Raw genomic sequence first — 288,358 nt, 5'->3', positions numbered from 1 at the left:
AATTTATTACAAAATAAATATGTCACAATATTTACAGTACACATTTCAAGAGCAAACATGTAAGTCTCCACATAGCCTCTGAGATTATTAAATTTCTTTGCTAAGCTCTGCTAGAGTTCAGTATGCTGTGGCACTGGGTATTCAAATTCACAACGAAAGTAGAATCTATCCAGTTTCGGGGCAGAATGGCAAACCTTTTTAATGCTGACTCACATAAAATTACCTACAGCACAGAACTATGCCACTTAAAGAACCACAGAAAGCCAAGTCCCTTCTGCTAATGGGGTACATTAAAACAGGTGAGAGCCTACAAAAAGAATTTTCACACTATGAAGGGTGGAAGCCATGTATTAGTGAAGTCTTAAAGAGTTAAGGCTTATTCATTTGATTTCCATTTTTGTTAAAGCCTGCATAAAAAACACATCTTAAAAACTAAGCGTAAACAAAATAGGAAATAATTCAGAACTCAAGCACACAATAATAATTAAAAGACTTGCAAACTTACCGTTTTCCATGGGCTTACGAACTGTGTACGTGCATATCGAGTTAACATGTGGATTATAACAACTTGGCCCCATTCTTCCACATCAACCAACAAGTTACAGAGCTTTCTGTAGTTTTTGTGGATCAGATCTATTCTATCTGGACACACTTCCTCAAATGCCATCACGACGCTCCCAGCTACCAGCTAGAAAACAAAATATAAACCAGAAGGTCAGTGTTCCCTCTACAGCTCATCCACAAATCAGAATCAGAATTAATACTAGAAATTCTCAGCATTTTAAGATACGTTAAATTTTAAATTGTTTCTATTCAAGGAAAACAAACATGAGTAACAAAACCCCAAAGTCCAAAGAAATGGTATCTTATTTAGAATAGAATTGGGGTAAGTTTATTAGAGCAAACATTTACCGTTTCTATTAGACACATAAATCTTAGCTCTCAGCCCTGAAGACACAGTGCAATGTAAGCACATTTTTTTTTTTTCTTCTTACAGTTATAGTTTCTAAATAAATTATCAGGGAACTTGCAATTAACTCAGAAATAACAGGACACAGCAACAAAGCATAATACAGCAACGTACCCGACAAGGTCTATTTGGATTCTCTTATCAACACTGGCATGATCAAACTAAAGACGAGCTGGGGTAAGTTTCCCAGCACTACTGGGATCTAAACTCCTCTCGTTATGACTATATTAACTGTAATATGAAATTTCATCGTTAGCATTTCATGAATACACTGTGCAAAAAAGGCACAAAAATTAGCAATACAATTCAGAGGATATATTAACACTTTTTCTCAAAGAGCACAAGCAGAATTTCTGCATGTTGTTCACCTTTTTTTCTTCTTTTACTAGTTCTGAAGTTACAGAAATGGATCATTTATGTCTTGTTATGACCTCATATCTTTTTGATCCCATAAGAAATTAATCTTTATATATACAGAGATCCTCCTACAGACTATGATTATAAAATCAGCTTTGCTTTCATGAGAAAATGAAATACATTCCCAACATTCTAACACTTCAAGGCTTATTCAAACCTCCTGATGGGATTTTTTCTTCTAAATATAAAGAAAGAAACCTTTCTTGGGATAACTGTTTAAATTCTGGCAGCAAGTTACTATAACTGTGAGTAAACAAAAAAAGCTGACAATGCATAGTAAGGACATGTCATTGTGTGCCTAGAATTATTGTTCTAATGCTTTAATTAAGATTTGTTTCGTGTCAAAGTACATGTTAAGTCAAGTAACTAGAACGATGAGACTTTATATGAAGCAGCTGATATGTATGCAGTTAGCATGCATGCAGTATAGCCTTCTGGCAGCAAATTAATGTCATATTCTATCTGAGCACTGGGGATCTGCATTTCAACCTCTAAAATTTCCCCAATGACTTAAAGTAAGCAATTAAATAGGAGTGCAGTTTATTGAAATGGTACTTTTTGAGAAATATTAAATACAATGATATTCATATGCTACATTTTTCTCCCTGTATTTGGCTGACATTTGGTTTATTAGTATGCGCCCAACATTACAATTGAAAGAAAACAGCTCAGAATATAGTCTTGCTATTATGCTAAACAAGATTCAGGCTCTGTGGGGATTTTATGAATTACCAATAAGAATAAACGTGAAGTTGCATTTATTGTCTTCAGCCCCATCCACATACTTATACCTGCAGGCCTCAACAAGCATACAATTCATTCCAGGGTGTAAAATTTGATTATTTCATACAGCTAAATAAGACACATACAACACCTAAAATAATTTCGTAATTTTTGCTCTATCACAAAAACAATAGGTCGTTGCTGTTGATTTACTACACTTTCTTCTTAACAGATTGCTGCATTAAGCTGTTCTGTCATTAAAAACTGCTGACAGTTTATGTTTACGTGTGGTTCCAAAGCTCAGCAGAATACAATGGTCAGCTCCATGCAAACCACTATCAGTCCTGAGTTATGTTCAGTTAGGCCGGATGAGCAAGGCAAAGGGAGGAAAGAGTCATATGTTAAAACCTGCTTTCCTGCAAGTGATTTCATTACAATGCAAAACCATAAAGTTAAGACCAAGTTGCAGAAGACAGTGTGAAGGCTGTGAAGTTTTAGAAGAAACAGATGACACTTGAGACCACATACTTTTTTTGTCACTATCCCATTGACTTTATTATGGATATTCTATACCTCCACGCTACAGCATAGTAGTGTCTCTTGACAGGTTTGAAATATGAGAAAAGGAGGCAGAGAAGAAAGGAGAGAGATGCATGCATGCATACACACACAGATTTATGACTATAAAAATAGTTGCAGACTAGTATTTAAACCATTTAGGTTCATAGGTGAAGGACGATACAGATGGTGGTGTCTGACTGCAGTTCTGGCATGGATACATTTGCCTATTAACTGCTACTAGTACTGTACAAGCATTATGTTGTATTTCCCTTTTGTTTAGATAATACTTTGAAAACTGACAGAAAATAATTCATTTAACAGTAATTTTGACTTTTTAAAACTGAGCACATATTCATAGAATGGGTATCTAAAACAGATTCCTAAAACAATTTAAACCAAGCTGCTTTACTAAAAGACTGAGCATATATACATTCTCTCTTTCTCAAAAAAAAGTGAACATTCCATACTTGGTGGTTGCTGACCACCAGCCAGATCTTCAGAACTACAGACTTGTTAGTCCCTTTGGAATTCACAAGATAGAAGAAAGTTTTAAAATTTATTCTGGGGCATAGAGGTGACACAGAACTAATCTGTGTCTTCCTTCTGCAAAAGAGTGGGAGCAGGGGCAGTGAAGGGAATGCTCTGAGTCATCTCATCTGAACAGCGCAGTATTTTAAAAAGTTACTGTGATCAAAACACAACTTGATACAAAGAAATAGCCAACCATATTGAAATACAGAAATTTTAAATAATTACTTATTTCAATTTGCGTTAGTAACCTTCTTAATTTTACAGTGAGAATGCTGACACTTGTGAACACTTGAAAATATTAACAAAAATTTGAACATAGGCTATGTATTACAAGGGGTGCACAAGACGAACAGTAATTTTATTCCTGTAGCAAGTCCCTAGTTTTACAAGGTAATACAGGAATTGCCATATACCACATGACTTAAGATCATGCCTCTCCCCCCCCCCGCTGCAACATTCTAACATTCTCCAAAATCAAGCTTTTCATCTGGGGGGGGGGGATGTATAACATTCTCAAAATGCATTGGCAACAAGGATTTATCTGAGATTTCCTAATGCTTTCTTAATGTGAGACCATTTTCTACTTGATACTGTTCCCCCTATAGTACGATCCCACTATACATCTAAACATCAGATGAACAGCTAATAATGTTTGTTTATTAAATGCTCAACATTCCATAAAAATATTTAGAATTAAAACAAAATGATCCAATCAGAATATAAAACCAAAAAATATTGGTTTCCAAAAAACAGTCAGTTAATTTCCATCTTACTATGTCAATAGTAGCTTTTTGTGTAAGGAGAAAATATAAATCACTCCAACAAAACTAGCAATGAGCTCATCAAATTCAAATGCTGCTTTCCATTTATGTATTTTTTATATTAAAGCAATAAACATGGTTCATTTGTCTTCCACTGGTTGCCACATTTTTCTGTGCTGTTGCTATGAACTTCAGCCATTAGCTGTGCTCCAAGGTAAACTACATGAACCATCAACAAAAGTGACACCCAATCTATGGAGTTCATATTTTCTCCAGATTATCTATGCTAGTTGACAAGCTGGTAATGAAAAAAATCACACTAAGCAAATGGTTCCTCTAATAACAATAAATTTTCTATAAAATTATGAAGGGTACAAAACGTTTCCTTGCATCTATTTTGTCATGAATTCTAATTAACGCTGCGAAAACCTGAGAGTGCTGGGTCATCACAAGAAGTGCATCGAGGTTTGATTGATAATACAGTGCAAGTTGGCCTATGCTGCCAAGATTTCTCTCTCTTAAATTAATGGCCACCCCACCTGCCCTAATCATACAGCCCAAATGATATTCCCCTTCTTATTTCAATTTTCTGAAGGCAAGGAAACTGGAAAAGATCAGTCATTTATCTTCTAATAGTGGGATAATAGATCTATCACAATAAAACATCTGCACAAACTCAGTAATTTTTTTCCACAGAAGTGAAGCTTTTACCAACATTACATCAATAAGAAAACAATGTCTTAGACATATATTTTGTTTTTAAACCAAAACATTAACTTATTAACAGAAGCCTATTGTTGAATAGAAGAAAGCCCAGTGTTTTTTCCCCCTCATTATACCCACAGAGACTGCTTTAGTTTAAAAGATCAAGAATACTCATTGCAAAGACATCACCAATTCCTAGGATCATTTTTTAATGTTAGCACTATCAGTCCTGAGTTACGTTCAGTTAGGCCAGATGAGCTGGGGAGGAGAAGGCAAAGGGAGGAAAGAGTCATGTTAGAATCCACCTGCAGCACAGCAAGTTTGCCAGGATGCAAAACTCCACACAGTAATTAGAAGGAAATCTTAATGGCTCAAGAGTGGTCTGTCCCCACTTGCCCAAAGATGAGCCGGTGTGGAAGAAGACCGGCCTGGCTGAACAGAGAGTTGTGGCTTGAGCTTGGAGAAAAACGAGGGTTTATAATCTTTGGAAAAGAGGGCAGGCCACTCAGGACGGCTATAAGGATGTTATGAGGCTGTGCAGGGACAAAATTAGAAAGGCCAAAGCTCATTTGAAGCTCAATCTGGCTACTGCCATTAAAGACAACAAAAAGTATTTTTACAAATACATCAACACAAAATGGAGGACTAAGGAGAATCTCCAGCCATTACTGGATGTGGGGGGAAACTTGATGAATGGTTCATGGAGCACGTGCCAGGGAAGCTCATGGAGCAGATTATCTTGAGTGTCATCATGCAGCACTTGCAGGGCAAGCAGGCAATCAGGCCCAGTCAGCATGGGTTTATGAAAGGCAGGTCATGCCTGACGAACCTGATCTCCTTCTACGACAAAGTGACACGCTGGGCAGATGAGGGAAAGGCTGTGGATGTGGTCTACCTTGACTTCAGTAAAGCTTTTGACACTGTTCCCCACAACATTCTCCTCAAGAAACTGGCTGCTCTTGGCTTGGACTGGCGCACGCTTCGTTGGGTTAGAAACTGGCTGGATAGCCGGGCCCAAAGAGTCGTGGTGAATGGAGTCAAGTCCAGTTGGAGGCCAGTCACTAGTGCCGTCCCCCAGGGCTCGGTGCTGGGGCCGGTCCTCTTTAATATCTTCATCGATGATCTGGACGAGGGCATCGAGTGCACCCTCAGTAAGTTTGCAGATGACACCAAGTTAGGTGCGTGTGTCGATCTGCTTGAGGGTAGGAAGGCTCTGCAGGTGGATCTGGATAGTCTGCACCGATGGGCTGAGGTCAACTGCATGAAGTTCAACAAGGCCAAGTGCCGGGTCCTGCACCTGGGGCGCAATAACCCCAAGCAGAGCTACAGGCTGGGAGAGGAATGGTTGGAGAGCTGCCAGGCAGAGAAGGACCTGAGAGTATTGGTGGATAGTCGGCTGAATATGAGCCAGCAGTGTGCTCAGGTGGCCAAGAAGGCCAACAGCATCCTGGCTTGTACAAGTAGCAGTGTGGCCAGCAGGGAGAGGGAAGCGATTGTCCCCCTGTATTTGGCTCTGGTGAGGCCGCACCTCGAGTACTGTGTTCAGTGTTGGGCCCCTTGCTACAGGAAGGACATCGAGGTGCTTAAGGCAACAAAGCTGGTGAGGGGCCTGGAGAACAAGTCCTATGAGGAGCAGCTGAGGGAGATGGGATTGTTCAGCCTGGAGAAGAAGAGGCTCAGGGGCAACCTTATTACTCTCTAGAGGTACCTTAAAGGAGGCTGTAGCGAGGTGGGGGTTGGTCTGTTCTCCCACGTGCCTGGTGACAGGACGAGGGGGAACAGGTTAAAGTTGCGCCAGGGGTGTTTTAGGTTGGATATTAGGAAGAACTTCTTTACCGAAAGGGTTGTGGGGTATTGGAATGGGCTGCCCAGGGAAGTGGTGGAGTCACCATCCCTGGAGGTCTTTAAAAGACGTTTAGATGTAGATGTAGAGCTTAGTGATATGTTTAGATGTAGAGTTTAGTGATAATGGTTTAGTGGAGGACGTGTTGGTGTTAGGTTAGAGGTTGGACTTGATGATCTTGAGGTTTCTTCCAACCTAGACAATTCTGTGATTGTGTAATTTGTTTAGCCATCATATGGTAATCATGGTTAACTTGGTACTTTTTGTAATGTATATTAACTGAGTTTGGCTTTTAACTGAATGTTGGTGTTAAATCATTTAAAAAGCAGAATGATGTTTCATTTGTCACTAGAAATTTTAATGACTTGTTGGGGTAAGCATCTCTCTCATTTCATGTTTTGCTTACTTCAGCTTATATTAAAACTTACTACTGATTGAAACCTAACAAATGAACACATGTTGTAGTGTCTGATAAAACAGTTTAATTTTACTGTAGTAAAATTCCTATCTAGACAGTTTCTTGCTATTTAAAATGTAAAATGACTCCAACTAATTTAAATGTTTTACCTTTTCTATGCAACATAAACTACATTAATAATGCACAATAGCATGTTCTCTTACAATAAATTTGTTTTACATTAAATGTAGAGTTATCTATATTTAGTAGGTATTCTACCTCATTTTAAAATAGAGATTATGTTACTAAGACTCAAAAATACTGTGAGAGTTCAAGTGGTTATAGAAAAGAAACCAAGTAAAAATTTGTAATTATAGAGAATTTTCAAGAATTACTTGAACAATAAATACTCAACTGTAATATACGTCATTAATGATAAAAGCTACACTCCCCCTCCAATCATATCTAAAAGGAATGGAAAAAGAACAAAAATTAAGAATTAAGAATTACATGCTAGATTTCCCCCGTCCAAATATCATATACAGCAAGCATGATGCTTATTTGAAGATTATTGGCGTTTAGTACACAGAAATGCCAGAAGTAACCAGATACTTTGATGTGAGGACTATGACATACTTACATTGGGGGGAAAAATGAAAAAGCTGAGAATCAATACTGTTCTACAGTTTCCAAATTCACTAGGATTCTCCCACTCTGGTAAAGACACTATCTAACTAAATAGTACTGTGAACCTGAACTACTGGCACTAGGTTAAAACTACAAGGAGGTGATAACTAATGCTGATACTAAGGGAACAGCTTCTGTGCACTTGCATTGCAGGAATCCAAAGACTAGCATGAAGTAAACACATGGTTTGAGTTCCACATTACTACCCTTCAAATTTCAAGCCAACTCACTATTAAACAGTCAATGGAAGCTGAAAAAAATAAAAATAAGAATAAAAAGAAAAATAGCATTCATCAAGCAGATGGATTTCATATGGCTATAGTGAAATGCTGTTGTTCTACAGCTCAGCCCATTTCTAGAATTCCTGTGAAGACAAACCTGGTATTTTTCTTCATGAAAGTTTTTAGAAACTTTAGTTTGCAGTCTTTGCTTATCTGTGTAGGACACTTTTTGTTTTGTTTTGTTTTTTCCTCTTTAATATCTTCGGTCCTCTTTAATATCTTCATCGATGATCTGGACGAGGGCATCGAGTGCACCCTCAATAAGTTCGCAGATGACACCAAGTTAGGTGCGTGTGTCGATCTGCTTGAGGGTAGGAAAGCTCTGCAGGAGGATCTGGATAGTCTGCACCGATGGGCTGAGGCCAACTGCATGAAGTTCAACAAGGCCAAGTGCCGGGTCCTGCACCTGGGGCGCAATAACCCCAAGCAGAGCTACAGGCTGGGAGAGGAATGGTTGGAAAGCTGCCAGGCAGAGAAGGACCTGGGAGTGATGGTGGATAGTCGGCTGAATATGAGCCAGCAGTGTGCTCAGGTGGCCAAGAAGGCCAACGGCATCCTGGCTTGTATCAGGAACAGCGTGACCAGCAGGGCTAGGGAGGTGATCGTCCCCCTGTACTCAGCTCTGGTGAGGCCGCACCTCGAGTACTGCGTTCAGTTTTGGGCCCCTCGCTACAAGAAGGACATCGAGGTGCTTGAGCGGGTGCAGAGAAGGGCGACGAAGCTGGTGAGGGGCCTGGAGAACAAGTCCTACGAGGAGCGGCTGAGGGAGCTGGGCTTGTTCAGCCTGGAGAAGAGGAGGCTCAGGGGCGACCTTATCGCTCTCTATAGGTACCTCAAGGGAGGCTGTAGCGAGGTGGGGGTCGGCCTGTTCTCCCACATGCCTGGTGACAGGATGAGAGGGAATGGGCTTAAGTTGAGCCAGGGGAGTTTTAGGTTAGATGTTAGGAAGAACTTCTTTACTGAAAGGGTTGTGAGGCACTGGAACAGGCTGCCCAGGGAAGTGGTGGAGTCACCATCCCTGGAAGTCTTTAAAAGACGTTTAGATGTAGAGCTTAGGGATATGGTTTAGTGGAGGGCTGTTAGCGTTAGGTTGGAGGTTGGACTCGATGACCTTGAGGTCTCTTCCAACCTAGAAAATTCTGTGATTCTGATTCTGTGATTCTTGTACATAAAGTATAGGAAATGTAGTTTTCCTTACAAAACACAAAAAGGTGTTGATTCAAATTTATATAAACATCAAAGAAGAGCGTAAATAAGGCATAGTAGCCTAAGTAAGAAAGACTAAGTATCCTATGTAAGCTCGTGTAGTCTACATATGAATACCTGCACATAGGGACCACCACCTGGACTGGAGTGCATCCTCAACAAATTTGAGGATGACTCTAAACTGTGAGGTGCTGTTGACTCCCTGGAGGGATGAGAAGATTTGCAGAGGGATTGAGATAGATTGGAGCATTGGACTATCATCAACAGCATTCCTATCAGTGTTCAGGAGATATTTGGACAATACTCTCAATAATAAGCCCTGTTTTTTGTTTAGCCCTGAAGAGGTCAGACAGCTGGACTAGATCTTTGAATGTCCCTTCCAACTGAACTATTCTATTCCATTCTACCTGTACAGTGGCTGCATCTTTACTACTCTAAAAAGCTAGAAGTAGCTTAAAATGGCAAAACTGTTTCCTGCACTGAGTGAATTGCTGTGTTCTCTAACTGGAGAGAAAAGATGAGAACTTATTCAGACCAGTTATCTGGTAACAAAACACTTATGCATTTTATGCTTTTTGTTAGAAAATTTGGAGGCTTCCTGGGAACATTCAGTGGAACACGACCAAAAATGACTACTAAAACTGGAGCTTTACTGTGCTAGATTGGTCTTCCCAAAGAAACTATCAAGCAAGTAAACAGAGACAGATCCATTTTATACCACAATAGGCTGTGGAGCCTGGGATGAAGCACTGTATATTACAATGCAGTTTTGATTCAAAGCCCCAAAAAGAGATTTGTATTGTTCCATTTCAGAATTCTTCTTAGTCCTTCTTGAACAAGTAAAATTTCTGAAGCTGAAATGTCTCAGCCCAAAATCAGGCCTTGCTAAGGAACAGACCAACAGGAATAGAGGGAGAAAAACACTTCAGCAGGTTAACTGTATTATGTTTCCAGTGCTTTTCTGAAAAGGTCTAGAAGACCAAGATCTAGACCATCATTATTATGTTCTTGAATGTGCTGGGGTAAAAAATAGCTTAACTATAGCTATTGCTTCAGCTGCTATTCTCATACACTATGTCCATTATACATTGCCACGAAGGCATCAGAATAATGGCATATACTACGCAATGAGAATTAACTTCCTCTGTAAGCATCTCCAAGTGCCACAATTAACACTGGGAAAAAGAAGATCCTAACCAACCCTGTATTTTTTTCCTCTAACGTTTTGAAAATATAGATGCATAAAGGACTACTTGTTGGATAACTTGCCTTCTACCTTAAGGAATAAGGACTAGGGAACAGAGTGAAAATTCAAGGATTTCATTTTCCTGCCATGAGCAATAAAAAGAAACAAAGATGGCTCCTCTGTCCTTTATGCTCCACAGGTATAAAGAATCTAATCTCACATTCACAGATTGCATGCACACCAAGAGCATGAACCACAAAAACAAAATACACGAAGAACCACTGGGGGGCAACTCCACAGAAGCACAAAGGCCTCTGACAAATGAGTACAGGTCAAGTGCGGATGCAGTCAGGAGAACTAACTAACTGATTTACTGTCTGCTGAGCCATTAAGCTCTGACACTTTCCTTCAGCAACCCTTCAGTGGAAGTTGTGAGATGCCTATTAGAGATTGACACCATTTACGTCCTGGACATCTGGACTGTACTGGAATAACAGACAATATATTCCTGTACATTTCATTAGTAATAGAGGAAAATGTTAGATGTAAATAGTAAAATTAAAGTTAAAACAAAGAACAGCAAGCAAGCGGCTAATAGTAGCTGAAGCAACACACTCTCTGGTACCTAGCAATACTTGCCTTTAGTCAAAAAATATGACATTTGCTACATTACTCATTTTAGCAAAAATAAGAGAAATGTTTTATTTTACGTCTCTATCTTATATTTGAAGTTCATCTTCTGACTCATCACTCAATTACCTGACTTAAACTTGTGAAAATTTATTGTAGTGGGTACAGAAAGAGAAGTATTAGAAATGTGGACACCTGACCTCACAATATGAGACATCCAGGAGTTCACATAGAAGACTTAAACATGTATGTATTATAGGGCAGGCAAAATATAAAGGGGGTGTTAAATCTACAGAAATTATAACAGGACACCAGTTTTACTTAACAAGTGGGAAGAGGAACTATTTGCAAGAACAACTAGTGTTCATCAAATATTATTGTTTAACAGCTGCACACACTACAAGGCAGATGAACTTCAACAGGTATACTATGCATTATACAGAATCAATGTATTTTTAAAATATCACAAGCAAATAGAAATGATCTAGCTAACATCTAAATGAAGAAGTGTTTATACAGAGACACTTATATGCTTACCTGTGTCATTACTTAACTTTCATTTTCAAAATCAAGTTTAAAAAAGCATACACAAAAAACACACTAACCAAACAGGTGAAGAATGCCTATGATGCAAGCAAAATTACCTGTCTTACAGGTGGAGATAATCAGTATTAAATACACAGTATCCTGCATATACATACAGTGATGCTTATATTTTGAAGCATATTGTTATGGTTTAACCCAGCAGGTAGCTAAGTACTGCACAGATGTTCAATCACTTCCCCCTGCCCAACAGTGGGATGGGGGAGAGAATCAAAAAAAGTAGAAACTCACAGGTTAAGATAACAACAGCTTAACAGGACAGAAAGCAAAGGAAAATAATAATAATGATGATAGAAGAATATACAAAGCAATTGATGCACAATGAAATTCGTCACCATCCGCTGACTGATGCCCATGCAGGCCTTGAGCAGCAGAATCCCCACTCCAGCCAAACCCCCAATTTGGCTGAACATGATTCCACATAGTATGGGATATCCCTTGGTCAGACTGGATCAGCTGTCTCGGCTGTGTTCCCCTCTCAGTTCCTTGTGTACCCCTATCAAGGGCTAGCAGGCCAGCATGAGAAGCTGAAAAGTCCTTGAGTTGGTGTAAGCTCTGCTTAGCAACAGCTAAAGTATTGGTGTGTTGTTAACACTTTTCTCATTCAAAATCCAGAACACCATATCAGCTATGAAGAAAATCAACCCTATCCCACCCAAAACCAGGATACATAAAAACACATTATTAAGACTTAAAGAAGTAGAAACCACAGGCTATCATTCAACAGTTTGTAACACAATTCTTTAAATACATATATTTTATATTAAGTGTGTATATATATATATATATATACACACACACATACACACACACTTAAATGGAGGGAGAGAGGGAGAGAGTATTTATGTAATAGCAACATTTGGCTCTTACCGTACTTCTATCCTTCAAAAGCTTTTCTATCACTTCAATTAACATTTCTTTTTGCTCTGGATCAAGACTAGAAGGAAAAATGAGAACTTTTTACATATTTGGTCAGAGATATGAAACATTTTTAAAGTTTAGGTTTGTTGTCCTCAGACACAAGCTAGGAACCAGAAGTGTTAAAGAAACTACTTCCAGAAAAATCAAGTATTCCAAAGAAATGATTTTAAAATACCTTGACTGAGAGGAGTTCAGTATGGAATATAAATATGAATTGAAGAAATATAAAGATTACAGAACACATCTAGGTAGTATAACAAAAATAACAATCTTAATTATATTAAGAAATATTAAGAGAGACCAACACATTAGGGAGAACTTGACAGCTTCAAATGTTAAATCACAATGACATTGGTGCTTCTGCAGAAGGGACCATAAGCATGAACGAATTCGGTAGTAAATGAACATCACGCCAAGCAGAATGATACCTTTACTACTTGATTAATAACATAAAGCTTCAAGCAAGACACTTTGTTAACTTGATCAATTTTAGTCAGAAGTGTGGGAATTCAAGAAGTTTTAGAATTGTAGTCAAGGGTATATGTACCAAGCTGGTGTGTAATCTAAAGAAAAATAGGCTGCTTCAAGTCCTATATAGTAAAGCTGGAGGTAAAACAGTAGTAACAACAATAAAAAAAAAAGGCTTTTTATTAACTTTTTGCATATTCAGCAAGCAAAGAAAAGTTTGCTAGACACATCATTCATTGCCAGACTTGCTTCCTAACAGCTGGTAGGCAAGTACCAACTTGTCTTTCCAGTTTCTTCTTCATCATGGATCCTTACAACATGGAAGAACTCAAAGCCAAGGCAGAAGACAATACAAAGATACAGTAGACTCAAAGAGCCATATGGACATAGAGTTCTGTAACTTTGAGAACTCATTTCAATATGGATGCAATCACAATTAAGTAAGGAAGCGTTTGGTCATCATTGTACACTTCATTTTCAACTATGACTGACGAATTGCCCTAACGCACAGTACATCCTTTACAGTACAGAATCACAAATGAGTATCTAGCTGCATACTAGTTCACTACAGCTGTAGTATCTAGCAATACCAGAGCATGCTAAATGGAGAACTAAACTTTGTTAGAAGCCCCTATGGTCAGCATATGTAAAACAACAGCATTGTTCTATCCCTGTTTTTACAGCCACCTTTTGTTGCAAGTTCTATTTTTGTTTAAACAAACAAATAAATAAAATTAATGGATCTTCGGCCAAGGACCAAAACCTTCAGATGAAAAGCCCAGAGTCTTTCTAATAGGCCTTATTTCAAATCTTTAAAGTTGGCACGAGGAAGAGGGAGGTGAATAATTTAGTAATAAGACATTTTGAAAAAAACAATTTTGTACATGATCAAGACAATTTCTGAGAAGGGTTTTGATGATGGAATTCGCATGGCTCCACCTCCTCTCTCTGAAGTTTTAGATAAAGAAAAGAAAAGGCTAAAGAGCTCAGAGTGATGTGTTCCCATTATGGCATCTATTAGTAATAGCACAGTATGTCTTAATACTAGCGATGGAACTTTTAAGAAGTCCTCTTCCAAATCTTGCTGCGAGTAACTTCAAGTACACAGTTTTCTATTGACAGACAGAAGACACCAATAGCTTTGAAGTGCACTCTAAATAAGCAAAAGGTCTGACATTTTCAATGATAAAATTACTCCAATGTAGCTAGCAATGTTGATCGCTTTGGGCACAAATGTTGCTGTTCATACTATGCCTGAAATCTCCTCTGTTTGGATATGTGAGGCTCCTGCTGCTAAGATTGATTGAACCACTAATGAACAAGCTCTTCTAGGTCAGGCATACATCCAAACACCATGATACTAAATGCAAGGAAGATTGGAGTATCGAGCCTGTATCCAGAAGTCTGTAACACTAAGTGAGCTACAGGACTATGGAAGAGATTGAGAAGTTATGGAAACCAAAAAGTAAATGAAGCATACAGGCACTATTAGAATAAACTGCTAGCGCTTCTTGCTTAAATGCTCTCAGAAGATAGAGTAATTAGATGTAGGACAGTACATAAACTGTTGACTGATCTTCAAAGCGAAAATCTATGCCCTGCAAAATTCTGATTCTAACCATCTTCAGAGTCTTCTGAAATGACTTGCTTATAAAAAAAAAAAAAAAAAAAAAAAAAAAAAAAAAAAAACAGGCCAAAAGACAGCCTTGCCACCAGGGAATGATCTGCACTACTGAACAATGGAGGTACCAGTCATGATCCCTCTTGACACATCTGCTGACACTGCCAGTGAAAGACCCCTATTTGAAGGCAAACCAACTATCTGCCTATAGAGAAATTAATTTGATGGTTTCTTCACCAGTTCTGAGAATTGCTCCTTCTTCACATAATCCAGAAAATTATACTCTCTCCCTTTGTTCTGTGGTAAACCAGGGCTATGAGCCATGACAAATGTACTAGTGTATTTTTAAAACATGATGGTAAAGTTGGCATGCTTTCTATAAACAGCTCTCAAATCCTTCTACCACAGACAAAATTGCTATTTACTACTCTATTCACAAGTGACAATGAAGTTTACTGTAGTCCAGGTAGGGTGGACTGTACAGCTACAGCAGTTTGAAACCTCACATCATGATGCCTAGGACATTTATGTGAAGTAAAAACTTCTGTGAAGGCCTTCTACAGGCCCTCTAAACCATTAAAGGTACTTTTAGGGAATATTATTTTCATTTGCAAATGAAAGCAGGCAGGGATTAATTACTGTGATGTGCATGTCCATTTTACTACCAGTCAGGAAGTCATGGAACCTAGAAGAGAGTGAAGCCAGTTTCTTCAAATTGTGCTGCAAGGGATAAGCTTTTTATGGTATTTGCAAGAATGATTTCAAGATCTTGCTGAATAAGACCATATCCACCTCTTTGTACCCACCTCTTTTTAAGAGCTCTTCCATAAGAATTTCAGAGGAGGGAAGAGGAAGATTTGGAAGAGGTGGATATGCATAGATAAAAATTCTACTAAGTAGTATTAATTCGTCATCTACACTATAAACCACAGTGAATCCCTTTAAGATGAAAGATAGGGATGCTAAACAGAAATCTTAGATTCTGAGAAGACACGTCAAAATATCTACTTAAAGTGATGACAGTAACTGGCATATTAGAAAGCAAAAGATGTGTGTACCCATTTCTTTCTAAATCTTTTCATACTTATCCTGTTATTCTAGCAAGCATAAATACAGTTCAGGGGTGTATTATTGTATCAAGGTTGAACCAATTCAACAAATGAAGTTTTTAATTTCTGAAACTTACAATACATCTGAGTTTGCTATACATGTATCAAAGCACTACAGTTATTAACCAGAACACCTCGATCTTAAAAGAGTATTACAAGAATATGCCATGGAAAACAAGGGAGGAAAGAAAACAATGTAATGCTTAGCCCATGGTTAAAAAAAAAAAAAAAAAAGCAAATTCAAAAAGAACAGAATTATATTTTCAAATTTTTATGAAGATATTTTAAACAGATAGCAATTTAAGAAAATTATCACAGTATGCAGTCTTTCAAAAGAGCAGCAGACAGTAATTATGCTATTGGCCAACAGTTAAAATCAAGAATCCGGAAATGTTTGCTGTAGTAACTTGGGAAAAAATCCAAAGGTGCCTGAACTCCAGTCAAATCAGTTGAGTGACTGAACGTCTATGTACATTTTGTACTTTTTAATAAACAGATCTGATAAACATGTCTGAGGCACACACAACCCCCACAGTAGTCTTACTAAAGAGTGCACAATGATCTTTAAAATCATGTTTCAGTATTTTTCAGAATGACTCACCTGTACAGTTTTTGGATTGCGTGGGCTGCATTCTTCCTCACATAAGGTGATAAATCAGAAGAGGCTTCCTTAATAGCAAGCATCATAATAGGAACAATAATTGGCACACGGATACTAGAGAGAACTCTCAAAGCACTTGCACGGATTAGCTGATTAGGATCCTAAAAAAATAGCAGAGAAGGGAAGAAATAAAATAAGATAGTGCAGAAAGACATCATCAAATCCTCTGAGGCATTTATACTAGTGAGGGCACATTAATCCACCTGTATCTAGTAGATCAATCAGACTTGCAATTTAAGGACAAACTAATAAGTAAATGTGCTAAACTTCACGCAGTAAGTTTTCAACAACAATAACAACAACAAACGACAGAAAACATTAATATAGTAAACATCTAGAAATCTGGCAAAGGAAAACTGTAATTCATTTTTCATAAACCAATGTTTTATTTAACGATCAATGATCTGAAACTGCAATCCAAGTGGAATTGAGGTATTCTCAAAAAATTAACTAGATTAGTTTTATTATTAAATATAACAATTAGCAAACTAAAATGTGGTTCTTAGTTGTGATAATCCCACTCAGTTCTTCCTAACTACATATCCGCTTCTGTTCTTTACTGCAAGATATAATCTGAAGCCAGTAATGAAATCCATTTCTTTTTTTAAGAATGTGGAATTTTAAAGCCTGTATTATCTGTATTTTGAAGAACAGTTATGTAAATCTAGTCCATTCACCATGGGCTTTGCATGCATCAAGAATAGCTGTGTAAGATGAGTACAAGGAATAAATACAACAACAAAAATCCAACCTCCTCTTATAAGATCTGGCCAAATTTAAGGGCAGAGACTTAAAAGACCTTTCCAAATCTCTAGAGTCACACTTCAAAGGCAATCTATTTTTTTTGCTCTCAAATCCCATGCCACATTTTAATATGTATCAGAAATAAAACTCTACTGAAGGCTGCATTTTCAGCACTTTTTATTAGAAGTAGCACATGCAAGACATTGAGTATTGTTATTAAAGTACTGCTGTCTTCCTTATGTTCCACTTCTCTATTGCACATAAACATCTTTTACACAGAAACAGGCAGATCACAGAAAAATAAGGTCTTCTTTCTACATGCATAATTTACCTAGTAAAGAGCAAAGTCATTCCAGAAGTTAAATGTTGTGCATGTGTACTCAGCACCACTCCGCTACATTTCTTTAGTAAGGTAATTTTAACTTCATGAAGGCTTAGCTGCTTCATACTTGATGAGGTTTGAGGCAGCACAAAAAACTCTGTCAATGACATATCTGCATCAGGTAAAGTAGTTTCAAGTTATTTATATGCTTTAGTTTACCTGACTACACTTAAAACTGTCTTCCTGTTTTTGTGATGCCTGCTCAGAATTCTGTATGAAATGTTGTTTAAGAGTCACTCACTTTTAAAGCACGCTGAAAAGTACTGATGGACAACAAAGCTAGATCTTGCTGCTCTTCTGCATAACGCATCAGATAAACATATACCAGCTTTTTTATCTGAAAACAAAACCACAAAGAACATTGTTACAAGAAAGTTTTGGAACTCTGTAAAACAAAAAATAGAAACAAAATTTTATTCTTGACTTTTATTTTGTTGTTTTATTCTCGAGCTCTTCTTAAAGGAAGAGTTAATACATCACTAGAATACTCACATTTCTCAAATGCCTTATGACTTACTGTAATTCCTTTAATAGCAATTCCCCAAGGTGCTACAATATTACCTAATTAGTGATACAGTAAGATCAAGATTAACAATACAAAGTATCACATTATACTATCATCCAGTAAATAAAGACTTCAATAACATAAGAAGCTGTCATGTGGCAACTGACCACATGAGCATTCCTAATACATTCTGATGAGAAAAAAGAAAAAAGAGTGAAACCCTTGGCAATTGCAACCCCATTGCAAAGTTTAAACAACCCCATTTTACCCTGAAACTCAAAGTCAATTACTTTTAACACATTTGAAAGAGAATATAAGTTCCAGCTGAAGTATGGTAACTTGCGCTATTTAACTTGGATTAAAAAGAACTCTTCTGACTATGTCTTGGACAAAAGCAAAGGGTATTAGATCCGCCTTTGCCCACCTTGAAGCATTCAAAAGATGTAGCTAATATAAGCATATTACAAAGGATGCAATGTTCAAAGATTAAGAAAACCTCAATATGAGTTTGGAGGAGGAGGGTATTCAATTTAGTTCACTTTACCCCCTCATAGCCACTATATGTCAAGGAAGCAGGGAAAATATTTTTTACATTGGAGTTGTAAACTGACTATTGGAGCTTATAATGGAAAACTCTGAAAGACCCTCAACTACAGCTGTGCTATAATTACCATCACTATCAGAAGATGTATCTTTGTGGCAGTTCTGGCAAAAAGCATAATATTAAATCACAGAAGGTTACACCACACTAAATTATTTGTTGTTCAGCTCCAGACAAGCAGCAATCAACATTGACCACAAGAGGCCTATGCACTGAATGACTGCAGGTGTGCAAAGAAAGCCTCCTTTCCCTGAAACCACTCTGTGACTAGAAATGGAAGCCCTTAGAGCTTCGTGACTACACTGTTCTTTTATCATTTACCTTCATTCAATGTTAAAATGCTCCTTTCTATAAAACTAATCATAACAGGGGCACATTAGGCTTGAGGAACACAGGCAGATTTGTTTAATTAGTTTATCAATATAAGCACATAAAACTCCATGAGGTATTGACCAAGACCTATTTTTGTTCTATACCACCAATTGTTTATTAGGTCACTTTTTGCATCCTTACCATTCCTGACATGATGCACATAATCAAGTTGAGGTCAGTGTGTACTTAAAAAAAAATAAAAAAAAAATCACAAGCCACTTATGTAAACAATAAGATGCCCTTTGCTTTTCTTAAGGCAAATGAACATGTTTTATTGCTTCTTCACCACCATTTCCCTGTACCAGAGTATTCAGCATAAATTGAAAATTAACCAGAGTATTCAGCATAAATTGAAAATTAAAAAAAAAACAGTAGCCTTTTCTGGTCAGGAAAGTCACTCAGATAAACTGATGTATTTTATGCTGCTGCATTGTAGCAATTAGTAGAGACAGACTTCCATTAGAATTAAAGATGGGGGGAAATTTGGCAAAATGATTTCAGAAAACAGTATAGGAATCAATGCACTAATAATCTGACTTAGCCCATTCCAAGTCATCTCTAGTAACTTCAGAAGCATCCTAAAAACTGAATCATGATACAAGTTACTCAAAACCTTGAACTGGTTAGCTCCAAGTGTAGTTACTCTGGGACCTAAATTTGTTATCTAACTAAACTTCATAAAGAAATTAGTTAACTGTTTTTTCTGAATGTCCTGATCTCTTTCAACAGTCTCCTCCTCCCAAATGAATGCTAGCACTGAATTGTAGAAAACGTAACTGTAACCACTGCACAGAGGAAGATGTGAATTCATGTAGCTGTCTCTTTGTTTTAAAATATAACAGAAGAACCATAAAATACTAACAGAGAAACATTTCCAGTAATTAATCTTAGGTTATGTTATAAAACAAATCTTCCCACACACAAAGGAGCAAAGAGAGACAATAGGGTGGGGGGAAGCAAGTAATACCCTGCCTTAGCTACTCTGTGACAGGTCCATGTCAGGAGCCACCACCATATCTCCACAAACCCACAGGTGCACAGAGGCACAGCAGCAGGAGGGAACCTAAATTTAGGACTCAAAGGAAGGGAGCCCTGTTGGGCCCCTCCCCGGATGTTCTCAGCCCCAGTGTCTCAGTGTGAAAGCCTTCAAGAGTTAACACCAGAGAACATCTCAGGCTGAAAGGCTTTACTACTTAAGGGTGTGGGACCCAATATAGGGTGCAATGTATTTTAGGACTGCATAGGATTTATGGGATGCTTTGGGGAGGAACCAAAGACATGGAAAGGGAAGGACCTATGTAATTTGGAATCAGCAGAGAAAAATGAGAGATATGCAGATAAAGAGAGACAGTAACATCTAAACAGTTTTCTGGTTGGCAGCCTTGATCTTTCTAATGCAAATGCTACTTTAGACTTCCTTGAGCCACATGGAAAGCGTGTGGATTGAAACACATCATCATTAAAGCTAATCAACTTTTTTTTTTTTTAATTCCTGGAATTATTTTTTTTTTTTTAATACAATCCTAGTCCAAGATAGGACCTTTTTGTGCTTTCCTATAAGGGAAGAAAAAAGATAGAGAAGCAAGCTACACTGTGCATTGAACACCTGATACTGGGGCACAGCCAGACAAATATGCTGCTACAATACAATGGATGGTAAATACGCAGAAAGAAAGCTTCTAGTTCTGCTTTTGTTTTTATTTATATAAGTCCTGAAAACACCTATTAAGTCTCCTTACAATTAATCAAAAATCACACAATTTAGTGTAAGTTGAATAAACTCAAAGATCTTGTCTCAAGAAATTAACTCCCACAACAGATGATTTTCACCCAGCTTCTTCTCCAGCTGCTCCCTAGAAAGTTTAATCTTTCTAGTCTGCCCCTTTTTCCATATAATTCTTCTCATAATTCTTCATACAGAATTAATGATTAAAGACATAGACCTAAAGTTCTTCAGAGCCTACATGTCTTGTAAAGCATACTGTAAGCAACCCAAACCTTCGGGATTACATTGCATATTAGTAAAAATTTCTTTACTCGAGATTTTCCTATTCCTCCTTCCCTTCTTTCCCCCAGTACTCATGTTTTTTCAAAAGATTCTAACATTTGAGAGCATCTGTTTGTAATCTTCTGGGATCACAGGCATTCACATTAATAAGTAATGCATTAGAAGAACACTTCTAAACTAAGTTATCAAAAGCACTACCATTTAAGTGTTGTGGACAAACACATTTTAAACACACTTTATTAGCAACATCACATTTTGTCTGATCACAAATTCCTACAGAGGCTTGTTTAATTGAGTTAAAGTGATTTTGCTTTGCAATGCAAATAATGAAACACTCCATTTTTTACAAATATACTACAGGAATAGCACAGTGAAAACTTTTTTAATCTAACCTCCTTTTTTTTTTTTTTTTTTTTTTTAATATTGCCGCTCAGGTTTTATCTGCAATAGATATTTTCAAATAATATGTAGCACAATCCCCCAGTCAAACTTTGCAAGTTCCACCACAATTCAAACAAAATATAGTAACTTTTCTTGTCAGGTAATTGAAACCGCATGATTCCATGAGCTTCTGATCAATCTTCTTTAAAGCATTAAACATTTAAACACATAACAGTCAAAAACACACCCCCTTGTGGTTTTGATTTTTTAATAATGCCAATAGTATTATCCCCTCCCCCCAGCTGAATCACAGTGGGTTTCCTTTATTTACATGATTTTTTTCTTCCAATGACAGCATCAATGGTTGCACACTGGAACAGGCTCCCCAGGGAAGTGGTCACTGCACCGAGCCTGTCTGAATTTAAGAAGAGATTGGACTGTGAACTTAGGCACATGGTCTGAACTTTTGGGTAGACCTGTGCGGTGTCGAGAGTTGGACTTGATGATCCTTAAGGGTCCCTTCCAACTCAGAATATTCTATGATTCTATGATTCTATGATCAAAGAAAAATTCTAGTAAATAGTTCTTGTGAAAAATTACAGTTTATACTGAATTCAGATATAAGCAGCTAAAATTTTCATAAACAGATCCTGTGTAAGAGTGTTTTTACTATGCTGTAGGAATACCTCAATATTTTTACTGGCAACATTCTTCACAACAGCAGGAAAGAGCTCAGAAGCATTTTTTCCCTTCGCAATCATCTGGAAAAAAAGTAATAATATCATTTATTACTGTTTTGGTTTTTGCTTTTTTGTCCTTTTTTTAGAAAAAATAAAGGAATAAAGAGACATTTATTCCAGATCAATATTTCTCTGATTTTTCTGTTAACTACTAGACACTGCAGGATGCCACCCATACAAAGAAACCACCAAATTCAGGCTGGTAATGACTGTAGGGGAGCAGTGGTGGAATCAACACATTAGACTTTACCATACCAGACTTCAAACCAATTTTAATGCTTTAGAAATTAAAGTTAATGCTTTCAAAACAAAATCTTGCTCATTTGAAAAGCCTTACTCAATGTCACTTTGGGAGCTACTATCAAAAAAAAAAAAAAAAAAAAGACAAACAGATAGATCAGGAGAAACTGCATAAGATTAAATCCTGTTTCCACTTCCAGAAATTATTTTGGTGTGCAACAGCAACAAAGAGAAAAAGGAAAATCAGATAGACATCACACTTGAAAAAAACAAAGTAGGGTTGGTTTCCATAAGTTAAACATGAAAGGCCTTAAAGTGTTAATGCAGAACAAAAAGAACAAATTAAAAGATGACCAGTCAACCTATTAGTGTGTGTTTGTTTTTAAAGAAAGTTTTTATATTTTATCTCAGAGAAGTCTGAAACTAGGGCACACAGTCAACAACAAAATTGTATACTGATTAAAGAGCACCAGTAACAAAAACCCAGTTCAGCTACATCCCTTACATGAACACCTAAAAGAAAAAGTTTTTATAAAAGAAGTACATCAAAAGGAATATAGTATTTCAACAAACACTTCAGCTGTACAGCTCTCTCATCTCTTAGATCTAATTCCAGCAGAATGCCTGCCAATAATTCATATCCACGTTGCAAACCCTAGATATTTCACAGATTTATTACACATCTTCAAGTTAAGGTGCCACTGCAGACAGACTCACTCAGAACAGTGTCGTCAGCTACAGAGGAGCCAGGATACAGTCAGACATCAAGCAAATGGGAAAGAACAAGAGTTCACTAAGACAATCAAGTATGCATGGATTCAACACAGGAATGTATTTTGCAATGGAGTTGTTACTCTTTGTAACTGTCTTACATCTCCACCATTGCTTAACATTATACAACTGATAAAACCTATTCTTAACTCACAGGTCTGTTTGTCTCATAGGTAGAACGAACACATTAAGAGCATGAAGAACTAGTATCTTGTGCAACAAAACCAAAAGAAAAAGTGAAACCAGGCAATACCTTGGCAGACTTAATGCTTGGAGAAGAAAGGTGAAACAAGAAAGAACGTGTCTAAAGTTCAAGCTATTGCTGAGTGGAGCCTTTTGAAAGGGTTTAAGAGCAGCTTTGCCTCACATTTCATTTTAACCAACTTAATATCTTAAACTATCTTTTGCAGCTGGATTTAAGCACGGGAAGTGACTCAAATTAAGAATTAAGCAAACTGCAAACATTTCAAGGGTTTTAAAATAAGAATCTAAATTAAGCACTACTGTCAGGACTGGGGGACAACCTTGTAATAAGAATCAAATTCAGAATGACTGGAGTTGAGCAGAACTCATTAACAATATGCATTGTGCAGAAGTTCCACAGAATAGCACATTATCGATCTTCACATCTTGATGCAGCAAAGTTATGCTATTCAGAAATGCAGGCAATTCTCAAAGATCTCCCTGATAGGCTACAACCCTACACATTACTTCCATTATTTATCTGACCTATTATAATATCTCCAATGTAGCATGCAAATTTGTATTTAGATTCTTTTCAAAGAGTATACTTTCACTCACTAAGTCATAATTAGCATAATGTCATTAGCATTAGTCATGATTAGCATAAACACTCCCTACCCCAGGGAGCACTAAACTTAAAAAGCTATAGGTTTTTCCAAGATCAAGGTCTATCGCATCATTTTTGTTGCTATGCCGAGACATTCTCCAGTTGTGTTATCTTCCATACTTGAAGTTCCTGCACAAAGAGGAATTTTCATTCTAGAGGAAGCTTTACACATGTCGACAAGTCTGCATAAACTTATGTCCCTACAAAATATGCCCTACTGAGCGTAAGAGGGTGTGATAAACTGTTTTGTTTTTTGAAATGAGACACAAAATGTATGAATTTCTCCATGGGAAATCAGGCACACAAGTTTGTTTCTGCATTTATGCTTTAAAAAAATTGAGGAAAAAATTTCCACTGGAGGACAGATCTGTTTTATTGTAAAGACTTTCTGTCCCAGAAGAGAATTTGCCACCCACGTTAAGAGGAAGAAACAGCAAAAGGAACCATAAGAAATGTTCTCCTGGTACTTTTCCACCACATCTATATGTACCAATAAAAATTCAGCCTCTTGAAAAGAGGCAGGAAAGCTATCGGTCTACTAAAAGATCAAGAAAGCTATCAATTTGTAAAGCTTTCTCCTTTATCTAAAATTAGTATAAAAAAAAAAACAACACTGTTCCCGTGAGACATGTTAAACAATACTCTGACAAGTTCCTTTTTCCTCTAGTAATAAGGCTAGAGGAAGCCTTTTATCTCTGGAAAACACGCCTCGTGGTGGAGAGCTTGCTAAATGTAAGCAAACAACTGCTAATGCAAAGGTGTCTTTGCACCCAGCAAGACCATTATCACCACAGCTACAGGCTTTTTGCTAATCGTACAAGGTCCTGTAAAGATCATTGTTTTGACTTGTCATCTGGTACCAACCTCTGGTTCACATATCTGTTATGAGGCACAGTTTAAGCACAGGTTAACACCTTGAAAATTTGGAACAAACTGAAAAGAGAGGATCCAGTAATACAAACAATTCACTGACAGTCAAGTAAAGGCCAACCTTAGGCCTGTTTTTGCTTTAAGACAAGACAAGCAGCAGCAGATAAAGAAGGAAGAGATGTCCAAGAAACAAGAGCTCCACCAGCACTGCTTACAGGAACAGGTGCTAAGGACAGAGAACTGTCTATAATCAAAGGACAAAATTTCTAATTGAGATGGGGGAACATGAAAGCATGTTCAATTCAGTTCTGTCTTCCATTGCTGTAGAGCTTTTGAGCCTGATCACCCTAGTCTAAAACTATCGAGAATAACAGCAATCAGCGATAACCACACATCACCAGCTCCATGGTATTATACACTTATTGGTTGCTGAAAACTAACCTAAGTGGACACTACAGATTTCCACAGCACATACCCCTAATACTTTTAAGAAGAAATAAAGGGCCTTTATCAACCTAATGATGTTTATCTTACAGAATTTAAACACACGATGATGTTAAACATCATTTAATCAACTCTACAGGTAAACAGTTCACTCAAAATACTTAGATATATCTGTAACCAGCTCAATTAAAAAAAAAAAAGCCTAATATCATCTAAAAGTAAAAACAAATGAGTTTTTTTTTTTTTTATACATACACGCTAGCAGATTTCTGTTGCTTTCTGACTGATAAATTAAGACAGCAATTGAATCTTCTCCGAAGGAATCATTTCATATTAACATTTCACCTCCCTACTGAAAGGCGTTTCTTACAAGTGGATTGGCAATGTTACACAAAAAAAATTTAAATAGTACAATTGCATATATTTTCATATAGAAAACAGCGAACCAAGGACTACATAGTAGTTTTTAAAACACCATTTAGAGATTCAAATTCTGACTTGGTAAGGATTTGTAAAATAGTAACAGTATTCATACTAAACAAAAAAACAACACATACCCCAACAATCCTTTTCATAGCATCCAGCTTTGCAGAATCTTTACTGCTTTCCAGCATTTGTTTTAGGTCTTCATTTCTATGGTAGAAACACAGAAAAGCATCAATTAGATAAATTAAGAAAAAAAGTTGGAATACCATTTTTTATATTCTTGCATAATTCCAGCAGCTTCAGATAGAGCGCTTCTCTTTCTTGCCCATTTTTAAACTGTATTTGTTAACATTCTGGCCTAGAATAATGATGTGTTTAGTAAAAGGATCTATCCAATTCCAACAATAAATCAAGCCCATGCAACTTTAATAGCTAATCCCAGCCTAGAAGGTTGAAGTCTTGAAGCAACAGCATAGTTCAGTTTGAACCAATTATTCAATTATTCACTCCCCATCAACCCCTCCAGCACAGCAAGAGTCAGATGCAATAGCTCGAGGCTGACATGTTTGTGCTAAAATATAGTATCAATTTAATGTTAACCACTGAAAAAACCCAATAGCAAGTTTCAGGATGGCCTGAATTCCGACAAGAATCAAGTACACAACCTTATTTTTACATGTGCCTTTTCAAATTGTAAATTGCCATTCATTCACTTCAGAGTGAAAACCTCAGATCAGCAGTATATCTATTCTACATACCATAAGATTAAGGCAGCCACATGGTTGGACACATAAATCCAAGTACTTTTTTTTTTTTTTTTTTTTTTTTTTTTTTTTTTTTTTTACAGCCAAAGCAAGATTCTAGCATGAAAATATTAACTTGAAAAGGATGAAAGGATGTTCTCTCACAGATACAGCTTCTCATTACCAAGCTCTAATACAAACCCTAACCTTGTTTGGCTTTTTGAATGCAAAGAAATCACAGTCTATTAACGTAGGTTAACTGCATTTATAGACACTGAGAATTTACAAAAGTTTATTTGAAGAAATAACCTTCTGTGATTCCTAGATAGCTAGATTGGGGGGGAAAAAACGACCATGCAGTTGGCCTGGATAAAATAACTGCAAAATTCCAAAGATCTCTGAAAATTTTCTAAGACTTACAAACCCTTTGAGCTCTCACAGTGAAAAAGCAACATGGAAATCCAGAGACTGGACTTGAAAAGTGAATATGAAAATTGAAATATATACTGATTATATATATACACACATAATTTGAGATAGAGAGGAAAAGGCAGTTTAAGTCAAAATAAAAAATTAGTTACTAGACAAAATTTTGTCAGCTGTTCCTTCACTAAGCACCAAACTGCATTTTTCCTACTTGAGAAGAATAGAGATGATTTCTCATATTCTCAGACCCAATACTGCAACTATTCCCTGCATCCCGATGAGAAATACACATCACTTTTACACTTCAGTACACATCCGCAATATTAAGAGCCACAGTCAAAGGAAAAAAAATAGTTTCCCTATTAAGCCAAAAGAAAGACACGCAAAAAAAAAAAAAAAAAAAAAAACCACAAACCAACAAAGTAGATACCTGCAGGCGACCTCCAAGTGAGATCTAGCTACTTTTTCAAAAACTAGTATTTCATGAAATGCTTCAGCAACAGGTATGACCTGTTTTAAGTACCGGCTTCACGTAACAGCTTAAATATTTAAGCATTATATTTGAAAGAAAAAAGTGGAAGTATTTCATTTTCTTGCCTGCTTCAGCATCATTTCCCAAATATCGCTGGGAACCCCTCCTATTTTCCCTGCTTGACACATAGCAATTTACTGCTGTCAGTTATTCCTGGAAGTGCTCAAAGAACTGTCAGTCAGTCCACTACTGCTGCCTTTTTTTTTTTTTTTTTTTAATTATTTGTTTCTGTCCCTTACATTATACGCCCTATCAAACTTTGTTCTGTAGTTTTACATCCTGTTGAAGCCAGTTTATTTTGTTTATAGTTGACCTTCCCATCCAGTGCAAGTAGTAACATCCAGTGTACCATGGTTGTTGTTCAACATTAAATGAACATATATCAATATATTATATTATATTACTTATTAATTAATTATTAATAATTATTGTCCAACATTAAAAGTTGAATGAAAAAAAGAAATATGTCAAAAAATTCCCTAGAGAAAGTAGAAAGTATGCAGACAGTGATTTGACTTTGAAAATCAAGTAGGAAAAAATGGAGGAAGTTACACAGGACAGGATTCAAGCACATGTTGAAAACTAACTGACTGAAGCTGGGAATGACCGAAGCAGAAAGCATCTACAGGATGAGTTACTACTGCAACAAATAAAGACAATAAAAGGTGAATTTAAGACATGAAGACAAAAGAAAAAGTACTTGATGAAGTTTAATTAAAACTGCTTAAGGAATATTTTCTAACACATATTTCAAATAAAAATATTTTGAAGTGTTAATAGGAAAGATAAAATCAGAAACTAAAACATGAATACCTGCCAACATTGCTTTCCTAAGACCAAAGAAGCAGGGAAAAAAAAAAGTAAAAAAAAAAAAAAAAAAAAACAAGTTCTTGATGAATCCATTTGGAAACTAGTATCTAAGTAACTGATGATTTGTTTTAAACTCTATCACAAATTGTAATCTGGAATTAGCAAGCATTAGATACTTACAGAGAAAAATATTGTTCCATATATTCGTAATCATCATCGGCAAGCCGTTTTTATTCTACACTTACATACGGTTTCAGTGTAACTTCGAGGTTTCCTCCTTTAAAAGCAGATTTAATAGTGCAAGAAACCTCAATTATTTTACCCAGTATTGTAGAATTTTGTTCCATCCTTTGAAGTACAGTGTATAAAGAAAGACCACTGCACTCAACCAAGCTTGCCTGCTGAGATTGAAGCCTACTCAGAAAAGAAAATCGTATAATCTTATTATGTAACAGGATACCCACTCCCTTGCTGTTTTAACTTCTAGAAACAAATATCCTATGTAGATTTCAAAGGTCACTTCTGTCCAAAAACAACTCTTATCAGCAGCCTCTAACAAGAGTAAAGGCAAATACATTTCAGTCTTTCATAGTATAATTAAATAAAGTACGCTTCTGTACTGGGTCTGGCTGGAATGTTAACTTTCCCGGCAGCAGCCCATTCAGTGCCGTACTCTGTACTTGTAGCTGAACAGCAGTGTTATCACACCAGTGATGTGTCTACTGCTGAGCAGCAGTGGCACAGCATTGGGCCTTTCTCTAACCCTCCTAGGGGGTGGGCAAAAAGTGAGGAGAGAAGCATCACCAGGGCAGCTGACCTAAACCAATCAAAGGGATATTCCATACCATGTGGTGTCACACTCAGCAATAAAAGGTGGAAACAGGAAGAAGAGGGGAGGGGTGGGCTCTCGTTGGGAAACGTCGGTCCTCCTCTCGAACACCGGCTGCGTGTGTTGAGGCCCTGCTTCAAGGACGTGGTCAATCATCGCTCATTTGTGGGAAGTAGAGAGTAATTTCTTTCCTCTGCACTTCCATATAGCCTTCATTTATTTTGTTTGTTTGTTTTCCTCCCTTCTTTTTATTTTTCCTTTTCCCCTCCCTCTTCCCCTTTCCCTTTTTATTTCCCCTTAGTTAAATTGTTTAGTTCATGGTAGTCTTTATTTAATTATTATAATTATTTCCCTTTAATTAAATTATCCTTATCTCAACCCGTGAGTTGTTCTTTGCTTTACTTCTCCCCCTCCTTATCTAAAGGAGGGGGAGTGAGAGAGCGGTTGTGGGGTTTAGCTGCCCAGCACGGTAAAACCACCACAGTCCTTTTTGGCGCCCACCGTGGGGCTCGAAGGGTTGAGATAACAATAGAATTGATTAAACGCATACAACTAACACACTTGCTTGCTAGTAACCATGTTCCTTGCCCTGTTAATAATAATAGCTTTGTTCATATGTCATGCAATCCGTGTCATATTCTCCTTTCTCCTATATATCCGATCCGACAAAGTGCTACAATCTGTGTTCACTGTTTTTAATTCGCTGTGCTGCCAAGCACTGACCTTGGTTTTAATCTGGAATTCAGGCTCTGCGCTGTTATCATTTGGGTCCCATGGAAACTATCTTTCAGAGAATATTCAGAACTACACTGCCTTCCTTTTCTCATCTGGACACCAGTTTATTAATAATATCAGGAATGGTACCTTTCCCTTCTTTCACAGTGGGCTAATTACAACAGTTTGGGACTATTTTGAAGATCCATCTGCAACCCATGTATTGCTATTTCTAATTCTGAATAACAGGTTTCATTTTCTCTCTAAGATTAGTCGATTGTTTAGAAAACTTATTTGGGAATCTGTCCCGAAACAGTCTCGTGGTGAGTGGCACGGTGTGTGGGATGATGTTAGCAGATACCTGTCACGAGTGTCTCCTCCAATAGTTTTGAACTTCACCCTTGAGCAAGTGCTAAATCCTAAAAACTTGGTAGAATGTTTGAGAGTTGTATGTCCTGATCCTGATAATGCCGGAGAACAACAGCTTGCAGCATTGTGCTGGGTTCTGGTTTATTCCTATCAAACACTGTTTAACATCATCCAGCAACTTGAAGAGAGGGAGGAAGTCTCTGAATCTGATGACCAAGTAACACATGCTGTGGCTGACCCAGAGGACCAACCAACTATGGTATCAGTCGCCCCCATAGTCAAGTCAAAACAATGGAAACGGAGGTCAGCTCGTTTAGTAAGAAGGCTCTCCTAAGAAGGAGGGAGAAGGGGAATTGGCAGGCACCTCTAAAGCAGAGCCGTCACAAAAACAGCAGGAAGACGAGACGGAAATCATAAAGGAATCAGAAATCACTCGATCCTTATCCCTGAGTGAGATGCGAGAAATACGAAAGGATTATGGTCGACGCCCAGGTGAACACATCCTCACTTGGCTGCTCCGATGCTGGGGCCAGTAGCCTACAATTAGAAGGCAATGAAGCCAAGCAGCTGGGATCCCTCTCTAGAGAAAGGGTAATCGATAAAGTAATCGGGAGAGGAGCACAGGCCCTCAGCCTCTGGAGACGACTCCTGGCAGCTATCAAAGAAAGATATCCCCATAAGGAAGATATTGTATATCACATAGGCAAGTGGACCACTGTGGATAAAGGTCTCCAACATCTGCAGGAATTAGCTGTGCGGGAGATGATTTATAGTGATTTGGACAATGCCCAGACACCTCAAGACCCCAATGAAGTCCAGTGCACAACATCCATGTGGCGTAAATTTGTGCGGAGTGCACCATCAGCACATGCCAGTACCCTGGCAGCAATTCACTGGGATGAGGGGATGGGACCAACAATGTATGATGTCTCCTGCCAACTTCAAAAATATGAAGACAATCTCTCTGCTCCGCTACAGTCCTGTGTCTCAGCTGTGGAGAAATTGTCTAAAGGACTTGACAAGCTTGTGGAGAAAGTATATTCCCCCTCATCTAGACAGAGTGATACTTCAGCCACTAAGAATCAGCATTCGCCTGCTCAAGAGAGAGAGTACCCAAGACGTACACCACGTGGCACCTTGTGGTTTTATCTGCGTGACCATGGGGAAGATATGAGGAAATGGGATGGTGTACCTACTTCAACCCTAGCTGCTCGGGTACGTGAACTGAAAGGAAATATAGCAGCAAGAAGAGGGGCTCCTAAGAGAAATGCTGCTCCAGTTTCTATTGGGCAGTACCCCAGAGGCAGTAGAAGAGCTGATGTTATTCTTGACCATGATGAAGGGACCTCTACCTCTCATTTGCAAGAATTAAGTGGCAGACACTCCAGCCAGGACTAGAGGGGCCCTGCCTCTGGCCAGGTAGAGGAGAGGGATAACCGGATTTATTGGACTGTGTGGATCCGATGGCCTGGAACATCAGAACCACAGGAATGCAAAGCTTTAGTGGACACTGGCGCACAATGTACCTTAATGCCATCAGGCTACCAAGGGACAGAACTCACCTGTATCTCTGGAGTGACAGGGGGATCCCAACAACTATCTGTACTGGAAGCTGAAGTGAGTCTAACTGGGAATGAGTGGCAAAAGCATCCCATTGTGACTGGCCCAGAGGCTCCGTGCATCCTTGGCATAGACTATCTCAAGAGAGGGTACTTCAAGGATCCAAAAGGATACCGGTGGGCTTTTGGCATAGCTGCTTTGAGCACAGAGAAGATTAGGCAGCTGTCTACCCTGCCTGGCCTTTCAGAAGACCCTTCTGTCGTAGGATTGCTGAAGGTTGAAGAACAACAGGTACCAATTGCTACTACAACGGTGCACCGACAGCAGTATCGCACCAACCGAGACTCCCTGATTCCCATCCATGTGTTGGTTCACTGACTGGAGAGTCAGGGAGTAATCAGCAAGACTCGCTCACCCTTTAATAGTCCCATATGGCCAGTACGAAAGTCTAATGGCGAGTGGAGGCTAACAGTGGACTATCGAGGCCTGAATGACGTCACGCCACCACTGAGTGCTGCAGTGCCGGACATGCTAGAACTTCAGTACGAACTAGAGTCAAAGGCAGCCAAGTGGTATGCCACAATTGATATTGCTAATGCATTTTTCTCCATCCCTTTAGCAGCAGCATGCAGGCCGCAGTTTGCTTTCACTTGGAGGGGCATCCAATACACCTGGAATCGGCTGCCCCAGGGGTGGAAACACAGCCCTACCATTTGCCATGGACTGATCCAGTCTGCACTGGAGCAAGGGGGAGCTCCTGAGCACCTTCAGTACATTGACGACATCCTCGTGTGGGGCAACACAGCAGAAGAAGTTTTTGAGAAAGGGAAGAAAATAATCCAAATTCTCCTGAAAGCTGGTTTTGCCATTAAAAAGAGCAAGGTCAAGGGGCCTACACAGGAAATCCAGTTCTTGGGGGTAAAATGGCAGGATGGACGTCGCCATATTCCAATGGATGTGATCAATAAAATAACAGCAATGTCTCCGCCAACTAGCAAAAAGGAAACGCAAGCTTTCCTAGGCCTCGTGGGATTCTGGAGAATGCATGTGCCAGGCTTGTGTCAGCTTGTGAGTCCTCTATATCGAGTGACTCGAAAGAGAAACTATTTTGAGTGGGGCCCTGAGCAACAACAGGCATTTGAACAAATCAAACAAGAAATAGCTCGTGCAGTAGCCCTTGGGCCTGTCCGTACTGGACCAGCTGTGCAAAATATACTGTACACTGCAGCTGGGGAGCATGGGCTCACCTGGAGCCTTTGGCAGAAAACCCCAGAAGAAACTCGAGGTCGACCTCTGGGCTTCTGGAGTCGGGGCTATCGAGGATCAGAAGCCAATTACACCCCAACTGAAAAGGAAATACTCACAGCATATGAGGGTGTTCGAGCTGCTTCAGAAGTTGTGGGTACAGAGGCACAGCTCCTCTTGGCACCGCGGCTACCTGTGTTACATTGGATGTTCAAAGAGAAAATTCCCACTACACACCATGCAACTGATGCTACATGGAGTAAGTGGATAGCGTTAATTACACAGCGGGCTCGAATGGGAAAACCCAATCGCCCAGGAATCCTGGAAGAGATTATGGACTGGCCGGAAGGCAGAGATTTCGGAGTGCCAACAGAAGAGGTAACCCGTGCTGAAGAGGCACCACCATACAATGAGTTGCCAGAAGACAGAAAGCAGTATGCGTTGTTTACTGACGGATCCTGCCGTGTGATAGGGAGCCATCGGAAATGGAAAGTTGCTGTGTGGAATCCCATACGACGAGTTGTGGAAGCCATGGAAGGGGAAGGTGAGTCGAGTCAGTATGCAGAAGTAAAAGCCATACAACTAGCCCTAGATATCGCTGAAAGAGAAAATTGGCCAGTATTGTATCTTTATACTGACTCATGGATGGTGGCAAATGCTCTGTGGGGGTGGCTGCAGCAATGGAAAGAGAGCAACTGGCAGCGCAGAGGTAAGCCTATCTGGGCTGCTACCCTGTGGCAAGATATTGCTGCCCGGGTAGAAAACCTGGATGTTAAAGTACGTCATGTAGATGCCCACATGCCCAAGAGTCGCACTACTGAAGAACATCAGAACAACAAAGAAGTGGATCGAGCTTCGAAAATTGAAGTGGCTCAGGTGGACCTAGACTGGGAACGTAAGGGTGAGCTGTTTGTAGCTCGATGGGCCCATGAAACATCAGGACATCTGGGGAGAGATGCCACTTACAGATGGGCTCATGATCGAGGGGTGGACTTGACCATTGAGGCCATCACACAGGTTACCCATGAGTGTGAGACCTGTGCTGCAATCAAGAAAGCCATGAAGGTAAAATCTCCCTGGAACAGGGGGAGATGGCTAGGGTTTCAATATGGTGAGGCCTGGCAAATTGACTATATCGGACCACTCCCAAAAACTCGCCAAGGCAAACGGTACATACTCACCATGGTAGAAGCAACTACTGGGTGGCTGGAAACATACCCTGTAAACCATGCCACGGCCCGAAACACTATCTTGGGCCTGGAAAGACAAGTATTGTGGCGTCATGGTACACCAGAGAGAATTGAGTCTGACAATGGGAGTCATTTCCGAAACAGTCTTGTTACCTCCTGGGCAAAGAGGCATGGTATTGAGTGGGTGTACCACATCCCTTATCACCCACAAGCCTCTGGGAAGGTTGAGAGGTACAATGGACTGTTAAAGACTATGTTACGAGCATTAGGTGCTGGGACGTGGAAACAATGGGACACAAATCTACCAGAAGCCACTTGGCTAGTTAACAATAGGGGGTCTGACAGCCGTGCTGGTCCTGCCGAAACAAAACCCCTATACACTGTGAAAGGAGCTAAGGTTCCCGTAGTGCATATAGGAAGGTGGATGGGGAAGGCAGTGTGGGTTGCTCCTGCCTCGGGAAAAGGCAAACCCACTCGTGGGATTGTCTTCACCCAAGGACCAGGGTATACCTGGTGGGTCATGCAAAAGAATGGGGATATCAAGTGTGTGCCTCAAGGAGATTTGACATTGAGAGAAAACTAATCTATAATCTAAGTTATATGTTGTAGGAAGATGCTGTAGGATCAACGACAGGTCAACTTTGCAAGGAGCCAGGCAGTGCAACAAGGACTTGAGCTAAGCTGGTGCTGGTGTCCAGACATCCAACTCCGCCTGCCTTGAGTGGCCACTTTGGCAGATGAAGACCTAATCATCAATAGTTCTTATGAACATTTTCCAAGAAAGACCTATGGAATGAAAAGATACACCTGCCTATTAATCCTGTCCTGTTAAATCCTTGTCCTGTTAAAGGACAAGGAATAATGATGAGAATGCTTGTATGCTAAAGTATGGGGATCTGAGTGTGACACAAATGTTATGGAATAAGGGGTGGAGGTTGTACTGTGTCTGGCTGGAATGTTAACTTTCCCTGCAGCAGCCCATACAGTGCCGTACTCTGCACTTGTAGGTGGAACAGCAGTGTTATCACACCTGTGTTGTGTCTACTGCTGAGCAGTGCTGGCACAGCATTGGGCCTTTCTCTAACCCTCCTAGGGGGTGGGCAAAAAGTGAGGAGAGAAGCATCACCAGGGCAGCTGACCTAAACCAACCAAAGGGATATTCCATACCATGTGGTGTCACACTCAGCAATAAAAGGTGGAAACAGGAAGAAGAGGGGAGGGGTGGGCTCTCGTTGGGAAACGTCGGTCCTCCTCTCGAACACCGGCTGCGTGCGTTGAGGCCTTGCTTCAAGGACGTGGTCAATCATCGCTTATTTGTGGGAAGTAGAGAGTAATTTCTTTCCTCTGCACTTCCATATAGCCTTCATTTATTTTGTTTGTTTGTTTTCCTCCCTTCTTTTTATTTTTCCTTTTCCCCTCCCTTTTCCCCTTTCCCTTTTTATTTCCCCTTAATTATAATAATTAAATAAAGACTACTATGAACTAAACAATTTAACTATTTCCCTTTAATTAAATTATCCTTATCTCAACCCGTGAGTTGTTCTTTGCTTTACTTCTCCCCCTCCTCATCTAAAGGAGGGGGAGTGAGAGAGCGGTTGTGGGGTTTAGCTGCCCAGCACGGTAAAACCACCACAGCTTCAACAATATTTTTATCTTCTGAATATTAAGACGACTTAAGGGAATTTGAATCAAGTAAAATCCCTAAAAAAAAAAAAAACTTCACACTGCCGTTTGTTTCTATACTCATTAATTCCCCTGAAGTGACAGTTCTTCAGTGCACAACATTAGACAAATAATGTCTTCATCACTTATAGGTCTACCTGCTAAAAACTCATGAAAGCGTAAGCAACTGTCCTGCTACATCAATACTTTTGCCACTCCCTACTAAAACTTTAAGGATGATTTTAGCCTACACTGTTACATACATGTTGTAGGTAACTGACATATAAACCATTACGTCATCAGCAAAACCAGGTTTAAAGTAGCCTAATCTGATAGCTATGGATGATACTGAGCTCTTCTAAGCAGGACAGTATTCAACCCAACAACAAGAGGTGCAAATAAAAAATCATGAAAAATTTACAGCCTGTGAGGTAGTTTTCTCTCCTGACAGTAAGGAGGGGTGAAAATGCTTTCTCTTGTGTTTTTCCCCCACTCAAGGAACAAAACAAACAAACAAAAAAAAACAGGAATCTTACCCGTCTGACAACTGCTGCATCTAAGAATTTCAGTAAGGTTTCCCATAGTTATAATCAAACATCTTTACCTCCATAATACATCCCCACTGTCCTAAGAAACTGGATAGTTTTTAAAGCACTAGTATGTGAATTTAATTAGAAATGTTATACCCGTATACAACTTTAACAGTCTATGAAACACACTTATTATTTGTGCATCACCTGACAAAAAAAAAAAAAGGCTGTAAGTCATTTTTTCAGTTAATTTTTTTCATTTATTCATTCAATAAACGACTTCAGTTTAAGCCATTTATTCAGTTTTCAATACTAGTGACCTAGTAGTTTCAATACTAGTGACCTAGTGACCTTTGTGATCTTTACTACCATGAAGTTCTACTCCTCGATATAAGTATTTGACCAAAGATTCAAAGAGAGCACGTTAAGTAGAAGAAGAGGATTTCTAATTTTCTTCTAAGTCTTTACGTTTTGTGACTGTAGCCTTTGATCATTTGTATTCCCACCTCAAAGCACTGCTTTTTGTTTTGGTTTTGTCTTTGCAACATTTTTGGATGTAACAGGACTATAAATATGAAAGTGTCTATGATGGCTCTACAGGTTAGTACTCATCTTCTAGATGCTACTTTAAGAAAGAAATCAAGAAGTTCTTAATCTCATGATCACTCCATCCACTTGCATGTAAAAAAAAAAAAAATAAAAAAATCACCCCCACATGCCAAAATAAAAGCTCAGAAACCTAGAACTCAGCATTCAAGATAACATGCTGTTGAATTATATTAACAGCCTGGATCTTAAGCCAGAAGCTGAGCAACAGAGCAGGATGTGCTACTCAGCTGTAAAGGAACCTGACCATTATTCTCCATTTCAATTAACCACCAACAGCAACTAGAGAACAGCTGAAAAATAGGTCATATTCTTGTCAGATCACACCTGGTCGCAAAAACTGGCCTCTTGCCTAGATCAAAACTTGGATCTCAGTTTCTGCTGAACGACTCTATCCATCTCTACCAAAACAAACAAAAAAATGCCAAAAAGGGTAGGTATACATACATCGTTAAGATTTAAATCAGCTATGCCAGTGATAAATCTAGGCCTCTCCCTCCATTTCTGTCTTCTTATAGGAACTATTATAAAGCTCTAAGTGCAATACTTATTTCATCTGCAGCAAAATACTAAATCACAACCTGCAGCAAATAACTTGCCACTGCACCTACTTATTCCAAACAATTATTATTAAGAGAACGCTTAGTCACACTGTTAGGACATACTTTTTTTTACATCTCCTGTTCTCTTTTAGCAACACCATAATAAAAAACACATACATTGTTATTAATTGCAGCATTTCTAACAGTTACTGAAAGAAGTTACCCACAAACATTAAGGTTTTCCTCATAAAAAGCAGAAGTTTCGTAAGTAGCAAAACCAGCACCTGAAGCCCAAATGACAAGAAAAAGACACCAATGATTCTTCATCCACAAAAATCTTTACTCACTGAGATTTACCAGCCTGTGTTTTTATGAAAAAAGAATTTAATTATGATTCTCCATTCCATATGCATGCCTCTATAATCCGGGATCTGTTTTATCACCTCTGAGTACAGGGCAAGAACTTTATTTGAAGAACTGATGGTCAGATACAGGCTCTTCATTTGCAATGAGAGCACTGGATTACCGCATAGGTAAAATACAAGAAATGCCAAACAAATCCACAGCACAGAAGGAAGCAAACTTCACTATTTTTGATCCCATGGAACCACATGTCACAGAATGAGAACAGAAATTACAGATGTCCCATTTAAAGAGTTTTAACAACGCACTTTGTGTTTTAAGTTCTACAACTACAACATGCTTTCACCTACACATCAACCACATTGGTCTTATATTCAATCTTTACGAAACTTCAGTCTGGATTACATGTTTTCAACCACAGTATACTGACTTTATTTTATTTTACCTGCAGCCTCATAACAAAATGTTTCAACATTAAGTTCAAAACACTATGAATGTTACCAGGTTTGAAACACAAAATCCATACTGACAGCACAAATTAACTATTTTTGGCACTTCTGTAGTAATGAAGGTCCTAGGGAAGATTTCATACACACACCAAAAATCGGCTTTTTATAGTTCACAGGAGCTGCAAAATTCTTAAAATAAATTGGCTTAATCGAGCATAAACTCTACAAATCTGAACTTAACACTTACAGAGAAATGCAAATTGATTTTGGAGCTGCTTACCATGTTTTCCATAAAATGGAAGCTAGAACAGCAGTAAATACATGTTGTGATTTGAGTTTATTTTGCTGTTGATTTGGATTCTTCCTCTAGCAGGAAATTAAGAAATCCACATTTCACTGTGAGCATTTTGTTCTATACCACAAACTGTTTGAATGACATCTTGTGGTGCTATTCGGTATTGCTATCTTCTTTCATTATAACACTATTTATATTTATTATTGTTAATTCGTAACACTACCTTGGAATTCAACTATTATTTAAAGGGAGAGAATTCATGTGTACTGTGATTTAGAGAGAAATGATGACATCAGATATCTCCTGTTTTCTTCTAAGCCACAACTAACTTATTTTTCAAACTTAGAAGCAAGCATACGGCTCAGAAAGTGAACTTTGTATTTTTAAAACGCAGACAAAGATGCATGGAAAAACAGGATAACTGCAATATCAGAGACACAGAGAAGAACAAGACAGGTTATAGTTAAACCACCAAGAAAATTAACTTGTGTAATGATTGCTTTGCCACCGCTCTCAAAGCACTTGCAATCTGGACAGCTTTGGTACAGTCTCCTCCTTCTCAGTAAGCGAATACACAGAAAAGCATGAAGTTAACACTGGATAAAGCATCTTTCCAGCTCACTTCTGTCAAACTACACTGGTACCTAACCTGTGCTTGAGCAACCCAGAGCATGAACATCTGAAAGTTTCTGCTGCCACGAACATCAATGTAAATAACCTACACTTCAAAATCTCTAACCAGACAGCAGTTAATATGACAAAGTAGTTTGAAAGATCTTCTGGAGAGGACTATGATTTAATCTAAAGTGATCTAAAGTGAGTAGTTAAAAGACCCTACTTCACCCAGTCACAAGAAAGGTTGCTTCCTGTAGTCCTTTCAGATGATCAAGCAACACCACTATGTACAACCTCTTCTGATAGTGCCAACACCCCCAACACCACAGTAGTTTCTGAAAGAGAAAAATCATCCTTTGTGGCAGAGACCAGTTTCCTGAAGCCTGAAGAAGCGGCACCTAACCTGTTGACACTTAAACAGCTGTGTCCATTTACAGCCTGTCTTGAACAGGAGCGATCAGAATACACAGACATCTGCAGATCACTTAGAAGTATTGACAGATACAAAGGGATAAGAGAAAGAGGAGCAGTGCCAGCATTCCTGAAAATGATGAGGCTTCCTTTATACAAAAAAAGTGGTGCCATCTCTGCCAGAATCTACAAGTGTTAACACATTAATAGATACATGCTAACATTTCAGAAACACTGCTTAACAGCATTAAGATGTACTGCCATTCATCCTCTACCAGAATGCCAGAAATATTTAAATGACAAAAGAATTCTGGTTTTCTCAATTTAAGAAAACTACTAGGAAGAAGAACGGACCAGGCAAAAATAATCCTCAGAAAAGCAGAGCTAAGAAAATTGGATTTTTTTTTTTTTTGCCAACCTTACATTGTAACAACATTACAAAAGACATTTTAATGCCATTCATAATGCAGATCATAGCAACTGTCTACAGCAAATATATGACATAAGCATAATAAACATACAGAAGCCACAGCGAAGACCCTAAACTAGCATCTTTCTGAAAAGATACAAAAGCTTCAAAAAAATTTTATGACTGCATTACAGAGAATCAACAGTTCATTGCTTCCATCCTCACATGTGCCAAGTGCATGGCAATAGGAAAACATTCACCATGCCTCACTTTCCATCAGATCTGTCCAGTTTCAACTCGAGAAGTGCTCTGCCATTTAATGCTCCTGTTCCTGTACTGCATTTAGATCCTGTTGTGGTACCAACTATGTGGATCAGATTTTATCTTGTAGAGTCATCGTTTTACCTAAACCATTCATCTTCACTGGCTTGTACATCCTACTGAAGCTGGCATACCACTATATGAGTGGGCAGAGTGCCATCCTAACAGATGGGGAAAGAAAGCAGACTTGCCAATGAGCTACAGTATGCATCAAGTTTGAATATTAGGGCCGGACTCTCCTCCAAGAATTTCATAAATGGCAGTCTATACAAGCTTTCCATGACTGGTTGAACAGGATATGCCAAGGCAAAACTAAATCAATTTAAGACTCCAAGAACATCTCTGGCAGCTGTTGAAAGCAAGTTTTTAGCTCTGATGAATTTGGAAAAGTCTTCTGCACAGAGAATTGGGGAATGAGTACCTTAATGAAATCACCACCTTAGATCAGCTCTCAGCAAAACAAGCTTGCAAATCTCAGCAGAAAAAAAATGTGTTTGCAGTCCTGCCGAGTTTCCTGATGAATAGCTCAACAGAATGCTTAAGCCAGATCTGCAGGAAAAACTCTAATAAATTACAAATGTATTTTGCTTGGCAGGAATATAGTTTAAAGATGCAAATCAGTAAAGTTGAAAATGCTTGTTATAAATTTTGCCATCTGTTTCAATACTATACGTATCACTACCTGCTGATGTTACTCATACAGTTCACCTGAAAGTTTTTTACATTTCATTTAGATACAGCAACAAATAATTCTATCATTGAATTCATAACATGCCCAAGAACCAGACATTACTATATTTTAGTATTACAAGAAACTTTCTTTTTTAAAAAGCAATTAATATACATGAGAGTCCTTCATCTTCCCAGAATTAACAGTAATAGCTGCAGCCTAGCACATGCAACTAATGTTTCTGTCTCTCTTTCTAGTTTTCCTTTAAAACTGAAAAGTAGTTAGACATTTCATGCCCCTACACAGAGCAATGGTAGGCAATGTAATCATAAAAACTGACCCCATTAACTTAAGTGATCTGCATGGAAATGCATCTGGATGAGAGGGGGGGGGACCATGGACACTGTCTTCCTGGACTCCGCGAAGAAATCTGACACTGTCCCCCGTAAGATCCTCCGAGGGAAGCTGCTGAAGCATGGGCTGGATGAGCAGTGTGGTGGATCAACACCTGGTTGAACAGCTGGGCCTCGAGGGTAGTGCTCGGTGGTGCAAAGTGGTTGGAGGCCAGAAATGAGCAGCGTACCCCAGGGGTCACCACTGGGTCCAGTCCTGTTTAACATCTGCAGTAATGAGCTGGACAGTGGGGTAGAGTGCGCCCTCAGTACATTTGTGGATGACATGAAGCCAGGGGGAGTAGCTGATTCTCCAGAAGGCTGTACTGCCATCCAGAGGGACCTCCACAGGCCGGAGAGGTGGGCTGACAAGAATCCCATGAAGTTCAACAAGTGCAGAGGGCTGCCTCTGGGGAGGAACCACCCCAGGCACCAGGACAGGCTGGGGGCCACCCATCTGGAGAGCAGCTCTGCAGGAACAGACCTGTGCTTGCTGGTGAGCACCAAGCTGAACGTGAGCCAGCGATGGGCCCCTGCTGCTAAGAAGGCTGACGGTATTGGCTGCATTAGGCAAAGTATCGCCAGCAGTCAGGCGAGGTGATCCTGCCCCTCTGCTCAGGGCTGCTGAGGCTGCACCCGGAGTGCTGTGTCCAGTTCTGGGCCCCTGGTACGAGACAGACCTGGACATACTGGAAAGGGTCCCACAGAGCACTACAAAAATGAAGAAGGGACTGGAACATGTCTCCTGTGAGGAGAGGCTGAGAGAGCTGGGACTGTTCAGCCTGGAGAAGAGGAGGTTCGTGTATGCAAATACCCGAAGGGGTGGTGCAAAGAGGACGGAGCCGGGCTCTTTTCAGTGGTGTCCAGTGCCAGGACAAGGGGCAACGGGCACAAACCAGAACCACACAGTCACAGAATGGGCAGGGTTGGAAGGGACCTCTGAAGACCATCTGGTCCAACCCCCTTGCCGAGCAGGATCACCTAGAACACATGGCACAGGATGGCATCCAGGTGGGTTTTGAATGTCTCCAGAAAAGGAGACTCCACAGCCTCTCTGGGCAACCTGTGCCAGTGCTCTGTCAACCTCACAGTACAGAAATGCCCTCTCATATTCAGCCAGAACCTCCTGTGCTTCAGTCTGTGCCCATTGCCTCTCATCCTGTCACAGGGCACAACTGAAAAGAGACTGGCTCCATCCTCTTGACACCCTCCCCTTGGATATTTATACACATTGATGAGGTCTCCCCTTAGTCTTCTTTTTTCCAGGCTAAACAGGCCCAGCTCTCTCAGCCTGTTCTCGTATGACAGGTGCTCCAGTTCTCTCATTTTCTTTGTAGCCCTCCTCTGGACTCGCTCCAGTAGCTCCACGTCCCTCTTGCACTGAGCAGCCCAGAGCTGGACACAGCACTCCAGGTGTGGCCTCACCAGGGCTAAGTAGAGGGGGAGGATCACCTCCTTTGACCTGCTGGCAACACTCTTTCGAATGCAGCCCAGGATCCCGTTGGCCTTCTTGTCCACAAGGGCATATTGCTGGCCCACGGTCAGCTTGCTGTCCACCAGGACTCCCAGGTCCCTCTCTGCAGAGCTGCTCTCCAGCAGGCCAGTCCTCAGCCTGTGCTGGTGCTTGGGGTTATTCCTCCCTAGATGCAGGACCCTGCACTTGCCCTTGCTGAACTTCATGAGGTTCCTCTCGGCCCAACCCTCCAGCTTGTTGAGGTCCCTCTGAATGGCAGCACAGCCCTCTGGGGTATCAGCCACTCCTCTGAGCTTTGTGTCAGCAAACTTGCTGAGGGTGCACTCTGTCCCTTCATCCAGCTCACTGATGAACAAGGTGAACAACACTGGACCCAGTACTGACCTGTGGGGGACACCGCTAGCTACAAGCCTCCACCTAGATTCTGCAGCACTAAGCACAACCCTCTAAGCTCTGTCGTCTAGCCAATTGCCAATCCAACTCACCATCCACTCATCTATAAGAGGGCCCCTCGCTACAAGAAGGACATGGAGGTGCTTGAGCGGGTGCAGAGAAGGGCGACGAAGCTGGTGAGGGGCCTGGAGAACAAGTCCTACGAGGAGCGGCTGAGGGAGCTGGGCTTGTTCAGCCTGGAGAAGAGGAGGCTCAGGGGCGACCTTATTGCTCTTTATAGGTACCTCAAGGGAGGCTGTAGCGAGGTGGGGGTTGGTCTGTTCTCCCACGTGCCTGGTGACAGGACGAGGGGGAATGGGCTAAAGTTGAGCCAGGGGAGTTTTAGGTTAGATGTTAGGAAGAACTTCTTTACTGAAAGGGTTGTGAGGCATTGGAACAGGCTGCCCAGGGAAGTGGTGGAGTCACCATCCCTGGAAGTCTTCAAAAGACGTTTAGATGTAGAGCTTAGGGATATGGTTTAGTGGAGACTGCTAGCGTTAGGTCAGACGTTGGACTCGATGATCTTGAGGTCTCTTCCAACCTAGAAATTCTGTGATTCTGTAATCTACGCCACACCTCCTAAGCTTACCTATGAGGATGTTGTGGGAGACAGTGTCAAAAGCCTTGCTGAAGTCAAGGCAAACAACAGCCACTGATCTCCCTGATCTATCCAGCCAGTCATTCCATCATAAAAGGCTCTCAGATGGGTTAAGCATGATTTGCCCTTGGGGAATGCATGCTGACTGCTCCTGATCACCTTCTTTTCCTCCACATGCTTGGAGCTGACCTCCAGGATGAGCTGCTCCATCACCTGTCCAGGGATGAAGGCAAGGCTGACTGGCCTGTAGTTTCCTGAGTCCTCCTTCTCGTCCTTTTTGAAGACTGGCATTAACATCAGCTTTCTTCCAAACCTCAGGCACCTCCCCTGTTCTCCACAACCTTTCAGAGATGATGGAGAGTGACCTAGCAACAACACCAGCAAGCTCTCTCTGCAACCATGGGTGCACTCCATCAGGGCCCATGGATTTGTGGATGTCAAGTTTGCTTAAATCATCTCTGACTCCATCCTCTTCAACCAAGGGAACGTCCTCCTTTCTCCAGACTTCCTCTGTTGTCTGCAGGGCCTGAGATTGCTGAGGGCTGACCTTAGCAGTAAAAATTGAAGCAAAAAATACGTTCAGCAACTCTGCCTTCTCTATGCTTTGTCACCAGGGCACCCTCCCCATTCAGCAGCAGGCCAACATTTTCCCTAGTCTTCCTTTTTCTATTGATGTATTTGAAGAAGCCCTCGTTGTCCTTGACATTCCTTGCCAGAATGCAGGAGGTTCTCCCTGAACACCAGGTAGCATTTCTGTGCTGTGCAGGTGACAAAGCACTGGCAGAGGTGGCCCAGTTGTGGAGCCACCCTCCTTGCAGTTACTCAGAAGGCACCAGGACATGGTCCTGGGCAACCTGCTTCATGTGTCCCTGCTTGAGCAGGGGTTGGACCAGATGGTTCCAGAGGTTCTTTCCATCCTTAACCATTCTGTAAAACTCTCTCTCCATGCTACAGATGTAATTTTCCCTAGTGGAATATCCTACTACTTCTATCCTTGAAAATGCAAGACACAGAAATACATCTTGCACTTCTCTGTGCACACACTAGGGAGGGATCAGATCTGACCAGTTTAAAGAACACAAACCAAGAAGACACCATGTCTTCAACACAGGTTACAGGCACTGTCCTGAGAAGGTTTCCATTTCAGCTCGAGTTATAAGAAATTTTGTTTGCTTCTCAGTAAGGAGTTTGGGACCTATTAGGAGAGCTGACTAGATGGCATACATGCTCTACGCCTGATAAGTGACTACCTGCTTCTCTAACAATAATCCTCACTTGAAGTTCACTGCTAGAACATTGGCTTTTTCTTCCCACACAGATTTCATAAGCTATCCTGCAGTGTCCATTTCTCAAAACCTCTCACACAGATTAGGAGTTTACCACACAGGTTCAAGTGACGGCAAACTTCCTGTTTCAACAAGGACTTGTTTGTCAGCTGCAAAGACCACTGAGATCAAAAACTGCTTTCTTCTCAAGCCCCTTCTTCAGGGATCTTCTCTCCCCTTCTTTAAGTAAAGAAGCAAGCCTGGAACATAAATTAAAAAGACACACGCACATATCACAAGCTACTCAGCTACTCTGGTTCTTCCATATTCAGGAAGTCACACACAAATACATACACGCAAAGCCTCAGGACCCCAGAGCTGTATTTCTGCAACCACTGGATAGCCTCAGGTAGAATTACTTACTTTGGTTCCCACAGCTCCAGAAACATTGACAAATATACTCAGCCTGCAAAACAGTCTGAAATCTAGGATGAAATGAGTTTGTATATAGAATTACAGCCATGATCAAGGATCGGGGTATTCTCCTCTGTAGAAAAGTGTAAGAAGACCAATGGTTAAAAAATAAAGCACAAAGTTGTTTCCACAGAAAGGAACAACACAAGCAAGGCACAGGCAACATAAGTCAGATACAAACACAAGTCATTGGGGTATCTGTGTTAGCTAGGTCATTGAAAGTTTTAACTGGAACAGAATTAAAAAGCAGAAGATGTAGAGGAACAGCAGAGGCACAGAAGTATGAGTTGTACGGAAAACTGAGGAGGCCTACCAGCTGCTGTCTCATGGAGACAAGCATGAGAGTCACAGCAGCTTCACCTTGTTGTGATCTACTTCAGTGTGGCATAAAAATAAGCACATCAGTCGAGGTTTCTAAGCACAGATGCTCTCTTTGTGCAGAACAACCAAACTGAACAACAGGTGATTGATTTCCTAATGTACACGAGACCTTAGCTTATGGTCCTTTTTACTGGTCGCTCTAGGAATAGATTTCCAATTTGTTGTAGGATGCCATTCCAGCTTGGCAAGCCTCTTGATCCTTCCTAGATGCATTTTTTTGTCACTCCAACTCACTTTTCCTTTAAGGAGATAAAGGTTTTCGGTGTCCGTGCACTTTAGACCGTTTCCTTTTTTTTTTTTTTTTTTTTTTTTACCCCTCCTTCCCCCTGCCTATTTCCTCATTGTGACTCTGACTCCTGACCGCGTTAGCTCCCTCCCCTTTTACACCAGCCACCTCGTCACGGCCAACCACGTCCCCAGCTCCCGCAGACAAACTTCCGAGCGCTTCTCAAGACACACGGGAAGGCAAAATGAAAGTAGCGCCAACGCGGCTGGCTAGCAAAACTGATAAAAAGCTTTCACTGCAAAAAAAAAAAAAAAAAAAAAAAAAAAATCCTCCCCCCCCCCCCAAAAAAAAACAAAAAACACCTCCACAGCCGCGGGCACACCCCAAACGCCGCCACACGAACTCCCCCGCGGCCCTCCCTCACCCCCATCCCATCCCCTCCCCGCCGCCCGGGCCCGGCCCGGAAGCGCGGCCCGGGGAGACCCGGCCGCCCCTCAGCGCCCGGCCCCGCCGCCGGTCCCGTCCCGTCCCGCCCCGCCCCGCCCCGGCCCCTTCCTCACTTCTTGGTGTCGCTGCTGAAGAGCCCGAAGGCCGCGGGCACCGAAGGGGCCGTGGTGGGCGCCGCCTCCTGAGCCAGCTCGGGCGCCGCCTCGCCGGCCTGCTCGCCGTAGCCGTGCCCGTTACCGGACATGGCACCGCCGCCGCTCGCTGCCCGCTCCCACAAACTTAACGGCACGGAGCGGCGCGGAGCGGCACACACCCCCCGCCCAGCACCGGGCACGGGGCGGGAGGGCCACGTGATGGGGGGGGGACGGGACTCGGTCCGCCCCGCCCCGCCCCGCCCCGCCCCTCCCGGTGCCGCCCGGTGCCGCCGTCGCCTCAGCAACGCGGCCTGGCCCGGCCCGGCCGTGAGGCGGCCGTTGTAACGGCTGTAACCGCCGCGCTGACCGGCCCCTGGCGTGCCTGGGCGGGGAGGAAAGATAAAAGATGTCCAAACACACACACAAAAAAAAAAGTCTAAAATTGTCCGAACACACCAGAAAATTCCAAAAGACGTCCAAGCATACCAAAAAAAGCGTCCAAAAGATGTCCAAACACAGACCTTAAGCTCCCTGTGGCCTCAGCTGGGCAGAGGCTGTTTTATTTTTGTGTAGCCCAAATACTGCCGTGGCCCCTACACGCAGCAAAAGCAACTCCTGTTGCTTACAGTAACCAATACTACAAATTAACCAGCTTGGTACTAGTTAGTATTACACACTGACTACGCTGCAGGTGTGCTCCCAGGTTGCTAAATATTCAACAAGTTAAAAGTTAAGTCCTATCAACTCCATCACAAGAAAGGTGGAAAGGAACGAGAAACAGTCCTGGAGGGTCTCATCTTATAGCAAAGTGGCACCAGTCCCTGTGTCACCAGCACTCACCCTTCCAAGGGTGGTGATGCAGCTGACATTCACAACAGCAACTTGCATGTACAAGCCCATAAAACATAAAGGGATGACTAGAAGTTGTACAAGAAAAGTTTATCTTAATTTCTTTTTACAATCTTATTTTACCATATACATCCTACACACACCAAAGTATCCTGTCCTCCTCCACACCTCTCACTGTTTGAGGAATAATCTGTGCTCATTAAAATGCCCTTCTATCCATCTATCTAAATTACGTTAGTAGAGTCCAGCCTTTTCATCCTGAGAACAAACTCATTTCCAAAAGGTTACAGTTCACAATCAATACCTTTTATCTTACAGAGGAAAAAAGAATGGTTTGTCACAACATTTTTCTGAAGCAGCTCTTCAAATTTCTTGTCTTTCAGCAACTTGTACGTTTCTCTTTGAAACTTGGTTATTGCCAAGCAAATAAACTTGAGAGGAGGCGTTACCAATACTTTATCTATTAAGAGAGTGGGACAGCAATAAGGTCAGTTGATCACTTCAGTTGCCTTCTGTGGGTGCCAACATTTCAGCTTCCCTTCAGGGTCTCTAATAGCCTTCTTCTTTGTAGTACAGTCTCTTTAATGCCAAGACTTGGAGAGTAAAAGGCCACTGGTGGCTCCCAGTCACAACACTAATATTCTTGACCAATATGCCTGTTGGTTCTCCAGATTTACCAGTTTTCATACTACCCCTTCCAATTGCTCACAGGAACAGTCACATCAGTTTTCTTTCCTTGCAGATGCAGATATCTCATTGTAATTACCATAAACTCTCACAGCACCTGTTGATACCCTTTCAGTGATGTGACTTGAGGCAGACATCTCTCAATTTTACAAAGTCAGGTAGAATCCTAGGGCCTGACTTTTAAAGGATCAAAAACCAGAGTTGGCACTCGGAGGCAGATGCCAGTAGGAATCTGGCAACACCAGATGTAAAAAGGACAGTTACTCATCTCCTAAATGTTTAAGGTGCTGATTCTCTGAATTTGTACCAGCAGTGTTTTGAAATCTCTGACGCTGTTTTTCAAACCATGCATTACTTACACAGTGTAACAGCGAGAGCACTTGAACTTTGATCCCATACGTGGTTATGCATACATGGAAGGGGCCCTGGCTTACATCTTTTATTTGCATGTAAGGCACATGCAGAGTAGGAAAAGGTAACCTATATCAGGCCAAGTCCATAGTTTTTATGCTAGATCTATTCTTGTTCCTTTGAACGCTGACTCTGCTTGTTCTCTAAAGCAGAGATTTTAAACTTCTTTGCTTCTTTGTATGAAGCTATATAAGCATATAGCTATATATATATAGCTATATACACGTATATATGTTATATGTGTATGTATATACACATATAGTATGTATAGCTATATATATAGATATATATAAAACTATGTGTATTTATTGACAGTGATAAGAAACACCTTAAGTAGAACAAACTAATTCTTCTCTTAATACTACATATGACATAAAAAGAAAGATTAGAGGAAGGATTAACAGGGGAAAAAAAAAAGAGAGAGAGAGAGAGAGAAAGAGGTTATTTATTTATTTATTATAAGAAATAATTGTAGATTATTTCATTTTGGGGAGTACAAACACATGGAAAAGCACACAAACAGGCTGCTGAGGTGGATGACCTCAGATAGTAACAGTGAAGCAGAGCTCATTAGAGCCTTGAAACTGAGAACAGAAAACAAATATTTTATGAAGATTTATTAAGTACATTTAAACAGTCGTATAAGGAGGGCTGGATACAAGCTCTTGTCAGTTCTTGCTATCTAGTTTTAGCCTGAAATACACCACACCACTTCCTTGAATAGCCTTCTACTTGCTATATTAACTCTTCATGATCACCCTGCAGGGACAATGTTTTTGCACATTGAATTTATACCTGTACAAAAGTATTTTAAAAATACTGGATTGTGAAACAGAAAATACCATTGAATCTAAATTAAATTCTCCATTTACATTCATTGATTACGGAATTCTACATCAGGTTTTTACACAGCATTAAAATATATATATATATATAAATTCATAGGACTTAAAACAGGAACCATAATGGGATATTGCTTCTTATTTTTAATTCATCATGTTTCTTTCTGAAATCATTTCACCATCATGATTCATTTCTGTATTATCATCTTTACAATTACTACACATAACATCTGGTAAAATGCAGTGTTTCTTAGTCTTCCGTTCATAGATGTAAACAGCTTTGTAGTATGTTATGTTTGGACACAGCTTTTAAAAATGATTGCACTGAGCAATAAGTTTCCAGGTTCTGTGGAAGGGAAGATGTATTTATACGGATAAATAAATATTCTTTTTCATCAAAACTTACATGCATATATGTGTATTTTATATATATACATACACATTTTTTGGGGAAAAAAAAATCTTCACATTATTCAACACAGTTAACTTTGTTCAGCTTTTGGAACCATTTACAGAAGATATTTTCCAGTGTTTTTTACCAAGTTAATTAAGTCCATTTGTGCTTTTAGCTGTACTGTATTGCCGTATGCTTACTTGAAGCCCTCTAGTGGATCATATTACTAGTGCTCTATTTGCCATAACAATGAATTGGGGAGATGCATTATTAAGGAAGTTCATTTTTAATTGAGTTCAAGCTCTATGTAACAGAAACTTTATGATAATAAATGCTTTGCTCCTATTTTCTATATTGCTTAAGGTTTCTGATACACCTAAAATGAGCTGTTATTCCAGATCCTACACACATCTATAAGAGTTTTTTGACTTTAAGTTATTTTTTACTAAATGTAGGAGATGAAAGATAAGTAATGATATTATACAAACTTCTGCATATTAAGCTTTTTCATTCTTTAATGATTTTTGAAATCTGATGTTAGTTTAAAATTAAACACCAAGAACTCATTCCTGAACTTGGAATACTAATTTGTCCTTACAATGTATTCTCAGTTTGTGACCTGAACTGAGATGCTAGTATTCCTGATTAATTCAAGCAAAATCTTATGCAGGTGAGAAAATTAATGTCTCTGAAAAAAACAACAACAAAACAACAACAATAACAACAACAACAACAACAATAGAAACTTTGGTCTGCCTCTCTCCAATTAAATGTAGCTTTTGGACAAGCTAACAAATAAAAGTAAACCACAGTTCTTTAAAAGTATCTGTTCCCTATAGCTATTATTTACAGGGATTGCTTACATATGCACTGTTGAAACCAGCAGACCCCAAATTCTTATTTGTTCCTGCAGTTCTTCTGTAAACACTCATATTACACAATATTTGTCAACCAGCTTCATTACTTAATATTCCTTCAAATTATTACAAAGGTTTTGGTTAACTGATGAGTAGGAAAAATATAATAGGTAAAAAAAATAAAATAGAAAAAAAAATAATGGAAGAGAAACTATTTGAAAAAGGAAATAATTCTTCAATTATAGTTATGGATTTTCCACTTTTTCTTCTGCTTTTCTTAATCTAAACAAACACAGGGTCTAACTAAGTTAGAAGAAAATACTTTATTTTACTCTTTTAAGTAATGCAGCTTAGATAAATTTTTAAAACCTTGTGCATATAAATATACTGCAATATATTGGGCTGGATAAAGCTTTTAGGTTAAGATTAGCTCCAGACTTCATTAAGGGTTTTCCTTCATGGACAGATTAAAACACAGCTTTTTCTGCCTTTATTAATATTTCACACTTTGCTAGTGAAAGTTCATAAGCTAGCAAAATTGTTGGGAGACTTTTTTTAAGCTAGTTTGGAAAAAAGGCTTTAAGATACGTGCAATGTTTAATGATAATAAGTCTCCTTTCTTTATTGTACTGTCTACTAGCCATAATCTAAAAAACTCTGCTACATTAGGCTGCCCTTGAAATATATACATTGACCATTGAAGTCATCTTACTGTAGATCTTACTGTGTCCTGAATTTTTGAAAGAAAATCAAGCTGCACTTAAAAGTGCTTTAGATTTCTCATTTCCTGTGGACCTGGACATCATCTACTTTTTATCTTCAAACTCGAGTTTGTGCTAGAGTAGCTAATACACATATTTGTTTGTCTGCTTTCTACTAGTACTGCAAGTGAGTTGCATGGCAGAAATAAAATGACAAATATTCACAGAAAAAAATGACAAGATAATTAGAACTTTCTGGAGTATATCTGTATCATCCACTGAGCACAGAGAATATATATTTGTCCTAAACTTCTATTCAGTTCTTGAGGTTTGAATTCAGTTTACCATTAACTAAATAGCAATTTCAACATACATAACAATAGAAAGAGAAATTGGACAATTTTGAGCCCCCTGCCCTTAAGCAGGAGAAGGTTGGATGTAAACACACTGTAACTTCCTCATCACAGGATCAGTTGTGCATCAGTACTGGTATAGGTTACAACAGTATAGGAGCAGGTCTGACCAATTTCTGGATAGCTGGTGCACAATGTCCCTCAAACACACCACCTTCTGTTGCATTCAGTATGCATCCTGGCCCATCGGATGAGAAAAGAAAAAAAGATAGGTTGCTATCCAAGGAGATCCAACTTCTTTTCTAGCATTTTTGTGCAATTTGAGGACACAAACTAATCAGACTGTAACAGTATCTGACACATGAAGTAAAAAATAAAATATAGAGTTAAGCCTGGAATTAAATAATAGAGGAAAGGAAAACGTTTTGTTTAGTAATAAGAGGGAACAAAATGAGAAATGAAGGCTCAGATCACAGTGATCAAAGAAGATAAAATTCTTGCTACAGAATGTGATACAATTTAGGGAAGAAACATAGGAGAGTCTTTTAATGGAAGAATAACAAAGAGAGAAAAGAAAAGCCTGATGCCAAGAAATGTTTACTCCTTGCATTTCCCTAAGGGTTAAAACCCTTGTATTACTTATCCTACTGGATTCTTTTTTAATGTATGATAATTTATAAATGGTTTCTGGAAAGAAGATAATGAGCTGGCTGAGAATCAGGTCTGTAAGCAATTGCTACACTCAAGTGCACTTGTATATGAAAGGGGTGAAAAGGCCAATAAATTATTTTCCTGGCAGATCAGGAATGAGGAAGTTGAAAGATTTATCTTGGAAATAACACTGGATACACAGAACATAATTTCAGACAAGAAGAGAAAAGCAGACATTTTTTTTGTCACAGCATCCCCTTGCAGTTGTGTAATAAGAGTGACCATTCATAACCTGAGACTCCAAGGCCATGGAAACTTTTGTTCATGTTGAAAAAACTCTCTGGCTTGTCTTGGAATAAGATAAGGGTTCACAACTGAAATGTGGATTTTAATAGTTGCCATGGGATATTGTTGATGCCAGAAGTTTTCATTAGTCAAAGAACAAGACAAATTCAAGGAGGAAAAGGTTATTAAATACAAAGATAACATCTCTGGCTCAGGAAGTTCCTGAACCACACATCTATTGCAGACTAGTATCATTATATACTCCTTGTTCTGACACCCCTCCATAAGACTCTGGTACTAGTCTAACTTAAATATAAGTATTCAAACCTTTTCAAGTACAACAGTTCTTATGTGGTGCATTTCAGTTTGCTATTACTATTGCAGTTATGTAATTGTGTGGGTACCTCACTATCCTGTAATTCTGTTCAGCAGCTGAAAAATTAAAAACTGAAAATGATGAATCAAGTTTGTACAAATTACAAAGAAATGCTCAGTGGAGCACAAACAGTCCATACACCATTATTAGGAGTTTCAACACAAGTAATGAAAGGATTTAGCACATATATCATCAAATGGTTCAACTCCTACTAAAAATTTGTTGTCTGTTGGAATAAGAGTGCTATATGCTACCTCTCTGTTACCCAGTTTCTTTTTCTAAGAAATTGGATTGCACCTTTCTACCATATCTATAGTTGAAGAATGCTACATATAAGGCAAATGAAGCTACACATCCCATACTATTCACAAAAGCTGAAACATCAGTGCATCTTGTTTTATTTCAGAGAAAAACAGAATCTTCCTTTGTTTTCAGTCTTATTTATCCCCTCAGAACTTGTTTGCTGTATTGCCTTTGAAGTTGTGAGAGAAAATATGTGTTCACTCCTGCCAAACCACCATGAACAGTCTTTAAAAATTCTAAGTGTTTATATATCATCCTTGTGAGTACCTTCCAACTCGTATATTCTGTTTCTATGTCATAAAAGACTTTCTTTAAAAGGTAATTAAGAAGTTTTATCAAGGATGACCCATCTCTCTCCTCTCAGGGACACAAACTCCCAACTTGTTGGTTGTCTGGTCCTTCAGTTGTAACACTTCAGTGATGCATGGTTCCTAGGTACAGATCTCCACAAAGGAATTCAATCCTTCTTCTCATCACTTCAGTCAAGCAACCAATACAACTCACACAAAAAGTCTATTTTCTCTGTAGTTGAAACCAGAAGATGGTTATGTTGAAGAGGAAGATCTTATTTCACCTTTTATGCCTCTTTTTTTTTCCCCCCATAACTGAACTCAAAAGAGAAAAGCTGCATTGCAAAAGTTCATTGGAAATTAGTTACTGTATTTGAAGATAAGAGTGTTACCCAAAAAGTATAGGACGCACAGCTAGCAACTAGCAGAGGACCTAACTATAATGTATTTCCTTTCAAACCATGATAAAGTGTTTAAAGATTCGACAAATTGTTATGCAAACCTTATGACACCATTTGCATCAGATTTTTTTTTTCTTCTGGCCTTTGATGTCTACATTTCTTCCTTCTTTTTATCATTAATGACTGCTTCATGAAATGCTACTGAAAGAAAACAGCTGTGTCTCTATTACCTCCTCCTACTTGGTCTTCCTCAGGGAAAAATAACTGGTTTTTACTGGTCCAAGTTGTTACCCAATAATTAAGGTTCTTCATGCTTATTTATATTAGAGGAAGAAATTGATGGGATAAGCAAAGTCAAAATAATGGACAGTGTTGTACAAAAGGAGCAGCTCTACAGGGACACAGAGGGAGTGTTAGCTCCTCTGAAAATGCAAAAGTAATCATGCAGCATAGATGAACCTGGCGCACCCACTGGGTCACTGGGTGGAGGTGAGTGGGATGAGGAATGCAGTTGGGCCAACAGGGAATACCACACCTACCCAATGGCCAGGGTGGTCTGCATCTGGTTCTCCTCAGCAGAGCTCTCTGCACTGGGCTTTGCTGCTGGAGCAGAAGATAATACAGAGCACTGAAGAACACTGCCTCACCCATGCACAAGTTCACTTAACTGTGGGTTTGGGAGAGTGGGGAAGAAGACAAAAGCCCCGGAGATTTCACCTGTGGTTTCAAACAGCCTTCTTTCTTCCCTGAGAAAATATTTATTTTTTTTGTTGCAGCTTTGTATACACAATGTCCTATTCCCTGAAAACAGAGACAAGGACCAGACAGTGCTTCTTTCTGCACAGTTTCCAAGCCACTAGCATAGCAAATCTGAGGCTCTGTTAGTCTTCTTTCTATAATCATAGAATCACAGAATCACAGAATGGTTGGTGTTGGGAGGGATGTTTTGGCAATAGTCTAAGCCCTCAGGTTCCCGTCCATACTTGCTTCTTGTTATGGCTGATGGCTGTCTTCCTCTATCTGCATTTTACCAATCTAGTTGCTTAAGTGGCTGATTTTCATAAAAGATGAGGTCCTACAGATTTTTCAGCAAAAAAAAATGAATGTAATCAGAATTAGCACCTCTAAAACCAGGTTACTTTTACCCAAGAACTTGTTAATGAATTAAAAATGTCTAAATTCAGGCACTCTCATTTTAAGGGATAGGTTTAAAAGCAGTAGAACAGAGTACACCAGCAAAACTGTTCTAAATGAAGAACTTTCTCCCTTCCTGAAACAAAAGTAGGTTTGACCTTTAAACTCCACAGAAACTTAACAGTTTGGCTTGCCTGAAGGATGTCAGTTCTTCCCTTCCTCTGTTGTACTTCAGACATTCATAAGTGCTGTTCTTATTTTCTTTCTGTATGTGGCTTGCTCTTTTTTAGTCTCTCTGAGTGTCATTCAACTTCTATGACTGAAACTAAGAGAAAATTTCGTGTTGAACACTGAGAATGTCTGGGGGAGCTCTCAAAAGTATTATATATTTTTGCCCTACTCTTACATTTCTTTGAAGAAAGGAGAAAGGAGATGACCTCTCATTCTGACCCACTATGGCTTTTCTTGTAATTGAGACTGTGACATGGAAGTAGAATGTGAAAAAGTCCTCTACAGCAGTAAGTGAAAAAATAGTATAGAAGTTGCAAGAAACAGTAAATGGGAAGTCAGAAGAAAAAATACCTAGAAAACATGCTTTTAGAAGAAGAGTTGAAAGAATACACCATAAAAAAAAAAAAAAAAAAAAAAAAAAAATAATTCCATTCTCTGCACAACACAAAGGTGAAAGACACTAAATCTGATTCTCTAAAGATGTTGATATTGTTTGTTTAATTCTGCCTGCATCAAGTAAATTTAAATTCTAAGCCTCCAAACAGAAAATTAAGCTTTGCATTCATCCATTGTTTTTTGTCGTTGTTGTTCATTTGTTGTTTTGGGTTTTTGTTTGTTTGTTTGTTTGTTATTGTTTTTTTTGTTTTTTTAATTTACTTCAAGATTTTTGATAGAAACTTAGCTTTGATATCTGATTTAACTAAGTTACATTAAAAATCTTTTATTTGTAACTTCTTTTACCTGGACTGACTTTCTGGCCTAGTTTCAGCTGCCCCACACCCAGATGGAGGTGTCTGATGCTGGGGACAGGTCTACACCAGTGCCCCCTGATGCCCTACTCCTGGTTGAGGCTGTGGGACGGCCCTGGCTGACTGGCTGGCATCCAGGAGCCCCTGCTGCTTCTAGCCTGCTTTATGCTTGTGTTTATAAATCCTCAGGCAGAAAAGCACTGTGCACAGATCTATGTTTGCCTTGCAAAATAAAAAGCTGTATTATTAGCGTGGATCAGTGTGGAAGGGAAATTATATATATATATACATATATATATATACACACACAAAATTATATATATATATAGTGAAATATTTTGACATAAACTTAGCTTTGACATCTGATATATATATATTATATAATTAATATATCACATATATCACATTAAATATATTAATACAAATATTGTATAAAAATTAAATGTAATTTTATTATAGAAATATATAGATCCATGTAAAGGTAAACATTAAGTATATTAATATATTTATTTATTTATTTGTAGAACGATAAATGAGTATCAGCCTTTCAGGTGGCAGTTCCAACCTCAGGCACAAGAGGTAGATGTTTTCACAAGAAACTTCCAACAGATACTCAACATTACTGATCAACTCACCTTTACCTTCAAGGTAAGAAATTATTGTCAGTAGTTCATTTCATTTTCTATGTTATAGGTAGTAATATATTTACAAAAAAAAAAAAAAAAAAAAAAAAGATAAATTGTAAATATGTAATCTGGAGAAAGGAGATAGGAATGAGTTAACATAATGGACTATAGTGGTTTACTTAGGCATCTTAGGGCTTCAGAGGGAATGAAGGATCTTGTTAATATTGTGTTCTCCAGACAAAAACTTTGAACCTTGTATGCACTTATGAAACCAGAGTACGAATGGTACTGATAATTTTGCTGGCATATGTCATTGGTGTTTACCTGACCTGCACTGAATCTGATGATTTTCTACATGGTTTGGGACTGTTCTGTAAGTTACTTCTTGCTTTTTGCAAGCTAAACAATTAATGATCAAGAGTTAAGGGGATGGTAAGTCATACCCTTGGACACTATTCTGTTTTAGGCAGTGTTCTATTTACATTATGTACATGATATTTTTCTTCAGTAAGAAGCCATAGGGAATAAATGCTTAAGTCTATAATAATAATTGATTATTTTTTTTTAACTGTAGGAATTTTTCCATTCCTATACGTCGTGGAAAAAATGCAAGACATTACCAATGCTTATTGTTCATAGGTACCCCCACACACATACACACTTTCCCTGGTTAACTGATACCTAGCAGAAGGATTATCAATGATTTTTTATTTTTTTTTTAAGGGGAATATGAAAGATTTTTGTATTAATGCAAACATGGGAATTGTTTTACATACAGACCTAGGTCAGATGATTGCATTCAGTATCAATTTAAATATTCCCTATATTTTAATCTTCCAACAGTTATATAAACATGATTTTTTAAAAGGCAGCAGTATAGATTTTAAACATAGCTATACTGTTTCAGATATCTGTGTTATATAGACTCAAAGTATCCAATGTAAAAAGCTAATCTATTTGTTTCTACAATCTCAGGAGCAATTGGCTAAGGGTCTGGGATGGTAAATATGGTGGATTCTGGCTTTGCATGTATGTTCATTAGTTCATCCATTAACTTTAGTGCAGTTATTTATGTGAGTGAGGACTGATTGCACAAATGAAAGTTTCAGAAGGAGAAATTACTTTATCATATGTTGTGGCCTGGAAAGCTTTTGCAGGAACTGCAGTCAATGACAGACTTCACATTTTTTTATCTAAAGGTTATATTTGTGTTGCCAGTAAGGAAGTTATTTTATAGAAGATAATACTAACTTCAAAGAAGTCTCAATTTTTAAGTAATTACCTGCCATTAATCTTCTGAAATCCTATGAAAATATTCCTTTGTTTTGTTTCATTTATGTGATGAACCTAACTTCCCTGTGTTGTAGCTTTCCAATACGGACAGCACTGGGATATGCAGTTATTTTGTGATACTCCTCAGTCATTGCGAAAACTGGCAGATCCCTGTATCTACTGTACACTGTATTTTCCTCAGATGTCTTGGTACTGAATTGTATCCGTTCAATTCTGCTCATAGGTTTGATGCTTTAAGTACATAATCCCTGCCACAGAAGATTATCTTTAATTGTAGCCTCACATGTGCAAAATAATAATAATAATAATAATAACAACAACAACAACAACAACGATAATAATAATAAAATCTTTTCTTGGTCCTTACATCACTCATTTGTGTGCCAGCCATTCACTGGATTTCAACAAGTGTTCAGGATGCTACAGCTGAAAGTGAAGAAGTATTGATTGAAATAGTGTATTTGACAATACTCTCAGAAATCTTTGATTTTATCCTACTATTTCACACCAATAAGAGCATGAAGACAGACATAATAAAAATTTGAATCCTGTATGAGGAAGATATAATTAGCTCATTAGTTAAATCTGCATTTGTATGAAAATTTTCACTGCATACATTACAACACTAGATATTTATGTTGAGTTAATTCAGTAACTTCCTGCATGCAAATATAACACTTTACATGTAAAAGAGTCACATTTTCTCATAAATGTTAAATCACCTATGGAACAATAACAAAAACAAAACAAAAGCAAACAAGCAAAAACATGCCTGCAATTTTATACTTCCAAATTCACTTATTTCTTAAGAAAATCTTTAAGAAGAACAATCCAAACAGATTTTATTAATACACTGTTGGTAATGTAGGCGTTTAAGCGGAAAGAACAGACACAGACAGGTTTGGGCAGTAAAGGACCATAACCAATTGCTGTGGGGTGAGTTGCTAGAAACTGCAGTTAGCACAGACTTACTACAAGCTTGACAAGTAAAGAGCCTGTGCTAAGCAAAACCAGTCTAGCCTGCAGGAGCTAAGTGTAACTTTAAATGATCTGCCATTCTTACCAGCCAAAAATAGCTGCATGTCAGGCAGAGAGACCACAGACATCCCCTGTCCTGCCCCCCAAACACAATGGGGCTCCAGCACTACTGTGGTACAAATTTCTGGTTAGACTTCTTCCATGAGCACTGATCCCCCCCCCCCCCCCCCCCCCACAGTTTTGGCAGTAGGCCTTTTTGCTGGCTTCTCATCCTGACTGACCAGCTTACCACATTTTTAGTAGTGGGTTTCAGTGCTCAGCTGGCCTCTTGGCCCTTCACTACATAGAGCTATAGCAGGCTCAAGGACAGTGGAGTCAAATGCTGCACCACAGCAGCCCACAGAGCAATACTTCAACTACAGGTTATGAATATATATAAATTTCAGCTTGCCTGTGGTGCACGATTAGTTTTTGTCAAGAACACAGCTGCAATACTTAGGCAATACATACCAAATGCAATGAGTTTCAGCAAGAAACCAAAGCACAAAGGGGTTAAAATAAGAAGTGTCAAAACCAGGCAAGTTTGGATTTCTGAGTTGTATTGGGGTTTCAGTTTGACTACCCAAAGTTGTCCTGGTTTCATCTGGTATAGAGTTAATTTTCTTCTGAGTACCTGTCATGATGCTGTGGTTTATATTTAGGATGTGAATAATGCTGCCAACACACTGATGTTTTAGTTGTTGTGCAGTACTTACACTGAGTCAAGGACTCTTCTGCTTCTTGTTCTGCCCTGCCAGCGAGGAGGCTGGGGATGTACAAGGAGCTGGGAGGGGACACAGCCAGGACAGCTCGCCTAAGGGGGCCAGGGGAGTGTCCCGTGCCACATGGCGTCATGCTGGACGATAGGAATGGAGGAGTTGGCTGGGGGGCTTCTGTTGCTTGGGGTCTGGGTGGGCATTGGTGGTGAGCAATTGCATTGTGCATCAATTGCTTTGTATATTCTTTGTATATTCCTTCCTGCTCTCCCACTCTTTCCTTTTAAACTGTCTTTATCTCAACCCGTAACTTTTACTTTTGTTTTTGACTGATTCCCTACAGAAACCCACTGTGGAGAGGGGAATAAGCAAATCGTTATGTGGTGCTGGGTTGCCCACCAGGTTACACCAAAACACAAATGTACCAGACAAAATGTTAAAAAAAGGAAAAGCTTGCAGAAACATTGGGAAATAATAAGATGATGGATTGTGATCACTAAAAGCAAGCAAGCAAGCAAGCAAACAAACAAACCTAAATCACTAAATTTACTATAAAACTAAACATCACTAAAAACACTAAAAAATGTAAAGATCACTAAAGATCACTAAAAAACTCAACACCTTCTAACTTAGAACAAGGTGTATGATTTTTAGTACTACAAATTCCATAGTTTTTAGTGGTTTAGAATAGACATATATGAAACAACATAGAACATAGCTGAGTCACTGGACATTGTTAGACGTATTAAAGAACAGAGCTAACCTTGAAATATAAAAACAACTATTAATATAGTGTGAGTATTTTCCAAACTTTCTTTTAAACTATTTTCTTTATATTTTTCTGAAATATAATCTCATTAAGTGAGGGTAAAATAGGACATTAGCAGTGAAAATATAATTTACTAGTGGTGTACTGCTACCAGTAGTTATCCAGAGAATATGAAGACAGCTGTGAAAACTTAATAAAACTGTAATTCCTCATATAAATTGTTAATTTAGCACCGTGTAGACTCAGATGTTTAATTAAAATAATTTTAAAATCATTGCTTATATGGCTCAGGATAGTCTTTTTATTATGAAATGGAGACTTGATATGGCCTTTTACCTATTCCTTATTTTAATTAAGCTGAGCTGTAAATCTCTCTCTATTTTTTTTCCCCCATTGTTAATTCCATTTAATCTGTTCTCTTTCCATTTCTTCAGAAAAAAATATCTCATAGCCAGGGTATCAATTGTTCAACAATCTATTCCTTACTGATCAGAGAGAGTACCATATACAGAATTTTGAGTTGTAGAATGAGTTAACTCTAGAAAGAACTTGGGTTTTCTGATGTGGTCTCTTCCACAGACCAAATTATAGAATATATATTGACTCTTATTTCAAATGAAAACTCTTCTGTCCTGTGACGCTTATTTAGGAGAACTTTGTATCTTCATGATGTAATGACAAACAATCCATTAGATTGACATATCTGATTACTCTTGTTAAAATTCAGTGTATTTGAACATGAATTCATGTCAGTTCAGCCTTAGACTCTGTTTCTTACATGTATTTTATCTTTGTTTGCTAGCAATCATGTGTTCCCTGTGCACACATGGTTAAGGATTGGTGTGGAACTACAGTTCATCACAGTTTTTCTAATGATTTTGAAGAAGTCTATGTAGACAGCACAGAATAAGTAACATATTATTCCTCATAAATATATCTGGGTATGTAAATCTTTATTTGGATTTTTTACTTTTCTCTGAGATTTTCAACAGAAGTGCTGTTTGGCTACTGCACTAGTGGGAGAGAGACAGAAGAACTCTTGATTTTATTGCTATTAGATCCAACTGTGAAGTGCCCAAGGCTTTCTATATATAACCAGAGAGGTTTAATTGAACTGGAGCTATTATATGAGGAAAGATGGTTTTCATGATGGATATTAATATATGGGGGAAAACACCCATAGAATAATTCAGTGCATTTTGCACAGAGAGAATCAAACTGTGGTCAAAATTGGGCTTGTGAAGATTTTTGGTCAACAGCTCCAACTGCTAATAGTGTTGGTAGATTTGTGTTCTGCTAAATTTCCAGGAATTTCTTATAGTGTACTGGACACCTCTCTTTGGATATTAAAACAGTACCTAGATGGAGTTTAGAACTGAGGAACCTGAAGTGAAAACAAACTTTTTCTGCCTTTTAATTTCATGGATTTAGATTGCCCCTGAAGAATCATTATGAAAGTATGGAATAAGCTGTTTGAACTGTTCTAGCAACTTTGTCTGGGAAAGTAAAAATCACTCAGAACTTTTGGCTATTAGTTTTAATACCCTGTCTCCAAACATATGACTCAAATGAACATTTGTTCTCTTTGCTGTGGCAAGATGTGAAATTCATGGAGAAGGCTTTATTTTGCAAGAATTTAAATGACACGTGCCACAAAGTTAAATTTCCTTGTTTATTCCATGCTACTATGTGATTTGCACCCATCTAAATTTTTTGGATGTGCTTCTTTGAGAATGAAGCTCCTCTTTCAGGACTGCCATTCTGCAATTCACTTCTACCAAATTGTGAATTTGTTGCTCTTACAAAAAAGTGAAAGCTTAATCCTATTGAACAAGCTTTTAAAACTAATTCAGTAACTGGCAAGATCCCATTTAGGCTGTTGTTTAAAAGGAGTAATAGGGGGATTTTCTGCTCTTCCTACTTAATTGAGTAGTTCTATTATGCATATTCTGTGGCAAGTTCTTTCCTTGATTTGTGTTTTAATTTATCTTAAAATTTCCACAGATACTGTAGTCATTTGCTTTTTAAATGCATATATTAACAATGCCTAATCTCTCTATGAACACTGGCTTTGCAAAAATGCAATTCTATCCAGTAAAGAGAATGTAGATGCCTCTGTCACTCTAAATTATTATCTCCATATTGCAAATCCTGAAAAACAATAAACACTATTTAATTCAGAAACTAAAATCCTTGAACGTTTTTACTGATTAGAATATATTAAAATACTTTTCATATTTTATTTGAATATTAATAATTAAATGAAAGATAGACTTCAATCACCCTGGCAAAACTTTTGGAAATATAATATTTAATTTGCAAATAGCCCGCAGAAAGATAATCAGTGCATAGAAGACTGCGCCAAATGATGAAACTTCTGAGAAAACATTTTCACGAGCTATGCAGCAAATCAGATAGCTACCAAATAACAGAATAGTAAAAAGAAACGTTGTTTCAGAGACAGTAGCAATTTTGATTTTAGTGGTTATGAAACAGACCTCAACACCAACAAAAGTACACAAAAACTGAAGAGAAAGAGCATTCTGAAAATTAAGGTGGATTTTCAGATTTCCAGAGCTGTCACAGGAGATTTCTAAGCTGTTCTAGAAAAAGCCTAGAGATCATCACCAATGATTTCTTATTTGGAAGAATATTAGAAAAAGCAAATAAATCAATGTACACTAAGATGGAATAAAAACACAAACAATAGGGTTTATAACTGGAGACCAAAGGGTTTTGTTCTAAAGTACACATCTGTTTGTTTGGGAATGACAAGGTCGAGTCCCTTTGGGTTAGGATCAGCAGGGACAACAAGGCTAGTGTCCTGGTCGGGGTCTGCTATAGACCGCCGAACCAGGATGAGGAGACGGATGAGGAATTCTACAGGCAGCTGACAGAGGTTGCAAAATCATCAGCTCTTGTACTCGTGGGGGACTTCAACTTCCCTGACATATCCTGGAAGCACAACACAGCCCTGAGAAAGCAGTCTAGGAGGTTTCTGGAGAGCGTGGAAGATAGCTTCCTGACGCAGCTGGTTAGTGAGCCTACCAGGGGAGGTGCCCCGCTAGACCTTCTCTTCACAAACAGAGAAGGACTGGTGGAGGACGTGATCGTCGGGAGCTGTCTCGGGCAGAGTGACCACGCAATGGTGGAGTTCACTATTCTTGGCGAGGCCAGGAAGGGGACCAGTAAAACCGCTGTATTGGACTTTCGGAGGGCTGACTTTGAGCTGCTCAGGACACTAGTTGGTAGAGTCCCTTGGGAGGCGGTTCTGAAGGGCAGAGGAGTCCAGGAAGGCTGGGCGCTCTTCAAGAGGGAAGTCTTAATGGCGCAGGAACGGTCTGTCCCCACGTGCCCAAAGACGAGCTGGCGGGGAAGAAGACCGGCCTGGCTCAACAGAGAATTGTGGCTTGATCTTAGGAGGAAAAAGAGGGTTTATAAGCTTTGGAAAAGTGGGCAGGCCACTAAGGAGGACTTTAAAGAAGTAGCGAGGCTGTGCAGGGACAAAATTAGGAAGGCCAAAGCTCATCTGGAGCTCAATCTGGCTACTGCCGTTAAAGATAACAAAAAACGTTTCTATAAATACATCAACACAAAAAGGAGGACTAAGGAGAATCTCCATCCTTTACTGGATGCGGGGGGAAACTTAGTTACAAGAGATGAGGAAAAGGCGGAGGTGCTCAATGCCTTCTTTGCCTCAGTCTTTAGCGGCAATACCGGATGTTCTCTGGATACTCAGTACCCTGAGCTGGTGGAAGGGGATGGGGAGCAGGATGTGGCCCTCATTATCCATGAAGAACTGGTTGGTGACCTGCTACGGCACTTAGATGTGCACAAGTCGATGGGGCCGGTTGGGATCCACCCAAGGGTACTGAGGGAACTGGCAGAGGAGCTGGCCAAGCCACTGTCCATCATTTATCAGCAGTCCTGGCTATCGGGGGAGGTCCCAATCGACTGGCGGCTAGCAAACGTGACGCCCATCTACAAGAAGGGCCGGAGGGCAGACCCGGGAAACTACAGGCCTGTCAGTTTGACCTCAGTGCCAGGGAAGCTCATGGAGCAGATCCTCCTGAGAGTCATCATGCAGCACTTGCAGGGGAAGCAGGTGATCAGGCCCAGTCAGCATGGCTTTATGAAAGGCAGGTCATGCCTGACGAACCTGATCTCCTTCTATGACAGAGTGACGCGCTGGGTGGATGAGGGAAAGGCTGTGGATGTGGTCTACCTTGACTTCAGCAAGGCTTTTGACACCGTCTCCCACAGCATTCTCCTCAAGAAACTGGCTGCTCTTGGCTTGGACTGGCGCACGCTTCGTTGGGTTAGAAACTGGCTGGATAGCCGGGCCCAAAGAGTCGTGGTGAATGGAGCCAAGTCCAGTTGGAGGCCAGTCACTAGTGGCGTCCCCCAGGGCTCGGTGCTGGGACCGGTCCTCTTTAATATCTTCATCGATGATCTGGACGAGGGCATCGAGTGCACCCTCAGTAAGTTCGCAGATGACACCAAGTTAGGTGCGTGTGTTGATCTGCTTGAGGGTAGGAAGGCTCTGCAGGAGGATCTGGATAGGCTGCACCGATGGGCTGAGGTCAACTGCATGAAGTTCAACAAGGCCAAGTGCCGGGTCCTGCACCTGGGGCGCAATAACCCCAAGCAGAGCTACAGGCTGGGAGAGGAATGGTTGGAAAGCTGCCAGGCAGAGAAGGACCTGGGAGTGATGGTGGATAGTCGGCTGAATATGAGCCAGCAGTGTGCTCAGGTGGCCAAGAAGGCCAACGGCATCCTGGCTTGTATCAGGAACAGTGTGACCAGCAGGGCTAGGGAGGTGATCGTCCCCCTGTACTCAGCTCTGGTGAGGCCGCACCTCGAGTACTGTGTTCAGTTTTGGGCCCCTCGCTACAAGAAGGACATCGAGGTGCTTGAGCGGGTACAGAGAAGGGCGACGAAGCTGGTGAGGGGCCTGGAGAACAAGTCCTACGAGGAGCGGCTGAGGGAGCTGGGCTTGTTCAGCCTGGAGAAGAGGAGGATCAGGGGCGACCTTATCACTCTCTACAGGTACCTTAAGGGAGGCTGCAGCGAGGTGGGGGTTGGTCTGTTCTCCCACGTGCCTGGTGACAGGACGAGGGGGAATGGGCTTAATTTGAGCCAGGGGAGTTTTAGGTTAGATGTTAGGAAGAACTTCTTTACTGAAAGGGTTGTGAGGCACTGGAACAGGCTGCCCAGGGAAGTGGTGGAGTCACCATCCCTGGAAGTCTTCAAAAGACGTTTAGATGTAGAGCTTAGGGATATGGTTTAGTGGAGGGCTGTTAGCGTTAGGTCGGAGGTTGGACTCGATGACCTTGAGGTCTCTTCCAACCTAGAAAATTCTGTGATTCTGTGATTCTGTGATTCAGACGTATAGCACCTTAGTTCTAGTGCTAGTTCTAGTTCTGTAAATGGTATCTTGTTTAAGTAATTCAGATGTGGAGGTACCTGTCACAGTAGACAGGTTCATTTGGTTAAATTAATCCCATCCAAAAAGAAATGTAAAGTTGGGCAAGGTTTTGGTTCTGCAACGCAAGTTTCTCCTTATGATACCTATTTGACCATCTATCTGAAGACCTGCTGGAACATGCAAGTTACTGTAGACTTCAGTAATCATGAAAATATGTTGAAGAGGAAGAAAGGCAGGTAAATTTACCATTTAATCCCATGACCGAGGGAAAGCACAGAACAGAGAAGACAAATAATTCGTTACATAACCAGTATGGAAATGCAATGTTCAGGTTCTCTGAAGCCCTAAGCCACTTTCCAATAAAGTTGTTGAAAGTATAAACTACAGGACTACAATTGTTAAACTATTGTTATAAAAATACTGATTAGCAAGAAAGGGTATGAAAGAGACACACAAAAAGTTTTTCAAAACTTGTTAAGAAAGCCTTACAGAAAGCATCTTTTTAAGTGCAATTTGACTGGTTATCAAAAGAAAGATGAAAGATGACCTTATAAGGAGGTACTTGAATTAAAGATTTAAGTTAATGAAAGATTTAAGTTAATGAAGAATTAAGTTATCCAGAGGAAGCACAAGAACAAAACTTTGCATTTAAAGTCATAGAAATAGAAACAAGGTATTCATCCATAATAAGTAAGGTGGATAATCATTGGAACAAACAAGTATATTCAGGTGAATATTAGATATTTATTTTCTTCAATACACTCAGCTTGTTTGGTTCAAACCTGGGTTAACCAGTTAAAGTTTATGGCCCATGTTATGTGAGAGATATAAATCATCGATTTCACAATTACACTTGACCTTTAGTTTCTGTGCTTCTGTGATTTTCTGGTTTTAGAAAATATATATTTAGTATAAAAGACATAGAGGAACATGAAGAAAGCATTCCTATCCTCCATTCCAAAACAGAATGAATCGGAAGCTAACTTAAATCTGAAACTGAGTATAGAACCTGTAGACCTCTATCTAGGAACGAGAAGACCTGTCCATCATTTATCAACAGTCCTGGCTATCGGGGGAGGTCCCAATCGACTGGCGGCTAGCAAACGTGACGCCCATCTACAAGAAGGGCCGGAGGGCAGACCCAGGAAACTACAGGCCTGTCAGTTTGACCTCAGTGCCAGGAAAGCTCATGGAGCAGATCCTCCTGAGAGTCATCATGCAGCACTTGCAGGGGAAGCAGGTGATCAGGCCCAGTCAGCATGGCTTTATGAAAGGCAGGTCATGCCTGACGAACCTGATCTCCTTCTATGACAGAGTGACGCGCTGGGTGGATGAGGGAAAGGCTGTGGATGTGGTCTACCTTGACTTCAGCAAGGCTTTTGACACCGTCTCCCACAGCATTCTCCTCAAGAAACTGGCTGCTCTTGGCTTGGACTGGCGCACGCTTCGTTGGGTTAGAAACTGGCTGGATAGCCGGGCCCAAAGAGTCGTGGTGAATGGAGCCAAGTCCAGTTGGAGGCCAGTCACTAGTGGCGTCCCCCAGGGCTCGGTGCTGGGACCGGTCCTCTTTAATATCTTCATCGATGATCTGGACGAGGGCATCGAGTGCACCCTCAGTAAGTTCGCAGATGACACCAAGTTAGGTGTGTGTGTCGATCTGCTTGAGGGTAGGAAAGCTCTGCAGGAGGACCTGGAGAGGCTGCACCGATGGGCTGAGGTCAACTGCATGAAGTTCAACAAGGCCAAGTGCCGGGTCCTGCACCTGGGGCGCAATAACCCCAAGCAGAGCTACAGGCTGGGAGAGGAATGGTTGGAAAGCTGCCAGGCAGAGAAGGACCTGGGAGTGATGGTGGATAGTCGGCTGAATATGAGCCAGCAGTGTGCTCAGGTGGCCAAGAAGGCCAACGGCATCCTGGCTTGTATCAGGAACAGCGTGACCAGCAGGGCTAGGGAGGTGATCGTCCCCCTGTACTCAGCTCTGGTGAGGCCGCACCTCGAGTACTGTGTTCAGTTTTGGGCCCCTCGCTACAAGAAGGACATCGAGGTGCTTGAGCGGGTACAGAGAAGGGCGACGAAGCTGGTGAGGGGCCTGGAGAACAAGTCCTACGAGGAGCGGCTGAGGGAGCTGGGCTTGTTCAGCCTGGAGAAGAGGAGGCTCAGGGACGACCTTATCGCTCTTTTTAGGTACCTCAAGGGAGGCTGTAGCGAGGTGGGGGTTGTTCTGTTCTCCCACGTGCCTGGTGACAGGACGAGGGGGAATGGGTTTAAGTTGAGCCAGGGGAGTTTTAGGCTAGATGTTAGGAAGAACTTCTTCACTGAAAGGGTTGTGAGGCACTGGAACAGGCTGCCCAGGGAAGTGGTGGAGTCACCATCCCTGGAAGTCTTCAAAAGACGTTTAGATGTAGAGCTTAGGGATATGGTTTAGTGGAGGGCTGTTAGCGTTAGGTTGGAGGTTGGACTCGATGACCTTGAGGTCTCTTCCAACCTAGAAAATTCTGTGATTCTGTGACCTATATTTGAGATGTTGTGTATGCAAAACACCATTACACCAACATAACATTTTATTGCTGTACAAGGCAATAAACTAAATAAAATAAAAGGACCTTTGTCCTTTATAAGACTAAAGGTTACTTTTCCTTGGATTTTTTGAGTACAGCTATCAGCATCACTTCCCTCCTCACCAATACTATCAACTTTACTGTATGTAAAGGACTCAACCCTCATCCTGGAAAGGAGTCACTGTATGGTCTGCCTGAGCAATTAATGTGGGTGGCTAATATGTAATAATGAAGATACTGAAAGACGATTTAGTAAGCTCAGCAATGTGATGGACAGGTACTTAATTGCACAGGAGAAAGTTAATTCACTACTGAAGTGTCATGATATAAATAATGCCTGTCTGTTCAACAGGCATCTACTTAATAGAGATATTATTAAAGCTAAATTACAGCAATGCTGTGAGACATCTCCATCTAAACAAGACAGGCAAGTCAAAATGTATGATGAGATATTTATTCTAATAATTTTCAGTTTAGTCACTTACTGTAATTACTATTGGATGCCTTGTTTTTCATTGCTTCATTTGTCATCTTTGGAACCACCTGATTTGTATTTCTGTTGTTCTTTTTAAAACATGTAAGTAATATAAATGAGTACAGAACATTATTTTTTTTTCCTTTAAACAGTTACTTAGTTGCAGGAGTGATATGAAAACAGGGTGAGATATGAAGCAACAGAAGTCAGCATTTAATATGAACTAGAATAACATAAACTGTTAGATGAATTTGGACATATGAGAATCTCAACTTTAAGTTTTCAGTCTCTCATGGCTGCAGCAGAAAAGCTTTAAAGTAAAATAAGTGTTAACTACAAGTTAGGAAATTAAAATATATGTTTTAGAAAACCTCTTTTCCTATTATTGAAATCTCACTGTTTCTAAGGCAAGCTTTTGTTCTGGAGCAGAGAAGGGTTGAATATTATTATAAATAATAGACTGCAGTAATATAGATCTTCATTATTAAAATTGTATCAAAACAACCCCTAATCAATACAAAGCCCTAAAAACATGGACCAAAGAAATTTAGGGGAAATACAATTGCCCTAGTTTGCCATCTTCCACATTTCTTCTTATTTTCTTATTTTTAGAACCTCCCAAAGGTATCAATAGTACAATTCAAAAATTACAAACACTTTCATTGCCAATCAGCAATAGAAACTAAATGCACCATGTCCTCACATTTCTTCAGTTTTGGATGGCAGTACAAAACTGATTTTTTTTTTTTTACTTTCATGTCCAATATATCAAGACATTAATATATGGGGCAGCCTCACAAATTCTGTTATTTTCAGACTATAGTCTGTACCACCACAACTGAGTATACAATCCAAAAATAGGCTCTTCAAACTTCATATAAAGATATTTAAAATATTAAGCTTGTTTTCTTAATAATATTGAGATTATTTGTCCAGGTTCTTCCTTGTTTAGAGAAAGTGCAAAAGGAAATTTGATATATTTTTTTATTACTATTATTTTAATGCATGATAAGATTGTATTCAGATTTTATTCTTGCACTTTAATTCAACGCAGACAATAGTTTTTGCATTACTGTGTTCAGCTGTTGTATTTCTTTGTTTCTCAAGATACATCAATGGCATTATAACTCGTTGTATACAACACGAGTAACCAATGACATTGTACAAAAAAGTCATTTCTACATCTTTTTGCATTTATACATTTTCTTTTAACTTTACATTTTAGGAAATAGCTTTAATTGACAGTTTATTCCTCACACATTATATTAGTTTTTTATTAAATATTTGTTTTATTAAATATTATTATTTATTCTCTTTAAATATTAATTCTTTTGGTAATAGTATTATTTAGTAGTACTTAGTAATGTTTACAGTATAACAACTAATGATATGACATATTTCTTCATTTAATTGCTTACACTTTGACATTGAAAATATTTGTTTTCTCCACGTTAAAGTATAGATAAGCTATATAAGGTTATTTACTCATAGGTCACTTCATGATTTTACATTAGGATTAAATGTATTTTTTTGCCTACTCTGCCTTTCTTAAAAATAGAAAAAAAAATAAATTCTGCATTGTGTTTTCCCCTTTGCTGCAAAATGGTTAAAGGTTCAGACTAAGGGCCTGACTTGTCATCCTTTATTTTGTGTCAGTATTCTTTCATCATTTCATTAATCCTCCTGTCTTAGTGGACTATTCATACAAACAAAGAATGTCTCAGTTAAGCAAGTGGAGTATCATTTAACTTTAATCACTTATGTTTGGATTATTTTCAATTTTACTTATGAATATTTGGTAACTTAGTACTTTTTTTTTTTTTTTTTTCCTTTGACCAATTTCAGGAGTTGTAGGGTTTTTTGTTTGTTTGTTTGTTTGTTTGTTTTTGCTTTTCCCTAGAGGTCTGTAGGAACATTGCTGCATACATAGTTTAATGTTGCACAGTTATATTGCAGTCTTAAAGAAAATTATTAAAAAGCCAACTTTAATTATTCTGTTTTGTCACTGAAGACAATGAGAGTTTTGTTTACACAGGTCTGGTCTCCAAAGCATGCCAGATGTAGTGGAATGAGACACACAAAGATGGAAATAGATGTTTGCTCTTCACAAAGTCAGGCATGCTCCTCAGAAAAGTGATTCTTTAACCAATTGTTTTTTTTTTTTTCCTTTTTCTCTCACCTCTCCACTTCTACATGAATTGACTTCTCATTATTAAGTAATAAATACTACTCCCCTGGGAAGTAGGAACAAGATTTTATTACTCCAATTATGAAGTAAGTACTCCAGATAACAACTCATGCTTCAAAAATAGTAAGTTACAGACATCACTGTAATTTCACTTTCACAAGACATCACCTGATATACTAGAGAAATTCTTTCTCTCTTCCCATCACCTGATATACTAGAGAAATTCTTTCTCTCTTACCAGCGTTTTATGTTATCATTGAAGTTTGCTGAGCTGTGCCTTTTGTTTATTGATAGCTTTTCATACAAATTAGGTCTGCATGAGGAACTTTTTCAGTTAGCTATTTTAAAATGGGTTTGCTCTTGAACTAGCTAAAGCTCTTTTACAATTGATATGGCTTTGCTCATTAGGTTTAAAAAAAAAAAGGTTTCTTAGTAACCAGCATTCATTTGTCCTGTTTTTGCCAACACTTTAAAATATTCTGAAATGTGACAACCTTCCAAAGCACTTATGCTTAGAGCCACAGGTTCCTTGTGAGAATCAGTCTGGTGAGAAGTCAGACTCAGAAATCAACAGATTGTTCTTCTCCACTTACAAAGTCTCCTTTTTGTTGTTCATAAAGTCATCTTTATATTAAAGTTGTATAGTTACCCAGACTCAGAGCTCTTACTGGTCAGCATCTACTAATACTGTAACTTGTTCATTGTTATGGAATGTTAAGTACCACAATGAGAGACATGAGAGACATGAAATCAATCATCACATTTAATGGTGATCTCTAATGATCTGTGCACCTTGTCGTCTTTTCTTTTCTTTTCTTTTCTTTTCTTTTCTTTTCTTTTCTTTTCTTTTCTTTTCTTTTCTTTTCTTTTCTTTTCTTTTCTTTTCTTTTCTTTTCTTTTCTTTTCTTTTCTTTTCTTTTCTTTTCTTTTTTCTTTTCTTTTCTTTTTTCTTTTCTTTTCTTTTTTCTTCTCTTCTCTTCTCTTCTCTTCTCTTCTCTTCTCTTCTCTTCTCTTCTCTTCTCTTCTCTTCTCTTCTCTTCTCTTCTCTTCTCTTCTCTTCTCTTCTCTTCTCTTCTCTTCTCTTCTCTTCTCTTCTCTTCTCTTCTCTTCTTTCTTCTTTTCTTTCTTTCTTTTTTTTTTCCTTCCCTAGAAAGTAACAATGTTTTTTCACTTAAAAAATAAAGTAACCAGCACACTCTAAGAGGCGAGACCGTGAGACTGGACAGCATGTCTCCAGTGTGACAGACCAAAATTCTGTCAGCTGAGTAGAAAGGCCTTTCAGTTCACAGGTACTCAGTATAGCTGCTTATTTGTACCTCATGAACCTCGTGAAGTTCAGCAAGGAGACATACAAAGTACTGTACTGCCACTAGGTCAAAAGAGGTGACCCTTCCCCTCTCTCTGCTCTGCAATGGTGAGGCCATACCTGGAGTTCTGTGTCCACTTCTGGGCCTCCCAGTACAAGAGATACATGGACATAGTGGGAAAGGTCCAACGTAGGGCCACAAAAATGGTGAAGGGACTGTGACAGCTCTCTTGTGAGGAAAGGCTGAGAGAGATGCAGTTGTTCAGCATGGAGAAAAGGAGGCTCAGGGAGGATCTTATCCACATATACAAAGTGCTGAAGGACAGGTGCTAAGAGGACAGACCCAGGTTCTTTTCAGTGCTGACCTTTGACAGGACAAGAGGCAATGGGCACAAGCCGGGACACAAGAGGTTCATGTGAACATCCAGAAGCACTTGCTTACTTGTGGGTGACGAAGCACCAGAACAGGTTTCCCGGAGAGGTTGTGGAGTCACCTTTCTTGGAGATACTCAGAAGCCATATGGACGTAGTCCTGGACCACCTGCTCCAAGCTTGAGCAGGGGGTTTGGACCAGATGACCTTCAGAGGTCGCTTCCAACCTCAGCCATTTTGTGATTCTGTGAAATCTCATTTTATTCCCAACCTGTAACATAAAACTAATCTGGTTACAGTTCTTAAAGGGTCGTGCTACAAGGAAATACTTTGTACACACTGCAAAACTAAAATTTTACTTGAGGCAACAAATGGCTAGAAAAGAAACATTGCTCTATAAAACACAAAGTACAGGGCTACGTGAAAAGAACCTAGAAGTGATAAAGTGTCTTTTTTATCTCTTCATGAGGCATTTTCAGACAAAGGACCTTTCAAATACTTAAATGTGAAATGTTGACATTGTCTACCTAATATTTTACTGAAGCTATAAAGATATTAATATGGTATCTTCAGACTACTTATATATGTATTTTAATGGCAATTCACTTTAAATGTCACCAAGGGTCAAACTTACACTCAGCATTCATACATATCCAATAACCAAACATTTTAGAATGTGCAGTAAGAGCCAGCCTTTCTCTGACCTCTTACCATTTACTGAAACTTAAGCCCTGCCCAAATATACACAAGAACTAACATAGTTTAATGGAATTTTTCAAAAAGATTCCTGCAGAGACTAGAGGCCTGGAAGCCAGCATAGTTCAGGGGCTGGCAATATCTGTTTAGACTTGTAATAAAGAGAGGGAATACACAATCCAATAGCAAAAAGGAAATAAAAGAATCTCAAATATCCTCAAAGGATCCTCAATCTGATGGTTACATTTTTAGATACTACCTGTTAATACAGGCAAATGTATTAGTAAATATATGTGCGCTGGACTTGAAGTCAAATAAAGGGCTTCTAGGTTCCTTGCATGTCTTGGTTTCAGTTGGGATAGAATTAGTTTTCTTCTGAGTAACTGGCATGGTGCTTTGTTTAGGATGAGAATAATGCTGCTAACATGCTGATGTTTCAGTTGATGCTGAGCAGTGCTTATGCTAAGCCAAGGCCTTTTCTACTCCTCACGCTGCCCTGACAGCGAGGAGGTTGGGGCTGCACAAGGAGCTGGGATGGGACACAGCCAGGACAGCTGGCCCTAGGGGGCCAGAAGGATGTGTCCCATACCACATGGCATCATGCTGGACAATAAAAATGGAGGGATTTGGCTAGGGGGCTTCTGTTGTTTGGGGTGGACATTGGTCAGAAGGTGGTGAGTAATTGTATTATGCATAAATTTCTTTGTATATTATTATTACTATTACTATTACTGTTACTGTTACTATTACTATTACTATTACTATTACTATTACTATTACTATTACTATTACTATTATTATTATCCCCCCTTTCTTTTGTGTCCTGTTAAACTGTCTTCATCTCAATCCATGAATTTATATCTATATATATTTATAGATATATATATAGATATAATAAATAAAAAATATATATTTATATATAAATATACACATATATATTATATATATGTATATTATATATAAATTATACATTATACATTATATTATGTATAATACATTATACATATTATACATATGTATATTATTACATATAACTTATTTATTACATATGTATATTATTACATATTATACATTATATTATATTATAGTATAGTATAGTATAGTATAGTATAGTATACTAGACCTGTTGCTAGAAAACAGAGAGGGTCTGGTGGGAGATGTGGTGATTGGTGGCCGCCTTGGTCATAGCGACCATGAAGTGGTTGAGTTCAAAATTTATGGTGACAGAAGGAAAAGTGCCACCAAAACCTCATCCCTAGATATGGGGAAAGCGGACTTCAGGCTGCTCAGGGAACTAGTCAGCAAGGTCCCCTGGGAAACTGCTCTTGAAGGCCTCGATGTCCACCAGTGCTGGTCACTCTTTAAGCGATGCCTCCTAGAAGCACAAGATCAGGCAATTCCAAAATATCGCAAGTCAGGCAGGCGGGGCAGGAGGCCGGCATGGCTGACCAGGAATGTTCTAATGGAGATTAGGCGGAAACAGAGAGTGTTTCGCTACTGGAAGGAGGGCCAGGCGTCATGGAAAGAATACAGGGATGCTGTTCGTGTTTGTAGGGAGAAAGTTCGAGTGGCCAAAGCACAGCTAGAGTTGAAGCTGGCTGTGTCTGTGAGAGAAAATAAAAAGGGTTTTTTTAGATATGTAAATGGAAAAAGGAGAACTAAAGAATACATAGGGCCGCTCCTTGATAGGGAAGGTCTCCTCACAGACGATGACGTAGGCAAAGCAGAGACGCTTAACGCCTTCTTTGCCTCTGTCTTCAATGCCGATGATGGGCTTCGGGACCCAGGGTGCCCTGAGCTGGAGGGCCGGGACGGTGGGGATGACAAACTCCCAACTGACCCTGAACGTGTGCGGGATTTGCTACTCCACCTGGATCCCTACAAGTCCATGGGTCCGGATGGGATTCATCCCCAGGTGCTGAAAGAGCTGGCGGATGTCATCGCGGAACCTCTTTCAATTATTTTTCAACGATCCTGGGAATTTGGAGAGGTCCCGGTAGACTGGAAGCTGGCAAATGTTGTGCCGATTTTCAAGAAGGGTCAGAAAGAAGACCCTAGCAATTACAGGCCTGTCAGTCTCACGTCAGTGCCTGGTAAAATCATGGAGAAGTTGGTTCTCGGACTTACTGAGGCGCACCTGGGGGACAAAGCAGTCATTGCTCCCAGCCAGCATGGGTTTGTGAAGGGTAGGTCCTGCCTAACTAACCTGATTTCCTTTTATGATAAGATCACCCGTATGGTGGACCAAGGGAAACCAGCTGATGTGATTTTTTTGGACTTCAGCAAGGCTTTTGACACGGTTTCCCATAGGATCCTACTGGACAAAATGTCCACCATACAGCTAAATAAAAACATCATACGATGGGTGAGCAATTGGCTAACGGGCAGGGCCCAAAGGGTTATGGTAAATGGGGCTGCGTCAGGCTGGCGGGCAGTCACCAGTGGGGTCCCTCAAGGCTCCATTTTAGGGCCGGTACTTTTCAGTATTTTTATAAACGATCTGGATGTAGGAATAGAGGGTATTTTGAGCAAGTTTGCTGATGACACCAAACTTGGAGAAGTTGTGGACTCAAATGAGGGCGTAAAGGCCTTACAGAGGGATCTGGACAGGTTGGAGAGCTGGGCGATCACCAACCACATGAAGTTCAATAAGAGCAAGTGCCGGGTCCTGCACCTGGGACGGGGAAACCCTGGCTGCATGTACAGACTGGGCGATGAGACGCTGGAGAGCAGCCTAGAAGAGAGGGATCTGGGGGTCGTGGTAGACAGCTAATTGAATATGAGCCAGCAATGTGCCCTGGCAGCCAGGAGGGCCAATCGTGTCCTGGGGTGCATCAAGCACGGCATTGCTAGTAGGTCAAGGGAGGTGATTGTCCCGCTCTACTCTGCGCTGGTGCGGCCTCACCTCGAGTACTGTGTGCAGTTCTGGGCACCACAGTATAAAAAGGACATGAAACTGTTGGAAAGTGTCCAGAGGAGGGCTACAAAGATGGTGAAAGGCCTGGAGGGGAAGACATACGAGGAACGGCTGAGGTCACTGGGCCTGTTCAGCCTGGAGAAGAGGAGGCTGAGGGGAGACCTCATCACAGTCTACAACTTCCTCGTAAGGGGGTGTCGAGAGGCAGGAGACCTTTTCTCCATTAACACTAGTGACAGGACCCGCGGGAACGGGGTTAAGCTGAGGCAGGGGAAATTTAGGCTGGACGTCAGGAGGGAGTTCTTCACAGAGAGGGTGGTTGCACACTGGAACAGGCTCCCCAGGGAAGTGGTCACTGCACCGAGCCTGTCTGAATTTAAGAAGAGATTGGACTGTGCACTTAGGCACATGGTCTGAACTTTTGGGTAGACCTGTGCGGTGTCAAGAGTTGGACTTGATGATCCTTAAGGGTCCCTTCCAACTCAGGATATTCTATGATTCTATGATTCTATGATTCTATAGTATAGTATATTATATATTTAATATCTTTATATATATATACATATATATATATATATATATTTTTTTTTTTTTCTGATTCTCTCCCCCAAGAGTGGTGGGGAGTGAGTGAATGGTTGCGTGGTGTTTAGCTGCCTGCTGAGTTAAACCACAGCATTCCATCAGACAAGCATAGCTTTGATATATGAATCAGATGAAGACTCCTTGACTACAACAACCTGTAAGCCTTTTTCTTTAAGGAATATTTTTCATCCAAAAAATGGTATTCATAAAATAAATAAATAAATTAATTAATTAATTAAATAAATAAATATATATCTGGTGCAGAAAAGGAAAACAGATTTAGAAAAGAAGGCCTGTGTGCAAGACAAAATATTTACATGAGACACAGATATCTAGAACTACAGGAAAAGAAAACTAGATTTCATCTAAGAAGGAGGAAGAATACTCAGGCTGGCCAAGAATTCCTATCTTCTCCAGAATATGAAAGAAAATTGTTTTGGGAAACAAAAAAAATGTTCAGGAATGAAATTAATAATGATTTCTTCAGTTGTTTGGAAAACAGTAGCAAAACCATGAACAATAATATTATACAGAAGAAAAAGACACAAACATTTATTGACATACTTGCCACTTGTTTTAATTATAATGACATTGCACAGTTGGTAGGGGACATAGAAGCAGCTGAGGTATTTAATGGTTGGAAATAGAAAATAAGGTTTCATTAAATGCTTATGACATGTTTTTCATGCAACATACATATTAAAGTTGGAAAGGATTATTGTATTTTTAATTTTTATTTTTGAAGAATTGAGAGTATGAACTACTTTACAGTAAGCCACAGATCTGTTGTATCTGAAAACACTAAAGGGTGACAAATAACTTCTAAAATGTATAGATAATAAATTTAGATATTTTGGCATTACTATTCGGAAGAAGGAGGATCAGTGTTGTTGTTTCAATGAAATATGGAATTTCAATTACTTATTATGATGTAAATGGGAAAATATTATTACCAGTTAAATGGCCTGGAGAATTCCAGGGCTGTAAATTGAATTTAGTTGGACTTTTGTATCTCTCTTTTTTTTTTTTTTTTTTTCTTGAATCTCTTTTAACCCAAAGAAATCTTTAAAAATATTTAAACAATTCCTAAAGCTTAAATTGCCAGGTAATTTGCAAAATGGAACAACTGAGATAATTCCGTAGCAGAACAAATCAGAGCAGTGCTGTCACATAATTCCTAGTGGAAACACGTCTTCAGGAAAAGAACAGAACTTACTGACCTAGATCCGGTAATGTAACAAAGCCCAAAACCTTTATTCTAAAAATTATGATTAGCATGAAACAATGTTTGGAATTTGAAAGCACAAGAAGCAATCTACAGCACTTCGGGTAGTATGTAATTAGCTTCTATGTTTTATGTGTGTGTGTGTGTATATATATGTATATACATATACACTGTGCATATGTATGTGCATATCTGTATGTTCATATATGCAGAGAAAGAGAGAGGGGATAGAGTTGATTTCCCATTAGAATCAAAAGAAAAGTTATTCAGAATTTGAAACAAATGGAAAGATTAATTCATGGCATATGACCTTAGACAACATAGTATTTGTAACAGCATTTATAGCATAAATATATATATATATATATATTAAAGATAATTGTAATGACAATTTTTAGAAAAAGTCCTTGATAAAAACAAGCTAGTAAAGCTATTTACTTTATGAAATTTCACACAGAAATCTGAAACATGCAAAGGCAATGGAAGTTGTTTTGTAATGTATTATTTTAAGGCTGTGGTTTTAAAAACACAAGTTCAAGGCCCATAAATTTACGAAGTGTGAATTGCAAATATGAACCAACAGGAAAAGGTTAGAATGAGCTAACACAGTTCACAAATACTATCTCAAAATTAACTAGATAACAGAAGGTCAGTTCTATCTGTTTCAGAGAACATTTTAATCTTTGTATAATTAGATAGTACTGTTGTCCCAGATATCAATGTGAAATGTAAAACTACACAGGCCCCACTTCATAGAGGACATGACAGAGAGGGGAGAGCTAGTGCAGGGATTCAAAAATGATGTGGTAATAAATTTTGCAACAGTATTCTGGGAAGACATGAGTGGGGAAAAACAAATTAATCAGGGGAAAGGATGTTACAGAAAATGAGATAGGAGCTGATGAAAGCCTTGTTGAGGGTGGATAAGAATGGGGGTCAGTATGACTTTATCTTGCTAACATACTAACTTCTTTTTAATTTATGTTTCTTTGCCAATTCTTGGCAAAACCACAGACCAAGCTTATCTTTTGGATGAAACATCTGGGTGAAAATGCATTACTTTTTAAACAGTTCTCAGGTTGTTATTAAGTGGATGGAGTACTTATGTTAATCTTTTCAATAAGTCATCATCTAAATAATACCAAGTTATTTTCCTACCATTTCTTTGCATTTCTACAATGCTCTAAGAAACACCCTTTCACAAAAATAGTAAGAGCATTGTTACTCGCTAAGCATTTCCCAAATGTTAAGTGTATTTCAGAGAAATGAACTTGGCACTAACCAGAAAGTACACAACTTTATTCTGTTACTATATATATTTTAAATTGAAGAAGAGATATTTTACAATGCAACTATACTTCTGAATAAAAAATTTGTATTCTTGACTCAAAATTTTGCTCTTTTAGTTCTGTATCACATCTGAGTTCTACGTTATTCAAGTTTTCACTGACTCCTGGCTATCGGGGGAGGTCCCAGTCGACGGGCGGCTAGCAAATGTGATGCCTATCTACAAGAAGGGCTGTAAGGTAGACCTGGGGAACTATAGGCCTGTTAGTTTGACCTCAGTGCCAGGGAAGCTCATGGAGCAGATTATCTTGAGTGTCATCACACAGCACTTGAAAACCAGGCGATCAGGCCCAGTCAGCATGGGTTTATGAAAGGCAGGTCCTACTTGACGAACCTGATCTCTTTATATGAAAAAGTGACGTGCTGGGTGGATGAGGGAAAAGCTATAGATGTGGTCTACCTTGATTTCAGTAAGGCCTTTGACATGGTTCCCCACAACATTCTCCTCAAGAAACTGGCTGCTCTTGGCTTGGACTGGCGCACGCTTCGTTAGGTTAGAAACTGGCTGGATAGCCGGGCCCAAAGAGTCGTGGTGAATGGAGTCAAATCCAGCTGGAGGCCGGTCACTAGTGGCGTTCCCCAGGGCTCGGTACTGGGGCCGCATGAGGGGATCAAGTGCACCCTCAGTAAGTTTCCAGATGACACCAAGCTATGCGCGTGTGTCGATCTGCTTGAGGGCAGGAAGGTTCTGCAGGAGGATCCGGAGAGGCTGCACCGATGGGCTGAGGCCAACTGTATGAAGTTCAACAAGGCCAAGTGCCGGGTCCTGCACCTGGGGCGCAATAACCCCAAGCAGAGCTACAGGCTGGGAGATGAGTGGTCGGAAAGCTGCCTGGCAGAGAAGGACCTGGGAGTATTGATTGGTAGTCGGCTGAATATGAGCCAGCAGTGTGCTCAGGTGGCCAAGAAGGCCAACAGCATCCTAGCTTGAGTAAGAAACTGCGTGGCAGCAGGACAAGGGAAGTGATTGTCCCCCTGTACTCGGCTCTGGTGAGGCCGCACCTCGAGTACTGTGTTCAGTGTTGGGCCCCTCACTACAAGAAGGACATCGAGGTGCTCGAGTGATTCCAGAGAAGGGCAACAAAGCTGGTGAAAGGTCTGAAGAACAAGTCTTATGAGTAGTGTAAGACTCCTTCTGCAAAAGGCAACCCCCCTTGATGTTTCCCCAAGAAGGGCAGCAAAGAGCAGCCGATGAGGTTGTAAATCAGAACTTTATTTGAGCAACGTTTGAGAGACATGGGGTGTCACGGAGGTGTGCCAAGCTCTCTTTGTCCATAGCTGCGGGGCCTGTGGTTGTGCTTGTAGGACCATGTCAGGGTAGAGGCGGGGTCCCTGTGTGCTTGCTGCTCCTTCGATGGCTGTGGTTGTAGAAAGCTGCAGCAGCCTTCAGGTCAGTGGCCATGAAGTGACTGGGCAGAGGCGGGAAAGGACAGTGACAGCCCTTAGTCTCCTCGGGGCTCTGTGATGGGGTGAGAAAGGAAAATGATCAAAAAGAGCAGCCCCAGCCCATGGCCAGGGGCAGGCGCTGCCTCCCTGCGTGAGACACTCCCAGCCCGACAGCAAGGCCATCCTTGCTGTGCATCGCTGACAGCCAAGAGTCAGCTGTGTTAGGCCAGGGCAGTGAGACCATAGAGGTGGGGAATGGGTTGGGGCAATCTTATCTGTCCTGGAGAGCGTGGTGAATTCTCCGTCAGAGTGCTGAAAGAGAGAGGCCAGGAGTGTGCCATGGCATCATTCCCTCACTGTCAGCGTGTCCAGCTGTAAGAGAGGAGGCGAAAAACCGAGCAGCCACCCCCTGCCAGCACTGGAAGCCATCCCTTCCTCCCTGTGCAAGGCTCTCCCAGCCTCACTGCGGGGCCGTCCATCTCACATCTCCCTGACGGCCAGGGGATGCCCATCATAGCCCAGCCATGTCACCCTCTGGCATGCTATGAGAGTGTGGTGGGGTGTGCATTGGGGATCGCTTATCTGTCCTGTAGAGCGTTGGCAGCTCTTCCTTCCTCCTGAGTGGTCAAGGGCAGTGAGCGGGGAGAGTGCCATGGTCTCGTCCCATCGCTGTGTGATTCTGTCTGAAAGAGAAGCAGCAGCAAACAGAGCAGCATCCCCTGTGACCACGGGCAGCCCGTCTCTCTGCCCGAGTCTCTAGCGTCTCACCGAGGCTGTCCATGTCCCGTTGTCCCGACGGAGTGGTCACTGTTGTCCTGGCCCGTGCATGTCCGTCTTCTGCTTGCTGTGAGATCATGGTGGGGTGTGGGTTGGGGCAATCTTACCTGTCCTGGAGAGCGTTGGCAGCTCTTCCTCCTAGCTGAGTGGTCGTGGGCAGTAAGGGAGGAGAGTGTTGTGGTCTGGTCCCATCGCTGTGTGATTCTGGCTGAAAGAGAAGCAGCAGCAAACGGAGCAGCATCCCCTGTGACCATGGGCAGCCCCTTCCTTTCTGCCCCAAAGTCTCTAGTGTCTCACCGAGCCTGTCTGTGTCCCGTCATGCTGAAGGAGCTCACTGCCATCCTGTCCCGAACGTGTCATCGTCCTGCTTGCTGTGGACCGGAGTGGGGAATGGTTTGGGGCAATCTTACCTGTCCTGGAGAGCGTTGGCAGCTCTTCCTTCCTTCTCAGTGGTCCTTGGGCAGAGCCCAGGAGTGTGCTGTGATCTGGTCCCATTGCTGTCTGAGTCTGGCTTTACTAAGAGAAGGAACAAACAGAGCAGCATCCCCTGTGACCCCGGGCAGCCCCTGCCTCTCTGCCCGAGGGTCTCTAGCATCTCACCGAGGCTGTCCGTGTCCCGTCGTCCTGATGGAGCTGTCCCTGGCCTGATGGTGTCAGCTGGCTGCTTGCTATGGGACCGTGGGAGGGTGTGGGTCGGGGTGATGTTACCTGTCCTGGAGAGCGTGGACAAATGTCCGGCCCCGTGCTGGGAAGGAGCGGCCAGGAGTGTGCGGTGGTTCAGTTCGCTCAGTGTCCTGTAGGGCGCTGAGAGCCGTTGGAGGCGAGGGCCTGAGGAGGGAGGAGAGAGGAGCTGAGTTCCTCTGGTTGCCTTTGTGTCCAGAGCGGAGGCTGGAGCCGCAGCAGAGGAGCAGGCAGCCGAGCAGCCTCCCCGTCAGCACGGGCAGCCATGGCAGGGCTGCCCAAGCGCCCAAGTGCCGCTGGGGCCAGCCCAAGTGCCGCTGGGGCCAAGGCCGTCCCTGCCCCTTTGTGACATGGGGCACCCCCTGCCTGCTGAGCCATGGGCAGGGCAGCACTGCGGGGGGGTGGGGGGCAGCAGCTGATGCGGAGCCCAGGCCCGGGCCGGGCGCTGGACAAGGTGCCCTGGTGTTTGGGCAGGGCTGCGGGGCCGTGCCAGCAGGCTGTGGGAGCGTGCTGGGGTGCGGCTGGGGCTGTGCTGCCTGCCCTGCAGGGCTCGGAGAGCTCCCCGCCGAGGGGGAGAGGCCAGGAGCGTGCCCCGCTTGGGTCCCATCGCTGCCTGTGCGTGCGGCTGGAAGAGGAGAGGCCAGCAGAGAGGAGCCCCCCATTGCTGCCCCCCATTGCTGTGCAGGGGCACACGTCTGTTCCTGCCCACCATGGAAGCACGAAGGAAGAAGTAAATGAATAAAAACAGTGAAAAACCCAAAGCCACGCGTTGTGATTCTGGGGAGGGGAATCAAGTAGCTGCAGCAGCAATTGCAAGAGCAGCTGCTCAGCAAAGGTGAAGTGAGTTCATTGAAATGAACTTTATTTCAGCTAAAGAGTAGAGTTGAGGAAAAACTAAGAAATCCCAAAACTCTATGAAAAGTGAAAGCAGCTGAAGTGGTGTCAGTTTTATACATCATTTGCAGGGACACTTCCCTTAGAAGAAAAGATACTCCTAAAGGACACTCTGAAGGACATTGTTAAGATCAGTCTGACCTTTAGTCTCAGTTTGACCGTAATTAGTCCGATTTGGGGTCAGAATTCTGCCTGACGTCGTGCAGGGTGGCTCTGCTGAAGCCAGCAGAGTTCCCCATGCAGTGGGTTCCCAGCCCGTGTTCCTGCAGAGGGCCAGGCTAGAATAAAGCAGACAGGTGTAATGGGAATGAGGGAACACTGCCTGGATGGCCTGCTGCCTCCCCGTAAGAAAGAGAAGGCATTACTATACGGAGCGCCCTGTATTTTCTCTTCCTTTCCCTACCCGCAAACGTCAGACGTGTAAGAGGAAGTCAGACATTTCTTCCCCAAGAAAAAGAGGGGGAAAGTGTGCTGAAGGGCATGGCACATTGCAGAGAACAGTGACCGATCTGGGGGCGAGAGAGGCTGCAGCGCGCAGTGGGAGGCACACGCGAGGCTGTCCAACTTGGCCCTGGGCCCCCCTAAACAAAACTGATGTCAGGGACATTGCAGCTCTCTGCAGGGGTGCTCCTGGCTGTGCCAGCCCCGGGTTTGCTCTTGCCTTGCCCCTCAGGGTTTAGCAGGCTGCAGTTTGCCACGTTCTTCGGCTTTCTCCCTGGAAAAAGCATTCCTGGCCTGGCCGTGGCTGGAGAAGCAGAAATCTTAATGACTTTATCGGAGCGTTGCCCAAACAGAGATGACTGGAGACGCTTTTGCGTCTGCAGGGGGAGTCCCTCGTGGCACCTTTGGCCCAGGCTGGGTCAGCTGGAGCACCTCCCCACAATCTGTGGGGCAGAGGGGGGAATGGCAGCCCTCCGGGGGGAGGCTGGCGGTGCTGTGGCATGCACAAGGCTCAGGTGGCTGGAGCGCAAGCACGCTGTGCAGTGGCTGCTGAACCCCTTGTACGCAGTGAGGTGCTGGGGGGTACTGTCCTTGCAAGGCTCTGCAGAGAAGTTCCTCTGAAGCACGTGTGGCTGGAAGCAAGCCTCCAGTTGTAATCCAGTTAAATTTAACTGGAGTCAAGTCCAGTTGGAGGTCGGTCACTAGTGGAGTTCCCCAATGCTCAGTACTGGGGCCAGTTCTCTTACATATCTTTATCAATGATCTGGACGAGGGCATCGAGTGCACCCTCAGTAAGTTTCCAGATGACACCAAGTTAGGTGCGTGTGTCGATCTGCTTGAGGGTAGGAAAGCTCTGCAGGAGGATCTGGAGAGGCTGCACCGATGGGCTGAGGTCAACTGCATGAAGTTCAACAAGGCCAAGTGCCGGGTCCTGCACCTGGGGCACAACAACCCCAAGCAGAGCTACAGGCTGGGAGATGAGTGGTTGGAAAGCTGCCTGGCAGAGAACAACCTGGGAGTATTGGTTGATAGTCAGCTGAATATGAGCCAGCAGTGTGCTCAGGTGGCCAAGAAGGCCAACAGCATCCTGGCTTGCATCAGAAACTGCGTGGCCAGCAGGATGAGGGAAGTGATCGTCCCCCTGTACTTGGCTCTGGTGAGGCCGCACCTCGAGTACTGTGTTCAGTGTTGGGCCCCTCACTACAAGAAGGACATCGAGGTGCTTGAGCGAGTCCAGAGAAGGGCGACGAAGCTGGTGAGGGGCCTGGAGAACAAGTCCTACGAGGAGCGGCTGAGGGAGCTGGGCTTGTTCAGCCTGGAGAAGAGGAGGATCAGGAGTGACCTTATCACTCTCTGTAAGTACATTAAAGGAGGCTGTAGCGAGGTGGGGGTTGGTCTGTTCTCCCATGCGCCTGGTGACAGGACGAGGGGGAATGGGCTGAAGTTGCGCCAAGGGAGGTTTAGGTTGGATATTAGGAAAAACTTCTTTACTGAAGGGTTGTTAGGCTTTGTAATAAGCTGCCCAGGGAAGTGGTTCAGGCACCATCCCTGGAGGTCTTTAAAAGACGTTTAGATGTAGAGCTTATTGATATGGTTTAGTGGAGGACTTGTTGGTGTTAGGTCAGAGGTTGGACTCAGTGATCTTGGAGGTCTCTTCCAACCTAGATGATTCTGTGATTTTGTGGTTGCAGATCTGGATATTCTTCTGTTTCATACAGCATGAAAAAAATAAGCAAAAATCAGTTAGGTCGGTTGTGTGTTTTGACAAACAGAAACTCCCTTGAGTGCAAGAATGTACTTACCTGTACAGTTTTGAAAAACTAAAAGCAGCAAAATTCTTCACTCTTTGAAACCTGAGCTATTTACATTTGAAAAGCAGAAATGCAAAAAATATGGAACCCTTTTATTACAATTTTTACAAAAACACATTTCACAGCAGGTCGAGACATTACAGGGCCTCTATCAAATGTTTTAAACATCTTGTGGAATAGTTAATTTGTATGGTGTGATAGAATTCTGCTTCTAAAGAAATGGAATTGCACACCCATCGATGGCAGAGAGAATCTTAATTCTTTTCTTTGCTATTATTTATGTGGAGGAAATTTGAAGGAAGGCGTGGAATATATACTTACTCAGAAAAGTGTTGAAGACAGATTTCTAAGGATAAGTAGTATTTGACAAGCATGTTGGAATAACTACTTGGACAAAAACTGGAAGAAACTTTCTTGTTTTCAAAAAAGCTCACAGAACAACTTCATTATTAACTAGTTCTTCTTTAATGTAACATATGCCAGGGCCATTTTTTTCATTTATTTTTTTTTTTCTTTCAAAAGCTTTTATTTTCATGAACATTTTTTTTTTTTTTTTTTTTTAATGTAAGGAGTCTCATTTATACTATTAAATTAATGTTCAACTAAGATTCTTCCTTGCAGTCAAGGTGCCAGGAATTCAGCTCTCACCTGCTATTTTTGAAAAATATTTTCTCTCAGGCATCTGAAGAACTTCAAATGAGTTTGGTGCTTACACATTTAGGTCTTATTTATTTATTTATTTATTTATTTACATTAACTCAGACACACCTTTCTAATGCTAACATAAAGATAATGGAAAAGGAGTTAGGGTTTCAAAGGCTTTGAGAACTAAAGTAATAGTTTATCTCATCTTTTGCTGGTCACTTAGAGTACTTAAAGCATAATGCTCATATGTAGATACTGATAGTCTAGGATTCTTATAATGCTCTAGTAGGTGAAAAATTAATTCTTCATTTCTGCTATAAATGTAGATTTATCAAAGGATAATATCTAGCTGTCTAAAGCTGTGGTTCCATGTTTACATTTGTACTTCATATTACTGTAGAGTACAGGCTTGAGTCAGTTCAGACAGCAGGGTACTTTTCCAACAGCGCTGTTGACTTAGCAAGAGCTAGTGGTAGAAGTTTTCGGATGGCAAGAAGCCTGATGCTCTGATTGCTGTGTGTGCAGCAGTCAGTTCGCTTCTCCTCCCTATTTCCCTGCAGGGCTATGCATGGATTAGTCTCTTGAGAAGAGCTGGCCTTCTGATCATAATATCAGACTTTCCCTACGTCATCACCAGAAACAAGTGCCCTTAAAGCACTACTTCACTGCCAGGACACCATTCAACACTGCAAAAGCAATACATCATTTTTACTTTCCCCGGAGTGGTGACTGCAGCAGCAGAAGCATGGATCCTTTCCTGATGATAGCAGTTCAAATTCTGATGCAGCTGTATTGACTCTCTCTGTGCCAGGAACGAGCCATCTCGTTCATTAATGGTCATATACAGGCAGAATAGGCACATACAGAGATGCAATGACAGCAGGCTAGGCTACCCCAAGCCTAGAAATTCTTACTATAGTGTAGGGCTTTACATGAATATTTACAGCTACTTGCATTTGCACACAAGAATCAGGAGAGTCGAACTGTGATTGATGACCTGTAAGCTATTTTCTGCAAATTCACATTTGTTGTTCTTCACAGCTTTGTATCTTGAATTGAAACTAAGACTCATCGTTCCCCATACCTTTTTTTTCTCAACAACTTTTTTTCCTTATTTTTTGCAAGAGCAGAACTCCTGACATTTGAGGAGCACAGTTTTGAATCACTCACTCCCTGACCATGTATACAGATGACTCCCTGCATTGTTTTCCAGATCCCAGAACTGCAATTTGATTGCTTTCTAATTGCAATTTAATTGCATAATAATTGCTACTTAATAATCGTTCAATGAAGAAAATACAAGGAGTGATTAAAAAGAAATGCAAAACATAAAACAATCAAAATGCAGGCAACTATTTATGTTCAACAATTTATGTACAGTTTTAAATTAGAAGCAATGAGAAACATGTCGAAAAGTTATTTGCATGAATGACACTAAATTAGGATCTGTTGTCTCCCTCAAAGGCAGAGAGGACTTGCGGAGAGATCTTGACAGACTAGAGGGCTGAGCAAACACCAGCCACACAAAGATTAAACAAGAACAAGTTCCAGAGCCTACAGCTGGGATGAGGCAACCCTGGCTGTATGTTCAGCCTGGGGCATGAGAGGCTGGAAAGCAGCCCCACAGAAAGAGATCTGGGGGTTCTGGCTGACAGTGAGTTCAATGTGAGCCAGCAGTGTGCCCTGGCAGCCAACAGGTTCAGCCAGGCTCTGGGGTGCATCAGGCATGGCACTGCTAGCCGGTCAGGAGAAGGGATTGTCCTGCTCTGCTCTGCGCTGGTATGGCCTCACCTGGAACACTGTGTGCAGTTTTGGGAGCTGCAGTATAAGAAAGACATAAAACTATTAGAGAGAGTCTCCATATGAGGGCTACAAAGGTGGTGAAGGGTTGTAGTGCGTTTACGTGGCAAGGTTTTGGTAGCAGGGGGCTATAGGGGTGGTTTCTGTGAGAAAGATCTAGAAGCTGCCCCATGTTTGGGAAGGGCCCCATTGTTTTCCAGAGCCGAGCCAATAAGCAATGTTGTTTTGTGCCTCTGTGAGAGCATATTTAAGATGGGAAAAAAAAACGCTGCGCCACACAGCAGCTGGGAGGGAGAGAGCAGTGAGAAACGGCCTTGCAGGTGCCAAGGTCAGTGTAGAGGGAGGGGGAGAGGTGCTCCAGGCGCCGGAGCAGAAGTCCCCTGCGGCCTGTGGTGAGGACCATGGTGAAGCAGGATGTCCCCCTGCAGCCCATGGAGTACCACGGTGGAGCAGGGTTCCACGCTGCAGCCCGTGGAGGAGACCACGGTGGAGCAGGTGGCCCTGCACCGACGGAGGCTGCCGCCTGTGGAAGACCCCTGCTGGAGCAGACTCCGGGCCGGACCTGTAGCCCGTGGAGAGGAGACCACGCAGGAGCAGGTGACCTGGCAGGAGCTGCTGCCCGTGGGGGAGCCAGGTTGGAGCAGTTTTCTCCTGAGGGATGGACCCCGTGGTACGGACCCATATCTGGAGCAGTTCTGGAAGAGCTGCTGCCTGTGGGAAGCCCACGCCGGATCAGTTCATCAAGGACTGCACCCCGTGGGAGGGACCCCACAGCACAGGGGACGAGAGTGACCGAGAAGGAGTGGCAGAGAAGAAGCACTGTAGACTGACCATAACCCCCATTCCCCCGTTCCCCTGCGCCGCTCAGGGGGAGGAGGTGGAAGAGGGTGGATGGGGGGGAAGGTGCTTTTGGTTTATTTTCTTTGTTTCTCACTTCTCTAGCTTGTTAGTAATAAGCAATAAATCTTACCATTTTCTTATGCTGAGTCTGTTTTGCCCGTTACAATAATTATTGCGTGATTTTCTCATCCTTATCTCAACCCTTGAGCCCTTTTCACATATTTTCTCCCCATTCCTCTTTGAGGAGGGGGAGTGAGAGAGCGGCTGTGGTGGAGCTCGGCTGCCCACTCGAGCGGAACCATGACAAGGGTCTAGAGGGCAAGACATGAGGAGTGGCTGAAATCACTTGGTTTGCTCAGCCCCAAGCAGAGCAGGCTGAGGGGAGGCCTCATGGCGGCCTGCAGCTCCCTCACGAGGGCAGCGGAGGGGCAGGCGCTGAGCTCTGCTCTCTGGGGACAGCAACAGGACCCGAGGGAACGGCATGGAGCTGGGACAGGGGAGGGTCAGGCTGGGGGTTAGGGAAAGGGTCTGCGCCCAGAGGGGGGTCGGGCACTGGGACAGGCTCCCCAGGGCAGTGGTCATGACACCAAGCCTGATGGAGATCAAGAGGTGTTTGGACAACGTTCTCAGACACATGGTCTGATTTCTGGGAGGTCCTGTGTGGACCCAGGAGTTGGACTCGATGATCCTAGTGGGTCCCTTCTGAATGGGGGTATATTTCTGTGATTCTATGATTTAGTTGGAAGAGGTCATAGCACAAGTCCTTCTGCTGTCTAGACAGTGCCCTCTGAAGTCTACCAGTGTATCTCTTCTCAAGGGGCCAGGATATGAGAAGAGCTCTAGCTCGGGGAAGTGTAAGCAATGGGCTTCAGAAGACAGGCATCTATGTTATCATGCCACAAGAGGTAACACAGCAGGAGTACAAGGCAGGTGAGATCTACTCACTCCTGTCACCTGATTTAGCTTATGCTGCTCCTCCCAGTTCTGTGCGGGAAGGGGAATGCATGCAGCACAGACTGCTAGTGCCTCTTGGCTTTGCTCCATGACTGCCTGGAACAATCTCCCCACTCCCAAACAGCATGTGTTCACTTTGACGTATCTTCACTCATGACTGCAGCTTACTATTCATCACTCCCACACTCTGCCTCCCCGGTTGGTTAGCCATTCTCTTAAAGGCATCATTTACTGCAGTGCGTGGCTTTATCCACACTTGTCAAACTCTTTGGACAACAGATGTTTTATCCTTTTATCCTCAGCTAGACAAATATGTAACTCTTTTTCCAGAAGTAGTAACCCTCCTTCCACAATTACATCCAAAACAGGATTACATGCTCTTTTGGCCTGTGCTAATGATTGCTGGGTTCTGTAAATGTGCTCATGGCATGCAGTGTGACTCCAGAGCCTATGCTCACTTCTGCTGCTTGTGGGATGGAAAACAGGCAGGGAGTCCAGTCTGGGAGCAAAGAGAAGACTTTTCATGCTGGTGATAGCTATGCTGTGCCTGCATGTTCCTAAGATACAGGGATCACCTGTCATGGGAGAGGTAAGGGCTCTGCTCCTTGAATGAGGACCAGCAATTGGTCCACAGGGAAAGTAAACTGAAGGAAAGATGATTTGCTGATGACATGCTTCCTTTGCACAGTCCCCTAACAAAGACAGCAAAATAGGACTACAGGGAACAGGAAGAGAAGCAGAGACTGATGGCTCTGTTAGGGACATCTTTCACCTTCATTTTGAATGACATAACATTGAGCAATGTCATTCCAGGTGAGCAGAAATGATTCCTTGCTCAAGCCACGAATGATCTGATACTGATATTTTGTAGCATGTCCTCAAAGCACACAGAGAAAAGTGAAATCTGTTATCCCAAGTAACTATTCCCCCAATTTTCCTTCTTTTAACTTAAGGCAAAAATTCTGTGGGAATGTTGCAGCTTCTGACCTTTATTGTTATCCTGAAGTGTTCATGTACTACACTTTTTTTTTTCTTTCTCCAAAGATAAAATCTTCCTCATATTTTGTAAGTAAAATCTCTCTGCTCTAAGACCTAGAAAAAGAGTGGCTTATGCATTCTTGCTATTTTAAATTCCTCAAAAACCTATTATTGAATAACATTTTAGTTAAAGTTTTACCTAACAAACCAATTATCTGCTGACTAAACTTTCAACATGACATTAAAAATACATATGATCTAATCATTCTACCAAGGAGTTCTCAGGCTTCTTTCCTCTAGATGAGTTTCTAGCAGTCAATCTTCCATGCCAGTCATTTTGCTTTTGCAGAGGAGGTTTAGGTTGAATATTAGGAAAAATTTCTTTGCTGAAAGGGTTGTGAAGTATTGGAACAGGCTGCCTAGGGAAGTGGTTGAGTCACCATTCCTGGAGGTCTCCAGAAAACATGTAGAGGTAGTGTTTAGTAGCATGGTTTAATGGTGGACTTGGCAGTGCCAAGTTAAAGATTGGACTAAATGATCATGGGGGTCTTTTCTGACCTAAATGATTCTATGATTCTATCAAAATAAGTTGCAGAGAAGACTTTTTGTGGAGGGACATTCTTGGCTAATCATGTGTCTCCTCTAATTCTGAAACATCTAAGCAATAAGCTAAACAATTATTTGAAAGCTGTTGTTCATTCACATTTTCTATTAGCTAGCTGTTAGTTGCTATCTCACAAAGTTAACATTTTTATGAGCAAGCAATGATACATTGTCAAAATGGTATCATTTAATTGTAAAATAATTATTATCCTTTCAAAAACATCTTAATTCCTTGGAAGTCATATGAGATGACATATTGTTCTCCTTTAACTGTGCACAAATAAATTATTATCAGAAGCAGGTTGCTATGATCATGATCTGAAGCACCAGTAGCCACACAGGAAAAGATGCTCTTTTCAGTCAAACATTCACTGACTCAGGCATGTATGCATTAGTTCAGTCATGTTCAGCTGAAAGGAACAAATATACAGTTGCCAGTGCACACAGCTTTCAAACTATCAACATGTATCATTGAGCTATGATATATTGAGCCCTGGGCAAATATTAGAAAACAACATGATTTAATTTTCTGTCATGATAAGTGAGTTATATGAACGATTGTGTCTAATACTGTAATGTACTTTTGTTGATCGTACAACAGCTGCCTCTGTGTTTTTTGAAGCACGAAGTATTTTACACTTCATAGCAACAAAAAAAAGTTGAAAGTGTTTTGCTCCTTAGAAGCTGTGCTTTTATGATTTGTCCCATTTGCATATCATCTTATACCTGACAGTCCTTCAGAAATAATTGAGAAACATCTACATAAATTACAGCAAACCTTGCAGCAATTATTGTTTTTTTCACTGATCCATACAAAATTAATTCTCTTGTATATGCAGGACTTTTCCTGATTTGCTGATGGAACACTGCCATAACAACGACTCTCAGTGTTGGGTTGGGATTATCGATATATGATAGTAATGAATGCAGAGCCATTAAAGTACAAAAAGGTGTTAACATCCTAAGCCAGTCTTCATTAAACCTAAACAGTGTACCCCACGGTCGGCTTGTGGTTATGTGAAGGGGGGAAGGAGGGAATCACATTTGAATACCAAAATGGTCGATTTTACTCTCATAGCAATTTATCTTAAGTACATTGAAGGCTAACCTGTCTCAAAACTCCCTTTGTATTTTAATAAACGTTTAGGTAAGTTATTTAGAAAGCGTGTGAAGGGATTCACGTGAAACAAATCGGGATTCAGTGTTTGTTTCTTTTTGAAGCGCTGCCTCGACTTAGACTGCTATTGCTCGATGCCCAGAATGGAGCATTTCATATTTTGACAGGATTTGTGAACCAAATCGCGCCCGGTGCCCCCAGCAGCTGCCTCCCCTCCGCTTTTCTCCTCAGCAGGGCCCCGACCCCCCCATTCCCATTCCCCTCTCCCTCCTCCGCGCCCCGCCCCGCCCCGCGACATCACCTCCGGGGCGGCCATTTTGGAGGCCGGCGCTGGGAGCCGGAGGGGGCGGGCTGGGGCCCGGGCCGCAGCGGCTGCTGACAGCGCCGGGGGGGGCGCCGCAGGGCCAGGGCCGCCAGCCGCGGATCGCAGCCCTCGCCATGTCGGACTTCGACAGCAACCCCTTCGCCGACCCGGACCTCAACAACCCCTTCAAGGTGAGGCACGGCCCGGGGGTGGGGTGGGGGGGTCCTCTGGCGGTGCTGCGCGGCTCCGGGGGGGGGCACGGGCAGCGCTGGTGGGGGACGGGGGGAGCCGCCTGGCGAGCTGGGGCCGCCCTGTTTCACCCTCAGTGCTTCAGCTGCGAGCGTATAACTCGCGCTTGAAGCACTTTATAATTTCTATTTTTGTTTTTTTAAACCCGGCGTGGTGTCTGCAGGTGCGCGTGGGTGACGCCTCAGGGTCTCCCCGCCTGCCGGGGCGCCCCACGCAGCGCAGCCCTTCGCCCTCAGCCGGCCTCCTCCCAGCCCCGCAGCCCACCTGCCGCCCTGCCCGGCTCCCCAGCTGCTTCCCAGGAGGCTCGGCATGGCCGCCCCGCGTCTGGCGAGGCTGCTGTGCTGCGAGGCACGGCTGGAGCAGGCAGTCCCTGGCTGGCAGCTGAGGACCGTGCCCTTACTCCCGCAGCTGTCAGGATGAGCTGACCTCCTTTGCGTGCCTCCGCTGCTTACCTGCCCTTTACCATTTTGAATCCAGTTCGTCTTAATTCCTTCAGCTCCTTCGGTAATCGTACTTCTTTCGTACTTCGTTTTTATATCACGCCGAGACTTAAGGCACACCAGTGTGTGTAGGCTGCCAGCAGGAATAATTAAGCTGTGTAGAAATTGAGCTGTCACATTTCAGCGGTACTTCTGTACAAGCAGCGGCTGGAGGCACGGGGTGTTATTGTGGACTAATTTATTTGTTGTAGTCTGTCTGCCAGTTCAGTTTTTATGGATGTAGAATTTAGTGAAGTGTATTCGTCAGGCCAGTCGCTGTGTTTTCACTTCGTGTTTCACGGAGTGCACTGGCGTTCAGGAGGAGCAGCAGCCCAGGCACTCAGGTTGCCACCAACGGTAGCTTGGACAGGCACCAACAGCTCTGAGCACTGTTCTTTAAGTACCTTCTGGCAGCAAGCACCAAAAGGTGTCATTGTTCTAGAATATGTCTTCAGCAACAAAAGCATGTGATGCTTTTCCTCCCTTTTTTTTTTTTTTTGTGGAAGTGATGAAAATAATACATAGCAAATTTATTATGTACAGATACCCAAAGTGGAAACAGGGATGGAAACAGTATAGTTGCCCTTGCATGGCTCATTGGCCCAGGTAACTTGATCTGTGTAGTGTTTTTGAGACATAAGCTAGGGACCTGCTTCAACCATACATACATACAGTTTAAGGACATTGCTTAAAGTGCCACAGCTTATTCCCACTTCTCTTTAGGGAGAGATTTCTGTTGTTAGGCAAAATCCACACTCTTGTTTCTCATCTGCAATGCATCATGATAGAAGTACTCTAAAACAACTGCTCTGTACCTTGAAGCTCCCTGTTAAACATAGTTCTGGATTTCTTACTTGCAGGAGTAGTTTTAGGAAAGCTGTATGCTTTTTCTTTCTTGGAAGGTTCTTTTCACTTCTTTCAGTCTCTGCTACCTTCTGTCTCATTCTTCTGCCCGCAAAAGGTAACGCTGCATACCTTTACTCATCCACTTATTTACTTCAAGGGGCAGAAGGCCTTGTGTGTAAGACAAGCCTTGATTGTCATCTTGTTGGCATGACAACATTGAAATTAATGTGCATCTGGATTTCAGTTTAGCCTGACTGTGTTTTAAGGTGCTTTACACATAGAACCAGTATTTCCAGATGGACCCTGACAAACCCAAGTCATGTTGTCTGAACACTTTATTCAAATTTATTCATACTATTTGTCTGTGCTTGATAATTTTATGGATGAAGAGATTAGTTTTTTTCCTTACATTTGCAGCCACTTCCTGTGCTTGTGTAAAATAACAAACCAGTATGGCAGAGAAAGGAGGGAGGGGCATCACATGGAAGAGTTGTTGCCAAGGTTGAAGACAGATACTGCTTTCTTTTAAGTATTTTATTTTTACTAGTTGTCTGTGATCTACTTGTGAGGTTTCCTATTACTTTTCACATGCCTTTTGGTAAAAATTTCAGCAGTTTCTTTTTTGATGTTGAGTGGAGAAAAAAGTGTTCGGGGGGGGGGGGGGAGGAGGGATGGAGCACGGACAAACATATAGTTTGCTGTTGTTTTGGGTAATTAATCCTTTTGGAAACATAAAAATAAATTATATTTCTGGTTTCATATCTCCTGGAAGGAAATGAATTTGGTTTGTAAAACAGAAATTCTTGCTTCAAGTGTTTGCTTGCTTAGATTGATCAGGAAATACCATTGATTTTGAGATGACAGCTATTTAACCTCTCATTTTAAAACAGTACCATGTTAAAAAACAAAAAACCTCAAGCTGAACCCAAAGGCTGTTATGCCTTTGGTATTGCATTATTCCTCTATAAATAGCTGTCCTCCGGATGGTGTACCAACCAAACCAAGAGATGTTACAATTTGAAAGACAAAGGGTAAGGAAACACACAGATGCATAGCATTCTAATATTAAAAAGATCACGTTACAGTTGTGCTGAAAAAAGTGCACTCATGTTCCATACAGGTGAAAATGTGGTAATCCTGCTGTAATTTGATGCACCAGCATTATATAGAAATATACATTTGGTGTAACCTGAAGTATTGTAAATGAAAATGGTCTAATAATGAAAGCTATTTTGTTTCCTTCAATGAGAAGCACTTGTCATATGTTGTGAGCATGAATTCTCACCCGTACCATTCTCACTGGCAAATAGTGGAGCCCTGGCGCACCCAGACAAGGCGAGCAAAGCCGGTCCGGTGATGGCAGCAGCGTTCAGCCAGGAGTCAAGAGTGCCAGGCAAGTCCACGGCGAGGGGGCAGGCCAAGCTAGGAAGTCAGTTTTGCATCAAGATCAGGTCCAGCAAAAGTAACTAGAGTCATCCAGCAGTCCCATGATGACCAGACAAGTCCTCAGTGATGACACAGTTTTGACCACGTAGGAGGAGCTTGAGTGTCCTTGATGTTCTGGCAGTTTATTCTTGGAGAGATGAAAATGGTATGAAATAAATTTTGTTTGACAAACCGTAGGTAGATTTCTGAAATCAGCTTAAACCTCTTCCAGTCTGGTTGTCTCCTTGGTATGCCTTTTTTTTTTTTTTTTTTTTAATGTTGTAGGATAGAGTATGGTTGTAGTCTTACCTTGGGAGATGCTACAGGTGCAAAGGTTCTGAACCTGCATTCTTGAAATCCAGTGTAGGTTTCATCTACTCTGAAACCACTGCACAACTCAACTACCACAAAACATGTTGTGTTTTTTTTTTTTTTTAAGTGAATGATACTACAACTAAGAGAATATTTTATTTATTTATTTTTGTTTAATTAAAGAGATGAATTCGACAGACCTTTATGGCCTGGCTGACAGACTGCAAAAGGTTTGTGCAATTGTCCAGACGTGGTTACTTCTGAGTGACTGTGGAGTTCAAAACTCAATTCTGTGATGAATTCTATCACTTCATCTGGTATGATCAGAGCTCTGAGCAGGTTTTTGATACAATAGGAATTGTGTTAGAACTGAAAAGTAAGATACATTTGTGTTTAAATGCGAGTGGTGACCTTCAAGTAAAAACTACTAAGTAATGTGGATGAGGAATCCTCTGTCTTGTTCAGTTACAGTGTGGAAGCACATGATCATGAAAACACTTGAAAGTATATAATGTTAATTATGGAAGTAGTTACTTTGGGTGGGATTGGGTATCCAAACATTGGCTAACCTCCAGCTGTTGTTCCAAAAAGAGTGGGTCTTTCATTGCCCTGTCATGACCGCCCTTCTTTTGTGGATGTCTGAAACGCTCTGATATCTAAAAATGGCATGAGACGCCTGAGTTGCCACCACTGAGGTCACAGGATTACTTGAGTCACTGCAGCTAAGTATATGTTAGAGCTTAACTTTACTACAGAGCTGGTTCCAGTGATTATTTGGATATTGCACTTAATCTGACTCACATGAGCACAAGTGAATCTTCTATCTGGTTCAGCAGGATGTACAAGCTGAAGGTCTGATGCTGAAGGTAGCAGTGAATTGACAAATGCCACCTTTTATAGCAGCAGAATCTATATATTTAGCACCTTGCTGCTGTTTTTCAAGTGAAGCTGAAATGACAGACACTTGCAGCAACGTAGGGAAGGCCTAATCATTTTTGAAGCATCAGAACTTTAATTATTTGGAGAGTTGTGTGCCTACGTGCATAACTTTGTTTTCATTCTTGTAGATGATTATGAAATGTACCCAATTAATTTGTCTGATTTTATTGTCTGGTTTCCCTTCACGATTTCAAATTTTATAAATTCCTCAAAATCCTGCATAATTTAGTGCTGAAAATAATGATGTTGAAAGTGTCCTTTAGCTGCCCTATGTGGTAGATAGATTTCAGGAGGGTACTTCAATGCTTTTACTGCACCATAATCTATTAAAACTGGAACATTTTTTAATAGTTATTAAATGTCACTTCTAGCTGCATACTTTTCAAATTTTCAGTGAAGTGTTAGAAAGCATTGCATTAGTATCAGTTTTGCATTATATGGAAAGGCTTCAGCATTACAAAGAAAAACATCCTTCCAGAGCTGAGGATGGGGGGGTGTTGAGAATAGCTGAGACATGATGCTTGTGTTGTGTTCATGTGGCAAGCTTTTGGTAGGAGGGTGCTGCAGGGGTGGCCTCTGTGAGCAGTGCCCGGCAGCTGCCCCATGTTAGATAAGGGCCAGTTTCAGTTGGCTCCAAAGTGACCCACTGCTGGCTTGAGCCCAGCCAAGAAGTGATATTGTTTGTGTCACTGTGAGAGCAGATTGAAGAAAGGGGTGGGGGGAAATATACTGTGCTGCAGCAGCAGGGAGAGAGGAGTGAGCAGCAGCCCTGCAGCCCCCAGGTGAGTGCAGCAGGAGGGCAGGAGGTGCTGCAGGCAGGCAGCAGCAGTTCCCCTGCAGCCTGTGCAGGGAGAGGCCCCTGGTGGAGCAGGCTGTCCCCCTGCAGCCCATGGGTCCCACATGGAGCAGATCTCCACGCTGCAGCCCCCCCATGGGTGGAGGAGCCCCCGGTGGAGCAGGTGGATGTGGCCTGGAGGAGGCTGCGGCCCATGGAGAACTCTCTCTGAAGAAGAATGTTGGCCAGAGCTGCAGCCTGTGGGGAGGGGACCATGCAGAGACAGGTGACATGTCAGGAGCTGCTGCCCATGGGGGACCCGTGCTGGAGCAGTTTGCTCCTGGGGGTTGGATGGACCCCATGGGACAGAGCCGTGTGGGAGCAGTGCTTGAAGAGCTGCTGCCTGTGGGCAGCCCCCGCAGGATCAGTTTGGGAAGGACAGCATCCTGTGGGAGGGACCCACGGGGAGCAGGGGCATGGAGTGACCAAGAAGGAGCGGTGGAGATGAAACGTCAGGGCCTGACCACAAACACTGTTCCCCAGTGCCACTTGGGGGAGAAGGCAGAAGGTGGATGGATGTCTAGAAAGGTGTCAAGTTTACTTTTAGTTTCTCTCTGCTTTAGTCTCTTAGTAATAGGCAACACGTTCCATTCATCTCCGTATGCTGAGTCTGTTTTGCCTGTGACAGTAATCGGTCAGTAATCTCCCTACCTGTATCTCAACCCTTGAGCTCTTTTTTATTGTAACTTCTCTGTTGTTTAGCTAGCCCTCAGTGTGAAACCACCACAGTGCTCTGTTAGGCATCCTGTACTTTATTGCAAGATGGGACTGCTGTGGCCTTCTTGGTTTCAGAGGTCAGGAATTTGGCTTGCTCAGTAGCTCAGAACCATTCAGAGCTCTGCTTCTATCAGCTGTTGTGGCCTACAATGAGCACTGCTTGAGAGCCAAGTGTAAGAAATCCCAGCTGGCTACTTTTGCAGTATCCTATTTAATATTTGTGTTCTGGCGGTCCTATAGTGGAAACCTCTTAATGCCATTTGTGGGGGGAGGGAGGGTGGAGGTAAGGGCGCAGTGGCTGATCAGTGATTGAGATGTTAAACTTGAAATAGTGAAAGAACTGTTCTGGTAGTTACTCAGCTTTATTAGAGGCAAAATAAAGACCATATCTGTACTTGCCATTAATTCCTCCAAGCATTACCTTCTAGGCAGTTCTTTCTCATAGTAAGTGGTTTTTAATCATAGATTAAAATATATATTGTTGCTGCAAGGCATTAAGGCTTCCTTTATACATGTATTGTTAAATATAAACTGTTTGTACTATTAATGTAAAACTAGGATAGAAAAGTATGCAAATCTCAATTAAATTGCTGTTTGTGAAATTCATGTCACTTTTTAATCTTCCTGGAGTTGACAATGATGAAGGGAGAAAAAGCATGAATAACCAACAATGTTTGGTACTGCATCAAAACACGAATATCTTCTCAAAGCTTGTCTGTGTGCAGCTTGTTGTGGCATGAGCAGGAAGGAAGTCTTTGGGGAGTTTTTGTTTGATTTATACTGAATCTTTACTGAACATGTGCAGACTGCAATTTTAGAGGTTTAATCTGGTTGAATGTAGATGCTGTTACGGGTCTGAAAGACACTCTTTTCATGTGCAGGCTATATTGTTTTCCAAGTCTCAGTTCTTAATTTAAAAGCTGGGAACCAACAGTTAACACAGGAGGAAAAAAAGCTTTGATACCCATTGCTGGTCAATTATAGTTATCTTCCTATTTTGTTGTCAGAAGGTAAACTTTGTTGGAAATCTCCCCAAGAATGCTCAGGAGGACACATTGAAAGTGAAGTATATCATAGAGAGTTTTAACTGAAACAGCAGCAGCTTTGATTGCTCTCGGGAGCTCATTCCTTTATGAGGAGTGGTGTGGTTTGTGTTCTGTTTGATCAAGGTGTCAGGAAAACCTCAGGCCAATGAACGTAAGTTCCAGTCATTTTTTGTTGCTTTGTTGTTTAACTTTCTGGTGTCATCTAAGGAAGGACTCCACAGAGAGCAAGCAGGAAGTGCAACTGTTGCTGTCAAACAAAACTAGACAAATTCTTAGCAGGATGTGTATAATTAGTTATTATTCACATTTAGAAAAGGCTAATATGCAGTATAGGAAATAATTTGTGATAATAAACAGAGAGCCTATCTTGAAATTAAAAGAGTTTATCCTTTTCATGCAGCAAAACACAAGCTATAAGGTTATTTCATTGGGGACACAGTGATGAGAGATGGAACTAAACTGTTGTGGAAGTTTATATCATACTTAAAGATAGGTGTAACTCCTCAGTTGTAAATTTAGACCAAGGCTTGGAGAAGAGGGGTTCTTATCTTTGGGACTGAAATACTGGAGCAGCCTTTTAGTAGGAGAATTACAGGTAAGAAATCCTAGCAGGTAAAGATTGACTTTGCTAGATTTATGGATCTAATCTCATGACTTCCTTAGCATGCATTTACCAGTTTGGATTCAGTCCTGCTACACTTCTATTTCTTGCTTCTAGTCTGCATGCAGTCCATTTTTTGAAGATACCTTTGCTGAGCATGTTGAATAGTTAGGAGGATAAAACTGTGGCTCTGCCTCTTTTGCTCTCTGGGAACCTCCCTCCAGGCATAAAAAGCAAATGGGAAAATGCATAGCTAGGTGAATGTGATTATGGGATGGTAAAAGTTGGCACAGTAAAAGCCAGATAGAGTCAGTGACTGTTAAAGCGGGTAGGATGAAGTTATTTGTGAGAATCTTGAAGCAAGGGACAAAAACTATATATGGTGGTAGAGCTGAAGGTAGCCAGTGACTGATGTCTTCAAGGAAGATGATAGGATTGATATAATCAGGCTTCATCTTGTAAGTGTTTTTGTGATGAGGGGAGCTGTTTTCTCAACGTGGATTGAAACCACTCTTGTCATTGAGAGATCATTCTTCCTTGGACTTAAGCTGAGCAAAGGCCAAAAATGAAGACTTGTAGAATTGCCTGCAACAGCTTATTCCTCCCTCATATTCTTCCCTCAGCTGTACTTAAGAAGCTATTTTTCCAATTAATTGCTTTCTGTATTTTCTTGTTCTGACTTCATTCACCAAAAATAATTAATCCTCTTTGAAAATCCACTTGTATGTTCATAGTGGATTGTTTCTCCTTAATCTTTTTTTTTTTTTTTTTACCAAGTCTAACCAGGCATACTTCTGTCAGTTTACACAGGTATTTTTTTCATGCTGCCCCATGATTCCTATGTAAATTGAAAAGCTGATAAAAACCTGTCACGTGCAAATCCAGTGTTATCTGTTCCCAAACAACATAATTAGTATATTCTTTTGATGTAGGACACTCCTGGTAACGTGATCTGAGTCTTGAAAGATATTTAGTTGTCTTGTTTACTTGTCCTTGTCAACTGGTGTTAAGAATTACCTTGCTATCCTGTTTTTGAAGTAGTTGCCTTTCCTGCCCCTGTTCTTTTCATAATACAAGTATTTTATGCATTTATCCCTGTTATTTCCTGCAGTTTTTTCTCTATTTTCCTCTTTTTCTCTATTTTTTCTCTATTTAGGCTATGCAATTTTAATTTGGAATTCTTATTTTCAGTTGCTGATGTGCTGTAAAACCATTAGAATCCCTATCCAAATCGGTGTTTTGAGTGAGTGTTTATTAACTGTGTTTCTTGACCTCTGTTTCTACTTCCTTGGAAGCAAACCATACTGAACTAAATTAAACATTACGTGTACATTTGCTTAACATCAGTGATGTCACTCATTTAGTTCCATTAAGGGGGGGGAAAAGGAAGCTGAAGAACACTTCCTCAAATTTATTACATTGTAGTTCAGCCTGTTTTTTAACAAATTGAAGGACACCTTAAAGGGTAGAGGATTCCTAGTTCTCAACTGACCAGCTTGAAAGAAATGCAAGTCACAGGTAACAATGTAAACTTTGCTGGTGGCATTGTTCAGAACATTTTCGTGCCATGTGTGCTATAAACCATCTTAGTCGTGGTGGAACAATGCTGGAGCGATTCCCAGTGAACAGTAATACAAAGAGTCATTACAGATTTATCTAGTTCTTTAGTCTTTAATTTGTTAATCTGTTCTGTATTAATGAAAACTGTTAGCTGATGACTAGTTTTGGTCTCCTAGACAACAGAGGTCTCTGTTCCCTTTAATTTGATTTTTTTTAAAGCAATAAAAACTTGCATGGAATGGATTGTTCTGCACCATTTCAGCCACATGCTCCCTGGATAAGGGTGGGGGGTGGCTCAGGCTACATTCCTTACTTTTTTTTTTTTCCCCTTAACTTACCATTAGTTGGCTTTATATACCCTCTGTGTTAACTGGATATCAGTTAATTTTATCTGTGCCTGAATGATATGAGAGTAATTTGTTAACCTAGAACAGGGCACATTCTTAACAGTTCTATAAGTGCTCTTGCCATTGCCAATGTGAGATGTGTTGTGGGTTTATTTGCTTTTACTTTTTTTTCTGATTTCTCCATTCTTGATGTAAATACTGGGGTGCTTCTTGACTTTCAAGTAAAGTGATTCTAATCTTTGCTTTTGAGGTGGATGTTGCGGGATAGAGACTAGAAGAATGAGATACAATGAAAGTTAAGATGGAAAACAGTCAATTAGGTTGTGCTGATTTCTTAAAACTCCAGTCTTGTCGAATAATTCAGATCTTGAATATGTCATCTGAAATGTGTGACTGAGATGTCATCTGTGTGACTGCAATGCACCACCAATGGCTGTGGTACCTGGGTATGAACAGTGTGCTGTTCTTAAATTCTGCTCCCTGATTGCTATGAATAACAGTTAAACAAAAGGTCAGAAGCTCAAGGTGCTGGACCGGCAGGAGCTTCAGTGAGGTAAGACTGGAGAAAGAGGTATGAAGCGAAAAGAAGAAACAAGAATCTGAGTAAGCAAGATGAATTGCAGGGTTCTATACTGTAAGGGGCAGGCGCTGGCTGGGTGGCTGAGGAAAACTGGGTTGTGGCAAGGAGTTAGTAGAAGGGCAGGTCTGTTTTGGGGCAGAAATACTAGTCCACCAGGACATGGTCTTCTCAGTCTGGGGTTGGACCAGGCATTCTGTAGTTGCCCAGTTTAGTGGCTGACATCAGGTCTTTAAAGTTGGTCCCAGAAACTCCAAATCTTACGCATTTTCTGGGAGTAACCCAATTTTTTATCACTGAAATCATGCAGGATAAGTGATTAAGGTCTCTGGATGCTTTGTGGTTCCAGTCATACTGCTGGTTTGTATATTATCTATTCCCTATCAGAACCTATCTTTAGGGATTTTTTTTCCTGTTTCTTAGTATTAATGAACACAAATAGCTTAAAAAATAGCGCATTTTAATAGTTTATCCAGGTGGAATATTGATTATAGAAAAATAAATTATGCCAGCTTAGATTTAGTTATTCATGTAGAATATTCTGGTTCTATGTACTTTCTCTTTAACCACAAGGATATGTGTGTCACGGAATGTACAAATTTGATAGCACTCATTTAAATGTCACTCTGTGAGTATGTCATTCTGCAGATGTTTATTGTTCATTGTTCATTATTCAAACCTTGATAAACTGCTAAGTTAAATGTTTTATTACTCTGCAGCAATGAGTCCGGGTGTCTCACAGTTTTCTCACTGCATCTAGATGAGTTGGCATTTGCTGTGTTTTTGAAGTGAGATGCAGTGAGTGAAAGGTAAAAGGTGCACAGTAAACGTGCATGTTCTTTGGAATGTCAGGTCTAATCTTTTCAGAAAATTCTAGGAAGTGTTTTGAAATATGAAGTGTAGCTCCTGTTGGCATCACTTCTTCACTGCATTGTAAATGTTCAGAACAATAAGAGTTTAGCAGCTTAAATTTGAGTGTCCAGATTATGAAGAGTTTTTTTCTTTCCACAGAGGTAGGTTTTCCTAGCATTGCAGAAGATCTCAGTGAGTAAGTATAGGAGAGAGGCAGTTCTCCATGCTAGTACTTGCCTCTCTCACCTCTGAGATTACTTTTTCACTGTAAGCTCTGTTTTACTTCTACTTGTGTCTTCCAACTTGTGGAAGACACCAGCCCATGAACTTCTTCTGAAAGTCCAGACTGAGGTTTTATGAGAGCACAATTTGATCACTTCTGGCATGACGGTGTTCATTTTGTGTATTTCAGTAGAACTATAATAGTTTTTGCAGATTTTTTACAACGTAGTGAAACTTTTTTTTTTATATGGAGCTGCTGTCCTTGAGGTCATTAAGTTTTTCTTTTTCAGAGCTACTGCTAACTTTGCAAACAATGGCAGTATTTGGCAGAAGTACGGCAATTGTTAATTCAAAAGGAGAATGGACTTCTGATAGAGGGCTTTTTGTAACTTACAATGTGTATTTAATTCTACGACTTACTTCTAAAACTAAAACTTTTGATGTAGTAAGCTTGTTTAGCTCAGCACAAATTTCCTGTCATTCTTTTGAGTCAATGTAGAATGTCACAAGTAGTATGTGAAGAGATTTAAGGAGCTTTTTTCCCAACTCTTCCCTGAAACACTTGGAGAAGAAAGTCTTTCTTTTATCAGATATTTATTATTGTTTGCATATCCTATTTGCAAAGGTAGACTGCTTTTCTGAATTTGACTTGACCACTCTTTCCTGCTTTTTGGAAATTTGCTGCTGTTGAGTGGTTATCTCTTGAGTCTGTGACATTCTAGTTATTTAAATAATTGCATTTATTGTTCTTCAAGGGCACAATCGGGTTGAGTTACTTGATTAGTACTGCATCAACGAAGCACAGGAGTGCTGAAATTTGCTTTTTAAGCAACCAAGTTCTAACTGCTATTTGAGTTTTAATAATTTTTGACCCTTTATGGCCGGTGGTTAGCTATCAATAGTTTCATATGTGTCTACAGTAGAACATTTTTAAGTATGTAAGAGGCAATTATTTGAGAGAATGTGTGGAAGAAAATTCAGAAAGCATGAATAAACATTAGAGCATTTTATTCTATCCTAATTCACGCTGTAGTTTAGAGGCTAGAATAAGTGTACTAGGTCTGGCTAAGATGGAGTTACTTTTCATAGTTACTTCCATGGTGCTATTTTATTTTTTTGACCAGAACACTGTTGATAGTGTGCCAGTGTTTCAGCTATTGCTGAACAGTGCTTGCACACCATGATGGCCTGCTCTGTTTCTCACTCTGCTTTTGCCCCTGAGAGTAGCCTGGGTGAGCAAGAGTCTGGGAGGAGACACAGCTGGGACATATGACCTTTCTTTACCAAATTGGTATTCTTTGCATGTTATGCTCAGTAATAATATGGGGAGAGGAATCCAAAATAACTGGCTGGGCATCAGTCTGCTGGTGGAAGATGGTGAGTAATTGCCCTGGTATCACTTGTGTGTTTTGTTATTCCTCCCGCTTATGCCCACCCTGTCCTGTCCTCCACTTAAACTGTCTTTTTCTCAACACCCACGCATTAATTGTTCTACTTGTTTTTGCCCATCTGGTTCTCTTCCCCATCCCACTGGAGAGGGGGTGAGCAACTGGGAAGGGGCTCAGTTGCTTGCTTGGGAAAGATACACCACCACAGTAAGGTAAAAGTTTTCAGATGTAAAAGACTTCTTACAGTCCTGTGTTTTGAATTATGCAACTGTCTTATTTGTATTAACTTTGTTATAAGAGATTCATCTTTACTGATCTTATACGAGCAACTCTAGTAATTAGTGCCCAATTCAAGTGTCAGATTTCGTTTTTTCTCTTATTTATTATGATTTTTCAATTTAATGTTTCAAATGATATGTAGTCAAATTTAGAGAGCAAATATTACCCTCCCCCCCCCCGAGCTTTCTCTTATTTTTATTGTTCATCTGCACAGTATTTTATGCCAGTCCTTCAATAAAGGATATGTTAGAAGAAGATACTCTGTCAGTCTATGTAAAACCTAATGAGGTTTTAGTTTAACCAGTGCATTCAAGTCTAGGATGGAAATGGAAAATATGGCTAACTTATTGGAGAGACTGTCACCAAGGTTGCTTTGTTGAAATCATATATTATTGTGTAAGTCAAATGCAGGAAAGCTGATTTTTAAATGCATTTAACTTTGCTTTGTATCCATTTAAAGAGAGGTTGATTTGCGTTCAGTCACTTTTAAAATACTGCTTGCCAGCTAAATGTGTGCTTTAGCCAAGAGTGGTAGCATTTTATATAAGCAGAAAGGCTAGTTTTCATGTGTGCATATGCACATGAATACAACTGAAATGTGCAACAAAGTTTTTAGATTTTTGAAGCAATGTTCTCCTTGCCTCGAGCATTTTAATAGCCGAAGTTTTTAAATTGCCTTACATTTTAATAAATTTGTGGCTACAGCTTGTGAAATATTTGCTCTCATTTGCTGGATTTGGTGTCATGGCAGTCCAGAGATGTGGTGGGAATGCCCCTGTGACTGGAGTGTTGTAAGAGAAGGATGCAGGCCCTTCAGGAAGGACAGGCAGGGGAGAGGAGGAAGGGGACTGTGTCAGTGAGAAGCTGGAGCGCTGGGGATGGGTGAGGAGCTGACAGCTTGTGGGTCAGCATTACAGGGAGGGCTGGGACAGGGGACATTGTAGTGGGGGTCTGCGGCAGGCCACCTGACCAGGAAGACCAAGCTGATGAGGCCCTCTATACATGTAGACAGACAGCAGCAGCCTCACGTTCACAAGCCCTGGTTTTTATGGAGGACATCAGCCACCCTGGTAACTCTTGGAGGGACAGCACAGCAGGGCACGGGCAGTCCAGGAGATTCCTGTTGCAGTGTCACCAGTGCAATTCCAGGAGCTCCTGCATTGCACTGATGACACCTTCTAGTGATAGAGGAGCTAACAAGGAGAGGTGCTGTGCTGGACCTCCTTTTCACCAACAAGGAGGGGCTGGTGGGGAATGTGAAGCTCAAGGGCAGCGTTGGCTGCAGTGACCATAACACGGTGCATTTCAGGATCCTGAGGGCAGCAAGCAGGGAGCACAGTCAGCTCGCTACCCTGGACTTCTGAAGAGGCCAAAATCAGCTCTCCTGGCATCTTCTTGGTAGAGTACCATGGGACAAAGCCCTGGAGACAAGAGGGGCCTAAGAAAGTTGGCTAATATTCAAGGATTTCCACCTGCAAACTCAGGAGCGATGCATATCAACAAAGAGGAAGTTGGACAAAAATACTAGGAGGCCTGCATGGGTGAAAAAGGAGCTCCTAGCCAAACTCAAAAAGAACAAGGAGGCCTAAAGAGGGTGGAAGTGAGGACAGATAGCCTGGGAGGAGTACAGAGAAATTGTTCAGGCAGCCAGGGATCAGATTAGGAAAGCCAAAGCCCTTTTAAAATTAAATTTGGCCAGGGAATAAAAAGGGCAACAACAAAGGCTTCTGTATGTATATCAGTGGTAAAAGGAAGACTAGGGAAGTTGTGGGCCCTCTCTGGAAGCAAAAGGGAGACCTGGCTATCCAGGATGTGGAGAAGGCTGAGGTACTCAGTGACTCTCTTTGCCTCAGTCTTCACCAGCAAGAGCACCAGCCACACGGGACTGGGAGAATGAAGAACTGTCCAGTGTAGGAGAAAATCAGGTTCGAGACCACCTCAGGAACCTGAAGGTGCACAAGTCCATGCGACCTGATCAGATGTATCTCTAGGTCCTGGATGAGTGAGTGGATGTAGCTGCTAAGTCACTGGCCATCATGTTGGAGAAGTTGTGGCAATCTGGTGAAGTTCCTGGCCTTCACATAAGAAAACTATGGAAATCATGAAAATATTGTATCTGTGCATGTTACAAATAAGCAAATAGTGTATCTAAAGATCACAGAATCACAGAATTTCTAGGTTGGAAGAGACCTCAAGATCATCGAGTCCAACCTCTGACCTAACGCTAGCAGTTCCCACTAAACCATATCCCTAAGCTCTACGTCTAAACGTCTTTTGAAGACTTCCAGGGATGGTGACTCCACCACTTCCCTGGGCAGCCTGTTCCAATGCCTCACAACCCTTTCAGTGAAGAAGTTCTTCCTAACATCCAACCTAAAACTCCCCTGGCTCAACTTAAGCCCATTCCCCCTCGTCCTGTCACCAGGCACGTGGGAGAACAGACCAACCCCCACCTCGCTACAGCCTCCCTTGAGGTACCGATAGAGAGCGATAAGGTCGCCCCTGAGCCTCCTCTTCTCCAGGCTGAACAAGCCCAGCTCCCTCAGCCGCTCCTCGTAGGACTTGTTCTCCAGAAAGATACTCTGTATATTTTCTATACATATGAAATATTACCCACTTTTCTATATTTCTATAAACATAATTTAACTAACCCTTACAGACTAAGTGGATTTCATAATTAAAAAGAAATAAATCTCTCTGCTCATTCATTCTTCTGTTCTGAAGATACAGAGAACCTTAACCCGAACCACAGAAATTACGTATGTGGAACCAGGCACCACATGGAATAAGTACAATTTCTGTTTGTATAAAGTTAGTCTGTTCTATGACTGCAGGTACTTCTACAGAACCAAGCCTACCTACCCCTACTGCAGAAATATTTAACTCCTGAAGTTGCTTTTTCAAGCTAAACCTTAAAGAGCGTTCCTTCTTGTATAGTTCATTGGAGGGAAAAATTGTACATTCTTCTTTATCTTACCAGTTTAGGCAGAAGCTCAAGCAGAGGTACTTTTTAGCATTGTGGGGCATTGTTTCCTTGGCTTCTCTTTTTGAAATGCTTTCCCTGTTCCCAAAGGACTTCTGGATAGGGAATACTAAAAGTTAAAGCAAGTTTGCTCTTCTGTAGTGGTGTTTGTTGGGTGTACAGTTGTGAAGACCAGTGGTCAAAATAACAGTGTACAGTTTTTTTCCCTTCTCTGTTGAGAACTTTCTTCCTTATAAATGTATAGTAGATGAAGTTTGTGTATTAATCCAGACTTTTAAGAAGCTTGGAGTGGAATGATGCCACTTCAGGCACAGAGGAAGAGGTGGATACTTACAGACTTTCTTGATGAAACAAACTTATTTTTTTTAGATTAAAACAAAAGCTGAGTTTTCTATGATATAATGATTTCAGTGTTGGCTGGTTGCTTATATACATGTCCATACATTTACAGAACTGTTTTCTCTTCTAGGATCCTTCTGTTACACAAGTCACAAGAAATGTTCCCCCAGGACTAGATGAGTACAATCCTTTCTCTGATTCAAGAACAGTAAGCATATTTATTTCTTAAGTATGCTGTTAAACTTTTTAGGTAAGACTTGTTGGGTATCATTTTTGGAGTTTGGAACTGACTTTGTAAAATATGTGAAGGGTTACCTAGAGATAATGGAAAATCTGTAAGGATGGGTATTCCCCCAAAGTCTTTGGAGGATTCTGTGGACTTGTTAAGTGAAATTTGATCTCTTACAGAATATCCTTCTTCCTGGAAGGGGGCTAAAACAAAACTGCATTTTTTCCCCTATTCAGTAAAACTTCTGGTAGTCTGTGCTTTGTGCTTTTCTGAGTTTTATAGCATATGGATGTGGCACACCAAGGAAGTATCTTGGTTTTGATTTCCATTTGACTAAAAGTTCTGTTCAGAGTGAGAAAAACATTACTTTAAGTAACAGTTCAGAGACTATGAATAGTCGTATTGTACTAAAAGGAGTAATTTATGTCATAGAAGCACAGTTGGCTTTTGCTTCTGATTTGTGTATTTTTTATTTACTTTGTGTTCATTTTTGCTTTTGGGAGAAAAATACAAAGAATGGAATGGAAAATTTGTGCTGTAACACTTCTCAGTGGTTACTTCTGATAGTGAAGATCTTGTGCAAGATCTGCAAACTGTATGGATGAGTAGTGTCTGCCAATATAACTTCCAGCAATCAAATACTGTGTTTTTCAAACATATGCTTATACTTCCTATGGAAGATATTGGACGTGCTGATAGTGAATGTTTCTATTAAAATCTTTGTAGTGCTGTGCTATGGCTTCATATACCATTATAGTTCTGTGTTGAAAGCACCCTTTTTTCAAGCATGTCTTGGATCAGCTCTTAAAGGCAGCATATTTACAACAAGCAGCAATATCAAATAAGTCCAGATTTTTTTCCTAACTCACAATATCACAAATTGTATTTTTTTTTTTAGCCTGAAAATTTTCAAAATTGCTTTGAACATACCATAGGTCATAAAGACAGTACATTTTGTTTAAAAAAATTACAGAGATGCTTGGACTTGTTTTATTGTTCATGTTTTTCAACATGTGGCTGTGTGGGAAAAGGAAAACTGAAGTATATGGTTGAGGTCATCTGCCTTCAGACAGTCAGCAGTACATGTAAAAGAAATTCTAATGGCTCATTACAGATGTTCACTCAAAGAAAAAAAAATGAAGTATGGGAGGGAAATCTTGGACTCAGTGTTCAGATACAGTAAATAGGTGCTACGTTCATGTGAATAACCTGAAATGTTACCAAACTCATTAAAACTGTCTGTTGAACGAGCAGCTTGCTTTCTGCAGAGAAAGAAAAGTTTTTGGCAGATTTTTTTGTGCAAGGCTTTTCAGTGAAGTGTGTAGTCAACTACGAGTGCAATAGTAATCATGCCTTTAGACAATACTTCCCTTACCTTCCTTTCTGTTTCTTGTAATTATTTATTCCAAAGTGATAAGCATTTACGTGAATGATTTTTGATACCTGATGATAGACTTATAACACTGTGGTGGTCACCTGTCTTCTCTTACCACCTTTGTGTACAAGAGAAGGGTATATTGTGCATGTATAAATGCATGGAATTGGAATAGGAGAAGAGACAGTGGAAGTGATTGCCTCTAATGAACAGAAGTAGGAAAGCAGTGTCCGTGAATGTTAGGCTTGTAGGATTATCATGTCTATTAGAGTAAGGTTAGAAACTGCTCTAAGCAGCACTCAAAACACACAGCAAAAACATCCAGATGGTTTCTGGAGGCTTTGATTTGCTGCTGTGCCATGTTCTATCTTTGCTGCAAAGATTATCCATCTTGAGCAGTTTTACGAGGGTAATCCCAATTCTAATATTTGAAAATCATAGTGGCACTTGTGAGAAATGCCTAAGAAAGGACTTAGGTTGGTGGTAGCAAAATATGCCCTGTAGATTTCTGTGCTCTTTAGGTTGAGAATCACTGTCTTGTGTGAGTTGAAATGATATTTATGTTTCAGTGTAAGTAACAATGCTAAAACAGTAACAAAGCTCAGGCTTTTAGGGAAGCTGAGAATGGTATGCTGCAGCTATAAATCCAAATTTTTCTATATATCTTAGCTAGTGGTAAGATGGCATCTTAGTGTATAGCACTAACACAGTATTTATTACTCTTAGTCTCCCTTCCCTCCAGGTTAATAAAACGTGCTGGACGGTACACATTTCTCTATTGCAAATGCAAACATAAATACGGATTTTTTTGTTGTTATTGCTGTTTTACCTGTGAGAAAGTGACTCAAAATTCTGAATACTGACACTGGCAATATTAGCTCAGTTGTGTTCTCCCTTTGCCAAGGGAGGTGCTTGCTATCGATTCTTTCTTGGTTATCAGGATAGGACAGGAAAAAAACACTTTTTTTTTTCCAGCTTGTCAGTGTTTTTCCCTTTTCTCTGTCAACTTACATCCTTTAAACCTGAAGGGGGAAACTTAGAAGGAAAATAATACTTTAGAGATAATGAGGAAAGAGAATTGGCATAGATTTTAAGTCTCAAGTGTCAACTACTTGATATCTGACATGAGAAATCTGGAGTCTTTTGTTTTCTTACCAAATTTCAAATCCCATCTTATTTCTGATTGTTAAATCAAACAATTTTAAATGAATAATGTAAATGTCAGATGAAATAGCTTGTATCTTCAGTCTCTAGCAGTCACCATGGAGAGGACTTTTTGTCTTTTGTTATGTTTCTGAAAACAAGGAACAGAGGAAATTTGGCAATTATTATTTCTGCTTCATCATTTAATGAAATTACGGTTAAAGAGAAGCTCTTTTTTACTGTTAAAAGAGGCTTTTAATCTTTTCTTGCTTCTTAAAGTTTTGCTGGTGCATGTTGAACTTGTACTTTGAGCACTGTGCATAAAACATGTATGGACACATTAATGCATGTAACATGCACTTTCAAATTGAAGTATTAAAAAATTGACAAAAAATCATTAGACATGTTTTTCTATTTATTATTGTTGTTGTTGTTGTTATTATTATTATTATTATTATTATTATTATTTAGAGGCATATTTTACAGTAAATTCCAGTATAGCTCCCCTTCTTCTGTCTTGCATCTGGACAGTGAATTTGTATGTAGTGTTTGTATGAAGTTTGAACATAAAACCAGATTGATCGTTTATACAGTTACACCTGATTTCTTTTCAAAACCTCCTCCCTCCCCTCCCCTCCCCTCCCCTCTAACTCTTCCCTACTGGTAAGTACCCTACTTCGTGCTTATGGGGAGATCTGTTCAAGAGAATGTCTTTAGCAATTGTCTCTGGCTAGCATCTTCCCTTCAGAAAAGGTTTTATTGATTTCCTTCTTCATCCATTACAGCTGTGACAGCAAAGCAGTGAAATAAAAAGATCTGTCCAAGAAGCCCAGTTTGGGAAAGAGGTGCAGTACAGTGGGGCTGGTTGAATTTCAGGGTATAAGTACCTTGTAGCCTCTGGCTGTGAGGGTCAAAGACCATGGATCTGTGAAGTAGGATCTCTAAAAATGGTTGACTCAGTTCCCCTGGACAGTTGTCAGTTGTCTGTGATGTTAAGATGTGATGGTATCCAGAAATGTCCAGAGGTCACAGAGTCATTAAGGTTGGAGAAGACCTCTGAGATCATACAGTCTATCCTTTAATCTACTTCTGACAAGTCCCTCACTAAACCAAGTTTCACATCTACACATTTCTTGAAGATCTCCATGGACAGCCTGTTCCAAAGCCTCACAAACCTTTTAGTAAAGAAATGTCTCCTAATGTCCAACCTAAATCTTCCCTCGTACAACTTGAGGCCATTTACCTTTGTCTTATTACTTGGTGCATGGGAGAAGAGCCTGATCCCCCACCTCACTACACCTTCCCCTAAGGTTTTAAATTACAATAAGGTCTCCCCGGAGCCGCCTTTTATCCAAGCTAAACAACACCAGCTTCCTCAGCTGCTCCTCATAAGACTTGTTTTCTAGACCCTTCACCAGCTTGCTTGCCCTAAGTCATTGCAGTCCCTGCAATACAGGTCTGAGTAATTAGTATTACACACTTAGAAAAGGTAATTGCTGATCATGTGTCTTTCTGCTAATGTCTCCTCAATCTTACCCATGTTTTAAGTCAGTCAGGTATCTCTCTCCTCTGCCCAAGTCCCCAGTAACACTTGGATGAATAATCAATAGCATTTGGACAAGCGTGACAAAATAAGTGCCGAGTTGTAGGTTGCAAGAAACCTCTGGAGGTCATTTTCTTCACCCCCCTGTTCAAAGCAAGCCACTATATCACGTTGTGTGGCATCTTCCCCTGCTGAGTTTTGAATGAATCCAGGGGTCAGTGACCTAACTTGGCAGCGTGTTCCAGTGTTTGACAGTCCTTACAGTGATTTTTATCTCTAGTATCTAATCTGTTTGCTTAGTTCTAACAAGTAACAGTTCGTGTAACAAAAGTAACAACAATCCCAACAAGGCCCTGTGTATGCAGATCAGTAAGTGCATCTGTTTTCATTTCTTAAGCGTAGTAAATTATACCTTAATTAGGGCAGAATTCTATGGCATGAGCTTGATACGCCAGTAAGCCAGACTTTGCTCCTTTAAGTACAACATTACTTAGCATGTGCCAAGTTTTGTTTTCTAATTTTTGTTATACTTGATGTAGGATGAAGTCTTCCAGGCTCCAGATGGATGGATTGCACTGTTAGGTTTGAGGGGGAAGGAAGAGACGTAGAATCATCACAGAAAGGTTTGGGTTGGAAGGGAGCTTAAAGCCCACCCAGTCCCACCCCCCTGCCATAGGCAGGGACACCTCCCACCAGAACAGGTTGCCTTGAGCACTTCCACAGATGGAGCATCCAACACCTCTCTGGGCAGCCTGTTCCAGTGCCCCACCACCCTCTGAGTGAAGAATTTCCTCCTAACATCTAATCTAAAGCTAACCTTTTTCACTTTAAAGCCGTTTCCCCTTGTCCTATCCTCACCCTTCCTGACAAAGAGTCCCTCCACAGCTTTCCAGCAGGTCCCCCCTGAAAGGCTGCAATGAGTTCTCCCCAGAGCCTTCTCCTCTCCAGGCTGAACAGCCCCAACTCCCTCAGCCTGTCCTCACAGGAGAGGTGCTCCAGCCCCTTGATCATCCTCGTGGCCCTGCTCCGGACCTGTTCTAACAGGTCCTTGTTCTTGTGCTGGGGGCCCCAACAGCTGAATGCAGTGCTCCAGGTGGCGTCTTGTGAATCTTTTACAGCCGTGCTTTGCTATTTTAGACAATTTTTCAAGGCAACAACTTGTAAATACTTCACCACATGAGACTGTAAAGAACCTACTGTAAGCTAGCTAATACTCCAATAAGGACTTTTATTGGAATTGGTTTTGGACCTTTTTTATTTTATATAAGTTAGCTTAATTCTTAATCGAGCTCACTTCAGAGATAGAGAATAAGTATAGGCATGCACTAATTACTATTGTAAATTAATGTAAAATGAATTTGTGGAATTTTATAGTGCCTTTTTAATAACTGTATAAAGAACTTTCTAGTTTGCTGCTTTAAACAAAACAGTAATTCACTAATAAGTGATTGTTTCTCTGACTTTATGTTTTAATTGAATTTATGAAACGACACTCTTTTGAGGACCCTGTTTGTATTAAGGCTTACTGTGCCTATTCTCTATTCTCTCTGCTTCTTGCTTGTTTGTCCTGCAAGAAATAAAGTCGTGTTTTTGTAATAGAAGGTGCTTTGCAGTGGAAAAGTCCGCTAACCTTGCATATTCAAAAGTGATTGTGCAGGCTTGACGGTAGCATACCATTTGGGAGTATATTAAGCAGGCAAGAGGAAGGTCCCACTGTCCCAAAATGAGGAGGACAGCTATGAAAAACAGGACAAGCAGCGCGAAATCAGTAAAAACAAAAATCACAGGCCCTCTAGCCACGAGAGAAGAAGAAGAAGAAAAAAGGAAAAGGAGAAATTAAAGGTTGGTCAAATAAAATAGTACATACATGGTATAGCAATAAGCATCGGGTAGTTTGTGAACCTGTAGTACTCAGCCAGTGAGGCAACAGGAAGAATCAAATGTTGGGTAATAGGGAATATAAGGTTATGATGTACTTCTGTGGGGTGCTCCTGCTTGCAGGACTCCTGCCTTTGTAATCATGAATAAAATATCTTCACAGAAGACCCTGTCTGAAAAAAAATATTGAGATTTTTTCTCACAGTCATGTGTGCATTTTACTAATCTGCTCTTTTACTAGTGATTGTTGAATATTAGGAAATATATTTGGAAGATGAAATAAATTAATAAATTATTTGTGGATTAATGAAGAAGTTAACTGTTTTCTGGAAAAATTTTATGATAAACAACGTTTTTCCTTTTTTGCTTTCCTGTACCCTTTAATTACTACTTTTGTCAGTGTAATAATAAATTTGTTTGCTAGTGGGACTTTTACTTAAGTCCGTGCAGTTCTCCAGATACGCAGTACCGTGCTAGAGCTTGAAGATGTACCTTCTTTACTTTAAGGACTTCTTGCTTCTAGGAAAGTCTGGAACTGCACAACCATGTTTCCTTTTCTACAGCTGAATGATGATTTTCCAGGGCAAACTTCTGTTTGTTTCATCTTAAGCAGCTGTGGGGCTTTTTTCACTGCTTTTTAGCTTTGATTGGAGGTATAAAAATGGGTTCTTCAGTTTGGTAGGAAGACTTAGGGAAAGATGAGTTTAAAATGCTGTGAATGAAGTGGTTGAATGGTGTAGTTGTACTTTCTGTGGCTCAAAAATAACTACCTAGGAGAGTGTGTAGCCATTTAGATTCCACATGAGAAGAGAATTTGTGCTTTTTTTTCCCTCTTGAATTCTTAGCAGATGGGGGCAGTCTGTCAATACACTTGTCTGACAGAGCCATGCATCTCATCACCGCAGCTTCTGTTAAATCCTTTCTTAACTATTTTTCTGTGTAATTTCACTCTACCCCATCTGTGCATGCTGCATACCAGCAGCTGGAGAGTCTAGAGTGGGTTAGGTACCAGTATCTGTCTGTGGTCATACTGTAAGTAGTAGTGGTCTGTCTGAGAGAGGAGGGATGGCACGCAACTGCATGTACCAGTGTTTTATGTGAGTTCTGGCAGTGCCCTGCCTGTGGCAGCTCGTGTAGCTGGCAGTGTTAGCATCCTTCTGTGGACACGAGGATATGTATTTAACCTAGCTATGATCCAGACATGGAAACAGAAAAGCAGTAGCTGCATTTATCAGCCTGGGACGGAGAGCCTTCAGGGTGTTAAGGTGCACAGGGCTGGGCTCCAGCAGTAGGAAACGTCCCCAGGAGGAGGGAGAGTCCCAGAGGAGTCCCTAGTCTCCATCCCCAGTCTCAAGAGTCTGCTGAGGTGGTAGCTTTTATAACATCCCCAAACAACTGTTGTCCCACAGCCTCTCTTGACTTTCTTAGAATTCCAGAATTCACAGCCCCAGCTCCAAGCTACTGTTTCAGTCTCATTTCCTCCATGAAGCACATGCTCTTACATAGGGATGGGAGGTTGTTTTTTTTCACAGTCATTACTATGTGCAGTCAAGCAGCTGCATGCATGGTCATGACTGCAGCAAGTCAAGCACTGTATAGATGATGGCATATAGTGAAGCCTAGCAAATGCAGAAATCTGAATCTGAAGAATATTCAATGTAATAGGTTCCTCATATTAATGTGGTATGTATGTTGTTGACTGGTGTCTTTAATTATGTATCTTTAATGAGTGTTACAATTGGTTCCTCTATTTATAAGCATATATACATGTTCCAGTCATTAGCAGCATTTCAGGCTGTTTTGACAAAGTCTCGTTAAAGGGTAAATATCTTTGAATAAATATCTTTGAATATTCAAATATTTTCTGGTCTGCCCGTTCACTTTTAAACATTATTACATGTATCTGTGAAAGGTTGATGGGCTCCTTACTGGAGACTGTAGGCAGTCATGCTTCTTAGTCTAGCAAGCATCTGCTTGTTGGTTAAATAATGCTTTTCTGGAGCAGGGTTTGTAAGTACCTTATGTTTGAAGATGATGACACTTGATCTACCTGATGTAGAGAAAATTGGAGGAGACGACAAACAGGATTAAGCAGGACAAGAAACAAACAAAAAAGACCCTCAAAAACTTTATTGTAAGCTGTTTTTTTTTTTTTAATTATTTTTATTTTTTTTTATTGTAAGCTGCTCTGGTAATGACCAGAGACCAAATTGGCACAGGTACTTGAAACTAGATACTACAGTAACTACTGGTGGAATAGTTAAGCAATAGATTACGAGTTCTGAATTTGAAAACTGAATATGGTATTCAATGTGTGTTTATGGCAAGCAGTGCCATGCAAAAAACAGCTAAGCAGAATGCTGCACCATGGAATATTACCTTCTTTTACCTAAAGTTATAAATATCACAGGTAGCACATCAGATTTCAGTTTATCAGTAACACGTCCTTTAAAACAACTAGATCAGTTCTTACAGACTTAATGAAAACATGTTTATTATAATAGGAGACTGTTTCCCTATAATTATCTCTTGTTTTCTTAGGCTCCTCCAGGAAATGTGAAAATGCCTAATGTACCCAGTACTCAGCCAGCAATAATGAAACCAACAGAAGAGCCACCTGCTTACACGCAAATTGCAAAGGTTTGTCTATAACTTCCAGGTACTGGATTCCATTTAATTATAGTTATATAAATGTCCTTCTGGAAGAACGTCTTTTATAAATAAGCCTTGCTTCCTACTGATTTATAGAAATTAATACTGCTTTTAAGTTATTTAATGTTTTCATGCAGTACCAAGTTGGTCTTCATCTAGAAATGGAAATTCTTAATTATATGAGATGGATGTGGAATATTTAGAGTTGTTGTTTGTGTTTTTTTTTATCAATACTTAACAATGCCTGTTTTATTCAGGAGCATGCCTTGGCCCAGGCAGAACTGCTAAAGCGTCAAGAAGAACTGGAAAGAAAAGCGGCTGAACTGGATCGGAGGGAAAGGGAAATGCAGAGTCTCAACCAGCAGGGGGGTATGCATGAAAAAAATACTTTTTTAACTTGCAGAATTTAAGTTCTTAGAAACTGTTTTTGTTTTACAGTTACTTTTTGTTCTGTTTAACAATGCTTTTTTATAATCTCTTAAGGAAGAGAAAATTTATCTCATTTGGAACAGTGCATGTAGTCAATAAAAAGCAGTGCATGCAGTCTGGCTTGTCCTGTGCAGATTTTTACAGCAACAGTTTTAAATGTGGCCTTTGTTACATGTTACTCTCTCCTACCAGTTATTTTTATTTTAAGGCAATATCTAGGTAACTCTGACTAGAAGTGGAGCATTTTGAGGAAAAAGTAAAATAATTTCTTAAGTAGCATGTCTCCAGTTTGTCTTCTGTCATTATGTATAGCTGTTGAAGAACTTTGATTTTTTTGTAATGTTTACTTAACTTTTGCTATGTTACAGACATAATATTCCATGCAAATAGCAAAAAGAGTGTTATTAATTTCTGGTATGACACTTAGAACCCATAATCAAGATCATCATCTCATTCTACTACAAATTGTAACTGTGCTGTTTAGTACAAACAGTTTTTATACTGCACTTTCACAAATGAGAAGATATACTTACTCTTAGCTGAAGATACTATGCTGGAAGAGCATATTATGTGAATATTCCCTTTGAAAAGGAAGAACTTCAGAATGAAAGTAGAAAAAGACTTAAAAATACTGTGTGCAAGGTTGACTTTGCGTGGTCTTTTCAGTTGTATCTAGAATTCTGACCATTGTATTTCAACATCATTTCCTGGTGTTTTTTTTCTTTTCTCCTTTTGAAATTGAACATACAGTGGTAGAATTTCTAATTGTTTAGAAAATTCCCTGAGAATTTGAATTACTGCCATGTCACATGCTAGGGTCTGGGAACGGGGAACTGCTGTTCTTAGGAGCAGAATTACAGTCCCTTTATTAAACCATTTTTAATTTTCTCAGTATTTATGCTTTTCAATATTTTCATTAAATCTCTGCACCTTTCCTCCAACATAATGATTTCTTGGCAATTTTTTTCATTTCCTTCTTCGTATATTGCCCTTCACCTCATATCAGTAACTTGCACTGATGGTCTGGATTGATTACTTATCTGTTCCAGGCTTTAGTAACAGTTTTGTTCCTTTCATCTGTATCTTAGGCAATATAATACCCTGTCCATGTTTCAGAATGGTATTTTTACTTTAAATGGTATTTACTGTGTTACTAGGTTCCAGCTGTTAACATCAAAGTTCTTGAAGAACGTGTGAAGAATCTAAAGGATTCTTTAGTAAGGCTGAACAGAAATGAGAGATCTCTTAAAACTTTAAAGAGCGTGTTACGTTTTTACTAAATGATTGTGTAAAAATTGGTGGAAATCAGCAATTGTATGTCATGACTGAAGAGAAGAATACTCTTTTCCTTTTGATAGTTTATTTCTTTTTCACACTCATTGAAACTCCTTTGGAAACACTGTAGAGGTGTAGAGGAAGCACTGTAGAGGATTGCAGGGCAGGGTCTTTTGCAGCAGTACTATATTTCCATTCAATTTTGAATGGTGGCTGCGTATAGAATTGTAGAATATTCCAAGTTGAAAGGGACCCACGAGGATCATTGAGTCCAACTCCAACATGTAGGACACCATCTTCACGTACAATCAACTGCAGTTTATTAAAGCTTATTAAAGTTTATTAAGCTTTATTAAAGCTTAAAGCTGGTAGGTCTGCTCAACTCTATGCCTGTGCAGCATTGTACGTAAGCTGGTTAAAATGTACTGCTTCCTATTTCAGCTAGTTCATTTGCATATCTGAAAAATCCATTTCTCTGCATGAAGCTAATTTGTAGGTGTCTGCATTTATACTGTAGGCAGGTCAATGAAGTTTTGCTAGTAGGCCTTGAGGCAGTAACGTGTTAAAGGAAATAACTCTGAGCTGGATCTTCGCGCTTATCTTGGAAAATGAGTATCTAAAGATAGTAATACCTAAAGTATCAAGCCATCTCATCAAGCTGTCTCTCAGTCTTTGTTGAAATTTTTGAAACCTTTGCCACTGGGTTGGAAAAGAACATTAAATGCTGTTCTTAGTAACTCAAATTATATAATGTATCTGAACTTTTCTATGACTCTGTCTTGAAACTTTTAGTCCTGACAGAAGTAACTATAAATTGCAGAAAAAGATCTGAATTGTTATCAAATATCTTTCATACAATAAACTGCAGAGTAGTTTTTAATGTGGATGGGCTTATTAATTGATTACCTTTCATAGGCTTCCTCTGAAAATTCTCAGCTCTTGGTATAGGTATAGGTCTAGGTATCTAAATCTAGGTATAAAATCTTCAGTGGAAGAGACAGTAAACTCAATGGGTACTCACTGTTTTGGACCTTTTTGGACAGAACTGTCAGCTTCATCTTGTCTTGAGTGAGAGGAGAAAATAATTCAATAATACAAATATGTAAGATTTGCAAGTTTTCTGTATTTTTTTTTTTTTTAGTAGGCAAACTGCTAGGAAAGCTATGGTTAAAATAGAAATTCCAAGCAAAACCATGTCACAATTTCAAGTAGTAAAGGGTCCTTTAGGACCCTTAGGGCCCCTGTTAGTCTTTAGTTTAGTTTTGGAATATAGTGATTAATGTATCTATTGAATCCAGTATTTGAAGTGCTTTGTTAACAGTTACCTCACCTGAATCTGAGTCTGTGTATGGTAGAACGTATCTACTCACCCTAGCCTGTGAGTAGATCAGTGTGCTGTCTGATACTGTGTTGTCTTTTCTTGTGTCCTTACTCGGTCTGAAAACTTTATAGCCATACATATTGGTGCTGTAGGATATACTGTACTGTAGTCAGGAACATTTAAATAGCTGCCTTTCTTTGTGTTTACAGGCTTTGAAGCAAAGCTTTATCTGTAAACTATACTGGGAAGTAGCTAAAAGTGTTAGAAAGATACCAGTGTTAGAAATATCAGGATTCTGAGAAGAATGTCATTTGTTCCCTAGTCTCTGTGTTCAACAGAGTGAGTGTGTATGGTGGGACTTAGGAAAATGTGCATTTAAAAGTCAAATAACTCTGAAAAATTGTTTTTCTGCCCAAATCTGCGTGTTTTCTTAAGGTTTCTCTTTTCTTATTACTTTATAGAAATGATCAGATACCTGCTTAGTGCTTTACAACGATACTTTCCTTAATGTGTCTGCATTTTATCATATTTTATTTCTGAAGTTTGTGTGAGGACTGCTGATAAAACTCTTTGAGTTCTGCTAGCTCAAGCTGTATATATGCTTGTGGAACACTTGTGCATAAAACAATTTGAACAAGTGCAACGTGTATCACTTTCTAGTATACAGAAATAAATGCTGTTTTATAAGGCTCTTTTTTTTTTTTTTCTGATTTGCAGGTAGAAAAAATAACTGGCCACCTCTTCCTGAGAATTTTCCAGTGGGTCCATGTTTCTACCAGGACTTTTCTGTAGACATCCCTGTAGAATTCCAGAAGACAGTAAAGATTATGTACTATTTGTGGATGTGTAAGTATTTTTTTAAATAGCAAACAAATTGCCAATTCAAACATGAATTTGGGTTACTTTGGGTTTTGCTGCCTCTGTAATGAGATATATTTTTACAATATGATCTTAATAGCACTTTAGTTTATTTAAGAAAAAGCAGTGTAAGTAAATTAGCTGAAGAATCGGTCCATGTTACAGCTATCCTTACTGCACCAAACATGCCCAGAAGAATCTTCGTGGAGTTAATTTTGCTCTCATTCAGGTGCTGTGCTGTGGTTGGAGAAATGCTGAATGAATCAAATTTGCACATGAACATTTGCAAATGAAAAACATTTGTTTTGCCTGTCTTGTCCAGTGTGGTAAGAGCCTAACAAGTACTCTCAGACTGAGGAAATTTCAAAGATTTTGGTGCTCTGGTGCAATTAGTATATTTTTTATTATAATAAGGGGATGTAGAATTCAGAATTTTTCTGTATTTTTTTTCAGGGCTCCAGATTTAGGAAACATGCATAACTTTACCTGTTAATCTGGTAGTCCCATGATTGTGATTGAAGCATGTACTTAAAACACAAATGAGCAGTGAGCATACAGTCAAGTCAATTCCACTTCATCTTGCAATATTCATTGCTGGTTCATTAATCTTTAAATAAGTAACTAAGACCGTTGTAGAATGTGAGATTAGTACTCCTAAATCTGATGGGCATTTAGGCTTTATGTCAAGTCTCACATTAAGGACTCCAATATGTTAAGGTACTAACTGTGTCCACTTGCAGGAGTTTTAGAAGTGCCATATGTTTCAAGCACAAATTGAGTTGGGCAGTGAGAACTGGAATATTAATACCTAATTTACATTGATTATTATTAACAGTATTAATTATAACATGATTACGTAATTATTAATAATTATTACTTTCCACTTCTTACAGCAGTACGTAATGGAAGCAGTGATGTAATAATATTTGAAAATGCTGACTTCCACTCTCAAACTGACCGTTTTTATTCTAGGTAGACTAAGATTTTAACCAAGTCCTCATGCTCTTCTCTTTCTTCAGATCTCTGACTTAGGGACTCTCTGACTTAGGGACTACTCAGGAAGGGGCACAATAAAGGAAGAGAAATACAAAATCTAATTCAGGCTAAAAAGAAATGGTTGAGTACAGAGCTCCATGCCTTAGGACTGGCTGTTAAATCAATCCCTGTGACTCTTCTTTCCCAGGAATATATCTACATGGTTTGGCTCATACTTCATTAGGGTGGCTGTGCTTCCCCAGTGGAGGCACTCATTACCATAGCAAAACCAACTGGTTTCTGCTTGCTGCTGTACTTCCTATCATGCTTCCTCTTTCAGAATATTCAAAGACTTGTAAGGCATAGGGGTCTGTGAAGATAATCACATTTGGATAAATCTAGTACTGGCTGCTCCACACTTTGTAAAGCAGGTTAGTTTTCCTGTCCCTTTTTAGCAGCCCTAAAAACATACCTTTCTATTTCTTGTATGTCTGTATTGGCTTGGTTAGTAGCAATCTTAATATCTTTATTCTTGGACATTAAGTATCTGAAGAAACTTTTTAACCTGTTTCAGATCTATATGTACTTTATATCATGAGAATAAAAAGCTGCTTGTATTCTTATTCCTGTGAATTCATCCATCTTTTCTCTGCTTGTATTAAAAAGTCAGAGTTATCTGATTCTTTGATGTGGTTTTCTCTTTGCAGTTGTTTTTCTCAGTGGGGAGATCCATTTTTTTTCCTGAGTGCCCCCACATGTTATTGAACTACAGCAGTTAAATAGTAATGGCTTCTGTCAGCTGACAATGGAGCTTTTCTCTGCTGTCTTGGTTTTGCTACGTTTGTAGTAAGCTTGCTGTTAGAGTGGCAGTTTTCCTGTCTCTGTGGTACTGGGCAGTTTTCAGATCTTTGTATGCTGTTACAAATGTAGTATCTCATGGCTCTTGATTATTATCTCACACCAAAGAGTTTTTGGCTCAAAAGCCTGTGTTTTCTAGTTGCTCTCCCCACAGCCCAATATCATGTGCTAAAAGAACAGAACTGATTTTCAAAGAATATTTCTTATTTGAAGTTACAAAGACCTGAAGAGGTCTTTAATCTCATAGAAAACTTTTGTGGCATTTGGGTTTGTTACTTTTTGTAGTTTGTGAACACTTCCCTTTTCAATGAATAAGACCTTCGCAGGTTTTCAAAGACAAATGACCTAAACTACAGATGATCGTGGAAATATAGCCTAAGGGGTCAACTTTTATATATATGTTTTTCCATTAGAAGACTCTTGGCTCATCTATTCTTGTGTATGAGGATACAATCAATAGTATATACGTCTGTCTGTGGTGATGTTTGTCTTGCCATTTCCTGAGAACCTCCAAGGATGGACACTTCAAAGACTCTTTCCAGTCTTGGTGGAAATTTTACTTGTTCTATCTGCTGTTGTTATGAGGCACACATTTACTCCCCTTAGTTATTTTCTCTTGAGTAAATTAGCATAGTTCAATCAACCTTTCTTTGTAAGTCATGTTTTCTAGAGTTCTAATTCTTTTTTTGCTGCCTGATAGATTTGGTATTTAGTCCATTCCTTATTCTTATGGCATTTTTATTGTGCGGCATCCAGAATTGGACATTGTGAACTGTGTCCAGTATTTTACTTGAAGGCTTAATATACTGTGTAGAGGGAAAAAATAGAAGTTCACATTTTTGTTAGTATGCGCTCATGTTCCTGCATCCTGTTACAATTCTTGCCTATTGTGCAATAGATTGTTATTTTCTGCTCATGGGGTTTTTTGTTAGTGGCATGTGGTGGCTGTTTTTGTCATCAGCTCATTTAAAATGAACAATCATGAGGTGTGTTGGCTGGCTAGTGGGCTGTGTGTCAAGAGACATTCTTTTTTTCTATACTTCTCTCAGGGTGAATTTCCAAAGTGAATAGTGAATTATGTTTGTGTTGACATAAGTCTGTTTTAGAATCTATCTTTTCCTGTACTTTGCCCACACGTGAGGGATTTCTTTCCCCTCATTTCCAAAAAAAAAAAAAAATAAAAAAATCTACATTTTAAGCGTCTCTGATATGGTTCAAGGTTGTTGTCTTGTGGTGCTTCTCCTTAGGCATCCCATTCCATGTGAGGCATTCTGTTGTAGGCTGGCAGTGCAGCTGGTTCCTTGGGAGATCGGGGGGGGAACAACCAAACACATGCATTTTTCTCAAAGGAGAGGGGGGAAAAAATGCTTGTCCACAGCTAGACAAGGAAATGGCTTTATTTTTCTGAACACTTGTATGTTCAGTGAAGTTATTGTCACTTGGAACAGTGTTAAGATGTGCAAATGCTTTGAGTGCTCTTTATATAAAACTATAAAGTTTTCTGCTTCTGGTCACTCTTAGTGGAAAATATGTAAATTTGTCTGAAGGAAACTATTTTGAGTTCCTTCAGCCTACATGCAATGATGTGTGCATTTTGATTAAACATTTTTTTAAACTAAGTTGATTCAGTGCTTATTTAAGCACTAGTTAAGATGGAACCAGTGTTCTTTGAATAGCCTTTTTTTCAGATTCTTTATAAACATGCCAGTTCTGTTAACCTTACCTTCCAGTGGAATGATTAAAATGTTTCTCTGGCCTTAAATAATTAGTGCTTAAAGGAACTGCTTGTGCATTCTTCTTATAAATATTATACTTCATCCAAATGTACAAGGACAGAAACCATCCTCTGAAATAGCAGAATCACTCCTGAATCATTGGGTATTGCTAAAAAGAGACAAGTTCATTTTTATCTTTTAGCTGTCTGGCAGAACTAACTTCTGTGCCAGATAGCATGAAAGTAGTAGTTGTAGTCTTTCACACTACTGCTGTATCTTTTTTTGTTGTTGTTCCAAGAGTGAAGTATGTAAAGTCGTAAGGCCGGTGCATTTACTTTAATTGAAATTAGATCATTAAGCTGTACCATGATTTTGTTTTACTGATAAATATATTTACTAAGTAGGTTTTTTTGCTTTACTACATGTAAGACACAGTGTTTGGATAAAAGATTTTTTTTTTTAAGTTCCTTTCAAATTAGAGCATGTACAGCGCTAAATTTTGTTTGAATTTATATCATTTATAAGCTTTTCTCTTAAACTTAATAATACAGTAGATTCATATGGTAATATTAAAATTGATAGCCTGCATTTATAGAGAAAGTAAACAAACAGCATATTTAAAAAGTGCAAATATCTGTATCTAGTAGCTACTGTGGAAGTCTCAATTACTGCAGCAGTGGAAAGGTCTTTTTTCATCCTTTTAATATTGAAAATTAATTTTTATGACAGTTTTTTCTTCACCATATACCTGATAATAATTGATTTTTATTGTTCATTATTTTCACTTGGGAATATTGGCGTGGAAAGCCAGAAGACTGTATATAAACAAGCTTATTGCAGAGAAAGGATATTAATTATTGTCAGCATGTTTGTATTGTATTTAAAAATGCTCTGTTCATGTGTTACTATAACAGTTATAATAATTTCTTATATTAACATAATTTAATTAAGACTTATTTTATTGCTTTTTTTTTTCTTCTTCTACAGTCCATACAGTGACACTGTTTCTTAATATCTTTGGATGTTTGGCCTGGTTTTACGTTGATGCTACACGAGGAGTTGATTTTGGATTGAGTATCCTATGGTTCTTGCTTTTTACACCTTGTTCTTTTGTCTGCTGGTACAGACCACTTTATGGAGCCTTCAGGTAACAAGTTTACTTTGACTTAGGATATGTTAAAAATATATATTACACTTGTTGAAATGCATTAACATTCCAGAATTCTTTAATTATTAAGACAGCGATTATTTAGAACTATCATAGAATATTCTTTAAAGCATTGACAGTTTTTACCATTAACATAGTATTTGTAGGAAATTAACTTTATTGGGGGCTGGTAACAATTTTAAGGAAAACTCACATTATATTCCTATCCCTTTGCACAAAGAATCTGAGCAGGCTGATAGTTAAGGGTATCTTAAATTTTTGGCTTCCTGAATTAAATTCATAAAACTCTGTTTAAAAATGTTTGTGTTAAGTGAACTGCAATGTCTGCAATTGCCATAGACCTAGATTCTTGAGTAGAGCGAGTATACAATAATCAAATTCAATTTTTCTTTTCAGTTTTTAGCAGTATGTATTTGGCATACTTGTATTTTTTTTCATATTATTTTCATATTAGCTTGTGCAAATGGAAGTTAAACTATATGATTTGATACTTACATGGTTATGACTATATGACTCTTATATCCATATATGATACAATTCTTATCCTTAAGGCTTAAAAACAAGGTGAGCAATGTGGGTGAGAACTGTGATCAACTGAAAATACAGAGAATATTTCAAGTGATAGTTCTCATTAACAGGTTATAAATCTGATATCTCTCTCTTAGCAGGCTTTTCTGGTTTGTCTTGATTTTTATAAATATTTATTATTCCTGATTTGCTGGAGGAATTCAGAATGATACATTACTTTTCAGAATTTTAGGTTTTGTGAATCCATAGCCTGCCTTAGTGAATATTGTTTCGTTGGAAAAGGAAATCTACTACTTGCATTTTCAACTTTGTTTCAGTTGCTCAGCAGAAAATGAGATAATTATTGAACTGAACTGGTTGAGTAAATTGAAATGAAAATAAATTCCCTTCCACGAGAAATGTTACCAATAGCAAAATCTGGTTCCTAAATCAGTTACTAAACTAGTGATTTGTACGTTCTTTAGGACTTTGGTAGGATGCAGATCATGTGATCATTAGTTTTTGAGTTCTGTGAGGTTTTCCCTGTTTGTTTGTATTTCTGTTTTTGACAGGCTTTTAACACTTTTAGTCTTTCAAGTTGGCACTTAAGTAATTGAAATAGCAAGCGTATTTTGTATATTTTGCTTTCAAACAGCAGCTGCTTTAGTATTGTGATCTCCATTGTGTTTCAGGAATTCCATATTAGATTTTATTTCCTTTTGCAAGTAAAAGATTTTCTTCCCATAGTGCTAGTGCTGTAAATTTCAGTCTGAAAGTGGGGTACACTTCTATTCTTCATTCACTGTAGCATTTGTTAAGTCATTCTGTTCCTGGCTACTTGTAATCTTTTTTTTTTTTTTTTTGCCCTCTTTCAGGAGTGACAGTTCGTTCAGATTCTTTGTGTTCTTCTTTGTATATATCTGTCAGTTTGCTGTACATGTACTTCAAGCTGCAGGATTTCAAAGATGGGGAAACTGGTAAGTATTGTTTGTCTGACAGACAATATACAAGACTACAGAAAACACAAATTTCATACAGCAACTGCAATGTGTTTTTTCAAAATACGTATATATTTTTTTGTTTTCACTGAAATTTTTAATTTTAGCACCCAAAAAGGCATTTTTAAAGTGCTCTTAATTAGGGAAAAATGGTGAATATGTGTGAAGTACTGCTGTTATGTGGCTTCTCAAAATTTTATTGTACAATGTAAGCCACCCAGGACTACGCTTTTATCTCCTCTGTTTTAGTGGAGTGTAGAGATGTCATGTGATCTATTTTTAGGATTAAAAAAAAGGAAAATTTAGAGAAAAATTAGAGTAATTTAGACATAATATAATAGTCATTTACATGCTGTTTTGTATATTCAGTTATTTGTAATTATATTAATATACTTCCTACTTGCTAATGAAATTTTCAGCTAAAATTTGAAGAATGGGTTAACATTGTATTCGAGTGAATATGGTGCTCTATCTTAGATACCATTTGAAAAGCTTGTTTGTATGAATCAGCTCAGAATTGTTCATTTTTCTTTATTGCTGCTTATAAGTGTATAGCATTTACCTGAAGCTTTTATATATATATATAACTTTTATTTTAAGCTTCAGGGTGTAATATTTAGATTTTACATGGAAAAGCTGTTAGGAATCATACTGTTCTTGGAGGAAAAAAAAAAATAACCAAACAAAATAGAATTAACTAAAAGCATGGTTACAGTAGCCAGATGATATGATATGGAGAACTATGACTGGCTGGCAGTACTGGATCTGGGTAATGACCTTTCTCTGTATCAGTGACATTTTGCTGCAAACTTCCAAACATTTGTACAGCAAACAAAATAATATTGTTTTAGAACAAGAGTATAAGGAAAAACCCCTTTTCACAATTTTTGCTCTCAAATCCAGTGTTTTCCTTTTTAATTGAGACCTTGATTGACATGGGGGGGGGAAAAAAGTAATTTTAGAGGGACAACTTGCCACATATGTGGAATATGCTTTTAACAATACTTGGCATATGGTTGTGAAAAGTATCCAGATCATCAGAAGACGTTAGAATTTTGTTTAAATTCAGTTTGAATTTTGGATATTTGTGGTGAAGTCCAGTTAGACATCAGATATATCAAAGCAATTTGAAGCAGACAGAGGAAATTTTTAAGGTCTTTGGGTTTACAGAATATTTTTGCTCTTTTCATTGGAAGAATCTTTCCTGTCTTGATGTTTTATTTTCCATAAGACAACCTGTTTTTGTGGTTTCAAATTTGATACTGTACTTCAGTGGTGTTTCAGTTTCCAAAAAATTGAGAGATGTCAAAGATACAGCGATCTTGTAGCAGGTTAATCTGATGCTCTCCTTTCCAGTTTCAAAAAATTATAACAATAATCCCAATCAACAAACCATCACAGTTTTCCTGACTTTTTCTTCAAAAATGTTGGAAGTTGATTGGGACCAGGAGGTTATAAAGCTTCCCTTTGATTTGGATACCTGTTGTTAAGTGGCTCCTATGCTGTGCAAAGTAAAGTTTTTCTTTTCTCCTTTCTTCAGTGGATGGATTTCGTCTCTTACTGGTCTTAATAAAAGTATTCCAGTTGGCATTATGATGATAATCATAGCTGCACTTTTCACAGCATCTGCTGTGATCTCATTAGTTATGTTTAAAAAGGTAAGTTACTTATTCCACTCTTCTCTTTCTATGTTTGGTATAGATTTTGTTTCCCTGCTTGGGAGAGCTACGCTCAAAGTAATGGGTATGACATGATGTTCTTAGGGTCTGCCTTACATATTAACATTTGTGCTTCTATAGTATTTTTTTTTTTCTTGAGCTGTTATTCAAGTTAAATTCAGCTGTTCTTACAATGCAGTTATTTTCTGCAAACTGAGATGGGGAAGAGTAAGTTCAAGTAAGTTGGGAAGGTAAGCCCACAGTGAGTGGGATAAGTGAATTCACTAAGGTTGTAGCTGTAGATATGAGGTTGCAATTTTCAAATCTGTGGTAGTTAATTCATCAGTCTGAGTGAAATACAGTGTGACTGAAATGACTGCTAAATTTTGGATGTTAGAATCATTGCCATTGTTCTATTTTAATCATTGATTAAAATCAATAAAAGATAGAGATGCCTTGAACCTCAGAAAAGCATTTTTATTTTTCTCCTGAAATTGATTTTAACATGTTGACAGTTAATGATTACATTGAATAAAACCTCAAAGGTGTGTTTTTCCCGTGGTTCTTTTTTGTGAATTCCCATCCAGAAGGTCCACATTTAGATAATAACCCTGCTAATAGGTTTTTGATGTTGCTTTGATTAAATTGAGAATTCTGCATATGATGTGCTAGCAATTCTAATAATTCTATCTACCTCACAATTATGATTAAAAGTTTTCACATACCCAGGCTCTTCTGTCCTATATACAGTAAGCTAGAAATTATAAGCATAAACTGTAGATTTCCCTTCTCCTTATTTGTTTTCTGCATAAATATCCAGGGATAGGAGAAAGAAAGAAACAAGAATGTAGAACTTTTTTTTTTTTTAACACTCTTTCTACCACATGCGTCTGGATTATTTAAAAAACCCTGCATACTCAGATGTGGCATGGAAATTGTTTCATTTCTAACGAAAAAGTTGCAACCTTAATTCGACTGCTTCACAGGGATGAAAAAGTTTTTTGACAATTCATTTTGTCAGCTAGTTAAGGAATTGATTAGCTATGAATTTTTAATTCTTTTTTTTTTTTTTTTTTTTTTTTTTTTTAGTTTTAATGCTCAAGTAATTGGAAGTTACTAGGGATTTGATTTTTTGTTGTACTATAGCTGTGTATTGTTTGAAGGCTTTGTAAGCCATATATTGTTCAATATCCATGCTTATTTTGCAGAGCTATTGATCATCACATTAGTTTAGCAGACAGGTATCAGCATTATTAGCATGTTTTATACTATATTCACTAAGAGTTTAGCTTACTAGGTTCTTGTAAACATGTAAATCAGATAAATTAAAATGTTTCTAAAAAATTATGTAGAAAAATATTTGAGGGTGTTATTGACACAATGGATTCAAAAAAACTTTTTTGATTTTGTGTCCTGCTGTTTCTCTTAACCTGAGCACTTACTAACTCTAACTCAATGAGTTGGCCAAGCTGTAGACAAATTGAGACAGAAGATGCTTCTGCAAGCTATGGTCCCTGTGTAATACTAAGGCTGCAGTCTGTTTGCATATTAAATACGTTGTTTCAGACAGTAGATACTGTACATGTAGTAAAGACCTATGAGATTCCGGTGAAACAGCAAAAAGCTACAAGTATTGCTACAGCTGCTATTGCTGCTGCTGTGCATGCAGCAAAGCAATGAAAATTTGTAGGACTTGTGGAAAAGAATTCTGTTAATTCGTTTTGACCTTCCCAAACACAAACAAGCCAGATTTCTCCACCACAGACCTCTGCTTTGTGTTTGAGACTTTGCTGTTAATTTTACTAAGAAATGGAAGGGTCGGCACACCTTATTCACTGCTTTCACACCTCCCTAGGTGCATGGTCTCTACCGCACAACTGGCGCTAGTTTCGAGAAAGCACAGCAAGAGTTTGCAACAGGAGTGATGTCCAACAAAACTGTACAAACTGCTGCAGCCAACGCCGCATCAACAGCAGCAACCAGTGCAGCTCAGAACGCGTTCAAGGGTAACCGAATGTAGAGAAATGCAGAAGTCATTACGGTTCTCTTTGATTGTTCTTTATATTCCGGTCACTTATTATATTCCCTAAAAGCCTAGAACAAAATACACACAGCATGTTTGTCTCTTCTTCAGCTGTGCATGGGTAAAATGGGAAATGTTTGGTTTCTTCTATTATAAATTTATTTATTTTTAAAAAAGATAATTGTTCTTTGCCCTTCTGTTATATGTTGCTATCTCTAACATAGAACCTTCCGTATCTTATGGGAGACAAATATTTCAACAATTGGCCTGAAAATTAATTGCAGTATTTAATGTTCAAATAAATACATTAGGAATTTGGAGTTTTTTTAGTGGTTCACTCTTCTGTTTTTAAACTTCAGGAAAGCACTTTGTATCAATTATATTTGCTTGTAATAACTGTTTTCCCTATTTCTAGTGTAAGAAGTGGGGTAGACTGAGAGACGTAGTAAGTTAGGTTTGGCTGATACTTCTGCAATTTCAGCTGCTGCTGCTGGAGTACAAATACAAGTAGGGTAAATGTAAATTCTTTCTTTTTTTTTTTTTTTTTTTTTTTTAGATAAGTTTTTTGATATAAACCTGTAAGCTTGCATGAATACTGTTAAGTTACTCAATCATGTTTAAGTAGTGTTTTGGTCCAGAATTTACCTGCACCAGTTTATAGGTTTTGTTTATATCTATTTTCATGGAGTATTCTCTACCTGTGAGAAATGACAATGGTGCATAAACATTCTTTGTAACAGGATGTGTAATGCAATGTACAGTTTAAGGAAGTTAACTGATGGTTTAAATCACAGACCTAAATGATTACATATTTACTATTTTTAATTTCAATATTCATTTCTTGGAGTAATCATTTTGCTGGGAAAGAAATGAATATTGACATTTCAAACACTAGTTTTTTGCCTCACTCCCTTCTTTTACATGCAGTGATATTTTTGTTGTGCTTGAGGTTGTTTTTTTTAAGTAGATTTGTGTTTGAAAGTGGTACTAAATCTCTAGCCTTGTCAGTCACTCTGTTTACTGCTTGTCCAAAAGTCCAAATATACAGTATTTAATTTTCTAACAGGAATATTGTCTAAAATCAAGCTTTTGAAGCAATGGCATTTAACAGATACTTGAATTCATTTTAACATAACTCAGCCATCTCTGTGATTTGATTTAAGCTGAAAATAAAAGCTTCCTAACTATTTTGAGTTGGAAAAGTGAGAAATATACATCTTTCACAAAGTCAAATGTTAACGCATTGAACTGAAGGCCTAAGAGGTTAAATTGGTGCAGTAGAACTGAACAGTCAGTCATGCTACATACCATCACAATGTTCTAGAGTTCAATCAGGTCTTAATATAAATGTTTCTGTCCTTCAAAGGTTATCTGATATTCCTTGATTGACTTGTGAGTCTTATGCATAGTATTTGGGCTGTTCTTTAACTTTTTTTTAGAAAGTGAAAACAGGATGGACCAAGTCATACAAACTAGTGAAATATCACTGTAGCTGAAATTAATTCAGCTCTTAAGAAGAATCACGATTAGTGAGAATCAGTCGTAAGCTTCCGAGGCCCCTCTATGTTCTGAATATGGACTGACCTTCACAGATTAAGTCTTTTTCATTACAGCGTATTTATAATAACACAATAACATTAAAAAAACACAAACTTATCTCAATCCCTTGATCAGTATTACCATTAGTCTGCATTAGCCTCCTTTCTTTTATTAACTTATTTAAATCCAACCTGAATTTGGATAAATGTAGCAGTTTCACCTATGCTGAAGATCATTTTAACAAATATACTTTCTTCTAAATATTCTCTGCAAACTTAAAAGCAGTTTGGTTAGTTTTTACTATACAGGGGCTCTAAAATTTTACACTACTAGACACTCTAGCATTGAACTTAAATTTGCGTGGGATGTTATGAAAAGCTTTCTAGACAAAATAATTCATTTTCTCTTGAGAACAGGTACCACACTTCTAGCAGTACATGATTGTTCTTTTCAAAATCTTTTTAAATTTGAGTGTTTTATCTAGGAACTGTAATATGGATTACTTCTGAATTTAATTTAAACAGTTCTCTTGGATAGCTCTTGAGTATGAATCCCAGGGACAACATCCTTGCAATTAAATTCAAGTTTAAGATTGCATAATAGCGTACATTAGCATAATATATTATGGAGGAAAAAAACAAACAAACAAAAAAACCAACTTTCAGAATAAAACCTGAATTTGGCAGGTAGATTTTTTTTCCCAAATATTTAAACATTCTTTGAGAAAACAGATTTAATTTTCAAAGTATACTGAATGCTGATTTCTAATGTCATGGGTTAAATAATACAGATTTAAACCTCATATGTGAAATTCAGGATTCACGTACACATGATTTGTTAAACCAGAAGTCTCTGACACTTTGCAGCCCAAAAGGGACAGAAAAGTTTGAGTGTAGCTTTGGCAACAGACGGCTGATGTTTGTTAAAATATTTTTTACTTAACTAAAATGAGATTTTACAGTCTCTTATTAACTATCAGAGTATGGCATCCACTTCAGTTGTCATTTTGTAGTATTGTGGCAAATTGAGTACAAAGTATGAAGTTTAAACACTGGAATGTCAGTAGTCATTGATAGGTAATTTAGGAGTTGGTTTTATTTATCTGGGGATGTTTGTATATTTTGTAAATTACTAACAATGCTCTGCCATCCTGGTGAATGTCATGGTTCTGTACAAACACACTTCTTCTGTCCCTCTGTTGCATGTCTGAGTACTTCAGAAGTTTTGTATATTTATTGTATTAACACAGTGTCATAGAATAAAAAAAATACTTTTTTTCCTGGATTTTTGCTCTGTATAGTTTTGAATGAAATAGGTTTTTTTCATTTGAAGTTCAGGATGACACACAGGGCGGCTGATCTATGTAAAAATCTCACTTGTTTTTTGTAATTCTGTATATAAATGCTGTAATTCTGCTTAAACAGGAAAGTAAAATGTCCACTATCAAAATTATACAGTAAGATAATCAGAATTAGCTTACTCAGATATGAAGAACGTTTAAATACTTGCAGCCTGCTTACTTGTGCTGTAAAGTTAGAGAGTTAAAATTTAAACATGTTCTGTCATTACTGAATGAAATTCTGCAGCTATTAAGTGAATCCTAAAACATTGTTGAAAGTAAAATGAAGTTGCTGAAAACAGCATTGGTTTGGTACTGTCTGTTTTCCTAATTTCTATTGAATTGACACTTCTGTGTCACTGCTGTCTTGTTTTGTTGTTTTTTTTTCCTTTCTTCCTGAGGCACTATTTTTTTGACATGATATTAGCTGTAACACTCACTCTATAGTACTGAATTTATTTCCCAGTTTTCCTTGAAGGGCAAAATGAAATAATTTAGATCACCGTGCTGTACTACTACATGCACATATCATGTAGTAGTGAAGTTCTTCGTTAACTTAATCCGTTTCTTTGTAATTTACAGATCTAGGGTGAGAGTGGCAGACTAAATGAACAATTTTTGAATTTGTTCATGAATTTGCTCTATGTTGGGGAAGCAAGCACACACAGCAAACAGCACAGAGCAGAGAAATGTGTTTAGAAATAACTTAGTGATACTTATGGAAAGATACTTCTGTCACACACAAAAAAAAGTCATGCACCTAGACCATTCTAATTATAAATTATGAAGAAGGCACAGTGGATCACATAATCAGAAAAGTAAGTGTTAGGTTTCACTCAGTTACAAACTAAGTAGTACATTTTGAATGTATTTTTCCATACAAATTAATTTTATGCCTACAAATAGCTTTTATTCTCATCAGTGTAAAAAATTAAGAAATAGTTCAGATATCTTATCTCAGCAGCAGAATACTAGTTTAACTTCATGCTAGGCTTAAACTAGATACCACGTCTCACACAAGTGAGGAAAAAAGGAAGTGTTGCTGGGAGGTATGACTTTAGGATCATGCTACTGTACATTGGTTTGTGCGGGAAAAAAAAAAGAAATTAATTGTCTAGCTATTTAATGAAAGCATATACGGCTTATCCAAAAAGTTACTTTCATTGGATGACTAGGTAGTCATACGAGGACAACACTTCAGCACAAGCAGTTGCTGTGGAAAGCATCGAGAAGACCAGGTTTTACTCATTTGTATCCCATGTTTCAGGAAGGAAACCTTCAGCTGGCAAGATGAGAAATTTCAGAGACTGATTTTGATGTTGAAGTTGGAGGTTGAGTTATTAATAGGCATTGTGCCTGGAACAGGGCTAATGTACAACCTGGTTTAGAGTCCAGTTGCGTGTGACCATTCACTCAGTTTTTCTGTTTTACAAATGTGTCCATTTAAAACTGTGTAGAATATGCTGGCTAAAGCTCAGTCCATTTTGTTTTTTTAAAAAGAGCTGTGTCTGACCAGTCATGCATTGTCTGAGCTGTAGACATCGCACACATGCCAAAGCACATGTTGCCATGTTGTAGTACAGGGCTGTTGGCTTTTCTGTGCATGCATTTTTGATACTCAAGAGAAAAAATATATATCCTGTTTTGGGTAGTGAGGTGATTTTTTTTGTCCAAGGTAAGCAACCAAACAGAAGTAGTTGGATCAATTGAGAGTAGTTGGAATAATGCAATTGAACTTTTCTTACTAGCTTTTCTCGGAACAAAATAACTACTGATCTTACTGCAGCAGAGTGGTACTTCAATCTGGTTAGGGTGCACTGATTGCTACTCTCTCAGAATTTCACTTCTGTGTGGATACTGTAAATCAAAGAAAAAGACTTTGAAAACAAGTTTTCAATGAATCATAGGAGCAGGACAATGTCTTTATACACCTGTCTCTGGGTTAATAATATATATTCACTTTCTCAATGCATCTGGAACTGAGGAAACAATTTACCAGAACACAGCAATCTATGGGAATTCACACATTTTAAGAATTGAACTCCCCATTTCCCTTTACATTAATTAATCACTTTGAAAAAAAAAAGAGATTTTTGCTATACAAAAAGTGCAGATTGCAATTTCTTTCTACAGTTTTTTGTTTGTTTGTTTGTTTTGTTTTGTAGAATGCATTGTGTATGTACATGTATATATATACACCTGCTTTGAAATCCATAAGGGCGTCTGAAGTAGTGATTCACTGAGTAGCACCTATCCTCTTTCTTCTGGACTGTAGGTTTCTAAAAGATAAGGAAAATATTTCAAGTTTTCATCAAGAACTACTTTTTGGAAGTTCATAAAATGTCAGAAGCTCAGTTCAATCTAATTGATGTCAATGTAAATTCAATAGAAGTTGGCCTTAACAACTTTCAGAGAAAACAGACTTCCCAACTTTTCATTGAACTACCAAAAGCCACTCCCCTGGTTCTGCCATAAATTTGCTTAGAGTGCAATATATAACCTCTCTTTAGGGTTTGTCAAGTTGCAGGTGAAAAGTAATATGCATCATATCAAATGCTATTTAAAGGTCTGTGATTAAGCAGTTTTTGTTTTATAACTTTCTCTACCCCTCTTTTCATGAGAAAGGAGCTACAAGTGCTTAGTAGCGAAATGAAAAACGTCAGACGTATTTAATTAGAAAGTCTCTTTAATGCAACTGTATTGTATAATGCATAGCTACAGTTTCAAATCACATATTTTTTGATCAGTAGGTGGTAATAATGGTTAAAGTCAGTTAGAAACCTAAAACACTAATAAAATCACTGGGCTGGGCTCTTAAATGCTATTAAAGCTACAAATAAAAAAAACTTGCTCTGGTTAAGCATACTTAATATGTTTGAATTAAGATAGTCAGACTCTTGTTACAGTTTGAAAAACTCACATTTTAATTGAATTTCAGATTAAAAAATAACACAGGTACATCATTCGTGCTAACAAATGTACATAGTGGTGACTCAGAACCAGAAAAAACAGTACCACAAATAAACCATGGCTCAAAATCTCATCTAGCTGGATTGGCACAGCATCTCTTCCTGTAGAGAGTGGCTGTGCTGTATATGTTGCTGCCATGATCTGCTTTTGTTGGGATCTGTCCTTCCCTTGTTGTAGGCACCAGTGCCCACAGCTTTCAAGGGAGACTAACTCCTCTTCATTTATGACCATGAGTGGCAAGTGAGACACTCTGATGGGGGATAACAATGCAAAATTGAAATGATCAGGATGAAAAAAGAACTTAGACTCCAGAGAACTTTATTGAGTAAAATAGATACAAAGGTGATATAGACAAACAGTAAATAGCTCAGTAGCAATGTTTTTTGCAGTGCATAAATAAAGCACATGAAGAAACCTTGCTGAGCGTTTTCAGCTTTTAGATTGTATTTTGCCAGAGATGGCTGCAGTTTCACATTTCAGTTGTCTGTATTACATAGATCTATTTTAGATCCCTCTGGAAGGTTTTTTTTTTTCTTAAATCTTTAAGCTACTGTTACTGTTGTATTCATCCTCAAACTCTGAAATTCTATTGCATTAATCTATGCTTAGTTTATCCACACCATCAAAACTTCAGCCACTTCTTCCCTGGGAAAGTCCCTTTCCAAATATCTTGTTTAAAAGCAAAAACTATGAAAAAAGACATTCCTGTTATTGCACATCTCACACAAATTTGTGTATATATATATATATTTAAATATGCTACAATTAAAAAAAAAAAAAAAAAAGTATGGCACTTTACAGAATATAAGTTTAAAAAGTTGATCAAACCACAGATGTTTGAAGAATTCTTCAATACCACAAAAAAAATTAAACTGAAGAAATTGGCACACAGGTTTTAAAGAATCCACAGCAAAGTCTTCTAGATCCTATGCAGTGCATATACTTTAACAAGCAGTTACACTCCGCAGTCCCCCTCATGAAATTTATTTAGCTTTAAGCTGAATAATCTTTTTTTGTTTTTTTTTTGGGTGGTGATGGGGCTGGCTGGGGGAAACATCTTTGAAAGCTGCTGCTGAGGTGACATTCGGGAACAACTTTAAACAGCTGTCAAATTTAATGAGTGCACCCTACATCTGATAAACTCATCCAGAGAAAAGCTGCAATATATACCACCTTATCACTTGCTAGAAAAACAGAACCCTGAGAAAAGAAATTCTATTTTTTTTCCTGTATTTCTTCCCAGCCTGTCTTCTATCTGTGCTATGTAATAAACATAAATATCTGTGCAAGTTAGTTGATCATGCTGCTGCACACCAGGGTGATAGCATACCAGAAACAAGCAGAAAAGCTGTTTTTTCTTGGTTACGAATGCAAACAAAAGCAAAACATGCCACTGAAAATAATTCCTTTGTGTTTTAAAACCCCAATATTAAAAATTTTAAGCCTGCTGTAGATCATAGCAGAGCTTGGCTAGTAATGTATAGTAAGGTTGTTCATGATTTACATCTAAAGCAAAGCAGTATATGCCCTTCATACCTTTTGGAAAAACCGACCTTATTCTGGATAATCAAGTGTTGAAGCAAAGCAGCATTTTCCTCAATAATATAGTTTCAAGACTTGGCAGTGGCAACATTGACATTGGATTGCTACCCACCTAAGACAGGCTAAAACCATAAATCTAATTTGTAATTCATTTTTCACCAACTTACAGGCTACTCTTATTCTTACTAGCCCCTCTTTTCCCATTACACTGTCCACAAAAGCACAACTGAGCTAATGCCCCAGCAGCAGTAGTGTGCACTCCAGTAGAGGGCTCAAGAGGAACACCGGAAGGCTGCGTTGTACAAGCCAGCAGCTGTGCTAGGCTTCAAGTACAAGTAACATGCATGCCCTTCACAGGGTACGTTTGTGTGTCTAGGAAAAAAACACGAAAAGCACAAGTGTGGACAGGGCAATATGGCTGTGGGTGTTTTTTATTTGTCCTCGGACACCGGTTTTCACTAGTAGTTTTGATCTGTTAAACTAAATCTTGCTTTGTGCAGCTAGTTGGCATGAATAGTTTAGTTGCAGACAATAACTTTGTTGTTTTGTTGGTGGTGTTATGTTTTTAAAATGAAATATTAAGAATAAAATTACCCGTTTTAAAATCTAGACTATGGTGGAAGTGGGCTGCAGCAACAGGTGCATGCAAGAGGAGGCTAGATTAAAACAATCCCTTTTTAATATTGCCAGAAGTTAATCCTGGTTTTTGACCAGTGGCTCAGCAGTCACCTCTGCATCCATCTGGCATGTGGCTTGAACACGCACTGGGCACTGATGTGCCCTGGCTGGGCACTGAAGAGCTGAGCCTGCTTTGCTGCACAGGTCAGCCAGGCCTAGGCAGCATCTGGGGGGCACAGCAGGCACTGAAGGGGTGCTCCAACATCGGGACTGCTCGTGCTCGCTTGTTAGCTCATGGCTAGCCCTGTGCTTGCTGTAGTGGCTGCTGAAAGAGACTTGTATTTTGCGTCACCGGGGAGGAGCAGTGTATGGAAATTAGTCTTCTACCTGCAGAGTAACAATTTTTAATATCTATAAATAGCTAATGGCACACTTTGATAGACTGACCCGGCGATAAACCTGAATCTCTGCTCACATTCTACAGTGAAGTGATAGAGAGCATCGCTATTACTGGATGATGTGAAACATTACTACTAAGTAAGATGAAGGATCTAAAATTCACTTAAATTTCATGAGAATTACTTCTCACATGAATTCTTCCCAATGCTCATATGCCACAGTTGCATCATTCCTTTTTTTTTTAAATACCTTTAAGATTTGTTTTTATAAGTCGTTCTAGTAAGTGATGGGACACCACAAGTAATGCAACCAACTGCCTTTGAGAAAGGAATGTCATTTGTGGCAAGGTCTGTTTTATTTCTGCTGATTTAGTTGGAAAAGGTTCCATACTACATGTGGTTTAAAAAATGGGAAAAGATCTTCCCAGCCATTTAGAATTTGGCATGACTTCCTGAAAAATTTAGATTTCTTAAGGACTCAGTTGGCTCTGGGACATGAGACATACTGATCTGTAGACTATGAATGAAGTTTCACTGGCAAGAGCAAGAATAATACCGTTGAAGTCCAACATTTGATCTACATTTGTAGAAGAGTCTTAAGCCCCATCCCAGCTGTTGGCATTCACAAGATAATGCTAAGCTGTGCTGTGGGGAATTATCATCTGCTTGGGATTTCAGGGATTTCAAATAAAAGCAGAGTAGCTGTAAAAATACTTTACTGAACATACGGTAAAATGGTATTTAAAACACTTATCAGAGTCAAGTGAAAGCCAGTGTAACAACAGCTTCTGTGCATAGTCTAAACCAAAATAATTTACCTGCTAAACAACAAGGGGCATGCATATTGTGTTGTTAGTTTCAAGCTGAAGAAAGGGATTCAACTTTAACTGCTTAAAGATTAGTGTAAACTGTCATGTCAGCTTTGCTCTCTCCATCATCTTAACACTTCCAAGAAGGCACTGTACTTTCAGGAAGTTCAATATCAAAAAGCACCTCAGTGAAAAATATGGTACCAAACCAGGTGGTGGTGAAAAAGTCACAGATGAGGGGAGCCCTTGAAAACAAAGCCCAATTAAAATAGGCTTCTCCTCTGTATACGAAAAAATGTGCTGGCTTTCATTATTTTAAATCCAGATTCTTCAAAGTGACCAAGGTGGGCAAGGCAATCCGATCTATCAGAATTTGTCAGTCTTAACAATATCCCCAATGTATACATGATTCCTCACATCCCCAATCTGATTAGTATATTCCACAATGTCCTGATAACATAATGAAACTAAAAAATTCGCAAGTATTTACATTCTGCTTTCTTAGAATCCTTTATTTGATCCTCATTGCCCAGCAAAGAAGAAAGATCATTTCAGTAGTTCAGGGCTGGACTGCATGGGGCTCAATCACACAAACGGTGGAAACTGGTAAGTAGATCTCCTTATCCAGTCAATTATACTGAAAATTAATAACCAGGCACTGGTATTTTCTCCACTGGAGTTAAAGGAGGCAGATAAGGTTTTTTCCTTCTTCTATTTCTTCTTGCACTTTGTCACTGGATGTAGCAATTTCAGCTTGCGCCGAGAAGACCGCACAGACGAACGTCAGAACAGTGCCACCAATAGCAGTGTAGAAAGCCCAGCCCAAGGAGCAGTCTCCTAGTTTGTAAGCAGAAGCGTAATGTCCACAATAGCTTATTGCTTTCTGGCATCCCCAACCTGCAGGGTAAAGTATCAAGCCTAAGATAAGGAAGAGGCCTAGAAACAGAAACAGAAAGAAAAGACAGAAGATTAACAAAAGATAAGTTTAACACCAAATGAAACACACGTACAAACAGTTATGACTACTAATAACTGGGGGAAGACAGCTCTTTCATCCACCTTTCCTATTTGTACTTCCTTTACTAATTGTACTAATGCTAAATTGCTGTAGCACTTTGCAGCATTTTATTGAAACCTGGAACTATCCTACATTATATGGATATATATGGATATACATATGATAATGACCTTGTTGTTAATTTTACTCTATGTATTCCTTCCCCGTCGTTTGTTTTCACACATTACTGTTAGGTGTACAGAGCTTGCAAACATTTGAGCATCTCTACATACTGTTATACTTCCATATTTCAAATACGTACAAATGTTTGCATCCACTTAACAAATTTTTATTTAGCTTTATTTAGTCATTCATAAATGTTTGTCCTTTTCCTCTGGATTTGTCCTGTTTATTTTCTTATCTGGAAAAATCAGTCTCATAGAAATCTCCTTACATGTCCACATTAGGACGATGTAGAAAAATCATCCAGCAATTTCAATAAGCTTCTTCTGCAATGAAGAGACTCTGGAGTCAGCCACTAATGAACGGATGTAAGTATCCACTGCCAGTGTGTAGGTAACACTGGGCTCTTCTAAAGAGGTGATCGGCTGCTGCACTTACACAGGAACTTACACAGGAAAGAAAGTTTCTAGCAATGGAGAAGCGAAAGTCTCAGCTCTTGATCGTAATAAACCACTTGAACTTATTTATTGCACTTCTGGCTGGAATTAAAAAGCTCAGAGGAGATGTTTTGCTCATCTGATTGTCTCTCTTATTGATAGTTTTCTCTGAGGACCAATCTTTACCTAAGCAGTGAAGGGCTTCATTAGGAAATGAAAAGGTCATATTAGAGTCCCTGTACACATGATGCATCTTTGTACAAAGGTTAGAGCTTTAATCAAAATGCCTAGTATGCTAGAGGTTGTAGTGCTTTCATGCAAACTCTGCTAAAAATCACAGCGAGTTAAAAGCTAATCTCCTTCCTACAAGGTACATAGCTAAACATCAAGGCAACACATAGGTATTTACATTTGCTTTCTACTGTTTTCTTTCAACTTTTACTCAGAAGAACAGGAAGAATTACACAAAGCAGTTTTTGCATAAAGACAACCAATTCATCCAGAAAATGAATACAGCCTTCCAAATCACGTAAGTATTACACCTGATTTATTTGTCCTGCACTGTAAAGCCCTTTATTCAGCCTGGCATCTTGAGGATGATAGCAAGCAAAGGTATTATCACCATCTATAAGTGAGCTGAAAGTTGTGCTTTTTATTTGTGGCACTGGTTCATTCCTAGATTTCATCTTATACCAGACTTTCTACTGGCTGATGAAACAGAAAAGTCTTCTTGTTTTCTGTACTAAGAGATTACCAAGAACAATTGTTAAGACTTGTTCCCATCTTCTATGCAGCTAGAACAGCCCATTCTGCAGTACATTAGATTTCCTTAATTGTTTGTTTAAAGAAATTCAGCCAAATTAAAAATAATAATTCCTAAGAAAAGCTGAGTCCTTGCTAGTAAGCATAGAATATACACAAAATGCAAAAACATCATCCAACTGTGTGAAATTAATGTCTGTAAATGCCAGACATTTCACAGAAGTCATTAAACCAGTATTTTTCTAGTGATGATAGAACAACATCGGCATGAATGAACTAAATGCCACTAGTTTTGAGGGCAGCAAAATCTGCTAGTGAATGATACCCATTCTCTTTGAAGGGATTTCATCACTGTTTACATTTGAGAACCAGCGACAGATTTTGTGCAGTGTTTCCTGTCTGATTGGCCTAACTACATTAAGTGTAAAGCATTGCTTTATCTTGGACGGACCTGGATAAGCTGTGCTTTCATCCTGCTGAGCCCAGCAGCCATTTCAGACTAAACACCAGCAGTTCCTCTCCTCAATTCATCACTAGTTTCCTGTTCAGCGTAACCAGCATGACTAAACAATGTATTTTTCTGACTGTACATTATTAATATGTTCCAGTTGCCATTTTCTCTAATGATCACAAGCCCTTTGTTAGTTAAAAATCACCAGCACTGAATTACAAAACCAGGCCTGAAATGCCACTGTAGCTGCTGCTGCCAAGGAAGCTTTTGACGTTCACTACCCCATCACTAACAAACCTGGAGGTCCTGCGTTTAACTACAAACTAGCTTCCGGCTGAGTCACAGCAGGACTGAGAAGTTACATCCACCTCTTTTAACCAAAAATAGAGTGCTGAATGACCCCTGAAAGCTACTGTTTCACGAGATGTATTGCCCTGGTTGAGAAGCCACTACCCAAAACTCAGCCACCACCAAAAGGCTGCAGAAGTCAAGTGTAGTCATCAGTACGTTACTGAATTCATTTTTTCTTTTTTTTTTTTTTTAGAGTACAGAAAATTCCTAAAGAAATGTTGAATGCAGCCCACAATTGGATAAACTACAGCCACTTTCTCAGTCAAAAAGATCTGGAGAAAATTTAACTGTGACCATGGCCACAGCCCAGATTTTCACCTCTTTGTCCCCATCCCCTCCAGGTAGCTAACTTGTGAATCACATGTTGGCCTATGGTAATAAAGGGGAAAAAAAAAAAAAAAAAAGTTTTCACCACTAAACCTCCTATCTACTCAATTTCAGTGCAGACACAGAGCTTCTGAGAAGACACCTCACTATCACTAATATTTTACGTCATTCGTAATTTCAGTAATCCCTGGTTCCTACTTGTTAGGGAAAGCTGATAACGATTATCCAATTAAGCCAGTTCAGCACACGCACAACAGAAATGGCACTCCTTGACACCGACTATCAGCGAGCAGAGAGGCATGGACACCTCATCCTGTAACCAGCTCAAAGCTCCAAAGTGCAGCGGCGGAGCTGTGCAGGGTTCAAAGGTACCCTCCTGACTCTCCCTCCCCGTGGAGGCTGCCCAGAAAGGGAGGTTCGAGTAAAGGACGAGGAGGAACTTTGTCTGCTGCTTCCCAGTGACTACAGAAGGGATGGTCACATGCTGCAGAGCTCGTCTCAGCGGTTCCTGCAGCTTAAGCAGAACGGATGGAAGATTCTTAATCACCCAGCCCCAGAGCAAACCATGGTCTATGGCAGAAGTCAGCTCTTCACTGTCCAACCACCTGTAGCCAGAGCAGTAACTTCAGAGGCCAGAAGAAAACTGCTCTGTGCTTCTGGACTCACAGACACAGAATGAAGGAAAGGGAAAATGCCCACGTGGAGAGAACAAGGTCAGATGTATCAGTGGTAGCAAGGTCAGGATGTTCCTTGGAAAGCTAAGCTCTGCTTTACACATGAGAAATGGTTAAATGCAATGTGAATAGTTCAGTCTCTGCGTGCTCTCACCTCTATCCCAAGGGCTGCTGCACAACCATTTTAAGCAGCATGCAAAACCCGCAGGGGTGTTTCTGTGGCTAATGCCATTGCCTTGATCTACATCTCACACACATGCAAGCAGCTGCAGTTGAGCAAAAAACAATTACAGGATAGCATCTGGCCAGACTGGTAAATTTTCAGCACTGATTTCTCATGCTAGTGTCCACAGGGCTCAGCCTGGCCAGGTCCCTTACAGCTCCGCTTAATTGTCTGAGTCTCTGCCTTTCTGTAGCCAGCTGCTCAGTCCCTGGGGCTCACCTGCCTGCATCTCTCCTATTTTTGTTACTTATTCACATTCCTGCAGAGCTTGGCAGCTCTGCTCATAGTTTCTGTCTCCAATAGCTGACAATATCCTTTTCACACAATACACGCAGAGACAGGGAGCAAGGAACAAGCGAGATGACCCTGAGCAGCACACTGGCAACTGTTTCATCACGGCCATAGCCTCCCTTGAAACAAGACAGAGGGAAAATGAAGATTAACTGGTTTCCAGTCATTTTTGGACAGCACAGGGCAGTGTAGGGGTACTTGGTTTTGTTTTCTGAAGCGCCCACAGGAGGATGGTGCAGGAGGGCATGGAGCCAGGAGCAAGTGAATGAAAGGTGGCAGCATTTGTCCTGGAGCTAACCAGGGGCTGGAACAGGAGCCAAGTGGCTCGTCCTTGGCCTCCATTCATAATCACAGTGCACAGGGACACAAGACCACTTCCTAGCACAATCTCCTGATTCACGTAAAAGAATTTGCTCTCTGGATCAATTAACTCTTACAAGTCTTGAATTTGACTGTCACTCCTATGCTTGATACGTTTAAATATTCCTTCTGTATTTAATCCACATGTTGCAGCTTTATAAGCCGTTTAATGCTGTAAGTCAAGATTAAAGCACTTAAATTTTCATTAGTCATAGAAGTACAAAGCTCATTTCTGTGTTGTATAACCATGTCAGCATAATCTAATGAAGCAACAATTATCTCCTGTCGACAGTTTGCCTTAAGACGGATCTGGCAGGAGGACAGTAAATTATAATGATAATGATTTCATAATAAATCATTTTTTGCTTTTGTCCCAGTGTATCTGAACAGAAGCCAATCTTCAAGGCAGAATCAAGAGCAGAGAACAATTTTTTTTCCTTTCTGAAATAAAGTTTTCTGCAAGGAATACTTTCAGCTCCTGCCGCTTAACATACAATAAATTAATTTTAATTCACAGCCAATCTACCTGTGAGTTACCGCTGCTTGTTTCTTCTGCTGGGAGGAACAAATTCATTCTGAAAACATGACACGAGGCTATTTTCCACTGCACTTCTATGCAGACTTGCAGAGCTCAAGCATGCTCTGTTGAAGACTTCACCCCCTCTCTCTTAGCACAGCTGCGTTGCAGTGGGTGCAGCATTACTTACATTTTACTTCTTGTTAGTTGTTGCCAGCTCTACTATGCCTTTACTCTTAGGATTCCTTAAAACAGAGGTCTGAATCTAGGCTACGCAATGCAGTCAGGTGCTTATGAAAAACAGCAGAAGTCTTATTTAAAAAATCTTTTTATCCAGATAACTCATCTAAAACATCTTGTTATAAGTCTGTCAGCAGAGAACATCTTCCCATGTTTCACTGGAGGGAATTTGCCCCCACAATGTTATGTTATCAATTCCAAGTCACCTGCCTTCAAAAAGAAGCCTTAAGAAATAGAAAATTTAGATTGGATTTAGATTTTGTTAGGATTATTAGTCTGTTCCTGATTACAACCTGGACAACCAGTTAAACACTAGCCCTTCTATGTTACAATTAAATAAAAGCAGCTTCCTCCTCCTAAACCACCGGAGTAAAACCACTTCTCATACTGAGAAATACCAGTATGAACATGACAGAGTGCGTTGCTGTGAGGAAAAGTTTCTGAAGACAGTTCAGTAATGATCTTCTGATATGAAAATCTTTTTTTTTTTTTTTTTTTTTTTATTTTTTACCCTTCCTAAGAGCCTAGAACTGCAGCAAGCAATTGTTTCTGCTGGTTTTTACACTCTGCTGTACTGTTGCTGGGCTAACATCACTGGACACCAACAAACTGGTCAGTCGTGACGGGCATGTGTGTGTCACGCCGCATGCTGGGGGTGAGAGCTGCGCAAACGCTTTCTCATTCCATCCCTGGGATCAGCCCTCAAGAAAGGGGTTACGCAGACAGATGCCTGTTTAGATAAGTGGAGGCATGCTATTTAGTTTTGACAGTCTCCCGTGCAGCTGCTGTTGTGCCACATTAAACAACAGTGTATACTAACAAAGCCAATTTCCATTGCAAATCCTGAAACTATCTTCTCATTTCCTAGCAAAATGAAAAAAAGAAAAAAAAAAAGAAAAAAAAAAGGTTTTAAATGCTGCTGAAGAAACAGGAAATTAAGCAGCTGTGATCAATGAGGTGGCAGTGCAACAGGCCCCCACAGCGCAGGCACAACCCAGCAACAACATTATTTCAGCGGAAGAGGAGAAGGGTGAAGGCAGGGAACGATTAGCCTTGTTCAACACCACGCAGGCAGTGTGGGCAGCAACTCTGCTTGTTCTCCTCCTCTGTACAACCACAGCAAATTATCGCTTTGGTGCAAGGGCTTGCCACCATCTAGGACAAATAAACCTGCCTTTATAAAATCGGGGCAGTACACTACCTTAACCCAAAGAGGCTGGTGCAGATGCAAGCAACTTCAGTGACAGCCACCACACAACAGACACCTTCATGATCACAAACGTTTTGGCAATCAGCTCTTAATCTGATCAAAGTCAGTGGGGTGGGCTCAGGGGAGCAGGTAGTGCCTGCAAGCTGCAGCCAGTGGGGCCCATGCCCTGTCCCCAACCTGCCACCCTCGGTCTCCCTGGATGGGGGCCAGCAGCCCCGAGAGCAAGTGGCTGGCAGCTTGTTCTTTTTCATGCAAAAAGCAAGGGGAGAAGCTCTGTGAGGTGTGCAAACAGGAACCTGAGCACGCGGTAGACGATGTGCAAGACAGGAGGTAGAGGGGAAGGCTACGGGTGAGATGCTGAGGCTCTTATGACTATTATGTATATTTTGCTATCCACAGGAAAAGCCAAAAAGAAGTCAGTTTATAAAGCCTTGATGTGGGTTGCTTTGGCAGAATGACAGCATATGGGGGATTCCTGTATGGGGTTTGGGGTGGCTTTGTTTTAATATTTTTTTTCCAATAATGGTATAACATTACTGCTTGGTATTCTCTCTAACAAAGTGCAGCTTGTACACTCCTGCTTTCAGGAGAAGAGGGGGACAAATTGCATCTCATTGTGTTTGTGATGACCCCACCCGTCACCCAAAAAAACCCTGCTCCCAGCAACTCGCCCAGAACCCCCTGTTCAGCTCCATCCTCGTGTGGGGCAAGCACAGAGGCGCAGCCACCAGGGCATCACGAGTCTTCAATCTGAGACAGCCAATAACAGGTTTGAAGCTACCACATGATAACTAAACTGTGGATGGTTAAATTCGGGAGGTTCCTTAGCTAGGAAAGGAAATACCAGGCAATGTCAAATATTCCGTCCACGAAAAGCGAAGGAAAAGACCCAGCACGTTTCACAGCTCTTGCTGTAACCTCTTCCACCACTGTCCAACTGGCTGCTGCCAGTGCCCTCAAAAACATGAATCGGTTGTGCTGAATCAGCAGAAAGGGAAAGAAAAACACCTCGTGACCACGGCTCTGTAAAGGAGGCCGAAGCAACAATTTGCCTCGGTTTAAACAAAGAGGTGAAAGGGCTCCGAGACATTTTTTCATTCCGTTCCATTTCCTCGGTACTGACCCCGCAGTGCAAGCAGACCGCCCTCACCCCTCTGCCCGCCAAGGCCGAGCTGCTTTCATCTTTATTTTTCCTGTGTTCAAATGAAAGCACCGCCTCTGTTGCATTTGGATATTCTCCTGCAGGGTTTGCTGCCTACATACAACAGCAGCAGCAGCCTTGGCTCTGATGCCTGGAAGGAAATACCCACCACAAGGGGATCCCTCCTCTGTTTCCCTCCCTGCCCCTCGGGGGGCAGCCAGCTCTCTCCCAGGGCAGCAGGATGCTAGGGAGATGCAAAGGCGTTCCCAGCATCCTGCCAGCACCACTACAGGTAACAGACCTTTGTGCACACACGTGCCCCAGTGAAGCATTTCTCAGGGAGTCACATGAGGGCCTCACACTGAGCACCATTTGATGGAAGGGATGTATCTTTGCTAAAAACTCCAGCTGCCTCACTTTATCTGTGAAGACCTGAGCATTTACAGTCTGCTGAGTGTCTGCTCATCCCTGTGAGCCCACTTTGGTAGCACAGGAGATGAGCTGACCTCCAAATCTAACCAAACACTGACATCTTCACTTTATTTCTTTAAAGTTACTAATACCGTCCCTCAGGCCCAACAGCAATTTAGCACTTGAACTCATTTTCCTTCCCTGGCATACTCCCTCTTGCTCCAACATAGCAGTCCCCTTAGCTTGAACTTTCAGCAGCCAAGCGTGTATTAGATGTCACGCTGGTATTTGGCCATGTAGGTTACAGGAAGCACTATACCGCAGACAGCAAGAGTGGTTCCGACCGTCAGGATTTCCATTAGAAATACCCTTCTTCCCCCAACCTCCCCCCCCCCGCCCCTTTTTCTTTCTTCCCACCCCAAGCATTCAGAGCTCTGGCATCAGAATAGAAAAATCCTAAGCTGAATCCAAGAGGAAATATGCTTTTGAAAAATGCATGCTCTGCACTTCAGAAAGACAAACAAGAAGTTCCCTTGCCATTGAGGGCAAAACTGCTCTTGCTCTGCTTTGCTACTGCCCAGCAAGCCACAGCCTCTTGTCACCCGCAGGCAGCCACGTGAGTGCACACAGTGCTTTCCTTGCTCGCCAGCTTGGCCCCTTCTCTGACACAGCATCGCTTCTTGACAACATGCAGTTGAATATCCTAAACTTCTCTGCCACTACCACAAGTCTTCACATCACACTTGCCTCCACTGCAGCTTGCTCTCCTCCTGCTCCACCTCTGAGGGATGTCCTGGCTGCCCTCCCGCTTCCTCCCCACAACTCCCAGTGGCCTCCTCAGCTCCTGCAGCCAGGATCAGTCCCACACACACACCACAAATTCCCCGGAGCCCCCCGGCCACCCTCCAGCTGGATCCCCCCCACCAGCAGCTCCTGATCCTCTTTGCCTTCAGATGGTTCCCATCAGGCTCTGCTTGGGTCATCTTCCCCATCAGCCACCCGTCCACATGGAAACGATGACCAATACGTGCAGCATGCTGAACTCTTTCTTAGTGCATGAGATGTAAAGATGCAGCTGGCTTCAAAGCAGGTTTTGCATCTTGGTGTTAGAAAACTGTCCAGAAACCTCCTTGCATTTGAGAGTACAGCTCTTGCAGCTGAACTACTGCCCAGGTTCTGCATTAGCATCTAAGAGGGACCCACAAGGGAACACAACCAGTAACAGGAGAAGGGATGAGCTTAAATACGAGTTAAAAATAATAGAGCATAGAAAGGAGAGAAGAATGAACAGAGGAGAGCTGAGAACAGAAAGCGCACTCACTGGGAAGAGGCTTCAGTGTTTGGGCCTGAGCAGGACAGGTGCCAGGGGAAGCCAGCCTCATACAAGGCGGGAGAACCAGAGGAAAAGCTGGACAGCAATACAAGGGGTGAAGTATGAAGGCAACCTCCACACAGGGTGAGGAGAGAAGAACACTGAAGTGGGATGCTGACACAGTCTCATGCAGGAAGAAGTTTTGTCACCTCCCCAGCCATGCTGCAGGAGGAACCACCGGCGGGCGATAGAGGGAATCCCAAACTTGCAGCATTTGGGCCCCAGAAGAGGAAGTGTGAGGAAGGGACAAAGGGAACTCATCCCTGCCAGCTCTCTGCCTCAAGACTGGGGGGCTGGTGACGTGCAGGGTGAGCCGTGGGGACAGCCCCATGGGTGAAGCCAGCTCCAGGCACCGCATGGCCTCACGGGCTCTTCCAACGGAGGTGCCAGAAGGCGAGGAAAGGTTTTTTATATCAGCAGCATAAACAACGTTGTGTTTGGCTGGCTTGGGCTGCATCCTATGCTACTCCCACCCTGCTTATCTTTCAGTTATATTACTTAGCACAGGGAAGTAACAAAGCCCAAACAAAGCTTGTAAACATACATAATCATTGTACATTTGTACCACAGTGTATCAGTAGAGGATCTCCAATTAGTTACTTCATAAAACTAGGTGTTTACTCTGACAATCTGCTTTGAATTGGTTCTTATCAACTACTGCATATTAACACGCTGCCTCTTCTAGCCCCTAATTCATTGACTGTAAAAATAGAATACTTTCCCCCAAAAGACATTTGAATGAAAGTCTGCATGGACTCCTTGCTGCTGGGTAGTAATTATCTATTTAATTACCTGGCTCCCTTCTCTGCACTCTATTGCAGGAAAAAGATTCTTTTCCAGATGAAACAACCTGCAAACATTTCCAAAACCAGGATCGCTGATTACTATTTCTACACGTCCAGAGTGAAAGGTGTGTAGAAAGATGTGCAGCCTGAAAACAATTGATACAAGGTTGTGCTCTATTACAAAGGAATTACAGGATTTCAAACAGCAGCCATGTTTTCTTCCTTTATAACCTTTCATTTATAATTTTCTGTAACAACAACAAAAACCCTCTGTGGGCCAGATATGTACATGGCTCCTTCCCACTGACCTAAATGAGAGTTTGCGCATTTGTCCAAGGGCCGTAGCAGAAAAGATGTGGCTTTCTGTTCTATAATTTCATTGTAGGCATCATCCAGGTCACAACCAATGTTGCTAGACAGAAAAGATATATCCGGTATCTGTTTTTGTGTTTTCATGATGAATTCCAGGAATAAATTAACTTGGTGTATGTTTTTAATTATATTAAATATCCACAGCAAAGATATAGAGATTTTAAATGCGATTAAGTCTGCAAGATCCTGAGTTCCTGTAGATGACTACTGTGGGTGCATCTTGTCTTTGAAAATGAGATGTTTGACATACTTAGAGATATTGGGTTGATATACACTGATAAACAAAACGATTGTGTGAATTCTTTTCCTACTCTTATTTAAAAAAATAAATACATTACTCACATTTGAAAGAATGATCTTAAGTTTAAAACAATCAGGCAGGGCTGTATCAAGTTGTTCTCTGGCCAGGGCATTAGTCTAGATATCATAATCCTCATATGGATTAACCATGCTGACAGCTATCCTTCTTACAACATGCTTACGTGTTTTCCAAAACTCAGGGACTGAGAAAGTTGAAATTAACAGCTGTGATAAGTCATAAGAAAAATACTTTCAACTAAGTAAGCAGATGCTGTAATGCTACTGGCACAAAAGTAGCAGTGGACCCAATAAAATTAATCTTGAGAAAACGAGTTGCTAGCCACAAGACGCCTGGCTGCAAATATTGGCAGGCGTATTTCTCATAGCAACAGTTTCAGTAATGCGACCTTTCAATTACCCAGTTTCATGCTGTGTCATTTATCTGAATTATAAGAAGGGAAGTGCTTCTATTCTCAGTGCAGCTCAAACAGGACTTCTCTATCCTCTAAAATATAAGAAATGTTTTGTCTACCATATTGTTCAATGGTTCCCTTTACAGGCACAGCTGGTCTGATAATAAAACCTAAAACGTTTTCTCACAAATAGATGGTCTCCAGAACAGCTCGCTACGATAAGAATCTACTTGCTGTTAGCTTTCATGTCAGACCACAGTCTCCTTGAGATGGCATCAGAACCATAAGTCTGGTTATCTTTTCAACAGACCCAAGTACGATGAGCCAAGATTTACTCAATGCCACTAACTGATCTCTCTCACACAAATACACCTCCAACAGAAAAGAAGTAACGTAATCTCTTGAAGAACAGGTTTCATGGATTATTTCTGAAGTACAGGGTAAGAAAGCAAGGAGCTAAAACCTTCTACTGGCTATAATTCACACTACAAAGACATTTGTTTGTCTCAAGGGTGCTGACAAATTCTGTAACCCAGGAACAATTGCATCAAGACATGTAATGTTTACTTAAAGGACATCCACCTGCTAATTCTCTGCCATCACCTGAGCACCATGAGCCAAGAAAGGGATCTAACTCTAGCCCCACAGTACAAACATTAGGTTATGGGTAACACCAAACAACCTGTACGCTTTCACACCACAGCTGCACGAAGCTGAGGACGGCAAGAGCCAATGCCACAGTGCTTTAGGATCCAGCATTGGCCGTGGTACATAAAGATGGCTTCAGCCCTCAGGCAGCCCAGAGGAAGCAGCCGCCTCGCACAGGCCCGAACGCCCAGCCCTGCCCCACCTGCCCAGGCACACCAACATGGAGGCCATGTTCTGCACCGGTACAGGTGCAAACCTGGACTCCTTATTCCAACAAACAAGACCAAACTCCTGGTTCTTGTCTACCGAAAACAGGTCATTTCAATTCAGAAAGTGGTTAAGAGCACCACCAAGAGGGGAGGCGGAGGTGGCTTTGCTCACTCCCACCTTCTCCACGGGTCTCTGGGGGCAGTCAGTATCAGCAGGGGACCCCTCTTCTCCCTCTGACCACCCCACACACTTGCTGTGCCGTGTGGGCACCCACACACAGGACAGGCCTCCCACTGCTCACAGAGAGTGTGGAAAGCCAAGTGCTGGTCTGGCTGGGCCTTTCCAGCTTCAGTTCATGCTATGGTCGCTTAATCCCTGTCAGTCCAACAGAAACACGATATATCTAGAACCAGTACATCTTTTCAGGCAAAGTACAATGAGGACAGGGAAAAGAAAAGCTCGCTGGGCTCCATAATTGCTGCTGAGCAAATAGGCTGGCCAAAGGAAGGGTTTATTGTCAGGTATGACTTGTCAAAGCTCATGTCCTTGAGGGAAGCAGCTTAGCATGAAATCCCGGAGAACAGGGTGTGTGACTGCAGGCTGCCACCTCCGGGGTGGTGGTATTTGCTCTCACCACAGACGTGAAGAGCCTGGAAAAGCCTTGGGTCTATGGAAAAGTTACTAAAGAAGCAAGAGGGAGATGGACTGCCTTAACATGAGAATTAACTTTGCTCTCTGCTGGTAACAAAGGAGAGAAGTTTTTGTTACCGAAAGAAATTCATGCAGAGGGAAAACACAGAACAGCAAACAAAAGAAACACTGGTCAGTTCATTTTGGCACACAACAGGCTGCAATCCTGCTGCCAATGTCAATGTATTACATGCTGTGTAGCTATAAATTTCAGCTGTGTTTGAATAAACACCAGCATATAGAATCGCTTTGGGTCTGTCTAATGAGATCTCCTTGTAGGGACTACAGAATTGGTATGTTTCTCCAGCTGAGTGGCACAAAAATTAAAATTGTTAGTTGCTCTCAAAACACACATACCTGCAATCCCTTGTAGCAGTCCACAGACATTAAAAATACTTTTCTTCATAATACTCTGCACACACATAGTAAAAACAGACACAAATGCCACTGCGCAGAGGATCAGGATTCCCATAGCTAGGAAAATAGCGGTCGCCTGCCAGAACCCACTGGCAATCTCATTGAAGTTTTCGGCGTAAGGACCACAAAGTGTGTCTCGTCTAGAAAGCTGCATGTGGGAGATTCGTGTGCAGCGCCCATAGATGCCCAGTGTTGGATGGTAGGGCTCCTGTGATCCTCCTGTTCTGTTGTCCATGTCCTCAGAGCTTAGTGGCTTGGCTTTGCCGATCAGCCAGTCCGCACTCATGAAAGCAATGAGCTCTGCAAAAGCCACGACAATACTCAGAAGAGTCCATAGCATCGACCGACACGTTACAATGACATGACACATATTGGTGTCCAGTGCTTGTGATCAGTGCAGTTGGCAGTCTTAAATCCAGGCACGAAGGGGAAAAAATTAAATTAAAGCAGAGAAAAGGTACCCTAAGGAAATCACTGTTGCGGCTCTGCTTGCTCTTTCAGTTCTCTCACACCAGCCAAGATGAAATTTCTCAGGAGAAAAAGTGAACTGCTCAAAGTTTTGCTAGCAGTGTGGTCATTTGTTCTCGCCGTTTAGTTCCTCCTTTTTTCTTTCTCAGACGCTGAAGTACACTTTTCTCTCTTACTGTTCATACTGGCACATGACGCTCCGGGCTGGCAGGGCAGGCTGCAGGGACTGCCCACTGTTTGACATCACACACCTACAAGAGAGAGAGACAACATCATCAGAGAGAAAAAACCTTCGTCTCCACCCCCACACATCCCAACAACAAGCTGGAATCTTGTGCGGGTCCAAACCGACACACTGAAGCTCTCACAAGGGCCCGTCACACACAGCCTGCTGGAAACCTCCCCGTTTCATCCCAGGGGGGCGATAAATATCCTGCAGCCCGGCTGTACGTACACTACTATCTGCTCGGTCCCGTCCCACCGTGGCTCTGTGTCTGCAAGCGAGGTCTCCGCAGTCGAACTGTCCCACCCACTCCCCCCAGCACGCCCACATCATCTTCCTCTGCTTGAAATTACCAAGGTTGCTGGCAGCGACCCAGCAGAGCTCTCGTACGTGTTTAAGCGGTTTTGCAGCCGCATAGCTGGGCTGAACGGCTGCCCTGCCCTGCTGGGGGTCTGGGCAGGAGGCACGGGGCGCACTGCGGGGAGCCCCTCGGGGACAGCCCCTGCCTGCTGGGATGCGGTGGTAACATAGGGACAGAGCCCGGACCTGAGGGAGGGTGTTGCAGAACTGGTGCACCGTGAGGTCCTCCTGCTTTAAAGCCAGGATTTTGCAGCAGTGAGCTGCCAGCAGGCCTGTCGCGTCTCATTGCGAATGGATGCTGAGACTGGCAGCCTCAGGGTGACTTGCACTACTGCTAATGGAAATCTGTGGAAAAATGTCCTGGTGACCTGGTTTGCCGGTCTGCTACAGGCTCCTTCGTGCCCTCCATCCACCCCTCCTGCAGCCCTCTGTGGGCTGGGACTACAGCAAGATATTCCCCAAGGGCCTTCCCTTTCTTCTGCCTTTGAACAGTAGCTGATGACATTCCCAGAGCTATACTTATCTTGGTACAAGAGGCAATCGGAGATCATTACACTTCTAACTCGGATCCAAATATCTTCCTTAAAATAACAGATGGATCAACACACACGCCTCTGTGCTTGAACTCAAAATGTGTCGCTTGGAAAAATGGGGAGAACAGGAAATGCACTCATGTTATCCCATCAGCGATGGGAGCACGGCACTTTCAAGTTTTACTCACACACACAAAAAGCATACCAGCATTCAACCAAAGGCAAAAAAGTGCCTCATTACTACACCTCTGCCAAATATAAAGGGCTCAGCAAATAGCAGAAAAACAGACATTCTCTTCCTTTATGCTTTTTTTTTTTTAGCTTTGTCAAAGAGCAAGGGAGTTGGTGTTCAATTTCTTAGGGGTTTTTGAGTTCAGTGGTTGAATCTTAGTCCCACTGAATGCAAAACTAAAAAAAAATACACAATTTCAACAGATTCAGAATTTAATCCAGCCATTTTTACTCTGTCCTACACTAGGAGTAGTGATTTATACATAAGATCTTATCCACATTACTCTTCTTCTAGATCTGTTTCTAGATTCCTCTGGGCCTTGAGGATGTATGGAGCTAAGCTGCCACACCAACAACTGGATTTTGCCACCCTTAGTTCACTGTTACCACACTGCCTGTTTTTCTGATGGATGCTCCTGCTTCTTCCTGGTATTCTACATAGTGCTTAGAATACCGGGCACAATCTACAGCTTTCAGCCTCTCTATTGCTGCTAGCTAACTAGAGAAAGACATCAGAAAGCACCAAAAAGAGTGCATATCTGGCAATCAGACAAATAATTTCATAGGCTTTATTAGGTTAATTATGAAAACTTACTAAATTACATGTTAAGAAAAGGCAAAACATACTTAGTTGTGCTTTAGCTGTGCTGTGATAATAGCTCTGCTCACTTTACGTTTTTTCCCTGGAAAATCTGGGAAAATCATGAAGTTTTCAAGCAACCTGACATACAGATGACTCGAATACACCCTTTGTAATAACAGAGAACTGAAGTGTCAGCCTGCCAAAAAAAAGTTAATTCTCTCAGTATTTCCACTTTAAATAATAACTGGAATGTAAGAAAAGCATACATTCTTCTGATGTCAGCGGCACAATTAAAGAGAATTTAATAAAAAACATCTTTATTTTTAAGAAAAGTTCCAAAAAGCCCTAGAATCTGTATTTTTGTGCAAGCATTGCTCCTGTGTTAAATCCTCATCTTTCTAATTAAATCTGCTTTAATCAAGGTGCAAAGGACAGCAGCAGAACACCTATCACAGCTCTTACAACTCACCCTGTACCCACATAAAATAATAAAATACAGTTTATTGAATGTAGAGGAGAACAAAGTTCGTGTGTATTTAAGTATGTACATAGAAACTTAATATGAACACAGGAAGTCATAAAGACATGTTTCTGATAGCAAATGTTGGATGCATGGTTAGAACCAGGAGGAAGAGTTCACACCATTACATTCTTTTCCATTTGAAATGCAAGCTCAAAAATACATTGTGGTAGCATTTTAGAACAAAGTACCTCCAGAAAAGTCACTGCATGAGTAGAACTGCCTGGTAAAAATGGTATGGAAACAGTGCCAAATCTCTGGACTTCACTGGGACTCAAACTTCCCAGTTCTGCTGTGTAGCAAAACTTCAAAGCATGTGAAAGTTAGTAAGTGTCACCAATAATGACAGTTCAACAGCACATACTTAGCTTTCAAATGAAACATTCAGAACTCAGCTTTTCCTAAGTAACTACCACTTTATTCTGGTATGAAAAGCATCTCCAGAGACACCCATGATTATTCACAGGAGAGCACCTGCGTAAATTAGTTCTTGCACTAGCGATAATCTTGAGCATGACTGCCAGTCCTGTACACCTCCTTTTATAAGGAAGAGGACAAAAACATGCAAGGAATACAGTGCACAGGTCAGAGGAGGGGCAGGGGGCATTTCTAACTCGTGAGACTTGGCAGAGAAAGGTTGCAGATGAAGCACTGGAAATAATTCACAGTTCAGTCATGCTTGTGGAGTCAACCTTTTCCTTCCTACATGCACCACCTTGACTTTCCAAATGAATTAACCCATTTCTTCAATGACTCCAACAAAATGCATGCACCGTACACCAAACTCTCTCCAGCTACACACTGCATTAAATAGCTGTGCTTCGTGAAGCTGCCCTCCAGCATGCTGCTCACCCCTTTTTCTCCCATTTTTGCTTCACAAAAGTTCAAGCTAGTCTACTTTCAGGCTGAAAACTGGCTGTTTATTCCTCCTCTCAATTTCCCAGACCTTGATGATTTTTTTCCATGATAGAACTGCATGTTCTTCACAGCACGCCACTCAACATCCACTTCTGAGCGACTGTCAAAATATTTGTTTTGACAGCCCATATTCAAAATATACAATGGTTGTTTAACCCCACTGGTATAAACTCACTCAAATCAATACTCGTTGAGGAAGCAGACTCCTTGTTTTAGGATCACCCCTTACTCTTTTGGGCGTGCCCCTGTTTTTACGGCCATGTTCTTCATCTGTGGGGGTGAGTTATTTAGTGCAGTGTGTAGCTGGGTTGGGTTGGGTCCCAACAGTCACCCCACCCCACCACCAGCTCCTCAGTTAGCCACTAGAGCTCTTGGATGCACCACAGAAGCTCTCTGAGTTAAACATGCATTGTTTTTTTTGTGTGTGTTTTGTTTTGTTCTGTTTGTTTGTTTGTTTGCTTGTTTTTTTTTTGAGGGGAAAGGTGTTTTAAAATGTGGTTCATTTCAGCCAACCAGTTCATACTGTACCCTTCCAAAACCACTAAGGCAGCAGCAAACTGATGCTGCAGCAGGAACAAGGGGCAAAAGGACCTACAGATGGTTTTCAATGCTGATGTTAACATATCTGGAAACTTCACCCCTTCACCATCAGTCTCATTTACCCTGTGTTCCCTCAACCATGCTCATGGTCAATCTTGGCATTTAGTGAAGTTTAACAGTTAAAAGATGTTAGATCCTGACAGCATCCAATGAAGATAAAACTGAGTTCCTGAATGAAGGGGAGAAAAAAAAAAAAAAAAGAAAAAAAAAAAAAAAAAAGAAAGAAAGAAAAAGAAAACGTGTATTTTGGTTCCTTGAGTCTAACGAACAACTCTGACAGCCAGATATTATGCCTCAAGTTATACTTCCACATATGTCACTAAGAATATTTATCTGTTGCCTTTTACTACAGAACATCTGTAGTTAGGATCTGGATAGGCTGCACCGATGGGCTGAGGTCAACTGCATGAAGTTTAACAAGGCCAAGTGCCGGGTCCTGCACCTGGGGCGCAATAACCCCAAGCTGAGCTACAGGCTGGGAGAGGAATGGTTGGAGAGCTGCCAGGCAGAGAAGGATCTGGGAGTGATTGTTGATAGTCGGCTGAATATGAGCCAGCAGTGTGCTCAGGTGGCCAAGAAGGCCAACGGCATCCTGGCTTGTATCAGGAACAGCGTGACCAGCAGGGCTAGGGAGGTGATCGTCCCCCTGTACTCAGCTCTGGTGAGGCCGCACCTCGAGTACTGTGTTCAGTTTTGGGCCCCTCGCTACAAGAAGGACATCGAGGTGCTTGAGCGGGTGCAGAGAAGGGCGACGAAGCTGGTGAGGGGCCTGGAGAACAAGTCCTACGAGGAGCGGCTGAGGGAGCTGGGCTTGTTCAGCCTGGAGAAGAGGAGGCTCAGGGGCGACCTTATCGCTCTTTATAGGTACCTCAAGGGAGGCTGTAGCGAGGTGGGGGTTGGCCTGTTCTCCCACGTGCCTGGTGACAGGACGAGGGGGAATGGGCTTAAGTTGAGCCAGGGGAGTTTTAGGTTAGATGTTAGGAAGAACTTCTTTACTGAAAGGGTTGTGAGGCACTGGAACAGGCTGCCCAGGGAAGTGGTGGAGTCACCATCCCTGGAAGTCTTTAAAAGACGCTTAGATGTAGAGCTTAGGGATATGGTTTAGTGGAGGGCTGTTAGCGTTAGGTTGGAGGTTGGACTCGATGACCTTGAGGTCTCTTCCAACCTAGAAAATTCTGTGATTCTGTGATTCTGTAACATTGCTATATGTTAAGGAAATAAATAACATCTAATTTTCTGAACTAGATAAAGAAACACACTTGCCTCCATTTTGCTCACACTGCCAAAACCAAGAAGTCAGAAGCTGATCCAAATTATAATATTTGAGTAAAAATTTTGATCTCAGAGATGTTGAGCTAGAGAGAGAGTTTTGCTCTGGCATACCATACAGATAGGAAGGAACAGCTGCAAAGTTCAAATCTGAGTCAATCACATACATACCACTGCTGTTTATTTTAAAAAAGGTGTCCTACAAGCAAGGCACAAGACTTGCAAGTACCTTCCAGAACAATGTAATGGACAGTGCTCAAAGCTTCCCTTATGGTTTTGACTGGTGGGGGCTCATACTAAACCCTACAACTCAGTTTTCACCCTTCCCAGCTTGGCTCTGTCAGCTCAAGAGTGAGAATAAATCATCTTTAGATAAGTGGCTTTTGGCCTGGCTTAAACAAACAACTGAATGGAAGGCCACACAGATTGCTGAAACAGCCCCAGTTTGTAAAATAAATCCAGGCACAATTAGATCTTTTCTTCTAAAGGTTGCTATAGTCCAAAATACAAGTATGCAGAGGAGTTTCTAGACCTTGTTTACAAAACACAAGCTTGAGCATCTCATAACCCAAAATGTGCAAGTCCTGGAAGCCTGGATTCTGCTTCCTCTGATCATTGTTCATTAGCACTTACAAACACTATGAGAATGCTTTGAACTACAAGAGTGGAAGTAGCTCCTATTTATATTGATTTTGCAAACTTGGTATTTAAAACAAACAGAGAGAGGCTCACACACTAAGGCGCAATCACTTCTGACTGTCTCCCCAGTCAGGTCAATGTGAGCTGGCACTTTATGCAGCTCCCATCCTTAGGTGTTGCTGGATAAGCACAGGGTCAAATGAAGGCTCACCCTGTCCAGCAGGGCGAGGCAGCCCTCAAACCACAGAGCCAGAAGGGACAACACTTCAGGAAGGAATGTGGGATGAGCATTAGGGATTATTCATTTTCCGGGTGAGTGGTACCTTGCACCGTGCTTTATTGTCCCAGGGACTGAAAATGAAAAAAAAAAAAAAAAAAAAAAAAAAGGACAGAATAATCCACTGAGAGATAGTAGCAACAGAGTGAGAAGGAGGAAGAAAGGGAAGGAGGAAGAAAGCAAGAGAAAGAACAGTTGTCATGTGAAACAGTCCCAATGCCACTTCTCCTTCTACTTAGTCCCCTTGCAGGACCTGTGTTCCTGCAGGAGGAGTTGCCCAGGAGGAAAGGTCAAGCTCCTGCCATCTTCTGCATCTTCAAGCAGGCAACCAGACACTGAGCAGTGTTTCTCAAGAGATACCACCAGGAACACCAACTCACATTGCTAAAGGGCCCTACGTACATTTATAAGTGACCTGCAAGCATAAGAGGAGGTACATTCATCTCAAAAGAGAATAGGGATGAGCATTAGTTCTTAAGGAAAGACAAGATGTCACAAAAGTTACGAGTAAGTTCTCTCTGCATGCCATGAGGAGCTCTGCTGTCACCAGTTTGTGGTAAGCAATGCATACTCACCACGGGAAACACCTGGGTCAAGAAGAAAGGGAACTTAAGATACTTCAGTGTGTCATTGTTTTACTTTGTTTTTTAAATGCAACAGATTGAGTCATCAAAATATTCAGTCAGATAACAGAACAGGAGCAGGTGCTTTAAAACTTAAGTGGTTGCACAACTTCAGTCAAACAGCAGAAAATAAGCAAAGGATTCCCTCCCCCTCCATCCGGCTTCATATTTTCATCAAATTATTTCCTACTAGAATAACACTCCTTAGGAGGAACAGAACTTTTTACCTGAAGAACAGAAAGCGAATCTTTGACTAGTCTTTGCTTGCGAATTAAAGAGAGCACACATTTCCATATCATAAATATTTAACTGTTATAAGCCTGCACAAGCATATTAATGAGTGCATTATTGTGACAGATTGTTGAAAACGTGCCATATTCTGCTCATAGACAGACATGTTCCACTAGTAACAGACGGAATGCTGACAATACATCATGTCTCGATCCTGTTGGCATGATGTAAGATGTGAAATATAACAAATATTTTGAAAAATAGTTCAAACTCACTAAGTATCACAGTCAAGTCCATGTTTCCTTGTCTTTCCTTTGAATTACGTCTTGTTTATTCCACTCTTTTTCTACGAAAGACAGAGCTTGTAGATATGAAATCTGTAACTGAACTGCCTACCCCTCACGTGCCAAAAAGCCCAAATTCTATGTGTCAACAAGTTTAAAAAAAAACACTAACAATGACGGCTGTTCTCATGAGACAGTGTGAGATAGTTATTCCTTGCCACCTTGCAGGTAGGTTTCTTCCTATCATGCTGCAGAAAATGCCATCTAATTACGGGCGGATTTGTTTCTCAAATATATCACTGTAAAAGAAATGAGTATGAAACACTTCCAACTTCAAAAAAAAAAAAAATAAATCAGTTGAAATGCACTATTCTCTTTCTGACCTCATTAAAAGCTGTGGCAAAACTCCCACTGACTTTAATGGGGCCAATACATCGCTGAAAAATCACTAGAAGAATGAGAGTTTCCAAATTTTCATACCAGCTGCAGGGGAGATTTAAACACAGGACTCATTTCCCTCTTTTCTCATCCAGACAAAACTTTGCATGCTGCCCCCCAACTGAGAGTAGATCAAATAACTTGGATTTCCAACATCTCCCCTGAACTGCAAATTCTCAAGCAGGAGATTTGTTCCATCGCTCTGTATTTATTGATTTACAAAATTCCTTAAACCTACAGCCATTACATTATGTTTTGAAAACTTACTCAAGATCTTTTGTAATTCCAAAATTTATTAAAACTTATGAGGTAAAGAAAAGCTAATGTGTAGTACTTCCATTGTTGGTATCTCAAGAGAAAATTACACATCACATAAAAAATCATCACTAAGGGAGCAATCTTGGCTAGAATTACTGATAGCCTAACTGCTCAGGAATTCACCAACTGGGAGTGGAATTGTGAGTTTCCTTTCTTACTTTCCTCACTAGGTCACTGAAGTCTCAATATGCAAGATCCTCATCTGAAGCCCCCTTTCTTGGTCACCTGCAATGTTACATCCATCAAGCAGAGCCAAATATTCACTGTGGTATAATCACTTCTTGCAGCAACTCCTAAGTACAGCTTCTAAGGAGTTATTGTGTGTGGGGTGAGGGGAAGAAGGAACAATTAGGAGGAAGATGGGAAGTCATAAGGAAAATACTGCTAATTTTTGGTACCAAACAAAACCTTGCTGTTTTTGTACTAAGGGATTTTACCTTAAAAGGAAGCTAGGCTTTTGCTGTCCAAATAGTTAATAATTTGTACATGAGCTACAGCATCAGCCCAAAAAAACTTGGAATCCGTGCTTGTTGTAAAAAGCAATTCACTCCCATGAGTTCACTGTGACAGAATTGGAACTACTCTTCATAATTTATGAATATTGTATTAAGATATTTATTATAGAAATATATTGGCTATTGTTTAATAAGAGGCTGGTGAGAAAAACAGGCAGGAAAGGAAAGAATGACTTGATTATGCCATTTCTCAGCAAACTCTGGAGAACTGCTTATTAAAAAGACAATACTTAGGACAGGAAAAACCTCGTGAACACAGTAGATCAAAGACACGAGGACTGTGTAGGAAGGAACAGTCTTTCAAACTGAAGGGAAGAGAAGTTGTTTTGGACAAACAAGCTGAAGAAAAAGCCACCTATTGAAGGTGTCTGCTGAAGTTAGGCCAGCATGGGACACAATACTGGGCCCCCAATTTGCTTTTAGGCAAAGCAGATGCCCCTGCAAACAGCCTTGTTTCCTTACACAAAGCAAACACCACTATAATTAATTCTCAAAAGGAAGCTGGTGCTGTGAACACCGTGGTGAACACTTAGCAGAATGACTGCAATAGTCAAATATCTGCAGCTTGAGGACTGTACCTGAGGAACTGGAAGGATTCTGTGACTCAGGTTGTTCCAGTGTTACTCACAGCTTATGCTTGCAAACAATCCTCCATCTCAGTCCCTCCAGAAAGTCACATTACAGGTGTGGTCTGCTCTCCAGTGTCATGGTGTGCAGGGTTTCCACAGTGTGGAGCGGCCACACCTTCATCAGCGCCAGACCCACCCTGGATCTGGGTGATGCAGCTCAGCAAACTGAGGCATGAGTTACTGCTGGTTACTGCCAGGAGAAGGCACATCTATGACTCATCTGCCACAATTCAAAAATGCTTTCATTCAGTTTCATCTTCATTCAAACTGAAAATGAAGCATCCTTCAAAAATATTCAATATAGACGAGCAGTTCAGCACACTAATATGCAGAAAACGAAACACGTGCCAGAAACATCCTTCTGGAGCAAACATTGAATTTTGACTGTGCATGAGCTGAGGAGAACCACTAGTGACTCAGGAGAAGTGAAAGGGGTCACGGTGGATCAGAGCCGCCATGTCCCCACACACACCTTTGTGTGTAGACATATGAATATCTGGACATCATATACAACAATAAACATGAAAAGGTTCATGAAGATTCTTTTATCCAGTCTGGAAAAAAGGCAGTGTACTCAGAGAAATACACAGATATGATATCTCTGCAAACATCTACTGAACATGAGCTTTAACCAATGTTAATGACTAACTATTTAACCACAGCCAAGAGAGAATAGATGTAAGATGTTTCTGATACTGCATATTTCATAAATTAATAATTAAAGGAATGAAATGTTCAGTTCACTTTAAAATGGAGGCTCAGTGCAAAGAGCTTGGAAAAATCTAGACTAGTAATTCATATTCTGGAAAACTCATTTTAGACCAAGGAACTGGAAGAATCTGATGACTTATTTTAGTGACTGGATTCAATTTTAAAGCCAAGATTAGGCATACTTCTGAAAGCTGAGCCATGTACAATTCTGGCTTGCTTTGTGCATTATGAGTTGTTAGACTGGGGAATCATAATAATGTTTTTCTGTCCTTTAAATGTATACAACTGTGAAAATAATTTTTAAAAGCTGAAAAGTGCTGGAGGAAAAAAACATCTGCATCCTTCTCAACTGCACTTCTTTGAAAATGCTCCACCATCTCTCTGATGATGTTCTGTACACTACAACAGAAGCTGTGCATGGATATGCACATGTGTAAGGCAGGGCTATACCTTCTTGCTATCTAAATACATAGAAAAAAATGAAAGGAAAAGGGCATCACTGCCATCACAGTTTTCCAATTATACAACTAAGTGTGTAGAAACACTGTGAACTAAACCTGAATGCAGCTATTGCAAATCCTGACCCTTTTGGATTTTGGTGTACTCCTCAGCATCATGCATTGTGCCAACAGCTCTTCTTGTACCTCAGACAGAATCCTCAACTATTCCATCTGGAATCTGCAGCCTGGACTTGCTTTCTGGTGTTCCTCATTCTCCACTAATTACAACAAATGACAAGCGATACCAAATGAAAAGATCGTGTCTCCAGAAGTAGCTTCAATCCACCTCATCACTGAGATATAGTTTTGTTATTAACCTGATTTTTTTTCCTACCATACTCACTGTACAAACAATTCCTATAGCAACATTCCACAACAGTCTGTCCATCCTATAAGGTAATACAAATTCACCTACTAAAAGACAAACTTACCTTTACAGCTGGCATGAACTTTTCTCATATTGTACTTCTGTGCAGAATATAACCTCACTTATAACACCTATAGGGGATGCTTCTGCCCCTGTGTGTAAGAGAATGAGGCTATTGGACAACAGCAGATACTCAACAAGGTTAGGCAAGGTCACAGGACAGACCTTCAGGACAGACAGCCTTTCTGTCCATTGAGTTGTGAGTTTTCTTTTTAAAGCTTTCACTCACATTAATCCTTTCAAAAGCAAATTCCGTCTACAAACTAGTGTAAACAAAGCAGCTGATTGTACTATTGCCAAAAGGTGTGAAGTCCTAGATTATGCATCCCCTTGGGAAATGCAAATAAATCAAACTCAAACCTACATATCTGAAGATCTCCCAATACGTGGATAGACATCTGTTATTTAGATCCCTGCATCTCATCGGCTTTAACAATCTGCCTGCTCTGTAAGTTTCAAGCACTTAATTGGATTATTAAAATGATCTTTAAATACACAATTACTGTTAGATCATGTTGTTACACTTCAAGATCCGTATAAACACAGAATTCAGTGCAAAACTAAATGCACAATGTACCTTGACACAGGTCTATCCACTATCATATAGCTTGCTGTTTCAAAACAATTCAAAATGTGCACTGCATTCTGTAAATTGATAATGTGAATTCTCAGCATTAGCTGGGCCTTTAAAATACACAGTCACAATTTACATATTTTATCTTCTGTTTCCTAATAAATATGGTCCTAATATTTATTTTTATCCAAGTCATTTCATCATGGACAGAATTAAGTAGATCTTAAGTAAATAATTAAGTAAATAAATCAGTAACAGCATTTATAAAATGGAGAGAAAATAACATCATATAGACCAGACATTTACGCAAACATTTATCAGAATTTTACTCAGACTCATATCTCACTGATCCACAAAGGTCTTTTAACATCATGCAGTACCAACATTTGCATACATTCCTGCTCATAGTATCTTATTCAACACATAATTCAGTTCTGTTCTGGAACAAACTTCCTAGTTTAGATAGCTGCACGTGTGTCTCTTAGAAAGCTCACCAGATTCTCAAGGTGGATTTTTCACTTCTAATACTGGCCTCAATGTCTGGCAATGAGTCTTTGCCTATTTGGTTATGTCAAGCCCCTAGAATTAATTGTTCAGAAAAAAAATATATATATATAATCAAAACCATTTGAGTATAAAATGGAATTTACTGAGCAACTATGCATTTTCTCTTTGTTTGTTTTTCCTTTTTCAGAATGCTTGGCCCTATGATCTCTCACTGTTGAGTAATAAAGCTATGAGATCGACCTAAATCAAGGTGGGTGGGGGATGGCAATAGACTACCTAAACGTGAAAAGGATGGAAACATGCAGGTGGAGAACAAAAGTTCAGCACTATCATCACTATAGCCAGTTTTGAACAGGGCTGTGTTTTGTTTTTAATGAAGCACCAGTTCATGTACTGAAAATGCTTTTCAATGACTGTTGTCCATTACTGAGCTTCAGATCTGTGACAGTACATAAAATCTGCCTATTTGACGTGGTTATAATACTCTCTATATAAAGTTCAAAAATCTTTGCAATAGTCTCTCCTTACAAAATAACTTTTTATTCTTCCTGCACAAAGGCTGAATCAGGAGATTTATTTATTTTTCATTAAACCAGAGAAAAGATAAGGGAACAATGAAGCTCTTGTTCAGCATTAACCAGTAAAAATGCTTATATAAAAAGCACAAAAGTTTCCTAGCAGATTAACTTCAACAATGGTCATCATCTCAAAGCACTAGAAAAAATAAAATCTGTTGCATATTCAACCACCCTCTCAATAAATCAAAATGGAAATAAAACATACACATCAAGCTCCTTGCCAGTCTGCAAGCTCTGTTGGATGAATAGTGCCTGCAACACATGCAGATCATCATCAAGCCTGGCATCTTTTGCAACAAAAAGACACAGCTAACTCCTCTTTCTTATTTATATCAAAGGTGATTGAATTCTACCTGAAATTATATATAAAATGGATTAATTTGTGTTCACTGAACACTACCTTTACAAAATTAAGGTGTTTTTTTTTGGACTGGGGTTTTGTTTTTAATTTTAAACTTTATTGCACTGTCTACAGCGAAAGTTAACAGATCAGTTGTGTGTTTTGAACAGGATAAATTCCAGAAACACACTGGTTGGATGTATTTCATGTTGAGCTAGTTTTTCAGTCACCTTTTGCATTGGGGTGGGACAGACCTTTCCAGGTCAAAAGCAAATAAACAAGCAGGTTGAACTGATCGTTTTGGGTTTTTGCTCCTGGAATCATTTTTGTCTGACCTGACCTGTCAAGATAGCTCAGGAATAAGAGAAAAAGCTCCCCCAGCCTTTCTGTGGCACATGGTCCATTTTGCAGCCTAGCCAGAGCATGCTGTAAGATTAAACTGGACTGACTCATCATTTGGATAACAATCTCATCTGGACTGAAGCTGTGAAAACACCATGACTTGAGATGATATCATCACTGTTGCAAAATCGAGATTCTTCTGCAGCTCCCCTGGAAAGAGGGTTTCACTGGAAAACAGAAATCAGAGACTTAGAGCTGGCAACTCCTGGGGACTTGCCTAGGGGCTGGCTGATAAATGTGTGCAACTGGGCCTGAGCTGCTGGCACCGCTGCAGGAGCCCCTATTCAGCAATCTGTCCTCCTCACTCTGTGCCCTCACTAGGTCTGTTTGCCTTTTAGGACTGAGATCCACCTCAACTGCTGGCCCTGGTATTTGGAAAACATTTCTGAGTACCAGGATGTGTTAAGCAAAGCTTTTGCCACTGGCTTCATAATCTGCACTGCCACTGATGACTGGTTTTGCATTGCACCTTTTTGCAGCAATAAATTTAAAATGCTGCCTGAGCAGCTCTGGAAGTAGTGCTAGAGAACAGAGCTTGTCTTTTACCAAAATTTTCAGGTTTACCTCCTCTCGATGGGTAGATGCCTTCACAGAGTGCTGCAGGAGGAGAGCAGCAATTGTGCTCCTCCATGCTCAGGCTGTGCATCACTGACTACAAGAACACTTGCATTTGGTTACTGTATGGATTTATCCCATGAATGGAGAGTAACTTTGCTCCTTTTTCACTAGAATCACTAGAATCTGGGGTTGGGGGTTAACATAAAATTATCAGAAAAGCTGGAAAGCACTTTCAAAAGCTTGAGAGGAGTCTGTTTATCTAGGATGTGCCCAACATCTTGTCTCCCAACTGCAGGTTAAAATAAGAAACCACAGGAGTTCTGCAGCAGTGTTGCTCTCAATGGCCATATGCTGGAGCCAGATAACACTTCCAGCATGTGTGCAGCCCTGATTCTCTTTGTTATTCCAGAGACACCATCTCTCTAAGGGCTTAAAAGCAATGAAATTGCAATGAAATATGCTGCAAGAACAATAACACATATAGCTCCTGTCCCCAGATGTGGAAAACCTTCTCTGGTTTTCAACAAAAAAAACATGACAGGTTAGGTTAGATTAGGCATGTATGCCTGAAATGTAAAACTAACATGCTGGTCACAGTTATACCTAGTAAAACAATCCTCTGCCTTGTTTTCAAACCAATATTTATGTTTAAGTTTTTTACAGGAAGCTATAAAAAGAAACAATAAGCAGAAAGTACTTAAACCACAAGCAAATGCAAGGAAGAGATAAGGTGAAATACTAAAAATAAGTCTGGAGCAGTTCTGAGTGTGGTGGGGAAGGAAAGTACCACTAAAATATGCAAATACGGTTAAAAAGGAAAATAAAGAAATAGGAATCAGCTGGTGAGAGGAAGAGTGCAGTGGAACAAAGCACACTACAGGAATGCACACAAAGATTGTTACAGTAACTCGCAGGGGAAAGCTATACATGTAAGACAAGGTAACAGCACCACTACTAGACTAAAAAAAAAAAAAAAAAAAAAAAAAAAGAGAGCATATGGTAAAATATGAAGAAGAATGATTGAAATGATGGACATGCAGTTGTCTCTGAGACTGATGCATTGACTTGCTGCTGAAAGGCCCACTTGGAAAGCCTATGCTGTTCTGTAATCACAGCCCTGCAGAGCAGCGCAACCACACCACCACTTCTTGACAACACTGGGGAAAAATAAGCTCTGCCTGACCTGAGGCAGGTTTGACACGAGCAGGTGGCGTTGTTTCAGGCACCTCTCAGCTGCAGATGCTTCATACAAATCATGAGTACAAATTATGCAGGGACATGTAGTTTTATGATACAAATGTTAAATAATGACGTATTACTGACCTGATACAGAAAGCTGTAGAACAGCAGATATTGAAGTCTATGCAAAAGAATAGTCAGTGATGGCTTAAATTTTGAAAACTCTTGGAGAGTTTGAAAAAAGTTGAACAGAGATGACTGAAAAACCATAGCAGCGGCTTTTCAACATGGAATAATGTAGCGCTGAAACAAACAAACAAACCACCTCTGCCTCAACTAACGGCAAGAAACAGGACACCCTTAATTCTTATAGGCAATTTTTCTCAGCCTATGAAGAACATGAGATTATGAAAACAAGCCTGACCCTTTTCCATGGTGTGCTCCTTTACAATGAAAGGCTAAAATCCAAAGCTTAAACTACTTTTGTTGTGGTTATTGCTGTTGTTGGAAAAAAAGATCAAGAAGGGTCTTGGTACAAGCAGGCACCATTACCTCACCATGCATCTTAAACTATTTTGTTTTCTGAAAATACCACTAAGACAAGTAGAGAAGAATGGTACTAGGGACAACTTTAATTAAGACTGAGATTGCTACACCCCTTTATCAGACCCCAAACAATCCAGTTTCCTAACAGTAAACTACCATTGAAACTCTTACTTATAGGACAGAGAAGCATTCAAGAGTTCAATACAGTTACTATGATTCACAGAAGATTTTCATCACACTGCAGTCATGCCCTTATGATCATTGAGCAAATATGCATATTGCTTAGAAGACAGGCATTATAAGAAATTTGGTTTTGAAACAGTTCAAAAATGACTGTTTAGCAGCACAATACTGTGACAAATGAGGATGACTTCTTCATTTTCTCTTCTGCTTTCTGAGATATCAGAAAGTCAGGCATTAGCTTAGATTTGTTGGTACTGTACTTAAGTAGTTGTTAATTGCTCAAAAACAAGTTATGTTTTTAGACTAATACAAATGAGGCATGGAAAAAAATAATGGAGAAAACCTCTATTTGCCTTTTTTTTCTTCCCTTCCTTGGGAGACATACTTATCATATTTGCATCAATACTGGAAAAACAGAGGATATTATAACACTACAACTACTGCACCTTCCTTAAAGCATCTACCCTGATTTTAAATACATACTGTAAACTTAGTTCATTATGTGAGTCAGCATATAAGGAGTATACTTCTTAAAAGGAACTACTTATATTTACCTTGGGATAGTGAGGCATTAACATAGAGCAAATTTTTATGTCTGACAATAATGCTACATGTACACCTAATTAAATTCATAGTCATGCTCCTACACAGTATCTCAGGGAGGCAAGTGTTATCCCAATTCTGATAAACAGTTATGCATGCTGTCAAACAAATGCACTGCAAAAACCAGACAGAGGGAAAATAAAGAAAACCCCCACCCACTTTTTTATTCCCAGCCACGAAAGCAAGACATTGAACTCCATTTGACTCCAACAGCAAAGCCCAGGCAACGCTCACTGGGGTGGTGTGGTGGTGGTGGGTGTTCCATTTTGTTTGATTTTGGAAAGAGTTGCTAGAAACATTCTGCAGTGACTTATACTGAATAATATTATTTAGCTCTCAGTTGAAATAAAATTGTGGCTTAAAGCACAAAACAAATAGAGACTGCGACACTGGTCTTTCAGCTTGTTAAATGCTTTAATGCACCCCCTACAGTATTAAGACACAAATCCCTTTGGTTAGTGACATTGTTTGAATTCATTTCCCAGAAGAAATTAATATACAACATCAAGGCTGTAGATATATCAGACTTCTCAACTATCACATTACTTTTGAAATAGTAGATGTTTGCATAGATTTTATTTTTCTGAGCAGAAAGACTTCATAGGATATGTTTAGATATGCTCAATATCACTTGAAAATTCTAACTCCATTGCCTGCAGTTTATGAACTCATCGTTTCCATTAGGCTTGCCTTGCTATTTAATCACAGAAATACAAGCTGCTTTTGAGTATTAACATGCATCTACAAATGTAATCTTAGAAACAAAACAACAAACTGACTCAGTTACTATGTTTTCACTTAGATTGTCTGGTATTCAGGAAGTTAGACTGATTAGTAATCATCTGAGAGAGCCCTTGAAATGATGAGTGACCTTTTAAAAGTTCAGAAGAATAAACATGTATCATGAAATCACTGGGAAACAGCTTCTTTAAGAAAACAGGTAGTGGAGAAACTTAGTTGAGGGTGAATTTTTCACTGCTTATCCGTCATATCCTGGTGTTAAGTTCTGACCACGACAAAGGCACCAGCCCTCTCCAAAAAACAGGGATGCTTGTTTTTCCTCTTCATAATTAAAACAGATACTTACATGATAGTCACATTGCTTGTATATGCTGTAATATTGGGAACATACCTACATCAAAAAATTCTTGTGCTGTGTTAAGATATTGCCAACTGGGTGGTTTCCACTAAGCCCATTTAGGAGAACTTTCTGAAAGAAAGACATCTGAGAAGACAATAAAAAAAAATACACTAAGCTAAAACTTACTAAATAGAAGACAACCATTACAACTTCTCACTGCATGGCAGACACTATCTTAAGTAGAGGAGTTCAAAATGTGTCCTCATAGAAATAAAAGTCAGTAACTGGACATGCCTATAGGAATTGCATACCATAAGCAAAAAGAACTTAGTTCATATCAAGAGTTACCAATGAACTGACACCAATGAAGTCAAAGGAGAAAAAACAAAACTGCAGTAATATTATATTGATGCATTTTGGAACAGCTTTGTTGCTTTTTTCAGCCAGAAATGATAAATGGACAATCTTTTGCTGTATCTTGAGAATGTCTGTACTCGCTCAGATGTCCAGAAAACAGCAGACATACAGATTTGGAGTGTTTCTGGGTGAAAGGAAAAAATGAGAAGAGATCAGAATGGTCTCTACTTCAAAATTGCCCCATTCTCCTATTTCCAGTCGGAACAAGACGATGAATGAGCTTTTGTTTTTACTTCTGAGAAGTACTCGAAGCATCCAGGGATCCGGTCGTAGTAGTAACACAGAACATTACTTAGTTATTTCTTGAAAGTACAACATAAAGCAGCATGAAATCTGAAGGACAACACTCAGTAAGGACAAGTTCCAAGAAAGAGAATTCAAATATATAAACAGAAAGGAAGAACAGCTAACAGAATAAAATAAGTCACAACTAAGCAGCAGTCAAAATTATGACAAAGTGCAGAGAAAAAACAAAAAAGCTAAACTGAAGCTCTGCACTGAAAACTTCCAAATCAAGGATATTACCCAGCAACAGAAAGCAATGAGATTCCACACACTTTCAATGCATCCAATTCATCAGTTTACATTTTAGCAAAAGATGAAAAAAAAAAAAAAAAAAAAAAAAAAAAAAAAAAGTTTACCAAAGATTTAGAGAAAAGGTGAAGGGAGGCCAGAGGACAGCAACAAGAATGTCCAGAGATCTTAAAAAAGTGAAATATGAGGGACGATTTAAGGAGCCTTAATTTATTTGAAAGAATAGGTCATTGATAGGATATTAATGAAGGTAAGTAGTACATCTAGGTTCCCAGAAACAGCATTCACAAACAGAGCTTAAATTCTGAATAGAAGGAGGTTTTATCTAACAAACAATTTTGTCCTTAAATATGACACATCAGCGGATTAGCATCCTTGAAACAAACACTGCTAAACACAGCCATAAGAAAACAAACAGGAAAAAATAAATCCTGTGCGGGGCTAGCTGAAAGATCACATTCAAAAATCTACGTACGGATTTTTTCTACCTTTCTCCCAGTTTCAAGTTTCAACAAGAGCTACAAAGGCAGCTGTAGCTGTAGTAAGCTCCCATTGCTGGACAGAACTCCAGTAAGAATTGCAGGGTGATTTGAAAAGAGCTTTCTTTCACAGTGCAGTCAAACTTGAGACTCATGCCCTTCACACAGTCAGCCTATAAACTACAGGACAATAAATCAACCAAATCAAAACAGGATGTGCGGGGCAGTTGCTGTGTTTCTTGAACACCTCCTCTGAGATGCAGATGCAAGACACCCAAGGGGATTTGCAGTTACTTCCAAGCCCAGGTGATGCACATGCTCAGAGCAGTCCAGAACTAATTATAAAGCTGAAACCCACAACACAATCTGCTGCTTGGCTTCCTGATGGCATTTGCAGTTCGCTGCAGGAATCTGCAAGAAAAGCTTTGTACACCACCACAATTCAAGGATATTCTTCCTGAAGTTATACTTAACACTAGCAGAGACCTTCTCCACACTTCACTCAATAATAGCTAAAGCTGCAGAAAAAAAAAACTACTTAAGTGCGTGTCAGAAGAAAAAATTAACTGACACTGTTGGTTGTGGGAAAAAATCAGTTTGGGTAAGGGTTCCTCCTTACAGCAAGGGGAAAGAAAGTTATTGCTGTTCAGCCTAAAACTCCAGCACAGATTACCTTTATCCACCAAAATTTAAGTTCTGTATTACCACAAAGATTGTTCAACAGTTTGCACCATTAAAACACATCTTCATCGTGTACAACTTTGCCAAAATAGCAGTTTTGTCTGAAACTTTCCATGCCAGATGCCTGCCTGAGGCCAAATTTTCTTGCACAAGTTTCAGCCAAACAGTTTGGATGTTTCAGAAAATGAAGCCAGAAGCTACATTTTTCAGCATTAGACACTTCTGGTGGCCTTTTCTTCATGAAGGAAAGTCTTTCCTGTCAAATTTCAATTGCCTGTTTAGCTCAATAGAGAAGTAAGATCCGTAGTAGGGGATAAAATCTTCTGATTACACTAGCTGGTGTGTGGCACTGAGGGGTACACAACCACCCTGATACGCCAGCTGCAAGCCTTACCAAAGTTAGTTTAGCAGCTCAAACTTCTGAAGACTGCATTGTCACTTTGCACACCATTCCCTCAGGCCTGAGTCCTGCCCAGAATGCAGAGTCACCATCCCCAGTGGAAAACATGTGGTTTCAATCAGCTGTGCACCGCGGCAGACCAGTGCTGGCATGGGAGCTGAAGACAGGGAGTCGTCTTCTCTCTCTTGACAGTGACTGGGGGCTGCTTTGGAAGAAAACAGTCAAAGAGCTTAAAAAATAATAATAATAATTGTGTTTGTTTGTTTTTTGTAAATCACCAAACCATGGCTGGAGACTGGGTGGGCTGAGGGAATGAAGTGAGCTGCAACATGATGGGAGACTGGACTCCCTGATCAAGAGACAGAAAGGGGTTGTCCCAGGAACCCACCAACCAGCTAAATCAGGAAGAGCAGCTAGGTGTTAACGACAAGAGTTGAAAAAGCACCTGAAAGCATGCAGAATTTATTCCGCATGAGTAACCTAAAATCTGACATTTCCTTACTTACAGTTTTGAGACTGCCTGACAGCATTCTTAAAGCTCTCTAGCTTTGCATCTGCAATGCTACTTAACAGTGTCCACATGCGCTGTTTTGAAGGAAGGAATGAAATTAGATGCTTTAGCTGAGCCAGACTAGCAGGGAAGGCTAAAATTGACCTTTTACTTCCCAGTTCCTGGCTGCATTATCCTTCCACTTTCCTTGACCATTCTGGCAGCCACTGGATCCTTCCATGGGGTGGCTGAACCCACCAAAAAATAACCCAGAAGGAGGGGGAGGAAAAAACAAAACAAAACAGGGAACAACCACACAGGAATCTTCCAAACAAGCAAGTCGGACAGGCTCCCAGCAGAGATGAGAAGCCCCACAGCTGGAGGCAGGAAGGGGCAGGACCACACAACAGAGAGTGGGTAGGGAGGAGAACAAGACCTCCCCCTTCTTTTTGGATAATGGCCTTCAGCATCACAAGCTAAAGGATATTTATTTTAAAAATTACAGGATGACATATCAAAGCTTTAGCAGCAAAAGTAATGGAGTAATTTGGCTTACCTAAAGCTAAGCCATTATCTTCATTTGTAGACAAGCAACAGTTAAAAGAAATTGCTGATCACCTATCTCTTCACTCTTCCCCCCCCCCCCTCAATTATGGCTCCTAATAACAGAAGCTTGTTCATAGTCACAACTCCAGAGTGACCCACTGAAATTATTTCACTTCAGCAGTGCTAAAGTGACTCATAGGCTTGTGTGTAGTATGCTCCCCACAAAGAGCTCAGCCTTACTGTTTCTCTCATAAATAGGTATGAGAGACTTGTTAGGCTCTGAGAGGCTGGTTAGGCACTGGTATGAGAGACGGGTTAGGCACTGAGAGGCTGTTTAACAACAGTGCCATTTTGTTTAGTCTCCCTTATCTTTCTGTAATTCAATCATACTGGTCGAATTGTACCCTACCCACTTAGAGATTAAAACTGGAAAAATCTATTTTCATTTAAAAAAAAAAAAAAAGTTTTTCTGCGATACCCTTGTGATATCTGAACTTCTATTCAGATAATACAAAGTTTTGAAGAGTCTTGTTCTATCCTTTTTTTTTTTTTTCTCCCTAAACAGCCTGCCAAGCCCAGCCCAACCCCAAACCCTGAGAATTCTTGCCAAAATATACATTTAAACCCAACCCATAGAAGGATTGCTGATCCAGGACTCAGCCGTAACAGGTGCTTTTGCAAGTAACAGCAGTCAGGTGGTCAGAGAGGAGGCAACTCTGCTTCTGGACAAGACAGTCCAGCCCTCATTCAGCACCAACACCGAGCAGCATGCTGCTGCTACTGGAGCTGGTGACCCTGTGTCAGCACACCAGAAGCCTCTGGGTCTCACTACACCCTAGACATCCATGAGGGCACCCCTCTGCTTTGAGAGACCCCCAGTGTAGCAGAGAGATCTGGTGAGAAGGGATTCCCCTCCAGTCTTGCTCAGTGTCAGGATGCTAATTATAAATGAGAAACTACTGACCATGCACAACTTGCTTTCCCAAATGGTTCTCTGCAATTCAACCCTTATTCCACAGATGTACAGATCCTGCTGTGGCTTCTTCTCCCTCCAGAATCCTTCTGACCAGAGCTGTGTCTGCATCACAGGCAGATCTGTGGCACGAAGCCTCCTGGAGTGGGGAAGGGATTGCCACATCATTCTCCAGCTACAGACTAGCACCATTCATCACACCAGTTGACACATCAGACGTGTGTGCTGGCAGGGCAGGGAGGGGGGAAATAAACAAAATCCCACCACACACCAAGTGGTCTGCCGCAAGAAATAAAGATTCTTGCATCACACTCTTCTTATGCTGTATGCAGGGCCTCTTTGGCGCAAACTCTCTTCCTGACCTCATCTACCATGATTATCCTCCAAGTCTTGCCTCCTCAAAGCTCATTTTCTCAAGGGAGCTCACCAGTTAGAAACTGCAGCTACATGTGCACATTTCAGGGAAAAAAAAAAAAAAAAAAGAGAGAGAGAGAAAGAGAGAGAGAGAGAGAGAGAGAGAAAACCATGCACAGACTATCTAAGCAAGAAGCTTTCAAAGAATGAACTTCCAGTTGGTTTAGTCATCCAGTTCCAGCAATCTACTTTGTTTCAGCCTGTTGTTCTTATCTCCAAGACATTGATTTTATTGCAGGTCCTTTCTTGGGGTAGAGTACTTTTGAAATTAGAACAACAGACACAAAATCCTGACATGTGATTAATGAGAGAAGGCCTTTGTTGGAGGCTTCTCTGGGCTCTTGGAAGGTAAAATATACTTGCTAAGAACTCCCATCTCTTTCTAGACTGTCAAGTCCCAGATACTTCTGTTATATAGATTTAAAATACTTTTACTTTCCATAATGTGACTTCCTACATGCAAGATATGTTCTCTGAGTTTTAAAAAAATCAGCGTGAACACACACATCCAAAAGTTTCAACTGAAATAGAAACCCTAATTAAAAATAAATATTGCAAGTGTATATAACATAGAAAAAAAAAAAGTACATCTGTCTGTATGTTCACATAGCAAAGAACGCAATGAGATTCAGCTTCCAGTAAAGTAATACGAGCATTAATAAATTCGTATTTAAAAAAATCACCTTTTCCTTTTTCCCTTCAGGAAGAGTTTATACTAACTGAAGTCTTTTGGTTTTCAGATAACAGACAGGAAAGTATTTCTCCAGGAGAGATTAAAGGATTTAGGTAACACTGTATATACAATTAGAATTCCCAAATGTTTGCATCACTGGCAGTTCCTGTGGGTGCTGGAGGAACGATTAAGTTTGATTAAATTGCAGATTGTGCAAGTTTATTTATGGACTCAGCTGTGAAATAGAAAATAAAAAAAATACATGAAGCAAAGCTATTACCTGTAATCTGTTGGTAAAATACCTGAAGTATTATTTTCAACATAAAAACATAGTTCAATATGAGCTTAGAAATAAATGAAATTCAGTGAAAGCACTACACTAGCAGATAAAGGGACAAAAACCACTATTTCAGTCTAAGAGTCTGGAATATATATATTTCATTGGCTCGTTGGCCCAAATGCATTTCAGTTGTGTTTGTCACATGGTTCCAATTCACCTACGGACCTATTCAACTTCACTGGCATTTATTTACAGTACTAATTACTCATTAACACATGCATTTTGTAATGACATGGTTTTGCTAATGTAAAAATATTTCCTGGATAGTTTTGAAGCCTGACTGTATTCTAAGCCAGACAACTAGAAGGTTAAAAAACTAAAATACTAAGAATTAACCCCTTGGCAATGTATTCCAACAAACGAATTGGGGGGCTGAGAGGGAAGGACATGGAAATTCAGAAGAACATCCCTTATAGTCCATAATCAACACTCTTTCCTGGCTGCCCAGGACCACCGGACAGCCAGCTGTATTTCCAGTCTTCACAGGGATCCAAATGTACTTTCTACTGACACAATAGCTTTCAGCCCTAATCTAACAGTTTTGAATACTGACCTAGAGTAAGCGTAAGTGCTTATCATCAATTCCAGGAAAGTCAGGATTTAACCTGTTCAACCCACTTCCCAAAATGCTTTATATGAAGGAGAGCATTCAGCATATTCCAAAGCTGTAGGAGAAAATCTGAGCTGGACTTGGATTTGATCCCCTCATTACACCATGTCACTGAGATTAATAAGTCACTTCTGTTCCTAGAAGAGTTCAAACAATCCAAAACCAAGCATTTCTTTTCAGCAAGTTGGATTTAGAGATGTTACAAAAGATCAGCAAATTAACCCAAAATGTATCCAATAGAAAGGCTGCAGCTTTTGCTGCTAACTTGGCTTGTAAGAACAACAACAAAAAAATAAAATTAAAATTTCAAGCCAGAGCATGAAATATTCCCAGCCTTTGATATTTTGTATTGTTTCAGCTTCTCTAGGCTTTTAAAATGTCATAAATTCCCTCAATGCCAAAGTTGCCTTTCCGACCCTCAACTCAGAGCATTGGTTTATGTGAAACACACTACTGAGTTAGCCTTCACCTCTCATGTCTAATCATAAATTATGCAGCAAGGCATACTTAGTAAACGCTTTTACCACTGCTTTAGCAATGGAGATTGAAAAAAGAATGCCAAAATGGGAAAAAGCACAACCACCATTGGAATATTCTCATACTCAAGACACATGTGAAGAAGTCTAAAACAGAACTTTCCTCAGTCACTCAAGTAACAGTCAGAATTTAGCCCTCCAGGGTCTTTCACAATATAACAGAGGGTGAAGAAACAGATTTACAAAAAAAAAAAACAAAAAACAAAAGAAAACAAGAAAATGAAAGCTATAAAGAGACTTGTAGATATAATTGGCAAGAGGTGATCTTTGTGCATAGTACATGACAATGCAGGAAGCACTCTGGAGTGGATTAAACCACAATTTGATGCAGAAAGTCCCAAATTAATAGGTTTGCATGCGCCTATGTGAAGTTTTATGCAGTATATTTGGGGTATTTTCTCATCTCATTCATCTCATTCTCCTTAGAGGACTCCAGCAATAACAGACTAAAGTGCTCCTCCCTACAACAGATTTTCCTTGTTTTCTTTCCTTTCTTTCTTTCTTTTTTTTTTTTTTTTTTGTAACGCCAATATCATTCATGTAACAGTATTTATATCCATCTCTATAAGCTTATGATTCTGTTTGTGTTTTTTGTTGTTTTTGTTTTTAATTCTCCTGAGTTATGTAATAAGCATACAAATGTGCCTGATTTTTGTGCCTTTAGCAGTGAAACTCTATTTTGAATAAAGATTTTACTGAGTTTCTTAAAAAGAAAACCAAAAACCACAAAAAAAACTCTTGAGAGAACTCTTCTTGTTATGAAGAGTTCTCACAAGTTGAATTTCAATGGTTCCACATTCTGAAAAAGACCATTCACAGTCATGAAAATGACCCATTATTCTTTGACTGCAACCATCAACTACTGCTGACAAAGATGTTTGAAACAAATTTGAAAAGAATATTCAAGATGTAGCAAATTCAGTTGAGTTACTGCATTGCTTTCATGCTTTTATTAGAACATAGAGAGAATACATACTCTCTACTCTTAGAGTTAGAAGAAAGTAACCTAGGAAAAAGTATTTATAGTAGCTTGAGTAGAACTTCTACTCTAGTTAGTGCAGTAGGTTCCAGGAAAAAAAAAAATCATCTAATAGAAATGTGGGTTGGAATGTGAAGTGAAAAAAAACAACTTTTAATTTCCTTTGTAGTTTGACATTATTTCACTTGTTTGTTGTTGGAGTTCATTTAAAAAACAAAACAAAACAAAACAAAACAAAACAAAAAAAATGAACAACTATTTAGGTGTGGGTTGAATTGTTTTTTCTGTTCTGTTTCACTGCCATTTTCATCATACTTTCCAATTTATGCCTACAAAGCTTCCTTCTATATAGGCAGAATATTTAGGACAGAGAAAGAGAGGCATTACTATTTAATTCCCCCATCCTCTGTGAAACATCTCCCCCGTAAATCGCAATCTACAGGCTCCTCATATACAACTTTTGCTGGTCATCCTAACAGCAATAGAAAAGTCTTTCTATCTTTTAGACTACCTGCTGGCAAGTCAAAGATAATTCCTCACGCAAATAGCTGATGCCTAAAGTCTGATTTCTCTTTTAACTAGGAAGGATGCAAGGTTAATTTAAATGTTCCTTATGCTGTTTTGCAAGTTGTTGAAAGCTGTCTTTAAGCCAAGGGCTGCATTCTCAGAATAAGAAGAATTCATCAAAACTTTAAATCTCCTCCTTTAGTAGTTCAGACGAGACAATGGTATCAGGTAAATAAATAAAACAGAAAAATGCAGATCCATTTCATGGGTACTTTGGTGCTACAAAACCATGCTAGAGGGCCATCATACACTTCTGTAGAGGTTTTAGTTGACCTTTTTCTACCGGTATTTTAACATCAGCCACTGCACCACAACGGTAGCAAGATAAGACAAGTAGGTAAGATTTTGTCGGTGGATGCTTTCAACAGTCTTGCACACATTCAACCTGTCTGCCTTGTAACACATCTCTATAACATATCCTTATGAAGAAACAAACTTCCATTGTATGATCTCCTTTTAAGAAGATTCTGAATGAAGCTTTAAGAAAAATGAAAACAACAACAAAAAAAAAACCATAAAAAAAAAAAAAAAACTTTTTCAGTCTTTAAGCAAAGCTGTAAATTCTTTGTAATAATGTGCCTTTTCCTCTGAATGACAGTGCTACTGCTGCTGTCTGATTTATCTTTTGCAAAGCTCATCAGATGAGCAATTTCTGCTTGGAGCAACTGCAGAAATTCCCCCAACACTCCATTTGCCTGTCCTGTTGGTCATCTTCACAGCTGAGATCCATAACATTTAGCTATGGATAAAAGTAGCAAATGTCTCCAGTTTGTCTGGCATTGGAATAATGAAGGAAAATGATGACAAATCAATAAGGAAAACAAGAGAAATGGAGAAAATGTCCTATGTTTTATTTTGAGATGGAAGAAAGTATGATTAAAACTGAAAGTATTCAAAGAGTTGAAATAAGCAAGAAATTATTAAGGGCCTGTAAAAGATCACATGAACAACGAGTGTACATGTGCGATCTAACCTTAAGAAACAATTTTATTTCCTTAAAAAGAAAGATAATTGTGATTCAACGTTTGAGAACTATGATTTCACAGAATAATGCTCTGCATAATCATTTTACTTCTGCACAAATATTTACATTGTATTAGTGGAAGAGTAACCCATACTCTTCCCTCCCTGGATTAAAGCATCACCACCAAGTTACACAAGAAGTCACTGCTAACTGGAAACAGCTGCTAAGCCACTTGTATGTCTGTTGCTTTATAATACCCACTAATAACTCAGAAGGATCATATCTTACATCTGCTTCTCTTCTTTTCTACATCAAAGTCTTAACAGATAGCTTGTAAGTGAAGTTGTCATAGAAGCTAGGTCTTGAGGAGAGGCACAGAAAGCCATTCTGTGGTTGCTGCAGATGTTCCCCTCTGTACGTTTACTAATAGCTGCCTGCTGAGTTTTAACATTCCTGAAGCCAAGGTTTCCAGATGTCTCCTCCAAAATTAATATGGTCAACTGGGAAGTTTACAGAAGGGAGAAAATCTGAAAGTTTCTCTTTCCTAACTATTTTTTCACCTGCAGCCTCTGATAGCCACAGAGGAACAGTACGTAACATGTATTTGCTGCCTTACTACAAACATGCACAACAACGGTGTACCCTAATAATGACAACCCCACATCATAAATCACTACTTTCACATACCAGAGACAGCCCCTTAGGGTCATCAGAAGTGGTGAGGCCACCAAGTTGCACTGCTTCCTCCTCCTACTGCTATTTTTGCTTCGTCTGACATTAATGCCCATCACCTCAGAGATGTTAGCCATAAGGTCTGACAATATAAAATGAGATATAGAGCTCAAAACAATAAAATTTAATGAAAATTGACTCTAACATAGACTTTACTAACATTTTTCTGGCCACTTTATCCTACATTGCCCTCAAGCAAAGGCATGTACTTATTTTCAAAAGTCCTTTGAACACAAATGGAAAGTAAGACGCCTGATTCACACATTACAACTTTCAAATCATGTTTTATTATCAAATGAAATCCTGCCAAGTTTCTTTATCAAATTCATCAAATATTTTCCCCTTTCTCTTGAAGAATGAATGCAGCCACCCTATTCTTATTAAAATTCAAACAAAACAGATTGTACTGAGGAACCCAGCTACAGTGATTGCTGTGTTTTATTCAAGGGATCGGATTGCTTCCAGCCAGCACCCTTCAACAATGGCCTCTGAGTATGCATACAGGCATTCATTTTTCAGTGACAATTTTATGAAGATGTACACGCACAAAACAGGTTCCATGCAGGTGGTATTTACAGCCTTCCTTGCCTCCTGCCAGAAAATTTCTTCTTCTTTAAACAAAGAACTACGGCTTTTCCTAATGCAAGGAACATTTCTAAAGCCCCGGAAATCTAGCTGCAACTAGGTAGTATAAATCAAACCACAGTAATGAAGCACACAGATGACCCAATTTTCTAACCAGTGTAGCAGGAAGGATTTTGGAAGTATATGTAATAATTTTTTGCACTAGCATACAGTGTACTTTTATCTGTCACATAACTATTCTCCCTTCCTGGGGAAAAAAAAAAAAAATGCTTTGTAATTAAAAAAATGAAAGAAAGTGGATAAAGACAAAATGAAAGGCAATCATATCCACTACAGCTAAAAGTCACAGTCTATTTGGGAAACAGAAATCATTCCAACTTTTAACAACCAAGAAAGACAACTCATCATCCAAAAGCCAGTATCACACAAGGTTAATCACTTCAACAATGGATAAAACTTCAAGATCTTGACCTAATACAAGTAAAGAAGGGCACAAATCAGGGCTTTTCACAAGAAATGGGGACCTGCTTCTTCCCTGTTAGCTGTTTTGGAACAAATTTATGTTTTGTTTGCATAAGCAGTCACATGCTTGTCTAAGCCTGTCATATACATCTATGATAAAATACTGATTTTCCAAAGTTTTAGGTTTTTAAAAAAAAAGTTAATGGAAAATTCTTCATCAGCTTGATATCGGCTAGCATCAGCTGGCAAATAGCAAGTTGAAACAACTACAAACTATTCTGGAGACTACTTCATGCATGATAGGAAGAGATTTGACGAAAGAACATTTCAGAAACAGTTTTGGCACAATATTCTTCTCCAAACAAGTATCGTTTACTTGCTGGTGACCAACATTCACACTGTTGCTGTAAGAGCATATCCATCAGCCTTCCATCTTCTCAGCACCACTCTATTCTCCCTCCCTTTATGAGCTAAAATCATCCTTAAAATGTGAGAGGGGATAATGGTAAGATTTATAGTCTGAGACAAGAGACTCTGCCAAGAACTACTGTTCTCTTATTAATCCCAGGATGGAAAAAGACAATGAACCTTTCACTCACTCTCAAGAGGAATCTCTCTTAACTTACAGATCTAGCTTCACTTGCCTGTCCCATCTGCAGTCCTAGACTACCACAGAACAGAAATTGTTCCTCTCACTACAGTCACAACAGTACCCTCTTTATAGGAAAAAGAATTACATATTGTTCCTGAGACCTAAAATTGTTTGGGTACTAATTATTTTTTGTAGTATGCAAATGTCAGCTTATAACAGAACAACAAAGAACTGCATTAAGCAACTCTACACTTCAAAGGTGGCAGCTATGGGTACACAAAATACTATGCTGGAATACTGTGCTGACAGAAGCTACATAATTTATGCTTTCTACAACACTGCAAACTCCATAAGGGAAAATGGGAGAAAAAAAGCAGAAGTTAAACAACAGTGAAAGCCTTTTTCTGAATACCTCTGCAGGAAGGCTTTCCACTCAGCTAAGAAAAGCTGGAACCTACTCTTTTTTCGGTATTATTCAATATGCTGCACACAACTTTCAAAATGTCTATGCCATTTAGAATCTCAAGTTTCTCTCTCTCTCTTTTTTTTTTTTTTTTTTTTTTTTTTTTTTTTCTTCTGTAAAACAGCACTTTCCCCTTATCTTTTAGTTCTTTAGGAAAGAGAAGTCAGCTACTGAGGACTGCCATATTGCTCAAGCTGTATTCATCCTTGGAACAAAGGGGTACAATTCAATTCACCTTTTAAAAGGAGCAAGCAGACAATTCTGTCCTGCAATAGATAGTAATAGTACTAGGTAACACTAATGCCAACATTTAGGAATTACAGATAATGATGATGATTTGGGACACTGCATCTTGTTTTGTTAAAATTATGAAGACATTACATTAATCAGCATAGTTGCCATCAACCCTTATTGTGCAACTGCAAGGCATCATAAACAAGTCAGCAAAATGCTTTAGTAGCCGAAAAAAATTCAGTCTAGACTCTTATCAGAAGACGATCAAAATAATAACAATAACAGTAGGATCACAAAGACTTGTGCATCCATTTAATTACAGTAAGTTCTTTACTACAATATGTACTTCATCACACTTAAGCAAACATCAAACCAACTCCATTCTATCACTGCTTAAATAACTTTTCCATGGCACAAAAAAAATCTATCATTTATGTTATCATAAATTTAGACTGAATAGCAAAAATTTTACTCAACTTTTTTCTAGACTGTGACATAGAAATATCAGACTTACGACTTTTAGGAACAGATTTGAGGCTGATTAGTTCTTTTTTATTCCTCAAATCACAGAATTTAAACAAATGAAGTCCTTTGTTGTAAACAACCCAAAACTACTTAAAAATTAAAAGCAGGAGAACTGGACAAGTTTGCCATTCAACAGATTCTTCCATCTAAATACACTTACGTCTCAAAGAAAAAAACACTGCTTTTGGGCAATAACAAAAGGTCGGAGTTTTATCTACTGTTTTCTATGTCTGTTCTCTTTTTCACCAAGCATTTCTAAAACATTTGAGGCTAATAGCTTTGACATTTCTCTCTGGGCGTGTTTCTTCTCTCTGGACATGTTTTAACCCTCATAATCTGTACACTCTAGAGGTGAAAAAAAAAAACCAAACACCTCAAATATAATGAGGTGAAAGAAATAAAACTACATGGTAATGTCCTAGGAAGAACCCTTTCACATGCTTTTTCCAATAGCATGCCATATTTCGTGAAGCTCTAAAAGAGTAGTTTAGAATGAGGTTTGCTTCAACACAGACTTCACTGCTCACTAGAACCAACAGGAGTTTTTCACCTCTGGACTGTGGACAAGAGATGTGCCAGTTTTACTACAGATACGGACATATTCGTCCTACATTCAAACTTAATTGCATGCACACAAACATAACAGGAATAGCCCTTGAAAAAGCCACAGCTGTTTCTCACTTCAAGCATTAAATCCAGGTGGATCATGTAACAACTCTTAAAGTTGTGCTGATTATTCCAATCTGAGCACAGCCAACTTTTTAAAAATGCCTAAACCTGAGTGGATTAGGCCACCCTGGTTGGAAAATCTGACAAAATACATAACTTCATATAATTCCTGTTAGTTTAGACACATAGCAAATTGGTGGACTCTTACAATAGATACTGCATCATTGCACCTTCTGCAAGCTAGGAAACTGGACTAACACACACAAACAGTTAAAAATATTGAATAAATTTACACAGTAAGCTCAAGTGGAAAATACACTCATTTTCTCTTCATCTAAGACTGTTACTCTGACTCTCTTTTTTTCTCAAGGACAAGAATGGAAATAGTCACAAGAAACTGAAAGCTCAGTTTTATGGACCTGTTTTGGAAAGTGATCCTTTTATTAAATACATGACATTTAACATAAGCTTCCAATGAATTAAATTGCAAAGATATGTGCCACATTTAGTATCTTCTGTTTAATCAATATGAATGCAAACTAATATTGTACCTTAGTGAAGGATGAGGTATAATTATTTAAATCAATACTTGTAATTTCATCACCTGGCACAGAAAACAAAGTTCCATTATCCAAATACCACTGTGCAGTTCCTGATGATATTATTTTCCTTTTTATTAGCATGGATAACACCACAAAAATATGCTGTTAGATGAATCTACAAGCATGATCCTGTAACAAAATATGCAACTATAACCGATATCAATCAAAACTAAGGGAGCTAAAATGATTTCCAGCTCTTGTGATTTTATCATGAGTCATATGTGGTGTTTTGCTTGAGTCATATATTTAAGAACCTCAGCAGTGGTGCCTACAATTACATTTTATGATTTCATTACTGCTGCAAGGTCGAAAGGAATCTGCCTTTTTACACATATGTGTGAAGCATGCAGGTGACAGCCTTGGTAAGTAACATGCCTGATTAGTGGGTACCAGATTTGGTTGAAAAAAAAAAAAAAAAAAAAAAAAAAAGCAAGAGATTGTTACAAAAGTGCTTTTCATCTACTAATGATAATTCCTAAGTAACAATACGCTAAGACCCACATACTTGACTCTCAACATGTCTTCTTTGCCGTGTAGTTTCACTAATGAGAATTTAGTGAAATTTTCTTCCTTTTAGAGAAAAAAAAAAAACACCTGTTTATCTGTTTGACAGTTTATGACAGAAACACTATGACATTCCACCCACAAAATAAGCTGGTACAAGTCAAAAACATAAAGAACACAGGCAAAGCTAAATTTTCTGCTTCCGGCCCTACCCTTTACTAACTCTATAGGCTTAAGAAACAATGGTCAAGAATAGACCACTCATGTCTTTTCTGTCCCTGAAAACTTTTTCCTTCCTCTCCCTTCACTTCTGTTCTTCTTTCCTATGCTTCTTACTCCTATGGTTTATATATAAGTAGTTTTGCTCATAAAGTTCTGAAAAAAATCTTTTTCTTTTTTTTTTTAAGTAGTATTCTAAGGATAGGAAAAACAAAACAAACAAACAAACAAACAAAACAAACAAACAAACAAAAAACCAACCACTGTATCAAGCCCAAATAGTCAACAAATAAATTTAATAAATAGTAACAGTAAGAAAAAAAAACATTGGCAGAGCCTTTATTGTTTAAAAATGTTATTCTGTTGCATTATTTCAAGACCTTTCAAATGCTAATCAAGATACATACAGTATCAGATGCTAATCAAGATACATATAGTATAAGAATCAACATGGCCTAAGTTGGAAGGTGGTGTGGAAAGCACAAAGGTGCTCGCAATACAAGCATACGTTTTAAAATTCAGCTCCTCTGAATATTCCTGCAATGATCAGTTAAAGTTAATAGAGGAACATTGAAAAAAGCATTTCTCCTGTCCCCATTTCCAACACTGAAAGTGTTAAGAAAGTTCTCTGCAAAGCAGATTCAAGTAAGCATAGATTTGAGAATTCCATAGAGTTTAATACAGTAAGAGATTCAGCCAATGATGAGCTCTGAGAGTACCCTGTTATTTGCTAAAATAAGCACAATTGTGCTCTGGCTGCTATTCCTACAAGCATCTCCATCTGGCCTTGGAAAAATGGGGAGAAGTGTGATGCAATTCCATGGTACCCACATCCTCAAAGCCCAACACTCAACACCTAGTTCTCAGCAAGCTCTTATAAAAGTTGTCTCAAATTAATTGCTTCACACACAAAGACCTGAAACTGGCTCCCTTTAACATATGTTAATCTAATTGATCCCTATGAGCCTCCAAACAAACCTGTTGTAGCAGGGAGCAACAAGGAAAGAGATTTTACATACCTGCAGCTGGGCTGTTAGCAGAATAAATGGACTGCACCCCACTCAGTGATGCTCACTGAAATCCGGTTATTAAGCTATGAGAACAAGCCCTAAATGAAGCTGGTGGCCTCAGCTACTGGGTTGGGCTTGAAGTGTCATTACTGTCACTACAGTGATTGTAAGCAGGGGACATTTCTCTAGTCAATAAGTTTACCAACCTGGAAGAAGGTACAAGAATTACAATCACGACAAAACAAAAAGAAACAAAAATAGATTTTTTCTACGACACATTACACGAACAGTTTTTAGCTAGCATGTATTAAGAAGAAAAAAAATGAATCTAAGTCCCTGTTTAGATTCAAAATATTTTTATAAAACGGGAAGTATTGCAACAGATGAGAAAACATTGTTTACACAGAATACTTCAGTGAATTTAAAAATTTAAATTGCACATAACATTTTATCCAAAAGAGAGAGAGAAGGTAGAACATAACGATACCCAGCACAGTATCAGCCAGAGCTCCACAGACACTTATGTCTGTGTCTCTGCACAGTCATACTCTCAGTTTCAGATGGAATTCTCATACACCTAAGATATATGCACACAGATTTGCAGAGTAGGAGCCAAAATATCTTCTGTATCATCAGCATCCAGTATAAGAAAACTAACACTTCATCATAAGTTTTGGATCTCTAAGCCAGAACATCTCACAGCCTGAGAAAGAAAGCAAACCTGGCAGTCTTCTTCCAGTGTGACAGATTCATCTCTTGTACAGCTAATTTCTCTTCCTTTCTACAGCCTAGTTTTAGAACAACAGTTTCATGAAGCTCTTTGCAAAATATTTTTGCTGTGTGTCTTCTATGCTTTCTACCTCAGTACTACGCTACCTAAGCAACTAGGGCTACTGCTGTACAGAGGTGACACCACCACCCCTGTGAGTTCCTCAGAAACTCTTGTAATACCCTAAAAGATTACAAGCCTCAAACTTGGACACCCAAGAATTTATTAGCTCACATCCTAGGGAGTGGGAGATAGTAGGAACAACAAACATTATTTAGCTTGTGGGAGCCAGGGAATTAAAAACTTTTAACCTTTGTTTCTCTAAGAAATCCTTATCTACTGGCTTTTGTTGGTGGTGTTGTTTCTTTTCATTTGCTATTCATGCTCTTCATCTGTTTCTCTAATTTCCACCAACCCTTGTGAAATTCCACAGTCACCTTTTAAAACAGGAATGTTTCTAAAAGCAGAGGCTTTGGTGTTCATAAGTGAATGCAGAAACTCCTCCCTTCTCAATGGTATCGCTGAAGACGACCTATGTATCCATGTATCTGAAATCTTTTATTTTTTTCCCTCCTCTCTCTCGTCTTTCTGGATGTTTCCTGAGAAACCATCATAATTGTGGATACCTATTACTACATTTTCCATAATGTCAGCCAAGAATTCATCAGTTAAATAACTCTTTTCCTCCAATGACTACAAACGCTTCAAACGTGTCTTAATTATACTTCATAACAACTCTGAATCAAACTCAGTCAGCTTTACAGTGTTATTGCCAGTAGCTAGAGCTATTTGACACCACAACAGGTAAAATTATTAAAACTGCTCCAATGTAATTAGATTTATCTTAAGGCTATTCAAATACCTGAAAATGCACAAGATTTTTGACAGGCTTCCTGTAAGTATGAAATTCTGACCTTTGTGTCCAGGCGCATGCCAAAACAGCACTGAGGTTCTACACACATCTTTGGGCTCAGAAAGAGCTTTTAAATTATGGCCTTCCTAGACAATCATGTCATTAAATGTCATTTCACATCAGTTTAATAAGGTTGATCATCTCCCATGTTTTTTTATGAAGTTAGTCTATTTCCTTTGAGCTTTTACTTAGCTCATTTTCATTTCTGCTCTGCCTAGACTGAACTCTTTCATAGTGAAGCCAAGGTTGAGAAGAGAAAGATCTTAATTCATCATGAACATCATTTTCCCCACTGACACAGTTCATATTTTTTCACTGGTTCATTAATAAAAGGCAGCTGTGATGTGCACAACAGTAATGCACACCCACCATGAGAGCATCAGAATATGACAGACATGAATGAAAACAAATGATGCTCAGACCTAGAACAACACAGTCATGTTTCAGACTGAAAAAAAAAATAAATATAAAATATGTTTTTGTACTTCTCATCCTAACTCCCACATCCAAAAAAAAAAAAAAAAAAAAACAGAAAATCTCAGTTGGGGGAGGGGAAATTACACCCAGCCACTGCAACTCCTCTCCTCCCTGAAGAATATTTCTTCCTAGCAGTCATGCAGAAAGAGAATATAGGAGATGATGGGGTGAAGCATACTGTCCTTCTCACTGCACCCATGGTGATGACTGGGGATGCTTTCTTAAACTTCTCTAAACTGAACCAAGCTGGAGCAGCATGGTAAGCTAGGCTGCACTTCTCCCAAGGACACCCAGGACTAGACTGGCTTTGGGCCTGGGCTATGAGGAGTTGGCCTGCAGAAGGAATCACAGAATCATACCTCCAAATTATCTGGTCCAACCATCCTCCTACCTCCAATATTACCCACTAAACCATGTCCCTACGTACCACGTTCAACCTTTCCTTAAACACCCCCAGGGACAGTGACTGCACCACCTCTCTGGCCAACCACTTCTTCCCAAAGACGGTATCTGCATATGCAGAGTACCAAAAATAAGGTTATAAAAAGAAATGGCCTACCTAGTTAAGGCTCTACAGAGTTGGCCAGGTGGTGTGATGGATGTGGGTAGCCCAAGGAAAATGAGACAGCACAACTTCAGTAGCATGACAGAGGAACAAGTTAGATCATACCTTTGAAGGATTAACATCACTGCAGCTTGAGATGTAAGCATTATTCAAAGGGAGAATAATTTTTTACTACGAGATTCAAGGAAGCATAGATAAACCAGTGCATGTCAGCCCAGGGTAGACTTACAGACGTGGTACAAAGCTGTTGTAGGAGAAGGGCAGGAAAGAGTCCATTCTAGAATGTCTGAGACCCCTTGTATACAAGTCGTGATAATGTAACCATTACTGCAGATGGGAAACCAAAGCACAGAGTCAAAGGGCTTACTAAATGTCATACTATGATATTAAGGAGACAGAAATAGAACCAACCCTGTCTTACATCATAACCACATGTTTTTTAAATAAGTTTGCAAGCCTTTTATATTCCTCCCATTTTCTAGCATAGAAAACATGTACCTATGAAAGTGTTTCAGCAGCTAATACTATACCTGAGATGAATAAACAGAACAAAATCAAGTTTTTCTAATCTGTACATATGCACACCCACCCATACCTAAACTTCTCTAAGTTTCATTTCTATAAAAAGTCATTAAGCCAAGATGAGATATAGGAAACATAACATTAAAAGAGTGCCTGTCTACTTTTATGTTTAGAATGATTTATTTAATTGGTCCTAAATGTTGGATTAGTGTTATAATAAATCAGATATCCAGAGTGCATGGCACAGTATTTCACACAGCACCAGGATTACCAGCACAGTAAACTTCATACAATTTATTAGCATGCCTACTACTACTGGACTGAGTTAGTATTTTTAGATTCCACCTAACTTTAAAATTAACATGAATATAATATTAGTGCAATTAAGTTTTACATCAAATCTTATGGCACTAACATTACACAAGACTACTGACAAGATGAACTGCTACAAGCAGACAGCAATTTCTAGAGAAAGAGATTGTAATATATTATTTTAGGAGACCACAGGCCAAATTCTGCTCAAGACTGCACTCTACATATGTCTATGCAAGACTTGTCAGCATATAACTACAAAAATGGTTTGAGAATATAAAGATAAACATTATTCTTTATGCTAAAAAGTTACTGCCACAGCTGATGTCTCATGTAGACTTCCTCTTTGCTAAACTTCTTCCTTTCCATAGACCTTTCTGTACCTAACATTCAAAGCTGGGGTTCAGAAAACTGATGTTTGTCATGGACTCTCTTTTACAGTTAATTCCAGGTCCAAGAAGTGATTAAAAAAAGTTGAGTTCCATCCTAAAAGAGAAGTGATCAATTTTTGAAAGAATTTGCTGACATGTAATGCAAGTTAAGGCACACTATTCCCGTTCACAGACTTCCTTTAATTAGAAGGGAGTATATACACAGCCTGGTGACTAAAAGAAGTAAAAACATATGGTATGAGGACTTCTCAATGGATAGTCATGTCATTTGGTCAGTGGTACTTAGATTCCCTTACATATTGCAGCTACAGACTAAGCAGTATCCCTTCTGTATGTCACAAGCACTGATATGCTAGCAGTCCTTCTAAAGTAGAGTCCCTCCAGCTGCCAAGAAACCAATCAACAATTAAAAATCTGTAATGAACAAAACCAGTCTGATAACCAACCATCAGAGGATGGGTTGGTGAAAATGCCAGGGAAGCAGACCCTGAAAATTGCTTTAATTGCTTAAAATAAAATGCTGTCTGTACATATGTACATGAAAGAGTAAGTTATTATCATACTCCTAACAGATTTGACAGTTTCAGGAAGGGATATGAACTGTATCCAATTTCCAGAGAAAAATAAGCTCAACACAATCTGGAAAACTACTTGTATTTCAATAGATGTTTTCAACCTAGTATAGAATTTCCTTTTGTTATTCTCAGACTAAGCTTTTCCAATACACACGCACAAAATACACATTCATACACAGAGAAAATTATGTGGAGGGAAGGATTTTTTCCTCATTTAATAAAATCTTCAAGTCTTTGGAGACTATTCAGTTTTTCATTTTCTACTGCATTACATTTTACCCCCAAAAGAAGCCTTATGAAAATATTTATCATCCTGTATTATTTGTCCAAGACATGGATTTAAAAGTGATCCAGCCAAGGACAATTGCAAACTTCTACAGACTAGACAAAACTATTATGCTTTTACTATAAATAAATAAATAAGATATGACATGAAAAGTGCAAAACAAAAGAAAATCATAGGCCTAAAGCAAATTTTTATTGCAACACTACTCTTTCATGGGCTTCTTCAAGCTTTTTAGGAAGTATATATAGCATAAGAAGATACTCCACTTCGGTCTGATACATTACTTCACTTCTTTCCATATCCCTCTCATTTGTGCCACTGCACTGAAAGTCAATCACATCCATTCACCATTGCTTGTTCTTCCTTCTAAATCCTTCCGTGTTACCCACGGTGCTCCAATTGCTTGGCTGAGAGCAGCTCTGCAATCACTTGATCACAACACAGGACTTGGGTCAGGGATTCCCACCCACAAACATCAGTTAATAGTTGTCCTTGATTAAATCACATTACCATTGATCTCATGCTGTTTTAAAATCAATGAAGTTGGTATTTTGGTGGTTAAATGTTATTTGTAAAAAGTTCGGCTAGTAACATTTGCTCACCTGACAGCCCAGGCCAATCAGTTCATAACTCTCAATGAATACTTTTTTCACAGTTTGCCTGCATAAATTTATTGGGAAAAAGATGTTTTTCTATGCTTCATTTCCACAATATATTCAGACACATGAGTTTGAACAGCCACTAACAGGTTATTTGCAAGCTTGCTTAGAGTCCCTAATGTCTCCCTCCTTTCAACAGCTTTGGAAAGTAATCTAACAGCTCCAGCAGCTTGAGCTAAAAAGGGCCATGAGGACATAAGAAAAGAATTCCTCTGTGGGACACGGAAAAAGGGTCAGTCAGTCTCAAGAAATGGAAACGGAACTACTTCTTTTAAGCAGTTTGGTTCTCCTTGGACATAAAATACTTGGCTCTGCCACTGAACCCTGTGCACTGTGCTGCTTTCTGTGCAAGGTATCCCTAATCACAACTGGTGTAGAAAGTATGATTCAATGCAAATAGTGCTGATTCCTCAAAATCAGTCCTACTGAAGCTACACAGATTTCTTCTAATTCTTTCACTGACAGCTTATTCTTAAAAATAGCTTTTTCCAGAATTTACGATGGCCCTAAGCTATGGTTCCTAAGAAATGATAATGGTTATGATGGTTCCTAAGAATTGATTTGCATGTACAGGCCAACACATCTGCTTATCCTCAGACACATCTAGAGAGCACAACACAGTGATCCCACATTTTTGAAATAAGTCACTGCATTATAGTACGTAGTAGAAAGAAGGAGGGGAAGAGAAAGGTAAAAAAACAGTCTATCTAGCACATCTGAAAATGAGCTCAAACCCTTTTTAGTTCCAGCAGCTGCCTATAATGGAAAAAATGAAGATTGGCTGTTGCCAGAAAAGCGGGCAGTAAGAAATAACAGATGTGAAGTTTCAGCAACATCATTGGCCAGTTCAGCCATACAAGGGCTTCAGAGCCGGGGTCCCCGTCGGGCTGCAGCATTCTCAGAGGTGTACTCACATTTCGAGTGGCTGAACTATTCCTCTTCCTTCATTGAACTTACTCGGTGACCTCAGCCGTGAATGCAATTGTCAGGAAATATTCATATCCTTGCCACCATGTGTGGGCTGTGGGTAAGGGCTCTTTGATTAAAGTTAAATGTTATATCTTCCAAAATCATTTTAACATTTCTGTTCTCTCTTCTTCCTTTCCCCTCACCCTTTTTTATTTCACAAACACTTAGGGTGAGCAGGGCAAAGACAAGTCCTTCAACACAAGATCTTATTACACTAGGCTCACAAAGAAAATAAGATCAAAGAAACCAATCTAATACAGTGCGTACATTTTTAAGAGAAAGGGCAGTGGGTGAAAAATGCCCTTCAAAGAGTCAACTCCAATTACAGAAGTCATTTTCAAAGAAGAATGAAGTTGTTTGACAGAGTTTAAAGGGGAAATCATGAACTCAATGTCTGCAGAATATATCACATCAAGAGCAACTTTTGTCAGCTTAATATGAGAGATTATGTGGACTTGCATTTATATGAAGTAAAATGGAAGCTATATTTAGGCATCAGAAATATGCCTTTAAAATGCAATGTGGATCACAAAGATGACTGCTCCTTCAGTGAAGCCAATTATAAAGCAATTTTTTTGAAAATATACTTCCAATGAAGACTGTGACAGCAGCAACAGCAGCAGAAATGAAGTTGGGCTATCATGTCCTTTGCAAGCCATTGTTTTGGAATGTTCAAAACCTGGTTGTAAAATGCAACTCTGAACAAGCACACGTTTTCATGCTATGTCTCATGTGGTGTATTTATTACTTTTTGCAGAAAAAAGCTGAAATACCTCTCTGCACCTACTTCCAGCTGCTTATTTTATTCCCTGTTTGCCCCTTGTGTTACATCTAGCAATTTCACAGCCACAGGACAAGCCAACCCAACAAAGTTATCTGATGTAGTTTTCCTTCCCAGGTAGTTAGATTTTTTTTACTCAATCAGCTGCTTACCTTGAACTCACCTTGTGGCTGGGGGCTGATGCAAGAGAGGGGAAGGAACAGGCTGAAGCAGTACTGCCCCTTTTGGCATCAGCCTGCAGTTGCGTAAGTCCAGATGCAACATTAAACCATGCTCTGTACAGTATTACTAGCCTACTGCTTGCAGAATCAATACCCAAATGTCTTCAGGATTCCACATTACACAATAAGTCCCTGAGACTTAATATCACAGCATGAGAGAAATTCTGCAAGCACTGCAACAGCACCTGAAGGAAGCCACAGACTCTAAAACACAGTGAAAAATGCTGAGGCACGGTATCTGGAGCAAGCACCTTGCAAGCTACACAGACAAAAAGTTTAAGAAACAATCAACTTTCCTAATACCACTTAGCAAACTAATAATAGTCATGGAAATAGAATGTGAGGGTCATGACAGGCAGCCCTATCCTCTATGCCACACTCCTTCCTGCGGCCGCAATTTCTGTTTACTCACTGCTTGTGGCATGGCACCTCCATGTCAAGAGCTGTGCTAAGTTCCAGAAATAACAAAATTAAAATTAGCCATTGTATTTGTTGCTCCATAAGCAAATTATCAGTTCAGCCTGGTTTACAGCATCTGAAAGTTCCCACTGACCTCCCAAAGAAAGAACTCCAAACCTTCTGATTTTCCTGGCTTCGAAACTCAACCTCTGTTTTCTTTTCTTTACCTTCAGAGATGAGAAAGGGGAAAAAGGCCCATTGCTATTTCTGTTTCTATTAAATTGAGGTGGGACGCAGTTTTAAGTTAGTGTTTTAATATCACCTTATAGTTCTCCAAAGGAGGAGCATACAAAGACCAATTACATGAAAAACAAAATACGGGCACACCACCTCCTCCCCCCCCACACACAGAAAAGAGGTAGCTCATATAGGAAAAGCAATACAAATATATAACTTCCTATTTACTCTGGCTCTTAATGAGAACAAGTAAAACCGGCAAGACTGGCTACAGCTCCATTTTTGATGGGGGGTGGAAACTGACTCTGTACTGTTATGTACAGAATACTTAACTGTATTGATATACACAAAAGCAAAAACCCCAAACCAAACACAAAACCACAAAATCAATTCCCTGTCCTGATCTGTATTCTGCTGTGAGCTCTGTGAGCTATGCTGGACTAACATACAGTGACCTTTCAATTACATCAAAACCATTAACATTTTATTAAAAATGCTTTATTAAAAACCTAATAAATAATCCGTTACATCATAAAAACACTGTCATGAGGCAGATGAAGTTCAAACATGGATAAGATGACACCATGAGCAAACTATGGTTTTCCTTCTTATGAGAGTCATCAGGACACAAGGAGAGGCCTTCAGAAAGACACTCGACTTCCTTTCCTTTACCTTGGTTTCTCCCAGTTGTTTCCAAGGCTGGAAGTACAACCCTTATCTTCCAAAACTAACTGGGACCTATGCATGACAGCTAAGTAAGTATTGTCACCTGGAGAGGCTGGCTGTTCAAAACACATAGTTTTCACATTTTCCAAGTTTTAGATCTGTAGTTTTAGGTCTACACAGAGCTAATCTTATTAACCATGCAATTTTACCATCGCCACTGTATGTATCCCTCTACATAGGCTTTCCATCTGCTGATGCTGACAGTTGGTCTTTGTTTAAGTTAGTTTCACACTCTTAATACATGTGCTGGTATTTTTGTTATGTTGCTAAGCACTACAGAGCACATTACTATAAAATTAGTCATAACTGTAAAGGTATCCAAGAAACAAATTTAAATTAATAAGAAGTATCTTTTTTTCTTAACTAGCAACTTCTTCAAGAGCATCAAACTTGTAAGACTGAATACCTATATCTGCTGTTGCGTAATGCTGCTTAAACTCTCTATGCTCTATCAAGGCCAGCCCAATTACCATACAGTACACAGTTTTCATCCCCAGCAACTGCTATGAAAGTGTGGTGTATCATCTCACTGATCCATAGTATGAGCAAGGTTCCAACTTAAGAAAAGTTGGTGCTTCAGCTTTTTTGCATTCAACAAAACACTTAATCATCTTCTCAGTTTCTAAACAAACAGTATTTTAGCTATATTTTGATGACCCTTAAGCATATCCTCTGATTCTGTGATGAATCAGGGCCCCGTATCAGAGCATCCAACCAGAAAGGCTATGGTATTAATCATAAAATAACAAATATCAGCACTCTGTAAAGAAGGAAATGATTTCAGTTTGAAGTTACATGATTAAATGTCACTAAAAGATCACAAGTAAATTCACATGAGCTATGTTGTTTATAAGATTACTTTTAAGCAAGTTTAAGTCACCCACAAGCAGCAGTCACAAGAAATTTTTTAGTTATTTTTAAAAACCTTGTATATTTTTTCTTTGTTTCCCTTACACTATAGGTACATTTAACTTGACAGGGGGATAGCTTTTGTTTCAGAATACCTGGGGCAAGTGAGTTCTGAAGAATGGGCATGTGGTATTAACAGAGCCCATACATGAAGAGGCACAGACTGGAATTCTTCCTTGTACACTGTAAAGAAACTTTCCAATAGCTTCAGCTTTTTGTGGGATCAAACACTACATACACCAGAGTGGTACCTGTTGGATTAACACACCTGTTTCAACTCAGTGGCACAGTTGTGTATTGTGAAACACTTAACTTACACAGAGCATGTATAAATGTGTCACACTGTCACACAGACAAATGAAGCCACATAAATCTGTATATGTGTGGGTACCTCAGTGAGGATGAGAGTGGTTAGTGAGGTTCAATATAGTCTGAATTCCTTTTTGCTTAGTTCTTTGTGATCCTGAAGTTTACTGTGGCTCCTAATAAGTCTACACTTAAGAGCAAGGGCAAAACGTGGATTTTTCTCTAGGCACCTTAATGTTGTTCAGTCTTCCTAACAACTCTGGTCATGTATTCACCATGACCAAAACTATCCTAGATAACTGAGGACCTTCAAAGTGAGCAAGGATCTGTAACATTTTAAGAGTACCAGATGAACTAATGTAAACGTTAGACTAACTTTTTAGGGCTCTTGAATGCCCTGGAAGAAGAAGGAACTAATCACCCACCTTACGCTAATTTATTAACTCGCCATTAGGTTTCCATGTATTATGGAACAAGATCTGACTTTATATGTCTTAGTGTATACACTGCCATGATTCTGAGAAGTCTGTATTTGGTATTGCTTATTTAATACAACAGGTCACGTTTATGTTACTGAAGCATAGGTTAAACTATTTTACTTTAAATAGTTTTAGTCATTCAAGTTCAGTATTTTTTAACTCACAGTGGTGGGTAGTGAGGAGATTTCATTTATCAAAAGCAGCCGTTGTCACTACCTCCTCTTTGCTTTCTTAAAATCAATGCTGAAAATATCAGATGAATACTCTGAATACAATTGTGGTGCTCACAAAAAAAGAGAAATATTTAAAAGGAATAGCCTGTTGCACATCCTCCAACCCTCAAACAGCAGTCAAGTTTCAGAGGTAGACAGCATGTAGAAATACTAGATAATATAATCCGAATTTCTTTTACTCACCAGTGTTCCACGTCCTTAGGTCTTGGTCAACCACTTCAGAAGCCTGGCAATACCTAGAGAAATAATTGACTTAAAATGTAAGAAAGGTACAGAGCCAAAAACATTAAAACAATATTTATGATTAGTTTCTAGTGGCTAGAATGGCACAACTCCACTCAAAAGAGACTATAAGCATGCGGGTAACATTTCACTACCATGACACTTCTGCTTTGCTAGAAATGTAGCATACTGGACCTCACTCCAAACCACTAAGTCTCTAAAAAAAAAAAAAAAGCATGTGTGAAGAAGTAACACATGAACCACTAACCATGCTCAACATTGCATCTTCTTCTCTTCCTCTATTTTATTACTAATATGTGCCAAGTTTTGAAAATAAAATTAAAATGATTTGCATATAACATTCAAATTCATAACAATGTTTTAAAGTTAGATGTGACTTAGGAAGAACTACAGAAGTTCCTAAAACAGTGAAATAAAATGAACTATGTAGCAGGCTCAACCCCTCAAGCTTAGAAGCATACATCCAGACCCCTTCCACCATTACTCCATAGATATTTCACGAAACTCAGAAATGAGACATGTAGTCCCCTACCTGTGTTGGACTTATCCCTTTACAGACCTAGGACTGACTACCTGGGGAGCAGGTCTGCTGAAAGAAAGCTGGGGACCCAGGTGGGGAACAGGCCAAAAGTAAGCCAGGAGTTAGCCCCAGGTGGTAATATGGAAGGCCAAGAATATGCTGGTGTTTACTCTACAGGCAAAACTCCCATTAATAAGAGATTATTCACTCTTACCATCCCTCCTGAAATACACAACTAGAACACCACATAAGTTTTGGATACCCAGTAGCAAAAATTTAAAAAAGGTAATAAAATAAGCTGACAAGGCTAGGTAAGGTTGATTCAGTGATGCTGAACACGATTTCCCACTTCCCACAATAATAACAAATTCTGAATATTTATACACACATCCACAGATGATATATGAAGAACCTCCCCATTTATACAAGAATAAACTGAGATGGAAGATCAGCAGACTCATTAGAGGTGTGATTTGGCTTTTGAGAATACGATTTTACAAGGGAAAATCTGCACAGATCTCCTAACAAAGCATGTTGCTGAGGGCAGGGGAAAAAATACTGGGAGCACTGGAGAGTCAAGAAAGGCTTAAAATCACCTCTGGATTCCCAGTACATGGAACACTCCACAAAAAAAAAAAAAAAAAAAAAAGTAGCTGTGATTATTCCGACTTTTCCCTTCTGTCTTAAAGGTAGTTAACATGGCAATGAAAATACTGCAGCGTTAGCAGAGACAGAGGAACTACATTTCATTAACAAAAAGGTCACATTGTTTTCCTTTAGACTCAAGCACCTAAATGCATGGTCAGTTTTAAGTAGGCAAAATCAATGGATTTCTATGACAATTACAATTAAATTGTGTTTTTAAGGAAGTTTCTTCACACAGTCCTGGCTCCCTAAGAAATGGATAAAACACAGATGGGAAAACAAGATTAGCCCATAGAGATGGCAGTAGAACAGCTTCCTCTACTTGCCTAATACACAGCAACTATTTTTCTCACCCAAACACGGTAACAGCAACAAAAACAGAGGAGAGTAAGTACTATATTAAAAAGAAGAGAGCCTTTTTTGAGATTACATTTGTGACAAAGCAAGAAGAAATGGCACACACCTTCCATTCTCTCATCACCACACAGGCAGTGTGCATTTTCATCTATTCCACAGATGGCCAACACTCAACCCAAATCCTCCCAAACAAATATGAATGAGAAAAACACATTTGTGCATTTGGTCTGTCTCTCAGGAGCTCTTTCCTATAAATTTCTAAATAGCTCAGATGGAGTTCTACAACAGTTGACAAAACCACATAAAATCTATTTCTACTAAATTAACCTTAAATTTTGCTGCAGTAATCCCCTCTCTCCATCCAAAGAAAATACAACATTCTTAATTTTTAGCTACTTTCTTATTTGCACAGAGAAATATTTTAGTGCAATACATGGAGAAAGAGTCTTCTATACTGTATACCATGCAAAGCCATTGATCTAAACTTATTTACAGTTAGCAAGAGAAGCAAATAAGCTGGACACTGTTAACAGAACACAGCTATTTTGATAACTTCCCCTTATCACATACCCTGACTTTTTACACAACAGGAACAGGGTATACTCTGCCTCCCCAGCAAAAATGGAAAAAAATGATACAGATATATCCGCTGTATCTTAAAACATCCTTTTCAAGTAGCTTTTCTTTAGATACACTACTGTGTGATACTTCCATGTATTATACAACAGCAAGTATTCCAATCAAAGAAATATTTACTTACTTCAGGAAAGTTTGTATGACCAATTATGTCACTATGAATAGAAATAATTCATTCAATGGGTTCTTTGTCTTTTGCTATCAATGCAGAACAGTATAAAAAAAAAAACATACTATTTTATAGGCGTCATTAAGGCTAGCTTCAGAAATAACAGCAAAACAAGAATGGGAAAACATTTTCTTTGGGGTTATACTATTAGCAGATTAGAAACCTCTAAATTAATTACAATAAACAAGAGAGGAAAATAACAGCTTATGATACATAATAGTTGTTGTTTTGTTTTGTTTTTAACATTTCTTCCCATGCTATTTTCTTTTCCACATACTCAAGAAAAAAATATTGCAGTTCTCCTTCTAGTATTTCTCCAGTATAATCTACCTAATTTGTTCAATGTAGATCATAATATATATCTACAGACACATAATTCAAAACTCAAAGCAGCATACCATGCAAAGCAATAAAATTTACAAGTTATTTCAACGAGAACAAAAAAAATCTCATTTTTTTTACACTACAGAAAGCATTTCACCCAAATGCACCTGCACTGAAGTTTACACCTAATAAAACCCAGATGTACTCCAAATATACTGCTGATCCATGCTCTTAATTCATGTTTTCCCATCACACCACCTTAACCAAGAAAATGGTACGGCCTAGTTTTACACATCATTAAAACCTTTAAACCAAATACTACGTTTTTATAATCCTAGCAATTCCCACAAAACTAAACAGAATAAATACAGCAGCATTAACAGACCTGCACTGTGAATGAAAGATCCCTCTTAGCCCATTACTTAATACAATAAGCACCTGAGAGATCAGTGAATTAAATTACCACATTTATTTAACAAGTCTGTTATTACTTACTGAAACAAAAGATATGCAAATTATTTTAGGTGAAGTTATTCATTAAAGTGAGTTACATCCTACAGCGTTTATTTCGCTTAAATTTAAAACCTTATTTGAAATAAATAATATGAAACATCAGCTAGGAGTCCAATCCCACATTCTCCGAAATCACTGGGAGTTCTTATCTTTGGTGTTAACTGTGAGGATAAAAAGACATAAATTGTTTACTTTCAGGGCTGTGTAAAAGCACTTAGCAAGTCCACTTTCACAACACACTTCCTAAGTCACATCTCCATGTCACAGACAGGGACAGCAACGCAAAAAGGCAAGTCACCCTCACACGGCAGCACTGCGAGTTACAGCATTGTCAAGGCTTTGGACTTACTCCATTAAACACATCACTTCTGACAACTCAAGAGCAACTGAACACCTTCCCTCATTAAGACAGCCAAACTCAGTGTGCAGCTTTGCAGTAATCTCTTCAAAAAGTACGTGTCCCCAGTCACCAAAAATGTCCTTGGCCCCATTTTGGACAGAAAGACACTCTAGGTGGCTGCAGCTCCGCCACTACCATGAGTGACAAGACAAGAAGCAATTGAGAAAGCAGCTCTATCACACTGCTGTCATGGGCACAGCGACAGAGATGTGTCCCATGGACAGTCTCATCACCAGGCACAAGACACCATGTCAACTTGTAACAGTGGGAGCAAGCTGGGAACAGGCAGACCTGCAACACCACTCCAGTCCGGTCTGTCAGCTCCAGCTGGGCTGAAACAGGCTCCTGGGCTGACAGACAAGGGTGAGGAGAGGACCCAGGGGAGGCCGAGTGGTGATGACAAGGCCCATTAATGCCCTCGTGGGCCCTGACATTTGTTTGCTAATTAAATACTCTTACCAATAGCATGTTCTTCAGCAATGAACTTGAAACACTTGGCCAGCTTAGGCTATTCTTTTTCCTAAATGTCAAATGGTTTAATAAATAACAACCTCTGAAGAGTATTATTAGCATCCAAATTATTGCCCCAGATTACCACACACTGTGGCCTGCAAAATGCTAAGTTTACAAATAGTCTACTGGCAGAAGTGGAACAGAATGACTCCAAGTGAGACAGCTCAATCTTCTTGTGAAGGCCTAGAGATGGTAACCTTGGAGTTTTGCAAGCACGTGTAAGCAAACAGCACACCGTTGTATTTAATGGGTAGACAGCCCAGCACTGTCACAGAACACTGCATGACTCTCCCATCATGATAGTTAGAACAGAAAATTTTTATCTCGCACACATGCACACATGCTCTTCAAATCAACGGCTGCAGGATTTGTTTTGTTTTCAATCCAGCATCTCTTTCTCATGCCAAAGTTATATTCAGAGTATCATCCCAGTGATGCAAACTGCGACTATTACAATTCAATGAAAACAATCAATAAAGTTTCCAAATGGCTTTACAAGATTCCTGCATTTTTGAGTACTCCTGCACCACAATCTAATTAGAAACCTGTTTTGTGGTTTCAGTTGAAATAAGAAATTTCCTTAAGCAAAATCTTCCCCTCTTCTGACCCTCACCTCCCAAAAAGCAGAATCATTTTAACATTCAAATTCTTTTACATTTAAGACAAGGTTTCTATCAGAACATCCAAACACATAACCAGCAACCAACTTACTAAGGCATGAATAAGATTTTACAAGACCTCAAAATACACTCTCAAACTCCTCTATGGTGCCAGGAAAACAGCACTGTATACCCTAAGCACATATTCTGTACTGGACTTATTTACAGGTTTTCCCCTCACAGTTTTTATTTGCAGAGATGTCATAATACATACACATTAAAAGTGACTTATAAAATTAAAGCAACCATAGATGCTAGTGACGATTCTTAATAACCCATGTCCAGAGAAGGGCTACGAAGCTGGTGAAGGGCCTGGAACACAAGTCCTATGGGGAAAGGCTGAGGGAAATGGGGTTGTTTAGTCTGGAGAAGAGGAGGCTCAGGAGAGACCTTATTGCTCTCTACAACTACCTGAAAGAAAGGTGTGGGGAGATTGGGGTCAACTCATTATCTCACAGATAATTAGGAATAAGACTAAAGGGAATGGCCTCAAGCTGCACCAGGGGAGGTTCAGATTGGGTATTATGAAAAATTTCTTCTCAGAAAGAGCAGTCAGGCATTGGAAGAGGTTGCCCAGGGCGGTGTTGGTGTCACCATTCCTGGAGGTCCTTAAGGAAAGGGTAGATGTAATACTTAGCGACATGGTCTAGTGGCAATATTGGTGGTGGGTGGACAGTTGGACTGGATGATCTTAGAGGTCTTTTCCAACCTTAATAACTTTATGATAACCTTCCACCAGTGTAAAGCTTCTTTATAATCATGAAACACTTCAGTGGTTCATTTAATAACCTTGCTAAGTCACAAAACCTAGAACTTGGACTAGTTTGAGGAGAAGGAACTTGCTTTGAGGTCAAGCTGAATGGCCCATCTGAACATTAGCCATCCAGTAGGCCTATCATGCACTCAGACTTTAAATTAAAGCTTAAAAAAAAAAAAAAAAAAAGTACTGCTTAGGACACCAACATCTTTATTGTTCCTTCAAACTTAAGATATTCTATGATTCTGTTGATGTCTCAGAACTGATTTTCAGTCTTGCAGAAACAGAAGACGAAAACCAAATGCAATATTCAATGCAAAGAAAAAATAGAGACACTGGGCAAGGTTCCATGTGCCTGTCTTTAGTGTTTCAGTAAACTCTTGTTATTAAAACAAAAATCCTTACTCAAGTTTTATCTGCCCAGCATTCCTGCTCTGGAGAACATCCTGCAGTTTCTACAGATGCCTGAAAATTCTTAAGTAATCTCTATCCAGCTTGCTTTTCTAAAGGAACAAATCATAGTCACAAATGCTTCCCTCGAATACGCACACTTGGGCTTCCTAGCCAGAAGTGACTAATCTTTACAATCCCCAAAACAGGTATTCAACATACCAGAAAGTTTATGGCAATCAAAAGATTACTTCCTACAATATTTACTGAAACTCATGAAGAGGTGTTTGTCATGAAAAAGATCCATGTTGAATTAGGAAGAGAGAACAGCTGAACTGATCAAGGGAGAGTTGAGAAAAGATGCAATTTTGCCCTCTTTCACCTAGAAAAACTGAAAGTGCTAAAAATGAAACATAATTGTTTCCTACAGTTACTGTAAGTGGTTAAAATGTAAGAAAAAAAGAAGGCATATTGAAACAACAAGCCAATGTTGGAGCAGGAACATAATAATCATAAACTAACTGTGAATGTGTCTAAGTTGCACATTAAAATATTACTTCTATGCCATCAGAAATACAAAGATTCTACAGCAGCCTTTAAAGAGAAGTGGAGACAGAAAGTATAGTTTTATGTCAGAAGTTGATGACATGTTAAAAGGAATTGCATACAGCCTGATTGCCTGCAATACCAAGGGAACAAACTTGAAAGCTCTTCTCATCCAAATATATATACATTTTTTACAATAAGTTAGCACACCTTCAATCACCTCACAGAAAGTATGTACTTAATACCTTAAAGCCACCCCAAACCCTACTGTTAAAAGTGAGACACACATTGTAAGTTCATTTAAAATACTCTTCAAGTATTAAATGTTAAAATGCAGTTTCTCGTCTAAGCCTTGTCGTCCCTACATGGTTATGGAACTATTAGCTGTGTCCTGTTCTTTTGATTCTCAAATGCTGCTGACAACTGCATTTATTAATCTTTAATCTGCACAAGAGATCTATATTGAATAAATTCACAAAGTCATGTTTAAAGAACATGAAATACTTGGCCATTTATGTCATTCTAGACCAAGGCTAAAAAACAAGACATGGTGATATAAATATGTTTATTTTTAATATGATTAGCTCTTTTGTTTTTTGTGAAGTGCATAAACAAAGTAATATCCATGAAAAAAAAAATATTTTGAAACAAAACATGAAAAACTAAGGTCAAGCAGACCTCCACAAAAACAAAGAAGGGAGAAATTGGTCAGTTCACAAAGCACAAGCAAAACAGCCTTTAAAAATCCATAGGAAATATTTCTTTAAGGATATATACTCTGCTTTAGCCTTCATGGATCTCTCTACCAATTGAGCTAAGAGACAACACTTGACCAGAGCATTAACAAACATATATGAAAATTCCTTCTGTTCCCTCATTCTCTCAAAACATTGTGTTTTGCTATTTTGTTAGCAATGAATATTTTAACTGGCATCGGACACTTCCTTGCTAACGGAGTAAACCTAATGATGAATATGCAAGGTGGTGACAAGTTAAGGACCAGCCAACAAGGGAGTGAGATGGAAGGCTCCCATTCCAAACCCTTGGAAGGCAGGAAAATGCATCAGTACTAATCTCATGCCCCACTCCAGGTTTGAGGGCCAAGAAAATCTGCAAATGAGTTCACAGCTCTCTTAACCATTCAGTTTAACACTACAAGACCATTCTTAAAACTTCCACCAGAGCTCAATGACTTCCAAGAAACCACTATCAGACTCTGAAATAAGATATAATGTTGTCTGTTCAGTGAAGTTTGCTATAATTTAAGAATCAACAAATTTGTTAGGCAGATTCATGGTAGCACATTCTTTTCAGTTTATGTTGGACCAAATAACTTAAAAAAAAATAATCTTCTATGCATAAATTACACATATTAACAATAGTTTCAATTCTGCAGCAACTGAAAACATATTTTTCAAGACATATGTGTGTATGTATGTGTGAGAGAAGGCAATCATACTGGGAAAAATTATGAATAGCCCAGCTTCCATGAGCTTTCTTATGAATTATGAACAAATTCCAAAAACATGAATCAGAAAATTCTTTAAGTCTCATTGTCTGGTTGGTGCACTAATTTAAATCTGTAATTCTGTAAAGCTTTAAACTGTAAATTTGAGACCTTATCTACTAACCTTTTCTCCTTAACTAGCTTTCTGAAGTCTGAAGTATTTGTATGGGCAGTCTATCTTTTTAAGGGATTTTTCCAATGCAGGCTGAGTTTCAGAACACAACATGAGTGTATTTTCTTACATAATTGTTTTCTTATGGTATTTCAGCAATTGAATATTGATTCAAAACCTCTTACAGGCAGAGCTGGCTGCTTTAAATTATTGCTTTTGAAAACGCACAGATGATATGCAGCTACTTTACTCCCCAATATCCTTTGCAGCATTTAAAAGAGTTCTCAAGTAAAGGGAGAAAATTATACAGATATTACAGATATACACAATCTCTTTCATATTCATATACGTAATATATTCTGGTTCAACTCAGGTGGTCTCCAGAGGTTTGGGCTCTCTAGAAAGAGTGAAATATCTGAAACAGACATTTTTCTTATTCATTTATTAGCACTGTTTTCAAAGGACTGTTCAGAGAATGAAGCCCAAGAAAAATGCAAATTCTCCACTCCACACTCAACTAACAAAGCATCCAATCGTTCCCACTGAGCTCCAGTTCATTTTGTATCCACATGTAAGTGATTAAGAGTACATTGTTTGAAACTTAATTCCACATCTGTTCTTCTGTGGGACTTGGAAAACTGATGCATTTTTCTGATAATTGTTTGCAGAGAGGATAATCACAAGCATGTGTAATAGTATCCTAAAGTGTAAGGGGAAAACACCATGAATCTAAGATTTTTTTTCTGAATATTTTTGTTTCTTTTCTGAGTAGATAAAATATATATATATATTCTCAGATTAAAATGATTAATAATGGCTTGAGAAGCTATCCATTATAACTTAAAAAAAAAAAAAAAAGCAAAGCCCAACAAGTGTGTGGTGGGTTTTTTGTTGTTGTTTGTTTGTTTTGTTTTGTTTTAAAACATCCCAGTAGTTTACCCAGAGAGCTAAAAATCCATTTTGTGGTCTGCCAGGTAACTTCAAAAAATTATTTAAAAGTGGCAAAAGCAATAACACATAAAATACATGGCTTCTTCATGAAGCCATACAGTTATGAGAGAACTTTCTACAGTTCAGAGAGTCAGCATCTTGTGAATGGATCACACATTTCAGTGATAAGGATGTATTTTCTTTAGATCTCTAATGAAATACTGACAAGCACAGAAAAGTAGATAAGAACTCTTCACTGTTTTTGCTAATGTAAGTGCAGACAATATCAAAGGGTACTGGGGAATGTAAGGTTCAAGAAAGCACTTTTCCATGTGAGATGCAGTTGGATGCTAAATTTCTCATTTGCTCAAGAAATTACTGGACAAGTTAATGAAAGAAAGATCCACTGAAAGTGATTAAACACAAACTTGCCGCCTTTGACTCAGTACATCCTTGAGATGCGGAACAATGGATAATACAAAAGCACCAGTGTATATTTACTCCCTTCTCTAGGCCACTGGCTATCACTACATACTAGGCTAAATAAAACTTTGGTCTACTTTTTTATTTATGGCCTTAGGACATTATATATATGTATATATAGGTCAAGTGAAGGTCCAAGATACTGGACCTTCACTTCAAAGCAAGTACAAGAGTGGCATTAACTGTAATGATTCAGGAAGAAATTCATAGGGATGTCATAAGGTAGCTAAAAACGCCTTTAAAAAAAAAAAAAAAAAAAAAAAAAAAAGCTTAATGCTGAGCTTGAAGTAATAATTAGTCATCAATGAGGACATGTCAAAGAAAGGCCAAAATTTCAGTTCAGTCAGAGCAAACTGATGAGTCAGTTAAAGAAACCAGATACTGCTGCCAACTTGTACAATTTTATTGTGAACTTCCTGACACTTGATGATTTTGTTAGACTGCAAATGCCAGAGATACATGATTAGCTCACATTTTAAGAGGTGTTTTCAAATTTTTCTCTGTACTCACTAGGACTAGAAACATGGATGACATTAGAAGCTAAATTCACTTAAATTGTAGGATCAAGAGAGTATTTATCTTCTTTCTTTTTCAGTTTTCATTGTTTGTTTGTTTGTTTGTTTGTTTTTTCTCCTCCTCCTTTTTCTTTGCTGGTTCTGGCAATAGCGAAAACAAGGTTAAAACCCAGAATTCCCACATGTTGCCAGTTCTGAAACTCTGAAACACTGAAAAACCTCAGATGAACTAGATTAAAAACATGAATGGGAACTGGGTGGACTTCCTGAAGCAGAGAAGTAGAAAAGGCACAGGAGAAATAAAGTTCAACTAACAAACTAACAAAACACTTATAATGCATAAAAAGACACTATTTGGAGAAGGCAAAAAGTCGATCTTCTACAGCAAAGTAACTGCTGGATTTCAAAAGTTTTCTGCTAAGCAAAATTGCTATCTTGCATTAATTAATTAAGGACTTCAATTTAAAATGTGTAGGATAACCCACTCCATAAGTCAGAACAGACAAAAAGGACCTGTTGCATATGATAGTTATATATTGTTAATTTCATTATGTAACATAAAGAATGCCACAAAGAAAAGATTAAAAATGCAGAGCATGTGATCAGACGGCATTGTGCTTTGGAAGAAATATTCCTACCAGATCTGTATTGAAGCTTAGCAGCTTCAACATACAAGTAGCTTCAATACACTTCAGAAGTAGTTTCAATACACTTAAAACACTAAAAGAATAAGCAATATTGCTTGAACAAGGACTAAAATACAACATATAGCCTTATTTTTACATCAAAAGGTGTCAGTTTATGCACGTGTGATTATCATACCAATCAACAACTGTTAATGTATCAACCCAACTGTATCATACCCAGCTGTAGACAATAATGACTGAGTTTTATTGTCTCATTTAATATAATTTAACACTTTAAAGAATCACTGAAGGCTCCCTGCTGGTCAGGTAAGATTAGACAGTCATTAACCATCTGCAGACAAAGATCAGGTGAACAAGCAAAATTCCCTCCCACACCTCCAACCATACTAATGCCAAGACAGCACCAAAGTTTTCACAACTTTCTTTCCATGTGCTCTAGGCACTGGAAGACGTGTACTTTTATTTATTGATTTAGTTTTAAGTATGAGTATCCTCTGCCAACAGCATTTCCTAAAAAATTACAACTTTTTTTTTTAATAGTTACATGTGGGCATATGAATATGCTACACCCCCATATTTATACCCCAAAAATATAAACTTAGCTGCTTCAAACATGTGTCTTTTTCTTTTCTTTTCTTTTCTTTTCTTTCTTTCTTTTTTTTTTTTTTTTCCCCTGCTAGGGTGACCAAAAGGCTAAACAAAATTCAGTACACATAGGAGTCCCACAGGTCCAATCCACTTTGTCCTTCTGCAATTGTACTAAAAGCTTGCCTGGAGTCTCTCAAGGCATTTGGAGTTGACACTTCTCCTATTTATCCAGCTAAAGAAAGGTCCCCTGCTTCTCCCCTGCCAATACCATGAAGAATTTAATGCATCAGCAGGGACTTGAAGCCTGAAACTCTATCCAGTATTTTCATAAAACGATTCACGGACTTGCACTGACTTCTTTTGACTTAGAGCAAAGGGTTTCCATGCAGCAATTTGGAACTAGATTAATCCACTCATTTCCAGCAGGAGGAGAGCAGACGGAGAGCACTGTAACATACAACCACTGAACTGATTTTAACATACTGAGACAGAAGAGAAATCCCAATCGGAATGGCTTCATGCCTTCTTAAAAAGATTACAGCACCTATTTAATGCCTCCTGTGAAAAAAGTAAGGATGAACACCAAGCAACGGAACAGAAAATTAAGCTGGCAATAAAACAAAAGGGGAACCAAGAAACATGAAGAGACTCTGCTTTTTACTTTACAAGAGGAAAGCAGCTTGGAACCAAATCTTACTCCACATCAACACTCCCTGTAACAACAAAGAACCAGAGGAGGAACCAGATCAAAGGAACGTTCATGAGCAAAGCTGAACACATTCTCTTTTTTATAACTAAAATAAAAGACAAATACATAACACAGAAAGAAACCCTTTCCTACCACATTTACTGATAAATTTGTCAAAGAAATGCTCATCCACACTTCCACTTTTATTATCCCATCCAGTATAATAAGTATCAGAAAGGCTAGTTATTCTGCATTTAGCTTTTTGAGAATGGACTAATTTTGTGAATAATTTTGTGATTAATGCCACTCCAACTTTTTTAAATTGCTTGTTAGTGCAAAATGGCATGTTCGCTTTTTCTGAAACTTGAGATGTCCTCCATTAACACAGGACAAAAGGTCGAAGTGTGCAAAATGTGAATTTTATTTAAAGTACACAAAAAACCCACATAGCAGCTTTTCTGTAAGAAATCAGAAGTTTATTCCAGTCAAAGTAAGAGAAAACAATAGCCGTCAAACATGAAAAGAAGTGACAGAAAATGAAAGAAGAGAAGATGGAATACAGGCATTTCTTTTACTTCTACAGTGCTTTTTTTAGCCACCAGATAGCAGACAGATCTACCATTCCTATATACCAAGTCTTATATAACATCCAGTCTCACATATTATAAAATGTCCTTTCAATTCCAGGGCACCTACTATTGAGATCCTAAAATTTATCTTCATCTTCCAAATTCTTTATCAAGGGCAACCTCAGTGACTCAGGATTTATCAAACTTCAGTCTCAGAATCATCAGAAATATCTGAAGTAATCAAGAAACAAGTTATATGTAATAATCCAGAAGCACAGCAGAAAATAATCGTATTACAAAGCCCTTGGTTTATGCATAGTCACACATTAATAATGGAAATTAGAAACTCAACTTGCAAGTAGCAGGAGGGCCATTCTCTAACAAAAGTAGTGATATGGAGGGAGGGCCATATCACGTACAAAAGGTATGCATCTTCACAAGTCATAGACAGCATAAATATTTCACAATCACTGAACACTCAGGAAGGATATTAATATCCCATAATACACACTAAAGTTTCTGCAGCTCTTTCCAGTTTTCTGGAAACAAAGCTCAGCCAGCGAAAGCACATTCAGGATTGTGCATACATGTACAGCATTCCAGCTTCCCCATATAACAAGTCATCCACAGGAAATGCTCTTTCAAAAAGTTCAGTCAATTTTTGAAATGTCCCTGTCATTTCTCTTCTGAATAATTTACAGTCTTACTAAAAATACTTGATATGCTAACAGTGTTTTTAGGTAGAATAAACTCATAAGTATTCTAATGAAAGATTCCTAATGATTAACTAAAAACCTAATTGCACAAAAAAAAAAAAAAAAAAAAAAAAAAAAAAAAAACAGACACTAGTATTAGATACTGTTAATTTCTGGGTATGTATTCAAGACACTTGTAACATTGCTCTTATTAGGCTATGTACTCTGGGTGTCCCTGCTTCAGCAGCAGGGTAGGACCAGATGGCCTCTGGAGGTCCCTTCCAACCTCAGCCAGTCTGCAGTTCTGTGAATTAATCTCTCATATTGCATTGCAAGATAGAGTACTTCTATAAAGCGTGTTCTCAAGTTTAAAAATACTTCAAAAAGCCTGTATATCTACAACAAGTTTTTATTACTCCTGCAACCTAAACAGTTTGCCTTTACTTAATTAGATACCATTTTGGCTTTTCCAATACAAGCAAAACAGTGTTACCTACTATACTTGCCATTTGAAGCATTTCAAAGAGGTGTAACATGTTTATTTATTTATTTATTTATCAATTTATTTACATAACAGTAGAAGCATGAACTACATTTTTTCTTCTGGATTTATTATTACTGTATACCCAATGAACACATGGCTACAGCAGAAAACCTGGTAGAAGGTGCACCAACAGCCCCCAGGCCGCTGCCATCAGGGCTTGTGGTGTGGACCCACAGAGCACCCCCACACTTCGTCACATAAGCTTGTTGGTGACCATCCCTCCAAGATTAATCTGTTATATAGATCCTACTTATTTTAGTCTTTTGTCACTGCTGTTCAAAAGCAGTTTAGATACTAAACAAGCTATCAGGTTTTAAACTCTGTCCTGCATAAGGCATGAATACAGAGACTCCCCTCTCCAGAACCTAGGTTGCTGAACAGATGTGTGTTTTAATACTTAAGGTGAAGGAAAGATCTAAATAACCAAATGCCGGAACATTGCATATTGGGCAACATCATTCACTGAATCACAGATGAAGCCATCACAAATGCAAAGCCCCTGTGGTATTATTGATAAACTGGTTTGAATTCAACTTTTCCATAACTTTCCAGGAAAGCTAAGTGATTTTTTTGATGTATGGTGGAATCTATTTACAACATTTATTCAGTGCAAACTGCCAGAGTCCTGCTATTTCCTACAAAAGAATGGAGACCCCTGCCTTCACTTTATAGGTAGTAGTACCTCAGTGTTTCTGGTACCTTCCTTTGAGGTGCTATAAAATTTAACAGAACTTTTGGAGCCCACCCTGATGGCACCCTATAACAAAAAGTACAGATTTTGACTACTAGTAAGATACAATACAAATTAATTCAGAACTGTGCGCTCACTTAATTCATAATACATTCCCTGAGTTTTCTTCTTCTTCTTTTTTTTTTTTTTCCCAAAGATTTTTCAAACATATTCAAATTAAATATAGATTTTGATGCAGTACTTTGTCCTCACCTGTACTCCTCTTCCTTAGGCACCTGCTTATGGTTGTAGATGTGGACGTGGCTGCTTTTCCCACAGAGCAGCCAAATCAAAGGCAACCAGTGCCAACTGATATGACACAGCCGTGCTGCCGCACAGAAAGACAACTGACTGGTAAATCGTACCTGGGAAAACAGTCCAAGTGGTCTGGCCAGAGCAGGGATAGCTGAAGAGTCTCTGGCAGACAGAGGGATTCAGAAACGCATACTCCTCATCCAGAAATTGCCTGCCTGCCCTGCTGGCTCCAGCAGAGCAGGAGCCATGTGTGGTTTCTGCAGCCTAAATTTCCTTTTCTTTGGGATAACAGCCTGAACTCCACCAGCAGTGGCTGAGTCCAGCCCCTCAGGAAATAAACATCTGGCTCTTGACATTGATACATGAAGAAAAACCTGCTTCTGGGTAGACAATACACAGATCTGTAATTCTGAGCATTCCCAGCCTACATTTGAATTTTGGTGAAGTAAGGAACTTAAACAGCTAAACACACAGACTTTACACAGTAGACATCCTGAGATCTCACGACATTTAGCTCCCAACAAGCTTTTTTTGTTTTGTTGTTGTTGTTATAAGTAAGAATCAAAACCCTGTACATTTTCCAGGCTTATTTGTAAGGTTAAAAGCTTAGTAAAATTATTTACCCCATTTCTAAGTACTCACTGGCAACCTTAAAGACAAACAGTTCAGGATGGTGGCACGTACTGACATTAAGCTTGGCTCTCAAAGCTTCATGCCTAACATAATGGCTTCCTGCAAAGTCAATTAGAAGCATCTTGATCCTGAAAGTTTTTATTATTATTATTACTTTTATCAAAGATCAATCAACTAAACACTACTTCATTTTCTCCAACCATCAACATTACTTTCTTCGTAAACAACCTACAATGTTTCCATTATCACACTATATCACACTACAATCAAACTCCACAAATATTTACAGGCAGTTTTAAAATCTGATCAAAGAAGCTTTTTACTGGTAGTTGGTTGCCACAATCACTTTTTTTGACAATTTTAAAAATTACATGCATCAATGATCAGGAACCTGTGAGGCCAGAGACTTCACTTCATATAGCCTTTAGTCACAGTTGGTGTTTTTTTGGTTGTATTTTTTTGTTGATGTTGTTGTTTTTGTTTTGTCGCTATAAAGTAATATAAAGATGCATATCACATTTGGCTTTTTAAAATGTGTTGCTTGCAATTGTCATCTAGCAAAAAAAAAAAAAAAAAAATCACAGGCAGCTGCTGCTGACAAACAAGGAAAAGAGAAACCTTTTCTTTCTGCATCTTCAAAATCAGAAGCCTTATGGAAATTCTGGAAACTTTACATGTATATAAAACCAAAGTTGAATGTTATGCTACAAAAAGCATGTTCTTCATGACAATTAGTAATTATGTCTTTTAGGTTTAATGCAGTTTTGCAGCTCCAAAGTTCTTAGTAGTGAATTGATTTCAGTTCCTTTAAACCTTTATCTAATCCTATTAACTATCTACCACAGAATGATTAAATGATTAACATTCAAGAACCTTACTACTGCAGGTCTGGCTTCTTCAGTTATAGACTTCACCAAGGATTTCACCACCAGCCTCTTACTGTTTGTAAGGCAAAGCCTTGTTTACTGAGAACCTTTCAAAGTTTTGTTTAAAGTTTACAGTGCTCTTGTGAGACCCCACCTAGAGGGCTGTGTTCAGCTCTAGGGTCCCCAGCACAAGGAGGATGTGAACATACTAGAACAAGTCCAGAGAAGGGACACGAAGATGATCAAGGGGCTGTCTTCTCATATGAAGACAGGCTGAGGGAGTTGGGGCTGTTCAACTGGAGAAGAGAAGGCTCCAAGGAGACCTTATAACAACTTTCCAATACCTAAAGGTCTTGCAGAAAAGCTGGGTAGGGACTCTTTGTCAGGAACTGTAGTAATAGGACAAGGGGGAGTGGCTTTAAACTAAAAGAGGGTAGGTTTAGGTTAGATATAAGGAAGAAATTGTTTACTATGAGGGTGGTGAAGGAACTGGAACAGGTTGCCCAGAGAAGCTGTGGATGCCCCATCCCCAGAAGTGCTCAAAGCCAGCTTGGATAGGGTTTTGAGCAACCTGGTCTGGTGGGAGGTGTCCCTGTCTATGGCATGGGAGTTGAAATTAGATGGCCTTTAAGGTCCCTTTCAAAACAAACCATTCTATGATGCTATGATTCAAAGAAATGAATGCCAAAACAAGAAAAAGCTGAAGAGTGAAAAAATGAAGTCTGATAGGGACTGCCTGAAGATGAACATAAAGCACATCCTTTGTAGCCATAGAACAACAGATTCAACCTGGAAGCCACTCTGACTCTTCATGTTTGAGCAGTGATCCAACATTGCAAGGACAAGAAGAGAAGCCAAGGAGCTTCTTGACAGCAATTTTGGGGAATCTTAGACTGTTAGTGATGCAGCTGTCATCCTTCTGCCTATGTGGAAGGACAACCTTGTTCAAAACTTCTTTTAAACAATAACTTTGGAGGGATTTTTTTTTCCATTTGAAACATGGATGATCTGTAACAAGGATGATCTGAAGTGAAAAAAAATAATTCAAACAAATTAATAATAAACTAAAATGGGAAGCAGAAAGAATGGAGGTGGAAGAAAGTTTTAATAACTCTTGAGGATAATAAAGGAGCAACCATCCTTCTCTAATTTCCAATTTTATTAATGCTTATATAAAACAAGTTGAATATTTTTGTCTACATTTTAAAAAAGCTCATTAGAAAAGACAGAATGCTAAGTGTGCTTAATACTCTTAGATGAAACATTAAAAAAAAAAAAAAAAAAAAAAGAGACCTGTGTAGGAAAGCTGTGAAGCCAACAATGAGACCAAATAAATTTTCTATATTCCTACAGAATAAAAACAAAGCAAAACAAAAAGTTTTCATGGCAACTTTCAGTGTCCTATTTATCAACTGTTTCAGTGTCCTATTTATCAACTGATCAAGTATGTCTCTAAAATCATCATTAACATAAATAATAATATGAAAGGAACATATATTTAAGGCTCAGGAGTAAGAAAACAATAAATTCCTTCTAGTGCTTTTGAATATACTTGAATACAGCTCTCTTTCGTAGTGCAGCTATGCACAGTAAAGAGATGAAGGGCACTCCTTAAAAGAGAAGGGAAGAAAAAAATACCTTTAGTCCCTTATAGTTTACTTATTTTATTTATAGGTTGTGCAAATTACTACCACTTAATGCAAAGCATTAACTCCTAAGGGAAAGCATGAAGGACACATTTCCTTCACTTAAGCATTGGGGTTAGTAATATGTTTACATTGCCCCAAACAGCTTTTAAATTCAACTATTCCACCCCATTTTACAAAAAGAAGTACATTCATGTATTCAGTCAAAAGGATATCTGTAAATTAAGAATATTTTCCTGGTTCAATACAATGTTAATGGGATTTCCATTTGTTTCCTGTCTGAATTTTAAGGAAGGATTTTTTTTCTGATAAATGCATCTTTCTTATTTCTGCAAATTAAAAAAAAAAAAAAAAAAAAAAAGTTAAGGAATTATATTTGCCAGACCCTCACCCAAGTGAGTGACAGAAGCTTTATTCACAGACCTGCACACCACAAAAAAAACATCTTGCTGAACATTCTAATGTGTATATAGCTCATTTCATGGGTTGTGGAGTTTAACCTAACGTTGAGTATTTTCATTTTCTTTCTTCCCAAATTCACAGACACATGAACAATACCCTGGCCACTGAAACCAATCACAACCAACCACTGCAGTGACTTCAAAAAGTCCTTTTCTACTGTTTAAGGCCGCAAGAAGAGTCTCCAGAGCAGTGATAAATCTCCACGCTCTTCTTGAGAGCCAAGAGCTTGAGCTCTCCTCTCTGGCCGGGAAAGGTGGGACAACCTGAACCACCTTGCAGTGAGAAACACATCTACTTTTCACTTCATGGCTAAGCACCCTAACAACTTGGTTGCCACACAGGGAGCAGGACAGCATCTTACTACTCCAATAATTTTGTATTTCCTTTTGTTTTGGTTTGATTTTTTTTGGGGGGGTAGGGAAGAGAGTGCTTCCGTTTATCCGCAGGAAAAGACTCTAGCATGGACATCCCTCCTGAGAAGTGTGAAACACCCACCAGGGACAGGTTTCTGCCCTGAACACCATCCTTGCCATTTATAGTTTGCTTCTTAGGAATATGATGCTGCTGAAACACACCCACACAGCTTCATCCAGCATTTTTACGTCTTCACTCTCTGAAGCTTTTTAGAGCTTCAAATGTACATTTTTTAAGGCTTATTTTAAAAATAATTTAAATGTGTTCTAGTTTCACACTGACACTGAAGCCTATACGGGCCCATAAAGGCAGCTTCCTGCCTCAGTTCCCTCTCCCCCCCATACTTCAAAATGCCTGGGGACTCGATCAGAAATCTCTGCATGACCAAGATTTCCAGCTCACCTCTCATTGCTGTCTTTTCAGAAGCTTTCTGTTCACCCTGCCACCAGCCTCCTTCAGCCACTTTCAGCTACAGCATCAGCACTGCTCCCTTCAGCAGTTCGTTGCTTCATTGTTTTCTCCCCACACTGTTATATCTTCCTCCAGGACCCATTCCACCCCTGTTTTCAAAGGGCTGTGAGAAGGTCTCTTATCTTGGTTCCTTTTCCTGTGGAAATTAAAATTTCTTGAAACATTACTCTTCCACACAGCAGCTGAGGAAAACTGGTTTTTATCTAGTGTGCAGTTCTTCCTCAGTTCTGCTTACTGTAAGCCACAGGATTTGATTGAGACAGATGGGCTGGATCATCCACCCCAGACCCCTCACTGAAAGCACACACAGGAAAGGAGCATAGAAAGAGTTACAAGGATGCAGAGAGCTTACAAGCAGCATGAGTTTTCTTAGAAAATCTGTTAATTGCACATAGACAAATTCCCCAAATCATTCCAGGCATATTGTATATATAAGCATTACTGACCGATTTTAAATCTTTTCCAAAATATATCCAACAGCTTAATGGTCTCAAGATTACACTAAGATGAGAGAAGGTATTTCTGGCTCTTCTTATTTTCATAGTGAAGTTTTAACCCCTGTGCAAATGGATGTTCAGAAAACAAAGGGTCTGGCTAAAGCCCACGTTTTTGAGTATTATTTTTAGCTTTCTTGACGCTGAAGGAATTCACTACAGGCTCTCTATGGTATGGAACAACGTTCCCACCAGTCTCTCTGTTACAAATTAATGAAAAGCTGGCTACTCATTCTCTGCCTAAAGGCATCTACCATGCATCATAAACTTCAGTCATGGGCACTGAAGAACAGATCAGTGTACAGCCTCACCGTAATAATCCAGCTGAAGCTCTCTGCTTAACATTCCTTGCAGCAAGATGACCTCCTGAGCCTTCTAATACAATTAATTCTCCTGTCCTCTCCTCCTCTCCCATTGCCAGACTTCTCCAAAAGCACCATGTATGCAGAAAAAATAGAGAAGTTCCTTGTTCCTCTTTAAAGCACAGGACAGTCACGTTTTTAACTGCCACACTCTACAAAAATGCAATGTTGAGTTTGAAATAAAGATCAAGAACTAAATATTTGCAAAATTGTATCAAAAGGACTCAGTGGTGATCTCTGCATTAGAAGCCCTGCCCTAAACAAGACCTATAAAGCACTTTAACTGTGTACTTTGGAACAATGCCTAGAAACAAGGCTACAAAGAACCCCTCCACACCCAAACCAATGCTCTTTGACTGATATTTTACAGCAAAGCAAATATAAAATGATAATAAAAATCACTTAGCTATGAAAGGAAAAAAGTAACCTTAAACAACAACAAAAGTGCTGTATACTCAAAGTAAGATTTTTAAAAGTGATAAGCACTTGCTTAGTTCAATTGCTCCTGCTAGTATCAGTAGCATAGCTTTAAACTATTAGTGACTGCTACAGAACAATTCAATTTTGAAGCACTAAAAATGTTTAATTACAGTTTTAATGCTACTCTAAATTTGATCTATTGGGCATACAAACCTTGACAGTCAGAATTCTCAGTTTCTAAGTAAAAGGGACATTTAACAATTCAAAGAAGGAAGGAGCCAAGGAATTGTAACAACGTAACTTAAACACTGTGTGAGTTACTAGATAATAGCACAAGTGCAATCACTTGTACTACTTTGAAAACCATGTTTTAAGTCATCATTTATGACCATTCTGTTAGAAAGCATTAGCCTGCTTGCCAAAACTTGTAGTTTGCTTTCAACTTCTGTAACTCAAAACAACACTGACAAAGATGCAGGGGAAACACCCATAAAATATTTCCCCTTAATTTTAGGCTCAATTATTCATAGCAGGCCACATATTGGCCCAACTCCTTTCACTTGCTGACCTGGTCTTTATTCTGCTTTCCAGCAGACTTTCCTGTCCACTTTTTAAATTCTGTATGGCATGCAGTTCCAAGTAACATTTAGTAGAGAATGGCATGGTCTAGTGCAAGCTTCTGTTGTGGAGCTGCAAACTGCACATGTGTCTTATTCTCCACACAAGCTAGCAGGCAGTAAGGAAAACCACACCATCCATTGGATCCTTTTCGCTGCTTAAGCTCTCCATACAATATATGAAAAAAAAAAAATCAAACAAAACAAAGAGGCATATTTCACCAACTTTTGGAGGAGTGAAGTCTGAATTATTTTAATTAAAATTTACAGTGTGTTTGGCTGCTAATGGAAAGCTTGCATCTAAAATAAACCCTTATATGGTAAAGAATTCCTCAGCTATGGAAAACTAATTAAAGTAGTTCCATAAGCTCTTGCTAATAATGAAACTTATTTTTGTCAGATTTGTCTTTTGCAGTTTATCAAGACTTCTGACAGCATATTTTATAATCTCTCCTGCACTTGGCCACCTATTTTTGTAAAATGCAAAGGTACCCTGCTAGTGTTGACAAGTCTGCCTTTCTGTCAATGGCTGTTATCAACCATATGTATGAAAAATTAGAGAGAGAAGCACTTAGAGAAGCCAGTCCAGAAAATTAACAGCTCATGGAGGGAAATGCCTTATAACGAGGCTGTATAAAAGACACTTACATAGCAGGTAGGGCTATGTGCTAAACACACTTGTTAATTCTTAATATGACAGAGTATGTTTTCCTCCTAATGCAGGAATGAACAGGACTGAGACATTTTTGTTTGGGCCATGTCTCACCAGCCTCGCTGCTGACTTTCTACCACCACGTCACATTCAAGACATTCATGTTTAGCAGAAATCTACTCACTTTTCACTAATACTGCACACTGCATAGCACTACTATACATTGTAAACCCTCAAAGCCATACATGCACTGTCCTTTCTGCTACTGTTTGCTCCATATAACCTCACTCCCCTGTGCAAGGCCAAAAGGGTACAGCATAGCCAAAAGGGGAGTAACACTGTGTTTGATAAATTGCAGACAGGCACATATTGCTGGCTAATGGTCAAGAAAGCCGTAAAATTGGACTGACAGGGTTTTGGGAAAGATTCTGCTTAACAAACTTGGCTCAACAAATTTGGGTCATGATTTGGATCCAATTCATAACCAGCCATAGATGGATGATTTACTTTGGAAACAAAACCAGGTGTTTGTTACTTTACATTCTGAAATAATTATGTTCCTATTTAACTGAAATTTTACTTAACATCTTGTTTCTCAGACACATGAGCTGTTTATCAACATATTTATTAAAGCACGATGCTTTAATAAGATTGCCTTCAGTGTTTTCAAATCTTTATATAAAGTAAAAGGAGAAACCATACAAATATACCTACTACAAGTGTATTGCAATGACTATGTACAGCATACAAAGAGAGGAACTTAAATAATATACTACTCATGGAAGTTTTCATTTTCAGAAATACGCTGGTTCCTTCTTAATTTATAGGTGTAATCTGTAATTCATAATAATTGCAAACAGGCATTAATAGGACTTCACAGAAAAAGAACCTCAGTTAATTGAAGAAATCTTGGCCAGTTTTACCGGTGGGAAAGTAAAAAACTATAGTGCCTTGGCCACCAGCAGTGCTTTCACAGTGTTGTGAGACTGACTGGAGCCCTGTCAAACTTTCCAATGCCAAACAGACTTGAAGTCTTCAGCAAAGAAGAAAAATCACCAAGAATAAGAGCACAGAGGCTGGCAGAACGACTGATGTATGGAAAAGTCAACAAGCAACCATTTCTCACTGAAAACAAAACAAAACAAAACAAAACAAAACAAAAAACAAAAACAACCCCCACACTAGAGGGCAGCCGATGAAGTTGTAAATCTGAAACGAGGAAATGTTTGTTCTTCACAACCCATAATACTTAAGTTAGCAAATCATTGCACCAAGACCCCGGACACCCACAAAGCATAAATGGGCTCAAAAAAGAACTACATGTAAATTCTCAAATGACGGACGTTCTACTGCTTATTTAAACCAAACATGCTTGTGTGCAACTTTCAGCTAAGGCAGTCCCTAAAACACTAATTAAGGGACCCAACCATGGGAAAGAATCACTATACTTAATGCACTTTTTACTTTTTTCTCCCAAAGCACCTTTACTGGCTGCCTTCCATGAGAACATTGAGCTAAAAGGACACTTGGTCTGACCAGAATACAGCTTTTCTTCTTTTCTCATGAAGTACTGGAAAAAATGCCAAATAAAGGCAGTCAAACCAACATGCACAAAATGTACAGAGACATTAGAGTGTTATTCCCCTCCCATTCAATCCTCCTCCCCTTCACAAGAAGCATTAATTACCATTTCTGCAAACAACCTCATATAATGTATGACAACAGATTTAGACAGTTATGTATAAGTATTGTGAGAAACAAAAATTACAGATGAGAAAAATGATTTTACTTCTTTCATATGTGATTTTATTCACTGCTGAGAAACAAGCCATGATCCACAGCTAGCTCTCAAACAGGAAAACAAATTAGGTACAACCAGATATAAAGGCTGAGGTTGCTTTCTGCAAAGAGGTTAAATACCAGTGCACTTTTAGAATGCTGTTCCAGAAATCAAGACTGGACAGGTGGATCTCATCTCCGGAGTGTTCCAGTGCAGTGCATTGATCTTACTCAGTCCAGGGTAGAAGTCGTTTAGACCAAAATTTCTGCTACCTTCTTCTCTTAAATGTTACTTTTTTTTTTTTTTTTTTTTTTTACTTTTTTTGTTTGTTTGTTTGTTTGTTTTCAGTTAACCATTACATTTCTGTCAAAATCTGCATCACTTCAGTTTTATCTAGAATTTTGGTCAAATCAAGTCTGCTGAAGAAACAGAGCGCTTCACTACTCTCTGACATAATATTTCCCAAATGAACAGTCATTCCTCTGGGATTAGATCTTGTTTCAGAAGCCAGTTTGCTTTTTGTTCCTTGAATCAAATTGCACCTACACTAGTAGAATCACAAATGGAACTACAAAAGACTTCAGAAGATCATCTTATCTAATACTTACTGTGAGATACAAGCGAATATAGATAGTTCCTCCATGAAAATATTCAGTGTCTCACCAGTTTCTGGATATCTCTCATTTCAAAGGCTATTTCACAACATCTTTAAGTCATCTATTCAACAACTAACTTACACACACGTGTTATTGAGAATACGTAGAGCTAAACCACATCATAAATGCAGGGTATCAATCAGCTGCCACAGAAATTTGTATACCTTAGACAGTTCTTATCTTTCTATTATCCACCCCAAGTCATACTATCTCCCACTAGAGAAAGCAGAAAAAATAGTAGTATCTCATAGAATAGAATAAAATCATAGAATACCCCAGGTTGGAAGGGACCCATAAGGACCATCGAGTCCAACTCCTGGCACCACACAGGTCTACCCAAAATTTTAGACTACATGACTAAGTGCACAGTCTAAACACTTCTTAAACTCCAACAGGCTTGGTGCAGTGACTATGTCCCAGGGGAGCCTGTTCCAGTGTGCGACCACCCTCTCGGTGAAGAACCTCTTCCTGATGTCTAGCCTAAATCTCCCTTGCCTCAGCTTGACAACATTCCCTTGGGTCCTATCACTCGTGACTAAGGATAATAGGTCGGCGCCTTCCCCTTCACTCCCTCTCATGAGGGAGCTGTAGACACAATGAGGTTTCCCCTCAGCCTCCTCTACTCCAGGCTGAACAGGACAAGTGACCTCAGCCGCTCCTCATATGTCTTCCCCTCTAGGCCCTTCACCATCTTCATCGCCCTCCTCTGGACACTCTCCAACAGTTTTACATCATTTTTGTACTGTGGTGCCCAGAACTGCACACAGTACTCGAGGTGAGGCCACACTGGCGCAGAGCAGAGCAGGACAATCCCTTCCCTTGACTGACTAGCGATGCTGTGCTTGATGCACCCCTGGATACAGTTACCCTTCCTGGCTGCCAGGGCACACTGCTGGCTCATATTCAACTTGCTGTCAACCACAACCCCCAGATCCCTCTCTGTGGGGCTGCTCTCCAGCATCTCATCACCCAGTCTGTACGTATAGCCAGGGTTGCCCCATCCCAGGCGCAGGACCCAGCACTTGCTCTAGTTAAATTTCATGTGGTTGGCTCTCCAATCTGTCCAGATCTGTCTGCAAGGCCTTTCCACCCTCAGCTGAGTCCACAACTCCTCCAAGTTTATTGTCATTGGCAAATTTGCTCAAAACACCTTGTAGTCCTACATCCAAATCGTTTATAAAAACATCGAGGAGGATTGGCCCTAACATGGAGCCTTGGAGGACCCCACTAGTGACCATCTCCTACAAAGCCTTTCACTTCCCATGAGATGTGTCTCCTAACAACCCTCAGTGAGATGAAACAGTCACTTCCTTCAAATTTTTCTTGGATTTTCAAAGCACTTTGTTACAGCTGCTTTCTTAAAACACTCTCAAAATGTTTGTGTCCTTTAAAAAGAAAAAAAAGAAAAAGAAAAAAGCTAGTAACCCTAAAATGCATACGATACTGTGTATGAGATATCACCACTGATGAGAAAAATAGCTACTGCCCTTCTTGCATGTGACATTCCCTGTTCATACATCCCAGGTGCTATTTGTTATTCAATCATAAACCTCAGGTTCTCTTTGGCTACACTATTTTAGGTTTCAACTCTTCTTTCAAAAAATGTGCAAACCATACCAACTTGTGCTCACCTTTTAGAATTTCAGTTTGCATTTGGATAGCCTTTAGGCTCTCTCTCCAAATTATCAGGATGGTGGCTTTTCAAACAACACTTTTCCACATGAGAAACCATTAAATATATTCTACTGGAGGCACAGTACCATGTGTGAATTTTGGCTTAGTAAAAATAAGCTTATTTTGTGAGTTACCCTTCTCTACACCTTGTAAGCAATCATTTGATTCACTTCATTTGAAGATCACAGCTTGCAAATCATTTTTTGTCATCATTCAGAATTTATCTTAAATTTTCACCATGCTAATGCAACACCCTAGCTTGCTGCTGTTAACAAACATATTCTGTGTATTCTGCTAGTCAACTGCCTAAATAAAATACAGATCACCAAACAGAAAACACGCTGACCTATCTGAAATGCCCTCTTAGCTGTCAGTAATCCATCAATACTATACTTGGAGACCTTTTCTCAACCATCATAGTGACTTCATGTGGAGTTCCTTAGCCATTTTCTGGGGATGAGGTATGAGATAGCACAAAGAATATCACGTGCAGTCACTGCACGAAAAAAAAAAATAACAATGTCAAGATATCTCATCCATCTACTGAACTTTTAATCTACAAAGGCAGCTACACTGCCAAGGAAGGAAATTAAAATTGTCTGACACCGTTTGTTTTTGATAAATATATGCTGGATACTTATAAATTTTAATCTCCCAGAGGTGCTTACAAAGCAACTGTTTAATAACTTGTTAAAAAATGTGCAGGGATAAAGGTTTTGCTCACTGGCTTATAATTTCCCCTCCTTTTAAGATTTTACTGACTGTCTTACAATTCCCTTCTTTTTGCCAATCACATTAAAAAAAAAAAAAAAAGGTATGGAGTCTAGTTCTACATTTGCTCTTCTCCAATCCTCTAGAGAGTCTCCTCCTTCCATCCCAAAGACTCTCTTCAGACAAAAGAAGGATAACGCTGACTTTGGCTTGGCAACCTCCTAGGTCTTACATGAGTATGGTAAACTATTAAAATCAGTGAAAAAGCAAGATAAATTAATCAGAGGCTTAAACAGTATGCTGAGTTCCCTGGAGAGAACAAGAGAGGAAAATGATGGGAAACGACTTTAGTAAGGGTTACTCCTGGCCATCTAGATAGAATGAAATCAGTAATTTGTTGCTTAAGGGTAATCAGTAGGTCAAACATCTTCCAAAAATAAAACAAAATAAGGTTAGTAGAGTAAAAAATAACGTAGGCCAGTAGCCTTATTGCTTACCTTGAGAAGCATGTTAAGGGATAATAAAACAGACTGTTTAAACAGATGTTTAACAATGCACTTCTGAATAACTCAGTAAACCCCTTTGGCCAGATTTGGGAAGCGGGGGCCTGCTCTCGGGAAGCGGGGGCTTGCTTGGGTATCGCCTTCAGCCACTCTGCTGGGAAAGCGCAGGAAGCTGGTGTCTCCATCGTTCCGGTCTGAGGCAGTTACTGCTATAACGAGAGGCTATTGTACTAATGGAAATCCCCTGTTAGCTCTCAATTTCAGTCAGAACTGTCTCTTTCCTGCCAAGTTCTCCCCAGATGTGTCTCAAAAGGCCTGTAGTTAGGAAATTCTCCAAGAGACTGTGAGGTAGCTCACCCTGTCAGGGACAGGAGACACAAAAAACGTTCTGACAGCTTGCCAGGAAACAGAGAGCACAAAAATACCAAAAAGGCTATTTTATTTTTTTCTTTTTAATTCTCAGTACCTGCCTTGAAGTAAATGGAAATGTCAGATTACCTAGAAAGTAAGATGAACGCTGGATCCGGCACATGAAAAAGACATTACACCTCTAACACGCATTATGCATCAATCAGCTAAAGCAACCTGTTGGTACTGCCAGTGACAATACTATCATAAATGCACTGATTTAAATATTTGTTACACTAACTTAGTTAGCCTTCAAGGCACAGAAAAAAAGCATCAAAAGATGCTTCTCTTTCTCTCCTTCTATTTTTTTTTCTCATTAAAAAAAAATAAAGACAAAGAAGTTTTTAAAGGAAAGGAAAAGCTAAGAACAAGTGAGTGAAAGAGTCAAATATTATTTTCCCTGTTTATACAACACACACAATTTCTCACAATTATGCATTCTGTTTAAATTTTCCATCAATGCTACCTGTCTTTGTGGATGTTGAGTTAGGTTAACACATGCATTGGAGCTTCAAATCTTCCTGTAGCTCAGAAAGTACAATAGTAGAGCCATTCCCTTCAGCAGTACTCACTCAACAGTAAAATATCCATACTTAAAAGTTTGATCAGCTTGCAGCCTGTAATTTTACTTGTGCACAGGTACTGCACAATTCCAGTTTGTCATGTTCAACGCAATGAAGGGACTTAAGCAGTACAAAACCCCACATCAACTGTTTGCGGTCAATATAGTAATATATCTTTACCAGTCATCAGAGTGCTAGAGCCTTTAAGAGGCTTACCCAAAACCCATAGTTACAGCAGTAATTATACTTTATCATTCAGGAAAGACAGGGCTGAAATCAATCATACCCTTACCATAACATCTTAGAGTCATTCAGAAACACAGCTGGCAAGGACTGTGGATCCATGCTGGCAAAGATCATTCAGGTAAGCAGGAACTTACTGCAACTTTCACTGCAACTCAGATAATGCTGAAGAGGATCAAGTAATCAAGGATCAAGAGGATCAAGCTAAATACCCATATTAGCACCCAAACACACTGCTTTGAACTGCACAAATTATTTTTGACATATGAAGTTGTATATTAGCAGAAAGAAATGATTTTCCAAAGAACACAGCAGATGAAGGAATTAGATTTGACAATCTCTTTCTAGTTTAAGAGCAGGACAGAATCACCAACTTGCTGACTCAGCCTAATGCTCTCGAAGCGATATGTTTCCACCAATGCTTTGCCACACATCCAGGTACACAACATGCTGAAACCATGTGAAAAGACAAGTCAAATATTTAACTAAATAGCTGGCTTTCCCATCAATTAATAACACAGATCTACTATTAATGTGACAATAAAACATCCTGGAAAAGAAAGATGGTGCCTTGACCCACAGCCCACTTCATGTTTTCCTCTTTTACAATATATAGCTCTTCATTAGGTATTTGTTTGTACAGAGCTTAAATAAACACTTTGTTTAAACAGACCCTTCACTCCAGAAGGATGGTTCATAGCTCTCAGTTTAAACAATTACAGTAGTGCATACTTTACCAATGGATTGCCTTAGCGATTCACAGACTTGCAGAGGAAACATTATAGAAGCAAAAATTTCAGTGTTTAAACTAAACAAATGCAAACTGAGAAGTACGCATCAGCATCCAGTTTTGCTTTGTAACAACAATCCCAGTTGATCTGGTAGTACTTTTTCTTTAGAAGTTCCAAGAATAGTGCTCATTCCATCTCCTTTTTTAATGCTAGGATCATTTAGTTCAAGACAGAAACACATTTACGTGGATTGAACATAGATGAATGTATTATTAAGACTTAGCCACAAAAGCCCTGTTTTCATATACATACAATATATTCATTAACCCAAGTATCATACATATACATGCTACATATGAAGTAAAGCAAACTCAATTAGAAAACTAATCAATAAAAACACAACATGTATTTCTGAATTATATACTTTCCCTTCTCAAACTGTTAATAAATTCAGTCTTCATCATCATTATTTTTATTTAGGATCCAGATTTTCAGCATTGATTGGTTATGTAAATACTTTAGAATAGCACCATAATTTTTTATCTCAGTCAAAGGAGACCATATACATGTACTGAATATGTTACTTCCTCACAGAAATAAACCAAAAGCCAATAGCTCCCCTTCAGAAAAAAATAATCTGTATTCAAAAAGAAGATAGAAATATACTTTTGATGATTTCACAATACAGACTGGCACCATATGTTTCATTTGTTGCTTTTTTTTTCCCCCATTTTTGTTTTTCTTCCCTCTTGAAGGACTAGAGAAAGCTCTATTATGCATGAATTCTGAAAGCACAAGTCAGCCAAAAGTCACAAATCTCTCAGAATAGACACATCCATCTGTCATTTCACAGCAGGAGAACAATAGCAGCTTCAACATAGACACAACAGCTCACACAGTCCTCATACAGCCAGACAGAAAATCTGCCTTAGCTGATTGCTAGCTGCCTTTGAAACTCCAGACAGATGTTCCTGTGTAACACCAGGATCAATTTCTCCTCTCTTGTTTCTGTATTTTCAAATTCCTCATTTGTTCATAGCAACCAAAACATAGTCAGTTTACTGCATGTAATCTTTACAGAGCATTGGGAAAACCAGATTCCAGAAGCAAAAGAACTCAAAGCACAAAAGCACAGAGTACACTGCTCTTTAAGCTCAATATTTTTTACTGCTGGGGACTAATTAAAAGCAGACAATCTACAAAAGTTGGACAAAGACTACTAGTATTCTTACAAAAATTTTTTAGGTCTATGCTTGGCAGCCTCCAATGATCTTCGCCATATTTATTTATTTTTTAGAGATGACATACCACATTGCTTTTCCACTGCCCAAAATTCAACTTTTTTTTTTTAATTATTTGATATATATGCAAAACAAAAGCTCTAGATGGAAAATGAATTATCTGTAAATACCCCAATTTATTCTTTGAATGATTAAGCAGGATAATTCGTAAAGCATCAGTTGTAGTTCATTTTGAAAAAAAGTACCAATTTACACATCTAGAAATAATCTTACCAGGCCCATCTGCAGAACCTTCATTTCAGTAGTATATGTGGATGTAGTTTTTTCCCTGACAGCCAGTCTCATTGAGTTTTGTTTACGCAAATTTGTGAAGTCGGCTCCTTCACAGTTCCCACACTTCTCAAAAGTAAACAGATGGATGCCTTTAAACAACAGGATAGTGACCATGTCATGTGCCCTGCTGTAAAGTTTTCCTCACTGAGAATAAGCCTCTAAAGCAAGTCTGGCTACCAGCAGTTGAAGAGATGCTGTGAAAATGTACACCTTGGAGCAACTTCAGAAGTCAATGGTTGGATTTAAAACTAAGCAAAAAACCCTCCAGCCTACAAGATGGAGGCTGACACAACACCATTTAGTTCAAAACTGATACCATCTGCATTTCCTCTTTTCAAGGGCCACAAGGACTGAGAATGGTGACGGTCTAGGAAAACAGAAAAAATATTGAAGCTTTGGAAGCAGGAATAAAATATTCTAAAGATAAAGACAGAAAATAATTATATGTAAATTACTGATAAAAAACATACTTTGTATAATCTTGAATTCCAAGGTTTCATATCAAAAACTTATCCATCTCTCTCAAATATCTCTGAAAACTTTCCAGGCCCTGGATGTAAAGTTCTCCTTACTGAAACCATCCCACTTTTTGAAGTTATAAAGGAAACTTACTTTCTTTTGACATCCCACCAAGAGTCAAATCCCACTTAACCAGCAAAGGCAATTAATCATGCATTAACTGTTCCTCCTTTAAAGCTTGCTGGATGGGGACAGTATATAGAACTTCAATAAGGATTATCTCAAATCCCAAAACAGAGTATGACAGAGCAGAGGTAAAAAAAGGCACAGAAAACTCTTTTACAGGGGGGTTTGGTTTGGTTTGGTTTTGGATGTCAGGAGTTGTTTGCTTTCTCATCTGTGTAGAAGCCTAGAATAGCCCGAAGCCATGGATAGCACAGACTGAACAGAAGTAAGAGTGCAGCTGGAAAAGTCAAAAGGTAACAGCAAATCCAGTTCCTCACTGATAGCACCAAAAGTTAAGCCTGCCACAAAGGAAAATAAAAATGAAAAGCCTGCTTGTCACTTGTCTCTGAATCTGTTGATGCAGTTGGTCACCTTCGTTGTGCTTCATGCCATTCTGGAAAGCTGTATCATACTATAACGTACCCTACATCATCTGGTAAAAGGTGATTTCCTAAATTGCAGATTATTTTTAGCAAACCTGTAATTCATTCATCTTTCTGCAACGCAGGCTATGTTCTACCTAGAAACAAATTCATACACCAATAGGACCATTTCACTGTTTAGACAGGTAACTAAGGAGAGTCTATGCAAACTTATCCTATAAAGAAAACAAAGTTGGGGTAAACATTACAGTTCTTTTTTCCTTATATAAACATCCACAGATCCATTTGAATGGGACTCATGCCTTCAGGAAGCAGAGGACAGAATCAGTCTTCAGGTGCGGACAGCACATGGCAAACCAACATCATCCTCCTTTGTCTGCTCTTCACCAGTTTTCTGCCTCTCCTGTGCTTCTACAGAAATTAGATAAAATATCTGCAACACACTGGGGATTGAGACTGAAAAGGGAATGTGCACAACACTGAACTCGTGCTTGAATAAGGATCTAGTTGTCTGTCAAGTTGTACAACTGTTCTGGGCAGAAAGCTTCTAAGGACAATATTGATATTAAAATGAAGACAGAAGAGGTTTTGAGTTAATATAATAGAGTGAATGGGCATGACAGTTACAAGAAATGGTTTTATGATTAAAAAACATTTATTTTCTCCTACAAAAGTACTGAAATTCAAATAAAATCTCTCAGTGGAGATGTACTAGATCTCTAGATACAGCAAGACATTTTAATATAGTGTTGGGAGAAATGAAGTCAAAATCTATAAACAGCAGGGTTGGAATAAAATTTGTGCCTTAAGGAAACATTTAATGTTGGGATCCTTGCAAAGAATACTCTTCTTGCATGTGCTAATATCATCAGTATTTCATCATACTTTTACCCAAAAGTCTCATAAAAAGTCATTATGTTTCACGTGTTTAGCACACTATTTAACTGATGAACTTTACATAAACCAGTACACCCACTTGCTCACTTCTTTCTGGAGCCTAGTCCAGCAACATACCACATCATCCAAACACTCATTTTAAATTCACATGAATAGCAATCTTCTATTTGAGTTTGTTAGTAAACTCCATCTGCCAAGGTGCATTTGTAAGGCTTTAGTGTTTTCTTGAAAAAAAAAAAAAGGAAAAAAAAAAGGAAAAAAAAAAAAGGAGAGAGAGAAAAGTGTTCCCCAGACAGAAAGGTATAGACAGTATTAGGGCTGGCTTGTAGTCCTTTCTTTTATTCCATTACAGGAGACCAATAAAAAGATGAGTTAAGTACATATATGTTAAAAACCAAAACAAATAAACAAAAAAACTTATTCAAGTACAGCCTTAAAGAAAAACAAGACAGCAAAAGAAAAAAGAAAAAAAATAAATAAATAACACTTCCCACTGTAAACCACTGCACACAGCATTTATAGTTTCCAGATGCATAGAGATCGATCACAAACCTACCATCTGGGCTTACAGTGCACTACATACCCTGCCACTCTGACAGCTGGCACTGTCACACAGGAGCTGATCCGTTGTCCTTTGCAGGGAGTGTGGCCAGCTGGCAGAGACTGGAAGCTCTGGTTCACCTCGTACAGGGGAATCACTCTGCAGTTTTCATTGCAAGTACCAAGATACTCACCAGTGCCACATCTGCCGCACATGAACCACTCTCTTCCTGAGTATAAATAGAGGGGACCCTCAAATACCTATACCCTCCCTGAAATGAATCAGGAAGACCCCTCCCAACGTAAGTTCTGCTCTGCCACCAATAGATGAAGACATGTACAATCGCTGCAGCAGATGAGGATGTGGAAGAGAGACATCTGTAATCACTGGATCAGTAACTTAGTCATTGAGTATATCTCTGTGACACACCAAATATTTTGATAGGTCTCAGGAGGAGCTTTGTTTCTGGGGTATCACTTGCTCCTTGCTGCAGACAGCAGTGTCTTCTGCCAATGTTTTTCTAAGGCGTAGCCTTGTACCTGGAAAGACTCATCTCCACACAGCCCGTGCCATGTCTCCGAGTCACTCCTCAATCCAGAGTACTACACACAGCGGCTACGGCACCACAGCTCTCCTCTTTTTGCACAAAGCACTACTTAAGATTTCCAAAAAAAAAGAACAGAGTATTTTCCTCTTTCCAAAACTAACATTACCGCTACTGTAATCCTGGAAAAAAGAGATACCCGGGGGAGAATCAAACCGTAACAGCAGAAGTTGTGAAAACAAAATGGCTTCCTTCCATCTGCGAAGAATAACCGCTGGGGACGGTGAAGAGGGAATGCTTTGAAGAGGAATCTCCACATTAAGAATTTATTTGGAAGTGTCAGACAGACAGCGTCCTGCTGTGCTTGTCCCCAATTATCTGGAAGTAGAAGTAAGATGGGGAACAGATTGCAAAGCTTTGATCTGAAGCGGAACAAGGATGGTTTCATGACTTCAGTCATGTCGTGGCTGTTAGAGGCAGCCAAGACTGAGATCTGTTCCTAAAGCCTCTCATACATCTTACAGTCTTCTCTGTCCACTGACCTCCTTTGATCAAAATGATGAGTAGCCCCTTCTGCACCCAAAAGGAAAAGCATCTGGTAGAAGAAAGAGGGCTGGCTTGAAGGCTTGCAAATAACCCCAAGATTGCAGCTTCAGGAGCATTTGAGCCAGTTTGGAGTCTTCTTGCCATCCAAAAGGAAACAAGATGCCTTCCTTCCCTCTGTCACCCCTTATCCTCACTTTCTCCTCTTCCCTTGTATCAGGCTGCTTAGTTCAACCTCTTCCCCTCCTTTACACCAGCACTTGACAGACCCTCTTAGTAGGACACTACACTTAAAAGCTTGGATAGATTTCTTCCGAATTAGGGGAAGGGGAAGGGGAAGGGGAAGGGGAAGGGGAAGGGCTGGTCAGAAGCAGAGGCAGGAACTTCACCCTGTGAGCAGTCATTATCCCTCATTCAGGTTTCAGTGGTGAAGACACTGGGCGGCACACAAGAGTGCTCAGTTTAAGTACCATCTGAAAAGACTGTTTCATCTACAGGATTTTAAAACACCTCTAATCTGCCTCATCTGCAGTTTTTCTTCTTGTATCTTTTGACAGAAGTCATGCTATGCATTGATTTCTGCTGATGACTCCAGACATCTCTGCTTTATATTAAATCTTCAGTAGTAAAAAAATACATGGTCTCGGTAATTGTTCACGCTAAGGCTTTCTTCAGTCACAGCACAACATAAACAGAAACTCCTTCAGATTTAAGAGACCTACCTAAAAATGTTATGTGCTTGCTTGTTTGTTTTAACTGACTGAAGAGCACAACAGCTTAATGTAAATAAAACCATGCACTCCTTCTTACTGAGTAACACAGGAACAGTTAAGTCCATAGCACAGCCTTTTATTAAAATAAAACATCTGCAAACTAAGGTGTTAGGGACTAACGTGTTCCTTAAGGTCACTATGTGTCCTAAAGAGTTTGCCATAGATGTGTTCACAGTATATTGTGTAGTAACCAGCAAATGGATATATTACAAATATGTGCACAAGATTATCCCATTTCAGGGACAAATGAATGTTTCACAGTTTTTATTGGAAAACATGATGCTTCCACAGAATATTTTACTTATAGGCTGTTGCTTTTCTCAAATGGAAAAATGTAAATAAGTTTAAAGAGTATGATAGTAACAGCTAATGATCTACTGCCTAATCTTTATTTATTTTTTTTTTTAGAACTCTTAAGATTACAGAAACGAAACAAAACAAAAAAATAAACCTGCATCTTTCATGTCCACTATGCAAGCACATAAGATCTCCTAAAAAACACATGTATTTTAAATTGTAGTTCAGAAAAAGCTTAATTAAAGAACAGGAATTTCATTAGCCTAAACTTATCTACCAGATAACTAATTTCCCTGATCATATCTGAACCCATATCTGATCACTTGAAATACGCCCCAAGTGATAAAACACTTTTGTTATGTAATTTTTAAATCAGAAAGGAAAACAGTTATAAAATCTTTCCATTTACCACTGTTCTGAACATCACCAGATGCTTTTCAGTGGTCAAATGACGCCAAAAAATTATTTGCCTCATACTATCTGAATAAACCTACTTAAAGAAGAGTGCCACAACAATGTTATGGGTAAATGTGATGCCCAAGCTTCAGAACTGCAAGGGTGGATACCCTCTGAAACTAAATTATCTCCTGATAAGAAACATCAACAGCTGGCCACTATGGAAAACAGACTTTTATACTTCTAGAGTGATAACAAAGTAAATGGTGGTATTGGAAGAACCTCCTGTCCCAATCAAGATAAAGAAATCTTTCTTCAGATAAGACTTCATTTGCACCCTTCTTCAAAAGCAAGAGAATTGGCAAGCTCTTCTCTTAAGAGGGTGGAGATTCAATGACCAAAAAAAGAAAACCAACCACCCTTTTATAAAGGATTTCCAAGCTTTCAAGCAAAGCACCTAGTTATCAAAAATTTACCACAAGTGGTTAATACAAATACAGTAGTTCTTGTTGCAGATGAGATAATGACACAAAGATTCCAGTAATTCTGGGAGCAACAGAAATGCATGAAGTCATACTGCACAGAAAAACAGGCATATAACAAAAATAGCAAAAGTAAGCTAACAGCATTCAGTCTAACAACACACACCACAAGAGAACCACTGGCCACAACACATCACGAAGCAACCCAGAGGCACTTTTTATTGATCATTCCAAAAACATGCTTCCCAAAACATGCCTGCATTGAATACCATTGGAAATAGAGGGATGTTTTAATTCCCAGGGTCACAAGACATTGTTCATTTATGTTCCTTTGAGATAATCAGCAAGTCAAATAAAACAAAAATTAAAAAAAAAAAAAAATCTGAAAAGTCCATCCTGTGTGCCTTTAGAAGTCCCGCTGCGTTGTTCCTACCCAACCACCACAGCAAGACTTACCTTCCTAGAAAAATGTGTTTTGTTTTTGCTCTTTTGTTCTTTTGTTTTAAATAGATACAACCAGCTCTCTTCTTAGAGAAGAAAAACCTGCTCCTTTTCCTGATTGGACACCACACAAAACTAGTCCTTTTCTTTCTAGCTCTCTTCTGCATGTCAATCTCATACTGCAGGTGTTGCAGAGCAAATTTGACAGGTTTCATGGTTTTAGTTAAGCTTCATTTGGCTACTATGCTACTTACACACTAAGTACAGTGAAGCTCAGTTCTCAGTTTATGCAGGAGAAATTCAAAAACAGTCCAGATTTTAAATCCATCTGCAATATATATGTATTTCTGTGTCAGTGCATCTGTCATCTGCGTCTCTAACAAGCAAAACTCAATAATCCTTTCTCTGGCAACAATGTGAAATAAATTAGATTCCACTATATTTCAGAAAATGTTCTCTTCAAACCAAGAATTCAGTCAATAAGTATAAGCCGCTTACAGCAAGTGTAACTGTTAAAATGATCAAGTTCTGACAACCCCCAAACACACACACACACTCTAGAGGGAAAGATAAAATCTATTGCTTCTTAATTGGCAAAATATTTAACCAGTCTGAACAATCACTTGAAGAGATGGTAACCCCTTGGTTCAATGTGTTTAAACATTAACTCTTTCAGTCTGCAGAAAGAATAAGTCAGTTAGCCTTAAAAAAACTATTTGCAGCCTTTGATGTGTAAATATATAGGATAGCCACTAGCAAATGAAAACATTTACATATGAAGTAACTTTCTTAAGGCTCACTTTAATTATCAACTAGGAACCAGGTGGTCTGAACACTATTTTTCATCCTTTATGATCCAAGAAACTAATTTAAACTGATTTTCTCAATTAAAGGCTTTACAATCCTACCGAACAACATCAAAAAATCCCTGAAAAATTTACCTGATGAAACATTTTAACTCAATTGCTGGATAAATCTCCATTTCTCGAATAGCAGAGATTACTCTTAGATTTTTTTTCAGAAGAGGATAGCCAATTTTAGAGAACAAAACCAACTTTTGAAAATGTATTTTTGACTATCTCTTTGGAAAAAAAGTAACTGACACATATTAGCACAGCTCCAAGTAAACAGTCTTAAGTGAGTACCCAAAGAAGAAGACATGTTGCAGAAGAGACAAACTTTACCTCTAATCCTAGCATTTTTAAGAAAAACAAGATCGCTTCCCTTTTATCTATGATAAAAACCAGCCAGGGATAGCAAGCAGTACATCTTCCACTGTACTGCTCATTGTACACTCCTTTTACTGGAGCCAACGGTTTTCAGCTCCTTGAAAATAATCAGGCCTTGAATACTCAGGAATGTATCACGGTGATAAACAAAGGATACTTCACATACTTCCAAAACATATTAACAAATACAGCATATTTTTTTCTGGTGCTATTTTAAGTGAACTTACCAAACTTACCAGCCACAGCTGGTAATTAGGTATGTCAAATTAACATCATGTTGCTTATGCTGGCTCTTAAAATTAGAATTTGGAGGGAGTGCACTTCTAAAATACAAGTCAAACAAGACAATACTGCAGCTGCCTACCTGCCTGCCCCACAGGCACCAACAGCTCAGCAGTCAGCTCTTTGCTGGGTTTCAGAGTTTCTTTCAGCAGTTCCTGGCATATGCAGAATGGCACCAGAAACCCAACACCCACCTTCATCAACACTAGTGGATAAATCCATAACCGTGTTTAAATCAGGGGATGGACATGGTACTTCACACTTCCTAGACTCTTTGAGCATCTTATATTATTAATATAAATAAATTATACATTAATATAAATAAATATATAATTTATATATATTAATATAAATTATATGTTATATAAATTAATATATATACTTATATATTAATATAAATAAATACGTATTTAATATATTAAGAAAATGTATGTATATACATGTACACATGTATATCAAATATGCCTAAATACAGTCATGATCATAAGCATAGGGACAAAAAAACGTAATTCCCCACTCTCAACTGCAGACACAGACCAAAAAAATTGCACAGAATCAGGCTCCTTCAACCATTGTCTCCCCTCCTTGTCCTCCTGACTCTGTTACTCTTAGAATGAGCAGTTCATCCTCAGTACAAGGGGCAGATCTTCCACATCGCCTCCTTTGGCTAGCTAGCAATTGTGACTGCACATGGTTTCCCCAGCCCACAGCAGGACATGAGGTTGCCCATTTTCCATGCAAGCTCCCCATCTAGAAGCCAAAGGTGGGTGAAGGTGGCACCTCTTCAACTGGATATACTTTGGGACTGCAAGGCAGAGCACACCTGTGTGTTCTCAAAAGAGGATCCAACCTTGGTAGAGATGACCACCACTCCTGAGCCAGGTGTCTCTGGCTCCAGCAGGAGGCAGTACATGAGCAACAACTTCCATGGCCTAACTCTGCCAGCCCCACCATTCCCTTTGACACCTCCAGTTCCCTTGTACTGACTACAAACATTGCAGGCACTAAGCTCAGGTGACATGAATGCAGTGCCTAATTTTTCACCTATACATGACATTTGTACATGGAATTTCTTTGAAATTGCACCCAGCACTTTAATGACTAACTACACTGTTATATCAATTTCTGGCAGACTTCTAAAGAAAGCCATTCTGAAAACAAATTTATGGAAGAAAAATGAGTCAAGTGAGAGAAAGATTCAGTTTCCTTTTACATATGACTCATTTTAATTATTATCCTGCAGGCAGATCAGTTAATTGCAGGAAACTACTGATTATTCCCTCCTTTTCTTATTAGGTAAAAGTCTTTACATACTCAGATTAAAAATCTTAGCATGAACCAGACCTTATGTGACATTTCTAGGATTTTGACTTCATTTTGCACTTTGACTCTGTTTTTCATCTATGTTTTTTTGGCTTTTTTTTTTTTTTTTTTTTCCAAAATAATGGTAAGTCTACATTGCTCAGACACATCTTTTTTTTTTTTTTTTTTTAACATCTGAAATCAGTTACATCAGTTAATAAAGCATTGTACTATTTTTCTTAAGCTAAGAATCCAGATGTGTCTCTAGATTTAAATCAATATATTACAAAGGCTTATTTCAGTATAATTCAGTACACAGGGTTTTCTTCAAGGCACTACATCTGATCAAGGTTTGTTTTTCTTTTTCTGTACCATTGGGGATCTCAAGTAAAGCTAATTTGTCAGGGAAGCACAAAAAAGAATTTTAATTGCTTTTTATTCCCCCACCTCTTTTTGCTTAACAAAAAATGTTATGCTGAAAAGACTTAAATATCAAACAGAGTACTCTGTAAATGAAAGTATGCCAAAACCTGTACCTGAAATGGATGTACAATTAAATGACAACGACAACAGCTTCAGAAAGATATCTTGCTTTCTGGCCTTAAGAATTCATGAATTGCAGCTGGGAAGGGCACTTTAATATTTACGTTTTATTATTTTTGAAGAAATTAAATACATGTGTTGGTGTCTGAAACTGGAAATAAGACATGGCAGGTAAAAATAAAGCAGTCCCTGGCTGCCACGGTATATTGTCAAAGAGTACTATAACTAGAGAAATTATTTGGATTTACAGATGTTCTCCATTATATTAAGGTCTTCAAGACCTCAATTATTTCATACAAGAGAAATCTCCAAAAAAAATGTTCAGGCTTGAGAAGGGAAAAAATTCTAAACCACAGATTGCCTCTGATGTCACCACTAGTGGTCCACCAGGATGGTTAAACATGGTGATAGTGCAGCTGTGTGTAGGTGACCATGCCGCAGGAGGGGCTACCAGAAAACAAGCTCACCAGCATAAAAAGCACTGCTTTCACTTTTAGTAAAGTTTTGGGATTTTTTTAGTTTTTCCTCAACTTTACTCTTTAGCTGAAATAAAGTTCATTTCAATGCACTTGCTGCTGCAGCTACTTGATTCCCCTGCCCAGAATCAGAACCCGTGGCTTTGGGTTTTTCACTGGTTTTATTCATTTACTTCTTCCTTCAGGCTTCCATGGTGGGCAGCAACAGACGTGTGCCCCTGCACAGCAATGGGGGGCAGCAATGGGGGGCTCCTCTCTGCTGGCCTCTCCTCTTCCAGCCGCACGCACAGGCAGCGATGGGACCCAAGCGGGGCACGCTGCTGGCCTCTCCCCCTCGGCGGGGAGCTCTCCGAGCCCTGCAGGGCAGGCAGCACAGCCCCAGCCGCACCCCAGCACACTCCCACAGCCTGCTGGCACGGCCCCGCAGCCCTGCCCAAACACCAGGGCACCTTGTCCAGCGCCCGGCCCGGGCCTGGGCTCCGCATCAGCTGCTGCCCCCCACCCCCCCGCAGTGCTGCCCTGCCCATGGCTCAGCAGGCAGGGGGTGCCCCATGTCACAAAGGGGCAGGGACGGCCTTGGCCCCAGCGGCACTTGGGCTGGCCCCAGCGGCACTTGGGCGCTTGGGCAGCCCTGCCATGGCTGCCCGTGCTGACGGGGAGGCTGCTCGGCTGCCTGCTCCTCTGCTGCGGCTCCAGCCTCCGCTCTGGACACAAAGGCAACCAGAGGAACTCAGCTCCTCTCTCCTCCCTCCTCAGGCCCTCGCCTCCAACGGCTCTCAGCGCCCTACAGGACACTGAGCGAACTGAACCACCGCACACTCCTGGCCGCTCCTTCCCAGCACGGGGCCGGACATTTGTCCACGCTCTCCAGGACAGGTAACATCACCCCGACCCACACCCTCCCACGGTCCCATAGCAAGCAGCCAGCTGACACCATCAGGCCAGGGACAGCTCCATCAGGACGACGGGACACGGACAGCCTCGGTGAGATGCTAGAGACCCTCGGGCAGAGAGGCAGGGGCTGCCCGGGGTCACAGGGGATGCTGCTCTGTTTGTTCCTTCTCTTAGTAAAGCCAGACTCAGACAGCAATGGGACCAGATCACAGCACACTCCTGGGCTCTGCCCAAGGACCACTGAGAAGGAAGGAAGAGCTGCCAACGCTCTCCAGGACAGGTAAGATTGCCCCAAACCATTCCCCACTCCGGTCCACAGCAAGCAGGACGATGACACGTTCGGGACAGGATGGCAGTGAGCTCCTTCAGCATGACGGGACACAGACAGGCTCGGTGAGACACTAGAGACTCTTGGGCAGAAAGGAAGGGGCTGCCCATGGTCACAGGGGATGCTGCTCCGTTTGCTGCTGCTTCTCTTTCAGACAGAATCACACAGCGATGGGACCAGACCATGGCACGATCCTGCCCTCCCTGCCTGTGAGAACTCAGCTGGAAGGAAGAGCTGCCAACGCTCTACAGGACAGATAAGCGATCCCCAATGCACACCCCACCACACTCTCATAGCATGCCACAAGATGACATGGCTGGGCTATGATGGGCATCCCCTGGCCGTCAGGGAGATGTGAGATGGACGGCCCCGCTGTGAGGCTGGGAGAGCCTCGCACAGGGAGGAAGGGATGGCTTCCAGTGCTGGCAGGGGTGGCTGCTCTCTTTGTCGCCTCCTGTCTTACAGCTGGACACGCTGACAGTGAGGGAATGACGCCATGGCACACTCCTGGCCTCTCTCTTTCAGCACTCTGACGGAGAATTCACCACGCTCTCCAGGACAGATAAGATTGCCCCAACCCATTCCCCACCTCTATGGTCTCACTGCCCTGGCCTAACACAGCTGACTCTTGGCTGTCAGCAATGCACAGCAAGGATGGCCTTGCTGTCGGGTTGGGAGTGTCTCACGCAGGGAGGCAGCGCCTGCCCCTGGCCATGGGCTGGGGCTGCTCTTTTTGATCATTTTCCTTTCTCACCCCCATCACAGAGCCCCGAGGAGACTAAGGGCTGTCACTGTCCTTTCCCACCTCTGCCCAGTCACTTCATGGCCACTGACCTGAAGGCTGCTGCAGCTTTCTACAACCACAACCATCAAAGGAGCAGCAAGCACACAGGGACCCCGCCTCTACCCTGACATGGTCCTACAAGCACAACCACAGGCCCCGCAGCTATGGACAAAGAGAGCTTGGCACACCTCCGTGACACCCCACTGCACCCCATGTCTCTCAAACGTTAATCAAATAAAGTTCTGATTTACAACCTCATCGGCTGCTCTTTCCTGCCCTTCTTGGGGAAAACTCGGGGGGCTTTGTCTTTTGCAGAAGGAGCAAGTGCAGCAGCCTGCGCTTCTTCAGGTGCTGGCATCAAGAGAATTTCAAAGCACATTACGTGTCCTAATCTAAGACCAGGGTCTGCAGGCGTGGCTCTGGAAACCAGTGTACTCCCTCTTTCACCAAGGGACCACATGTGTACAAGAAAGGACCAACATTTAACACAAAAACCTCATCTGCTCTGATGGAACTGTTTGAGGAAATTCCCCTTCCTGACATGCACTGTGCACCCAACGTGCAGGCACCAGGGGTTGTGCTGCCCCGCTGCTGGAAATCAAAGGGAACCATGCTTTCTTCCCGGGAAATTAAGCACCTCTCATAGCTTTGCTGCACATTTCTTGCATGCAGCAGCCTTGCCACGGCCAGCCATCCCAGCTCACTTTAAGCCAACTTCTTCCTAGTCAGCTTGGCTACCTCCTGGTTACACACCTGACCACCAGAACCAAACTGGGACTGATTAAAAATAAATAAAAGCCCAGGGGACGGCACTACTTTTGCACACTCACGCTCCCAACTCTTGTAGGGAAAGGTTGAAGAGATTGGGAAGTTTTGATCCCTATCAGCCCCATCAGGGTTTCAATACGGTGAGGCCTGGCAAATTGACTATATCAGACCACTCCCACAAACCCACCGAGGCAAGCGGGACATACTCACCATGGCAGAAACAACTACTGGGTGGCTGGAAACATACCCCGTTAACCTTGCCTCGGCCTGAAACACTATCTTGGGCCTAGAAAGGCAAGTGTTGTGGTATCATGGTATACCAGAGAGAATTGCATCCAACAATGGGAGTCATTTCCAAAACAATCTTGTCACCTCCTGGGCCAAGATGCATGGTATTGAGTGGGTGTATCACATCCCTGTTCACCCACAAGTCTCTGGGAAGTTTTAGAGGTACAATGGATTGTTAAAGACTATGTCAGGAGTGTTGGGTGCTGGGACATGGAAACAATGGGACATAAATCTACCATAAACCTCTTGGCTAGTTAACAATAGGGGGTCTGACAGCAGTCCTGATTCTGCTGAAACAAAACCCCTATACACGGTGAAAGGAGCTGAAGTCCCTGTAGTGCATGTAGGGAAGTGGCTGGGGAAGGCGGTGTGGGTTGCTCCTGCCTCGAGAAAAGGCAAACCCACTCGTGGGACTGTCTTCACCCAAGGACGGGGTATACCTGGTGGGTCATGCAAAAGAATGGGGATATCAAGTGTGTGCCTCAAGGAGATTTAACCTTGGGAGAAAACTAATCTGTAATCTAAGTTACATGTTGTAGGAAGACATTGCAGGATCAACAACAGGTCAACTTCGCAAGGAACCGGGCAAGTGCAACAAGGAATTGAGCTAAGCTGGTGCTGGTGTCCAGACATCCAACTCTGCCTGCCCTGAGTGACCACTTTAGCAGTGGAAGACTAAATCATCAACAGTTCTTATGAACACTTTTTGAGAAAGACCTATAGAATTAAAAGATATACCTACTTATTAATCTGTTAAAGGACAAGGAACAATGGCGATGAGAATACTTACATGCTGAAGTGTGAGGGACCTGAGAGTGACACAAATGTTATGGAATAAGGGGTGGAGGTTCTTCTGGGTTTGGCTGGGATGTTACCTTTCCCTGCAGCAGCCCATACAGTGCTGTGCTCTACACTTGTAGCTAGAACAGCAGTAGTATCACACCAGCGTTGTGTCTGCTGCTGAGCAGTGCAGGCACTGCATCAGGACTCTCTCTAACCATTCTAGGGGGTGGGCAAAAAATGAGAAAGGAACATCACCAGAGCAGCAGACCTAAACCAACCAAAGGGATATTCCATACCATATGATGTCACACTCAGCAATAAAAGGTGGGAAAAGGAAGAAGAGGGGAGGGGTGGGCTCTCATTGTGAAAACATCTGTCCTCCTGAACAAAAGCTATGTGCGTTGAGGCCCTGCTTCAAGGACGTGGTCAAGCATTGCTCATTGGTGGGAAATATTTCTGCACTTCCACACAGACTTTACTTGTTGTTGTTGTTTTGTTTTTTTTTTTTTCCTCCCTTTTCTCCTTTCCCTTTTTCCCTTTAGTTAAAATAATTAATGTTTTTTTTCCTTAATAATTATTTTTTCCTTTAATTAAATTTTCCTTATCTCAAACCTTGAACTGTTTCTTTCCTTTTTTCTTCCCCTCCTCACAACAGGAGGGGAGTGAGAGAATGGTTGTGGTGGAGTTCAGCTGCCTAGCACAGTAAAACCACCACAGTACCTCAAGCCACATGACTTCCTGAAATAATTCTGTGTTGAACTACAGTCTATTTTTTTATTATCTTTTTTTTTTTTTTTTTTTTGGTGGGGGGGGGGGGGGGGGGAAGGGGGAAGTTGTAACCATAATTCAGATCTTGATTCTGGACACCCTAAACCAAATAAATACACTATAGGGAACATTATTCAGTCTTCCATAGATTTTTTTTCTGGCTCTTCTCTGTTCGCCATCAATATCTTCTTTGATTTGTGGGTAATAGCAGGGTATTCTAGTAGCAGTTGTACCAGTACCAAATAAATGATATAATCTCTGTATTATTTACTCTTTCTCAGAGCACCTTATTTTATTTATTTATTTATTTTTTATATCAAGGGATCCCATTAGTCCTTTCTGGGCATACTGCTCTGTTAAGAGCTCGTGTTTAGCTTGTTATCCTGTGATCCTCCATTTGGAGGTGCCACATTTCACACAAACCACGTGAGAGTTACCTGTATTTCCTTTCTCTACAACTTTTGACTTGAGAATTGTCATTAGGTGGACTCAGCTTGCCAATCTACCCACATCACTGTCATCTTCTGTTATTTTTCATGCCACTGGAAAGTCATTTCTTACCCTGCCATCACTGGTAATTTTTAAACTCACGTGGAAAGCTCTATGTTGCAGCTTAAATAAGAATTAATTCAGAAGTGTCCTAACGCCTCCCTTTGCCCAGGAAGCCAGGCTACCTGACCATGGGGTCCCCTCAGGCCTCATAAGCTCTGGCTCTGTGACTCTTCAAGGTCTGATATGAGAAATGTAATGCTTTGGTTTATGTCACCAATAAAAAGATCAGTGAATAGCCCAGCAGCTTATCCAGAAATCCAGCCAAACAGTGACAACACCATATTTACAGTTGCATTGGGCACCAGTCATTTAGCCAGGTCAAAGCTCATTCTTTGATTTTGCTTTCTTCTACTTTGTAAATAAAAATGTGTGTTGAAAGGTTAAATACTTGACCTAAGTCTATTACATCTTTAACTATAACGAACTTGTTGCCTCATGTAAAAACATTACCAGCTTAATTTGATCAGACAAACTTTCCACAACCCCATAATTATAAATAACACTCCTCTCAGCACCTATTAATTCAATCCCATCACAGACAGACAGCGTGATGTCCTACCTTAAAGCTGCCTATTGCAGCCTGATGCAGAGGGTCAGGCTCAAGCTGCTGGCAACAGCAGAAGAGCCACTGATGATTTCTAGTCTACCCCTGCCTACCAAGATCAGCATGCTCTTACCTCCTCAGGCAGCAACAGCAATCCGACCACTCACAGCTGGCAGCACAGTCCACCCACTCTGTTCGTACATCCAGCTGGCTTCCTAGCCTCTCTTCCCTAGCAGCCCACAAAGAAAACGCACAGATCCAGCCCACAAGTCTGTTGTACAACATTAAGTCATCCCATGTAATCTAATAAAATAGAGACACAGCACTGATGTCATCTTCTAGTCTCTGAAACATTGCCAGAAGTAAACAAAAAAACTGGGGGAAGAGAGGCTGAGGAAGGGGATACAAGTTACATTAACAAAGCAGGGAACTTGATGCTCAGCTTTTCCAAATTTTCTGGATGCACTTTTTTGGCCCGGGGGATTTTAAAGGATGCTGTTTAGTGGCTGACGTTACTAGACTGGAGTCTATTTTGTTATAAACCTGTGAAAAGAGCTACGCTGTCTCTTCCAAATACTGAACAACACTATCTAATAAAATCCTTGCTGGTTTTGCATTCTCATTTACAGTTACACCATTTTTATCTAGTAACTCACCAACTGTAAAGCTGCAGTTTGATTTGTTCCTGATACAGGAAACTCAGCTTCCACAGACCTTAATCCAGGGATCAGGACAATCACACCCATGGGGCAGACTCTTGGTTTAAACAAGATTTGCAGCTGGCTCCCCTTTGTATAGATAGTGATCTATCACAACAAGCTAAAATGTATAGTTCTGATTACCTTTTTCCAGCAGTTTGAGTGCAACCCTGTATAGAGCACTGCTTTACACAATACAACAGTAAATTACCAACAGCCAGTGCCCAAAGACTTAAGTCACTTGTGAGGTGAAACACGATGAGACTGAGCTCTGAGAACAATGATTATTATCCAATCCTAAGAAACTCAAATACAAAGGATTAATGTGGATAAATAATAATGAAAAAAGTGATTTTTGCATGTTTGAAGCCTACTATAGATATTTAGCTGTCTTATGTAGGCATGTAGAACTTAGTGGGTGGCACTAGGAAGCATTATAAGTTGTGTGTCATGGTAGGCAAAGAGATACTCTGCAAATATCTGAAAGCTGTAAATCTGTTAAATAGCTGCATTCAACTGCTGGGGAACAGGCTTCAGGATCCAGAGGCCCTCTGGCAATTCTGTACTCTTTAATAATTCACAAAGAAAGTGCCTGGAAGTTCCTCCAGAGTTTTATGGCAACTGAAAGTGGGCATGGTGCAGTTACTGCTGAAAAAGAGCTGTAATAGTGACTACATCAGCTACACTGGTTTGTTTTTTTAACATTCCAGTTTCTATTTTGAATTTCTGCACATGCAGAACTAATTTATTCTCATATACATGATCATAAGTATATCTACTATATATAATCTTGATGGCTGAAAACCATACATTTCAATTCATTTCCTATTACTCTGCATAATACCTATATAACCTTAAGTCAAATCTCCACATGCACTGAAACACGACCACTGCCAAATTGATATTCTGTCTTTCAACACTTTTAAGAAGAATACTTTTCTCTCAGTTTAGATCAAAAGATCCATATAAATTCAAAATACAAATATTCCCTAGCTAAAGGCTGTCAGCAGCTATTCCTAGATTTACTAAAACTTTCAGCATTAGCTCCTTTAGAATTGATACTGATATTTTACCATCAAGTTAGTAAGCAGAGTTTTACAAAGTAATGGAAGACTACATTTCTTAGGTGTCAGTCATCAATTGAGATAACTTCAGAAAGATCCCAAGCTCATATTAACATGAGCCCAATAGTGCATAATGACCTTAAAAAGAAAAGCTCTACACAAAATTAATCCCTAATCATTCCTGAAGAGAAAGAATTAGATGCAATGCTCAAGGCATTACTTAACAAACTCATTTCCCCCCCAAAATGGAATTGTTTCCTCCTCATTTTCACAACTACAGCTCTTCTGAAAGTACCTACATGTTTATCACAAACAATTCATGATGTCTTACTTAGACTTACCCTATCTTAAGGATTGGAGTTTTTTTATCCTGTATTGTAATATATGTGTGTATATATATATATATATATATATATATACACACACACACACATATATATATACACACACACACATATATTGAATTAGACTTCTGTGAGTAACTGAAAAATTATTTTTCAATTCAGTTTTACAGAGGAAAATTCCTATTCACCAAGTACTCAGAAAACCTAACCTCAGCTAAGTCAATATGATTAGTTCCAGCCTCTCCTGAGCAAAATCAAACATTTCCCAAACTGTGTCTAGTTTCAGCCTCTGAACAGTTGAACGGCATGGTAACTCTGCAAAAGTGGAAGGGATTTAAACCAACGTCAAAAGAAGAACATTAGGTTTTCCCTCGGCTATTCTGAGATTAAAAGCAAACCAACATACACAACATGACTCTTCACTGGAGTATAGAAGTGGCCATTAAATGATTGGAGGCTTTTACGCTCTGACCATTTGATACCACACAATGAGCTCCCTGCACTGTATCTCTTCTCCAAAGCCGTCGACATGCAGTCTCAGAACTTTGTTTTTCTGTAGAAGTCAGATGACAAATAAGAAAAAGTCTACCTAATCAAATCATTCATGCATTAAGAAAGCCTCCTAAGTCAGCAATGAGATGAAAGGATAGCTGTAAAAATGGCTAAGCTATCTTTGCCTTTAAGGACTAATTTTGTGCATTATTAGATAGTGTTCGTCTTTTTAAAATATTAACTGTAAATGCACTAACTTAAAAGCAGACAGTCACAGAAAACTGTCTAAAATTGTAAAGTCTGAAAGTGCCTCATATCTTTAAAATTTATCACAATTTATCACAGACAATTAATTTAATAAACCACACTTCATGGCTGTGTGCCACACCTCACCTGTTCAGGAAACATTGGAAACACCAGAAGAATGTATGACCACAACATGGTTGGACCCAGAGTTATCTGATAAGTATGTTGTGAGTGGCATTTATTAATTCACAAGAGGGGATGTAGTTATGTGGCTATGGAAAGGGAATGGAAAGAGCTCAGCTGTTCCTCCTGCTTAAAACAATCTGCATCAACATTTCCCTATGTTTTAAAACACAGGCTGTATTTGCTGTTTTTTGTTTTGTTTTGTTTTCCAATATTGTTAATTGTCATTGCATTTGAAGTTTCCGATGAAAGATGTTATAAACATTATCTTCATATCAACCCTTATGAAAGAAAGGGAACTTTTCTATGAGCTGTATCATCACTAGCACCCAGAGTATACTAAGTTCCCAGAACTAGTCCATCCTTTCAAAATAACAGTAGCTTCAAATGTGCCTGCTCTAAGAAAAATTAGTTGTTTTGCTGTGTCTGGTGAACATTCAATGAAATCGAGCATCCACTTTTTTGGTTACTGCAAGACACACACCTTCCTAAAGATTCAATTGTAAATAAACGTGTATACACCTTCATACTATCGTAATGTACAAATCCTAGTTGGCAAAACAGCTGTGGCATTATCTCTCACTCCATGACCAACACATGTCCCCTCCTCATATGGCCACACATCCAGTGGACAAGTACCTAGCCCAAATGCACGGTGGGACCATGGAGTCCTCATGAGGGCACAGTCTGCAATTCCTCTAGCTCAGTTCCCTCTCTGCTCATCATTAATGGGCTTCAAGAAATACAGGAGACCACATGACAGGGAAAACCACATTACTAAATAAAACAAAAGAAAAGAAAAAAAAAAAAGAAAAGAAAAGAAAAAAAAAAAAACATAAGAGGGGAAAAATCATGCAAAACATGCCAGTCTAACTCAGTGAAAGGGTTAACTGCAGACCTACCCATCTGACTATTGCAGTGAGACTCCAGGTTCGGTATATTATGATCAATATTCATTGAATATTTTCAACAAAAGTTTCCAGCACATGCTCAAGAAGTAGTGAACTTTAGCAATAATTAAGCTGAAATTTAATTAAAAAACAAAAATGCTCTTAGAAACTGGGAGATTGGGAGAGGACAGTCTGGTTAGTCTAGGTCAATGTAAGACAGCTCATTACAGCATTGCTTTGTCATCAGAGTATCCTATTTAATTTTAACATAACTTAAGCAATTTTTAGTACTTGACAGGGAGAAGTTCCAAAGAAAACAATTTCAGTATACAGTTACATTGACACATACCCTACATTTTCTGCATTTCAACCAAATATCACCTTGTTTCTTTTCACTCACTACTCTCAGTCCCACTTGCTTTTCAGTTCAAACTGCATGGCTGCATACTATTAAATAACATTTTCAAGATAAAGCTCAGAGTGTTTTTTCTGCTGAAATTTCTAATTTGGGAAGCAGTATGCTGAATGGGGGATACTGTGATATGTATATCTGCCAGTATTTTCTTTACAGATTATTATCTTGAGAAATAGTATATTAGTTCTTCACAAGAGTCAACTCTGAATTTTAAAAAATAATTTAAGAAGTCATGTCAATTATGGCCAAATAACACTTTTTTAAAATGTCTAATCAACTAAATTAAGACTTCATCTCTGTATGTAAGACTAGAAATACATTCCAGAAGATAACTATGTAACAAGTAATCATTTATTTTTATTATAACTATATTAAATAAAAATTCCAATGCTTACGCACTTGCTTTTATAGTATTTTTCAGACAGCATGAATGTTAAAAACTGAACTGTTTACATATTTAAATAACTATCTACCATATCCTGGAACAAACAAATGTGTAGGTAGTGAATCTTCCAGCTGAGCTGAGCAAGAACACCAGTGCACAGAAAAATAAGTGAAAGGGAGCCAAAACAGTTTCCCTCTAAAGGCAAAAACTCATTTAACTGTTAAAAAAAAAAAAAAAAAAAAAGGAAAAAAAAGGAAAAAACAACCCACATAATCATTAGGGAAACTAGTTTATCTTCTATTTTTGAAAGGATATAATAAATAACAGATACAACTACAGCATGGGCCGCATCCAGGAAATCTGTGAGGTCTCTTGGACCACACACTCCCTCCAGAAAGTCACACATAGTAATCATGAAGCAACCCACTCAGGGCAATGCTCAGATCACTAACATATGGCTAGAAAAATAGACATTCCCCAAATGGTTACTACCACCTCAAGAACTACTACCATGGCCAGACTGAATAGAATAGCTACTGGCCTCTGCTCAGAATTTGACCCCCAAGTAATTCCAAAGCAACAAATTTGTGCATACACAAAGTCTTCTGTTGACTGCTTCATTTATTTTTTTAAAACTTCAACATGGAGAAGCCCTCAGAATTGCCAACCTCTCTGAGCCACAGTCGACAACCACAGAAGTGGGTGTGGATCAACTTGTTCCAGCCTACAAATTACAAACATCCATACATCTAAGCAAAAGGGAAAAGACAACCCAGTACTTCCTGACTGCTAAATTAGAGAAGACATATGAAAACTTTCACTCAATTACTGTTTCCCCTTGAACTGGCTGACAGGTAAGGAATACTATTGCAGTAAAACCACCCTTATAAAGAATCATGTCCTATCTTCAAAACAAAGTAGATGAAATAGGAGCCATTCAAAAAAAAAATTGGCTCTCAGCAGAGCCATGATCCTGGGAGGAGGGACAGTATACTGAATCATTTATTCCACTGTGAGAGCATGCAAACTTCAGAGGAAAAAAAAAAAAAGAGAGAGATCAAGCTTCTGCTACATAGACAGGTTTAGGCTGACTATATCCATATATAGCAATTTTCCTCTTGAAATCTGTATCTCAGTCACATAAAGGCCAAACAAAAATAAAGTGTGCACAAAAAAAGTTAAGATTCCAAGCTTAAAAAGTGGATATGCCTCTACCCATTAAGGACAATATTGAGCAGCAATTTTCATCCTTCTTGTGGTTCATAAACAAAGACTACACTACTTAACCATTAATGGAGTAACAGCATGTGCATGTTACAACAAAAGAAAATTTTAATCGAAACTAGATAAATCCAGAGCTACTGTAACATACAATTCATCCAGTATGAAAAAATAGACAGTAATATGCAAAACCAGAATGGTACTATATAGTCGAGAGTCTTTACAAAGTCTCCGGTTTTGAATGGCAAACAGAACCAGTGGGTGGACATATTTATTATTGTTTAAACAGGACAGTAGTTAGACTGCAAGAGCAGCAGACGGACTACTTCCACCATCTGGTAATGAGATAAACACAGATTAGAAGGTACAGCATTTGTTTCTCACACAGATTTCAGAGTCCATGCTGAGCCCTTTGTGTTCACCTTCACACTCTCCCTTAGACCTTCTGCCTGCTCCTCTCTTTATGAGGACATTGCCCTGCAAGCAGCACTGTTCTAGACAATGGCTGTGAACATGTAGCTAGTGCTTATCTGTTACTGTTTTTAGCTACTCTTATCAATTGCCATTTGTTTAAAAAGTAAAACACTAACACTCGACCATACCTGTTTCCTCTCTGAATAAGGAAAAGTTTTGAGCTTCTGAGGCCTTGCAGGAAACCATGGGAAAGTAACATTATAAAACAAAACAGATTAAAAAAAAAAAAAAAAAAAAAAAAAAAAAAAAAAACAAAAAAAAAAAAAAAAAAAACTATATATTTCTGAGAACTTGACTGAGTAGGGGCACCTAATGGTCTAAGCCACCCCACAAAAAATAACCATCAGATAATTTTTCCCCTAGATTTCAAACTGGTTCACCATGCTACACAATGGGACTCTAATTACCCATTCTTTCTTTATCAGACCGACATCTGCCTGAAATGGGTCATAATGTCTGAAGATTTCAGAGATAACGTGGGGTATATTATGTGTTTGCAAAGACGGCTATGTACACTACTCCCCTTAGCTGATGAATGTCTTCACTCAGAGTGCAAGGCATAGGTCTTATAAACTTTCACATGATCAGATACAGACAAACACAGGTGAGTAATGAGAGCACAGGTTTTGATCAATCTTCATCTTTGTTCAGTCTTTATGGTCAAGAAAATTAGACTGGAAAGGGACATTTTCCAAGTTATCTGGCTCACTTCATGCAAATCTGAATTTCAAATACCCTCACTGCAGAATGTTTTTGTAGTCAGTCAATACATTGTATTTAGTTGTAAGAGCAAACATGAATGGAAAGTGAAACAATAAACATCAGCTCATATATATGTTATCCCTTGGCAAAAAAAAAAAAAAAAAAAAAAAAAAAAACACTCCACAGACATAGAAGAAGATTCAGAATAAAAAACTTCAAATGGAAGATTCGTTAATTGGTTATTAAATTATTTTTATGACAACATTAGAACTTGCTGCACATATTGCTTTTACATCGTTAGGAATCATATAGTAAAGAATAAAGAACAAGAGTGTCTGACAACTTCGACAGATAAGCCTTAATATTAATATTATTGCTACACTCAATTTTATCCATGATTATTACAGGAGGAAGGATGGTAGTAAAGACTTAAGAGTATCAATTAATTAATGATCTCCCTTCCATAATCTAACCTCCAGAAAGAATATTTAACAGTTTCCTAAAAATAATAATAATAAAAAAATGGACTAGTTACATAAAGATTTGGTGGAAGAATAATTTTTATGGATACAAGGTCTGAGTTCATTGACCAGTCGATGGATTGATTGACAGCAAGATAGAAGGCCTTTTTTGCAATAGTTTCTCAGCTATTTAGCTAAGCTTCTCAGCCTTTAGCAAAAGGCTAAATGAATATACGTATATATATTAAAACTATTTCATTTGGATTATTTTCATATATCATATCCAATGTATGAATCCCTTCAATATATTCCCTGATTCTCTGGCAAAGAACCCTGCATTACTTGTCAGCTAAAGGTAGGTATCTGAACAGTGGCTTCACAATACCTGAGAGACTTCTCAGAGGTATAATTAGCTAATGACATGGTCAAGCCTTCCCCTGTCCATACATGAGAGGTGTTTTACTACAGCAGAAAAGCTAGAGCACTTTCCAGTCCAAACAGAAGATTTATCTTCCTTTATCAATTCAGGAATACACAGCTGCAATGCTGCTGACTATGATTAAAAGTGTTTGGCACAGCTTTAATAAACTGTCAGAACAGAACTGTATTTGCTGTGTGCAAATACATCATCAGTTCAAACATTTACAGGTATCAGACAATGACATTTGAAGGTACAAATACTTTTGGGGTTTCCTACAGTTTATTCTTAAGGTGGTCATAAAATAACTGTGCTGTAGTAACACTGATTAGCATTCACTCAACATGCAGAGATCAAACGAACTACTACATACAAACACCCCAACCATAACAAAACAGCGCTCACTGCTCTTTACAACAAACTTCAATAGCCTCACCTACACAAACCCAAATGTTGCCTCTCAGACCTCTGTGCAGTCCTGCCCTCCCCGCCTCCAAAACCACGTACTTCAATAAAGCACATTTCGGTATGTGAAGTGAACTGTATGGAGTTCTCGACCATCGTACTTCATCAGCGTACGTGGGAACAGACTACAAAGGCTCAGGAAGGAACTTCCTAATACCTGCATGATCCTTGCCTTTGTAACCTGGCCTCCACTGCAGCAGCACAGGATAACCCGGGAATTCAGCCACTGCTAACATCGATGGCATACAAAATGGGCTAATACCCAATATGAAAAACTCTCTACGGCAGCATAATCACTGCACAGGCTTTCCCCCTCAGGCAATGTTGCTTTCCCCCACATCTCAGACTACAGAGAAAAGGAGGATAAAATAGTTTATCTGGTAGCAGAAAAATAGAAGAAACATTCAGGTGGTCAGACACGAAGAAACTGGCAGATACAGTCTGGAAAAGAATGTGTTGGTAATTTAACCTTCATTGTCACCTTAGAAAAAACAGCGATAGTGTGTTAGTTTTGTCAATACTTGACAGAACAGTAAAGTATGCATGTGCAGCACATGGCTCCATGTTCATTAATGCCAGATTACCATCTGGTACATCACCATCTGGTACGATCACCATGCAGTAAAAATTCACCCCAGAGCAGGTGTGGACACAATCACTATTCTGTCACATTTGCCAGAGCACAGGATATTGCACTGACGAGGACTTCGCGCCAGCTGCAGTAGGACAAACAATACCTGGCCTGGTATTATCAGTTATAGACAGACAAACAGTATGTGACATAGCAGAACACCTGCTAGTACAAGATGACTAAAATTTGGATTGACAAGGTATGTTTATGCTACATCTTTGCGTCATGTGGCTACACATTTTTGATGTGCTGGTTAAGTGCTCTTAGGCTATACCATTGAATCTATGATCTAAATCAACCTAGTAAACCAGTGTTTGTAGAAAGGTAAGTTGCATAGCATTCTTCTTCATCTACAGCTCTCTGTCCTGTTCAGAGATACAAGAGATTTCAATCTTTTCTCTAACATTGTAGGGAATCTCACATATTTTGTATTCACATCAGCAGTTATAAACGTACCTGTAATAGAAGGGAAACAGCCTAAGACATGCAAAACTTCCATAGTAAATAAAAAATTCACACAGCTCTTAGAGAAAATAAATCAGAAAAACTAAGCAAGGACGAGAGGCATAGCTGCTTAGATTCCCTAAATGAGACAATATGTATTATCTCATCTGGCAGTTTAGCATGACTGAAATGAAACATAATTTGTAGTTGACGCCAACTGGCAGGAGACATACAAATGTTCATGGTAATTTTTGTGTTTTGTTAAAAATGTACTTCTGTCTTAAATTATAAAGAAAATGAACAGAAGACTTTTGGTCCACAAAGTACAATATTTGCAGATGCTACTCTGAGCTTTTAACTCACAGAAAAATGTGTCTTGAGTTTTTACAATTTTAAAAGACAAATCTAAAATTATGCCAGGTCAAATCTTCTACCCAGTACCCCTGTCTCCAAAAGCAGCCAAAAGCAGATGTCTGGGGAAGAGGATAAGAATAGTGTAAGCATTTAGTCATACTTTCCCCAAATACTCTCCAGTCTCCAACAATTTGCAGCTCAGCGACTTTCAAAGTCAGAGGTCATGCTTATGTATTTAATAATCCTCTACAGACTTTTTCTTCCATTCATTTTGTCCAGTCTCCCTTCAAATCACTATAAATTTTCAGTATCCACCACATCCTGTAGAGTTACACAAGTTAACGATGTGTGAGTGAAAACAATATTCCTTTTTGCTGTTCTGAACCCAACACCTGCTAGTTTCACTGATATGCCCATTATTGTACTAAGAGAAACAATGATCCCTACCAGCCTCAGCATACCATGCATGATTTTATAAAACTATCATTGCCTCCCCAGTTGTCTATTTTCCTCATTAACTTAACTGTTCTTTGTACAGAAGGTGTTAAGCATCTGCAATTGCCCTTGTAGAACTTCTGTAGTTTTTTCCCGGTTCTACTTGAACCTTCTTGACATGGTGGTCCAGAAGTGCAGATAATACCCAAGATGCACCCCCAGGATACAAACGGCAGATTTGTGCTCCGTTCCTTTAGGAAAGAATTACAAAAACTAGATTCCTAACATTCCTTTTTTTTGTTTTGTTTTGTTTGTTTTTTCTTGACCTGTGACATACTCACAGAAACATTTATTACAAGTGTATGTTCTTATATCCAAGAGATAACAGTAGCTTAGAAGCCATCACTTTATAAGCAGAAGTCGGTCTGTTTTACAGCACATACTATTTCACTGCCCAGCTACTTGGTCTTATAAAGTATTTGTGCCCATGCTTGCTACCCTGAATAACAAAACAGTACTTACAAATTCTATCATGTCTTCTGAATCACATATGAACAAATGAACAGCCCTGGCAAATGAACAGGTAGATCCATGCACATCTACATTGGTAACTTCCCTCTGTTGTGTGAACAAACTGTTTATGTCCACCCTTTTTTTGTTGTGTTTTTTTTTTTTCTTTTTTGTTGTTGTTGTTGTTTTGTTTTGTTTTGTTTTGTTTCTTTCTTTCTTTCCCATGCAAGAAGTTTTGCTTTTCCCCATGATGATAGCAGCTTGTCTTCCTTACAAACCTTTCTGAAATCTCAGAAACCCAAAAATCAACCCCATCTCTATTATCTATGTGCTTCCAGGTTTATGATGCATTAATTCCCCTTGAAAAATTCATGTTCTCTAATCTCATATTTATGCATGTGTCCACCATGCCTACTCCTTGGTACACACCACACAGACTGCAGGCACACTGGTCTGTGGTTCCCTGAATCTCTCCTGGAATCTGACCGAAACTGCCACACATTTACCATTTTCAGCCCTTTGTTACCAAAGCATTTTACAGAAAATGTCACGGCACATTTAGCAATTATTTTATTTCTGAGTCAGTACTTCTGTACCTCCTGTCAACATTTCAGATGGCAACTGACCTTCTAACAAGTCTCCCATGAAAAGGTACTCCCTTGCAGAAACTCCATTTCTTCCACCACAAACAAAAAAAAAATCAAAACTTAAAATTAGTTTTCTAGTATCACCTCACCTTCCCCAAATATTCTTTTTTAGTTCCCAATAATCTATTGGTCCTATGAACTTTTGAGAAGACTTCCTGCTCCTCTACTTATTCCTTAAATTCTTTTTTAACCTGCTTTCTTACAGATAATTAATTTTGCCAGAGTTTGTCCTTTCCGTTTTCCTCTTTCAGGCACAACCTATATTAAAGAACTAAAGCTACTACCCCCAAAACTGTATTTTTCAAAAAGCATTGACTACACAAATGTCTAGCATTAATATTACAAAAATAACTAAGGATGGAAGCCAACAGTTTCTTATGAAAAATGTTATCACCGTTGCCTGTAAACTACCTGAAACACTTGAGCAGAAAGCAGGTTTCTCTCTGAGCATTAACATCTGCATGAACTGCTTTTCCCAATCTAAAGGATCATCAGAAGTCTGGTGAATTTTTCATTCCACAGATTCTTCAATACAGATGGCTAATTTAAACCACTTGCTCTACAATGAAAATACTTTATCTTTCTCTATGACATTTCCTTCCATGAAAAGGATAGCTACATTTAGAAAAAAAGTAGACTTAGCCAAAAACATCTTTCCTTTTGTAAGGTAGGGTTACCAAAAATATTTGTCCACACCATACAGAAGAATGACCTGAAAAATAGTGTCATCTTCAGTAAGAAGAGTGCAACATGCAACAGTCAAGCTGAAACAATAAGCAATAAAACAAACAGTGAGAATCTCATCTTAAAACACTTGTCCTCAGATGAGAATCTGCCTAAACATGAAAAAAGAGTTACAGTGCTGCAAAAACATTATTTCAGCAAATATGAAGAGGATCCCATTCAGTTTTATTCAATGTCATTAAAGCCTCAGGTCATATGGAGTCTTAATTTGGGCAGAAAATTTCAAAATAGATGTGAAGCAATGAAAGACCACCTAAGAAATGCATCTAAAATAACTGGTGTACAAGAAAAAAAAATCCAAAAACAAACATCACTGAGGTGAAAGAATTGAGCTTAAAGAAAAAGCAGACTACAGCAAAAACACTAAGCAATAACCCAATAAAAACACTCTATAAGAAAAACAACTGTCTTCTCTGTCCAAGACATATGTAGGATGGTGTTAAACTACAACAAGAAAGGTATGAATTGGATAACATGAAATGAAAAAATTCCCATGGCAAGATGATGTTAGAGAGAGTGCCGAGTCCCTTAAGAACAAGTTACATATAACAGATATAGATGTTCCTAACTTGAAGCAGATGAATGGATTGGATAATTGATAAGTTTTTTTTCTATCCTGTCTTTTTGTGATCATTTCACAGAATATGACTCACCGAATATCCCAACTTGAAAGAGACCCACAAAGGTCATTGAGTCCAACGCATGTCACTACATAGGACTACCTAAAATTTCAACCCTGTGTCTGAGAGTGTTGCTCAGACACTCCTGAACTCCAGCAGCTCAGTGCCATAACCACTGCCCTGGGGAGCCTGTTCCAGGTTCCTGACCACCCTCGCAATAAAGAACCTTTTCCTAATATCCAGCCTGAACCTTCTTTGTTGTAGCTCCGTGCCATTCCCTTGGGTCTTATCGCTCTAGACACTTCACCATTTTAACCTCCTTTGGAAGCTCCCTAATAGTTTTTATGCCCTTCTTATAGTGTGGTGCCCAAAACTGCATGCAGTGCTTGAGGTGAGGCTGCACCAGCACAAGAGCAAAGGACAACCATCACTTCCCTCATCATTTGCTTGGGATTTGAATCAGAATCTCTTCTGTCCAGTGACGACAAACAAAAACAAAAGTTACAGAGCTACCTTGGAAAGACATGGTTACAAGCAGCCTGCTCATACACAAGCTTTTTTCATCCAGACCCTCTCCCTGGCCGTATCCAAGAAGCTTGTGTAAAGAAAGGAAGTCTAGGATCACCCAAAAGCTGGATGAATTTTGCCAAATGCATGGGCTTCCTTTCTCTAACCTCCTCCAGATATCCCTCAAACATGCATTGGAAGTAGATGCATGCTGTGCACGTGGGCATGTGCAAGAGTGCTGATGCATCCTGAAAGTAACAGATTGTGTGTTCACTGTGCAATGCATGCAATATGAAACAGCAAAACTATATAAATTATGCTGATATGGGCTAGTCAAGCATCAAAGAATTAGAGCATTCCTAATGCTCTGTTTTAGTTTGGACTTCTACCCTTTCACGTTAACATGTCCCATTCTTGCACTGAGCAAACTCAAGAGACTGGATATTTCTGTTCTCCAAATTTGGCTGCGATAAAAGGCAAGCTCTAATTCAAGCTGTCAGGCCTGTCATGGAATGTGGTCTGGGTCACTTAGATATAAAGATTGGTTGAAGGTAATTACACTGATTTTATGCAGTCATGATCATGACTAATGACTGAATAAACATGTATGCTCAACACAAGCCTCATGCACATTTCTGAAAACTGGCTACCTCTGCTCATTTATCTAGTATCTCAACAGAGCAATCAGCTGGTCAGTCTGTGGAAAATCTTGCACTCCAGCTGTCATGTACTATGTCTATTAGTAGCTTAAAGAAAACCTAAAACAGAGAGAAAAATGAGATCTCAGTTAACTCTTGAAAGGTAAGTCATACCAGAGCACCACTATCATGAGAAAAATCAATGCACAGAGGGAACAGGGAGAGGACATTGCATTAAACTTTGTATTGAGCATAAAACTATAACCTCACTATCATGCCAAACTTGGCCCACTACTTCATGTTGAACTCACAAGTTAAAATGATTTCTTAAAAGCACAGAAACAAGTCCTCAAATGACTGAATTTAAATTAATATATATGCAACCAATTTCAACATATAAAAAAGGTACATAAAAAAGAACATTAAAATATTTAGACTAGAACTTACATTTGAAATTTCCATTTCAGTGCTCTCATTTCTAACCACAATTTTCTTATAAACTTTAAATTACCCAGACCCACCTGTGCAGAATGATGGTCAGGTTTTATCAGTTGTCTCATCTGAATCACAGCTGCAATTACTAAAATTGTCACATTGACTGCACATACTTCCTGTCTTATTTTGTGAAATAAATTAGATCAATTGAAGGCTGAAGTTGAGAATTCGCTTAAGATGCTCTCCACTGATTACAAGCACTATTCAATGCACACAATTTATAAATAGTGAACAAAAAACACTGTTCTTTGTGTGCAAAGAGCTTTCTTGAGACATTCCATAGAAATCTTGTTTCAGTAAACTTGCAGTGGTTTTAACACTGCTGGGCAGCTGAACTCTACCACAGCCACTCTCTCACTCCCCCTCCTCAAAAGGTAAGGGGGAGAAGGGGCTCAAGGTTTGAGATAAAAGGCAAGCAACAGGAATACTTACCCATCACTTACCCATAATCCTCACAGGTAAAATAGACTCAGCATAGGAAGATTACATTTATTGCCTATCTCTAGCAAACTACAACAGCGAGAAACTAAAAGCAAATTAAAAAGACTTTCTCCCATCCACCCTCTTTCAAATTCCCCCCCTCCAAGTGATGCAGGGGAATTGGGACTGCGGTCAGGCCCTGGTGCTTTGTCTCTTTGGTCATGGTCACTCTGTGCCCCTGCTCCACACAGGGTCCCTCCCACAGTGTGGGGTCTCTCCTGAACTGAGCCTGCGGGGGCTGCCCACAGACAGCAGCTCTTCAAGCACTGCTCCCACATTGCTCCATACCACGGGGTCCATCCATCCCCCAGGAGCAAACTGCTCCAGCACGGGTCCCCCACGGGTGGGCGGCAGCTCCCCACAGACCCCCTGCTCCTGCGTGGGCTCTTCTCCACGGGCTGCAGCTCCGGCCCGGGGCCTGCTCCTGCGGGGGCTCTCCATGGGCCGCAGCCTCCTCCAGGCCACATCCACCTGCTCCACCGGGGGCTCCTCCACCCATGGGGGGGCTGCAGCGTGGAGATCTGCTCCATGTGGGACCCATGGGCTGCAGGGGGACAGCCTGCTCCACCAGGGGCCTCTCCCTGCACAGCCCGCAGGGGAACTGCTGCTGCCTGCCTGCAGCACCTCCTGCCCTCCTGCTGCACTCACCTGGGGGCTACAGGGCTGCTGCTCACTACTATCTCTCTCCAGACTGCTGTTCCCCAGCATTTTTTTCTTTTCTTTTTTCTTTGATCTCCTCTCCCAGAGGCCCAACCAGCATTACTCATGGCTTGGCTCTGTCCAGCAGTGGGTCACTTTCGGAGTCGTCTGGAGCTGGCTCTAATCTGACACGGGGCAGCTGCTGGGCTCTGCTCAGAGAAGCCACCCCTGCAACTCCCCTGCTAAAAAACCCTTGCCATGTAAACCCAATATAAAGCCCCAGACATCTGACAGACTGAACTCTCATTTGCAGCACTTTGTCTTTTACACATGCTTTACTGCAAAAACAGTAACTATGTTTACAACACTACATATATATCACTTGTTTCAGGGGAAAAAAAAAAAATACTAAATGTAAAATTACTCTTTTTTATAGCTTTCTCTCCACAAAATTTGTTTGCACAGGAGATATCAAAGGAAAACACATGTTCTAAGATACCAACACAAGAGCACACAACCATTAAAATAAAGCTTCTCTCAAATGTATTTGAAAGCATATAAACCCAGTGCATTAGCACCACCACACACTCTAGTAAAGAGGTCGGTTTCTGAGAAAGAAGGCGCAGTGCAAACTCTGAAAAAAGTGTTTACAATGATCCCAGATGTAATCCTTGCAAACTGCAATTCACTGACCTATGTAAACTTATTTGGTTTTCAAATAATCTTCTGGTGAATACCATTGCAAAATCTATAAACACAGATGGCACCAACTGGCACCCTATCTGCAGTCTCAACAGAAGATCAAATACACAGCCTGAATTTATCCTCCCACATCACAGGTGATTCTTTCCAAACAGGTTTATGGGATTACAACTAGAAACTGAATGAAGGAAGTTGTGCCACAGCTATCCATAGTCCCTGCTATCTCGCGAAGTCACACTCCTTGAATGAAACTACTTTAAAACCTGAATGGCCTTTAACAAACCACTGCAACATTTCAGTTCAGATGACATCCAAGTTATAATTGCTAAAATTAACATGTTCGCACTTTCTATTAGCAGTAAACTGAAAATAATTATCCTAAAGCAACATAACATACAAGTCTACTTTGGATCCAAAAAACTCTTGCAAGATGAAAAGGCCAATGACACACAATAAAATTTTAAAATAAATATCAATCGTACTAGTTAAAGCCCATTAAATGATTTTATCTACAAAACTTACTATTATTCATCTAGAACAAAGCAGCAGCATGCTGGTGAATTGTCATAAATGATGCATGAGAGAACATACAAAACATGCAATGTTAGATGTTTGCATAATGAAGGCCAATTAATGAACTCTAATGCTAATTCAAAACCAAAATATTTTCACACATAAGATTACACATACCATGTATATAACATGGATCTAACTATATCTCCATCCTTTAAAATGACAGTATTAAGGCAATATAACTTGAAATGTGACACTGACACCAATGACAAAGAAAGCCGTACAGCTGCTTTGGCAAATTTTTTTTTGTTAATCTTTTCTTCAAGAAGCAAAAATGATCTGAAAACCAATTTAAAGTACAGTTTCCTTGTGTGTTGGGGTTCAGTTGTAACTTAGTCATCTCAGATGGTTGCAACGCTATACATTGTTTTCTCCAAGACATTTTTTTTCTCTTTTGACAGCATTTCAGAGTTTATCATTCCAGAGTTTCTCATCAGAGGCCCTCAACCCTTAAAAAAACAAAACATGCAAACAAAAAATATTTAAACTGATGCAAATAAGAAATGTTTCAAGGAACATATATTGTTGCAGCACTCTGCCCACACAGCTATGTTTAAATGTTCTGGATTCTCCCTTGAAGAGCTCACACCTAATTTGACCAGAGAGCTTCAAATTGAAAGTTTTTGCATGATTGTGAGGACCAGGAGACAAGGAAAATTGAAGAAATTAATCTTTACCAACAGACTGATTTATTTATGTTTTACATTTACAGGATTCTAGTGATCATGTCAACAGCACAGCTGTCTCTAATTATCTTCTACTGTGATTTATTGTGCTTGGTCATGGAAAAGGTAATTGCTCGAGTGCTACATGTATTCCCTAAGTTCAGAATTTCAGGTATATTCCTGATCTGCTCACACAGATTGGTTGCATTTGCAGCCACTTCCTTGAGTTTTGCAGCAAATTAATGCCTTAATTATTTTTTCATTATGGATTTATTTTCTTTGGAGCTACTTTCCACAAAACCTTCTCCTAGAAAAATACTTCTAGAAAAATTGATTATTTTATTTGCTGATTAACTGGTGTTAAAATGCTTATCTGTGATCTATGTCTGACCTCCTAAAGTCTGAACCTAGGGAGAAAATAAGACAATTAAGAAAAATCTCAGATCAGTGGTAAAGTATTTTCCGAAATGCATTAACTATGCTCAACAACGTAACATGAAAATGACTGAAATTATTTAATTAGAAGATTGTTTAAAAATAAAATAATAGAACTCCTATAGCTTTCAGAGCCATGAAGGTGTATTTCCATACCTCCCAAGCAACGTAATCAGACAAATAATAACAACACTAGTTTTTTCCTTGTCTTTACTAAGGCTGTAAATTCAAATTAATTCCATTTCATCTGTAGGTGCCACAATGATTTTGGAATAACACACCCTTTTAGTTCTGCATTTACGGGGAAAAATTTAGACACTATGACCTGGGAGAATTCTATCAATTTTTGTGAAGACTGGAAAACCAGAAGTTAGAAATGGCCCAGTCTAAACTTACCAGACTTGTCAACTACAATCACATCAGCAATTGCCTCTGTATCAAAGAAAGGGCTCTGACAGCTGGTAATACCTTCCAGCCACTGACCGCCTCTGTCCTCGCTCCCAAGCCAGTTAAAAATGCTGATACCCCACACAATTTATCCCCTTGGCAGAAAGGAGTGAAATGGGAACAGTTGTGAGTGAAGGGAGTCAAGGAAAGTGGAGAAGAAAGGGGAAAAAAGGCAAGATATGGGGAGAGCTCCCATTGATGGGGAGGCAGGAATGGGGACACAACAGCTTCTCACTCTTGCCCTGTAACGAGTTGGCTTGAAGGAAGAAAGTCCTACAAACTGGTTGTCACCTACCATGGAGAACCAGGAGTTTACTTCAGGCTAGGGATGGATTAAGTCAGCTAAGAACTTCCACCCCATGTTCAGCGCAGCCTCCAGTAACAAACACTGCTTTGCTTTCACTGGGGAGCCATCCAACTGGTACTGAGCGTGTCTAACACAGGAGAAACTTGTGGAAATACAAAGCTTGATGAATAGTCATTGTGTTCTTCAGATAACTCAGAAAAATCATGAATCCTACTTTCCATCTAATGATTATTTTAGAAACACTGCCTACAACACTGCAGTACACAAAACAAGACACTGGGTTTCTTGCCTGGTGCCAGCTACAGGATGACCCGCAGCCTAGCAAGGCTCTTCCAGGCTGTGCAGTGACCTACAGCACTTCATCTGTCACTGCCCTGCTGGAGTACACAGCACCACAAGCACTATGCACAACTACAGGCTACAATACAAAAATGGACCACAGCAATTACTGGCTTCCTTTCAGCCTTTGCTTTCCATACTCCCAACCCAAGCTTGCCAGCACAGCACAATCAAGAGCAACTTAGGTGAGTTGGAGGAACATGCCTTGATTGAGTAGGAAGAAAAGGAATATCATGTTCTTGTGCAGAAATCCTGTGTCCAGTCACAGTAGATAATGTTCTTAAAAACAATCAACCCACTATTGTTACTTGCCCAATATGTGGGTACATCCTCACCCAAGCACGTCCCAGAATGCTTAACAGAAACAATGATTAACTAATAAATAAATAAATATATAAATAAACAAATACAGATAAAGTGAGCAATTTCCTAAGTACTGATTAAAAACACCCTATGACCAAGACAGAGAAAACTTGTGAAGAAAGCAGAGATGTAAGTGAAGCTGTAGTGGATGCAGTTAGCCTACACAATGAAAATCAAGTAACAGTGCCACAAAACTGTGTCCGAGATAAAACCCTTTCATTAGCAATGGCTGTGACTGAGTAGATGCAGATAACCTGCATCTAACAATGGCTGGAAAAAAAAATGTAAAAGATGCCAGAGATTAATTAGGATTATGCCTTTGTAGCATGTTTTATTCAGAGGAATAAACGGGAGTATTGATTTAGTGTCACTGATGGTTTCTAATAAACCACTCTTTGTGCACAGCAGATATTTAGGCCTCGGTGAGTTACAGTTCAGTGAGGTTTCCCCGACCAAAAGCCAACCTTCCCCTTGAAAAAAACAGGGCTTCTGCAGGTGTGAGCTTGTACAGCCAGAACCCTGAGTGGGACTGGGACGGAGCTGACAGTAAGATATCTGTAATGGTGTCTAGGAATGTTTTCCTAAGGACGCCAAACCTTTTAATTAACATATATAACATTTTCTTCCAGATGAGGTCAGCCGGAGCTTTTCATTGTCTCGGTTATTCCCCGTAACGCATCTCTCAGCGGGATCTGTGCATCCGCAGCGTCTCACACGCTCGCTTCTGGCACAGCACAAGCTCTCCGGGATGGGGCAGCCCAGCCACGCTGCCACCACGGCTGCCGGCAGGACGGGCACTTGCCGGGACACAGCGCTGGCACACCCGCATCTCCCAAACCCCGGCGCCGAGCCAGTAGCCCTCTACCGACACTCCCGCCGTACGCCCCTCTCCCTGCCCCGCAGGACCCCAGGGAACAACCCCCCCCCCAGACCCCTCAACAAGCATCGCCCTGGGGGGAGGCGAAGGGACGAAAAAAAAAGCCGCACGGGGGTGGGGTGAGCAAGGCGCCGGCACCATCCCCGGCTCCCCTTCCCCTTCCCCTTAGCGCCGGCGCCCTCCCGGAGCTCTCCGCCTCCATCCCCGCCGCCGCCTCGGCGCCGTGCCCGCGGCCCCGGGCGCTCTCCCGGGGGCACGGAAAGGGAGCACTGCCAGCGTCCCGCTCCCTCCTTCCCTCCCTCTTTGCTTCCTTCCCTCCCTCCTCCTCCTCCTCCTCCTCCTCCTCCTCCTCCGCCTCACCTCGGCCGGGCAGCGCCCGCTCCCCGGCGGCTCCTCCGCGCTGCGGCCCCGCCGCCACCATGCGCCGAGGGAGGAAGGTTTGGGATCCCGGCGAGCGCCGACCCGGCCGCCCCCAGCCGGAGGGAGGGAGCCGAGGCGAGGGGAGGGACGCGGCGGCTCTGCCCTGCCCACCACCGGCCCCTCCATCGGCAGCCGGGGGGCGCCGCCGGGCGCACGGAGACCGCGGGTGCCCCGGGCGGTTGCCGGGGGGTTCTCCAAATGGCCGGCCGTGGTACACCGGCAGCTTCGTAGCTTACCGACAAATTATCTGTAAATCTGCTATTTTCATTATAACCTCCCCCTCCCCCCCCGGAATCTTTTCCCCCTCAAAACTAATCGTTTTCACTCCATCTCCCTTACAAATCCCAGTTAACATTCTTCCAGTTCCAAAGAAGCACCCCGACAACACAGGCTTCTCAAGAAGTCTGAGATTTTTAAAGTGCTGTAAGACGTCTAGTCCTGTGTCTAAGAGCAGCGATCCGCAAATATCTGCAGAGAAAATTACGGTTTGGGCTCGGGCATGTCTCCACGTGCCGGTGCTACTCCCTGCTCTTCTGCCCTCATGTAATGTGCTGGTAGCTGCAAGTGGGTGACAGGTGTATAACTTCACGTAGCTCTTCTCAAAGTCAGCTCCACTTGCTAGATTGGAAATGGCAGTTGCCAGTTCCAGTGGTAAACCAGCCATTACACGGGTAAATAAAATAAATCACCCCGGGTATCTCCAGGCATAAACAAACTGCAACACCAACGAAAAACTCGATTTGCTGCAGCTAATTCTGCTCTCCTCCTGGGGAAAAGCAAGCTCTCCTTTCACAGCTATCGGAGCACTATCTTCCTTGAACAGTGCATTTGCTAGAATCTGTGTTGCTGCGTTGCTCTTCCACCCTGACAGCACAGGGGGGGATGTATGAAGGCTGGGGCAGCCTGGGGCCACAGGGTCTTCATCAGGCCTGTGCAGAGGCACAGTGCATCTGACTGGGTCCAGTCATGGGCCTATGCCTTTTTAATTAGTGCCTGCTGCTCAGAAAGCCAACAGCCAGTTAGCGTTTTCCTGAGTGTGTGTAAATTGAGGAGGAAGAAACAAGCACAAATAAACAAGAATAATGTTCATGTAGCAGAGCTATTACAAACATATACAGGTATTTACATTTAGGAAAATGGAGCTTATGCTTTCATGCCTATGTTTATCTTCCAAACTTTCTTGCATTACTTTTCCCCTTTCTTTCTGAAGGAGTCATCAACTGCAACATTCTAACAAACTTGTATTAAGTATATTTTATCTTGTTACTATTAAAGACTCAGAACATTCATTTTTAACAAAATAAGGGTGTCTTTGTAAAACTGAACCCTCTGTGACCTCTGAGAGTAGCTACTTTAACATACAATAGGAGACAACTCAATAGGCCTGTCCAAAAATAAACATCTGTTTAAAGCATATTTTTACCCTAGAGACTTCAAACAAACAGAGCAGTTACAATGTTATTTGATAATACAAAATGAATGTAATAGATGTATTGATTCCCAAAAGCTATAATGCATTTTGCATTCCAGCCTTTGAGTACACTTTGAGCTGCTCTCTGCGATAGATGTTTCTACCACTTCTGGATCAGAGTGTTTTCCCAGACAGATAAAAGACCCATGCCATTTCAAAAGGATGTGTTAGAGCTGTGAGAGTCCATCAATAACGTCAAACAGGGGAGTATAAAAACAGCATTGCAAATACTCTTGTAGCAAAGATCAGGTTTCTTACTGATCACTAATCATCTATTAACTCCTAAAAAGATAAAGTGATTGCCTGTTTATCTAGTTAAGACTACCTATAATGAAAGGAAATAATTATTGTCATCCCTGTTGTATCAATTTATGAAGTTCCCTGTGTTTATAAAGACAGGCACCTGTGTGTGCCCAAACCACCTAAGAGTTTCAGTGTGATTTACAGAAGGGATAAGGAGTGATGTGCTGGCTGTTGTGGTGGTGGATCCAGTGGTGCCAGCAGCCTTTTCTTCTAACTCAGTATTTGGAGAAGAAAGGGAAGACAGACACTCCTGACTGAGTCTCCACAAGTAGGTCAGGGTTCAGACACACTTTAATGCAGTGTCCTCTCCTGGCTAAATGGAGACAGCTTCCTTGTGGAATGTGGTACCTGACAAGTGTAGCTTACAACAATCCAAAAAGCATGAAACCTCATGCTAGCAGCATCCCAGAGGAAATGTTCAAACAAGCTACTCAAAAATACCCATTACGAGAAGTTATGCAGCCCTGCTGTCAGCTAGTGCCCATGTGCAGGCTCAGCAATAGGATATGTAATTACTTACAGGAATGGTGGCACCTGATCTTAAGAAAACAGTAACCCATCCAAAGAGCAACCATGGCTATGAACATTTTAATTTCGGCTGTCAGACAACATGGTCCCACGGGGTGCTGTCTGGTCATCAGCAGTGATCATTACACTTAGCTTTTACCACACTGCCCTGAGTGGAGAAACCTTTGCAGCAAGCTGGGTCTCAAACTGTGGGGCTGACTGAGCCTGGTGTTTAGGACAACAGCCAGCAGCAGGCAGGTTTCACCAGTAGGAAGGAACAAGAACTCCAAAAACACCCTAGGGCTGGGCTGCACTAAGTGGCCAGAGGGTCCAGCGGGTCCACAGGAGCATCTTACATGTGTAGCATCTAGTACAGCCTTCCTTGCCTTCCCTGTGGACATGAGACCTCCCTCCCAGGATGGTACAGAGCTCAGAAATTTGTCCAGGTGTTTCTGTATAGGTGTCAAAACACCCAAAGCAAGTGGGCTGGCAGTATTAACAAGGCATGCACAGGACCAGCTGTTGATGCACAAAGTGTATTAATACTTGTACAAGTGTAACTCCAGCATGTGAACTGGTGAGAGAGACCTACAGCAAGACATAGGCCAGCAAACAAGTATCCAGAAGCAGGCCTACAGAGTTTATACCTACCACCAAGGTCTGGGACTCTGACAGATCTAACCATACCACACTATTTTATTTTTAGTTTGAAAAGGTTATTTATTGGAGTTGGTATGAGGAACTTGTTAATTCCTTCTATCAAAGCACTGAGGTATTAGCACTACTGAATTACAATATTGTCTTTGATGTGCAGATCTAAACATTTTATTTTGATTATCTGAAACCCAGCACAAACAAATAATTAATCACCAGAACTTAACACATATGCATTATACAAACAGGAAACTCAGACGTCAAACAAGCACACTTTGGATTAAGTAATATATTAGATGGAAAAGTTGATATAATGTTTTTTCCTCTTGCTTATACATGTAGATCTTCCCAACTATTAACTTCATAGGCATTCATTTGTTTAGACAGTTTTTCTCCCTAAATATTGGTTTGTTTATAACCCCAGATAGTAATACCTGACATCATTCTGACTGGTCTATTTAAATTCTCCACAGACTGTTAGAACGAAGGATTATTTCATCCTGAAATTTCCTGAAATTCACCTGAACAAATACAGGCTTGGATGTGGCCCAAAAACATTCTCTGAAGGTTATAAGAATAGAACATAGACAGGGCAGACAAAACAGGATAGCAGAAAGTACAACCGAAGAGGCTATTACATCCAAATAACTAGCAAATAGCACATAGGTTGGAAAGCAGAATGGACACACTTTGGCTCAGAATGAAGCTCCGTGAATAGTCACTGGAAACTATTAGAAATTCTGGAGAAGTTACAAAAATGTCTATATGTTGCCTACAAAAAGCTAAAAAAGAACAAAGGGAATATCATGCACACATACTAGAATTAGAATTGTTAAACAGCAAATCAATCTTAAATCTATAATCTTTAGAAACATGCATATTACATATACTCCCTAATTTTATTTAGTTTCCTTTTTTTTTTTTTTTTTTTTTTTTTTTTTTTACCAGTGGCTGTTGTTCCAAAACCTTATCACTGTGGGAGACTGGAATAAATTGGAATATGGTCTGACTATAGGAACATACAGTAAATAATTTTGTGCAAGGAACATAATGATCAATGGTTGGAAGAAAAATGTTACAAACTGAACTAGTCTGGAGAACTCTGATGTGAATAGAAAACGAGGAGTTAAAGAGACAAAAAATGGTGGGAACTATAAGAAAGGGATGGCCCAACACTGGAAGAGTTGAGAAGTCAGAGGGAACAGAGTGAGGGTAAGGGTGTCATTTTGCTCTGATTTGTTTATTCTTCTCCCCCTGAAGTAAAGTAAAATAGAAGACATCAGCTGAGAAAGATCTCAAAGAAAATGCATCTTTCTCATGTAATACTTATTTTTGTTTACAGCTTCAGAAATCTCAGTTCCTGTTAGCACTTAGTTTTGACATTTAATTTTTCAGTATTTCATTCCTCTAGTGTCAACCAGCATATGGTGTTGTAGAAAAGAATCTGAAGGCTCTATTCTGTAACCAGTGACAGTAGGGCCAAAAGAAAAAGGAAAAAATAAAAAATAAAAGAGAGAGAGAGAGGAAAAAAAAAAAAAAAAAAAAAAAAGAAGACATTTAAAGTGTTTGAGTTTGGGAAACCCATCTGTTATAACTTGTTTTACTATAGCTTGCAGGAACCTTTGTCATGGATCAGACTCACACTGTAGTATAAACACAAACTGAAATAATGGCCTCCTGGCCAGAAATATCTTACACTCTAAGCAAAATCAGTCCAATGCCCAGACACAGGCAAACAGAAGGATGTTAAGAATTAAATAACAATAAAAACTACTAATCAGCATTTTTAGCAAAAGTATCAATGTGGGGGAAAAAAAAAAAAAAAAAAAAAAAAAAAAAAACTTCTACTCTCATCTTGGATCATTAGTAATACAGTGGACATTTTGGTAAAGATGAGAAGAGCCTGTGGTTAAGCTGGTAAGGACATTCAAAATCAGCACCTTGTGTTGAAGTTAGTAAAAAAAAAAAAAAAGGGGGGGGGGGGTTGTTAACCTGAATGGATAACAGCAGTATCATATGGAATCTATCAAGTTTAGAGAAAAGGAATTTATACTTCAGGCACAAAATGAAGTTTCTGTTAGAATTTTAGCCATGTATAGTCAGAAAACATCCTATCTCAAAGATACCATACAAAATCAGTGTACAATATTCAGACTGCGTGTGAAGACTTAAGGAGAGATCTGTGCGGTGTGGCAGAAAACACGGAGATGTTGTCTGCGGATAGAGTGAAAATGGGAGGAAGGCTTGGAAGGAAAGCCTGGGAGCTGCCTTTAACTGTTCTGATTTTGAGTTGGTGGCTTACCTCCAAAATATCGAGAGATATAACTTGAGATTTTTGTCTTTAGACAAAAGAGAAGGAAGTCTGGGGCAACTCTATACACCCTCACATTAAGAAAGTTAGTTTAATTATGTGGAAATTGTTTTGATACCAGAAACAAGTAAAACGGATGAAGGACTTAGAGCTGCCCTGGGAGAATTATGAAGATAATACTCTGAGATATGAAGCATACAAGGCAGCACTGCGCATTGATTAAAATAAAAATAAATTGAAGAATAAGGTCAGTTAAATGGAGTACCTCGTAAATTGGGACAGACGTTTAAGAAGAAGGCAACAAGAGAGAAAACAAAGTCCTTTGGTAGTTATCTGTTGGCCCTGTTGAATATTCTGAGGGCTCACATTCCAGTTTCTGAAAAAAGCTCAGAGTTTTGGGGACAGTAGTTGTTAAAATAATTTGGGACTCAGAAAGTGTGGTACAGGCAGGAATCCACCACTGTATTTTAAGGAGGTTGTAATTGAATGCAGACACTCAGGCTCACTGAAGGGATCCAGATTTATCACTGTGTCTAATCTGTATTTTTGAAACACATATTATTGTAAGAAGTCTGAAAAAAAGCTGTCTAGCCAAATAAATGTTGCCTGACACAACAGCAGTAACAGCTGCTTTATCTCCTTTCCCATAATTTGGGGGTCTATGACAGAATATTTTTAAGTGCACTCTGAGGCAATAATTCATGGGAATTAAAATTAGCAGTATCCTTTCTACTGAACAAACTGAAATATCCATTAGGTATAAATAATTAAAGAGGCTGAGCTTTAAATATGACATTCATCTATTGAAATTCCCACATTAATACCCAGTTATGCTAATCTATTGCTCTTATAATGTCTTAAAATATCTTTACACGTCCTAAGGAGCACTACAAGAATACATATAAAGTCAAATGATTTAAGAATCTTGAGCATATATACTATGCATATAATATTTGAAATTACCCTATCAACTCATATATCCAGACCAAAAAAAAAAGCAGCTCCGATATGTTCTTCAACTACTAGATTATTTATCACTAATGAGGCATTTTCTAGGACTTTGTCCAAAATATCCTACAGTTCTACTGGCCGTGTTACAAATTATAAAAGGAAATAGTCTAGTGCTATTTCTAGGACTTATATATCCCAAAATTATTAAATATTTTTCATTCATCAGTGCTAACATCACTGGAAATAGGAAAGCTTTAAAGATTATAACACTGTTTAGTTTTACAAAGTAATTTACGACTTGAAGAAACTGCTTAAGAATTGGGAGGAAAAGTGGCCCAACTATCTGTGTAAATTCAGTAAAGAAGGCTTCTTGTTCCATAACCTAAGTTCTAGAATAAATGTTTGAAATATATTTTCAGAATAAAAATGGACATTCCCATGAGCAATCCTGCCCACAGAAGGACGCAGCCGTGAGTCCACCACTACATCTTTCTAAGCTCTGTTTGGACTGGCTGTGAGATCCAGAACTTGTACGAATCCAATTAGTTAATGGGACTGACTACACCCACTGGCAGTTTGTGCTGTTTTTGAGCTAATTTCCAGCCTCACATTCAAGGATGAGTTGTGGATTCCTCACATATTTTGTACTTGTCTGGATGCTCAGGATTTTACACACTCACCGTGGCAGGGCCAAGATGGAAAAGGACAAAAATGATGATGATGATTGCTTTTTGTTGGATTTCTTTTATTTGTTTTGTTTGTACAGCAGACTATCTCAGTTAGAGTTTCCATGACTTTCACTCCAATAAAGCTATTCTTACAGAAGATATAATGATGTCTTCCAGAGTAGAAGTCTGAACTGATATTCTATTTTCATCTTCCTTACTTGACAGGCATCTGCAATATAGTAACTTATGATGTTTTTGAAATCTTTTAATTCTTTTCTCATGTGGCTCTAGTTTCACTTTATTTCCTTTTCACAACTGTATTGAAACCCTTCCTACTCCCGAATATGGATAATATGCAATGATCACATCCATCTCCAAATTGAAACTAGAGAGCAGGCTCTATTTGTTACCTCTGCATTCTGTCAAATCACACTTTAACCTTTCCTTTCCTTTCCTTTCCTTTCCTTTCCTTTCCTTTCCTTTCCTTTCCTTTCCTTTCCTTTCCTTTCCTTTCCTTTCCTTTCCTTTCCTTTCCTTTCCTTTCCTTTCCTTTCCTTTCCTTTCCTTTCCTTTCCTTTCCTTTCCTTTCCTTTCCTCAGAAACATTTACTTTATGTTTTAAAGCTTACTGACAGTAAAATCAAACTGGAAAACATGCATGCAAGGACTTTTGCCAAGACTATATATTTTAGTTAAAACAGAACTCTGGAAATAAACAGAAAAAAAATATATGCAAAAAGAGTTGTTCTGTGTTTAAATTTGAGCTTCCCAAACTCTTTTTCCATATGCTTGGAGGTTGCCGTAAAATTATTACAAAATACTCAAGATTCAAAATCTTAACCTTTTAGCATCCAAACCATTTTCATTGAAATTAAGAGAATGTACTTCATTTTCCCCAAAAGTAGTTTGTATACACTGTATAATCTGAAACAATAATAATAATAATTTAGACAGTTTTAGCTGTTAAGAAACTGCTACAAATATTAATTGAAAATGATAATGTTACAGGTTAGAGCAACTCTGTTAAGGAAAAAGACTGCAATGCCATTAACTCATCCTTGTTTTGTGGGGCTAAATCATGTTCATGTTTATGTCCTCACTAGATTAATAATCTGACATGTCAGATTTAAGTGATCCATATATCCTATGTAGCCTGGGGGCAAACAACAACACATCATCATTTGGGGATGATTTTTTAAAGTGGAGGATCAAATATAATCAATTTCTTCCGAGTCATATAGACTATACTAGAAGAAAATCTTTGTAAATTAATTAAGAAAATGTCTTTTTGACTTGAATCCTGTATTTTTAATATGGTATATTTATTGACTCTAGCACTGACTCACACCAAAAGGCTTCCCTTCTGTCAATCACTAATCACAATTAAGTACTTACAGTTAAGCGGATGTAGCAATTTCCCTGTAATGTGGCAAACTACAGCCTATAATGATATTAGCTTCCTTGGGACATGAACATGTGTTCTGACTTTTACAGAAAAAGTAATGTGAGAGTACAAAGAGTTTTGCGTATGATCCTTTAAAAATGCAAAGGCTTTTATAATAAGAGATTTTATTGGGCAGTGCAGCACACAACACTAAAAGACAGTAGGCCTGAATGTTAGACCTTTTTGCAAATATTATATACTAAATAAACTTGGAAAAATGGACAACAATTTGCTTAAAACTACCTATCAAACTTTCCAAATTTATATTATTTGCAAGAAAATGTTTAACCTCAGAAGCTGCTCAGAGACCTCAGAGTTGTCTAGGGAAAAAAATTGGGTCAGCATACTTACAGTTATTCTAGTATCTGAAGTTATATATGGTAAGTATTAAAGTAATGGATTTTTTTTTTTTTTTTTAATAATACTGTAAAGTAAATGCACTATTTTTTTTAAATTTTTTTTTTTACATAACACATTAAAATGTTTATTGTCCTTCACATAGAGCAGAGCAGTGCATGAATTTCGTTAGAAAATACCGTGCATTTTTGTTTTAAAAAATGGCATTTCTATAAGGAATACTTTAACTTTGTATATTTCCACTTAATAGTAGCTTGCTTTTGTTAATAAGCCACAAAACACTCATTGTTTTGTTTTTACATTCCATCTAATTGAGCTTACTGATTTTAGCAATAAAATGCCGTGCTGACCAGAATGCTGGCTATAACAAACTTTCTAAACAATTTTAATGACTGATTAAGCCCTGCTGAAGGATCCCAATAATTAGGATTTATGGTATTTCCCTGTACAGATCATTGTTATTCTCCAGTTATTCGCTGGAAGCTGAGTCCATCATTTTGTTTGAATCTCTATATCAAATTTATAGAATGTGGAACTGAGCCCCAACATAAAAAGTGAGATAAATAAATAGTAGTTTTTGCTGGTCTAGTGCTTGAGTATTCTGTACCACAGGACACTAAATTTTTCAGTCCTATGCTAAGATATGTTTTTCTCACTGCTTTCATCTTTCTTTTAACATAACGACTGACATTTTTGTAATAACTCCTTTCCCCTTATTCCTTATTTATCCTTCAGGTCTGTGTATCAGGTGTGTACCCATTTATGGGAGATCTGTAGGGATCTTTAGCTGACAGTTTTCCTTACTACATTATAAAAAAAACAGTTTTTGAATCCTTGTCTCTGAAATGGTTTGACTGGTCTTAAGGAAAAAGCTATTTTTTTTTCATGGGTCTAAAAATTATCTGAATGGTAAATACTACTGCACCATCTCACTACAAGGGATTTAAGTTTCTCTTCTAGGCCATTAGTTTGAATATATATATGTTCAGCAGCAATACAGTTTTCTGATTAGTCAGCTGCGTTGCCTTTGTGAAATAATCAAACAATCTCATTGCAGTTTATGGCCAATTCAAACTGCAGTGCAAAACCTGTTTCCACAATAGGTAACTTTGATAAAGACTTTTAATTGAAGGTTTCTGGGCTTACATAGTTACAAGCATTAAGACAGCCTTTTATTCCTTGAAGATTCTCACATGTGCTGGTAAGTGAGTATTAGCAAGTCACACTGAATATTTAATTATTTTGTGTAGAAAGTAGAAAAGTTTTAATTGCATTGTTATGTTTTTCATTTCTATAGGAAATGAAAAGAGTAGCTTCTCAAGAAGTGATGAATGATCCACATTAAAATACAAATGAAAACTCTTAGATGGAGATAACTACTATGGTCATTAGTACTAGGAATTCATGCTTTCATTGTTTGAACAGATAAGATGGAATCAAAATAAAAACTTGGAAACACAGTATTTTCATTTATCTGCAGATCTTGCAAGGACACTGTAATTATTGAGAATAGTATGGAAAAAGAAATAAGAAATGAGAATTAAAATACCACAACTGATTAAAAATAAATGTTGTTAATTATGATAATTATAGGGCTAATAAACTCACAAGGAAACAGAAAGGAAAAAGTTAATTACAGAGAAAAAAAAAGGCACATATTGACCAGGAGTGGGTTGCAAAGCAATTAGTGCATGTTTTTCCCTCAGTACCAAAGGACCCCTGAAGTACTTTTCTGTACTGAGTAAAGAAAATTCTGACATGCAAGGCCACATTAATCAAATTAACATAAAATCTATAATATTATATATCACACTTATTACAATATTAAATGTTATATCCACATATTATATATCACAACACATATATATATTACATATAATATAAAATATTATATAAATGTATTATACTTAAATATTATGCATATTATAATATTAAATGTATATACATTTCACTGTGTAATGATCTTGCTTAGCTGTTACCTACACCTTATGGCCTGGCATCATTGCCAAATTCAATACTGTAGCTCACAAAATGGTATATTGTGGATGACTGCACAGTAATAAACACATTAACTATACAACTATACCACTGAAACCTTTAAGATTCACAGTGTTGTTAAGTGAGTTAGCTTTAACAAAAAGGCAAATTTCTGTTAATTCTATTTGTCTAAAGATTTTTTTTTTTTCAGCAATTTCTTATTTGGTAGCTGGTCTCTGTTGTGCAAAATAGTATAAGCAAGTAAGCTCTGAAGAGATAAACGTAACCATAACAGGAAAAGACATACTGGGGTGGTTACATATGAAAGTGGCTGGGACTTTATCTCCTGCTATTGTCGATTTGCGAAGCCACTGAATGACAAGTAAGCAAAAGTCATACCTTAACATCAAAACTAGTTCAGTTTATTGTATTTCCTGGGAGATGTATTCAGCTACAAATCATTGGGGTGGCACTGGGAGAAATTTAAAAGAGGAGAATTCTTAGTATGATTTTGTGAACTAAGAAAAAGTAGACCTCTTTGTTCTGATGGAGGGCAACATTATGTTTTGTCAGGGAAATCACAGTGCAGCAGTGACACAGTCAGCAAGCACAGTCATTATGAATGGTCTGGGAAGAAAGGAGATGATAGATGACATACAAGGTCATTAAGAAATGGTTCCATACAGCAGCACAGACCAAGTACTACACAGAGAAAATTAGGATTAGCCTCTGGCTTTGGAACAGCAAACAAAGAAAAACATTCTCATATGGCACATGTTTTTGCAACGACGTTACACTGGCAAAATTAACAAAGCAACTTTTTGGATAAAGCAGAAGCTTTTATTTATGTCCTCCATTTACTGTGTATATGCCATTCTTGTGGATTAGCATTTTTAGAATAGTCAGTCACCCTTTCTTACAAGTTAGATATTTGTGGTTTTGGCTATCTGTTTGCAATTGGAACATCTGGTTCAGAGCCAAATCATGGTCTTTCCAGAATTGCTTGTAGGCCAATTGGACTTCAGTGAGCCCAGGTATAAGATATTCAGTAAAACAAACAGGGATCCTGTTTTTCTCAAGTTTCAGAATAACTAAAGAACCATCAAAAGGTTGGCCTCCATTAGTGCTATTATAACCAAAATAAATTAAGCACTCACTCATTTTCTAAAACATGATTTATTTCTTGACATTCTGATCATTGAAAATTTAAATCCAATGAATAAATGTTTTGTTACTGGGTCTTCTAGTTGTTTTAAATAGTAAGTATCTTCTATATTTGTCATATAAACATTTGTTTAATTACAGATAAAGTATAATTGTAGAGGAGAATAAGAATCAAGATTCTCCTGTACTTGGGGAAACCTTTTTAAGATTACCATAAAAATGGACGCTCCATTCCACAATTCAAACAAATGGTAATTGTGGCTTGAGGCAGAGATCCAAAAGCTAAATACATATGAAGAGGTTACACGTTTAGGCACTTAACAAATCAGTTGCAATGTCATTTTCTTTCTCCCCCACCAACACTCCCAAAAGGTTTTACAATGAAATTATTCTGTGATTAGAAACTGTTAAAGAAAAACAAATGAACAAATTAAAGTGTTCAGTTAAAACAGCTGTAAACAATTTGATAAGTAAATCAAAGACCTGGGATCATGTCGTTGTACAGTGAGTGGTATTACACTCTGCATCTTTACATTGTTTTATTTTTCTCTTGAATGTTCATAGTAATCAAATGGAAGTTGTCTCTGTTACCCTACTAGTACATCCATTAAAATTCAGTTTCACTGTTCATAGTTTACCATCCATTTTTTTTTCTCTAGAAATTTTATTTTTATGTTATAATTAGAATTTTCAGTTGGCACGTCCTTTTAGTTTTTCAGATTACTGTCTTTCTTTGTTTAAATACAGCATGCTTTACATATATAACATCTTTCAGAACAGTACCAAAAAAACCTCACCAGAGATGGTGAAGAATGCATAAATGAATGACCCTTAGACTCATAAATCAATAGAGAAAGTTGATATAATCCTCCCTCAACACCAACACCACATTCTGACTACTCAGCTGAAGCGAACAGTATCATCACATTTGAGTCAGAGATACAATTATGGCTGGAAGATTCCCACAGCCCTGCCAGATTCCTCAAGGGGATTAGCACTTGTCTGATTGCAGTATACAACAAAGACATTGTTAAAATATCAGTGCATCAATCAGGAGGAATTTGGAGACTTTGAAGTTTAAAAAAATAAAACAACACTGTGGGAAAAATAAGTAGTTACAATAGCTAAGTGCAGTTATGTTCACCTGATTTTGTTTGATGACATGCAGTTTGACTAGTATTATATTCTTAGCAATTTGTAGGTAACAAATTTAGAAATAACTTTTTTTTTTTTTTTTTTTACTTAATCAAATAATGTCAATAACTTTTTGAAAGTAGTTCAGCTTTATGAGTTCATCTTTTTCCAGGAGAAGTAAACCAACAAAATATGAAGGAACATTAATTATAGTTCACTGTGAGTCTCAGAGTTCGGAGCCTGGGATTGCACTTTCCTACACTACAGCTAATTTTCCTACCTCCCAGCAGCTTATTTCACAAGGTAGATTTCACAAGAAAGTCTAAGGTGACAGACCTCTTAAGAGTAGCATGTAGTAATTGCCAGTATGTTCTCCTCTAAATCTCTCTCTGATTTGTAGGCAGTGCATAAATCTCAGCTGTATAACATTTGCTGATAAGAATGACAATGAACAATAACCACATCATTTCCAATAAACATAAAGTCTTTGTGCTGGAATTTACTGTTGCAACTTCTTTATAGTATACATACAGAAACGTACAGGCTTCTATTTTGCAAATTTACATAAATAGTTTCCATGTCACAATTTTGGTCCAGACCTGAGCTAAATGTTATATACCAAAGATGTCAATGATAGGAATTTACTCCAATTCAGTGTGTAAGATTTCACCAGAATCTTGCTATGATTTCCCAAGAAATTTGCACCAGCTGCAGGAGTGAACTTCTCAGAAGTTCTTATGTACATCCACGAAATAGCAGTTTTAAGAAATGTTCCAAAGTCAGTATCTCCTCGAAAGCATCTCTAATACATTAGTCACAGAAGTGACTAAGGATGCATACATGCCACATGCACAGGTAATGTGAAGCACACATACTGAAAGCACAGAACACCATTTCCCATCACTGCTCTCCTTACTACAGTTGTTCCTACTATAAGCAAGTCTCATGGAATTTTACACACTTCCAACTGAGTTTGTAGTTCATGTCATTCATGATTAAGTCTTTCACTGCAAATAATCTGATTTTTTCAAATAGCACTGATGTCTTCCGATGTAATTAGAGGGCATCTTGACACCAGCATGAACTTGAACAAATCCTAAATGAGACCAAGCAGTGAAGCCAACTGAGTAACTTCCTTAGTTCAGAGTCCATGAACTTTGCAATAACCTCTATAAAAAATACATCCATCACTTACAGCATCATAGAAAGATGAATAAGCAGAAATCATAGCAGCTAGAAAAGTTGAGTGGCAGTGTGTTTGCTCATGTTCTGCAACCAATACAGGTAGTGGTCATGGGATGAGTAGGCTTATGAAGTGCTTGGACAGAAGTACGCTTGGACAGACATATTGTGCTCACAGAAGTTGTCAGTTTTACAGATGTGTATCTGGTTTTAACTGTCACCATATCAGAGGCTGAGAAATAATGAGCCTGTCAGGAAGAAATTACAGCCTGACTAGATTCAGTTTCTCACTCTGAGCATGAAAAGATCCAATTGTTACTGCTACATAAATATGCAGAAGCATGCCACCACCACATGCTTGCTAGAGACCAGAAATTAGAGAGAGAAAGAGAAAGTGAGAGAGAGAAAGAAAGAGAGAGAGAGAAATACCTTTCTAGTAACTGCATAAAACTTCTTACTGCTACAAACTAGAATAGCTCTGTCAGGTACAGTAGAGCTATATCAGCCTCCTAACATGAAGATCTTGGCTCTACTTTTACTATTTCTCTGAAATTTGGGACAACAGAACAGAAATCAGAGAAATCCTCCAGTATGCATTCTCAGTGAAACATGCAAAACTAGGTGGTGTGATGAGAGCCGGAACTGACAAGGAAAAGGCCAGGTTATGAAGCTTTCTGTTTGTATGTGCCAACCAATAATGAAAGGTACATGAGGATATGTAAATACTGCACTGTTTGAAAATGTGTTCTGCCCTCAATTTTTTGTTTTACTGCCTTTGAGAGAAGAGGAATGAAGAGTGTCAAATTACAAAGTGGAATTCCTACTGCTGACCAGAAAACATTGGATTTCCTTGTTCAGACCCTAAGGGAAAGAACAGTAGCTGCTTTTACAGCTTTTTGAAACTTGATTTCTAAGCAGTAATATAAAGCTAAATATGAGCACATTTTAGAACTATAGAAGTCTATCTCATTTACTAGCCAATATATCTGTACGGGCTTTATTACAGGCCTTCTAAAACTGAAATTTTATCTACAGCATTTTTTTTTCTCTAGGGTTTGTAACAAAAGGAAGTGGAGATTAGAATACTCTCACAGAGGAAATCGAGACTGTAATATTTTCAAGACAGTAAATTTTAATAATAATAGTTCCTAATGCTATTAGGTTCATTTTAAAACTAAAGTTCTAAGAATAAATTGGTTTGATATCTTTCTCTGGAGTCATTTCTAGCGAACATTTATTTTAAATGTAAACACACAATTAAGAAAAAAAAATAACATTAAAACAAGAGTAGAATAATTTTAATGTGCCTAGATAAAATAGTTTCAAGTTATTAACTGGAAGAATAAGTTACTCTTCTTCCAACATGAAATTAGCATAACAGTTATTGGCACACCACTTCTGCATATTAATGGGCAAAATAAGCCAATGATTCCACAACAAACAGACCTTTATCAGGGAACAGGAATCAAAGAGTTTTCCCTGACCTGAGAATATTTATAATATAAACTGAAATCTTTACTTCAGTTTTATAATTTTACTCACCTGGCTCATAATACAAGCTGGGATCATGACTGCATTCAGGTTGAGTGGTCAAGACCTTAAAGCAGGTTTTTCCAAAATGTACTATTATTTGCACAGCCTTGACCTCTATTTCTTACAATAGCCTCTCCTATCCTTTTTTGCATATGGGCAACTAAGACACACGGATGTTTATTAGTCCTTAGTTAATTCATAACTTCCTGATGTGCCTCACCTAACGGACAAGTCTGTTCAGGCTGCTATTTCCAGTCTGCCCATGGCCATTGCTACACCCAGTGCAAGGGAGGCCTCTGGAAAGCACAGTTGCACTGAGGGGCAGAGGGGAAGGGTGTGAGTGACCACCCCCTTTGGCTGCAGCCTTCACCTACACTGCATCCTGTGTAAATGTGAAACTGCACCTCCAAAACAGGGGAAATCTGCTCTTTGCTTTTAATCTGTTAACACTTCTTGGCATGGCCGTGCAGTATTCAGCTCCTAAGACAGCAGTGTGAGGGCAGGATGCTTTGAGGCTGGTGCAGTTATGTGCATGTTTTGGGGACTAAGAATTATGGAGCTAAACAATGCCAGATCTCTGCTACATCTAGAGTTTTGTGATTATCAGTGCATTATAGTCACATGTGGCCTGGTTAATGAAATCAAAGTGATTTCACCAAGTGGATAAAAACAACACTTATATATAAAAAGAGGGCAGTGCTTTATTTGGGCATGCCATCAAACAAATGTTATTATATCTCATTAAGTAAAAGGATGCTTAGTGGCTGCTTCTAAATAGTCAGTCATCACTAGCTGTGGATACTTAAAAATACATTTCTGTAGAATATGAGAAGAAAAGTTGTTAAGAAATGTTATTATACCAAGACTTTAGCATCATCACTGCTTCTGAAAATAAATTAATATGGTGCTAGCGCACCAGTTAATTTCACTGCAGTATTTAGAAACAGAGCCCCAAAATCTGTTAGTCAAAAGTACAACAAACTTAAATAGAAGAGAAGCTTGCTTCTTTTGGATTTGAGGTTTGAATCAGATTCATCCATATTTGGTGTCTCTAGTTAAATATAAAATGTATAATTCACTGAATAGTACAAATGTCCTTAATAATATTTGTGGGTTAACAATTAGACTTGTCTCTTAACGCTGTACTCTGTATTACCAGAAAGAGAAACAAAATGCCTTCTTGCAGTTTTATTTTTTGCTATAGATGGAATAAAAATTTGAATTGAAAATCTTCCTTTTTGTAGGAAAATGCTCTCCCTTTCCTAAGAGAAAGAAAAATAATTAAAGATTACTTTCAGCCAGGTGTTTACTATACTATGGTCCTATTTTCTTTATGTTAAATAAACAGAGAAAAAGATTGAGTTCTGAGGAGTTTTCCATATAAAGCAATGTCCATTATATCCCCATGCACTGTGGGCAGAAATGATTGTGAAAAACCCTGTTGTTAGCAAGTAATTACAACTAAAACCTTAGACAGATACTTTATACCTGTTGCCTCTAAGAGACAATCTCTCTCAGTCATTCAGTGTTGTTAATGTTTCTTCTGAGTGGGATATTTTCTAGAACAAATAAAGAGAGAAATGTAATTGTTCCACCCTACTCCCTCCTACATTTTTCAAAATCCAGCTGGGATATTTTCATACATGTAAGTCTTCTTTGATATCATAAACGTGCCTACTTTTTACTCAGCTATACCATTTCGGCTGTTTGTTTGTTTCGTTTGTTTGTTTGGGTAGGTGGAATTTATGGCAAAAGAAAATTATCACCAAATTCTTAGCCAGGCTTCTCCACTGTATTAGTCTTAGAGCTTTAGCTAGAAGCAGGATAATATTAATGTATATGTTGTTCTTATCCATTTGTTTAACATACCATGACCATGCACTCTTCATTATAAAGTAAGGACAAAACAGATCTGAAGAGGCAGGCTAGTTACTTTGTTACTACACCATGTCACTGGTGGGGCAGAAGTGTGTGACTAGAACAGACTAATAGCCACCTTAGGATTATTTCTCACAGTACTTTATCAACCAAACATGACTTGTAAATTGGAATATTTGAAAAAAAAAAAAAAGTGAAGGGGACAAGAACTAGACGGAAAATTCAGTACATCTGTAAGGGCCAGCTACCAGTATTTTCATGCAGTATTTTCATGGTTCTTGGGACAGCTATTTTCACAACCTTTTAGGCAGGCTCCCACTGCTGTTAATACATAGGCCAGAGTGAAAAAAAAAAATAAAATGGTGATTGTCCAGAAATTCTCTGAGGTTTCATAGATAAAACCACGTGGGTGAGCAACATCAAGAACATAGAATCACAGAATCATTAAGGTTGGAAAAGACCTCCAAAATCATCTGGTACGACTGTAGCCACAGAATTATTAAAACTGGAATTCATAAGGAAAATAAAAAAAAGTATTTGTTTTTACACTGAGATAACTAGAGTCAAGCTGGAACTGAAATGTACATCTGCTACATGTTCATCTTTTCATCTTTCAGAGAGCCATTAAACTCTTTTAGCTAGTGAGGCAGGATAAATGCAAGGATAACTTAAGGGCTCATATCTCCCAAAATTAGTCGTTTCAGAGCTCTTTAACAAAGACCTCAGATTAAAAAAAAAAAAAAAGACTCCTATTTCATGAGGGTGCTGTGAGTGTGAGAATGTACACAATAGGCTTTAACATACTGTGTTAATAGGGCCATCAAGTGATGTTCCAGGCAAAATTTTAACTCCCATGAAATGATCTGGGGAGGCCACAGATGTCCTGATCAAAGTTTTCTATTCAGTAATATGGGCTGTATGCCCAAAACTACTCAAAAAGAATTGCTGAATGCAGAACACAGCTTACTTTGTTTATGTGTGTATTCACTACATTCTAATTCCTTGTTTGCATGAAGAAATCATAAGAATGCACAGCAGAAAGCAAGACAGAGTTCTTTATTTTTATCACAGCCTTCAGTGCCAGAATCTGGCAGCCCAGAACTGTGGCTTTGGTGTAGTACCTTGTTGTGGCCTTTGAAGACTCATCCAAATAAGCACTGCATTCCTTAGATCCAAATCTAGTTATTCTGACCATACTTTTTCTAACTATAGTCCTGCAGAAAAAAATATAGCTGCCTGTGTTGCTATTGAGTTTAGCCAGAATTAGGGGATCAACATCCGGTAGCTGCTTTGATGATGGCAGCTGATAGTCACTTTTTAGAAACTTGGCAGCAGATATATCACTGACCTTTCCAATCTCTCTCCACTCCACCCCAGAAAAATAACACTCTCAGGAGGGAACACTAACACAACAAGAACTTAATGCATGATCCTCTTTGCCTCAGCTAACTGTGGTATGCTATTATCACAGGGGCCGTCACAGCATATCCATGGTTGCGTGACTGACTCACTCTGCTTGCTTTGTGACAAATGTTTTCACTCTTCTTTGCAGCAGCTCTGCTCTGTGTAGATGAGCTCATACACACATTGTACAGCACCAGAATAAATCTGAGAACACTGGAGCCAGAATATTCTCTACACTGTGTATTTAACCAGCATCTTCCCACATAATAACCAAATCTGAAATTGAATGAGGTTCACCCTTTGTCTGCAGCTGACATACTAAGTAGAAGGAGTTAAAACACTCAGCTGGAAACCTGCTGACCAAATAAACAAACAAACAAACAAAAAACCTTAGTTTTTTTTTTTCTTCCCTTAACAAAAACACTACTTTCCCATTACAAACCTCAGCCTATTTATAGCTAGAGAGACACAAAACCTGGGGGTGCACTTAGGGTGGGGCTGCAATGGGCTGACACTGGGAAGGGCTGGTCTAGGCTCTAGAAAGGGTCTTCAGGCTCTTCTCATCTATAGTAAGGATTAGGGCTACAAGTGTCAGAGCCCTGAGTCTGTCAAAAGGCTTGATGCTGAGCATCTTCAGCTGGAACCTCTCAGCCTCTGCCTGTGGGGTCAGGAGCCTCATTTCAGCTCAGCCCTGTGACTGCCTGAGCCTTCTTTTAGGGTTACCTGTCTCTGGCCCTGTGTTATGGTCTTGTCTCCAACTTTGTCTCTAGCTGTTCCTAGATGGATATCCTGAATAAGCCATGGAATTGGTCCTTCCTTTGGTAGACCCTGTAACAGCCTAATGAGGCACTGAGCTGTATCCTAAAGACACTACAAATCCAACTGTGTGGTTGTTGCCCTGGGCAATTCTTAGGATTAGAAGAGTGACAAGATCTAGGGGTCCAGCTGTGGTGGGTGCTGCCAAGGGCAACTAAAGGATTCTCCCCTTCTCAGGGTTCTTGCCTGAGAAGCATTTTCCTCTTGCCATAGCTTGGGGTCTTGAGTGAGGCTTAGCCTTTGGCTAGGGCTAAGGTCTTCAAGTCTGGAGAGCAACAAAGCCAAGGGTTAGGGTTGGGAGTGAGGTGTCCAGGTATGTTGGGGTGGAATGGTGCTGGCAAAGGAGGAGTAGAATCTAAAAAGCATCATTTCTAGCATCTTTGGCATCTCAACCACAACCTGGGTCTTAGGTTAAGGCTCATATCCAGTTCTAGAGTTAGGATTAGTGTTGTTTAGTGCAGCAAGAAAGCCAGGGGACCAGTGAGATCATGTCTGCAACAGTGGTGTCAAAGGGGTAGGCTTCAGAAAGAAGCATCTCAAGGGCTCTTTCTCATGGACCTTCAGTCAGTAGGTCGGGCTAAGGCTCAACCCACTTGTCCCTCATGTCAGAGCTAAGGTTAGTGTTTTGAGAGAGAGAGACAGCCTCAGAGTCCAGTTGGAGGGATGCCTACTGTGGGTTGCCAAATGGAAAAGAATTCTCTCTTGAGATCTGCTACATCCTGGAAATGATTTCACATTCCTAGGCTAAGCACAACTGATGCCTATGGATACATTTTGGATCACCACATATTGCATGACATCATATATTTTTCTTTGTCAAGTTTTCATTATTCAGACTGTTTTCATGCTGTGTTTTGAGATTCATTTTCTCATTTAGGTTTTCCAGGTCCTAGGATTTAAGACACTACTGCACACACAGACCACATGTCCTGGTGTGCAAGACTCCATCACGTATCCTTTATCAGTTGTTCTGCCACTGTCATCCCTTTCATCAGGACTCTTTGTTAAGTCTGTAATAGGGTGGCACGGGTCTAATAGGATTCTCCATGTAACTTCAAGATCATTTACTAATTTTTTAAAGAAAATATGGAAAAGCACAGGAAATCCCTTCTAGAGTTGCTACTATTAAGCCACTTGGTCAGGGAGTGACATGGGAGACATATTCCCGGAGGCCAACAGGGATAGCTAGTCAGCTGATCTTCAAATCCACACAGGCCCCGGTGGGTTAAGCACTGGGTTCGTCTGTTCAGAGATGATAAAGATGATTAAACTCAGTTTCATCCACAGCACATGTACTGACTTTGGGAAAACTGAATAAATTATTTTTAGGCTGAATATAGGGCCTTTGACTCAAGAACAGGTCCAGGTTTCATGTATAAAGTCATTCTTTCCTTGTTTGTGTGGATCCTTTTGTAAACAAGTAACACAGAATGAATAACCAGCACGGACATTCTTCCTAAGTACGGTTACTTTTGCAAAGCTTAAATAATTTTTACAATATACAAATGGACACTTTCAAATTCAAAATCCTCAGATGTTTGCTAGATTAAGAATGAATTTTTACTTGGAAAGGAATGAAATAAAATTTTATTTATAGAGCTCAAAATGCTTGCATTTTTGAATCTTATTCAAGTAACCACAAAACATAAAGGATGCTGTACTTCTCAATTTGAAACAACTGAACAATATACAACTCGATGCAGATGCCAACCTGAATGTGCCAGCCAGCTGTTTTCTCTTCCTAACCCAGTTCAATTAAAATATTTTATGAAGGACCACCCATGTAAAATAAGTAGGAATTAAAATAAATAATTATTTGTAGCTGAGAAAATAATGAACCATTTGGCACCAAAATATATCATCTCTTTGTAAGGAAAAATTGGAAATATAGGGTGACTTTAATACTTAAAGATGACAGTTATATGCCAGAGACTCTTCTTGGTAGATGAATTTCTATCAACAAGACATTAAAATACACATTGCAAGACACAGAGAAAACATACTTACCTTTGTTGAGAACAAAGAACGTTGTTGTTCTTTAACCTTTTCTGGCATTAGCCAAGGAGCTGACATAGATGGGAGACTCAAACACACAAATTACTTGAGCTTTTGCAAGTTATCTGATGCTTCTTTCTTTTCCATAAAATTGACATCAGCATCATAAAAAAAGTAC

The 288,358-nt window shown here is 39.6% G+C and overlaps 3 protein-coding genes and 1 pseudogene across 9 annotated transcripts in view; 1 reads left to right on the top strand and 3 right to left on the bottom strand.

Moving 5' to 3' along the window:
• AP3B1 (adaptor related protein complex 3 subunit beta 1) overlaps positions 1–46,914 on the bottom strand; it is a 166,389-nt gene extending 119,475 nt beyond the window's left edge. For 3 of the 5 annotated variants that reach the window (XM_032206131.1, XM_032206134.1, XM_032206133.1), the window contains exons 1-7: positions 46,709–46,914; positions 25,747–25,822; positions 21,961–22,035; positions 17,649–17,744; positions 16,222–16,382; positions 12,372–12,438; positions 506–688 (exon numbers count right to left, since the gene is read on the bottom strand). In XM_032206131.1, coding sequence (XP_032062022.1) covers positions 506–688; positions 12,372–12,438; positions 16,222–16,382; positions 17,649–17,744; positions 21,961–22,035; positions 25,747–25,822; positions 46,709–46,839 — 789 coding nt within the window. In that variant the 5' untranslated portion in view covers positions 46,840–46,914. Of the gene's footprint in view, positions 1–505; positions 689–12,371; positions 12,439–16,221; positions 16,383–17,648; positions 17,745–21,960; positions 22,036–25,746; positions 25,823–28,306; positions 28,326–46,510; positions 46,538–46,708 lie in introns of those variants that run through there. The other 2 variants (XM_032206132.1, XM_032206130.1) reach the window with 2 other exon arrangements.
• Positions 46,915–93,021: 46,107 nt separating this feature from the next.
• SCAMP1 (secretory carrier membrane protein 1) lies at positions 93,022–131,910 on the top strand. Its single transcript, XM_032206398.1, has 9 exons — positions 93,022–93,180; positions 109,116–109,193; positions 117,695–117,793; positions 118,063–118,174; positions 121,548–121,676; positions 126,224–126,383; positions 127,787–127,888; positions 129,450–129,567; positions 131,423–131,910. The coding sequence occupies exons 1-9, from the start codon at positions 93,124–93,126 to the stop codon at positions 131,585–131,587; spliced, it is 1,020 nt and encodes a 339-aa protein (XP_032062289.1). The 5' UTR covers positions 93,022–93,123; the 3' UTR covers positions 131,588–131,910.
• An 8,152-nt stretch (positions 131,911–140,062) lies between these two features.
• On the bottom strand, positions 140,063–141,433 carry LOC116500535 (annotated as a pseudogene).
• LHFPL2 (LHFPL tetraspan subfamily member 2) lies at positions 141,280–266,477 on the bottom strand. Of its 3 annotated transcripts, none has more exons than XM_032205974.1 (4): positions 266,373–266,477; positions 199,549–199,601; positions 154,528–155,306; positions 141,280–141,741 (listed from the first exon to the last, which is right to left on the bottom strand). In XM_032205974.1, the coding sequence occupies exons 3-4, from the start codon at positions 154,955–154,957 to the stop codon at positions 141,485–141,487; spliced, it is 687 nt and encodes a 228-aa protein (XP_032061865.1). In that variant the 5' UTR covers positions 154,958–155,306; positions 199,549–199,601; positions 266,373–266,477; the 3' UTR covers positions 141,280–141,484. The 3 variants fall into 3 exon arrangements, with proteins under 3 accessions (XP_032061865.1, XP_032061866.1, XP_032061867.1); XM_032205975.1 differs by lacking the exon at positions 266,373–266,477 and adding an exon at positions 218,724–218,914; XM_032205976.1 differs by lacking the exons at positions 199,549–199,601; positions 266,373–266,477 and adding an exon at positions 173,875–173,911.
• Positions 266,478–288,358: the final 21,881 nt, after the last annotated feature.

The sequence above is a fragment of the Aythya fuligula genome, chromosome Z (genome assembly GCF_009819795.1).
Source record: "Aythya fuligula isolate bAytFul2 chromosome Z, bAytFul2.pri, whole genome shotgun sequence".
NCBI classification, from domain to species: domain Eukaryota; kingdom Metazoa; phylum Chordata; class Aves; order Anseriformes; family Anatidae; genus Aythya; species Aythya fuligula.
This window is presented reverse-complemented; position numbering and strand designations above follow the sequence as displayed.

What these genes read in the sequence shown, in the direction of transcription:
- SCAMP1 (XM_032206398.1), top strand. Translation starts at nt 93,124, where the DNA reads ATGTCGGACTTCGACAGCAACCCCTTCGCCGACCCGGACCTCAACAAC. An exon ending in ACCTCAACAACCCCTTCAAG is followed by an intron (nt 93,181 to 109,115) that starts GTGAGGCACGGC and finishes TTTCTCTTCTAG; the next exon opens with GATCCTTCTGTTACACAAGT. An exon ending in CTTACACGCAAATTGCAAAG is followed by an intron (nt 117,794 to 118,062) that starts GTTTGTCTATAA and finishes TGTTTTATTCAG; the next exon opens with GAGCATGCCTTGGCCCAGGC.
- LHFPL2 (XM_032205974.1), bottom strand. Translation starts at nt 154,957, where the DNA reads ATGTGTCATGTCATTGTAACGTGTCGGTCGATGCTATGGACTCTTCTG. An exon ending in ACTGCTACAAGGGATTGCAG is followed by an intron (nt 141,742 to 154,527) that starts GTATGTGTGTTT and finishes TTCTGTTTCTAG; the next exon opens with GCCTCTTCCTTATCTTAGGC.